The sequence below is a fragment of the Podarcis bocagei genome (assembly GCF_964188305.1).
Source record: "Podarcis bocagei genome assembly, chromosome: 16".
NCBI classification, from domain to species: domain Eukaryota; kingdom Metazoa; phylum Chordata; class Lepidosauria; order Squamata; family Lacertidae; genus Podarcis; species Podarcis bocagei.
Window position 1 is genome coordinate 10,344,137 of NC_138142.1, and position 288,358 is coordinate 10,632,494.

Genomic DNA, 288,358 nt, shown 5'->3' on the forward strand with positions numbered 1-288,358 from the left:
TTTTCCACTCATTAGCAGAAACTGGGGAGAGTGCTGTTGCGTCAGGTTCTGTTTGTGAGCATCCCACAGGCATCTAGTTGGCCACTGTGATCCAGAAGGGTTTTCCTTACACTCTTAAGGAGCAGGTGCTGCTCAAAATTGCTACTTGGGAACCTGAGAAATCAAATTTCCTGAGGCTCCTGGCTCAATGAATTGCCTTGAGAGGCCTTGGAAGCGCCATTTCCCAGGATGCTCAGCAGCAATACATTCTGGGTCCATCATCCTTTTCCACATTGTCTTTTGCCCTTGGCTGTACTTGAGGGATGATTCCAGCAGATTCCACACAAAAACCGCTTATGTTCCTGTGCAGATGGCAGTACCGAATCGGTGGTGCATGCCCTGCTGGCTTGCACTCTTTATAAAGACTTGAGGAATGAAGCTATCACCCCTCTTTTTCAGTGGTACCTCTGGATGCGAATGGGATCCGTTCTGGAGCCTGGTTCTCATCCTGAGTAGAATGTAACATGTGACTGCGCGTCTGTGCGTGCCACGTTTTGCCACTTCCGTGCATGCGTGTGGTGTTATTTTGAGTGTCTGCGTATGCGCGAGCGGTGAAAGTAACACACTCCGTTACTTCCAGGTCGCCGCGGAGCGCAACCCAAAAATGCTTAACCTGAAGCTACTTCAACCCAACATATGACTGTATTGTCCATTTTGGGTCGCCCAGCCACTGCCACAGTGTCCTTTCTCTTGGCAGATGAGCAGGTGACAGCAAAGGTTGCAAGGTTTTTAGCTGGAAAATCAGAATAAGATCTGCTATTTGACTATTGATTCAAAACCCTAAAATGTGTTTTATATAATTGACTTTTTATTTCTATTCTTTGTATAGCGTATTGTTGTTTTATTGCTATGGCCGATGGCTGACGCAAATAAAGATTCAGTCATTCATTCCACATTGTCTGTGTTGCCAACTCAGTAACAATTGACAGTGCAGATATGAGATTTGCCACCAAAATCTAGAAAATAACGGCAACTGCTATCTCTTTTTGACTTTTTGTTCTTAATGAAAAAGCTATTGCTAATCTCCCGTTTCCCTCCCGTGGTAGGTTTGCAAAAAAGCAAAAACAAAAACAAAGACACCGTGTATAATTTTGATTGCACAAATGGATATAAAGAGAGTGAGATGAATTATAGTAAGAGAGAGCAAATGAAATCTAAGTGCTGTGACAGGCAGCTGGAAAGCAGGACTGATTTGGAGATGTGATGCCAGAAAGGGAATCATAAAACCCACCCATCCTTCATTTTAGCATCAAGAAACATCTGCTGGCTTCTCACTCATTTCTCAAGAGAATCTACTCCTGGGGTGGGGAGGAAACCGTTCTCCCTTGATGTCTTGCAGAGATCGGATCAGATAAGGGGAGAGGAAAGACTAGCCTCAGACTCAGTTTTGTTGAAGGGCAGTTTATGCAACTTCTGTTCGATACATAGGGTTGCCTCCAGTGCTCAGAGTCATCAAAATTAATGAGCATGACTAACTGGGGCTCTTTCATTCCAGCAGGTGGGCTCAGAGTAAAACCTCACTGGCTACAACCCATTTATGTTAGGCTTGCTGGAGTTAACCACTTTGCCAAAATTGAGGGAGGTGATGGTATTTAGAGCAGCTGGGTGTTTCTGATGAAAGAAAACTGTGCTGAATCCCAAAAATAAAGGTTGCCAATTTATTTCTTATAAATTGGGCTGCCATTTTGCAAAGAAAGGTCACCGATTTTCTTTGTTTACAATCTGTCAAACCTATCAACACTTTTGCATATCAGATTTTATAGTCACCATCACAAAGATTTCTGTGAACTTACATTTTTGAAAATTGGTTCCCAAACAAAAAAACCCCCATGACATCCCCCCCCCCGACATCTTTTTGCATAGTCTGATGGCATAGTTTTTCATTTCATCCAGACAGAGAAGCTATGGCTACCACTTTAGGAACAAGTTCAATATCCTGGTTTCTTCCAAACTTGTTAGCCACAATTCCTCACTTTGGAAGAAATTGGGAACACAGACTGCTTCTTGACTTTCTATTTTTAAGTGGAATTCAGTCGCAGTATGGCAAGCTCGGTTGCGCAATTAAAGTTGACTTGGAGTCCTTGAGCAACAAAGCTGCCCTCCTGCCCAAATCAGACTTTTTGTGATAAGGAAAGTGATGGATGTCATGGTGCTGTCAATGACTCCTGGCTGGTTGCCCAGGAAAGTATAAAGACAAGGAAATTTTTCTCACAGTCCTATTTTATTTCAGTCTATACCAGCTATAGAGGCTATAGAACCCAGCCTCTTGGATAATGGCATTGTCCCGAGTGAATCTCCAACCCCCATCTCTCCCACTCCCTCATTCGTCATTCTCATCATCTCCTCTATGAGTGCTGCTACGTGCCCTCTGTCGTCAAGCTCTTTGCTCTCCTACTTTTAAGGCTCACCGGGTTCTGGGAGATGGAAGGTCTGGGATGCTTTCTAATGACAACACGTCAGCCAGGTGTTGCTCTGGCTCTCCCATGATTTTCCAACTTCCCCCCTCATCTGCCTCTCAGCTGCAACCTCCCTCAAACCCCTGTTGTAAATCTATTCTGTCTTCCTCTTCCCTGGGTCAGGATGGACAGTGGCATTGCAAGGGGGGCGGGGGGCAATGTGCCCCAGGTGCCATGTATGGGGGGGAGTGACAAGAAGGCATCCTTTGGGGGGATTGCCCCCCCAGACGTGGCGGCGCAAGCAGCCATTGCACCGCCACAGCATGTGGTGGATCCTCCGTTCGTGGCTGCAGCTGTGAGCAGAGGATCCTGCCACCATCCGTACGGCATTCAAGCAGGACCGGCGGCAAACCGCTATGTACAACGCATGTGCAGTGTCGCACACATGCGCTGTACATAGCAACGCTGCACATACACCCTATGTAGCGACGCCACACATGCGTCATACGTAGCATCACAACATGTGCGCAGCCGGCAGTTTGCCCCGTCCTGGATGTTGGTTAGCCTTCGTTCACCCCTGAGGATGGGGAGGTGGTCTCCACCATTCCTCCATAAACAGATTGTCTGAAAGCAATTGTGGACTAATGAGCTTGACCACATTGATTATGAATCTGCCACTGCTCTGACTGTTCCAGCCCTCTCCTGGTTCTGGAAGATGGGGTTGGGGAGGAGATTTTGTAGCAGCAGGAGGGGGAAACACCCATGACTCTTCACCGACCTGACTCATCTCCGCCTCTCAACCTTCCACCTCCTGCTCACCAGCTTCATCTTCTGCCTCTGATTCCGGACTTCTTTCTGCCAGATCTCACTAAGCTTTTGACACCTCCCCTTTCCATTTTTCTCATTCTGACCCACTACCACTCCCCAAGCTCTGAGCCTTCTTCCCTTGAGGGTTCCTCCAACCATTTCTCTTCATCCAACCCAGGGCCGGATTTAGGTGTGATGAGGCCCTAAGCTACTGAAGTTAATGGAGCCCTTTATATGTCCAGTTGTCCTTTTTCAACAACATATTGTCACTGTTTTTTGTGTTGAATATATGCTATATGGTAATTTATGGACCTAATAGGTATCTAAAGCCATTGACACATAACAAAATACGTATTTTATCAAAGTAATTGTTGAACTGAAATACAATTAAGAAGTATATTAATAGTGAAATACAATTAAAAAGAAGTATATTAATATTGAAATAATTTTTAAGCTCTAAATGTACATTTTATTTTATTTGTTTTTTATCTTATATTTTGGAAATGTACATCCAGGTTTTCCCCCCTCCTTTAATTATTTTTGGGGTCCCCAAGAGATTGGGGCCCTAAGCTATAGCTTGTTTAGCTTATATGTAAATCCGGCACTGGTCCAACCAGTCCCTGACATTGAATGACTTGGAATGGTTCCCTTTATAAAATGGAATCTCTCCTCAGCCTTTGGAAAGAGTGGGAAAGGGAGAGCATAAGTTCTGAGGAAGTTTGAATTTGGATAGCATAGAATTTGGATAAGAACAGGAGACTGAAGTGCGAAAGCATCCTAGAGAGCTGTGATGTTCCTACCCTGCTACTTTGGAGACCTAGGAGCCTGGGTGTTGATGTTGGATGGGATGTGAAAAGAGGGCTTCGTTGGCAAAGCTCACTTGATGAGCTCCTATCTCTCAGTCTGGCCAATCTCACATGCGGATAATATTGAAGTGAGTGGAAAACTCCGCATGCTGTCAAGTGGAATAAAGGTTGGCTATACGCTCAATAAATAGACCTTTGCTTCTGCTGTGCTCTGCTCTCACATTAAGAAATAAAGGAATATTATGCAGATAACTTAAATCTCCTGTGCCTGGGACCTCCCATCTCTTGTCAGGGGGGAAAGGACTGGTGCAAAGCAATATCAAATCAGTATCAAATTTAAAATCAGAAGCCCCACAGCAGGGGGGTGATTGTGTCATTATCCTGTCCCATCCCATGCTGTTTCAATCTGCAGCTGTCTTAAAGTACGTTATGCCCCATTCATAGAATCGTGGAATTGGAAGGGACTTCTAGGGTCATCTTATCCAACCCCCTGAAATGCTGGAATCACAGCTAAAGAACCCCCTACAGATGGCCATCCAAGTTCTGTCTAAAAAGCTCTGATGATGAAGAGTTCACCACCTTCTGAGGCTATCTTGTCAAACAGCTCTTGCCACCAGAAAGCTTTTCCTGAAGTTTAATCGGAACCTCTGTTATTGTCATTTGAATCCACTGGTTCATTTCCTACCCTGCGGAGCAGTAGGAAAGATGCTTCAGATCTTTGAAGATGGCTATCACATCACCTCTTCTCCAGGCTAAGCATAGCCGACTCCCTCAACCATGCCTCAAAAGGCTTGATTTCCAGACCCTTTATTATCTTGGTGCTTTCTGAAGGATAATTCTGGGCAGCGACAGTTGGGTCTGGTGCAGCGGCGTAGCGTGAGTTGTCAGCACCCGGGGCAACGCAAGTAATTTGCGCCCCCTAACCCGGGGCAAGGCAAGTAATTTGCGCCCCCCAACCCCTAACCTGCGAGTTGCCGCTGGCGCTGCTGCGCAAACAACGCTGCTTGCCCGGAGGAGGATGGAGGCAGAAGCAGCCGCCGCCTGTGGCTGGGCCGAGGGGATGGCGGCGGCGGCAGGGTGCAGAGGCTGCCTGTGCCCGGCCAGGCGTCGGTGGCGGCGGCGGCGCTGCTGCAGCGGCTGCTCCTCCTGCGAGCAGTGAGCGGAGCGCAGCCACAGCGACGGCGGGGGGCGCGTGCGCTAGGGCGCAAGGCTGGCGGTGGCGGCGGGGAGCCCGGCGGAGGAAGGAACTTGTCCCTTCCCTCTGGACTCGCGCCCCCCCAGATGTTGCGCCCGGTGCGGTCGGCACCCCTGGCACCCCCCACGCTACGCCACTGGTCTGGTGAGACAGAAGGCAAGGAGAAGCCTACAATGAAGTCAGAACCAATGAGAGCCAGAGGCAATGAATACTTTTCTCCTCATCCTCCGCCCCACTGCTGAGTTCTACAAGGGCAACACGGAGAGGAGGAAGGAGGAGGAAGCTGACAAGCCAATGCCAGCCCCTGGACTGGCAATAAATAGGAAGGTAGGCAGGTGAGGTCCAGATGAGGTTTGTGGAGCAGTGCTCCAGTGGACCAGCCTCTGCTGATGCTGGGGAAATCCTCGGAAAACCCACTCAAGGCAGTCCCCCCGCAACACTCCCACCGACCCCAGCCATAGAATAATTTTAGAGTACTTATGGGATATAAGGGCCCCTGACAGTTAAGTCCAGTCGCAGATGACTCTGGGGTTGCAGTGCTCATCTCACTTTCACTGGTGGAGGAATGGGGGTACGGAGGGAGTGGACCGCCCCTGGCACCACTATTCCGATAGGGTGCCATTGCGTTGCTCCCCCGGACACGCGCCACCCCTCGTGCGCCGGGTGCCACGCCTGTACAGGCAGCATGCCATGCCCCCAGAATGCACGTCACATCCCTGTGGGCGGCACGCCATGCCCCCGCCTGTTCTCTGCCCCCGGTAGCAGAGCATGCAGCTTCACCACTGCTTGCTTTACAGGCCAAGGGAGCTGGCATTTGTCCACAGACAGTTTTTCTGGATCATGTGGCCAGCATGACTAAGCCACTCCTGACGCAATGGAACACCAGAACCAGAGCAGCACACGGAAATGCCATTTACCTTCCCCCTATTTATCTACTTGCACTTTTTGGCATACTTTCGAACTGCTAGGTTGGCAGGAGCTAGGACCGAGCAACGGGAGCTCACCCCGTCACAGGGATTCGAACCGCCAACCTTCTGATCAGCAAGCCCAAGAGGCTCAGTGGTTTAGACCACAGCACCACCTGCGCCCCTTTATGGGTTATAGAGAGAGCTATTATGCATCTTCCTTTGTTTTTAATACTGTAAAACTGCTAGGAGGAGTGTCAAAGCCCGGCTTCTGCCACACCTGGTTAAAATGCTTTCATAATGACTCAGGAAGTTATGGTATGCAGCTTCCTATGTAATGATGTGGTTGTTTGCCCTGCTGGAGGATGGAGAAAGGTATGTGAGTGTAATACAGAGCTGCAATTCTCATTCATTGCTCCACCCAACTTTTGCCTCTTGCCCCCCCCCTTAAGTCATTATATGTCTCCCTGCTCTTCCTAAGCCTCTCTGTTTATCTCTCACTGCACCATATATAGTTTTTGTTCAGATTACTGGTCATATATTATCAGTTTCTTTTCTCTCTGGACTCCCCCTGTGTTGTTTGGGTGATTCTGCTATCAAAGGTAAAATAACAGTGCCTCTGCCCTCCAGATTATTCTGGGCCATAGGAAACTGCCTTATACTGTGTCAGATCCATCTAGGTCAGTATTGTTTACACAGATCGGCAACAGCTCTCTCCAGGGTTTCAGGCAGGGGACACTCCCAACTTTACTTGGAGATGCTGGCATTTGAGATTTCTGCATGCAAGGTGTGTGCTGTACCGCTGAGCTAGGCCCTTCTGCCTCGTCCTCCAACTGTTCCACACAACAAACTCCATATATCACTTATTGCCCTTTGTGCATAATTCTTTGATAATCCCACCTCACTGGAGAGCCCTCTTCCCCACAGGACTTTCAGGGACTCTATTGTGGAAGATTCTAAAACCACACAGAGTAAGGGCTGAATCGTAGTGGTAGAGCACTTACACCCAGAAGGCAGCAACAGAGCGTGTTTTGATAGTGCCCGGGGTGGGCTTGTGTGTGTGCCCACCTGCCCCTGGGGTGGGGTGAGGGTGAAGGACAAATGGAGCCCACTGTGCCCGATCACTGCTTACCCCTCCCCCAAAATGCACCCAGGGCAATGTGCCCATCAGCCGACTCCCACCATGCTATGCACCTGCAGGAAGGTCCCAGTTTTAGTCCTCAGCATCTCCAGGTAGGATGGTAAATATCTCCAGTGTAAAACCCTGGGGTGCTACTGCCAGTCACTGTAGACAATATTGAGCTGTGTGGGCCAATTTTGAGAGCGTTGGTAGAAGAAAACTTCTCGTGTTCCTTAATTTTGGCATATTACTGATGCACTCCAACATTACCTTGGGGTAGGAATGGGCTTCTATGAACAACTACTAGATCATACAAAGGTGTGTATCTGGAAAGAATCAATCAACAATCATTAAACCATGAATGCAGAGCTCATGGTCCTCAAGACCCCGTTGGACTCCAGCTCCCATCATCTATGACAACTGGACAGGCTGGCTGGGTATGATGGGAATTGGAGTCCAACAACATCTGAAGGGGTCACAGTCTCTCCATCCCTGGTTTAGATATTGGACTGTTAAGACAGTAAGTGTGTGCGCTAAGTGTGGTGTTGTGGCTAGAGTTGGACTTGGGAGACTTGAGGTCAAATAACTCAGCTGGAAAGATCATCGCATGGCTTGGGGCTCGCTGCTCTTTTTCAGCCTGAATTACCTTATGGTGTAGTTGTGATGATAAAACAGAGAGTCTGTTGACTAACAGGTCACCTTTGTTTTTTCTGCTGCCCTGTTGGCACTACATAAAGACAAAGACATTCTATTTTTAAAAATGAAGGGGGGGGGGGAGGAAAGTTTCAGAGCAGGTTCCCTAGCTGTGATGTGAACCTAAATTGGTTTCAGAGCTGTGGTTTGAACGAGAACAGTATTAGTCTGCAAACTGAATGCTGGCTCACCTTCCCAACATGGTAAGATTGTCCAATTTAAGCTTATTTTTATAAGGCTACACATCAGGGGTCAGCATACTTTTTCAGCAGGGTCCACTGTCCCTCAGACGTTGTGGGGGGGCAGACTATATTTTGAAAAAAATAATGAACGAATAACCATGCCCCACAAATAACTCAGAAATGCATTTTAAATAAAAGCACACATTCTACTCATGTAAAAACATGCTGATTCTCGGACCGTCCGCAGGCTGGATTTAGAAGGTGACTTGGCCAGATCTGACCCCCGGGCCTTAGTTTGCCTACCCATGCTGCACATAGCCTTATAAAGTTTCCCACTTCGAACACCCATCTTTCCCTGGCTCTGGGGATGAGAGGACCTGTGGCAAAAATGCAACCTATTGGTGGGTTCTCTCCCACTTCTGATGCCTGCCCTGCCCTTCATTTTAAAGTGTCTTCTAACACCCCACAATACCTTTTTGGATTCCCACCCCCAAGCCCTGAAAGTTGATTTATTCTGAAGCATTGTGAGAGGAGGAAGCAGAAAGGTGGTTTCTACTACCAAACATGGCACCAGTCTCTTGTACCATACTCTACAATGACTTGGGTTGCATTCACACTATAAATTCCATTTTAACCATTACGGAGGATCCTGGGAGCTGTAGTTTATTAAGAGCGCTGTTCTCACAGAGCTACAGTTCCCAGCACACTTAACAATCCAAGGATTGTCTGTGAGTATTGTTTGTTCCTTATATGATATCGGGATTTGTGGTTTCCAGCAATTACATATAAAACCATACAGTTAAAAATATAAAGGAGTTAAAAATAGAAATCAGCCAACTATTATGGAAAAAGGCATTCTTAATTATTAAACAAAGTGGTATAATAGTGTTTTAAATATATGGTGTGCGTGTGACCTTCATATTCAGGACTGTGGGAATGAAACAGGGATGGCAGCCAGAAGCTGCTCACTGGGTTGGGGGGCAGTAAAATAAAAATGGTGCCCAGGACAGACATTTGGGGTGGGGCCTCACAGAGCACTGGCAGCTATTGCAGTATGCAGTGGGTCTGCCCTTTGCACTATTCAATACAAAAATGCAGGTGTCTAAAAAGCACAAATCTGCTCTTGAGACTGGTGGATTCCCCCCCTCCTGAATTTGCTTCCGGATGAATGGACCAGCCCCACTGTTCTAAGAATGCCCCATCTGTTCCCACTCTCCCTTCCCCCCCAGAATAATTAAGAACAATTAAACTGAGACTCCAAGGCAAACACTCTGGAAACATTAGATTTTCTTTTCTTTTCTTTCTTTTGCAGTGTAATTTATTTACAGAGTATTTTGCCGTCGTCGTCGATGTTATTGTTCAGAATAGTTACTCAGACATGCTGAAGAGGTGGGATTTCCCCAGTCCGCTTGGATAGGAAGTACAGTATAAAAGGCACACGGTTCTGTTCACCATAAGAGTTGTGCATCAGTCAGCAACTTAAAGCTAACAGATCCTTCTGCCGTGGGACCTTCTTCAGTGAGGCACGAGACTGATCTGTCCTGCAAACCTGACCCAAATATGGCTGCCCTCCTGTTTCCTCCCAGAAAGTGGACGCAAAGTCTGGCTTATGTGGTTCCTCTCCGACTGAGTTCCAAAAAAGCAGAAATCTTGCACAAGTCTTTCTGGGGCATCCATTGTTATGAGGATAGGCTCAGCTCTCACCAAGGTGGTAAACCTTTGCTAGGACTATGAAGCTTCAGACTCACGTGATTGAAAGTTCCTCCTTAGGAACTTAGAACTTAGTGAACTTAGAAAAGAGCATATCAAAGAGACGAGTTTTTCCCTGACATGCTGGTTTTCTATATGCAGGGGTTTCTTTTCCTTAATGGAGAGGTGATTGTATCATGTGCGCCTACAAGCTCTAGTCTGAAATGATACGGTCTAGGTACAGGTGTATCACTTCCGTGGCCTTAGGTGGAATGCCAGTCTCCATCTTTCCTTTCTTTAAAAAAATAAAAGAACATGTGCCCAGCAGTAAACCTTCTCCTTCAATGAGCTGTCTTCTTCTCATCACAATAGTCCTCTTTAACCTGAATCTCTTGGAGGGGCGCCCACGTACTGGTCAAAGGACTCCAGAAGAGTAAGCATCTTCCCAGCTCTGAATCAATGCCGGCCATGCTTGATCCAGTTTCTGATCATCCATTTTTGCCCCGAGCATCTTTGTACGACTAATCGGAGCCCAAAGTTGGCATCCTTTGACATCTCTACTTCTAGACACCGGCCAGTGTCTCGGCTGATGATCGGGCCGTTCTGTAGGGGTGAAAGAAACGAATACACAATAAGACACAAACCAGAAAATATAATCAATAATCAACAACAACAACAACAACAACAATTTATTATTTGTACCCTGGCCATCTGGCTGGGTTTCCCCAGCCACTCTGGGTGGCTTCCAACAGAATATTAAAATACAATAGTCTATTAAACATTAAAAGCTTCTCTAATGAAGAAGGAATGGGACTCTCTGAATGAATATTTTGAAAGGCAAGGTTCAAGGGTAGAAATCTGGCTGTGTTTAGAATGATCTCGTGAATGGAAAGAAAAATGTAAATACATATATAGACATATTAAGATAAGAATAATGATGAAATAAAGATAGGCATATCAAGTATGAAAGGGAGGGTTGTGAGATAGGTGGAAGTCAATTATTTATCACCTATGATTTATGTAAAAAAGGTGTTAATGGTTTTTCTAAAGTATTTTTTCTTTAACCATTCTTCTATTTTCTATTTCTTTTCTACTTTCTCTCTTCACTTTCATCTTTCTTTCTTTCTTTCTTTCTTTCTTTCTTTCTTTCTTTCTTTCTTTCTTTCTTTCTTTCTTTCTTTCTTCATCTTTTCTTTTATACTTTGCTTTATTTGTTATTGTATTTTTACATATGCTTTGTTTCAATGTAGTTACTTTGCAATAACAAACAAACAAACAAACAAACAAACAAATATTGAAAACCGATATATGGTGGACTTGGGGAAACAGATCAAGGCCTTAGAGAAATGGCAGAGGGTTAGGGAAATAATTCATAATGAATTGAAAAAAAAAATGTTTACAAGTACTTCTCAAAAAAACAAAACAAAACAGAATCCTTTTTGTTGGGGATAATTCAGACAGAAATTCCCAGGTGTCAAAAAAGGTTATTTATGTATGCCACTACTGCAACCTGTGTTTTGTTAGCCCAAAAATGGAAAACGATTGAAATCTCAGCTAAAGAAGAATGGCAACTTAAGCCGATGGAATATGCGCAGGTTGCAGACTTAACATATAGAATAAGAGAACAAGAAGAACATATGTAAACATAATGGAATCCTGAATGGTTTAGTTTATATAAAATATGCAGGGATTTATGTTATGCAAAATGAACCATGGAAAGAGAAGAAGGGAAGTCATTGATATTTTAAGGTTGTTTAAATGGTCATTCTAAAATGTAAAACAGAAGATTTTATAAAAAATATAGGGGGGGGGGGAGAGAGAAATGGCAAAGGAGAAAAATTAAAAGCATTGGAGGATACAGTCTACCCTTAAATCCATTGAACAACTTGCTGGAATATGTTTACAAGTCTGCTATTAGATATCTATTTACCGTATTTTTCGCCCCATAAGACGCACCGGCCCATAAGACGCACCTAGATTTTTGGGGGGGAAATAAAGGGAAAAAATTTTATTTCCCCCCCAGGTGCGCTGCGCTACACCAGGAGCTTGGGGCGTGCGGAGCTCAGCGCGCCCCAAGCTTCTGCGTGCCGGCAAGGTCTCCGCTAGCGTGGGAGAGCCGGGCGCCTCTCCCAGGGCTAGCGGACCCCTGCGCTAATCCAGAAGCTTGGGGCAGGCTGAGGTCAGCGCGCCCCAAGCTTCTGCGTGCCGGCAAGCAGTCCGCTAGCCCTGGGAGAGCCGCGGGGCTCTCCCAGGGCTAGCGGATCGCTGCGCTATACCAGGAGCTTGGGGCGTGCTGAGCTCAGCGCGCCCCAAGCTTCTAGGTTTGCGCAAGCAGTCCGCTGCCGCCCCAAGCCTCGCGCACCCGGCAGGAGGTCCCACCGGGTGCGCGAGGCTTGGGGCGGCAGCGGACTGCTTGCCCGCACCTAGAAGCAGCGCGCCCCAAGCTTCTAGGTGCGCGCAAGCAGTCCGCTGCCGCCCCAAGCCTCGCGCACCCGGCAGGAGGTCCCACCGGGTGCGCGAGGCTTGGGGCGGCAGCGGACTGCTTGCCCGCACCTAGAAGCTTGGGGCGTGCTGAGCTCAGCGCGCCCCAAGCTTCTAGGTGCGCGCAAGCAGTCCGCTAGCCTTGGGAGAGCCGCGGGGCTCTCCCAGGGCTAGCGGATCGCTGCGCTACACCAGGAGCTTGGGGCGTGCTGAGCTCAGCGCGCCCCAAGCTTCTAGGTGCGCGCAAGCAGTCCGCTAGTCTTGGGAGAGCCGCGGGGCTCTCCCAGGGCTAGCGGATCGCTGCGCTACACCAGGAGCTTGGGGCGTGCTGAGCTCAGCGCGCCCCAAGCTTCTAGGTGCGCGCAAGCAGTCCGCTGCTGCCCCAAGCCTCGCGCACCCGGTGGGACCTCCTGCCGGGTGCGCGAGGCTTGCAGACACTCGCCCGAAGCAGGGGGAGCCCTCCCGAGGGCTCCCCGTGCTTCGGGCGACAGGCTGCCGCCCCAAGCCTCGCGCACCCGGTGGGACCTCCTGCCGGGTGCGCGAGGCTTGCAGACACTCCCCGCACGCGCTCTTCCGGCTGGGGAGGTGACGCGCGGCTATAGAGGCTCCTGCCATAGCCGCGCGTCACCTCTCCAGTCGGGAGAGGGTCGCGGGGGGCTGGTTTAGCCCCGTGCGCGTGCTCTCCCGGCTGGAGAGGTGACACGGGGCTGTAGAGGTTCCTGCCATAGCCGCGTGTCACCTCTCCAGTCGGGAGAGGGTCGCGGGGCTATGGCGTCTTCGCTCCATAGGACGCACACACATTTCCCCTTCATTTTTGAAGGGGGAAAAGTGCGTCCTATAGAGTGAAAAATACGGTAATTTGATTTCAAGCCTGTCAATATCAGCTAGGAATCGAAGAGCCCTGATGAATCTGGCTAAAGTCCATCTAGTTCAGCCACATGTTTACACAGTAGCCAACTCAGTTGCTAGATGAGCGGGGTATAAATAATAATGTATTATGATGATGATGATGATGATGATGATGATGATGATGATGGGATGTCTGGAAACAAGACCTGAGCGCAACAGCAACGCTCCAAGTTTGTAATTCCCAGCAGTTGCGCAACCATGAAAGCCCAAAGTCTTTACTCACAAGTGAATTTTTTTGACTGAATTCAAAAGAAAGGCTGCCTTTGGCAACAAAACAAAACATAAACTTTTTCAGAACATGGGCGCTGGATTTAGGGTGGTGTGGGCGGTTCTGCTGCACAGGCCACTGAGCTGAGGGGGCGCAAAATTGAGAAGACCCATTTGGCAGCGCCAACTCTTGGCCTCACACAGGATGCCATATTACAAAAGATTGCTGAAATCTGATGAGAGCAAGTGACAAACCTGGGGAAAGGGAGATGGAAGATACTGAGAATCCTGAACACAAACACAAAACACTTTAATATTTTGTGACAGGCCCCGCTTGCTTGCCTGCACAGCTGGCTCCAATACCTGTGTAAAATCCCACAGCCTCTGTGCCGGCCTCAAGGTGTCTTCACATTTCTTCAGAGTGGGGGTCCTTCCTTTCCCATCGTCAACGAGACATTTGGAGTCAGGCAGAAATGCAGTAGATCCCAGAGGGCCCAGCTGCAGAAGTCCTTCAGAGCTGTAACGAACAAGCTGGAACCAAATTAAAACAGAGAAGGCTGCAGTCAAGTAAGCCATGAGGCATTTCTGAAAAAGCAAGACGTGCTAAAGGTCAAGCTTGCCTTGCAATTGAGACTCTTTGCATTAGTATAAAGCTTTCCCTTAACCCCGAGACGTGTGAGTAGAGTTGTTTTTCTCCCTCTCTCTTTAACGCTTGCTGTCTAGGACAGGGGTCTGCAACCCGCGGCTCCGGAGCCGCATGTGGCTCTTTCACACCTTTGCCGCGGCTCCGGGGCAGATACTAGCGAGGGGAGGAGGCGCATTGTGCGCCCCGACACTCCCCACTGTGGCGGGCGCTGTACTGGCTGTGACGTTGCATGGGGGCGGTGCGTGCGTTAGTCCCAACGTCACCTTCCCGCCCGCTGTCAGATCGCGGCTCTGGAGATATATTTGTTTTAAATGTTGCAATGGTTTTGCGGCTCCCAGGTTTTTTTTTCTTCGGAAACGGGTCCAAGTGGCTCTTTTTGTCTTAAAGGTTGCAGACCCCTGGTCTAGGACATCCTGCAAAACTGACTGTTGAAAGAGTCAGTAAAGGGAAAAGAAAGGACTTCTTCATAAAGCGTGTGGTTAAGCTATGGAATTGGTACCCACAAAAGGTTTAGGTAAATTCGTGGATGATAAGACTCTCGATGGCTAGGTACAAGCCGTGTTGGCTATGCTCTCCCTCTACTTTTGGAGGCAGGGAATGCACTGGGGAAACAGGATTAAACCCTCCACTCAATAGGAGCCAACCGCAAGGGGCCGTGGGTGCCTGAGCACCCACAATAATATAATTGTGGGGGCTGGGATCCACAAAGCCCATGAGAAAAGCTGGCAGGTGTCAGTGGCGCTGCCTGCGAGAGAGTAGCAGTTCAGCTCTGCCCTCTGCAGCCAGCCAGCAAGGCACTCCTTTTCCAGGGAGTGTGTGTGTGTGTGCGTGCCTCAGATGCAGAGGCAGGCACCCACAATCCTAAGGGCGAGATAGCACCCCTGTCCCGCTCACCGACTGGATAGCAGAGAGTTGAATTCTGTTGACTGCAGGATTTTCCTTTGTGTCCACTAGCAGGTGATGGTCTGATCCAAGGTGGGTCACAACAGGAGCACTACCACCTTGCACATATATGGTAAAACATTAAGAAATGGGTCCCCCAATCTTGTTATCGTTATTGTTATGGTTCAACTACAAAATTGACTGTGTGAAATTTGGGCTATGATTCCGGCAAAGACCTTTAATGGAATGATAAAAAGAATTTACAATGGGAGCTATGGCGTTTTTTTTTACGGAGACATCAGCTTGCTAGCAGCTGGAATAAGATTACAGGAGGGAACTTTGGTTATCTGCCCAGTGTTAACGGTGAAAGGCGACATCCCCCTCGATCTTGGCTGTGACTCACTAAGAGATGTCTTTGTGCAGAAAGTGAAAGTGGATGAGAACGTTGGATTACAACAGGACAATATTTCACACAGAACTACAAAGGATTAACCCGCTTGTTAAATGAACTCAGAGGCTGTTAAAAATAAATGAAGGATCAACATTGGAAATGTTTATCGGGACTACCTAAACTAATTAAGGAATGCAGAAACAATATTAGATCATCACTCCCTGAACTTCAGAGCATGGGAAGTCACCCAAAGATACATAATTCGGTATGATTATTCGGCTGTTTTGTTGTACTATAATTGTTGTTGTTTATTTGTTTAGTCGTGTCCAACTCTTCGTGACCCCATGGACCAGAGCACACCAGGCACTCCTGTCTTCCACTGCCTCCCGCAGTTTGGTCAAACTCATGCTGGTAGCTTCAAGAACACTGTCCAACCATCTCGTCCTCTGTCATCCCCTTCTCCTTGTGCCCTCAATCTTTCCCAACATCAGGGTCTTTTCCAGGGAGTCTTCTCTTCTCATGAGGTGGCCGAAGTTTTGGAGCCTCAGCTTTAGGATCTGTCCTTCCAGTGAGCACTCAGGGCTGATTTCCTTAAGAATGGATAGGTTTGATCTTCTTGCAGTCCATGGGACTCTCAAGAGTCTCCTCCAGCACCATAATTAAAAATGTATTATAATTAGGAATGATTAAATGTGGTTTTTATTGGATCGTTAAAGTGGAAAATTTAATAAATATCATGAAATGAAAAGAAAAGAAAAGAAAAGAAAAGAAAAGAGAAGAGATGGGTCCCCCAAACACGTTTGGGTTAAAAGTGAATCCTGGGTCTGAAAAGCTTGAAGACCACCCTGACTGGCAGTGACGCTCATGTTTCAGACCTCTCTGACCCTTCTGCATGCAGAGCTGATGCTCGACTGCTTCCCCACCCAGGGGCGTCTTACCCATAGAGACTAGTGGCGCAGGACACCAGGGCGCCAAGTTCTGGAGGGCACCAGGGAAGAGGTGGAGGCTGGACGCGACACCTAAGGCATGAGCCACCCTCACCCACCTCTGCCATGCCATGCTGAAGCAGCGCCGCACCCGGAGCCTCTGTCTGCCATGGCCACTGTGGCATGAAGCAGCCAGCTGAGCCGGGAGGCGCCACGTCCAGCCCCCGCCGGAGGAGCCGCCATCCAGCCGCTGCCCGTCTCCTCCAGCCCCGCCAGCAGTGCCGGCCTCCCTAAAAAAACTCTGGGAAAGGGGGGAGGGACTGACGGGAGCTTTGCACCATGGCGCCGGATATGCTTAAGACGGCCCTGTCCTCCCCATCTATCCACGATGGCTTTCTGAAATTCTACAGTGGGGGATTCTGCATTCATTTTAACATGGAGCGAAAACAGCCCTGCCTATAAATATGCAGAGGTCCCATAAATGGCATCTGTTACTTTAGGGCTCTTTGAAAAGAAAAGAACGGAAGAAAAGGGGGGAGGGGGAGGGGGAGGGAAAGAAAGTTCATGCGTACCGCTGCTTGCAAGCAGTAATGGCTTAACACAACCAGCACATAATATGCTAATCTTTCCTGTAGGAGTAGAATGCCCTTTGGAAATCACTCTTTGTTCTCCTTTTTTAAATGACTAGATTGCATGTCGGAAGCTGTTCTTAATAAAGAAGCCATCTGCGGAGCAAATGCAAGGCACCAGGAGGGAAGGAAATTGAATGTGCTGGGGGGATGCAAGGATTTTTCCCCTTAATGTACTGATTGTAGTGGGGTCTTACTGGGGGGTGGGCAGGGTTGTGAAAGCAAGTAAGAGGAGAGCTGGTGGTATATCATGAAGGCAGCATTTCTCAAAACCGCTGGAACTTCCCCTAAGAGTGTTTATAAACCCCACCAAGCCTGGAGCTCTGGGTTTTCTAGCTCTGTTTCCAAAGGGGAACTGATGCAGTACACTACCCATGCTGTTATTTCTTATTCTTTTTAGGAAGATAGGTAGCTGCCTTCTACAGAGTCAAACCAGGGGTCCATGCCGCAAAATATTGTTTACACGCTATCACATCCTCTGGGCAGTGAGAGATTCCAGGGGTTCCAGGAACTTACTCAGGGTTTGGTTTCCTTGGAAACGGAGGTCAGCGGAGACTGTGGTCTCTTTAGCATATGTGGCTTTATTTACACATGTACAGGTGAAACTCGAAAAATTAGAATATTGTGGAAAAGTTCATTTATTTCAGTAATTCAACTTAAGAGGTGAAACTAATATATGAGATAGACTCATGACATGCAAAGCGAGATACGTTAAGCCTTTATTTGTTATAATTGTGATGATCAATTAAACAATCTGAGCATGGGATGGAGGAGCTCACAGCATTAGCATGTCTGCAGAGCTGGATTCTCTCTCTCTCTTTTTAAAAATAATATTTATTAAAAGTTTAAGAAATAAAGAGAGAAATAAAAAAGAAAGAGAAAAAAATAAACAATACAAATCAAAACATTACAGTACATATAAAAAAGCAAAAGACACAATACATCAAAACAAAAACAAAAGCAAAAACAATTAAAAACACATGCAATATTTCCATATTTTTATCTTTCATTAGCTTGTTTCATCGACCTCCTCACACCTCCCTTTTTGTGTTCTAGTTATTAATTATTTCAGCAAATCCTTTCCATCTTTCACTGTTTTCTATCATTTAGTTATCTTAATTTATTTCAACCTTAGCTTACCATTAAAACCCTAAAACTTATTTATACTTAACTCCTTATAACATTTCTACTAAAGCCATATAATTTCATTCCAACATTTTTCTAACACTCATTAATTTTGCAACACTCTAAATAATTTTTTTTTAAAAAAACTTTTTTTCAAATCTTCTTCCACCGTCTCTTCTCCCTGGTCTCGGATTCTGTCAGTCCTTTCTATCAATTCCATATGGTCCATCAACCTGGTAACCTTCTGTCCGAGGCTCTTAACTCTTTTCCATGTCCCTTCTGCAGCTCTTCTTCGTATTTATAGATGTACTTTATCTTCTGCTGATCTTGTTCTTAATTTCCTTCCTTTGGCACTGAGGAGTAGATCTCGGGGAAACTCCAACCTAACAATGTCCTTATTCCTTCTCGACAGGTCAGCCCATTCTCCATAGTCAGAACTAAAGTCCAAAAGATATTTCAGAGCACCAATCTCCCCCTGACCCAAATCCAAATCCCAAAGGCCAGAACATCCCTGCATAAGAGGATCTATCCAACTTTCCTTCTCCAATCCAAGCGGGGCTCCATCCCACCAAATCTGGCTTTCTCTATATTCGATCGTAAAAGGCAACAGCTTATGTTCATCAAATTGCCTCTGTGAGGCCGGGGCTCTCTCTGCTTGAATTACTTGAGGTTCAACAACAACTTTCTCCTTCGTCTTTTCTACAGCTTGCCATGTCAAAACAGATTCCTGAATCAAATCCTGAGTAGTTTCTGCATAGGTATTCACTTTTAGTCCCAGATCAGTCATTTTTTGTCCCAAATTGTCAATTTTAATAATCATCACGTCCGTCTTCTCATGAAGCTGTTCCAATAAAGCACTTGTCTTGCAAAATGCAATCACTAAGGCTTCTTCTGTCAACATTCTTGTCCAAGGTCAATCTCTGATTCTCACGGTGTTTAATCTCTACAGCTGGAAAATTCCCCAGCTCCACTCCTGCAACAGTTTCGAAAGCTCCCTCTAGAGGAAACAGTTTCTATTTGTATCCATCCTTTTAAGCACAGATCCAGCAACAAAGTTAGTTTCGATTTTCAGTTATTTTTTTACTCCTTTTTAAGTGCAAAAGGAAACAATGGAAACAATATATTTCTCTTATTTAACAGTCTGTCAACATACATTTTATTCACAGTCAATGAACTTTCCCAAAACGTCAATCTTACTGGTAGCCCGTTCCCAGGTTCGAAACGGTGATAATTTATCTTTCTTCACTCTCTCTCCTGCAGGCTTGAACGATCTAAAATCCCCCCCCCTCTTCTCCTGCTTCCAAGGGGGGTTTAGTAATTTTAACCGATGGAGATTTAATCCTTTGCAAAAGACTTTCCAGGCTTTAGCTTGCAACGTCTTTGCTTCAATCTATTTACAAAAGAGGAAGGCGGACTTTCTGTTTGGAACCTTCCCGTTTCGATGCCAAATTAAGATATTTAGAGATCCAATTTTCCGTTCTACTCACGGGTAGTTGTTTAGAGTCCAATTGCTCACAGGAAAAAGTCAGCGCTCTCCGGCAACAGCAATGTGGCTTCACTCCGTGAAAGAAGCAGTCGATTTGAAGCACCGCGCCGCTCACCCCACGTCGCTCCGGATCCCCGAAACTGGGTTTCCCCGTGAGTAGGGGAGGCACAAAAGGTGCCAGCCAAAACCCACGTCCACAGGCTTCTCCCGCCTGTGGTTTTTAATGGGTCTCCGCCTCGCTGTGGCGGTCCAGACCCTGATTTCCACGGAGCGGATTCCTCCCGATCAGAGGAAATCCGCCATTGCCGGAGGCGCTAACCCGGAAGTCCCCAAGTTACAGAGAGAGCTGGATTCTCTGTTGGGTTACCAGAGGAGCCCCAAAGTCCAGTGCAGTACAGTGAAACCTTGGTTCCCGAAAATAATCCGTTCCAGGAGTTGGTTTGACTCCTGAAACCGTTTGAAAACCAAGGCACAGCTTCTGATTGGCTGCAGAGCTTCCTGAACTCAAACGAAAGCCGCACCGGACATTCAGGTTCCCAAAAATGTTCACAAATTAGAACATGTACTTTTGGGTTTGCAGCATTCAAGAGCCGATTTGTTCAACAACTAAGCCATTTGAGAACCAAGGTACCACTGTATAAGCAACTCTCTGCATCTCAGCCACTATTTGGCCTATTGTTCTCCATCACTTAGCTGCAGCTATTGCAACCTAGCCCATTGTTTGAGATAAGGATGAGAGCACTTCAGTGGCCAGCTAAGCTCATTGTCTTATAAAGAAACTTGTCTGACCAGTTCAGCAAACTCCTCTACTGGATTCTAACCCTCACTGGATACAGAATCACAGGCCAGGAATGGATCCAAGGACATCATCCAGACTGACTCCACCTGCCTCCCCAAACCCTTCTTAATACTATTATCTACACAGGCTGACAATAGTTCTCCAGGTTTTGAGGACAGGATTATTTTCCAGCTCTTTTTGGAGATTCCAGTGATTGAGCCCGGGACCTGGTGCATACTCTATCACTGAGCTGTTCCCTCCTCTGTTGTACAGAGCATTCACACTTGCCACTAGTGCTGTGCTCGATTTTTTTTTCTCCCCGCCCCCCTCTCTTCTAGTCATGAGAAAAGAAATTGGATTTGAAAATTACTGAAAGGGTAGAAAAATTCAGTGAAATTCTTGTGTCTGGGATGCAGGATTTTCTGCTTTTGTTTTTCGTTTAACATGAAAAACCCATTACATCCTTGGCTGGGCTGTCCTATAAGTATGAGAAGTCAGGAAGGCTGTCCAATGTGCTCCTAAGAACTGGTCATTATTATTGCTGTTATTGTTATTTAGAGCCAAGACTTAATTTTCACAAAATCAGTGCAGAAAGGGTTTTTGTTTTTGTTTTTTAAGGAAGGACTTCCCTTAAAAACAAAATTAGTCAGCCTGATCCTACCAATCTCAGCCACTTGGAAGCCCACCACCCTATCTTCTCACACTTCAGTTAAATCAAAGGGAAATATATCTTGAGGTTAATAATGGAATGGGACTTTTTCAAATCAGGAAACATGGCCGGCTGGGGATCTGCTGGCCCTCCAGATGATGAAGGGCTCTAACTCTCATCAGCCCCAACCAACACTGTGAATGGTCAGAGATGATGGGATCTGTAGTCCCACAGAACATGTAGGGCTGTAGGCCCCCCATCCTAGCAGACAAAGGTTTTCCCTCTGATAACTATCTTGACCATGCAGCAGAGGTGTTCTTCACCATTAGGGTTGAAAAGTAATAATAATTAGCAAAGCATATTTAGCAAGAAATGGTGAACCCCCACCATGAAGATGTGGCGCTTTTTATTATTATTTTATCTCCATGGAACATTTTGCAGATAGCAAAGGGCTGGGATCATTCTTATATAGCCGAGTTAATTGACGTTCACAAAGCCGAAAAAGCTTCTCTCATTTCACCACAATTTGCAAAATTAATTTGGTGTGAGGGCTGCAGCTGCACCAGCCTCTCTCAAGGATGCTCAGGCAGAGAGTGTGAAGAGGTCTGACAGCTAGCAGCCGACGATGTTAAGCAGGCACACAAATAATCATCACCGTCATAATAATAATTTTATTATTTATACCCCGCCCATCTGGCTGGGTTTCCCCAGCCACTTACAGGATATATCAAACATAATAAAGCATCAAACATTAAAAACCCATCCCTCATCCTTCAAGCACAGACGCGGTCCCACCTGGCACTGAAACATTTCTCACACCAACCTGAAGCTGGTTTGAAAGTGCTAAGCAAACTTCCGCCTGCCTGCATTCAATCAATAGGTGGTTTGCCATGCTCTGTACATGCGCAGCAGCCTCAGGAACTCCAGGAGCTGGAAGCCAGCAGCCAGGGGACAAAACCAAGAGTCAGGACCAGGATGATCCAGAAGCCAACCTGGATGGGTAGAGGCAGTCCAAGGCCTGAAGGTACTTCACTGTTAAGCTGCCATGTGCAATTCAGTGGCTCACCACAGGGGACAGTGCCCACAGATCTCAGCACCTCCTGAAGGCGTCGGCTGCTATCGTGAAGCAAATTTAGCACCCTTGGATTCAGCTGACAGTCCCATTTCCAGACTATCCTAATTAACCAGGTGTGTCAGGAGTGCGTGCAGGAGCCAGGCCTTGTGACCACCAGGGTTTTGCAGGACTGGGGCCTTCCTAAGTTTGTTCTGAAGAGGCAAGGCATGGCCACACAGGTGAGGCCAATTGGTAACCCACAGCACCTGGTAGCAAGAGCCGGGAAGGGATATAAGGTCAGCATTTCCCTTTGGCTCGTTGCCACAGCAACACGCTTCCTGCCTTTGGCTTCTTGTTTCCTGATCCTCCGACCCTTGACTTCATGACTCCTTGCTTCATGATCCTTGGACCCTTGTTTTCGTGACTCCCTGCTTCCTGACCCTTGGACCCTTGGCTTCTTGACTCCCAGCTCTCTGACCCTCAGACTCTTGGCTTCTGGACTCCTGGCTTCTGGACTCTCATTCCTGTTCCCACCCTGCCATCTTGCCCCCGGTCCCAACATCCCCAGCCGGGACTTTGATCGCCCGTGTCTTGGCTCACATGCGTACGATATTTCATCCAGCTTTTCTGGTATGGAGGGCGGGGGGGGGGGGGAGAGAAAATCAAAGCCCAGAGGGACATTCTCTGGAAGATAAAGTGTAAGGAAGAATGTTGGACTAAGATAATCCTTGGAGTTTCCTTCCAACTCTATAATTCTATGATTCTAAGACGAGATGCTTTGAGGGTGACTGTTGCTGTTATAGTTATCGCCAATTTGCCTCCAGGCTGGGTTCAATGTCATTTTGTTAATTCACAAAGGGTTGTGGTTAACTAAGATGTGCTTGGAGTACAGTAGATCCATTACAACAAATAGACCAAAGTTTCTCATGCCCACCAATTTCAAGGGTCTACTCTGAGCAGGGCTAATATTGGATGTGGCCCAAAGTACCACCTGATTCCTTATGCTCCACCTCAGTTGCTGAGAACTTCTGATGGGAAACTTGGCGGTTGCCCACATCCTTGGGGTTCAATCATCCTTTACCATGGACTGAGTTTTTAATGAAGCACTCTCTGCCCTGTGGAACTCCCTGCCAATAGAACTTGTGTCAGGGGTTCAGGAGCAGAGGCACAGGAAAGGGAGGAAACAGAGAGCGAGGGGGAGGAATCCGAAGGAAATATGAGCGATGACAGCGGCCCGAGATCTCCGAGTCTTTCCAGTGAATCGGAAGATTCACAGAAAGGGGCGCCAGTGGTCAGAGCAAGGGGGGCGCCTAGGGGGACACCCCAGGAAGAAGGGACCAGAAGAGACTCAGAGAGCAGCAGTTGGAAATCGGGACCAGATTCCCCACCAGAGCACAGTAGGGGGGAGGGGTCCCAGGTATCGGGAGCTGGCGGCTCGCCGCAAGCGGGAAGGCAGGAGTTAGGATTGGCCACACCTCCATCGGGGAGCGAGGAAACGGTCAAGAGGAAGGTCGAAGGCTGCGCGCGCGCGCCAAGTTCAAATGCACAGGAAGGCGGCACAGTAAGCATTCCGGATAGGGAGCCAGGTCCTAAAGCCCGCCGCAAAGAGGGAGCAGAGTCCGGGGGGTCGGCGTCAGAAGAGTCCAGGAAGGAAGAGACCACGGGGGGTAGAGGGACCCAGAGGAGGAAGGAAAGACGGAAGAGGTGGAGTAAGGCTAGAGTATTAAGTTGGTGTACAGGAGGGGAGACTCAGACGGAGCTTCGCCGGTCTAGCTTCTAAGACGTAGAGCTGCACGCTGCGGCTTAAAATGGAAACTGTAACTCAATAAAGACTTTTGTACAGTACTACCGGCTAGCGTGGTCCTCTGTGAGCTGGGACCTGGAAGCAGCTCTGACAACTTGATACCCCTTTTTTAAAAAAACCCTGAACAGTTCAGACAGGACCTTGGAATGTGACACTACCCCCTTTTAACCAACCTGTCTTTATTGATGTTGCTATTGTTGTTGGATGATTCTGTGTGTATGTGTGTGTGTGTGCATTGCAGATTATACATAATTCAATAAAACTAACACATCAATAAATAGTGTTATGACTTGGTGGGTGCCAGAATTCTAATCCCTATAATCCTAACAAGTGTTAAAATATAAGACAGGCTAGTTTCCTCCTGAAGTGATCTTAGGGGAGACCTGTGTGTGATGGGAGAGAAAGGGGGAGAAAGCAGGTTGGAAAGGCAAAGAAGGAAAGATGGCTGATTTCTGCTTGAATCTAAGGGAGAAGAGCCTATTGGAGTGCTAATGTGGCGAACCCTTCCATCATAGGCTCAGGCTGTATATATGTGTGTCCTCTGGGCCTCATTCTCCAAAGGAAACACGAACCCAGGGTAAGCACCTAGAACCTTGGGGGTTCCACTTGGAGATTGGGGTGGCACACAACAATATCATTAGAAACGTCAGAAAAATATAGGGCAGCCAGAACCATTTCCCCTCATCGTGTTCCTTTTGTACAAGGCAGGTTCTTGGAGGATGTGGACTAACTCTTGTTTGGCTAACAGGAAAATGGCCAACATAATTAAAAGCCAGGTGAACTTGTGTCAGCATCTTGCTAAATAGGGCTCTGCACGAAAACCTTACTTGAATCTAATTAGGTGGCTCTTTTCTGTTTCTCTCTTCCTCCCCCTCCACACCCCCGATTTACCAAAGGCCAAATTTGCTGCGGAAAATGCCACAAGCCCATCCAAGATGGATGTTGTGACAGTGACAACAGAGCACCCAGTTGGTTCAGCTGCAACAATTAAGAAAGGAACACACGCACATAATTTTGCCTGTAATATTAATGTTCAAGCTGACACCCGCAGTCCAAACCAATAACATGTACGGCTAAACTTCAGGTAATTGTTTGGTGGGTGATAAGGTCAGAATTATTTATGCATGAATGCATGAGTGACAATTCATTAATGCCGTTCCAATTTGGAAGGCACATCAGAAAGAGCTAAAATGGCATTGTGGTAGGAGGGTTATGTGGGGAGGGGGACCATCTGGGATTTAAATGATATCTGATTTTCATTAAAAAGTAAGGAATAGAAATAGAAGCATGATCAGAAGAGATTTTCTTTTAAAACCTCAAGGCACACAGAATAAAATAATCATCATCGTCTTTGAATGGTTAGGGCAAAATGCAGAGGAATGGTTTAGAATGAAAAAATAATAATAATTAAAGAAATGATTCAAAATTCAAGCCTAGAAATATGAATATATGGGCTGAAATCCCTATGGGTCCTGAGAAGATTAAAACTGTGTATTTAATACTGAGTCAAAGTTTAAAGGATTGGATGTGGCCATGACTAAAGACCTGAATTGCACAAGGTGCAGAAGAGCAGTGGCGTCACAACAGTGGGGGGGGGCAGGGGTGGTGGTCGCCCCCAGGCACCATGTCTGGGGGGGGGTGACAAGAAGGCACCCCGCGGGGCTCGTGGTTGCATGAGCAGCCATTGCGCAGCCGCATGTGGAGGATCCTCCGTTCGCTGCTGTAGCCGCGAGCAGAGGATCCAGGCGCCGGCGGCAAACCGCTATGTATAGTTCATGTGCAGCGTCGAACACATGTGCTGTACATAATGATGGCGCACATGCGCTGTACATAGCAGTTTGCCGCTGGCGCCGCTCGAGCGCCGTACGGACAGCGGTGGGATCCCTCTGTTGCCACTACAACTGCGAACGGAGGATTCTCTGTTCATGGCTGCAGCTGCAAGCAGAGGATCCCAGTACTGTCCGTATGGCGCTGGAGCGGCGCCACCGGCAAACCGCTATGTACAGTGCATGTGTGGCATCGCTATGTAGGGTGCATGCATCTTACGTAGCGACGCCACACATGCGCCCTGTGTAGTGACGTCCCGCCCCGGGTGTCATGATGCCTTCGTTTGCCCCTGCAGAAGACAGATGAATTGATAGCCTTGGGGTTGGTGGGATACGGGAGGAGGTGAATGCATAGTACCATAGAGTTGGGAAGGTCCTGGTAGGCCACCCAGCGCAACTTCCTGCTCAGTGCAGAAAAACCAGAGTTAGCACCCCCAACAGGTGGCTGTCCAACCTCTGCTATAAGACATAGATTCCACCACCCTTCTAGGCAGTGGAGGCTGGTCCATTCAGGGAGATGGAGTGCTGCGTTACCAAACTCAGTCTACCCCTCAGCTGGAGCCCCACATGCCTTAAAAAGAAAATGTGTATAAAATCCATGAAGGCATGTTAATTGTGAGCTGGAAGTACAAAGTGTATGTGTGTAAGTTGTTGGCAGAGGAATAGCTGAAATGTTTTGACTGCACATGGAAACAGCACAACTATGCATCCCATTAGCATTTTCTTTGCACAGAAAATGTGTCATACAGTTCCTGTAACATAAAAATCCATTTAAAATATCAAATGGTTGTTGGGGTTTTTTTTTGCTTGCTTCTTTTTTTTTGCAAGAGACGAACTGAAAGCCATTGTGGTGGAATTAATAACACAGGCATACACACAGTTTTATTGTGGTCAACAGACCCAAAATACACAGTACAACAATAGTATATGGAATTATTAAGGTGTAGGATATATTCTCTGGACACCTGGGTTCAAATCTCTGCAGAACTATGAGGCTCAAGCTGATGCATAGCATCTCAATAGGCTTGAAGAAAGAATGCCCGATGCCCAGGGCTGGCATCAAGGGCTGGCATGCTTGTGTATCTGCTGAGGACCCGCTACTCAGTGTGGGGTCCACTGACAAGAGCTCTTTAGATTTGCTGCAATGAGGGGGAAGATTCACTGAGGGTGGGGTCACAGAGGGTCTCTTGTCAAAGCGCCCTCCAAAACTTGGAAGCAATACTGACTACACCTCTCCATCCTGTCCCCGGACCCCTGGTGCTTAGAAACACAGGAAGGGATGTAGGAAGTGACCTCATACTGAATCAGAACATTGGGTCCGTCTAGCTCAATATTGCCTACTCGAACTGGCATTGATTCTCCATCTGTGCAACTTGTGCAAAGGATGGCAACCAAGATGATCAAGGATCTGGAAACTAAGCTTTATGAGGAGCGCTTGAAGGAGCTGGGTATGTTTAGCCTGGAAAAGAGGAGGCTGAGAGGAGAAATGATAGCCATCTTCAAATACAGTGATACCTCGGGTTACAGACGCTTCAGGTTACAGACTCGGCTAACCCAGAAATAGTACCTTGGGTTAAGAACTTTGCTTCAGGATGAGAACAGAAATCACACAGCGGCAGTAGGAGGCCCCATTAGCTAAAGTGGTACCCCAGGTTAAGAACAGTTTCAGGTTAAGAACGGAACTCCAGAACAAATTAACCCGAGGTACCACTGTATCTTAAAGGTTGTCACATGGAAGAGGGAACAAGTTTGTTTTCTCCTGCTCCGGTGGGTAGGACTTGAACCAATGGCTTCAAGTTGCAAGAAGGGAAATTCAGGCTAAACATACAGAAAAAACTTTCTGACAGTAAGAATTGTTTTACAGTGGAATGGTCTCCCTTGCGATGTTATGGGTTCTCTGTCCTTGGAGGTTTTTAAGCAGAGATTGGATGGTCATCTGCCAGAGATGTTTTAGCTGAGATTCCTGCATTTCAGGGGGTTGGACTAGATAAGCCTTGGGGTCCCTTCTAACTATAATTCCATGATTCTATGATTCTAGAGTTTCAGACAATGAGTCTTTCTCAGCCCTACCTGGAGACACCAGGGAATGAATCTGGGACTTTCTGCATGCAAAACAGATATTCTTCCACTGAAATGTATCTCATCCGTAATCTAGTTGTACTTACAGATGGGCAAATATGTCAGTTATGTTCACTCTCAGGTTAATATTTCTCAAGTCTTCCATTCACTTCTCCACATTTCCACACAGGTTTGTAATGTCTTTTTAAAAAGCCCTCATGAAAACTCACCAGCGTTTTAGTGAGAACTTATCCTAGTATACTGTCAGGCTTTGGGGAATCAGCTCCCTCCCACAGGGCAGCCCAGAATTTCAACTTTCTTGGGCACATGAAACTAACCACAATTACCTTGCATTTCTGCTTAACCCTCAAGAAAGAGGGGCATTTTTGCTGGCCAGGTTTAATTCAAATCCATCCAACCTCCTTTGGGGAAGGTTCTCAGGCAGGGTGGAAGGAGAAAGAACTTGCCCGTGTGAAGACCATCTGGTGGAAACCCTTACACATAAGGTTCTTAATTATAAACTATATGCTGATCTCCATCAGCAATTTCTAGATCAACTCTGCATCCCCAAATGGAAACCAGAGTTGGAGGTCATACATTTTCTATTACTGGGGAATGATCAGGAGCTCACCAAGTTAGTGGCTAAATATCTCTATTTGGTTTTTTGTCGTCGAAATACACTGCAGACGTCTGATCTTCCTGGAGACCTAGAGATGTGACGATAGACTGTTCTGCCTCCTTTCTTTTAGCAAATGTTTTGGGCCACTGGGGAAGTGGTAATTTTGCATTGATTTGTTTTGGATGTTTGTATGTGGTGCCAATAAAAGGTTTGATGATGATGATATAAACATATCCCCCTAATCACCCCTAATAATTTGCATTTTTATGTCTTGCTACCACTCAGCAGAGATTGGGGTTTGGCGGGCCACTTCTTTAACATAACAGTAAGGGTGTTCCCCCCTCATAACATGAGAACTCGTGGGCATTCAATGAAGCTGAATGTTGGAGGATTCAGGGCAGAGAAAAGAAAAATAATTAAACTGTAGAAAGAGGATTGGACAAACTCATGGAGGATAAAGCTATCAACAGCTACTAGCCACAATAGCTGAGCTCTGCCTCCATGCAAAGTTCGGAGGCATGCAAATTGCAAAGGACAGCTGTGCTTCGGTTCACGTATCGGTTCAAGAAGTATGAATTGGGCAGTTTCTCCTTAAAATGCAAACAAAATCAAATTTGCCACGGAAGAAATGTAATAACATATGATCTCATCTACCTGGGAGGACATGCCGTGACACGGGTAGAGAATGGCTTTGTCATCGTCTTCTGCACCCTGGTCCAAACAGAAGCCACTGGCTTTGCTGTTGCGAACCTGAAATCAACATCAGGGTAGGAGGGAGGGGAAAAGAGAAATTTAACCAATATTGTGATGTTCTGATGGATGCCTTATATGATCCTAGCTCTGGGACGGGGAACTTCCAGGTGATGATGGATTCCAACACTCACCAACCCCGGCCAGAATAGGGTGATGGGAGTTGAAGTGCAACAAAATCTGGAGCAGTGAATGCTGCATCATTTGAGCAAATGGGGTACTGGTCCACCAACCACCATGTGCCTTCAGCCAGCTCTCCCATCTGCCTTCTCACTTAAAACCAATCCAGGGGCTGGCAATGCCTGTCAGCTTCTTCTTCTTTGGTCTCAACGCTGTCCTTCTATTCTAGAACAGAACAAGGAGGAGCATGGGGCTAGAACTACCATTAGTTAGCTCCACATCTCATGGGTTCTGGCTCCACCTACTGTTGAGCTCCCAGCCTTCTACCTTACCAGTCTCAGTGGTTACCAACCAAGACTTATCTGGAGGGTACCATATAGGTTGGCCTTGGTGTAGAGGAATTCTCTAACCCAAAGCCTTAGTGGAGGGCAGGGGGCAGGTCCTGGTTCGAACTCCTACATCTCCCAGCTGTCTTATATGTTCTCACAAATCTCCACAAAAAGCTTGCAATACCTTGAGAAGCAGAGTTTCAGACAAGGGACATTCCTATCCTTGGCTGGGGATGTCAGGGGTTGAACCTAGAACCTTCTGAGTGCAAGACAGATGTTCTACCACTGAGCCACAGCCCTTCCCTGTTCTGGAGCAGCTTAAACTTGTTTTTAAGCAAAGTACCGTAAATAGGATGCTAACCACCAGGGAGTTTCCCTGAAGGAAGAAAAACACACTCATTCACTTCTCCTGACACCCCATTAATCCTTCTTTTGTGTATCAGTTAGGGGCTGCGTAGCCAACTTGTTCTTTTGCGAAAGCAGACAGGAATTGTCCTTACAGGCAGAACACACACACACATTCTGATGACTTGGACTAGACATTTATTTGCGGAGTACGGCATGAAAGATGATGAATTAGGAATACGCATCATAAACAGCCCAGTCCCAATCCCGCTCTGAATAACCCTGATGAGAAATCTGGATCCCATTTATTGGATGAAATACATCACACTTCCTGATTGCCACCTAAAGATAAGCACGCACATCCCGCTACAGAAGAACGTCAGAAGAGACTTGTTGGGTCAGACCAAGGATTCATCTGGTCCAGTATCTTGCTTGCCATCATGGACAACCACATGCTTCTAGGAACCCCACAAGCAGAGCCTAAAGGACACTTGCCTTTGATGTAGTGATGGGCACAAACTCAGAACTTGCTCCCACAAAAGGCAGGGATGGCCACCAACTTGGATGGCTTTAAAAGGGGACTAGACGCATATGTGACTGTCTACTAGTCACCACAGCGCTGAGAGACCCCTGTTCCCCCTCACAGGGCTACAGTTCCCAGAGTGGTTTTACAATCAATCCCTCTTCTCAGGGAACTTTGGGAATTGTTGCTCTGGGAGTTGGCTAGAGGGTCTCTCAACAACCTTAACGAACTATGCTTCCCAGAAGGCTTTGTGAAGAAGCCACGGCTATTTAAAGTGGTACAATACTTCTTCAAATGTACAGTGCAGGCGGGGTCTATGTTCAGCTATGGAGAGGTACCCTGACATCAAGCAATAAGTGGCACCCGCCCTGTGGAATGCCCTCCCACCAAATGTCAAAGAGAACAACAACTTCCAGACTTTTGAAGATATCTGAAGGCAGCGCTGTTTAGGGAAGCTTTTAATGTTTAACAGACCACTGTATTTTAATACTTTGTTGGAAGCCTCCCAGAGTGGCTGGAGAAACCCAGCCAGATGGGTGGGGTATAAATAAATTATTATTATTATTATTATTATTATTATTATTATTATTATTATTACTACTACTACTACTACTACTGTGGAAATCGGAGTACTGGGGGGGGGCGAGGGTCTCCTAACCAGTTTCCTCACCTTAAAAAAACTTTTTCTGGGGAAAGCCATGGCTGTGAGCATCGTTGAAGCTTTCCACCCCCTTCTGCTCTGAGCCACAATATAAATATTGTCTGACAGCACAGCATGCCACAAGGCCACCCAACCTGCCTTCCCAAGCTGCTGCCAATTAAAGAATGCCAACTGTTAAGCGGTAGCAGAGTCAGTTTACGACAAGCGTGATACCCAGGTATAAGGCGACGACAGGCATTTTACAACTCATCCTTTAAAAAAAAAAAGGGACTTCAGTTGGTAGGAAATATATTTTTACAACCCTTTCAATATGTTTTATGTCCACCTCAACATATTTAGTTCCTTCAGCCTCTGGAGTCTCAGTCTGGAGACTGGAGATTGTCAAATAAGCCACAAAGCTGTGGCCCAGCAATGGGAAATTCATTCATAATTTCTTCTGAAATCACACTACCTGTGATTTAGTCCAAACCAGTACAGTGGTGCCCCACAAGACGAATGCCTCGCAAGACAGAAAACTCGCTAGACGAAAGAGTTTTCCGTTTTGGAGGTGCTTCGCAAAACGAATCTCCTATGGGCTTGCTTCGCAAGACAACAATGTCTTGCGAGTTCCTGCTGGTTTTCCCCCCCTTTCCCCCCTTTTTCTAAGCCGCTAAGCCGCTTATCAGCTGATCCGATCAGCAGATTAGCCTCTAAAAGCAGCTAAAAGCTGCTAATAGCGCTAATAGCGCTAAGCCGCTTATCAGCTGATCCGATCAGCAGATAAGCCGCTAATAGCGCTAAGCCGCTTATCAGCTGATCCGATCAGCAGATAAGCCACTAATAGCGCTAATAGCGCTAAGCCGCTTATCAGCTGATCCGATCAGCAGATAAGCCGCTAAAAGCCTCTAAAAGCCTCTAATAGCGCTAATAGCACTAATCCGCTAATCCTTCAATGGGCTTGCTTCACAAGACGGAAAAAACCGCTAGACGAAGAGAATCACAGAACGGATTCTTTTCGTCTTGCGAGGCACCACTGTACATAGATTTCATAGAATTGGAAGGGGGCCACAAGGGTCATCTAATCTAACCCCCTGTGACACAGGAATCTTTCACCCAATATGGCGCTTGAACCCACAATGCTGAGATGAAGAGTCTCATTCTCTACCGACTGAGCTACTTAGGGGTTGAACATCTCTGATTCAAATCTGACACAAGCTCATGAGCCTGCCTTAAGGAAACAATTTCAATCTCTGCCTTGCTACCCTGTTCCACCTGCAATATGGGATTTGAAATATTGTCCTACTTACATCCCTGCTCAGCTTTTTAAACGCTCTTTCCTCCCCTCCTGGGAGGCGTGATCCCTGGTTCTTTCTTGTTAGGTACTGCAAGGTTCTCAGGTAGGCCCCTTCAGGGGTGGAGGAAGGGGGGAAGGTGGGGGCAGGTCGCCCCGGGTGTCACCACTGAGGAGGGTGACACAATAGTGGGTAGCACTCACCGCAACAGCGTGCCCGAGCCACATGTCCCTCCTTGGAGTGACGCGGTGGCTTGGGTGCCCACAGCATAGCTGTCAACCGTCCCTTATTTGGCGGGAAAGTCCCTTATCCCAGCGCTGTGTTCCGCTGCTGTCCCTTATTGATGATGTCCCTTAAATTTCCTGGGTTTCAAAGGAAGCAGCTCCTCTCCCTCCCTCCCTGCCGGCCAGGGAGGAGGGAGGCTCCAACTGTGTTGCTTGGCTGCGTTGCTCACCCAATAAGGAGTCTAAGAACGACTGGGAGGTGGAACTTGCATGCCTTGTGCTGATCAAATCGGCTGCGTTGCCTGGGGACTCACCTTTGCTCAGCGCTTCCCAGCGGAGAGGGGATGGTGGTTTCCCTTGCTGCATCCCCTTTGCCGGGTTGCTGCGCTGTGGGAACCACTGCTTGAGGCTTCGTTTGGCTGCTGGCTGGGCTTTCTGCCTTTGGCTCGGAGGGGCTCAGAAGCTGAACATACCTGTGCTCTGAAAATCCCTTATTTTCAAATCTATAAGTTGACAGCTATGGCCCACAGGCTCCATGCTGCCCCAAAAGGTCTGCCCTCTGCTTCCCCCTCAGCTGTAGGGCAGCTGTGTGGGAAGAGGCAGGCAGGCTCCTTGAAGGCCCTGCAGAACATCCTGCCCTGGCTTGCCCTGCCCTATGGGTGGCTGGCCCTGCCCCTGGGCACAGGGCACAAACACCGCCCCAGGCACCTGATCGGCTTGCTCCACCACTGGGCCCCTTAAGGACCTCTTTTGCCTATGAAGAGGCTTAGAGGAAGATACCTGAGAGCCTTGCGTAGAGAAAGAGCGGGCAGCATTTTTCATACTCCGAAAAGAAGGATTGATTGCTAAACCACTCTAAAAATTATGAGAGGAACAGGATTCTTTCGGGGAAACCCATGGCTATTTAAAGTGATACAATGCAGATTTAAATGTTTAGTGCAGATGGGGCCTAACGTAGCAAAGACTCTCCTCCACGAAGGGGAGGGGAGGGGTTGTGGTCGGGGCTCGAGCTCCGGCTAGCAGGGGGCGTGGCCCCCTGCTGCCCACTCACCTGGCTGGCGCTCACGCCCCCCCGGTGGCCATCCAACCGGGGGCCACGGTGGGGGCGTGTCCAGCAGCATTTTGCTGCAGCGCCAGCCTTCGCCCGGCCTCATTCTTCCTGCCTTCGCCCCTCACGAGGACTCAGGACTGCTGCTGCAGGAAGCCAGGGAAGTATTTGCTGCTTCTTTTGTCGGTTTGCGGTTTAGGTCCCGTTCCTTTTAAACTTTCCCTTGACCCAGTCGAACTTTGCGGCTTGCGTTCTTTAATTTTCTGAGGGCTTATCGGGCTCTTTTCCCCTGCTCGGGCAACAGCCCACGTGGACCGCCTAACAGCTGACGGGCTCTCAGCCGCTTAACAGCTGACGAGCGCATCGTTCCCTTGGGGGGGGGTTTCTATTTCCTTTTCAGACTTCCGCGTTGGTTTTGAACTAGCTTGTGGGCTTTTCGGGGTGTGTTTCTGAGGTTGGGGCTGCTTTTCTCGCTTGCCCTCGCCTCGTGCGTGCAGCTCAGGACGACATCGCTGCCCCCCCCCTAAAGCGGGTCTGCTTTGCCCCGGCCTTTCCAAACCTTCCCCGTTTGCCATCCCTTGCCCTCAGAGCCGAAAAAGGGTGTTTTTCGAGGCAGCACCACGTGGTCGCTGCCTCTCTGCAGCCGCTGGTCGGGTTCAGCCGCTCAACAGCTGACGGGCGCATCGCGCGCGCTTAAGGCACCGGGGCTTGCGTTGGCTTGCCCTGCCCTATGGGTGGCTGGCCCTGCCCCTGGGCACAGGGCACAAACACCGCCCCAGGCACCTGATCGGCTTGCTCCACCACTGGGCCCCTTAAGGACCTCTTTTGCCTATGAAGAGGCTTAGAGGAAGATACCTGAGAGCCTTGCGTAGAGAAAGAGCGGGCAGCATTTTTCATACTCCGAAAAGAAGGATTGATTGCTAAACCACTCTAAAAATTATGAGAGGAACAGGATTCTTTCGGGGAAACCCATGGCTATTTAAAGTGATACAATGCAGATTTAAATGTTTAGTGCAGATGGGGCCTAACGTAGCAAACCATGTTATGCAACCCATCAACTTTAGTAGCCATTGGCGACTTGGTGGAACACTCTGTCACAAGAAACCAGGGCCCTGCGGGACTTGACATCTTTCTGCAGGGCCTGCAAGACAGAGCTGTTCTACCTGGCCTTTGGTTTGGACTCAGTCTGACCCTTATGTTTCCCTCCCCTTATGGTTTAGATCTATGGGCTACTATTAAAATGAGGCTGCATTTTAAATTATATTTTAACTTGTATTTTAAATTGGGATTTTTTTATTGTAATTTTACTGGTGTTAGCCACCCTGAGCCTGGCTCTGGCCAGGGAGGGCAGGGTATAAATAATTATCGTTATTATTGTTATTATTATGCATGGGACTAGTAAGGAGGAAGGGGACACACATACAGGCACCTGCCCAAATCAAGTCCTGGCTGAGAGCCCTGAAAAGGCAAAACCTAATGTGACACCCCAGAGGACAGGATCACACTTCAAAAAGACCTTGACAGATTAGAGAACTGGGCCAAAACAAACAAGATGAACTTTAACAGGGAGAAATGTAAAGTATTGCACTTGGGCAAAAAAAATGAGAGGCACAAATACAAGATGGGTGACACCTGGCTTGAGAGCAGTACATGTGAAAAGGATCTAGGAGTCTTGGTTGACCACAAACTTGACATGAGCCAACAGTGTGACGCGGCAGCTAAAAAAGCCAATGCAATTCTGGGCTGCATCAATAGGAGTATAGCATCTAGATCAAGGGAAGTAATAGTGCCACTGTATTCTGCTCTGGTCAGACCTCACCTGGAGTACTGTGTCCAGTTCTGGGCACCACAGTTCAAGAAGGACACTGACAAACTGGAACGTGTCCAGAGGAGGGCAACCAAAATGGTCAAAGGCCTGGAAACGATGCCTTATGAGGAACGGCTAAGGGAGCTGGGCATGTTTAGCCTGGAGAAGAGGAGGTTAAGGGGTGATATGATTGTTTCCTGCTTGGCAGGGGGTTGGACTCGATGGCCCTTGTGGTCTCTTCCAACTCTATGATTCTATGATTCTATGATAGCCATGTTCAAATATATAAAAGGATGTCACATAGAGGAGGGAGAAAGGTTGTTTTCTGCAGCTCCAGAGAAGCGGACACGGAGCAATGGATCCAAACTACAAGAAAGAAGATTCCACCTAAACATTAGGAAGAACTTCCTGACAGTAAGAGCTGTTCGACAGTGGAATTTGCTGCCAAGGAGTGTGGTGGAGTCTCCTTCTTTGGAGGTCTTTAAGCAGAGGCTTGACAACCATATGTCAGGAGTGCTCTGATGGTGTTTCCTGCTTGGCAAGGGGTTGGACTTGATGGCCCTTGTGGTCTCTTCCAACTCTACATATGATTCTATGATTCTCCAGATCTTAGATGAGCTTCACTGCTGAAACAACATCTGTCTTTGGTCCACATTCCAGTACAAAAGCCCTCCTGAACTGGGGAAATGGAACAGTAATGCAGAGGTGTGGCAGACATTTAGCACCATACATTACCTCCCCGTAAGTGATGGTATTGTTGTAAATTCTCATCTCAGGATAGACATTCTCCAAGTACCACTTAAAACTTCGGCACTGAAGACGTTGCCGCAGCGCAATTCTTTCGGAAACATCCCCAAAGTCAACTCCGGGGTTCTGCAAAACAAAAAAACCCACAGGCCAACAGGAGCGTATAAACACAGAAATCCTATTAGGTCATTTTCCAGTCAATTTCATTATTTGAAAAATGCTCATTGTTCATTTTGTTTACAAGAGGATTTCTCCCTGTCTCTCTCTCTCTCAAACTCCCCCCCCTCTTGCCGTGTAAGTAGCTACTCAGTCTACAACTGTCCTTGAGAACAGGGAATAAATATTAATGAACCTTTGGTAACAGAAAGGAAGATGATCAGAAGTGGGGGTGGAGAAGGAGAATGTCAAAGTTTGGCTACCACAGTATTCAATTTACTGTCTGCAGTCAAGAAACAAGCAGGCAAAGCTGTACAGAATTAGGTGAAGGAAAGATGCCAGCTTGTTAAAAGAATGCCTTGTAAACAGATTTGTACTGAGTTTAAAATACGCATGTATATACCTGCATATGTTTGCTCCAGTAAGCATATGGCGTTCCCATGTGAGATCATGCTCCCTCAATTCATTTCAGGGGAGAGAGCCACTCTTTTTGACCTGTATGCATCGTGATAACCCCTCCATTGCAATGAATGGGGGAAATCCTGGATGAGGGGCTCTAGGGCTGGATCTACATTGCTTTGTAAAAACGCTATTAAAGGCTATTAAAAAAATTATAGTGCACAGCTCTCAATGCAATTTCCCATTGTCAGAAGGTTGCTCTGCAGCGCCCTCTGGTGTCACGTTTTTATAATGCATTTTTAACGTTATAACCGCCCAGTGTAGATTCGCCCCAGGTGTGTCTTGAAGGTTCTGCACATTGAATCATGAAGCATCACAAAGGGGAAAGGAGATACTTGGGAAGGAGGGTTTCAGCCCTTCCTAGTCCAATATCTCCATTTGCCCCATTATTTATTTGTTGTTGTTGTTGTTGTGCCATTAATAATTAATTAATTAAATTTGTATACTGCCCTATACCCTATACCTGTAGATCTCAGGTTGCTTCACAACATAAAATCACAATATAAGAAACAGAAAAATACATAATATGTCCTCTATCATAAGGTCTTTGGGCAGGTTACAGCAATTTAAAAAGTTCAGTATTAAAAACAGCGTAAAACAAATTACAGTCAAAGCAATAGAGTGGAGCCTGAAAAAATATATCTATCTCAGGTGTCACAGGAAGAGGAGTCCCACAACCTAGGAACATCCACAGAGAATGTCCTTTTCTAGGCCACCCCCTCACAAGCTTCTGAGGGAGGTGAAACTACCAAGTGGTAGTGTGGAAGGAAAGACCACCCTCTGGTTTTTCACATATCTGAGGCCAAAGTATTGCTCACTCTTTTTCCAAATCACCGATAACCTCCATGCCTCAATTCACCCCCTGCTTGAGGACCAATGGATAGTTGAACGATTTTAAAGTATTTGAGACTTGTTTTTCACTTGTTTATGGGTTTCTTTAGGTTGTTATTGATGGTGTTTGTTGTAATTTGTTTCAGTATCTCTATTGTGCCTTATGTCACTTTGAATAATTTCCACTAATAATAATGTGCTTTAATTTTGTATTTTTATGCTGTGAACTGCCCTTCGGATGAAGGACTACACAATCAATCAATCAATCAATCAATCAATCAATCAAGCTGTCTCCCATTCCCTCATATTTTTCAGTTTTCTTTTCGAGCTGATCCTCAACACATTTGGCTGCTGAACATAGTAATAAAGTAACTACGCTAGTAGGACTGCAAGAAGTTCTGTAAGGAGGACTTTGTGAAATATTGCAAGAAAGACTTTGAAAAGAATTATTAGTTAAGGACAATTAAAAGTAATAGAGAAATTAAGAAATGCAGAACAAGTGATAAAGAACGGGAAATCTTCAGAGGTTGTTGACAGAAGTCTAAAAATATTGTATAATATAAGAAGTTATGTTAAATGATTGTTGGAATTTATATGCTAAAAAGTTAATATTTGTGTGTGTGTGTGTGTGTGTGTGTGTGTGTGTGTGAACATAGTATTAAAGACTTGGGGTATTTTTTTGTACTTTAGGGTCCCCCAAGTACGCTGATACAGAACCTGCCTCTTGTTTTTCACTGTCCCCATTTTGGCTATTTTTTGTCAGCGCTCAGCACCTGAATTCAATATTAGAGGGAGTGATAGACGGATCAATAGACAATTTAAAAGCCACTGTGAATCCACCGTTGCAAAGCAGTTGTGTTCCAAAGGAAAGGAAATGGTGGTTATTTTTGTGATGTTTAAAAACCATTTTCTTTTCTGGAAGGCTGGTTTATGTCTGATAAAGCAATGTGCTTTTATTTTTCTTTCCCTAAAGGCCTGCTTTATAGCTCATTGGAGAAAATGATCATATGAAAGTAATGGAAGAGAAGCAAAGACCGAAGGTTTTCATCACACTTAAGTGCTTGCCGCAAGGGCCATTTGTAAACATCTCAAGCCTCGTTTTGGTGCAAACCTTGCCTTGGCACCTGTATGCTGAATCAGACAGGACAACGGAGGGAAAATGATTTTGCCATCACAAGAGAAAGAAGACTCACGATAAAAAAAATGTTATGGGTAAACAGATTATATTTATTAAAAGATAACAGACATGGGGATTGGCAAATTAACCAAGTAATACACACCTGGGCAGGTGAATAGCAATAAAGGGAATAGGAATTCAATCTGTCCCATCTACTGGGCAAGTTTACAGACACACACTGTAAATAGCAAGATTTGTTTAGATTCCTGCCATTGGTATGACTCAGACATGCACAGCGTGGCTCCATTGGCCAACCTTCACCCCAATGTGCATGGCCAACCCAACCCAAATTGCCTCATATATTAACACAGGTCTTACTTAAACCTGTTCACCTGCCCGGAGAAAATGTCAATTGAGCCAGATTAAGGAAAGCCACTTCCGCCCTTCGGAGGAGGTGGAGTTGCGGGCTTCACGGCCCCACCATACGTGCAGCGGCCCTGCGTGATTGGGAGGATTCCTGGTCGTGTCGTCCCCTGGCCAGCCAATCGGCTGGATCTGGGGGCGTGGCCTGCCCTATTTAAGGCAGGACGCAGCAGGGGATCTCCCTCTTTCCCCGCCTGCCAGCTGTTCCTGCTTTTCCCAACCTACCGCCCTATAAGGTTTTCTTTTCCTTGACCTTGTTATGGACCTTGGTTGGTTGCCGTTGAGGGGCCTGGTAGGAATTTTTCCAGTTGGCAAATTGGCACCAGCCACTTGGTTTTTGCCTACCTCATAGCAAATCGTCACAACTTTCTTGGTATTGGTGGTTAGGCATTGGTATTGTTCTGTGGATGGAAGAGGGGAGGAAGCGCCATCACCTGCCCTGCATATTGAAGGGTAGTCCGATAAAGGATTCCGGGGGGTGGGGTGGGGTGGCCCTGTCCGAAGCCTAGGGAGGTGAGGGCCTAAGGCACGCCCCCTATCAGTGACCCCGAGGGAGTTCCTAGTTGATGGGCATCAGCAGGACTCCCCCTATTGGTGGTTAACCCTTCCTGGACTTCAAGCGGATGGGCTGAAGTTGGATATAGTCTGTTAGAACCAATGCCTAAGCCAATACTGCTCATCACCTGTAACCGATAAAGTCGTGGCCTTATTTAGCCCATTAACCTGCATTGTGTCATGTGTCATTATTTCCACTGGGGGGGGGGGGAGACTCGCCACGCAATGGCCCTCCGGTCACACAGGTGACGTCCAACAGTGTGGAGAAGACAAAAAAGAGGAGACCCAAAACCAACCAATGACTCCCTCAAAGACTCCTACTCAGTCCCCAAAGAAAGGGTCACTAGCAATGCCCACACTGCAAAGAGAAGGGTGGTGGGTGCCAACAGAAGAAGAGGGAAGAGTGTGGGGCAGAGCTAGCTTCAGTCTCTGCCTATTGGGCAAAACTGCCCACATGCTCAACCACATTCCTTCCCTGGCTAAACCATCTCTCCCCTTCTCCTGGGGAAGGAGGGTGTGGTAAATCATCACTCCCTTTATGGGGGGATGGCATTATGAGCATGTGCAGAGTTCCTTTTCTTCATAAGAGCCACTTCACATTTTACCTGACACTCCAGATACACCAAATGTTCCACACTGCCGCAGGTTTCCTTGGACTGTACATCAATGGCAATTAAAGGGCAACAGATGCAAGGATGCTCTTCAGAGAAGACTGAATATTCTCAGGTCCCTCATCAAACTACAACTTCCAGGTTGTGTGTGTGTGTACCAACAACCATCAACAACTCTGCAATGTTTCTTTGAGAGCCTTCTCAGCCTGCCCTTACCGTCATTGGTATGTTCCACGCCATGTAAACATGCGACTTGAAGTCATCCATCCAGACTTCAGCAGCACGCAGTGCGTTGCGCTTTGCATAGTAGTCAATGTCGTTGTTGTAAGGTTTCTTGGTGCGCTCGATGTGGGCGACTCGGGAGCAAGGCAGCACCTCCATGCTTCCGCCACACTGCCAGACCTGTGACAATGCAAAGAACAAAGGGAGGGAGGAATGAACTAAGGCAGCAAGACGGGAGCTGGCGAAGCGGCGTGGTGAAGGCAGTGGAATCTCAGCCAGGGTTTCAAATGTGGGGCTCCAGACCCTTGGCAACCACCCCAGTTCATATCTGATTCCCAGCAATATCCCTTCTCACCAGAATACATGCCTCATTAGTTCTCCTTTGCACCTCGAGTGATTTTGCCTGGCTGGATTGTGCCCTTGAACTCTGATAATACAGGCAAGCCTGATGATGATGATAATAATAATAGTAATAATAATAATAATAATAGTAATACTATATTTATACCCTGCCTATCTGGGGCTAGGTTTCCCCAGCCACTCTGGGTGGCTCCCAACAGAATATTAAAAAACATGATAAAACATCAGACATTAAAAACTTCCCTAAACAGGGCTACCTTCAGGTGTCTTCTAAAAGTCAGATAGTTGTTTATTTCTTTGACATCTTGTGGGAGGGCATTCCACAGGGTGGGCGCCACCACCGAGAAGGCCCTGCATGGGGGTTTGTGTTCTGGGTCATAGTGCGCTTGCATGAAATCGCATATAATTGAAAGTTCTGTCCCCACCCCTTTGAGTGATGTCTTTTATGACATTTCCGGGTCACTTCCGGGTTCGATCCTATGCGCGTGATTGCACACATATCAGTTGTGCCTAAAACAGAGATTGCCTGTAAATCTTGCTTGTCTGGATGGAGGATAGAGAGGGGTTTCTGAATGTGTGTAGGAACTAACCTGGTCTACAAAGGAAAAACTCATTGCTTTACCAACTTTCACCCTTGGCTAGTGGTGGCAAGTGGCTCCCAGGAGCTGAAAAGTGTTCCCTTGCCCTGTCTCACCGTATATGAAATGAGAGCCAGTGTGACGATAGTAGTTAAGAGGGATAGTCTTTTGCAAGCTGGGTTCCAATCCACACTCCACACAACGTTTCCTGGTTGTGTTCTGCGGAACAGGTTGTGGGCACATAACTGCAGCATCCTCAGGATACATCCTTTCATGCTCTTGCCAACTGTGGGAAGCCAAGTCAGGAGGACCCAATACAGCCCCACAGACCTTTCAAACTGGCACTCAGAACAGCGGCAGAGTGTATGCTGAAATTGTATCATTAAAATGTCTGCTCTAAAGGCAAAACAGACCACAATTTCAGAAATGTAAGGGGAAACTGTCTCCTAATAAGAAGTTAATCAAGTGTTCAATCGATCCGTCAGCTGAGTGATTTAAATCTTTGAACAAGGCTGCTCTTAAGTCCTCATAAACTGGGCAAACAAGTTATCAGTGGAGTAAATCCTCAGGCACATTTCCCCCTTCTTGGACAGACTTGCTCTTCATACAGAACATGGCCAGGGCTGTCTTAAGCATATGCGGTGCTGGGGTGCAAAGATCCACCCGGCGCCCCCCCCCCCAGTTGCCCAGTCCCAGGCGCAGAGGAGAGTGGAGCTGGCCTGCTGCCTCAGCATCTCACTGGCTTGGTTGCCCCTGAACTCGCAACACAGAGCTGTCCACAGCAGAAGAGACTTCTGTGGTGCTCCGACTGATGGACAGGCTCTTCCCCGGACTCAACTCTCGGGCCCCAGACTCTCGGCGTGGTGCCCTTGAGAGCCCGATGCCTGGGTGCCCCACACCCCTAGCATGTATGGGTAAGAGGGCCCTGAACATGGCACTAGCATCCTTCAGCTACAGCAGAGCACAATGTGGAATCACAGAGCTGCAAAAGCTTTCTTTTTCTGTTTAACTTTTTTTTTATTTAACATTTGTAATGCTGGTTACATAGTAAGGGTGAGGAGTCTGAATGGGCAATTTGGCACATCAATGGGCACATTTTGACAGGCAAGAAGAAGTATGATCAGCAGAAAAAAATCATTTAAAAAATAATTTCATACAGAAAGCGGACATTTCAAAGCATCCAAAGAGAGTCCGTGCATAACAATAACTTGTAGTATTTCCTGACTAACTGTGGATACAACCCATTTCTGATCCACCAGGATCTGTCAGGCCCACCCAAGTAAGAAGAAACAACAACAACAACAACTTGTTTAATTTCAATACCTCTTAATATCTTAAAAATGTCTTTAAGCAGTTTACAAAAAGTGAAGCAACAGCAAGCAACTTAAACAAAATATTATAAAGACACACAGTTACATATAAACATGTTACACTAATACAAAGGTACTAATATTTATAAATCAATGTCAATTCATTTTCCTTCTGACACACACTCCCCCTCAGCCTCTGGTTTCTTACTCAGGGTCCATACAAACTCTCAGTTCACCTACCAAATCGCACAACAATAATGAGTTCATGGAAGCAGCAGACATCAGCCTTAACCCACAGCTTTCCAAACTTTTCATGTTGGTGACACACTTTTTCGACATGCATCATTCAGTTTTAGTAGCAAACAAGATGGTTAAACTAGCCCCCTTCCAGCCTAGGGAGGAGCGCAGGGAGTGTTTGCACAACACATCTACAGACTGCAGCCACAACAGCATTTCACCAGGTCCCAAACTCTCCCCCTGCCAGAAACACACATCTCATTTACCAGCAAGTTCTGCAGTGTGACCAGCCACCCCCATCTCCCCCTGCATCCTTCACATCTTTGGTGACAAAGAAAAACTATTTCACAAATGGCCGAACAAAATGCTACACTGCTTTTTCAAATTTATTTTGCTAAACGATATTTATTTCCCCATTGCCATCCCCTAGCAGTTGCATTCTAAATCACCAGCCCCGCAAATTTGCATTTGATTAACGAAAAACATATTGGAGGTGGTGGTGGTGGGGACATAAATCTGGACAGACGTAGGTCCAGAATTTCTGCAGCAAAAGGAATGAGCATCGGGGTGCAGAAAGAAATGGGTTCGTTTTAATAAGCTGAATGAAAAATGTCAAAAAATAAATAAATGTCAGTGCATTGGCCATGCTCCGGGTTCCGTTACAAACTTCAGAGGAGCTGATCCAAGTTTAAATGGAGAGCTTGCTAGTGTCAGGGACCAGAAGTCAGATCACTGCCTGATGGGGGTAAGAATTTCGAACGTGAAGGGGCAGGGAACATAGGAACAGCCCCAGAAGCACTCTTATCAGATGAACCTCCAGGACCAGTGCCCTACCCCATGGGTGTAGCCAGGATTTATTTTGGGGGGGGGGTTAGGACACCCAACTGTCATCACCCTCTGTTTGGCTCTGTCTAGCAGATTTTGGAATGAAATGTCTCAACAACAGTTGTTTAAAATTACTTTCTTTTGACTCCAAGTGCTCGGAAAAATCTGTCAAAATCTTTCCACAATTTCTACTTTTAGTTAAGTATTTTTATTTATTTACTTGAAATTTTTTTTTGGGGGGGGGCAGCTGCCACCCAGTCCATGGCCCTACCCACAATTGCAGAAGCAGATTACTGGAGAAGACTGGCCCCCCTTTAAGTCAACTTGAAGCACAGGTGATGTTAATAATCAGGCTGTACCCGGTGCTACAAAAGGGCTCAGTCATCTTATTTATTATTTCATAAAATTTATATACTGCCTGATTGTAAAAAAACAAAACAAAACAAACAACAACTCCACATGGCTTACAAAAAGATAAAACAATCAAATCAAGAAAACACACACATATATACCTGAGCCTATGATGGAGGGGTTCACAGCATTAACACCACAAGAGGGCTTTGCTTTCCCCCATAGCTACAGTCTTGGATTCAAACAGAAATCAAACATTGCTCTGTCTCTCTTAGTTCCCAGCTTGCTGCTCTGTTTCTAGCTCACATCACTCCAACTCTCTGCTTTCAACTCTGGCTTTGTCTTTGCAACTACCTGTGAGTTGGGGGAGGCAGCTGTACCCATTTGTCATCTTGCACAGAGCCCATTCCTTTGTTCCCTTAATGATCAATTACCTCACCAGGAAGCTGTCCTGGCTGTTCCAATACTGAGAAAGGGGCCCAGGTGTTAGGAGGGTCTTGGCCATACCTCCTACCCCCCAACTCATAACAATATGTAGCTAGGTGCAGTAATGTCTTTCTTTATTGTAGCAAGGAAAAGCTAGGAACTGCTACAAGGGGGGAGGTTCCCCCCTTTTTTAAAGTGTGTGTGCATATATGTGTCCTTACTAGAAGAAGAAAGTGAGGTAGTAACTACAAGGAGCCTCTTCAAGCACAGCTGCCTGTAGCAGCTGTTGAAATGGAGAAGTCAGTACAGGCACATTGAGCCTTCATTACCCTTTCTTCATTAAGACAATAGCATGTGAATTATTTCTTATTTACAAATTAAGGACCATAGCTGATTTTATAAATATCCTGCCTATTTTAATTCTGTTTGCTGGAGTTCATGTTCACGTACTACTTCAAATGTTATATAAGGCAGATTTATTTCCCTCCCAAGATGGATGGTTATGCAATATGCTGAAACTGAAAAAGCACTAAAGCACTGTGTAAAAGGAAATGGTCTGACTCGCCTATAAATGCAAGAGACAAAATTGTTGTTTACTGAAGATAAATTCTCAGCAGACACCTGGCTTTGGTGGAGAGAGAAAGAAAATATGACTGCCATAGGGTGGAGAATGTTTTTCTTGTGGGACAAAGTGAGCGTTGCTTAGCAGTGGGCACAGATGTGCTCAATGATGCGACGTCTGTAGCCATTGATGTTTCTCCCCTGCTTTGCCCCATCTGCTGTCCTCCATTCAGGGCAAATATATAGATTGGTTGATGATGGGTTACAAGAATCCACCATGAGTTATGATCAATAAGGCCTGGAAAGGAAGCTTTTACTATATAAAACAGTGGGCAGAGAGATCTGAACCATTGATCTGGTCCCCAATTGGTTTTTCTTTCCTGGGGCAAAATGTCTTCTGTCGTGCAGGGTATTTGATTTGTTTTAAATATGGACAGTGCACTCCCCAGTTCAGAAGTCTCAGAGCAGAGAACAATAAAGGCCATGAAACAGTGACAGTACAGTATTTTTTTCATTTTTAAAGCTAAAAAAACCAAACAAACCAGCAGGAGAGATTTAAAGAAAATACTACTGCGGACGTCCTGGCATACTCAAAACTTAAGAGCCTTTGTTTCTGCTTTTTGTTTGGGATCATAGGAAACTGCCTTATACTGAATTCAGACAATTGGTCCACCTAGTTCAGCATTGTGAATTCTGACAAAATGTCTGAAAAAGGATGCCTATGCATGTACAGCTGTTCATTCACTGGCTTCCAACCAGATCATGTGGAGTTCAATAGCGTCCTGGAAGCCTTTATGCATACAGATGAACATTGTGGTTGGAGCTGATTCTTGAAGAGGCATCTGAATAGGCAAACATTCCTCTGAACTTTCTGATCTAATTGTTTCAATTGCTCTGTTAATTGTTTTAATAGTCATACCTTTAATGGACCTGTTTTACTGCATATTTTCATTAAGGATGTTTTTGTTGTATTGCGCATTTTAATTATATGTGGATACCTTATAATCGATTTTATACTTGCAAATGGTTTAGAAGCCATTTTGCAATGCAAGTGGTATAGAAATGAAATAATAATAATAATAATAATAATAATAATAATAATAATAATAATAATAATTAATAATTAATATAATAGGCAAGACTGATGTATGTGGCACTATTACTTCCCATAATCTGGACACTACTACTGTTTTTTAGTACCCTGGTTGCTGTAATTTAAAACTGATATTTCTCTGCCTTGTCTTTACAGATCTGTTTTCTAGATCTGTGATGTATTGTTTTGCTTTAAATCCCTCTGGTACTCTCCAGAGTGAAAGGCAGCATAGAAACTGCATAATAAAACAAATAATAAATAAAACAAGTGCAGTTGCCTTAATGTTGTTCTTCACTCAGAAGAGGAGGAAGCTACACGTGGAGCAGCCATTGGGTGATGAGTGCCACCATTCACTTCCCAGAAAATGGTGCATTTTGCCTTGGGAAAGGGTCTGAAAATTCACTTCAGATTCCTCTGAATCAATTGGCTGGCAACTATGGTCACCAATTTATCAGGACTGTTTGATAATGTATCAGATGTTGGGCTAGCTGAGGACCAAACCAGTGGGGAGAGCAATTTCTGCTGTTAACTCCCAATATAAATATTGTCCTTTTGATGTCAATAATAATAATAATAATAATAATAATAATAATAATAATAATAATTTATTTGTACCCCACCCATCTGGCTGGGTTTCCCCAGCCACTCTGGGCGGCTTCCATAAAACCAAAAATACAGTAAAATATCACAAATTAAAAACATCCCTGAACAGGGCTGCCTTAAGATGTCTTCTAAATGTCAGGTAGTTATTTATCGCTTTGACATCTGATGGGAGGGCGTTCCACAGGGCGGGCGCCACTACCGAGAAGGCCCTATGCCTGGTTCCCTGTAGCTTTGCTTCTCGCAATGAGGGAACCACCAGAAGGCCCTCGGCGCTGGACCTCAGTGTCCGGGCAGAACATTGGGGGTGGAGACGCTCCTTCAGGTATACTGGGCCAAGGCCGTTTAGGGCTTTAAAGGTCAACACCAGCACTTTGAATTGTGCTCGGAAACGTACTGGGAGCCAATGTAGGTCTTTCAAGACCGGTGTTATGTGGTCTCGGTGGCCGCCCCCAGTCACCAGTCTAGCTGCAGCATTCTGGATTAGTTGTAGTTTCCGAGTCACCTTCAAAGGTAGCCCCACGTAGAGTGCATTGCAGTAGTCCAAGCGAGAGATAACTAGAGCATGCACCACTCTGGCGAGACAGTCCGCGGGCAGGTAGGGTCTCAGCCTGTGTACCAGGTGGAGTTGGTAGACAGCTGCCCTGGTTACAGAATTGACCTGTGCCTCCATGGACAGCTGTGAGTCCAAAATGACTCCCAGGCTGCGCACCTGGTCCTTCAGGGGCACAGTTACCCTATTCAGGACCAGGGAGTCCTCCACACCAGCCCGCCCCCTGTCCCCCCAAAACAGTACTTCTGTCTTGTCAGGATTCAACTTCAATCCATTAGCCGCTATCCATCCTCCAACCGCCTCCAGGCACTCACACAGGACCTTTACCGCCTTCACTGGTTCTGATTTGAAAGAGAGGTAGAGCTGGGTATCATCTGTATATTGATGGACACCCAGTCCAAACCCCCTGATGATGGTGGTGGTGGAAACATGAGTGTTGTTGCATTACCTGAACCGTGCAGCTGCTAATTAGCCCAATCAACTTGGCAAAGCTTGACTCTTAACAGAGTTGCAGGCAGATCAAGCAACCCCCTGCTGCACACAGTCACCCCAGTGCAGGATTATAGCTTTGAGCAATACCGTTTGCAATTTATAGCATTGTGGCTCTGAAAGGTTAGCTTTGGACCATGCCTGCGAGCTTGAGATAGGATGTCTTATATTTCCACTACATGGTACTGGGTTTAATTTTCCCTGGCAGTGCATTTCCAATAGCCTAAGGAGACTTCTGCTTTGGGTTTTCTTCAAACCGAATATGCAAATTGTAGGCACAGAGCAAGAAGTGTATTGCGTTCAGAAGGGATGGACAATTCCTCTTCAGGGTTTCAGTCCACTATTTATTGGCCCCTGAAACAGAACATCCCACTCTTCTCCCTTCCCTTTCCCCATTTATCTCCTTCAGATGTCGCTCAACAGTTTGTCAAAACTATTTCTGGTTTGGCAGAAACCTACTTGTTTGTTTTTGGAGAGCTGCTGCCGGTGAGGACTTCTTTTCCCCTGGTGTCTCAAGGTAGGGCTGGGAAAACGCACAGAACCGCAGCCCGTCAGAGTCTACAGTCAGTCAATGTCAACAATACTGGGCTAGATGAACCAATAGCCTAGATCAGCCTTTCTCAGTCTTGGGTTCCCAGATGTTGCTGGACTACAACTCCCATCATACATAGTCAGCAGGGGCAGCAGTCAGGGATGTTGGGAGTGGTAGTCCAACAACACATGGGAATTCAATATCAATGTCAATGTAAATCCTGAAATCAGTTATCAATGCCAATGCTTTATGTAAAACTCTGTCTGGAACTATGTAAATTCTCTAATACTCATGGAATGTGTCAGGGAACTGTTGGCTGAGAAGGGGGGAAAGCCTGGAATGTACCGAGAGCAGCCTCCGATAATGAGCAGCTGCACTTTGTCAGAGAGGGAAGATGAGGAGGGGCTGTCAGGAAGCAATAAATCAGAGAAAGAGGAACAACTTCCAGGTCTTCACACTTTACGTAAGGGGGGAATGAAAAGGGGAGGCTTCAGGAAGTTGTTATGCTGGAGAGGAAAGAGGGAGGGGCCACTTTCGGCAACTGACACTGACTGAGTAGGACATGCTTTGAAGACCTTCGGATTGTACATAATATCATGGACTTAATAAATCTTGTAAAACTGGCTGGAGTCCAGGGCTGTTATCTCTTCTAGCACCCACCAATCATCCTGACAGAATGTGACACACCTTGACCTGTCTGACCCATTGTATCCCCACTTGGAACCTGATGTATTTCTGACATTTCTCCATCATGACCCTGATGTTTGCAGGGTAGGGGATGTCCCTCTTCTGCACACATAAATGCGCATCTTTAAAAGACTATGCATACCTTTCCCCAGCATTCCTTTTTCTTCACTTGCAGGGAGATTGAGCCTTAGTTGTGACCAATAAAGAGACAACCAAAGGCTTAAGAACTCGCTTTGCTTTTTCTGTGCCTGTCTGCCTTATCCTTTTTTCCTTTGCTCTGACAGAGGAACCTAGTAACCATTTAGTTGGGTACCTCAGAGGGGGCACAGACATAAGCCAGGCCTCCCTTGTTCTGGTAACATTGTCCAACAACATCTGGAAAGCCAAGTTTGAGAAAGGCTGGTCTTGATGGACCAAGGCAGCTTCCTGTTAGGGGGAGGGCCATCGTTCCGTAGTAGATCACATGCCTTGCATATGGAAGGTCCCAGGTTTGATATCCAGCATCTCCAGGTAGGACTATGAGACACCCTAGTCTGAAATCCTGGAGAACTACTGACAGTCAGGGTAGACAATATTGAGTGAGATGGGCCCAATGGTTTGACTTGGCATGTGGGTTTCCTATGTTCTTATGAATGGGCAGAGTTCAAAAGACCTTCATCCCAACCCCCATGTTCATGTTTAAATCTACCTGATTAGGAATCCCACGTCTTTCATCCACTCACAAATGGAACTCTCTGCACCCAAGAGGCTTTGATAATAAAATAGGTTATGTGGATGGATATGCAAACTCATTTAGATTTATGCTGCTTGCACAACTTATCTCTTACACCACCCTTCATGGAGGCTCCTCCCTCCCTTTTATTCTATTCTTGTTTGAAACAAAAGAACCCACCAAGCAATTATAATTGCTTCTTGTGAATTCCTGGAATATCCTCTGTTGAGAGAGGGCATCAAACAGGCTGGGTTGCAAAGCTGAATATAGCTCGCATGAATCAAAACGAGAAATAGAAGGAGGAAATAACCATTTTAAAAAAACCTCTCCAGGCTCCAGAAGTGCCTCCGTATGTTTGCTTTCGAGATAATGGGAAAAGGTCCTGGCTGGTGTCTGACGAGATGCGATACTGACCCAAAGAATTGCATGCATTTAAGCTGGAATGGGGAAGCAGCATGCAAAAAGCATTCGTACTCTTGTGAATTTTGTTCATCTTGGAAGGAGCAAAAGTGTGAACATTCAGCACACAGACATTTGCCACGTGATTTCTTTTATATATATAATGTTCTCATGAAAATTTGCCAAGCATCTTTCAGTTTATGATCATAAAGATGTGACATGGGAGAAATTGCATAAAATTAAATGCAAACTTAGAAGCATAGGGTCAACTAGTCCAATCCGCTGCAATGCAGGAATCTCAGCTAAAACATCCCTGACAGATGGCCACCCAACCTCTGCTTAAATGCCTCATGTCTAGCACCTTCTGAGGGAGTCCATTCCACTGCTGAACAGCTGCTACCTAATTCAGACTTCCTGAAAGAATACCCAAATTGAAATGCAGCTAGCTTTGGAAAAATTGCACTACTCTGAATTTTGTGCTGACAGGTCTACAACCCCAAAATACAGAAAAGCAGACATTGGGGAAAAGCAGTGTCCAAACCACAAAAAGCTGAAATCTCACATCTGCAGTCTGTGGTCCTTATGATATCTGCATTTTTAAAGATGGATTTTGGAGGTGAAGAGACCTGATTCGTGCTGCCATCATTAGCAACTCCTGTTTAGTGATTGCCAGTGCTTTTTTCTCTAGCAGGAACTCACTGGAACTCAGTTCCGGCACCTCTCAGGTGGGCACCCTTGCCATTATAAGAGAACAAAGGTGAGGCCTGGCACCTCTTTTTTCTAGAAAAATAGCACTCGTTGATTGCTGCTTTGTGTCTTTAATGGATCGTGGTTTTATTGCATTTTTTGGTATTCTTCTCTGTTTGCTTTGCTGTGGTATATAAATCATCTAAAATAAATAAATATGACAATGTTGTTGCTCCAAACCTGCTATATTCATGTAATATTTTAACACATATGTCAGACCATCTGCAGTAGTTCCACTAATATTTGAGAAATCTGCAGGCAAGGATGGAGGAGAAATTTGATGCCGCAAGCATATAAAGCTGAATCTATCACTTGGGTACATACAATTGAAGAAGGTGGGGGAAAATAACATACAAAGATGCATTGTAAAAGGTAAAATCCCTTGCAAAAATGTGCACATTGGTCAAAACTGCATATAAAAATTCCATTCTGTGTTTGTAAAGAATCTGATATCAGGCAAGCACCATTATTGAACTCTTTTCAGCGCCTCCTAAAAACATTCTTGTTAAGACCAGCCTACCCAGATGTTTAGAAAGTTGAGGTAATTTAAACCTGTTTTAGTGTTTTAACTTTTGTTTGCTTTAAAGCATTGTTGTGATTTTTCTTGATTTTCTTGTTTTATCTTTCATAAACTGCTTTGAGGTTTTACAATCAAGCGGTATATATATATATATATATATATATATATATATATGTGTGTGTGTGTGTGTGTGTGTGTGTGTGTGTGTGTGTTTTTAGGAGAAATTCACACTGCTGGTGAATTTTCATGAGGATTCTTGCCCCCAACATAGGTATAGGTATAGATTCAGGTATAGGTATAAGTATAGGTATAGCTGCAAATGCAGAGGACAAAAGATTGGGAAAATGAGAAAGTGAGGGAACTGAAAGGACAGATCCTTCCATCTTTATCTGCAGGTGACCAAGAGACTGCTACAGAAGAACAACAAACATAGCTCTAGAACTGCTGTATGTAACACATGGTGTAGATGTTGCTTAGGGAAGTGGTCTTCAGCTCCCAGACTCTATCATGGCACCCATTTTTACATATTCAATTCTGATTTATACTTAGGTAAAGGTAAAGGGACCCCTGACCATTAGGTCCAGTCGTGGCCGACTCTGGGGTTGTGGCGCTCATCTCACTTTATTGGCTGAGAGAGCTGGCGTTTTGTCAGCAGACAGCTTCCGGGTCATGTGGCCAGCATGACTAAGCTGCTTCTGGCGAACCAGAGCAGCGCACGGAAACGCCGTTAACCTTCCCGCCGGATCGATATCTATTTATCTACTTGCACTTTTGATGTGCTTTCGAACTGCTATACTTAGTAGCACTAATAAAGCACATTATTAATCCCATAATAGCAATTCACAGAGCAACAGACATTTAGCATAAGTTTACCAGATTTTTTTCAATGAATCCAGGGACACTTTTCAACTTCAGTAGGAATGATAGGATTTTGTCAGGGGACTGATGTGTAAATCCGGGGACTGTCCCCGGGAAACGGGGACTTCTGGTAACCTTAATTTAGCATGACTACTGAAGGAAAACCAATGATATTTTATTTTGGGACTCAAGATGCAAAACCAAGCTACCCACTGCAGAAGCCACTTCCATCCTGGAAGGCAAATTCATGCATGTGACTAACAACACAATCCCAAACATGTCTACTCAGAAGTAAGCCCCAATGGATTCAATGGCACTTACTCCCAGTGGATGTGTGTGGGGGGACTAGGAATTGTTGGGACTGGCATAAATCAGGGGTTCCCAACGTTCATGGTATGTTGAACCACAAGTGCAAATTTACTCGGTGGGCAAATTTACCCATCAATTCATTGCCACGGGAGTTTTGGGCCTTGGGCCTTTGTCAGCAAGGCAAGGTGAGTAAACTGCCTTGGGCAGCTGGATCCGCAGGGGTGGCAGATATGGCCTCCAAGGAATGTGTCACCTACTGCTGCTGCCACTGTGGCAGCGATGGCTGTGACACACTCCTTGAAGCTTGGCTCTGCCACTGCAGCAACAGCCACATCTACAGTGGCCTCTTGGTGAATGGGAGGTGGTGGTAGCACCTAGGGAGGAGGTGGTAGGAGCTGCCCCCTGGGGTCTCCTGGGCTCTGCTCTCACCCAGCACGATTCAGAGCAAGCCCAGTTCCCTTCCACAATGGCCTATGATTCTCACTTCAGCTGTTGGGTAAGGCTGATTTGATTCATCTCCTTGTTGCCGATGTAGATTGTCAATCACCCCTTGCTCCCTGGTGGGCAGAGGGGTGCCATTTTGTGGTTTACTTCAGGTGCTAAAACACCTTGGGCCAGCCCTGTTTGGCAGCCATCTCTTTCATGGTTTTTAACTAGCCACTTCTTGAGATATCCAAGCAAAAATTTACTTAACCCCCAAACTAATGTGGAGTTTGTTGAATTATTTATAGTTCTTACAGAGTTAGTCACAGTTTTGTTTATGGGAACCATCTGATTGCACAATATTGTTTCATGAGCTATAAAAATTATTCTAAAAACAGACGGGTACTGAAGCAATGCTAGATAGAAAAAACTCAACATCTCCTTGGACTAAACTATTACCTAACTGCGGCAGCAGACCCAGAAATGGTTCACCATGGGGCACTCACACAGGGAATTGTTCTGAGTGACTGCTGCAGGTGGCCTCTGATGGGCTGGTGCTGATAATGTGCCAATAAAACAAAACAGTATTTATCACACCAGTTAAGTATAACAAGCAATAATTATTTGGGATTCCTTATGTCAAGTCCTTATACTGGCAGTGGGGGTAGAAGATAGGCATTGTGGCTAGTCACCATTGATGGCCTTTCCTTCATGAATCTGCCTAACCCTTTCTTAAGGTAAAAGGTAAAGGTAAAGGACCCCTGAATGGTTACATCCAGTCAAAGGCGTCTATGGGGTTGCAGCGCTCATCTTGCTTTCAGGCTGAGGGAGCCGGCATTTGGGTCGTGTGGCCAGCATGGCAATTGAACACCATTACAGAAACCAGAGTGCACGGAAACACCATTTACCTTCCCGCCACAGTGGTACCTATTTATCTGCTCACACTGGTAGCTTTTGAACTGCTAGGTTGGCAGGAGCTGGGACAGAGCAATGAGAGCTCACCGTGTTGTGGGGATTCAAACCACTGACCTTCTGATCAGTAAGCCCAAGAGGCTCAGTGGTTTAGACCACGGTGCCACCCACATCCCTAATCCTTTCTTAAGGACTTCCAAAAGAGGATTAGATAGATTCATGGAGGTTAAGGCTATGTTCCACCTCAACTTTCCAGAGATGGGCAGCAGCATGGAAGGAATCATGGGATCCTAACTGTAGAGTTAGAGGCAACCCAGGGGTCATACTGTCCAATCACAGCTAAAGACTCTCTGACAGATGGTCATCCAACCTCTCTTTAAAAACCTCCAATGAAGGAGAGTTCCCAACCTACTGAGTCTGTTCAACCCATTAGACAGCTCTTACCACCAAAAAGTGCATCCTAAAGTTAGCGACGCTGGTGGCACTGTGGTCTAAACCACTGAGCCTCTTGGGCTTGTCGATCAGAAGCTCAGCGGTTTGAATCCCCGCGATGGGGTGAGCTCCCGTTGTTCTGTCCCAGTTCCTGCCAACCTTGCAGTTTTAAAGCACACCCAAAAGTGCAAGTAGATAAATAGGTACCGCTCCGACGGGAAGGCATTTCCATGTGCTGCTCTGGTTTTGGTGTTCCATTGCGCCAGAAGTGGCTTAGTCATGCTGGCCACATGACCCGGAAAAACTGTTTGTGGACAAATGCTGGCTCCCTTGGCCAGTAAAGCGAGATGAGCGCCACAACCCCAGAGTCATCTGCGACTGTCCTTTACCTTTACCTTTTAATGTTAAATTGGAATATCCTTTCTTGTAATTTGAATCCATTGGTTTGGCTCCTTCTCTCTGGAGCAGGAGAAGACAAGCTTGCTCCATCTTCCAGGTGAGAGCCCTTCAGATATTTGAAGATGGTTATCATTTCACCTCTCAGCCTTCTGTTCTCCAGGCTAGACATACTCAACTCATCTTGGTCACTTCTTCTGCACACGTTCCAGCTTGTCAATATCCTTCTTGTGCTCTGAATTGAACACAGCACTCCAGGTGGGGTCTGATCAAGGCAGAATAGAGAGGGGTACTATTCTTTTCCTTGATCTGGACACTATTTCTCTGTTGATGCAGGCTAGAATTGCATTAGCCTTTTTTGCTGCTGTATCAAATTATTGACTCATGTTAAGCTACAAAGTCCCTAAGGATGCATAGGACAAGAGCTTAAACTGAGTGGTATAATCACTTGGCAGAAGTTCCTGGTTCCTGCTTGGATCTTCATTATTACTGTATTATTATTTACAGGACAGGGATTCTTTTGAAACTGGGAGGATTTTTTAAAGAAAAAAGATCTGCCATGGGGAAAAAAAATTAGAAGTCATGTCATTGAGAAAGGGCAAGGACTTTTGTTAACCTTCTTACAAAAGAAGAACACTTAATCATGCCAAAATTGAAATATTTCCCAGAGAAACCTGTGCTCAGCAATCTTCATCTCTCTGCAGAACGAGGTTTTATGAGCGGAGAGATAAATCAGGTAAATTAATAGTCTGGCACAATGGGAGGGAGAAGGAGATAAGGTTTAAAGTGATATTAAAAAAAATGACCCATATACCTTAACTGTTAATCCGATCTCCATAAACTCCCATTTTGTAGAATTTTTACTAAGAACATGGCCTCTCTGACCAGAGGATGTCAAGAGATGAAATTAATGTGCTTTTTTATGAGCAGGATGAGATCCTCTTCTGAGAAGACAACTGAGGCTGCAGTTCTCTACAGCAGTGTTAAGTGAAACTACCTCCTGCAGCCTATGGATGGGATATGCCACACAGCTGGGCTTCATCCTGACCTCTAGATCCCTTCCTACCCATTAGCTGTTGCAGGGAGCAACTGGGAGGAGAAGAGGCTTTAAAGTTGTGCGAAATGTAGCTTCTTTGTCAGCAAAGAGAACGGCTGCCAGCAGATTAAATCAGGGTGGAAATTTCTGAGCAGAGCAGAGCCTCCACTCAATCTGCCCCATGGCCCTGATCTGTGGCCCCCAGATTGGGCTGATGTGCCCTGTGTCTTCCTTGTTGGAGAAGGGCTGGAACTCAATGGAAGAGCAGATGGTTTGCACGCAGATCCCTCTTTGTTTGTTTACCTGTTTATTTATTACATTTATATCCCACTTTTCATTCATGGACCTCAAGGTGACATACATTGTTCTCCCGTCCCATTGTATCCTCACAATAACCATGTGAGGTAGGTTGGGCTGAGAGTCCAAGTGTGCTGGTCCCGGGGGGGGGGTCCATGTGGCGTGGTCCGTGTCCAGTCCGAGGCTGAAGCGGGGTCCAAGTCAGGGAGTCGGGTGAGGTCAGGAACTCTGGCAGAAAGCAGGACAGGGTGCAGGCAGGAACAGGCTACCAACAATGTTGCTCCCGCAACCTAGGACTGGGCTGGCTGGCCTTTATCTCCTCTGAGGCATAGGGCGGCCCCGGTCCACAGGTGGACCTCTCCTGGCCTGGAGGCGAGCACTCCTCCTGCGAGAACTTAGTTCCCTCTGCCTCTCTGCCCTGAGCCTCTGCAGCTCAGGAGAGGCTGGAGGGTTACTGGACCCAGAGGCAACCTCACCTTCCCCTGACAGGGCTGGGAGAGGAGCACCTGCAGGCAACGGGTCCTCAATCACCTCCGGAGCCAGAGCAGATTCAGCTGGTGTCTGCTCCTGAGGATCCGGCACAGGTGAGGGCCCTTCAGGTTCAAGCCCCTGCCCCGGCCCTGGCTCAGCCAGCCTTGGAGGCGGGGACTCCTGTGCAGGCTGGGATTCCTCAGGTTCAGCCTCTGAATCAGATTCTCAGGTCATCACACCAAGGACACTTGGTGAGCTTCATGGATGAGTGGGGAGTTGAACCCTGGTCTACCTGGTCCTAGTCCAGCACTCTAACCACTACACCACACTGGCGCTCATCCTCTCCTATATTTCCAATCCTCAGCATCTCCAGGGGAAACCCTGAGGAGCTGCTACCAGCCAGTTTGGACCAGGAGTGAGGAGCCCTTTTTGGACAGAGGGCTGCACTCCAATCTGAGCAACATTCTGGGGGAAGAAGTGGGCAGGGCCAGAGGCCAGAAGTGGGCGGAGGTATAAATGCCAAGTTGTTTCTGCAACCCTGTCTTTCTCTTCCATCCACCCAAGTAAGGGGTATCACATCTAGTTCCACCCTAAGGTCCTGACAGCACTGTGATGGTCGAAAGTCAACAGCTGCCATAGAAAAGTCTCAAAGGCTTTGTGCATTGGATAGATGTCTAGCAGCTCCAGGGTTACAGCTTCCTGATGTGATGGTTTCTGTAGCTTCTTTTATTTTCTTGCCCACCTGCCGCCCCAACCAAAGGACAAGAACGAGGAAAAATAAATTCTGCCTGCCAGTTACATCTAGCCATCTCAGTAAGGGATAAAGAAACACACGTCTCACTTAAACCAGAAAATCTACTTCTGTAGTGCTGGCGGATATAAAGGCTGCTTTTCCACTGCTTCATGTTGCTGCAATTCTGGCCAGCCATTCTGCAAGCTATAGATTTGATCCTTAAAAAAGCCAAAGGGGGGGGGGGGAGGAGAAGCCCCAAACAAACCAAAAACAAACAAACCAAAGCAAGCTTTCAAGTGGCAATAGAGAGCAACAGCCAAGTGAAATTTGGTGCTAGAGTTTATTTCTAAGTTTAAAGGGAGAGTATCTATAAAAGGGTAAAGGGACCCCTGACCATTAGGTCCAGTCGTGGCCGACTCTGGGGTTGCGGCGCTCATCTCGCTTTATTGGCCGAGGGAGCCGGCGTACAGCTTCCAGGTCATGTGGCCAGCATGACTAAGCCGCTTCTGGTGAACCAGAGCAGCGCATGGAAACGCTGTTTACCTTCCCGCCGGAGCGGTACCTATATATCTATTTGCACTTTGACGTGCTTTCGAACTGCTAGGTTGGCAGGAGCAGGGACCAAGCAACGGGAGCTCACCCCGTCACGGGGATTCGAACCGCCGACCTTCTGATCGGCAAGTCCCAGGCTCTGTGGTTTAACCCACAGCGCCACCCGCGCCCCAGAGTATCTATAGAGTGGCTTAAAAAGAAAAAAAGTCTGTATTTCTCCTTCAGGACTAAGGCTGGAGTGGGGAACATTTTTCCAGCTGGAGGCCATGTTCCCTGCTGGGATTTGCTTTGAGAACCACGTGCCAGTTGCCCTCAATTCCTTGAAGGCCAACATCTGGCAACCTTCAAAAGGTCACACAACTGGGTGGTGCCAGAGGCAAAAGTGGGAGGATCAATGAATGTATATTTGACCTTTGCACAGTAGACTAGTTTCTATACACATTCTCACCCACCCCTCTCTATCCTCCACCCAGGCAAGCAGAGAGTTCAAGGACACATTGAGGACTCTAGCCTGGAGAGATGGGGTGTCACTAGGGAGAGTCTCAAGGGCTAGATAAAAAAGCCTGAAGGGTCACTACAGGCTGCAGATCTGAAGTTCTTCACTACTGCCATAGAGAATAGCAATCTAGATGGGGTGAATAATGGTGTGACCCAATATGCAGCAACTTTTGTATGTTTACAGAGATTCCACTTGAAAGAAGATTAACTTCCAGGATGAAAAAGGAAGCTTAAGACTATGCAGAATTGGATAAGATGACAGGAAGGATTCGAAACCCGCGGGACCAGAGATTCACAAAAGATTGGAAGAAATATACAAACTAGTTGAAGAGCAACTGTAATCAACAAATTACACTAGTAGGACTACAAGAAGTTTTGTAAGGAGGAATATATGAAATATTGCAAAGAAGATAAAGAAGAGAGACATTAGTTATGATACTTAAATGTAATAGTGAAACTAAGAAATGTAAATTAAGTGGAAAAGATTGGAAAATTTTCAGATGTGATTGATGGAAGTCAAAAAAAATTGGATAAGATATAAAAGTATGTTTTATAATTGTTGAAAATGATATGTTAAAACTAATAAATATATATATATAAAAAGAAAAAAAGAAGCTTAAAGTGTATGTCAGAGAGAGAGGTGGGGGCTAAATGAGAGGTCCTCAGGGCATGACAGAAGTTCAGTAGCAGAGCATCTGCATCACATGCATAATGTACCAAGTTCAATCCCTGGCATTTCCTGGTAGGGTTTGGACTCCATGTCTGAAACCATGGAGAACTTCTGCTGGTCAGCGTAGACAATACTGAGGCAGATGGAGAGATGGGAAAGTAGGAATTGGCAACAGCAACCAGAATAGAACCTTAGTTTTGACTATATATGCAGCTCACAACCTTGTCATTGCCAACACGTTCTTTCGACAAAAAAATAAATTTAAAACATCATGGAGGCACCCTTGGTCGAACCACTGGCACCTCTTAGACTATGTAATTGTCCGAGCTGAAGATCACCATGATGTGCTCCTTACCAGAACTATGACAAGTGTCGATGACTGCTGGACAGATCACCGATTAATACACTCCATGATGGCTATCAAGATTATACCTCAACACAGGCTTCAAGGAAGGAAACCAAGGTGCAAAATGAACACTCAAGCCCTTGAAGATCCTATTAAATGGGATTGTTTCCAAACAACTCTTAAGGACCATCTGCTTTCGGGGAGCCCTGATAACATCAAGGAACACTGGACCAAGCCAAAAACATCCATTTTTGCAGCCTGTGAACAAACTATTGGATACCAAACCAAGAAACACCAGGAGTGATTTGATGAGACTGGTATAAACACCAACGACTGGAAAACACTCTCCAGTTGGAGAACGGCCTTTACCAAAGGTGTCATGGGCTTTGAAGATGCTTGAACACAGGATGAAAGGAAGAAACATGCTAAGAGGAAGGCACGCTTGGGAAACCCTCACCATGATCAACTTCTGCCCGGAAACCTATGTCCCCACTGTGAAAGGACGTGTGGATCCAGAATTGGCCTCCAAAGTCACTTACGGACTCACTGTTAAGACCATTTTCACGGAAGACAATCTTACTCGGCCACGAGTGAGCACCACCAGGGAACCATATCTATAAAAAACTGGGTGGTATTCAACTAAGGTTTACTTAATGGACTTAACTCAGTTACCTTTGTTAATTTCACTCTGAGTAAAAGTGACTTAAATTCCCCCCTCAAGTGAAACATTGGTTACTAAGATGATCATGTGGGGTCCTTCTCAAATGACTGTAATGCCTCCGTTATTCTTTCCATCCACCTTCTCTGGGCATCAAGTACACAAATTCCTGGGTTGCTTTAAAAAAAAATGATCTTTAAGAGGGAGAGTCAGAAAAGCCTTTGTGCAGTAAGGGATTCATTCAGAAGAAACAATGGTCTGTCTGTTTAACCAACCATCCATCTCTAGCTAGATACAGATATAGACATTTGGGGCTGAGGGATTTGCATGAGGTGTATGAGATCCTGCTTTGTTCCACGATGGTCTTTTGAAATGCAAATTCTACCATGCTGATCTACTTATGCTAATACCTCCTAAACAAAGGGCATTAAAGTAATGGCTTCCTATTAGCAAAGAAATGCTACACAACTGGCATTAATTGCTAATATTTGAGACTGCTGGGGATATCTAAGGTCCCAGCCTGAATTTGTTTCTAGCCCAAAGATGGTATTAATGAAAGTATTTTTCAATTTAGCTGCTCCAAAATGTGTTAAAAAGGGATGCGGGTGGCACTGTGGGTTAAACCACAGAGCCTAGGACTTGCCGATCAGAAGGTTGGCAGTTCGAATCCCCGCAACGGGGTGAGCTCCCGTTTTCGGTCCCTGCTCCTGCCAACCTAGCAGTCCGAAAGCATGTCAAAAGTGCAAGTAGATAAACAGGTATCACTCTGGCGGGAAGGTAAACGGCATTTCTGTGTGCTGCTCTGGTTTGCCAGAAGTGGCTTAGTCATGCTGGCCACATGACCCGGAAGCTGTCTGCGGCCAAACGCGGGCTCCCTCGGCCTATAGAGCGAGATGAGTGCCGCAACCCTAGAGTTGGCCATGACTGGACCTAATGGTCAGGGGTCCCTTTACCTTTTAAATGTATTAAAAAGGAACATGGGATAGAAGTTTTGCTCAGTTCTAGCCTGGTTCACAAGTGCCCATATTTTTACAGCTTGATACATTGTCACCTCGCAGCTGAATGTGTGAATGGAAGACCCTGAAAATCATGGACTACATCTTTAAATCCATGAAATGCCCAGGGCAGAGCATTCTCTGTGGCAGCCCCTAAGCTGTAGAATTCTCTCCACAAAGAGGAGCCTCTGGATCCTTCATTGCACAGCTGTGTGTGCACCCTATTCTTCTGATTATAAATTGTTTTAAACCCTGGGGACTGTCAGGAGCTCAGCCTACACTCGAGTAGGACCCTGGTAGAGACACATGCCCAACTGGCATGTTCTCTCCCTCCTGGTCAATCGTTCGGGAGCTTCAAAAGCTTTCTTCAGCCCGAACATCACAGCGACCGATGCCAACCAACACCGGCACACTTAGGGATCCGCAGAGTTTGCGCATCATGCGCAACAGACCCCAGCAACTCAGCATTTTGGCTAATCTACTTTATTTACATATAAACACACAGAGAGCACTGCAACATGGCTCCCTCTGTCTCTAGCATCAGACAGCAAAGAGAAAGAGAACAAAGGACAATAGTCCCACTTCACGGAACACAGTAACACAAACATCCTGTCTTCATCACTTCCCACTCTGTGGAGTCAAAACATATACCGTCATGTGAAAAACAACAATCCCATGACTGCAATCACGGAGCAGGAATTCTAACAGGGACTAATGTTATCTATCTATCATATTTACAGTATATCTCACCTTTCCAGCACAGAGCATAAAACGGAGTGCATGGTTCTCCCCCTCTCCATATTATCCTCATAATGACCCTCAAGGTAGGCCAGGCTGAAAGACTGCAACTGGCTCATGATTACCCAGGCAAACTTCATGACTATGTGGGGATTTGAGCTCTGGCCTGGCCTAAATGCAGACTTCAGAATTAAACCCTGGGTTAATTTGAGGCATGAGAGCTAAACGGAGCCTCCGTGGGCAGCAACAGTGTATCTCTGTGTACAAGAATGGTAGTGATTCACAAGAAGGGATTACCTTTCACCTTCATTTCCATGGAAATGGATTGCGCTTTTGATCTGGAAAGGCAGTTCTTTATTTTCTTATGTTCTTAAGCCTTCTGTGGCTCCCATTCCAGCTGGGTTTAGAAGCTTCCGTTGCTAACTCTGAAGTGGCTCAGCTATGACTAGCTCGGATAAACTGGAGAGAGCGTTCACTTAAGGCATGGTGGCATGTCATGTCCCTGGACTGCTGCTCTCATTTTAGTTCCACAAATACAGCTCAACCATAGCCCAATAGAAGGCTAGAAAAGGAGTAGGGGAGGAGAGAACAGAGCAGTATTATCTGTTTTATTTGTCAAAGAGTAACGGTTGCCATTAAATACTTCCTTCCCCTCTCCAAGTCTCAGTTTCCAGGGTCCTAAGAGAGAGATGAGCTGAAGGGGATGAAGTTATGGTGTCTGTTGACAATTTTACACCCTATGGACCTAAAACAATACAACCCTTTCCCCCTAACTCTTCACTTTTTAACGTTTATGCCTGCTTTTTGCACTGTTTCTCCCATCGCATCAGGCCCCCGGGGTGAATTGACCAATTAAAGGGAAGGCATCCCACAAAATGGTATGTGTGCGTCGTAAAAAGCAGTTCGCAGCACCCTCATTGCTTATGTCCATCGTTTCTCGTGGAGGAGAAATATAGCTTACTGCTATCTACACAAGGGTGTTTTTGTGAAGCTCTCCATTTCATATCTTGCCTCTCCAAGCCCTCCTGGCTGTAAAGAATGGGGAGGTCAACACTCTTGAAGCAAACCCCGGGTTTCTAAGTGATTTCTTTTCCAGCACAGCTTGCTTGTCACAGGGAAGGCCATATCTTTCTGGTATGGGGGTAGACAATATTCCCAGCTGGATAAATGCATCTTTACCACAAGTATCTGTTTCGTATGTTTCCAGTTTTGTTTAAAATGTATTTGCTGGTTTTTGTTTCTAACTGTTTTTGCTTATCTTTAGTGTGCATCACCATGATAGTAGTCTGTTGAATCCTGTTCATCTATTGAGAACCATATTTCCTTGGGAGTGTCAGGGACCGTGCTGAGGAGGGCTGCACTGAGGAAGAATGGTGGGAGCCACCCCCTCCTCCTGATCCTGAATCTTCCCAGGAGCAGGAGGACAGTATAGATTTGGAACAGTGGTTTGCAGAGGGGCCTAGTTCAAAAGGCAGAAGCTGGGAAATACTGGATGGGGAACAGCTAGCAGAAGAAACACTAGAAGAGAAAGAGTTAACAGACTCACAGTCTCTGGGTAGTATCCACCCACCTCCCCCAAAGTCCCAGAGAGCTCAGAAAGGGGCAGAACAGAAAACACAGCTGCTCCAAACTCATATTACAAGACGTAGAAGTGATGTAGATTAATAGGGATGGAAGGGGGAGTGAACTTAATTGGGAGTGCCAGCCTTCCTAGGTGATGTGTTCTTTGTTTCTAAGTGGTAAGAAGACTACTTTTCCTTTGCTCAGCTTATTTACTGCCATGGGAGGCGGGGGGAGGGGGGGAGGAGGAAGCCAATTCCCTGAAGCCTGACAAGGAGTGATCTGTCATGGGCCACATAACAGTGGTGGGTGAAGCTACTCCTTTCCCCTTCCTCTTTCTGCCACCCCCTTCTCTCTCCCTTTTGCTGCACCCCTTTTCTCCCACCTGCCCCCTTTCTCACTGGCAGATGAAGTCATTGTTCTAGCTACTTTTTCCTCTGGCCCCACACATCTCTGGCATGTGACCCCTGGGAGCTGCCCAGAAGGGAATACACCTCTTGAGATGAAAGTATTCCCCCTTCCCTGGTCCAGGAGAAACCTCCCTTACATAGGAAAGGCAGAGAATTTAATGTCTCTAGACAATACAAATACATAAAGAACCCTGTTGGGTCAGACCAAAGGTCCATCTGGCCCAGCCTTTGATTTTCCATGGTGACCAATCATTTGCAACTGGGAATCCCACAGATGAGATATGAGCACCACAGTCCTCTCCTGCTCATGATCTTCATCTCAACTGGTATTCAGAGGTGCACCACTTCTGATCCTGGAGGTAATAATAGCCATCATAACTGGTAACCAGTAAGACATTTAATAGTGTGTCTGTGTTAGAGATAGGCAACTCTGTCAATTTGGGGGCTCTCAATTTCTTTCTCATATTTTAAATTTAATTCTCCACATTTCTTCAGCAAGCCTTTTTTTTAAAAAAACAACAATTTTTATGACAGTTCATCAACATTTACTGCAAATTTCCCCTAACATACATAATTTTTATGCAGTTTTGACTAATATACACATTTTTGCAAGTGAGTGTCCCCAATATTATCATTTTTGTATGTAATTCTCTCTCTCTCTCACTCTCTCTCTCTCTCTCTCTCTCTCTCTCTCTCTCACACACACTTCCCCCAAGAGATGCATTTCTGAATGTAGTTTCATTGGAGAACTGCATTGCAAAATTCAGAGAAGTACAGATATCAAAGGATAGTTGTGTTTCAGTTTGTGTACTGTTTCGCATAGTTTGAATTCAGTCATTTCTCATTAAAATGCAAACAAAATCAAATTTCTCTTCCATTCCCCATCTGTATGCACACTATAGTCATCCAGCGCATCCCTTGTTTTCCATTTACCTTAACTCTACACAATCTCCTTAACCCTAAAACCCAATTAGCTCAAATCAAGAAAAATTACTAGGTAGGAAAGGAAGCGTCTATTTCATGGCAGATGGCAGGTGAGCCACTATGATTCATAGAAAGGGAAGATTTCCACCACTGCAAGCTGCATCTATCTTCCCTTGGAGACTTATGGAGCCGGTCTCTATTCTTAGTCTTCAATTTATCTGCGTGTACACACTGTAAAAAGAGAGCTGTTCCCAAAGGAAGTCTGAACTGTTCCATCATAACTTAGCTGCTCCAAGTTTGAGCTGTTGGTGCTTAAAGGAACAACAGAATTTAAGCCAGCATATTTACCCACAGCCTTTTCTTGCTGATGGAGCTTGTGAAGGATGTGGGAAGGAAATGAGAGCTTCATTCCCCTTCACTGTTACAGGCAATATGATTCTGACTACCTGGTTGGTACTCATCTGTCTTAGGAGACATTGGAGGACTGTGACATTGAGGGTGAAGTCAAGCTGTTGGAAGGTTACAGTGCCTGCTGTGGCTGGAGAGACCAATGTGGGAGAGACATGTTTTGTTGCAGCTGGGGCAGAGGAAGGTGTCCAGTTGTGTTGCTGCAGATGTACCATGGAGTTCCTTCTCTCTGCGTTCCTCCCAGTGGCCATTCCTCCTCTGGTCACTGCTATGGATGCATGGCCAGACTGCCTGTCTCCAGACACTGCGGTCATTGGCAGGGAATTTCCACATGGTGAGGTTGGTGTTGCCTACCTTCATGTCACACGTGCAGAAACCTTTTAATGCAGAGTTGGTCTGCCAACTGGCCTGGTGCCTGAAGCCAGCTCCCCATAGAGCATGTCCTTGGGGATCCTGCTATCTTCCATTCTGTGGATTTAACCACATGTGAACATGTTGGGAATGTGAACATGTGAACATGTTGGGAATGTGGGCTTGGGAAAGCACATCTTTGTTTGAGACTCTGTCTTGCTTCGTGATGCCCAAAATCTTTCAGATGCTGCGCATGTGGAAGGTGTTGAGGCATCACTCCTGGCTGTTGTAAATTGCCAGTGACTTACTTCCATAAAACAACATGGTCAACATGCAAGCCTGGTAGACCTTCATCTTGTCATTGGATGTCAACATCATATACTCCCATACCTTTTTGGAGAGGCGAGCCATTGCTGTAGGCTACCTTGCCAATATGTTTGTTCAGCTCAGCATCAATGGAGAGGCTGCTGGTTATGGTGGAACCCAGATAGACAACATTGTCTACTCCAAGCATGTGGAAATCACTAGTGAGATGGGTGCTTGTGGTCTTTTCATGGGTATCTGACTGGCCACTGTGAGAACAGGAGGGACTTTGGCCTGATCCAGAAGAGTTCTTCTTATGTACTTATGCATTGATGGTGACCCACAACCTTCTGAAGGTCAGCAGACTCTTCCACTCCTGCACCTGAGATTTCGGTTCTAGGAACTTTCCTCTGGCAGATATAGGCGTGTTCCATTATCTGTGTTGCTTGCCTATCTCAGGACCAACAACATGGTGTGCTTCAGATGTGGCTGGACTACAACTTTCATCACCCCTGGCTGGGGCTAATCGGAATTAGAGTCCAAAAACATCTACATCTCACTTTTGTGGGGAGGGAGCCCACAATAATGTCCGGTATAAGTTCCCTCCGAGTGAAAGCAAGGGTGGGAGTGTGTGCACTACTCCAAGTGAGAGATGGGGTGGGGTGCTTGTGGATGTTGGAAGATCAAGTCTCAGATCCACACTTTAGGAGAAAGGAGCATCATCTGAAACATGGCGATGTTCTGCATGCTATTGTTCTGTTTTTGTAGTTACAGATAGGTAGCCGTGTTGGTCTGCCATAGTCAAAATAAAAAAATTCCTTCCAGTAGCACCTTAAAGACCAACTAAGTTAGTTCTTGGTATGAGCTTTCGTGTGCATGCACACTTCTTCAGATGTTTTTGTAGTGGTATTGTTCTGTCTTCTGTTTCGTTTAAAGCTATTGAATTAGGTTAGCTTACTTGTATTGTTATATACAGTGGTACCTCTGGTTGCAAACGGGATCCGTTCCGGAGGCCCATTCGCAACCTGAACAGAATGCAACCCACGTCTGTGCATCTGTGTGTGCCGTGATTCATGCTTCTGCACATGTGTGTGATGTCATTTTGCACGTCTGTGCATGTGTGAGTGGTGAAACCCGGAAGTAACCGGTTCCGTTACTTCTGGGTTGCCGCGGGATACAACCTGAAAATGCACATCCTGAAGCAAACGTAACATGAGGCATGACTGTACAATGCTGATTAGTTTAAGCTAAACCAGGTTCTGCAAGTTTCTGCCCCTTACGGTAGAATGCAGGTGCACATTTTGTTTGGGGCTACACTGAAAATTTGCCTTCTTACCTTGTGTCCAGTCCTGGTTTTGACCTAGCACAGAGGCAACTGGAATCCTGCTGTGGGAGAAATGTTAGAGATAATAGGCCTCTGAATGTCAGTTGCTGGGATTCACAAGTGGGGATAGTGCTGTGGGGAGTGTGGCCTTGCTTTTGTTGACAGCATGCAAGCTGTCTTTTGTGCTCTATCTGGAACTCTGGAGGGGGCTCAAAGAGGACAGAGCACCTTCATTGTATTTGATGAGCATCTTTTTGAAACTGGGCTCATGGAAGGAACTAAACCTCACTGTGAGGATTGCATGTCTCCTTCCCACCCCAAATCACACCATGTTCATCACTGACAGGTGGGTGTTCTGGAAACCTGGCAAGTAGAAGTGACAGCTTTGAGGTGGGCTGCACTGGCCAATGCATTGCATGTTCCTGTGCCAAACACAACAAAACCTGAGGACAGGAAGAGAAGCCATCCCACCCACCAGCCACCTTTGCCAAGATGACACACTCCCCTCCTTTCTTCCCCTTTGTTATAGCCAAGGCCAGCATGAAGACTCAGCATCCTTGGATAGCTGGAGAGACTCCAGAACTCAAGAAGGCCCACAACTGTCCTCCTTACAAAGAAGAGATTAACCCCTCCTTTCTCCATTATCACAGGGGTAGGTGACAGCAGCCACGAAATTAAAAGACGCCTGCTTCTTGGGAGAAAAGCAATGACAAACCTAGACAGCATCTTAAAAAGTAGAGACATCACCTTGCCAACAAAGGTCCGTATAGTTAAAGCTATGGTCTTCCCAGTAGTGATGTATGGAAGTGAGAGCTGGACCATAAAGAAGGCTGATCGCCGAAGAATTGATGCTTTTGAATTATGGTGCTGGAGGAGACTCTTGAGAGTCCCATGGACTGCAAGAAGATCAAACCTCTCCATTCTTAAGGAAATCAGCCCTGAGTGCTCACTGGAAGGACAGATCCTGAAGCTGAGGCTCCAATACTTTGGCCACCTCATAAGAAGAGAAGACTCCCTGGAAAAGACCCTGATGTTGGGAAAGATGGAGGGCACAAGGAGAAGGGGATGACAGAGGACGAGATGGTTGGACAGTGTTCTCGAAGCTACCAGCATGAGTTTGACCAAACTGTGGGAGGCAGTGGAAGACACAGTGGAGTGCCTGGCGTGCTCTGGTCCAATGCCAATTCAGAGGAAACCCAAATTGCTGTTTGTTTCGAATCAGCACTAAAGAGCGGGTTTCCCCCTGGCAGTCATGGATTGCTCTGGGCCATCCAGTCTGAACCATAGTGATCCCAGGTTGTTTGTACCTACCTGATCTGATGCTGAAGTCCCTTTGAATATGCCCAAATTGGCTCTGGCTAAGTCCGGTGCACAACCCTAACATATAGAATCTAAGAATATAGAGTTGGAAGGGACCCTAAGGGTCATCTAATTTAACCCCCCCCCACCGCAATACAGGAATCACAGCTAAAGAACCCCTGACAGATGTCCAACCAACCTCTCTTTAAAAAATATCCAGTAGAGAGTCCACCACTGAGGTAGTCCATTCTACTGTTGAACAGCTCTCGTCACCCAAATGTTCTTCTAATGCTTAGCCAGAATCTCATTTCTTGTAATTTGGAACTGTAGGTTTGGGTCCTTCTCTCTGGAGCAGCAGAAAACAAGCTTGCTCCATCTTCCACGAGACAGCCCTTCAGATATTTGAATACGGCTAGCATATTACCTGTCAGTCTTCCCTATATGTATGTTTGTGTGTGCGCGCAAATCTAGCGACTGCTCCTCAGAAAGACAAAGCCAGAGAAGTACATGTGACAGGGCTGATAGAAGAAGACGAAATGAAATGCAGCCCTCGTGGCCTGCCTTTTGTAAAAAGGCAATGCTGTGAGAGATGTCCAGCTGCTGCACAGGGAAATTCTTCAGAGAACGATTCCCATTAGGACTAATTGGTTTGTCAGTGTCCTCCTCATTACCATTCCTCCCTCCCTCTGCAGTTTCGATTTCCTAAGGTTTGAGAACAAAAAGCTCTTGTTCTTGAAGCACATTTGTGGAAGCAAAGGGGGGGGGGAGAGCCAGAAATCTGTAGCCCCCTGAGGAGAAGTCCCATCGACTCAGTGGAAGTTCCTTTGTAAGTTACACATAGGAACTGTCAACGTATATCTGAATCTATCTGTTTCTGTTTCCCCCTCAGAAGTGGTATAGCACCATTTACACATTGGTGGCGAGGAACTGTGTTTTCTTTGCCCCTCCCCCCTCAGGAGCACACCCACCCTGGGCAGTGCGGACATATGCTCCACCGCTGTCTGAGAGAAGTCCTAAAACTCATCCTGCCTCCAGCAACCAGGGACCTCCACTGAGTCAAAGCCCTTCCATTCCATAGGAAGGAATTGCAGGCTGCAGGAAAACCTCCCTCTCTCTCTCTCTCAGCTTCCTTCATACGAAAAGCAGTTTCAATGAGATGTTCTTTTTCCTTTTTTTAAACATTTGGAAAGCCGGCACTCCACTGATAATGGAGAACCTAAAATTACTTTTTAATGGTAATGTGAGAAAATCATTGCTTTTAACGATTCCAAACCCTTCCACTATTTTTACTTATTCAAGGCAGTACGGGGATTTTATAAAGAGTAATGTATAATTTAAGCTGGAGGTGAAGGGAAAAAAAATAGAATTGGAGCCAGAATTTGTACGATGGCAAAACAGGGAAAGTATGATGGGGAGTGGAGGGGGAAGCCCTGAAGGCTTAGTATAGAATTAGAATTTTACAGCATCATGTGGCTGCCAGGATTCACCTCGTCGGAGGCATATTAGCCGGACTTCAAAGGGATTCAAAGCATTCCAATGGATCAAAGAGGTTCTGAGAATCCCATGGCTATATTTTTTAGTGCTTCCATTCAGCTAACAGCTGCTCTAGCCCTGTGATTATACTGCAGCCTTGGCCATGTAGCTGCCCATCAGAATTCACCTGCACATATTCATCACAGAATGGCTGCCATATCAAGTATGCATATCTGAATGAGTCACCATCACAAATCAAAACCAGAGAATCTCTAGGCCTGGGAAATCTGTGGGCTCTGGATCCAGGCACACAACACAGCCAGCACTAAACGAAGACAGTGACGTCTGTTTACTTCCCTGGTTCCAGAAGCCCTGAAGCTCCCAATGTGTTGTTGCTTCAGCAGCGAAGCAGTTCAGACTGAGAGCATCCTCAGGAGTTAAGAATGCAGGAAGAGCCAATGGCACATCTGGTCTAGCCTGTCCCCACAGTGGCCAAACAGGAGCCCGCAGGAAACATGCAAACAGGATTCATGCACAAGAGACGTCTCTCCTCGTGAAGTTTCCAGCAACTGGTATCCAGGACCATTGCTGGTTCCAACTGTGGAAACAGAGCATAGTCATCAAGGCCAATAGACACCAGCAGCCCTCTCCTCCATTTATCTGTCTAATCCTCTTTTAAAGCCGTCCAAGGTGGTGCCTATCACTGCCTGCTGGGGGGCCTGAGTTCCATTGTTTAATTATGTGGCAAATTCCTTTATTTTATCTGCCCTGAATCTTCCAACATCCCAACGTTTTGGATGCCCGCAAATTGTAGTTTTAGGAGAGAGGGAGAAAAACTGATTCTCTATCCACTTTTATAAACTTATCTGTCCAATTGTATAAACTTCCATCCTGCCACCTCTGACTCACCTTTCCCCTGAACTATAAGGCCCCAAGTGCTGCCATCTTTCATCCATCTTTCATCCCTTTATGATTTTGGCTGCCCTCGCCTGAACCCTTTCCAGCTCCACAAGATACTTTTTGAGGTGGCCAGAACAGTGGTACCTCGGGTTAAGTACTTAATTCATTCCTAAGGTCCATTCTTAACCTGAAACTGTTCTTAACCTGAAGCACCACTTTAGCTAATGGGGCCTCCTGCTGCTGCCGCGCCACCGGAGCACAATTTCTGTTCTCATCCTGAAGCAAAGTTCTTAACCCGAGGTACTATTTCTGGGTTAGCGGAGTCTGTAACCTGAAGCGTCTGTAACCTGAGGTACCACTGTACTGTTGGAGGTTCCAGAAAGCTGGGCTCTGATATGGGCAGGTGCTTACACGTGCTTCCTCCAGAAGCAGCTCACCTTGTGGGGCCAAGGTGCAACGTCGCCTTTCCAGGAGTAGTGTTGCTACTGCCTACCAGAAGGTGGCATGGAGGTCACTGAAGTGCTGGTGTGTTGCTGGGAACAATAGATCGACTTCACTGGTGTGTCTGCCCTAAGCTGACACCCCCAGAACCTTTCCCCTTCCTTACTCCCTCATGGTAAGTGGCAGTGAGGTCACTGCTGGGAAGCTTGAATTCCAGCTTTGCCTGATTTGGCAAAGTGCTTCCTCTTTCCCAGTCCAGCTGAGTTGTCTCATGTGTGGCTAGCTAAGTACCTTGCTAGAAGCCCTGAAGCTCCTCCCAGGTTCTCCATCTCATCTGTTCCTGGGTATGAGATGACAATATCCAGATCTGAGAGCTTTTCAGCAGTAGGCTAGGCAAGGTTTTGTGGGGGTGTTCTACTCCCTGTGCTCCACCTCAGAGGGGACCCTATGTCCCAAGTCTTGGTAGGGCTGGATAAGGCCAGCCCAGGCTGCCTCTGCCTTCTCCACTGTGCCCAGCCCTGCCACTGATTGCTACCTCCTCCTCTCCTGCTGCTCCTGAGATGACTGGAGGTAGCCTGGAAAGCCCTGGTGTGCTGGAGGTGGAAAATAAAAGGAGGTGGAGAGGAGCAGGCAGCAGGGGTTATGCCGTGTTGGAGAAGGTGATGGAGACAGTGTGTGACAAGTGGAAGTGGTGGCAGGCCATGTGCTCCTTGGGGGGTGGGCAGATATGCTGCCTCTCCCTGGTGTCCCCAGCCTGCCTGAGGCAGCTGTCTTACCCAGTCTCATAGGTGGGCCCGGCCCTGATACCATCAAGAGAGGTACATGGATGCATGACCTATCCTATTGGTAAGTTAATAAAGACAAGTTTAAATGCTTTTAAGAAGAGGATGAGGGTATCGCTTCCCACTGAACATGCCAATATGTTAGCATTACAAACAAAATCTGGTTGCTAAAAATCAATGCCTGCAGATGAACAAGGAAGCCACCTGCGCAAGTGTCTCATTCTATTTATATATGCCAAAGCAGCACATGCTAATTGGGGAAGAGAAAGTCTGCTCATCTCAATATAGATATAAAAGCATCAAATGGCACTTCATGCAAGCTCGTGTTCTGGATCCGTTCTGGGATCAGGTTAATCACCAAAATAATATATATGCCACTGTGAATAACAAAGAAGAGTATTTTTAATGTATGCAACCAGACGTTTTGTCTTTTGTCTTCATCAGCTGTTCTGATAAACACGCTTGATGGAATGGGTGCTGGTAGAGGACAGTTGATGTTTCCTTTTGCATGTGGGAGAAGAATGAGAGGACAAGCACTGGCTCTTACCACTTCATCACACTCCCATCAGCTAGCCTTGCTAAACTTATTCATTTTAAGAAGAGTCTCCTGAGGACCAGCCCATTTGGTCCAGCATTCTGTTCTTCCAGTGGCCACTAGATGCCTGTGGGAAACCTGCAAGCAGGACCAGAACACAAAAGCCCTCTCCGCTCCCCCAGTTTCCAGCAACTGGTATTCAGAAGCATCACAAAGCAAAATGCCCGTCTGGAAGACCCATTGACTGGTCCATGGTTATCCAGTGATGTTCATGGCAGTCATAATTTGAACTCTGATCTCCCAGTTCCTAGTCTGACATGCTTATCCTTACACCACACTGACTTTCTTACTTCATGCCTTGGAGGGTATCAGGGGCCAGGCTGGGACATTTCACTGCTTGAGGCAAAACGAAGAATGCAACCCACCTGGTGACCCCTTCTCTTCTGCAGACACTGCCTTCTCCTCCTTCTCTTCTGCAGCCCTCACCCATGTTGAAGGCAGCAGGGGAGTAAAAGCAGATTGGAGAGGAGTGGGCAGCACTGGGCACTGGTGCTCCTTGGAGGCCACATCAACTGCCTGAAGCAACCACCTCACCTCGCCTCATGGATGGGCCGGCCCTGGAGGGCAACTATCTGCCACGGAGAACCTGCTCCACCATGTGATTTGGATCCCTGGTCATTCAGGCTTCTGAATTGTTTGGGGAACCTCTGTGAGGAGACATGACTCCTCGGTGCAAATGCCCAGCCTCACCTCAGGGTGGGCAGCAGGACTGGGTCATTGGGAGCACAATGGCCATGCAAGAAGAGCATAGCTGCGATGTCTAGTAGCTGCTGATTGCCTTATCCTCCATGAATCTATCTAATCCTCTTGTAAAGCCATCCAAATTGGAAGCCATAATTGCCCCCGGTAGGCGTATGTTCCATACTTTAACTAGGTGCTCTATGAATAAATATTTCCCTGAATCTTTAAATATGTAGCTTCCTTGGATGCCCACAAACTCTAGTGCTGGAGTTATTACTTATAATAATAAATGATATGATATCATGTTGCCTTTCATGTGTGCTTCCCATGTCTGTCTCATTGGCCACTGTGATAATAGGATGCTAGACTAGATGGCTTTTTGGCCTTGACCCAGTAGGGATATTCTTCTGTTCTTAGGAGGGGGAGGTGACTGGTCTCTGTGGGATCTAGAATGTAATCCCAAATAGATCTAGACCAGCCCTTTTGGATCCCAAACCTCATAATCCCTGATCTTCAGCTATGCTGGCTGGGGCTGATGGGAACTGGAACCTATCAAACCTGGGTTTGTGTTTGGGGGGGTCATGTTCCCCATCTCTGCACTAGACTATAAATCTGCCACCAAATTGCAGTTGATTCCCAGGTGAGGAAAGTTTTATTTCTACACACACACACACACACACACACACACACACACACGAATTGATGTTTGGAATTCTCATGCAAGTGCTGTTGTTCCAAATTTATGTCATTCCTAAACACATGTAAATATATTAAATTAGAGTGTAAATATACTTTCTCCTGAATTAAAACTTGCCAAATAGAAAGGCCTAATTAAAATATGCTAATCTAATCATTTCTAGCTGGAAACCAGCATGTTATTTTTTTTAAGTTAGTGGCTATTTATCGATGTTCAGCACACATTCTTTCCTAACAACACAATAAATGGAGAGGTAACTCAGTCTGCTGGGATCAACCACTAGTAGAGTAGTGCTAATTGTTTGGATTGCAAAAAGGTGAGTGCACATTGGCAGGAGTGAACGAAGCCCTTTCATCTCTGGCATCTTCACTGACACCAATGAAAGCCCTCTAGACACTGCTTGTGAGAAGAAGGCTGGTAGCTGGGAGCTGGCTGATGTTGGCAGGGCCCCCACTAGCCAATGGGCAGGGATGATGGGAGTTGTAGTCTAACAACGTTCACGGCCCAGATTCCCAATTTAGGTCTGCATTATTTGTTTAAAATGTTGTCCACCACAGTTTTACAACAACTATGTAAGGCTATGTTAAGGGACGTGAGTGGTGCTGTGGGTTAAACCACAGAGCCTAGGGCTTGCCGATCAGAAGGTCGGCAGTTCGAATCCCCGCGATGAGGTGAGCTTCCCTTGCTTGGTCCCTGCTCCTGCCAACCTAGCAGTTCGAAAGCACATCAAAGTGCAAGTAGATAAATAGGTACCGATCTGGCGGGAAGGTAAACGGTGCTTCCGTGCGCTGCTCTGGTTCGCCAGAAGCGGCTTAGTCATGCTGGCCACATGACCTGGAAGCTGTACGCCGGCTCCCTCGGCCAATAAAGCAAAATGAGCGCCGCAACCCCAGAGTCGGTCACGACTGGACATAATGGTCAGGGGTCCCTTTACCTATGTAAGGCTAGTCACTCTCATCTATCTTGACCCACCCCTGACCTAAGGGCGCTGAGTGTTGTTGTTGTTGTTTTTGTCTCAGGACAGACTATTTCTCCACCCAGGACTGTCTGCTCTGACACTGGCCGTGTTTCAGTTTATATATTATGCTGGAAACTGTGGATCTGGCAAGTTTGTCTTTAAAGGTGAGCCAAGTTGACTATCTGCCCCATCTCTACTCTCCAAGGATTGTGCTGATCTCTGAATGAGAGAGGGGTCTGGCATCTGATTAGGCTATCCCCATCCATCCTGTGGTTTTGTGATAGTACAGGCAGACAAAGGAAGCTTGGGGTTACATCAGCCTCTAAAAAGATCTGACTGTGTGCTTTCACAAGGTTTAGCACAGGTCAGCAAACTTTTTCTGTCCCTCAGACCTTTTGGGGGGCTGGACTATATTTTGGAAAAAAATAGTGAATGAATTCTTATGCCCCACAAATAACCCAGAGATGCATTTTAAATAAAAGCACACATTCTACTCATGTAAAAACACCAGGCAGGCCCCACAAATAACCCAGAAGTGTATTTTAAATAAAAGCACACATTCTACTCATATAAAAACATGCTGATTCCTGGACTGTCCGTGGGCCGGATTGAGAAGGCGATTGGGTCGGATCCAGCCCCTGGGCCTTAGTTTGCCTACCCATGGTTTAGACTATGTTGTGGTCATAATGAGCTTGCTGAGGATAAGAGGACACAAATCCTGCCCCTACCTTCACCATATCCCCGGAGCTGACTCCCTCTCTCATCCTCTTCCCTTTCGACATGTGGGTTTCCTACACATCTGATAAGACCGCCCAAGGGCTGCAAACTCAGAATTGGTTTTGAGCTGCTCTTTGATGCAGGCAGTAGCGTGGCAGCTGAAGCCAGTGGCAAGTATGAGTATCCCAGAGCACTGCCCGGAATCAATGGCATCCCTTCAGGCAAAACACTAATTCATAAATCCTGCTGCATGACTGTGTCATTCCACTAATGAATTCTCCAGCTAATGTAGGTGCGCTGAACAACAAAGATAAATACCGGTGTGTGAGCAGGCATAATATAGATTTATCACCTCTGTGCTATACAAGGGCGCACATGGCTTTGCACAGACGCAAGACCGCTTGACGAAATTTCGCAGGCACGTCTCTTTTCATTCTGACTGGGGGCTGCTTTTCAGTGTGGCTTGAAAGCGACAAAGGAGCACAAGCAAAACATATTTTGACAACTACCTCTCATCTGGAGTTGGCTCCAGCCTGTATTTTGCAGAAGGTATTAAAACACAGAAATTTGGGTTAGTATGGTTAAAGTGGATTAAAGCCCTCTGTCCCCCCTACTGCACTTAAGTTTTTGCTTTTTTAAAAAATGAACAGACTTTTTGCGGTCAAGAAAGTGATGGGGAAATGCAATAGAAAATGTGAGATGAAAGTATCAGCAGCGCAATGGAGGGGAGAGCTGGCGCGGCCACATTTGAGAGGCTAAACCACGCCCCTGAGCTGCCACCTGATTGGGTGCCCATCTGGGAGGCGTGGCGAGCCAGCAACAAGGGCAGGGCAGGGGCCGGAACCAGTGGCGTAGCGTGGGGGGTGCAGGGGGGCCGGCCGCACCGGGCGCAACATCGGGGGGGGTGCACTCGCACTCGCAGCTCTCTGCCCCTACCTGGCTCACTCACTCTAGGGGGCGCAAATTACTTGCCTTGCCCCGGGTGCTGACAACCCATGCTACGCCTCTGGCCGGAACGCCCCCTGCGTAGCGCGGGAATTGGTTCCCGCTCACAATCCCTCCCCTCCGGAAGGAGGAGAGGCTTTGCTGGATTAGGTCGGTGGCCCACTTAATCCACCACCCTGTCCTCAGAGTGACTACCCAGAATCCTGTGGGAAACTTGCAAGCAGGATCCAAGCGCAATAGTTACCCACCTCTTCCAGTTTCCTGTAACTGGTGAACAGAAGCATTATGGCCTCTGGTTGTGCAGGCAGAACATAGTCATTGTGGTTAGTAGTTATTGAAAGCCTTCTCCACAATAGATCTGATTGTATTGTAATGGTGTATGTCAATTTGAACTTTTTCCATGGCTTATTTCTGTAGATAATGGCATTAGTGAAGTTGGCACAGCTTGGTATAAAAACACCCCCCATTATGACCTATTTTATCCCTGGCACTTGCCCTTATCTTAAATGTGTCCTGGGAGGCATGAATAAATGCCCTGACCTCTTAATACCTAATGTAATGATCAGCACACTAATTCAGCAAAGCTTAATTACCATCTCCGGTAGGAAAGAACGGCATTTTCTACAGACAGTAGAATCTTCCTCCAAAAGGAAAGTCATGATTCAGGAAACTAGTTAGTCATTTGTCACTAGAGCCATGCCCTTTCAACTACAAACTGGGCAAAGTGAACAAAATAGCAAACAGACAGGAACTTGTAGAAAATAGACAATGATACAAAGGGATAAAAAGACCCCCTTCCTTCTCCCTTAGTATACAGTTTTTCAATGTAAAAAAATTCCTTCCTGTAGCACCTTAAAGACCAACTAAGTTAGTTCTTGGTATAAGCTTTCGTGTGCATGCACACTTCTTCAGATACACAGTTTTTCAATGGTTGAGTAGCACAAAGCTTGACAGATCATAAACCTCTTGGGAGTGTGCATAGGAATGAGTACTGAACATGCATATAGGTTGATATGCATACCTTGTGCCAGCACAACAGTCAAGTCACAACGAATGCTCAGTAAAGGCAGGGCACAATCTAACCTCTATGTGAGCTTTGTGTGAGAAAAGAAGGCTAAATGCTCAATGGGTGAGTCAGCTGAAGGACCCCTGAGTTTCTTCTTGTATTATTGAATTCTAAATTATATGGAACCCATGCATTAAGAAATCATTCAGTTTGTTCTGTCATTATTTGAATTTTTGCTTTCCCCCTTCACTGTTCTGCAAGTTTACAGTTTGGCAGTCTCCACTGAAGAGAAGTTAGCACCCCAGAGTGGAAGATTCTGGGATGACTAGGTCTTCCTACACGTGCATAGCTTCATCCATTGATGTGGATTAAAAAAAAATCTGCCTGGAAATTCCACCAACATTTTAGCACAAATTTCTCCAAATTTACACATTGTTGTATGCAATTTTGGCTAATATACACATTTTTGCAAAGCAATTTACCCTAATGCATTTCTATGTACACTAATACATGCATTTTGTGCACACTTTTCCTGAGCGATATGCAATTCTGTACACATTACACTTGGTTGCAGAATTGCATTGCACAATTTAGACAAAGGGTAAATTTCAAATTTCAAATCGGTTCTTGTATTGTTCCATAAATTGCGAATCTGGTAGGTTCACCTTTATATGTGAATTGAACCAAATTTCTCTACCAGCCCTATCAACAATTTCTTTGCTTTACCTGGATCTATTTCCCCTCCTTTCCCTGGCCCTCTTACTCTAGACAAGTTCCGAAAGAGTGGATTGTATGTGATTTGTACTTAAATGTGAGCCACTGGTGTAACCTTTCTGATCAATTCACGCTAATTAAAAGAGTAATTCGCTGGCTTTCCCCCCCTTCCTTTTGAGCCAATTTACCTTTCCAGGATTGCATGAATGCCAGCAGCACTAGTAATAATGAGGTAACGTCTTAAAGCCAATTAAGTGAAAATGAATCAGGAGAGCCTATTAGGCTTGATAAAGGCCAGAAAGAAATAAAGCAGGTGACTTTTTTTTTAAAAAAAACCTCTTCAGAGCCAAGCAAAGAAAAGACAAACCATGTGACTTTGTGCAAAAGAATATGCAGCTTGCTGTTGCTTTTGACATGTTATACATTTCTGCCTCATTAGGGATGGGGGAGAGTTTTGACTCAGTTTGTATTTAAAAGTGAACCTATCAAAGATGCAGTTTCTGAAACAGTGCATGAACTGAAATAATCAACAGAGGTATAGTGTCCAGATCAATGGAAGGAACAGTACTGCTCCATTCTGCCTTAGTCAGACCACACCTGGAATACTATGTCCAGTTCTGGACACCAAAATTTAAGAAGGATATTAACAAGATGAAATGTGGGCAGCCAAGATTCTATTTAATATTCTAATAATAGCAGCAATTGTTTGCAGTGTTTTATGCATGTTCACTGGTTAATGGAGGAAGGAGGGGAAATACAAAAGAAAGAAAGAACTGAACTCTCTGGCAAGTGCTCTCCAAGGCTCTAATCAGACTGAGCCAACATTTCTCAGAGAAAGATTCTGAAGAGCTGTTGCTACTCAGCAACCATATCCACACCTGATCCTGTTTGCCCTCCTCCCCTCTCCACAAAGTAGCTCTAAAAACTTTTTAAAAACACCTAGTTGGCAGATTCTAAACCTGCAGCATGAAGGACACCGCGTAAATCCTTATTGGGAAAGAACACAACACACCACCTTTTTGACCTTATATGCTTCTGCCCAATTACCCTTCTTTGCCCCAAGCCATCAATTACCATCACAATCTGCAGGTACAAGGCAGAAGGTGAAGAAGAGAGATGAGACCAGCGGAAGCCACAACCAAATAATTTGTTTACCAGCTGGGTCCTGTGAGTTAGCACAGACAGAAATCATTTTCTGCGGCACTTGCTTATCTTGATTCCCTTTGGAGAGTTGGCTCAGCACTCCAAGGTTGGAGGCAAGAAAAGGGCAGAAGCAGCAAAATACAGATGAGCACTCGCTGCCCCTCCTGATCCTCCTGAAGTTGAGGGGCTCATCTTCTTCCCAGTTTTCAAATTAACACCAACAAATTCTCAGTCAGCAGGTTTGTTTTTAATAAATGTGTGTGTGGTGGGGGTTATTGTTTTTGCTTTTTATCATGGTATGTATTTTTGTGTTTTTATATTGTAAACATACAGTGGTACCTCGGGTTACAGACGCTTCAGGTTACAGACGCTTCAGGTTACAGACTCCACTAACCCAGAAATAGTGCTTCAGGTTAAGAACTTTGCTTCAGGATGAGAACAGAAATCGTGCTCCGGCGGTGGGGTGGCAGCAGGAGGCCCCATTAGCTAAAGTGGTGCTTCAGGTTAAGAACAGTTTCAGGTTAAGAACGGACCTCCAGAACGAATTAAGTTCTTAACCAGAGGTACCCCTGTCCTGTGATATTTGGATAAAGGGCAGTATAGAAATTATTATTATTATTATTGTTGTTGTTCTTTCTGCTGAACATTAAGATTATGGGTTGTAGTCAAATAAGTTCTACTCAGAGTAGACCTGCTGAAATGAATGGGCCTAAGTTAAATTATTTCAACAGGTCTAATCTGAGTATGACTAAGATTTAATACAATCCTATATTCTGAATGAACCTTCTTCCGTGTTTTCTCTCTCTGTTTTATAGTGGATTGAGGCTTTGGTAAATGTGTCAAAGTTGGCCAACTCTTGCTTCAGCCCCTTGAAGATATAGCTCCACACACCACTGAACTTAAACTGAGTTAAGGAAATGTTGCTATTACTACTACTACCACTATTAATATTATTAGCAATTGCATTTTAGAAAAGCAATGTTACAAGGGCAAAATCACAGTGCGTAACACAGCCCTTGCACCCAGTTTGGCCCATAGCTGTCAACTTACAGATTTGAAAATAAAGGACCAGTAGCCTCGAAAATAAGGGCTCAGCAGCCAAAATAAGGGATTTTCAGAGCACAGGTATGTTCAGCTTCTGAGCCCCTCCGAGCCAAAGGCAGAAAGCCCAGCCAGCAACCAAACAAAGCCTCAAGCGGTGGTTCCCACAGCACAGCAACATGTCAAAGGGGATGCAGCAAGGGAAACCACCATCCCCTCTCCGCTGGGAAGCGCTGAGCAAAGGTGAGTCCCCAGGCAATGCAGCCGATTTGATTGGCACAAGGCATGCAAGCTCCACCCCCCAGTCGTTCTTAGACTCCTTATTGGGTGAGCAACACAGCCAAGCAACACAGTTGGAGCCTCCCTCCCCCCTGGCCGGCAGGGAGGGAGGGAGAGGAGCTGCTTCCTTTGAAACCCGGAAAATTTAAGGGACATCATCAATAAGGGACAACAGCGGGACACGGCGCTGGGATAAGGGACTTTCCCGCCAAATAAGGGATGGTTGACAGCTATGGTTTGGCCTTAAAGTTAGGTCACAGCAGTATACTTGTTGCACTGGTGAAATATTGTGCACATGAAAACACAAGTACATTACTGAATAGTGTTGTGCTACGGATTGCACAAGAACTAGCTGTTGTGCAACAAGCTTCCACCACTGCAACAGTTTCACCTAACTCCTTTGATCTGCAACCTGCCAAGCACCGGAGCCAGGACTCTAGTGGACAGAATATATTGGATATGGCCCAGTGGGATTCAGTCAGAATCTTTCTGATTTGCATCAGTTTTGCATACAATTCACTCATGCGTCTTCTCTCCTGATCCTACATTGATCTGCAGGCTTTTCATTTTATCTGTACGAAAATTCACATTTATAAACTATTTAAATGCACATATTAAACACATTTTCATACATAAATGTATGCTATTTAAATGTATGCATTGTGATTATAGTAATCTGAAAAAGCATTTGGACCAATTTCAACAGTTAGCAAAAAGTAGATTCTAGGGACCAAGCAGCTAAACTGGGCTTCTTGCTTCCTTGGTGTCAAGTAGAGATGTAAGAAGGGATTGTTTTCTATTCCACCCTGCTCTCATCACACGCACCACTGTTTCCGTTCTTCTGCTGTTTGTCTTCTGACAAAAAAGATGTTATTTGTCTCACTGTCTCTCACGGCGAAATTGCCTAAGCTGCATTGATATTAAGTTGTTATTGTTGTTGTTTAGTCGTTTAGTCGTGTCCGACTCTTCATGACCCCATGGACCAGAGCATGCCAGGAACTCCTGTCTTCCACTGCCTCTCGCAGTTTGGTCAAACTCATGCTGGTAGCTTCGAGAACACTGTCCAACCATCTCATCCTCTGTCGTCCCCTTCTCCTTGTGCCCTCCATCTTTCCCAACATTAGGGTCTTTCCCAGGGAGTCTTCTCTTCTCATGAGGTGGCCAAAGTATTGGAGCCTTAGCTTCATGATCTGTCCTTCCAGTGAGCACTCAGAGCTGATTTCCTTAAGAATGGATAAGTTTGATCTTCTTGCAGTCCATGGGACTCTCAAGAGTCTCCTCCAGCACCATAATTCAAAAGTTATTCTGCCATTATTAAGTTATTCCACACCAATCATTTCAATGCAAAGGAAACACAGTGCAAATGAGTGGAAGAAACTTAATCAATTACATATCAGTTGCAGACTGAAGGCAACAGCAATAATGAATACAGTCCATATGTGCGGGATTCCTGTCTCCTTGAGGTATGGGACAAATAAGAACGCCAGCAATTTCCACCTTCCCTCTCTCTGTTTCCATTGAACTTCTCTGACATCCCTAGCACCAAGAGGCACTTTAAAATAAAGTTATCTGACTTACAATATATCTTGGCAAGTAACAGGTATGGAATTGCCCCCAAAAGATGTTAAATTATTTTTGTATGCCACAACTGCTGCTTGAATTTTACTAGCTAAGAATTGGAAAATGCAGGAAGTACCAACAGTGGAAGAATGGCAGATGAAGATGATGGATTTTTCGGAGCTAGCTGACCTGACTGGAAATGCCCGTGACCAGAAGGAGGAAGAGTATCAGGAAGAATGGATGAAATTCAACGATTATTTAGTTAAATATGTTAAGATAAATTAATTGTAAAAAACTTTTAATACTGAATTGGTTAGAAAGGAAGATGTTAAGTGATTAAGTAAATTTTATAAGAATACTGAATTGGAAAACCATTATAATGATATCCATTGAAATCCAACCAGGGGGATACGAGGAAGTCACTTAACAATGTTAATTAGATTAAGGCTTAAAAAGGCTATGATTTATGTTTGTTTAGTTGTTTATGTGTTTGTTTATCTGTTTGTGTGTTTAAATTTTTGTGAAAAAAACCCAATAATTCCCCCCCCCCCCCAAAAAATGAAAATACAATATTTCTTGTTAAGAGTTGTTTAGAGGTGGTTGCTGAGGGCAGTTGTATTCATTTGATCTTGTTGATCACACCTGGATTAATATTTCTTTTGGGTGGACGTGACAGCCTTGGTGATACACAAGTGCCGAATAAGGCTTAGAGCAATCCCCTTCGGGCATTTTAATTATATGTAGCAGGCTGCCTACATTTCCTCTTAAAAGTCTGGCTTTCATTTATGTTGCTCCCTGGAGTCACTTTTGCAGAACTGGCATGTAGCCTTATTGCCATGGCCTAAAGAAGCAGGGACTCTTGCAAGGAGCTTGTTAAGGCCTTGCACAGCACAGCTTTCAGAAGAAAGATTAATTTGTGGGATATTAATTTTGAATTCAAGGATAGAGAACCTGTGGCCCTCAGCGTGTTGTTGGACTCAAACTATCTTCAGCCCCAGCCAGCTGATGGTTAAGTGTAGGGATGTACAAATCTATCGATCAATCTCAGTTTTTCATTTTTCACTTCTTTGAATTTCCAGATCACTTTGTGGTTATTGTTTTGTTTTGTTTTTTTAAAAAACTTCTCATGAAAATTCCTCAGCATTTTAGTGTGAATTTCCACTAAAACACAGTGGTACCTTGGGTTACATACGCTTCAGTTTACATACGCTTCAGGTTACATACTTTGCTAACCCAGAAATAGTGCTTCAGGTTAAGAACTTTGCTTCAGGATGAGAACAGAAGTTCTCTGTTCTGTGCTCTGGCGGTGCGGCAGCAGCAGCAGGCCCCATTAGCTAAAGTGGTGCTTCAGGTTAAGAACAGTTTCAGGTTAAGTACGGACCTCCGGAACGAATTAAGTACTTAACCCGAGGTACCACTGTATAGAAATGTGCACTTTTTCTTCTCATTTTTTCAATTACCTTTAATATAATGCATTTTTGTTATTTTTTCCAAGATACATGGTCCTACTCTATCTTTTTTATGGGCATGTTATTTGGCTGGAGAACTGCACTGCAAAATTCAGAGAAGTATGAATTTCAGGGAAGGCTGCATTTCAGATCACATTGCATTTTGGGAAGTGTAGACTGGATAAGTCTACCTTTAAATTTGAACTGCAGCAAATCTGTCCCCCCCTCCCTGTTCGAGGGTGATGGGAATTGTAGTCAGACAACATTTAGAAGCTGCCCCCCCACTTTAGAACTTGAATATTTGCTAAAGAGGTTGCCTGCTTCCATGTGGATGACCCCTCTTAAGATGGGCTGACCTTGCAACATTGCACAATCTTCTTCTTCTTTATGCTAAGCATCAGCAAAGCTCCTTAGAGTGCAGCCTCCATTTTGCTCTCCAGAAATGCACATCTGACGCACTGCGTGTGGGGTAAGGGGGCTGTTGGCTGAATTGCATTGGGGTAGGCACTGCCACACTTTGGGGCCCCAGCAGGTGCCTGGAGATGCCACACACGGGTGCCAAGCAAGCCTGGATAACAATTTAAGGCTGCATAGGTGCCACACATTTAAAGCACATTTATAGCATCTTTCACAGTAGTATATCCTTCACAGAGCTGAAATCCCCAGCATCCTTAAACTACAGTTCCCAGGATTCTTTGGGAAAACTTATGTGCTTTAAATGCATTGTATGAACACAGCCTAAGTTCCTTGTCAGAGGCCACCCAGGAAGCTCATAGGTGAGCTACAATTTGAACAGGGGATATCAAGGTGGAATCTACACACATATAAAAAAATGCTGTGAAAATGCTTTTTTAATTTTTTTTTTGAAAAATACATTGAATTTGGCATAGCTCACTCTTGCCATCTAGTGTCACATTTGTATATTGCACTTTACAACACATTTAAATGTTTTATTTGCAGCTGTATATTTGAGTCAGACTCATAGCTCCTTCCTTTAACCACCAGCCTTTAGGAACATGTTCTGGAATGTATTGCTTTTCAGTCTCTGAGACCAAGAGCGGAGCTGTGCATAAAAGAAATGAGGAACACTTTCCCCAAGTATGCTGTGCGCAGAAAAATCCCTCAGTAATCTTTGCTGCCACTTTGGCTGAAGTCTGTGTAGGCTCTCTGACCCGTAGGCGTAAATCCCCCAAGATCCCATTTGGCTGGCAGGCAAAAAGCTTGCTGTTCTCGAGAAGCCTAATTCCTTGCTCTTATCTGGTTACTTTAACAACTTTAGCAAGCTTAGCAGCGCGGTTTCTCGAGGCTCTCACAAACATCAGCTCTGAAATAGTCTCCAATTGCCCTGTAAACATCTTGTCGCAATGTGTCTGTGCCTGGGGAACCAACTCCTTCGCAGGTTCGGCACAGAAAATACGTCTGTGTTTTCCCTGATACAGAGTCCTGTATCAATTAATTATTGAATGTAAGGACCTAAACAACCCCTGCTGGATCAGGCCAAAGGCCCACCTTGCTCACATGTAGCCTAGCCAGGAATCAGTCTGGATGAGCCGCTAATGGGTAACAACAACAACAACAACAACAAATTATTATTTATACCCTGCCCATCTGGCTGGGTTTCCCCAGACACTCTGGGCGGTTCCCAACAGAATATTAAAAAATGATAAAACATCAAACATTAAAAACTTCCCTAAACAGGGCTGCCTTCAGATGTCTTCTAAAAGCCAGATAGTTACTTATTTCCTTGACATCTGATAGGAGGGCGTTCCACAGGGTGGGCGCCACTACCGAGAAGTCCCTCTGCCTGGTTCCCTGTAACCTCATTTCTCGCAGTAAGGGAACTGCCAGAAGGCCCTCGGCGCTGGACTTCAGTGTCCAGGCTGAACGATGGGGGTGGAGACGCTCCTTCAGGTATACTGGGGACAAGGCTGTTTAGGGCTTTAAAGGTCAGCACCAACACTTTGAATTGTGCTCGGAAACATACTGGGAGCCAATCTAAGTCAGCATCCTGTTTTCACAGTGCCGAAACAGATGCCTGTGGGAATTCGCAAGCAGGGCTGGCACACAAGAACACTCCCTCCGTTTGTGATTCCCAGCAACTCGCATTCAAAGGCACATCAAAGGCACACTGCCCCCCAAAATGAAGACCCGGTGGTATTGGCCATTTACATCTTTATACTCCATGAATTTTTCTAACCCACTTAAGAAAACGGGAAGAGCCTGGTGGATCAATCCAAAGGCCTATCAGCATCCTCATCTCACAAAGGGCAGCCAGATGCCCCTGGGAAGCCTGCAAACAGGACCAGAGTGCAATAGCACCCACCTACCTTGGTCGGCGGTTCAAATCCCCGCGACAGGGTGAGCTCCCGTTGCTCGGTCCCTGCTCCTGCCAACCTAGCAGTTCAAAAGCACGCCAGAGCAAGTAGATAAATAGGTACCACTCTGGCGGGAAGGTAAATGGCGTTTCCATGCGCTGCTCTGGTTCGCCAGAAGCGGCTTAGTCATGCTGGCCACATGACCCGGAAGCTGTACGCCGGCACCCTTGGCCAATAAAGTGAGATGAGCGCCGCAACCCCAGAGTCGGTCACAACTGGACCTAATGGTCAGGGATCCCTTTACCTTTACCTTGGATTTCCCGGAAGCTTGTTGCCTCTGACAGTGGAGGCAGAACATAGCCATTGTGGATATCCTTTATAATTATTATTCATTCTTTTATTTAGATTTTATACCTTTATTTACATTTTTATATATTTTTAATTTTTCCCCACAAAGTAATAACCATAAATAAATAAGAATAAAAATGTGCACCCCACCCCCTAGACCATTCCATTATAACCATCCAACCTCCCAAAATTTCAACACCTCTTGCGATGGTTTGACCCCCCTTCCCATTTTAACAGTACAAATTCTACAAACACCCTCCATATCTCCTCAAAATCATTTCTCCTGCATATTCACTGTCTTTCCTCAATGGCACATGTAATTTATCATTAATACTGTAGCTATATCCCACACCTCTTTATACCATTCTTCCATTTTATATTCTGTTTGTGCCTTCCACTTTCTAGCTATAACAATTTGTGTAGCTGTCAATAAATTTGTGAGCAAGTCCTTCATAGCCTGTGAACCTTCCACCCCATCGTAAATTGATAATAATGTTACCTCTGGACTTTTGGTCAGCTTTAACCCTGTGGTTTCTGTTATCTCCTTAAACACTCTTCGCAAAAAATAATAATAAATGTACATATTTACACCCCCACCACATGTGAACATAATTCCCTGTTTCCTGGCATGCCTGGATATCCTAATCCTCCATGAATATATCAAATGCTGTTTTTAACCCCATCCAAGTTGGTGGCCACCACTACCTCATGTGGGAGTGAATTTAACTATGTGCTGGGTGAAAAAATACCTCAATTTCTCTGCCCTGCTTGTGTCACTGACACTGTGCCATGCATACCCTCCAACGTTTCTCCAATGAAAATAGGTACAGGTAAAGGGACCCCTGACCATTAGGTCCAGTCATGACCGACTCTGGGGTTGCGGGGCTCATCTCGCTTTATTGGCCGAGGGAGCCGGCGTACAGCTTCTGGGTCATGTGGCCAGCATGACTAAGCCACTTCTGGCGAACCAGAGCAGCACACAGAAACACCGTTTACCTTCTCGCTGGAGTGGTACCTATTGATCTACTTGCACTTGGACATGCTTTTGAACTGCTAGGTTGGGAGGAGCTGGGACTGAGCAACAGGAGCTCACCCCGTTGCGGGGATTCGAACCACCGACCTTCTGATCAGCAAGTCCTAGGCTCTGTGGTTTAACCCACAGCGCCACCCACGTCCCGAAAATAGGGATGTCCTATTATTATTACTATTATTATTATTACCCCATTATTATTACCCCACCCATCTGACTGAGTGGACCCAGCCACTCTGGGCAGCTTCCAACATATAGAAAAACATAATAAAACATTAAATATGTAAAAGAAATTCCCCATACAAAGCTGCCTTCAGATATCTTCTAAAGGTTGTATAGTCACTTATCTCCTTGGCTTGGGGGTCACATAACTCCATACCTTCCAACATTTCTCCTATGAAAATAGGGACATCCTAAGGGAAAGTAGGACATTCCGGGATCAAATCAGAAACTGGGATGGCTTCTGTAAATCTGAGACTGTCCTTGGAAAACAAGGATGCTTGGAGGGTCAGTATGTTGTTGGGTCCCTCTGATTAGCCACGTTCCCTGAGCCCTCTCAGAGCGTGTTCACTCCACTTAGCAGCTGTTCAAGGTCAAATGGGACTTTAAAAATATGAACAAATGTCAGCCTTTGCCACACCACAAGCTTTCTGATTACTGACAGGTCCCATTAATAAATTAGCCCTGACAGGTGCAGTAAATTGTTAAGAGGGTGCTGGATTTGGAAGTCACATTTTAAAAAGCAGGCAAGTCCATTGGGGGGATGGGAGAAAGTCTCGGGCAAGGAGGACTATACTGAACAGCCATCTGTGCACGACACACGATCCCTGTTTTATCTATCATGGGTCATTCTAGCTTAGAGTTACCCTGGGACAAAGTGGCTCACCAAGTCTACAGAGTGAAGGCTGTGCTACCCGATATCATTTGTGGGTAAAGATGTGGAGATTGAACCTTTGCAATCAGGGTTTGGGAACCACATGCCCAAGGCCAAATGCATCCCTCCAGGGCTTTCCCTCTGGCCCTCAGGACTCTCCATAGACCATGTCCCTCACCAGAGTACATTCCTCACCAGCTGAGTGCTTTTGCTTGGCTGGAATGTGTCCTTGAACTGTGACATTACCTCTTGCTTGCCTGAACAAGGAATGGCTGGCGCAAAATAAAATAATAATAATAAAGGAATCCTTCCAGTAGCACCTTAGAGACCAACTAAGATTGTTACTGGTATGAGCTTTCGTGTGCATGCACACTTCTTCAGATACACGTAATCTCTGCCATCTTCTGGTGCAAGCGCTCTTGTACTGTGAAACAGCAAACATTAGATATAGCCCATTATACTTCAACTCTGTGTATGTCAGAAATTGTTCTGCTTTCACCGGGGTTTGTGACCATATAATAAAATTTGCATTATATTAAATTTTAAGGGAAATCCACCTTAAGCTGCCTTTGCCTGTGATGTTCACTCTACTTAGAACTCGGCACACATCATCCGCCTCCGTGGCTTCTCCATTCATCCTCCTTTCATTAATCTCTTTCACATATCAAAACATGACACTCTAGGGAAACTTTAAATAGACCTGTCCCTCTAAATGAAGCTGAGGCCAGGCAAATGGGACCCCCTCAGATATTTTCTCTCCCTGCTTTTAACACTTTCCCAGACGTGTTGGCAAATACACAAAACTGCTTTTGATGGTGAGGAAGTGCGAAAGCAAGTCTGTGAAATGGGGACAGGATTGAACCGAGAAAAGAGGAGAGGAGATGGGAGATTGACAGCCGGTGCCATCCCTGACCTAGTTGTAAGAAGGCAGCCAGGCGGAGGCAGGTGGAGGTTGGTAGGGCAGTGCCCTCTTTGCACTAATGGACTAGCCTCTTCTGCCTTTAAGTACAAACACAGTGTCTGCTTCCAGCAGGGCAAAGGTCTCTACATGCCAGCTTCTCTTCCAGCCACACTTCCTGGGAGGTCAGAGAACTATGTGACATCACCTGTTCCCACAGACAAGCCAGAAAGTTCTGTGGGCCTAGCATTTGTGCTTAAACAACAAAGACTCCATACTTTGGAGCCACACCATACTTTGAAAAAAAATATAAGAAGCTGCAAATTAGGCAAGTGTAATTAGCTGCCAGAGCATGTCTGGTCCTTATTAGGCAACTGTCAGAGGGAGTCAAGAATGTTTGGAGAAATGGGTTTGTGGTGACCTGTCTGCCCCTAAAATAGGGTTAGCCAAAGTGGTGCTCTACAGATGTTTCTGAACCTCAGCTCCCATCATCCCTCACCATTGGTCATGCTGCCTGGGACTGATGGAAACTGGATTCCAACAACGTCTGGAGGCCAGTGTATTGGTCACACAAGGCTTACAATTTACCCCACAAGTTGCACTACCTTATGAAATTGTATTTTGAAATGTCATGCATGGCTCTCCAGAAATTTCAGGGCACCCCCCCACTAGTCATGTTGGCTGAGACTGATAGGAGGTGGAATTCAACAATGTCTGGAGGGCCACAGCTTCCCCATCTTTGACAACAACTTTAAAGGAGAACAAAGGACATTGTCGGATGGAGCCAAGAAGGTACAGGGTGAGTTTGCAAGAGGTTCCTAATGGTTTAGGCCAGTCTTTCCCAGGCATGGGTCACCAGATGTTGTTGAACTACCACCCCCATGAGCACCATCCAGTATGGGCAATGGTCAGGGATGATGGGAATTGTAATCCAACAATACAGGAAAATAGGAAACTGACTTATACTGAGTCAGGTCATTGTTCCATGGAACTCAGTATTATCTGCACTGACAGACAGGAGCTGTCCAGGGTCTTGAGACAGCCCTACCAACGGATGCCCAGAGTTGATTCTGGGACTTTTGGTGTGCAGAGCAGAAGCTCCATCACTGAGCTACAGCGCTTCCTAATCTGGGTCCCGTGGTTGGGAAGACTATATTGGGCTTGGATACAGATTTGTGACATTCAGAGATGCTTGCCGTCCAGCACTGCAGTTCACCAGCCTGTGGAGGAGCCAGATGGGTCCATTAGTCATGCGGGCCAAGTGTCTGCACATTTTTACAAACACAGAAGTGACTTGTATGCCTTTAAAACATAATAGGAGACAGTGACCTTTCTTTTAAATAGATGGGATTGATCTGAGTGCACGCTGAGGCTTTCAGAAACTACTACGTTATCAGCTAATACAACAAAAGGGAGAGTTCAGAGTTTAAATTCAGCATAGGTAAACCGTGAGACTATTATAAAAGACGGTGGCAGAAAGGGGGACTAATAATAATAATATTAAAGCAACGACTGTTCAAAGGAGCATGAAATCTCTTTATTCTAAAGCAGGAAAACCAAACCAAGAACAAAGCCAAGCCAGTCTACACAAACACACAAACACACACACAAGGGGCTGTGCCCCTGCTCACTCTGCTTGCCACTCCCCTCACATTCACCCCACAGAGGTTCCCTGTTGCAACAACTACACTCACTTTCCACCTTCCTAACCCCATTTCTGAAGCCACTTCTCTCTTCTCTTCGTCAGCCCTGAATTGCTCCTGTGTTTTCACCTTCACCCTCATGTCCAGGCCGCCTCCTCCTCCTGCTCTCTCCTATTCTGCAGCCCACTTTGCACATGCACCTCATGCAGACATACGTATAAGTATATTTCAGATGAATAGAATCAAGCCTGGTTCCTTGTGCTTGCTTTACTACAAAAATGGGGGAACCTGCGTCTCTCCAGATATTGTGGCATACCTGGGGAGTTGGCATTCATTGAGATCCGGAGGGCCACAAGTCCCCCACCTTTCATTAGAGACATGGCTGGTGCAGAAAAGAGACAGTGTCTTTCTTTTGGAGGGTCACAGCTTCCCCACCATGACCTCAAGCACCCCCATCATTTCGCTGGAACTCTACTTTTGTCTCTGGGCCCTTGATCCCTGGTCTTCCAGGTGTGCAGCCAGTTCCACTGTTTATTGACCCTCATGGGCTGGTCTTCTCCTTCCTCCTTGGAGAGAAGTCAAAGATCAGGAGGAGTAAAGGGGGGGGGGAGTGCAGCTCATTGCTCCTGATGGCTGGCACACTCCAGCTGATGGAAAGAGCACTTTACTAGGATGATTAACAGCCGCACCGTAAAAAGATGGCTCATAAACTCTTTCTATTAGGTCAAATCATAAAGTATGCTTTTAATGTTTATACGCTCCCTTTTCTAAACAATCAAGGGCATCTGTAGCTTCCGCTAATAAGGGGACTTATATAAGGCTTGTCAGGCACTCTGGTTATTTTTAATGAGTCAGGGGAGTAAATAACCCACAGTTTGTTAGAGCTATTGATTTCTGTCTCTTTAACCCTCTCCAGTTCTGCTTGCCTTTGGACAAGCTCAGGCACGAAAGACTGAAGGGCCATGGTGCAGTCGCAGAGCACATGTTTCGCATGTAGAGTGTCCCAGGTCCAAATCTCAGCAACTGTTGGAAGCCGACCCATTAGAGTGAATGGGACACTGCCTTCTTACTATAACCAGTCCAGGAGACGGCCCTGGCTGTCACCTCCTTCATCTCCGTTTTGTAGAACTCAGCAGGGAGGATTAGAATGTGTTGGCTCTGCCTGCCATTGGCTCTGATTCTGCCTACTGTGGGCCTCCCTGTGTCCGGCCCTACCAGTCCAAAAGTGCACCAGCCACCATTGCTGGCAACTCTGGCGAAGGCTGGGAACTTTCCCTGTCTTAAATCCTGGATATCTATTTCCAAGCAGTGCAGACAGTGCAATAGTGTGGCTCATTAGAAGGCAGCTTCTGATCTTGCCAAGTCCCCAAAAGCAACTTTCAGATCCCTTGGGTGGTATTTAGCGAACGTTTGCTCACAATAGGCCACCAAAATCAATGGGCCCTAATGGAGTAATGTTCATTCACTTTCATGGCTCTGAGTAAAGCCTGAATACCACCCTATGTGTGCAAATCCTGTAGCAATCATGCAAATGGTGGGAAAATATGCAAATTTATTTGTATAATGTGTCCAGCTTGCAATGGAGAGGGGCAAGGAGTTGGGCAGTACACAGATGTTTTGCCCCCTTGGAACCTTTTGGGACTGTGGTTCCCAATGTGGGGCACATGCCCCATAAGGGGGAAATTTGATTTTTAAGGGGGGCAATTTGAGAATGAGTTATTAACAGTTAATGGCCTTTTAGGCTACCTCCATGTGAATAGGAGTTCACTTTTTGAATAATAAGAATTATATGTCACAGGGGTTGGACATCAGGAGTTTAGAGGTGCTTAGGTGGGGCATGGCCAAAAAAAAGGTTGGGAACCATTGTCTTAGGGGGACTGGAACAGAACAATTACATGCAACAGTGTCCTCCCCACTTGAGAATGTCCAGCAATAGGTATTCAGAGATGTTCAGTGGGATTTCTTGTCCCCACTCCCGGCCCTCACTCAGCAATCAGAGACGGCAGCCTTTGGCACTGTGTGGCTCAAGAACATAAGAAGAATCCTGCTGGATCAGACCAGTGGCCCATCTAGTCTAGCATGTGGTTCTCATGGTAGCCAACCAGATGCCTGTGGGAAGCCTGCAAGCTGGATGTGAGCACAACAGAATGTTCCCCATGATGAATAGCCAGTAACTGGCATTCAGAGGCATACTGTCTTCAACTGTCTCCAACACATCAGTTTGCATTTCTCTTTGCAGCTGGATTTCTTATGGACAGGGCCAAACCTGAATGTATTGGATTTCTGACCATTATGCTCATTTGCCTTCCTTTCTCCATTATCACAGGGGTAGGTGACAGCAGCCACGAAATTAAAAGACGCCTGCTTCTTGGGAGAAAAGCAATGACAAACCTAGACAGCATCTCTACTTAAAAAGTAGAGACATCACCTTGCCAACAAAGGTTCGTATAGTAAAAGCTATGGTTTTCCCAGTAGTGATGTATGGAAGTGAGAGTTGGACCATAAAGAAGGCTGATCGCCGAAGAATTGATGCTTTTGAATTATGGTGCTGGAAGAGACTCTTGAGAGTCCCATGGACTGCAAGAAGATCAAACTGATCCATTCTTAAGGAAATCAGCCCTGAGTGCTCACTGGAAGATCCTGAAGCTGAGGCTCCAATACTTTGGCCACCTCATGAGAAGAGAAGACTCCCTGGGAAAGACCCTGATGTTGGGAAAGATGGAGGGCACAAGGAGAAGGGGACGACAGAGGACGAGATGGTTGGATAGTGTTCTCGAAGCTACCAGCATGAGTTTGACCAAACTGCGGAAGGCAGTGGAAGACAGGAGTGCCTGGCGTGCTCTGGTCCATGGGGTCATGAAGAGTCGGACATGACTAAACGACTAAACAACAACAAGCAGTAAAGCTCTGCTGGGTGAAATACAATTGCCTCTGGTGTTTTTGTTTTTTTTTTTTTTGAATCCTGCAACATGTTTACGTTTTTACTCTGCTAACTACCGTATTTTTCGCTCTATAACACACACCCGACCATAACACGCACGTAGTTTTTAGAGGAGGAAAATCTGTAGGCATGCCACCCGTAGACATTCCCTCCATAACACGCACAGACATTTCCCCTTACTTTCTAGGAGGAAAAAAGTGAGTGTTATGGTGCAAAAAAATACGGTATACATTGGAGTTCTGCTCTTGGTTGATATTGAGTAGAATACATGACACAACATAGCCTTCATGGCTAGTGGTCACTGATAGCCTTAGCCTTCATGCCTGGGTCAAATTGGTTGGTTCTTCTTCCTCAGTTTAATTTCAGCTGGAAATGCAGGTTTTGGGATGTAGGTGGTATTCAGAAAGGTTAGAAATGTTCTTCTAATTCATGAGACTAAATTTACAAAGGGCTAGCAACTTAAAACTGGCTCCTTATCAGAGAATGAATTTGGGATCTTCGCCATGTGCTCTGCTACTGAACATGGTTCCTTATGCACCTGCAGACACATACTGTCCTGACAGCTGGAAAACAACAAAAAAAGCTTATCTGAAATAAATGTTACTGTTTAAAAAGGATTTTGGAGGGTCACCAGGCAATATTCTAATCAGATCAGTCTCATTAATTAGACAGGATTCTCTGATTCCAGTTGATTAAAATTATTTCAACAAAGGTTTATCAGACATAACAAAACCAAGCAGAAGCCTTCTGTTTTCTCTTCAGCAGGAAAATAATGTTAATTAGTAAAGGCATTTTCAAGCATTTGCTAATAATTTTTAGCTCCTATCAGCCTTCGCTTTCTCTTCCCCACTCCCTGTGATATTTTAGCTCTGAACTATTCTTGCATGAGAACCTGAGAAATGCAGCCTTCAGATTAAAGGAAGGAATAAGTTGCAATCCCAACCCACACGCACCTGAAGGGCTCTTCAGGGTAGCAGAGCAACTGCATATGCTCACAGTGGCTGAAACAGAAGCTGGGGAAGCAGAATAACTGGGTCCTCTGTCTGAACTAGCACCCAGGTGGCAGAGCAGTTGAATACAGGTCATGCCCAAAGTTGCCAAGCTACACCAGTGAGTCTGGCTCAGAATCCAATGGATCGCAGACCAGATTCACCTCACAAGACTGGCAATGGATTCACCCAAGTTCAGTACTGAAACCATCCTAGTCTTTAATACCAGCATTGCAGTTTGCAGCCACAATGGGACTAAGGAAACTGGGGATGCTTCTGAAATTCTCCGCATCAGATTTTTGGAGTGTCTGCCCTTCTGCCAGGATCTGCTGGGTAGGTGTACAGCTCACCCAGTGGCGAACATTTGAGGTTCAGGCGGCATCCTGAACGAAGACCTGAGGACCACGTGGAGAAACTTGGTGGGCTGCATTTTACCCTCAGGGGACTGAGGTTCCCTACTATTGGTATACAGCACAATACTCTTAATCTCAAGGTCACAGGTTCAAGCCCCACATTGGGCAAGAAGTTTCCTGCATTACAGGGGGTTGGACTAGATGGCCCTTGTGGTCCCTTCCAACTCTATGTTTCTATGAAAACTGTGGGATGTGAAACACAAGAGCAGTCAAGTACATCTCTAGAGTGGACATAAAAGGGGATGTCTGGACCAGCCAGTCAGAACTTCCTGCTTCTCCTAAGATGGGACAGACTTCCTCTGCATGTGACTAGAGGTGGGCATGGCCTCACCTGTGCAGGTAACAAAAGCATAGGATTGGCCGCCATCTCTTTCTCTCTGACTACATTTGTCAAAGAAGCAACATCTGCTTAGCCTAAGATGCTCTCTTGGCTTCCAGTCAAGAGAGGACAAAGGAGCTGTCTCCTTATGGGATAGTTTCCAGGTACAGTATATTACTTTTCTAAGGTAAGTCTGCCTTCTGGGATCCAATTGTGAACAGAATGTGTGAGTAAACTCTTTTTAAACTTTTATAGAAGACTGTGTTGTGTCTTATCTTTTTATGAGGGACTGAATGGGGAATTACCAAAAGGAAACTTATTATAGAGGCTTTAGCGAGCCTGAGCAAACGCATCCACTGTACAAGTTTAAAGAGGGGAATGTTACTCTGCTAAATTGTGGAACTTGTTAACACAAGTTGGAAAGGATATAATCAAACAATATATCTTCTCCTGCTTCCCTGAACATTCCCACAAAAACTACATCTATGAAGCTCCCTCTTCCAATCCACCTTTGTGGGCCAACTTAAATTAGGCTGAATGCTATAGGTCCTCCTCCCTAGCTATAGTCAACCAATACCTAACTTAGGGCTCCTGATTCCAGATTGCTGTTAGGGGTCATCACTATCAGGCATCTGCCAAAGTCCATACCACATTGGTGATAATCTCAAAAGCCCTCTAGTCCCTTCTCTCTCTCTTTCTCTTTTCTTGGAAGACCTAGGAGAACCAGCACTCTGGGAAGTAGAACTGATTGGGCTGAGAAAGACTATCAAGCTGATGAGCAGCACCAACAGTGTCAAAAGGGAGTAGAACCCCACCATAGCATGCATCCTGCCCATGTCCCTCCCCCCAAAACCTGGGGGGTTCATACCCACCTGCTGCCCAGCCCTAAGTACCAAAACATCACCTATCGTTTAATGCAGGCATAGGCAAACTCCAGGGCCCCCAGATGTCTGGGACTACAATTCCCATCATCCCTGACCACTGGTCCTGTTAGCTAGGGATGATGGGAATTGTAGTCCCAAACATCTGGAGGGCTGGAGTTTGCCTATGCCTGGTTTAATGTGTCGCAGACTACTTCTTTAAAAGTGCTGACCACTGATACATCATCCTGCTACCTTCAAGGAGACATTTAGCAGCAGGCTCTGAGAAAAAAAGTCATAGCAAGCAATCTTGAATATGCTAAGCCCGGTCTACGCCAGGGAGTTGGATGAAAGCTGACAGGCGCCAAATTTAGCTGCTCCGACTCTCTGGCAGCAATTTGAGAGTCAGATGCATCCAGCCACATTCTCCAGAGGCATTTGCCCCAACTGTTTCTATGATGCTGCTAGACCCCAGAACCAGTCCCTCTGGAACAGCCCTCTGCTCAACGTCTACGTTTCAGCACAATTGCATCTTCCAGGGCTCCAGGGCTTGGCTTTTGCTCACTAATTATGTATCAGCCTTTGGCTGCTGTGCCAGGCATCTACAGTCATGCACACCTCAAGGTAGCTGCCCATCTAGAAGTAATTCTCTGGGTGCAAGTAGGACCGGGGGGAGAACTGCAGAGTTGCACACACATCTGCACGCAAAGCATCCCGTTCATTTCCGCTGTAGGGAATGCAGGCCCCCCTCACCCCCCACATTAAGAAAGGAGCTGTCAGAAAAGTGCTACGTGAGGTTCTCAGGATTCTTAGAGCCCCAGGTTGCCTCTTCCTGTCAGAGACCGCTGGTGGGAAATTTACCACTTGAGTTTAGATACCTTTCTTTTTCATAGTGTAACACCGCCTGCCAAAAGACCACACAGTTTTCTGTAGTATATTGGTTCCTTCCCTATAACCTTGCACTTCTTTCTCCATCTCGGTCTCTCCCTTTCCTGGCTCACCACTGTGCTTACCAACCCAGACATGGTTCCATATCCTTCCCTGCTCCTTCCTCCTTCATTGGAATCCTTCTGTTCTACGACGTATTTTTCCCGTTTTCCTTTCCTTTCTTCTCATTCTGTCTTCATACTGCAAAGCCTCTACCGATTCATTCCCAGTCTCTGTTCCTAGAGCCTTGGGACCTTTCCTCACTGCTGCTGCTGCATCCTGATGTTTATGCAGATGCTGGGAGCATCTGGGGAATCCTCTCGCTTCACTGTCATCACATCACTTCCAGCCAGCCTGTTTCTTCATTGGGTTGGGCCAGAGGAGAAGCAATGTGGATGGCAGTGGTAGCCTCTTTATTTTCCCATCAGCTGCTATCGGGAGGTTCCTTGGGTAGAAACTGGAGTGGCTTTTTAAAGAAAAGTTAACCCAAAGTTTTTTTTCAGCTCATCAGAAACAAGGCACCAAAATTCTCTAATCTTTCTACATGTCCACCACATATGATACATGTCTCCATTAATTTCCCCACACTTACAACAGTTGTTTGCTATGTTTTTGTACATCTTTGATGGGAGAGAGCTTTGATGGGGTTAGATACCACCTATATTGCATCTTTAACATGTTTTCTTTAATGTTATAACATGTCGTAAACTTCATAGTTGTTTTCCAGAGGGTTTTCCCACTCATTCAGCATTATAGGGCGTCCAATATCTTGAGCCCATCTAATCATAACTGCCTTAACCTCCTCCTCCTTGACTTCCCAGTCAAGGAAGAGTTGGTACATCTTTGATATTATCTTCGTATTATTATTCACTATTTCCTGCTCAAATTTATAGGGTTCAATAGCAAATCCATTCTTCTTATACTGTTTAAATGTCTCATAGAGTTGATGATATTCCAGCCAGCCCGGTGATATTCCAGCCAGCTGTTGTGTGGATGCCATCGTACGGAAAGCTAGGAGGGAACATATCTGGGCAACAGTTCCTGAGATCCTGAAAGACTCCGCTGACACAGACTAGTCACTGAACTCCTCTTGACCCCGAATAACTATAATAGTTCTTTGCTAATAGCTGAGACATTATCTGGACAACAATAGAAGAAGAAGAAGAAGAAGAAGAAGAAGAAGAAGAAGAAGAAGAAGAAGAAGAAGAGGAGGAGGAGGAGGAGGAGGAGGAGGAGGAGGAGGAGGAGGAGGAGTTTGGATTTGATATCCCGCCTTTCACTCTCCTTCAGGAGTCTCAAAGTGGCTGACAATCTCCTTTCCCTTCCTCCCCCACAACAAACACTCTGTGAGGTGAGTGGGGCTGAGAGACTTCAAAGAAGTGTGACTGGCCCAAGGTCACCCAGCAGCTGCATGTGGAGGAGCGGAGACGCGAACCCGGTTACCCAGATTACGTGACTACCGCTCTTAACCACTACACCACACTGGCATTTACTGACTTTTGATTTGTGGGTTGTAAGGTCAGCAGATGATTCCTGCTCCCGCCTCTTGTTCAGTGACTGCCCCCTGACACATTTCTGGCAGTATCATGTGAACCAATCTATATTTCCCATTTTAGGTGCATGGAGCCTCTGTCTGGCACATCCTTGTTATGTGTGGTCCCTAATTATCATTCCAAGGAGCTCAGGGAAGCACGCAGAGCTGTTCTGTTCTACCCTCACAACATTCCTTGCAAGGGAGAGATAGCGACTTGCCCAAGTGAGTTTTATAGGTGATCAGGAAATGGGATCTTGGCTTTCTCAGTTGAAACCCACGACTACTCTGATGTCTCACAGTTTGTTTCTAGACGGATTTATTTGGAACTGATCCCCCCTGACTCCAGTCCCATTTACTCCCTAGCTGCATGCTGTGCTTGTGATTGCCACCATAAAGCAATTGAAACAGTCAATGGTCAAGCAGGCTCAAATAATGAGTTAACACCGAAAGGCCTCATCCAAGCAAGGCTAAATCATGAAGCCGAGAGCTCTTATCTCTTCAAGCCCTACTTGATCTACAGTCCACAAAGCCAATAATGTGTCACTCACCCTCATACCAAGTTCAATGTTTTCTCCCCCATAAACTTCCATTCCAGGGTCAAGAAGGCCGATCTCACCAAAGTACTCTCTGTCCACCACAAACGAACAACCAATCATGGCTGGTGTCCTGTTGATGAGGGGAAACAAGGACAAACGAAGGACAAAGGGTTCAAACAATGCGCCTCTGGAAGAGCAGCAGCAGCAGCAGCAACAACAATTTATGCAATTTATATACGGCCCTTTATCAAAAGATCCCAGAGCGATGTACAACATTAAAAACACATTACAGAACATCAATGATAAAACAATATACCGTATTTTTCACTCTATAACACGCACCAGACCATAACACGCACGTAGTTTTTAGAGGAGGAAAACAAGAAAAAAAATATTCTAAACGAAATAGTGGATATATGATTTTTGTGGTTCATGCTGTGGCCACAGACATGTGATCTGACAGTGAGTTTGGAGTAGCCCAATGCAAAAATCCTGAGGATCCATGTGGATCCATGCTTTGTAACCACAGAGGAGGGAACGAAAGGGAACCATGGATCCTCTGCTCACGACTGCAGCAGATCCCCCCCTGCTACCCGCAGGCATTCGCTCTATAACACGCACAGATATTTCCCCTTACTTTCTTGGAGGAAAAAAGTGAGTGTTATGGTGCAAAAAATACGGTACTTCTTACTATGTTTTTACCTCCCCCCGACACTTTCACAGGCTATTGATTAATAGCCATAGGCCTGGGTAAAGAGGAAAGTTTTTGCCTGGCTTCTAAAGACATGTAATGATGGTGCCAGACAAGCCTCTCTGGGGAGAGCATTCCACAATCGGGGAGCCACCACAGAAAAGACCCGTTCTAAGAAAGGAGGGGCATATTCACACAAACCCACGTCACACCATGTGATGTCAAAATGAACTTCACATCCATGCATCATATAATTTACATAATTTACATATAAACACACACGGAGCACTGCAACATGGCTCCCTCTCTCTCTAGCATCAGACAGCAAAGAGAAAGAACAAAGGACAATAGTCCCACTTCACGGAACACAGTGACACAAACATCCTGTCTCCGTCACTTCCCACTTTGTGGAGTCAAAACACACACCGTCATGTGAAAGACAACAATCCCATGACTGCAATCACGGAGCAGGAATTCTAACACCACCCACCCACTCACCCAGTCAATGTGAGTCAGCAAAAACCTAAGTCTAGATCTGAAAGCTATGGCTCAGGAGTAGATTATCTGCTTTGTAAGAGCAGGAGGTCTCAGGTTGAATCCAGGGCTGGGAAGGACAACCTGCCTAGAGAGCCACTGTCAGCCAGTTTAGATAATGGCACTGAGCTAGATGGCAGCTTCCTATATTCCATTGCAATGTGAAAAGAGTGCAGTCCTTCCCATGTCTATTCAGAAGGAAGTTAAATTGACTTGCTACAATGGAAGTGAGTTTAGGACAGGGGTCAGCAAACTTTTTCGGCAGGGGGCTGGTCCACTGTTCCTCAGACCTTGTGGGGGGCCGGACTATATTTTGGGAAGAAAATAAATGAATGAATTCCTATGCCCCACAAATAACCCAGAGATGCATTTTACATAAAAGCACCCACCCTACTCATGTAAAAACACCAGGCAGGCCCCACAAATAACTCAGAGATGCATTTTAAATAAAAGGGCATATTCTACTCATGCAAAAGCACACTGATTCCTGGACTGTCCGCGGGCTGGATTTAGAAGGTGATTGGGCTGGATCTGGCCCCCGGGCCTTAGTTTGCCTACCCATGGTTTAAAATAGAAGGTCCTGGCAGCTCCTTCAGAGGTTACAGCGTCTCCATCCAAATACAAGCCACTGTGATACAGTTGGGGAGAAAGCATTGCTGAGAAGAAGAGGACATGTTTTGCATATAGAAGGTCCTGGGTGCAATCTTTAGCATCCTTAGCTTTTTTGAAAGACAGATAGCAGGTGACAGGAGAAGATAGCTACCTGAGACCCAGAATGTGATTTGGTTTGTGTATTGTTTTGGAAAGCACAAGTTACATAGGTACATCAGCCCTTGAACTCAAACGGAATTTAATTTCTTCTCTATCCCTACTCTGAAGAGAGAGGCTCCAAAAGAGAACTACAAAATTGCCAACACAGCCCTTGTAAACAGCCAGCCTTGGTCCAAAAACAATGAGAGCATTAGAGTCCCATTACCCCTTTATTCAAGCAATGATTCAATTCATTCCTTTATTAGATGTCGGTTGTAAAACTTCCCCTAATGGAACTTTATTACCGCCTTAAAAAATAAAAAGAAGGAAAGAAAGAGAGAAAAGAACAGCAGCTTTCTTACCAGGGAAGTAATATTTTACCAACATGCAGCAAACATTCTAATCAATTTGCCTTGTGTTTAATAATAATAAAAAATGCACGGAGGACTGATAAATTGAATCAGAGATCCTCCTGCCAAGTCTATTGTGGCTTGTAATGACAATAAAATTAATAATGATCAAGCAAAGTTCTGAAATAAACTTCAATGCATACAAAAGGAAGCTGCAATCTGGCTCATCTTGCATGTTTATATCTGACGCCTGGTGTTGCTCTTGCTTGAAAATGGAGCACCAAAGAAAACCAGCAATACTCAGAGGAATTCAATGGGACTTACTCACAGGTAAGTATTTACAGAATTGCTGCCCAAGGCTTGAAGGCAGGGATAGAAACCTGTGGCCTCCAGATGTGGTAGAGTAACCCTCTTTTCACCCCTTCATGGATCACTGCCTTGCCGTGGTGAAGGGGCTTGAATAACTCAGAGAAGCTATGAACTATGCCGTGCAGGGCACCCAAGATGGACAGGTCATAGTGGAGAGTTTTGACCAAACGTGATCCACCTGGAGCAGGAACTGGCAAGCCACTCCAGTATCCCTGCCAAGAAAACTCAATGGCTGGAGGAGACTCTTGCGAGTCCCATGGACTGCAAGAAGATCAAACTTATCCATTCTGAAGGAAATCAGCCCTGAGTGCTCACTGGAAGGACAGATCCTGAACCTGAGGCTCCAATCCTTTGGCTACCTCATGAGAAGAGAAGACTGGAAAAGACCCTGATGTTGGGAAAGATGGAGGGCACAAGGAGAAGGGGACGACAGAGGATGAGATAGTTGGACAGTATTGTCGAAGCTACCAGCATGAGTTTGACCAAACTGCGGGAGGCAGTGGAAGACAGGAATGTCTGGCATGCTCTGGTCCATGGGGTCACGAAGAGTTGGACATGACTAAATGACTAAATAGCAACAACATCCCTCTTTTCAACCCTGACAACTGGCCATGCTGGCAAGGATTTTGCCTCTCATCATTACCCCTGCTCCAAGCCAAGCCTAAATCATTTTGGCTAAATCATTTTGTGAGTCATGGTTATCATGTTCATCTGATTTCAGTGGGACTTAAACACAGCATTCACTGGGCTGAGGCAAGCTGGGGTTCTTGCTGCTGCTGCAGCAGTTGTGGATGATAATCCCCATTTGCAAAATGCCTTTCCTAGCAAGGTGTGTCTGCCTGCCTCATTATTGACTATTGACCATTATTGACATAATGACATAAAGAAGAAGTTGTTGTTGTTCCTAGTCTTTGGCCAAGCAGGAATTGTGAGCTTCTGTTTTCCCCTCCTTGGTGGTGGGGTATCCCATGAAAGGGATCCACGGGGAAGTGCTTCTCTCCACCATAGATCCACATGGGGGCTGAGGGTCACTGGCTCCGGCGGGGGGGGGGGCAGAGAGAAGGGGAGGGCATGGCTGGCACGCATCCCGGGAGCGAGGTGCACCACCTGTGGGGGTGTGATGCCCAGCATGGGGGGGGGTGTGGCAGCCGCAATGGCACCCCACCAAGATTGTGCCACCGGGGCCGGTGTGCTCCCCCCGCACCTCTGTTCCTCTGCCAGTGGTAAGGACCATAGCACTCCCTAATTTGGCTACCCAATGCCTAGTCAAACTCACCGTGGCATTGTTGTTGTGGCCTATTTTTAACCCCCCAAAACATTGGATTTACCAATATGTCCTGATGGAGGTGGATTCGTGGTGCCTGGGCATACAAGGAAGGGCCACAGCTCAGTGGTGCAGCAACCGCTTTGCATTCACAAGGTCCCATGTTCAATCTGGATCAAATTGCTTCCCCATCCCAAGAGGTGAAGGAAAACATGTCTGAGTCGGCATTGTCAAGGGTGAGGGGGAAGTCAGAAGTGTCTACCTGCACAGCCATAATCAATCAAACAGAATCTATTTTATTTATAATCGCTCTTTCTCACCCAGCTGGTAGTGAGAGGAAGACAGATACAGGCAGTGAGAGAATGAAAGAGAGAGGGGGAAAGGTGATTAATGTTGGCCAAACTGCTTTTGGATAATCTGATGGGCTGGCCGATGGGTGCAGAGCATTATCAAGAAGAGTATCAGCACGGGGACATCTAACGCTGGAACAATGAAATGGCTTTTGGTTTTGGCAGGGCTGGAGCTTTCCAAGTGCTACACTGCAAATGAATATTGTTGTACTGGGGCGGGGGAGAGATTGTGCAGTCAATCTGTGTAAATTACTTTAAGATGTTCTTCAGCGAGCACAGCTTGAGATCCTCTGGAGCAGTGGGAATGCTGCTGTCCAAGGTGGCAAAGACAAAAGTGGTGAGTTAGGGTTGCCCTTGTGCTATTGGTGACTTTGCATCTTCCCACAGTGGCAGGATACTGTCCCTGGGAAATAGGGACACTTGGAGGGTCTGATAATGTCCTCAAGGGATAATATACTTGGTCTTTATTAGTTCTTGAGTGTGAAGATACCAGCACACCTTGGTCTTGACAGACAGGGCGTGGGAATAGATGGATCATAGGTGTGATCTATTCTGACAGATCTTGTCTCCCTTAATGCCTTAATCTAATCTGACAATCCAGGAGGAGGGGGGAAATTGGCCTGCCATCTGTCTCTTTTGCTGCTCAAACACCGGTATGATTTTATTTCCCAGATGTCTTTACAGAGGAGGAGGAGGGGAGAGAAGTAACTTCTGATTAGAATCAAAGTGACACAAATCCACACCCGCACCACTGAAGTCAAAAGGATGTCAAGAGAGTCGGCGAGACGTCAACAAAGACTTAATATGCACCAAAAAAACAACAACTGAGTTTTCTCAGGCCATTGAAGCAGGGAGAGCTTGTGAGAGGATGGGCAGAAAGACACCGTGTTTCACTGCAAACTCATTTCGATAAATTAGAGAATGTCAAAACACACTTTGCGGAGATGGCGGAATACTTGCGCGTGGCACCTTGATGGAGCATCACCTGCCTCGTTCTATGGTACATTAAGCAATCAGCGAGAAACGTATGGGTTGTTTTAACAGGCCACTCCTGCTGGGATAAGGAGATAAAAATTCAAGGCAGAGGCGAGCCTGACTGGAGACAGGTGACTAATGGCTCCAGGAGGTGTTGATAATGGAATGCAACAGAGCAGTCCATCAATAGGCAGAGCAGGTGAGTGGGGAGGGAAGCAGCCCGATGGACAATTAGGCCTCCCCGTCTGGCCTCTGAGGCTGCTTTGGGTAAACCATTTATGGTGTATGATATCAGGTGTGGGGCAGCTAAAGATGCAGCTAGGGTGAAAGGTGGACTGTGGAGCTGGCAAAGTCCCAGCACTTGGGAACTGCTGACTAGCAGCTGATTGTTAGGCTTGCAAGTGCATGGCCTTGAATCAACTGATCATCAGGGTTTGCAAAGCATGGTGCAGGCTATCAATGACTACTAGCTATGGTGGTCATGTTCTATTTTTCCATCGAAGGCAGTATGCCCCTGAATGCAAGTTACTAGGAATCACAGGTGGGGAGAGTTGCTGTTGCAGTCAGGTTGGCCACAGGCATGCGGTTAGCCACTATGAGAACAGGACTCTGGCCTAGATGGGCTACTGGCTTGATTCAGCAGGCTTTTTATGTTCTTCAAGTCTTATGCCACTGAGTGCCAAAGTCTGCCATCTCTGCGTGGCAGGGAGTGTGAACAAGGAATCCAGCACTTCATGAGGGTCTGCCTGCTTAGCTTCACTCCCAGATCCTATGGCTTCGTGAACTTCTGGCTTGACGTTTCTCAGTCAGGAATGAAAAGGGGATGGGTTTTTTTTGTGTGTGGGGGGGAGTTACTACTTGGAGGCAAAAGTAGTGACAGCGCCTTCTCGGCAGTGGTACCCTCCCATCAGATGTCAAGGAGATAGAGAACTACACAACTTTTAGAAGATATCTGAAGGCAGCCCTGTATCAGGAAGTTTTTAATGTTTGGTGGTTTATTATGTTTTTATATTTTGCTGGAAGCAGCCCTGAGTGGCTGGGAGAATCCAGTCAGATGGGTGGGGTATAAATAATAAAATGATTGTTTTTATTACCACATTCGACTTCTTTTTTAAAAAGTTTTTGCTGTTCCACAAGTGGCACAGTGGAGTCACAGCTCCCTGCCCCTGCCCACCCTGTGCTTTTCAGCATGTCGCTACCGCATGATGTAAGCATGTTCTAAGGGCCATGCAATCACAGAATGGGAAGGTCTTAATGCTGGTGGTGGCCAAACCAAAAGAGGTGGTAGAGGAAAAACTCCACTAAACGGCATATATCCCTTGAAAATGTTGCTGACTTTCACTATCCACACACACACACCAATCACTGAAATGCCTCCCCGTCGCTACTTCAATTCACAGTTTGTGAATATGGGGATTTCATCTCAGCCCAACTTCGCAAACTTTATGAATCATCAGCACCATCTGCCAATGTGCATGGTGATGTACAGAACAAATGCAACCCTCCATCCCAAGAAGCCTGCAATGTAAAAGAGAAGGCAATGAAGGGAGGAGTCTGGATAATGGAGGTACAGGTAAAATGGAAAATAGTATGTGGTCTGTGGCAACACAGAATCTCATTCAGGGGCCATTCAGAAGAGAAGAGGGTGTGTGTGTGTGTGTGTGTGTGTGTGAGAGAGAGAGAGAGAGAGAGAGAGAGAGAGAGAGAGAGAGAGAGAGAGAGACCAAAGATTAAGTTGGTGTAGTTTCCGCTTCCCTGGCCACTGGAATCAATAGCAAAACATTCCCAGTGCATAGATGTATCTCCACAGTGACAATGAAATAGTGGCTGCTCTTTGAAAGGGGAAGGAGAAAAGCTGGCCAGGTTTATCAAGGGACATTCAGATTTCCTGAGCAATTACCTGCCTGCATATTGAGGCTTCACAAAGAGCAGGAGGTCCCCGATAACAGACGTGCACCGCTTGAAGATAAATAAAATGAATGCTGTCGCGTCCCTCTGTTTCGCAGCGATAAGAGGAAAAGTAAGGCTAAAGCCCAATTTGCATCATTTATGAACCTTTGCTCAGGCGTAGGGTTGCCTCTAATGGGGAAAGGAGGAGGGAACCATATGTGTGAGAACACACACACACACACACGGACGGAGGGAGGGTGGTATGAAATGTCTGCAGCTCCTGAATTTGCAAACTATGAATCAGGTGAAGGGCCTTTGCAAGAGAAAAACAGCTGTCAGGAGGGGAGGAGCTTCACTCATTTCCACAGCCACTGCTTTCTTTTTGGATCTCCTCCCCCAGGCTGCTTTACCCCTTGAGATGAACATATATACGTGCATAGCTGCATTTTGGTCCACATATTGCTTCAGGGAGTACAAATTAGGTAGATGCACACTAAAAAGCAAAAAAACTGTATGGATTTTGTCTCCAGTCCTATTGACGTCCCAGCCAAGATGTGAGTGGGACAGAGTGGCCAGGAGAAAGGTCCCAGAAGATAGGTTGCTTTTTGTGGGGTATGTGAGGAAGATGCCATCAGTGGGGCTCCCTTTTGTGTGAGCCCACATACTCATCATTGGTGCTTATTTCCTTCCTTCCTCTGTCCCTAAGCCACACAGCTGCTCAAAAGAAGGCAGGACAGGTGGAGGAAGCAGCTCCAGTTCCTGAGTCTTCTCACTGCATGGAGAGGGCAAGTGATCAGGCGGTAGGAGTAGTGAATATGAGGGGGAAGGGCCATAGCTCAGTGGTAGATCATATGTCTTCCATGCAGACGGTCCCTGGCACCTCCAGGTGGGACTGTGAATGTCCATGATCTGATACCCTGGAGAGCCACTGCCAGTCAGTATAGACAACACTGACCTAGCTAGACCACTGGCCTCACTCAGTATGAGGCAGTTTCTTAATGACAGTGTGGGCGATACTGAGCTACATGGACCACTGGACGGGCTTTGCCTAAGGCAGCTTCCTAGGTTCCTATGAGGATCACAACCAAGGGGCCCTAGGGGTCAGTGATGGGCCTTCTGAAGGAGTGCATACCTCAATAGGAACTCAGTAATGCGTGCTGGAAGTTTGGGTGCAACTCAGCTTGGACAAGAGGGATTTTGCATGGGTTAAGGCAGATAGAATTAGGGGCCTCCAGATTCCTAGACTATCCTTGTACCTGTACTTTTAACCTCTTGAGCTGACCTCTGTATCTGATATTAGACTGATATGGTTGCATTCTTTTACAGCTTACTGCTCCTCTCACACTTTTCTCTTGGACCTTAATATGAGAGGTCAACTTGGAGCTAGTATGGCTGCCTTTGTTCTTCTCCAGATTGGCTAGTTAGGTTAGAAACTTTTCTATCCAACGTATGTATTTCCTACTATAAACTACTTCATTGTTTTCTTACTCTGCAAGCATATATCTGTGTGGGATTGCAACAAGTCGACTCTTTCGCTCAGTTGGTTAGAGTGTAGTGCTGATAACGCCAGGGTTACAGGTTTGATCCCTTTGGGGACTGGATCAGAAGATCCTCAGTGTCCCTTCCAACTCTACGATACTATGATTCTACAATTCTTTAACCAAGATTCACTAGCAAAAATGCCTCTCACTCTGTATACGACAGGGTTCCAACCGTTAACTGGACCCAGTTATCCCAATAATGCCTAGACAGAATGCTGCGCTGACACCAGCTCTGAAAGTTGCACAAGGACTCGGCCAACTCAGAACAGTGGTGTGTGGTTGATGCATCTGATGGGGTGGCTTAAATTCCTCAAGGCACACAACAACCCCTCTCACAGCATGCAGTGTTGTTTTTGTGGGGAGTGGTCACCAAGATCAGGCCATGGGATTAAGGAACTTTCAGCAGTAAAGCAGCAATGGTATGAAATTGCAGAAAGTCACCTGATGGGTGCAGACTCGTCCCCCTTGTCCAGCCAGTCTTGCGGTGGGATTATGTACATACACCAGAGTCCCCAGTTGTAGCCATGAGCTGCATTGGCGTATTGCTGCACTTCAAACGTGTTGTACTTTATGTTGTCAATAGCTGGAAGGATGATCCGTTTCCTGTCTTCTTTGATGCGGGTAAGTGCCGGCTCCACCCTGTAAACAAACAATATTTGTTCCTGTTTTTCTTTTTCTTTTTAAGAAGAGTATTTTGTTGAGAATAAATAGAACCGAAATTAATACTACCAATTCACCCCCATACGGAATATTGATGGCCACCAACTTGAAAGGTTTTACAAGAGGATTAGACAAATTCATGGAGCAAAGAGGTTATCAGTGGCTTTGTTCTTCCTCTACTTTTGGAGACACTATGCCTCAAAACACCTATTGCTGGGAATCACAAGTGGGGAGAGGGCAGCTGTGCTCAGAGCCTACTTGCTGGCTTCCCCTGGGCATCTGGCTGGCTGCTGTGGAACAAGATGCTGGACTAGATTATCCTTACCTTATCCAGCAGCCTCTTCTTATGTTCTCTTGAAGTCAACTATTATTTCTTAAAAAAATAAGTGAACAAATCAATCTTGAATATATCCATGAACAGGGCTGTTGGGCATGAGCAGGGAACCTGTGGATATTCAGATGTTCATAGAATCATAGAATTGTAGAATTGGAAGGGGCCTTGAGGATCATGTTGGACACCAACTCCTAAGAACATAGGAAGGACCTTCTATGATCAGGCCAATGACCCATCTAGTCAAGCATCCTGTTCTCACAGTGGCCAACCCGATGACTGTGGGAAATTCACAAACAGAATATGAGTGCAAGAGCAGGCTCGCCTCCTGTGGTTTCCAGCAACTGGGATTCAGAAGCACTACTGCCACCAACTCCCATCAGTCCCAAGCCTCATGGCCAGTGGTCAGATGATGGAGCTCAGCCATGTTGCAAGGACTACAGATCCACCAACCCTGCTTTAGGACTTTGTAAGAATCTCAACCCATCCCACCACTGAGATTTGAAACAGCACCCCTGAACCCTTTCATTCATTTGCAGCGAGGTGCTGCATGGCCAACAAACACCTATAGGGTGTATGGGGAGGGGCAGTAGGCTATGCATCCCATCATATCAAGAGCCAAGAGCCATCTAGATGTGGCTGGACTACAACTTCCAGCATCCTTGATCATTATGCTGGCTGGGGCTGGGGCCAACATCATCTGGAGGACCACAGGTTTCCCTTTCGTGCTCCAAGCCATGCTTGGATTGGGTCCTTCAGAAAGGTGGGCAAGGCAGCTTCCTATATGATATATAGAAGAGCCTCTGGTTTCTGGTGTATCAGGTCATTAGCTTAAGGAATGCACCTGTACTTATCCTCCAGCATTTCACAGAAGAAAACAGGATACATTCACCTTGCATCACTCCTGCCCTTGTAGGGAAGATCACTATCTGACCCTTCAGAACATAATGCATTGCTGAAGGCTCTGCTCTTGCCTGTCACTTCCTATCTTCACATACTCTGCAAATGCCTGCCCTCCCCTGGTCTGAAAAGCCAACATGGTGTTTATTCTTTTGGTTAATGAATTCAGCAGGGAAAACTGCTACAACAAATTGTCTAAGAAGACATAACCAACAAAAGTAAAAATACCAATATGTCCAATGAGTGAAATGGCAAGTGGTGCACTGCATACCAATTTAGTATTTACATCAAGGATGGGGCAGTTCTAGCCTGTGGGTCAAACTTGGCCTTCCATGCCTCCCCATTTTGCCTGCAAGAACAAAACCATGCTCACCTGTCCCACACCTGATATACCGGTAATATGTGGTGTTAGGTGTGGGACACATATATTCATGGTGGCAGAAAGCAGTCAGTTAACACATGGTGTTGGGGACTGGCTGGTACACTAAAACTCTGCAGGAAGTAGGGCTGAACCCCCATTCATGAGCTAATATGCAGAAAGTTCAATCCATCTTGGTTCAGGCATGCAAACCAGTCCCCATTCCTGAGCCCTGCAGGAAGCAAGATTGAACCTTAGTTCCTCAGCAGATGAGCAGGGAATTCAATCCTTTTTGATTTGGGCACATCAGCCAGCTCCTGCTCCTGCACCCTGAAAAAGCAGGATCGAACCCTTGTGTATCACCCGATATGCAGTTTGTTGAATATTGATCAGGCAATGTCTCTCCTCACCACCACCAAGGGTCAACTTCAACAGGTGTTATAAAGGCAAGATGAGCCCACCCAACCACCACCACTCAGAGATGTAACTTCCAGAGGACTGGGGATGCAGTTAAATGTTGCTGGATGGCAACTCTTAAAGAGAGGCACTGTGGAATAATGGTTAGAGTGTTGGGCTAGGACCAAGCAGACCAGATGTATCTCTGAATGTCAGTAGCTGAGAAACAGTAGCGGGAATGGACTGTTGTCCCTCTGTCCTTCTTGTGGGCTTCCCAGAGGCCAATGAGGGAAACATGATGTTGGACTAGATAGGTTTTTGGTGTGAACCAGCAGGTTCCTTCTTACATTCTTATCCAGGTTCAAATCCCCATTCATCCATGTAACTCACTGGACAATCTGAGGCTGGTCAAAATTGCTTAGCCTAACTTACTTTACAAGGATGTGGAGGGGGGTGGGGCGGACCATGTATGAACATCTTGGAGGAAGTGTGGAAGATAATGGATGACAATTCTAGCAGCTTGTACTAACCATGTTTGAACAAGGCAAAAGCAAAAACATAGGAAAGCAATTTACCAGAGTCCAGTAATAGCAAAGAGGAATTGTCCATAACAAATAGGAGCAGTCAGAGCACAAACATCTGCAGCAGCACATTGCTCAAATCAAAACACTCAAGGGCCAAACTGCTCCACCCCCACCATGGTATAGATAAGAGACATCTGTTCAATGCTCTCTCTTCTCTTCTCTCTCCATAGTGCATTAGTCAAAAGGTGCCAGTTTGTGGAATCTTAATCTTACCCACATGGCCTAGAGAAGGAGACCTTCTTTTTAAATAACAACAACAACAACCAGCTTGTGCTATTTAGACAAGATTAAATTTATGAGAAAGCTGGTTGTTGGAGGATGACAGGGGATTCCAAGGAGAAGAGCTGGATATTCTCCAAGAAATCAAAACACAATTCAGCTAAGAGGCTCCCTACTTCTCAAGCAGAAATGGCTTGTTGTGCTGCAGGCATCTGTGGGAGAGGCAAACTCTCTCTCTCTCTCTCTCTCTCTCTCTCTCTCTCTCTCACACACACACACACACACAAACACACTTACATGGCAATGCCACAACTGTCATTTCTCCTGGTTCTATCAGCAGGTTTTTGTGTCTCCATTAGTCAAGTAAGTGGGAATAATCCATGCAGACCTAAATAACAATTGCTGTCTGCAACAGACACACACACACACACACACACACACACACACACACACACACACATACATGTTGCTTTGTTTCGGCCTGCTATGTCAGGCATCTGAATACCAAGCAACAGATGTAGGCGTCATTAGTGACACACTGTTAATTTGTTTACCTAGCAGAGAAGGACTTGGCTGCTGTGATTCACTTGTTATTGAAGGGTGAAGTGGGGAGTCACCTTGGGGTATTTCATTGCCAAGTGACAACCACCTCAGGGAACAGCCCTCAGGGGGCTGTCACTGAAAGAAGAGAGGGTCTTTGTATTGTCATTGTAGCAATACAGATCAGAGAGTCTTGAAGGTAAATAGCATTGCATGCAATAAGTCATTGTGACAAGTGTCTTCTCTAGTGCGGACAACCCATTTAGGAGGGATGGCTACATCACAGATCGTAATACTGTGGGATAGAGGATAAATTGGTTCAGTTCACATTTTAAATCCAACTGATCTACTTAGATGGTCCTGAACTCAAATGCAGACCAGAACGCAGCTACCAGTTGGCTGATGTGCTTCTCTCTGAGTTTTGTGATGCAGTCTTGGTTTTGGAAAGCATACCCAAAAATTCAAATTTAACAAGAAAAATGTATATTTTATGGGGAAATGCATTTGAGAAGGACACAGAATGCATATTTTAGGGAGAGAATATGTACATAATGTGTGGTTTTTTTCAGTTAGCAAAAAATAATGATGGAATGGACCTACAATTAACCGTATGTGAAACTGATATGGAATGGAAAAGGGTTCATCAGTACATCCCAATAGCACTTCATTGTTGTTGTTTTTTAAAAAATCCCTGCTAGATATGAATACACATGGATGGTCAATATTGCAGGAACATAGGAAGCTTCCATATATCAAACCAGATCATTGGTCCATTGCGCTCAGTGTTGTTTACACTGGCTGGCAGTGACTACCCAGGGTTTCAGACAAAGGACATTTCAAGAGCTACCTGGAGATGCCAGGTTTTGAACCTGGGACCTCCTGCATGAGCTGCTGCTCTACAGCTCAGACAAAGGCAGCCAGAACATCTCCCTTTGGCCTGTCCCTCACCTTTGTGATAGGAGGGCAGTCTAGACAATCATGGCAGAGACCTCTTGTGACAGTGCACACAGTCCAATGTCATTCATAGTAACTTCCTCCTGCCTATTTCTTATGTTGTAAACTGCCCTGTGATCTTTGGGCAAAGGCTGTTTTATCAATTTAATAAACAACAACAATAGTATTAGGATGAGAGCTCCCGATATATGAACAGACTGTAAAATTATGAATGGCTGGAAAGCCTAGCTTACTCTCACAGTGTTGGGGATTCTTTGCTTGTCAGGCATTTGTGTCCTCTTTTGTAAAAATTTGATTAACATAAAGCAATACCCAGCGTGGAGCTCACTTGGGTACCATGAGAAATTAATGCAACACCCTTTCCTCAAAAGCAGTTGCGCCATGATGCCTGTTTCAAAAAGGAGATGCCTAAAATCTTTTATCAAAGGATCCCTTGCAGAGGCCTGGTGGAGCTGTCATGTTGGATACTGCCAAACCACCCCCATTTCCTTATTACAGCTGACTACGGCTCTCTAAGGCCGCTAGTTTGTCCTCCTCCTGCACATACTTTCCATAGCTCCATAGCAACTCCATAAATCATCTTGCTTGAGTTATGCAGCTTCCTGTACAAGAGAGATCAGATTTCCTTATGGGAGAACAATGACGATATCAGTAGGGCTGTTTGTGCTTTAGCAGTCCTTCTGAAGTGGGGAGTGGGGGCGGGTGGCGACGATCAGGGAATCGTGCCCACTTCCAAATAAAGTCTTAACAATGTGGTGTGAGTGTCCTCCCAGCACTGTCCCCAGATAGAATCATAGAATCATAGAATCATAGAGTTGGAAGAGACCACAAGGGCCATCGAGTCCAACCCCCTGCCAAGCAGGATAGCTATGGAATTCAGCAATGAGAGGATGACATAAGGGTTAGGGTGCTGGACTAGGACCTGGGAGATCAGTGTTTACGTCCCCACTCAGCCATGGAGCTTGATGGGTGAACTTGGGCCAGTCTGAGGACCAGACAAGCTTGGAAGACACCATTCAGTCTCCAGGTGTGAGGTTCCCCACCCCTCCATTAGAACATCAATTATCGTACTGGACACCAAGTACTTCTGGTTTCAAACTAAAGAGCTAAACCGTTCCCAATGATGAGCTGTGTTTGAAAACTTCCATTCCCACTTTCTCGGAAGCCTGAACTGTGAAATTTCACAGATACAGAAATGGCAAGCGAAGATTCCCCCGGGTTTGTGAAAGAATGAGATCATGTCACCACTTTTATTTTCCATCTGGATAGAATACTAAAATGGAAGCACACGGGAAACGTTGACACAATCAAAGCCTTTGAGGAGGGGAGCAGCACCTGTGCCATGCCAAAGTCAGCTGTTCTGCCATGACCCCACAGGGTACAAATATACATGGAAGATACTTTTATAAGAAAGAAATATCAGAGGTCTTCCAGAGAATTGAAGAGAAACCATTGGAGAATTTATCCCCACTCCCTGGGAAATTTGGTTTCCCTGCATGCAAATAAAGTGGAGAATTTGAAGAGGCCACATGTAACGTGATTTCCAGCTGATGCTCAAAGCACTAGAAATCTCTGACTCGAGGCCAATTCCAATGTTCTCTACATGTGGAGGAGAAGTAAGGAGGGGTCTCCAGAAGTAATTTACCCTGAAGCTAAGTTCCTTGACAGCCTAGGAAGCAGAATTCCCTATCCTTATCCTGCTGGGTGAAGCAGGGGAGTGGTTGAGTCAAGCCCAGAAAGCCCTATGAAGAACTGTTACATAGGACATTGGACCAGTAGAGGAGCTGTCCAACAGCTTCAGCAACATGAAGTCCAAGCTCCAAGTGCTGAAGCAGTTAAGGGGGGAGGTAGACCTAGGAGCTGGTCAATGGAGCTGATCCATCAGCAGCTTCCAGGAAGCAAAGAAAGGGTTATGTCATTAATGGAGAACCTTTTACCTGTTTAACTCCAACTCCCATCAGTCCCAGCCAGCATGGCCAGTCCTTAGGGTTGACAGGAATTATAGTCCAATGACATCCATAGGCAAAAAGTTAATGCAATTAGCAGGGTTCTCTTGTTCTTCCTGGCACATTAGTGGGAACCAAATCTAGTGGTGATTGGTAGGGGGTCCAGAGTTCGGTTGGGGCACATTATTGTTAGAAAATGCCCTGGGGTGCCCCTGCAAGCCCCCGAAACTCCAAGCATCTTCTGATGAGCATAACTCTGGAGAGGCATTCCCCCTTGTCTCCAGGGTGCTCCATGCCCAAGCTTCCTTGGAAAATGCAACTATTTTGCAGGCTATCTGACCTCTCAGGGTGATTGTGAGAATGAAATAGGAGAGAATCATGTATTCCACCTTGAGCTACATAGAAAAGTTGGATATAAATGCAGGTAGTAATCAGTAATATCATGGTCTCAGGACTCCTTTCAAAGTGTCCTATCTCCTCCTCATCCTGATCCATGCTCAGACTCACAGCAGAATCACATCTAATTCTTTATCACATCAGGACCAAGGAGCAAGCTAGAACTTGGGACAAAACCATTACTGAGAGTGCAGGAACACAGCAGAGCCTGAGAAGTCCTTTTGCAAGGCTCAATCTGACCAGGAAGCATTATGATACTCCTTTCTGTGCCGAAGGATCCAATGGCCAGCCTGTGTGGGTGGAGTCAATCAATTCAGGACCTGAAGGCAGTCAACTAGGGAAGCTGCCACCTGCAATTCAGAGCTTCACCACATGGGGAACTCACACAAAGGCTGAGCCGCTCTTGACATCAGAGGGCCATGCGGAGGTAGTGAGGGCTGGCTGATCACAAGAAAACTTGTGGCAGGTAGCATTTAATTAAACAATAGAAACAAAACTTTGGGCCAAAAGTCAGGAATTTCCTTGGCAATTATTGATTTGTGACAAATCCCAAGTATCTCTGGACTGCTGGGACACATGTCTTTGGTCTGACCCAGCACAACATCTCTTATGCTCTGAATATTTTCAATCTCATTTCCCTCATTGAGTAACTTAAGTAGGGGATTGCTCAGGCTAAGAGAGACACCATTAAGCCTCATTCTCCTACATTCCATTATTAGCCTAATGGCCCAAAATCTTTTGATTGAAAATTAATTCTCTGGAGGAATCTGGACAACAGTGTTTGAAATGGCAGCATTTTTTATTTTTTTTTTATTGCTGGTGAATAGTGGGGGGGGGGGGTGTTAGGGCCTCCCCAGCCTCATAATGACTATTTCTGGGTATTCAACCAGTTAGATTCTTTTCAACTTCATTGGCGCTCCCTGCAGGGACATTAATGTGACTTGAAGTAAATGGTTGGTTGGAGGCACACTGAAGCTTACCTCCTTCAGATTCCAAAGCTAAATACTCTTGTCTACTCATTTTGTCTTATCTATCTGTCTTTTAAGGATGAGTGGGCTTGCCCCCCCCCCGTCACCATTCCAGTGTCATTCCCAGGTTTGCTCTCCCATCTCTCCCAGTTTAACTTGGTGAATGTCTCAATTTGATTCCAGACTTCCTCAACCCAGGATTAGAACTCCCATCATCCCTGATCATTGGCCATGCTGGCTTGGGCTGATGGGGAGGAGTAGCCAAAACATCTGGAGGGCACTAGGTCAGGGAAATAAGCAGCAGCTCCTTTCATGCATTCCTCTATGCACAGGTTTAATACCAGGGAGAAGCATTCATAGAATCCAGAGCTGGAAGGGACCCTAAGGATCATCTATTCCCCAGCAATACAGGAATATGCAGTTGTCACATACTGTGGAACCTTGGTACTCGAATGGCTTGGCTTCTGAACAAATCAGCTCCTGAACCCAGAAGTAAGTGTTCCAGTTTGCGAGCATTTTTCAGAAGCCGAACGCCCAATGCGGCTTCCGCTTGAGTGCAGGAAGCTCCTGCAGCCAATCAGAAGCCGCGCCTTAGTTTTTGAATGGTTTTGGGAGTTGAATGGACTCCCAGAATGGAATAAGTTTGAGAACCAAGGTACCACTGTACGGGGATCGAACCTGCAACCTTGACATTGTTAGCACCACATCTAACCAACTGAGCTATCAGAAGCAGGACTATGTCAACTGGCCGCACCTCCTGATGTGCACAAGAGACCTCTCTTCTCCTGTTATTTCTTGCTACTGGTATTTAGAAGCATTGTGGTGGCACAACATAGCCATTGTGGCTAGTTGCAGAGTGACCCAGGCTGTGTTGGGTTAAACCAACAGGAAGGAAGGAAGGAAGGAAGGAAGGAAGGAAGGAAGGAAGGAAGGAAGGAAGGAAGGAAGGAAGGAAGGAAACGGGACTCTGTAGAATGTGCAGTTCAAGCCTAAGTTTCAGTAACTGGAATGAAGTTGTCATGAGACAGAGTTTTAGCAGTCTGCAGACAGCATTTCAAACTCCACCACCATCACAGGCATGGTAATAAAAGTGTCTCAGCAAGTTCTCAAGGTCTTTTATCGATTGCCAGTTAAAGCAGCCGTCCTTTTAGCTTTTTGCCAATTGCCCGATTCAAGCATCCATTCTATCACAAAGCACAACCTTGAAGCTTACACCTGAGATACATTAACTGTTAATATTTAATACTTAAATTAGCTAGCCTACAATCCTTGTCCTAGATGAGTGAAGGACAAATGCTTTGCCACTGGTGGGTTAAGAGAGAATTCTCTTTCTCTGATAACCTTTCCTATGACTCAGCTACATTAGTAAAAAAAACCACAGCACTTCGAATACAGAATACAGGCTTCAGATTTTTCTCAGTTTCCATGGCTTAGCATCCCCGCCCCAACTTGTCCATTATGCCATCTCCCCTGCCCATGTCCTACCTATCATAGACCTTACCAGCCGGTGTTGAACTCGACGTGAGCATCAAAAAACCCAACCACTGGTGATGTTGCTGCCTTCCAACCTTGGATTCTGGCTCGGATCAGCCCCTCTCGTTTGTTATTACGAACTATTTTCACCAGCCCTGGGTATCTCTTGTGGACATACTGGTCCAAATTAAACTTCAGCTCAACTGTAAAAACAAAGAGACAAGGAGATTTGGGAGTTGAGAAGCACATTCTGTTTCATTTCAACAGAATCTCACTTATCTCGGAGTAAACATTTCTGAAGCTGAAGGCTCTGATACTTTGGCCACCTCAAGAGAAGAGAAGACTCCCTGGAAAAGACCCTGATGTTGGGTAAGATTGAGGGCACAAGGAGAAGGGGATGACAGAGGACGAGATGGTTGGACGGTGTTCTCAAAGCTACCAACATGAGTTTGACCAAACTGCGGGAGGCAGTGGAGGACAGGAGTGCCTGGCGTGCTCTGGTCCATGGGGTCATGAAGGGTCGGATACGACTAAACGACTAAACAACAACAACAACAACAACAGCAACAAACATTTCTGAAGACCTGAATGAGGACAATTCAATCAAGCCAAATTACGCAGTACTTAGCCCCTTCTGTCTGCCCCACCATTTAAAAATTACTTCAAAAACAGAGGGTAGTATTCAATGATTGTGCTACCTGGAGTAGACACATTGAAATTAATGGACTTGATTCACTTAAGTTCATTAATTTCAGTGGGTCTATTCTGAATAGGATTTAGTTGGATAGTGTAACATATTGGGGTTACTCTATTTTATTGTGCATTTCCTATGTTAGGTAGCCCAAAATGAAATGGATTGGGCTATTTGAATATTATTATTAATTATTGTTGGTATTACTATTCCAAATCATGAGATATAATGAGTTTCCGTGCATTAAATTGTAATAAGTTGGTCACACTGACCAAAGCTTAAGAAAGATTCACTTGGAAAGAGCCATAACTCAGTGGTAGGACATCTGACTTAGAATACAGAAGGTCACATGTTCAATTCCCAGCATTTCCAGGTAGGGCTGGGAAAGACCCCTGCCGGAAACTGGTCGGTATAGTCATTATTGAACTAGATAGACCAGTGGTCTGACTCAGTGCAAGGCCATTTCCTATGTTTCCAAACTTTAAGTGCACCCCACAGTAAATATACATATTGCACCCCAAGATTGGATCACAAGTTCTCCTTCAGCAGAAACAATACCTCTATATCTTCATTCTTTTTGGTGTCCATACCTGCCGCCTCCATTGAAGCAGAACAAGCACATGTTTAGCACTAATTTTCGTGTTATTTGCAATTGGATTCTTTTTTTTCTCCTGGAAGCAAATGACACAGAAATCAGGACTAAACTTCTGCTATATTTTTCTTTTATGTCATGTGAAAGCACAAATATATTTAGGAACTTGACAGTTAGGGTAATGTTGGGGAGAACAGGATCAGTTGTGGTGCGAATGCAGCGCAGAACCCATATGTTTCCAGGGAAAGGGCCACAGCTGTGTGGCACATGGGAAGCTGCCATTGGTCCATCTAGTCCAGTGTTGTTTACACGGTCTGGCAGCAGTTCTCAAGGGTTTCAGACAAGAGTTTAGTCTTGCCTGAAGATACCAGAATTTGAACATGGGACTTTTTGTATACACTCTGCCACTAAGCTGTGGCATTGCACAGCACGCAATTAGCACATTATTTCCCCATAGTGGGAAAACAAGCTGCTCATAAGAACATATGAATCATTTTTCCTCAACAGCTTTCCCCCCATTATGGACAATCCAAACAGGCATATTAGTAAGAAACAGAAAACAAACACAAACAAACAAACAAACAAACAAACAAACAAACAAACAAACAGGTGTTTTGAATATTCACCATTGTCACTGTTGTCATCCACCAAGATAATCTCCTTGAGCAAGTGGGATGGCGTGTGATTCACAACACTGTGTACTGAGCGCAAGATGACAGATAGAGCCTCATTTACAAAAATAAAGACCACCGAGATCTGGGGCAGGTCATCGGGATAGGACATCTGTTTGCACCTGGAGAGAATAAAAATGAAGACTAAGATGTACTGAGCATTTAAAAAACAACAACAAAAACCACACCTTAGCTTTCATTAAGCTTTTCTCCATTTAAATGGAGGGATCCAATTTTATTTATTTATAAAAACATTTGCATACTGTTATGTCATAAAAACAATATCTAAGTGGTTTACACCATGGGTTGGCAAACTAAGGTCCGCGGGCCAGATCAGGCCCAATTGTCTTCTGGATCCGGCCTGCGGATGGTCCGGGAATTGCTGTGTGGATCACCAGTGCGAGTGTTCTTCCCCTCTCTGTCCCTCTCCCTCACGCGGCGGTGGTGGCACCTCCTCCCTCCCTCCTCCTGGCTTCTCCCTGCCCTGCCTAGAGGAGGAAGGGGCTGGGCTTTGTTGGTGTCAGCAGCAGCAGCAGCAGCAGCAGTGCTCGAGTGGCTGCCATTTTAAGCAGCCTCTCTCCAGAGCCCTTTCGCACACGCTCATCATCCCTCTGCCGCCACTGCCTGCCCCTTCCACTCACAAGACACAGGTAAGCAGCCACAGGGGCTCGTGGTGCTCTTGCATCATTTTTCTTCTTCTTCAAAATATAGTCCAGCCCCCCCCCCCAAAGGTCTGAGGGACAGTGGACCGGCTCCTTGCTGTAAAAGTTTGCTGACCCCTGGTTTACACCAACGGAATATAGAAATATTCAATAAAAACAATTACAGAAAGTTAAGAGCAGACATCTATTAACCACTGTTGAAGGGTGCATTCTTAATTATCTGCATGGCCCTGGCAGAATAGAGAAGTATTCAGCAGGCATTTAAACTGTATGGGGAGCAACCCTACTAGAAAAGCTAACCAGCAAACTGAAATTAGCACAGAGACCAACGGAAGAGGATGTCTTCACCCTGGTGCTTCCCTTTATTCCATATGCATTCCAAGAAGACCATGACCTAACCCCCCCCCCCCCCAGCATACATACGAATTGACCCAACAACCACCCCCAAGGAAAACTCACTGCAATTAACTGAATGCAACCAACCATGCTCTGGGCTTTCCATCCTCTCGCACCACCAACATTAATGAATAAATTAATAAAGAAAGAAAGAACCTCTCCACGTGATGCTGACACAGAAACTCTGCACATACACTATGCCAAATAATGAAAAAAGTTATCTCCCCCTTCTATCTCCCTACAGTGTCTCACCCTGAATGTAACTGACCTATAGAAAGGACTCTGTGAATTGAAAACAGAGACATTATATGTACCTTTGTTACGCATGAAAATATTTCAATAAAAACATTTTTATTAAAAAAAGTTGGCACAGAAGGCACCTGCTGAATGTCTATTGGCAGAGTATTGCATAGGACTGGGTTGATGACACTATAGACACAGTTTTTTATTGTTGTCAATAAGAGCCTCACCAAGTTGGAGAACAACTAGCAATGCTCCTGCAGATTATTTTAGTGATCAATCTGAAATTTAAGGGTTTAAGGAGCCCCTGAGGGACCCTGGACATAAGTTGTTCAGGGCTTTGTAATTTTTTGGAAATGGTTCACCCATATGCACTGGTCACTTATCTCCCCTCCATCTTGTGTGTATAGGATCACCCAGGGATGCTTCTTTTTCTGGGTGATGGGGAGCTAGCCTGTGGCCTCCTAGGTATTAGGGACATGGGTGGCACTGTGGTCTAAACCTTGGGCTTGCCGATCAGAAGGTCGGCGGTTCAAATCCCCGCAATGGGGTGAGGTCCCATTGCTCTGTCCCAGCTCCTGTCAACCTAGCCGTGCATGCCAGTGCAAGTAGATAAATAGGTACCGCTGTGGCGGGAAGGTAAAAGGCATTTCCGTGTGCTCTGGTTTCCGTCACGGTGTTCCATTGTGCCAGAAGTGGTTTAGTCATGCTAGTCACATGACCGGGAAATCTGTCTGTGGACAAACACCGGCTCCCTCGGCCTGAAGTGAGATGAGCGCTGCAACCCCATTGTCGCCGTTGACTAGACTTAACTGTCCAGGCATCCTTTACCTTTAACTTTACTCCAAGATGTTACTCAACAGTGAACAACTGAAATATCATCTCACTCCTTATGCACCCAATTGACCACTGTGCTCTGCAGGCAAGGGCCTCTTACATCTTATAAGGAAGTCAGTTCCTCACAATGGGTCATTACTGTGGTGGAATTCCCTCCCATTAAATATTAGGCAGGTGCCATCTCACTTGTCTTTTTGGTGCCTAATTTAGAGACTTTTCCCGTTCAACAAATGGAGTTCTCTCTCAGTTTGCATCTGTATTTGAATTGTTTAAAATATTTTTTAATAGTTTTAATTTAATTTAATTGGCTGCCTCCTTTGAGAGGTAGAGTGGGATATAGATTTAATTATTTGATTAATTAATAAGTCCCATAAGCTCCAGCCAGCATGGGCAATAGCCAAGGATGATGGGAGCTATAGTATGAAACTACCTGGAGAGCAACAGGTTAGGCCCCCCATCCTATTTGAACCAGGATATGCATTTTTTCCCATCCACTACAATTGTGATAATGGCTGAGTATTACTCTGGGCACTGTCTAAACATTTTTGGATATTCAAACCATGCAGGAACCTGAGAATTAACCCCAGCTGCCGCAGGTATCAACCCACAGTTCAGTCTTCTGCAGAGCACCTTGCAATGAAAGTGAAATGCCAACTCTCTCCTTTGCATAGAAATTAATGTTAAAAATAACCAACATGCTCTCACAGGCAGATCCAGGGTCCAATTACCATAGCAATTACGAGGCCTGTTCTCTAAAATACAGCTAATGATACCACAGGAAATGACTTTCCTTGCTCTTGTCAAACTCGATGACCTCCTGGCTCATCACTTCAACGTAATGATCATACTTTTTTTTAACCGTTAGCCATTTATCTCTGGGTGGTGGTGGTGATGATAGATCGTGCCTAGGTACCAGATAACCCCTGGTGATACATGATGGAGAGGGGGAAAGTGCTGGAGCAATCCATTTTCTGGCCCAGTCCGAGCTGTATTGTATCAAAAGGTTGGTGGAAGCTATCACCCACCCCAATGTCCTTGTGACAATTTAAAGTCCTGTGGGCAACCTACCTCTCAGTGGGTCAGCACATTAGGGCAAATGGGGCAGTGCCCCATCAACATCAGTCTGCCCTCAGCCAGCCCCTCTTGCCTGCCTTCTTACTTACAACTCGACCGGGGAGTGTGCATATGTCAGCTTCCTCCTCTGTAGAGCTCAACAGGGTGAAGGATGGGAAGAAGAAGAAGAAGAAGAAGAAGAAGAAGAAGAAGAAGAAGAAGGAGGAGGAGGAGGAGGAGGAGGAGGAGGAGGAGGAGGAGGAGGAGGAGGAGGAGTTGGAGGAGTTGGAGTTTGGATTTGATATCCCACTTTATCACTACCCGAAGGAGTCTCAAAGCGGCTAACATTCTCCTATCCCTTCCTTCCCCACAACAAACACTCTGTGAGGTGAGTGAGGCTGAGAGACTTCAAAGAAGTGTGAGTAGCCCAAGGTCACCCAGCAGCTGCATGAGGAGGAGTGGGGACGCGAACCCAGTTGACCAGATTACGAGACTACCGCTCTTAACCACTACACCACACTGGCTCTCTAGAAGTTGTTGGCTCCACCTAACATTGGCTCTGGGGCCACCTACTGTTGGCGTCCCCAGCTTCCACCCTACCAGTCCCAATGGGCTACTGCTGGCTATGTACTAAAAAGGTCCACTGCGCATTATTAGCCTGCTAAAATACATTCCAGTGCTTTATAAAAAATAAACCTTGATGAGAGTGGGAGTGAGGGCAGAATTAGGAATGGTTCCTAAACACTATTCACTGTGTGTTTGATGTGATTTGTGAGTCACCTACTGCAATCATACCTCTCAGCAACTTACAGTTTAAAATAATGAGCAACACACACACACACACACGGTAGCCCAAAAGTAGGTGTGCTGCTTTAGAATCCACTTTGTTTGTTCTTGTCTCAAATTCTGATCATTCAAAATATCAGAAACGAAAAACAATCATGTATGTATTGATGTACAGTGGTACCTCGGGTTAAGAACTTAATTCGTTCTGGAGGTCCGTTCTTAACCTGAAACTGTTCTTAACCTGAGGTACCACTTTAGCTAATGGGGCCTCCCGCTGCTGCCGCACGATTTCTGTTCTCATCCTGAAGCAAAGTTCTTAACCCGAGGTACCACTGTATGTATGTATGGAAAGTATATCTACTTTTGGGCCACCCTGTATAAGCGCTGCATTCGAACAAGGTTTATTCAGAGTAAAGCCACTAAAATTAATCGGTCTAAGTTAGTTCTCTGTCAATTTCAACGATTATACTCCAAGTACAGTACAATGATGGTTGAATGTAATCCATTATATAATAAAAATACATAATATCAACAAAGAAGAAGAGGAAGAGGAGGGGGAGCCATCTGGATCAGGCCAATGGCCCATATAGTTTGGCATCCTGTTCTCACAGTGACCAACAAGATGCGTTTGGGAAGCCCACAATCAGGATTTGAGCACCAGAGCACGCTCCCCTCTCACTGGATTCCAGCAATTGATACCCAGCAACTGATATTCAGTGTTGCCTAAGATCCAGGACAAAAGCGCAGCCTTTCGGAAATTTCCCCCGATATACAATATCTTTATTCTCATTGTCCCATGCAGAACAATGAAATTGAAAAACTACATAAAACAACTACAAAACTACATAAAACATTCAAAACACCCTAAAAACTCTGAAACCCCATTTTAAAATACACTATACTATAGAGACCCCTTATGCTGCGTTTAGAACCAGAATTGCATTTGCGTAGAAACTGTTTCTCAGGTGGCTAGTCCTGGCCTTTATAACCCTATACCTTCTTCCAGAAGGCAGAAGCTGAAAGAGATCATTTCTGGGGTGCGTACTATCCTGCACTATCTCTGCCGCTTTCTTATGGCACCTGGCAGCATAGATTTGATCTAAGGTGGGAAGAGTGCACCCAATTATTCTCTGCCTTTGAAATCCTAAACATATGGCAGCCATAGAGTAAACATGCCTAGGATTGCACTTTTTAACTTTAGCACTGTTCAGATACTGAAATGTTCAACCTGTTGAAGGCTCATGTGTACTAACCTCACCCCAATATATTCTTGCAACCACCTTTGGCCTTCCCACATTCAGCAGGAAGGTTGGGTCAGGGGATTCTACTGGAGAAGGGTCATAGCTCAGTGGTAGAGCATCTTGCTTTGTGTGCAGAAGGTCCCAGGTTCACTCCCTAGCATCTTCATGTAGGATGGGGAGAGAACTCTGTCTGAAATTCTGGAGAGCTGAAGTCAGTCAGTGTGGACAATGCTGAGCTAAGTGGACCAACGGTCTGACTCTATATAAGGCAGTTTCCTCTGCATATTTAGCTGAAGCTTCCTGAGTCTTGGGAACCCTGAATGATCAGGATTTTGGTGCATAGTTTTCAAAAACTCCGCTGCCTTTCCACTCAGTACCCCATACTTATTGCACCACCTGTATCTGTGATCCTGGCTACTACAGGGGGTGATGTTTCAGAACAGGGATAAGGAATGTCTGGTCCAGGGAGCAAATTTAGCCTTTAAGTGCCAGCTCTAATATATGATTTTTGTGTGCATATTTTAGCCTACCATTATGTATTTTTGTACACATTACTTTGCTGGAGAGCTGCACCGCAGAATTCAGAAACATGTGAATTTCGAAGGGAGGCTGTGTTTCAGTTTGTGTACAGTTTGCGGAAGTGCACATTAGGGCAGTTCTCATTGAAATGCAAAGTGAATCAAATTTGTCCCCCATCTCTGGTGAGGGCAAGATTCAAATCCTTGGTCTCTGATCCTACCCCCTACCCCGCACCCCAGACAAAAAGGCACTTGCTGACTGCAGAATCGCTAAGTTCTTTGGCTGCTGGATCTTGCAGGCAACCCTTCTGTTCTCCATTTGTTTCCTAATAAACCTAATTAGAATTTGGTTCTTGCTTCTGGGGAAAATGCTAATGACTATATTATGTGGCCTTTCCCCCTACCAAGTAATGAACCCTTTTCCTCCCCGATCCTACTGGCACACTAAAGGAGCAAAATAACAAACTGGCATGATGAAGCACTAATGAGGCAAGAAAAGTGCACTGGGTTGATGTGAAGAGGAAGGAAGGGAACACATCTCCTTGGAAGCGAGCAGTGGTTAAGGAAAAGTAAGGACACAAAGGCTGCCTACAAGCTCCTGGAAGAACTTTCAGTGTACCTGCTGTGCTACAGCAAGAAGGATTTGGGGGAAAAATGTTCCATCCATGCAGTAAGTTGAGAGAGAGAGGGGGTGGGAGGGAGGGAGGGAGAAGAAACAAGTTTTCATGGGAAATGGACCAAACATCTAGTAAAATGGACAAGATGGGCCATTGGCCTGTTTCAGCAGGCTCTCCTCATGTTCTTTACTTCTAAGCAGGAAGAACTACTAGCCAGGATGGGTCTCTTCTGTTGGAGGCAGTATGACCCTGATACCGGTTGCTGGGAATAGACTCCCATCAGCCCCAGCCAACATGGCCAATGGTCAGGAATGATGGGAGCTGTAGCCCAGCAACATCTAGAGGACCACAGGTTCCCCATCCCTGCCCTACAGCTGTGTTGGTGCAGGAGCCTCAGAATTCAGCCCCATTGTGAGATATGTAGTAGACATACACACACCAAACTCAGCTTAAAAATGGGGTGAGGCAGAAGAAACCCCAGCATTAGGCCCAAGGCAATTCTCTTACCAACCCACATATCAAATAGAACAAATTTCAGCAGCTGCCCCAATCAGAATTAGGGGTGTGGGGTTTGGTCACTTTTGGTTTTATTCCAGTCTTAAATCAACTTCTCCACATTTTCACATTTTAAAAAAAGCCCTCATGAAATTTCAACATTTACTGTGAATTTCTCTTACCCTCATGAAATTTCAACATTTACTGTGAATTTCTCTTAAAATATATCTGTTTGCATGTGATTTGTAAGGCTTAATGTAATGCGTTTGTATACTTTGTTCCTATGAATACATGCTTAATTCTGCACTTTACCACAGAATATGTACTTTTGTACACATTCCTTGGCTGAAGAATTGCCTTTCAAAATCCAGAGAAGTGCATGTTTTAAGGGGTGGATGTATTTCAGTTTCTTTATGTGACAGAATGTGTGAATTAGGTCGGTTCACCTTTAAATGCAAACTAAATTTATCTCCCATATCCTCAGTCAGACTATGAACTGAGAACTTCTGGAAGATGCAATTCCTAGGTAATAAATTTAAAAATAAAATAAAAATGGGCCTTTGGCTCAGAATAGACCTGTTGCTGCCCCAGTTCACCACTGAGGGAAATGAAAGGCTTCTCAAGGCTCTACATTGGCTGATGGTGAATCACCAGAGATCTGGTGATGAGGTGCCAATATTTGTTCCTTTAGTGTTTGAATCCCTGCACTGACAATACACTCAAGCCAATACACTCAAGTGTTGCTGCAGGAGTCTTCCGTAAATGGAACCTCAACTTTTTTCACAGAAAAGCTGCATGTCTGACCAGAAATCACAAGCAACTTCCTTCCTCTGCTTTGCTTTATCATGACACCCTTGCAAAGATCTCCATTGAGTGCACCAATAATCCACTGTATGGCTACATTCACACCCAGCCTTTAAAGCACTATGATACCACTTTAAACAACCATGGCTTCCCTCAAAGAATTAAGGGAGCTGTGGTTTGTTAAGAGTGCTGAGAGTCCTCAGGAGACTCCTATTCAACTCCTGGAGCTACAATTCTCACAGTTTCCTTTGAAGAGGGATTGATTATTAAACCATTCTGAGAATTGTAGCTCCATGAGGGGAATGAGAGTTTTCTAGTGACTCTCAGCACCCTTAACCAAATTGCAATTCCCAGGATTCTTTGGGGGAAGCCATGATTGTATAAAGTGGAATCATAGCACTTTAAATGCATGGTATGAATATGGCTCTAGGCTCCTTTGACTCAAATTCCTCCTGTTTCCTATATGACACTCCTGTGAGGATCATATCATGTTGTTGCAATGGAGGCAGTTGTGGGAAGGGGGGAAACCAATGGAATGGGCTAACTTAGCTCTACCTCTGATGCAGAGCCGATACAGTGGGTCTCGCTATCTCCCCTTTCCTTCTGCCGCATCGATTACTACATTACAGTATAATTGGCTTTTGTTTATTGGCTTTGTGATCTGCTCTAATACCTTAGGGTTGGTCTGGTAAGCAATATTATAAGGAACATGCATTGTGCCATATAGAATGGTGATGTTCTTAAACAAGGAACCTCTCCTCACTTTGGGTGATTTGAGTGCTGGAAAAAAATTCCATTAGGGATTTCATTAAGGCTCTCTTGTCAGGAGCTCATGCAGCAATGTGTTAGGGAGAGCAGGAGCCGGGGAGAGAATTCAATTATTTGCCACTCTTGACTTCCCCTAACTGGCTTCTACTCTGTAAAAATAGCTTAAGAGCCCTTGACAAGCAGTTTCCGTTTTAATGGTCTCTTGCATATTTCACAGGGGACTATCTTCAATCTGTGATCAAATCTCGCGCTGCAGAATTGGGGCATCTGCCTAGCCCAGCCTTTCCCATACTGGTGCTCTCCAGACATTTTGAACCCACTCAGCCAGCTCCCGCTAGTTCCAGTCACCGGGGGCTCATTTGGAAAGGCAGGAGGACCAACAGTAGGTGGAGCCAGAGTCAGTAACAGGCAGTCACCCCCTGACTAGTTGTAAGTAACAAAGCAGGCAGTTGGGAACTAGTTGGGGGCAGACTGTGTGTATGTGTGCACATACACAGTGCTTTTTTCTAAAAAAAATGTTTAGGGGTACTCTCATTTTCCTACTCATATTGAAATACTGCCCCTCAATGAGGCCAAACTTAGATTTACAAAATGCTTGGGGGTATGTGTACCCCTCTGTCCCCCAGAAAAAAGCACTATCATCTATCTATCTATCTATCTATCTATCTATCTATCTATCTATCTATCATCTATCTATCATCTATCTATCTATATCTATCTATCTATCATCTATCTATCATCTATCATCTATCTATCATCCATCTATTTATCATCTATCTACACACACACATATGCACACACGCCCACACACACATTCCAAAATACAATCGGAGAAAAAAAAAGAAAAAGACAGAAAAACAACAAACAATAATACAGTACATTTCAATCATTTCATCAAATAATTTCTTGTGCTCAATTTCCCTTCCAACCTTCCATAGTTTCCTCAAATTGCGTATTCTGCTTTTCCTAATCATTCTTACCTCCAAATTTTCCTCATTACAATTTTAAACTACTAAGCTTACTCCAAACCAACTAGCGTTTTAACATTCTTACAAATTGGTGTTTTTTTTAAAAAAATAATCTACAAATAATTTCCAATCCTCTTTAAATGTTGTCACTTCTTGTTCTCTCATTTTACTCATCAAACTTGCTAATTCTACATACTCCGTCAGTTTCATCTGCCACTCCTCCTTTGCAGGCACTGCATCCTCTCACCATTTCTTGCAGACTGAGGTTTGCAGGGCAGTGCCCCATTGGGCCTGCTTGACCAGCCTCCACTAGCTCCAGATAAACTTCCAGCTTTTGCAAGTGGGTTACTGGAGCTTTCAGGGGAGAACAAAAGCCTTACCTGTCGTTGACAGAACTAAACAAGCAAGAAAGTGGACTGAGCAAAATTACCCCCTAGTCTTTGCTTGTTCAGCTGATGCTGTTACAGTGTGAAGAAATTAATATTTTAGGTGCTGTGATGTTCAGGAGTTATGTATAATTTACTCCTCAGGTTGCTCCCTCTTGCTAAGCTGAATAGTTCAAGGAAAGCTGAGGCCAAGTCTTATAGGAAAGGAAACCAATGCATAGCAAACCACCTAGTTGTACCTAGATGTGCTTTTCAGAAGTTGTTGGTGTAGAATTTGTATCAGCATGGCCAACAGTAGTCCAAAACATATGTAGGGTAAAAGGTTAGGAAAAGCTGGGCATTTAGAACTCTTAGAACCCCTTTAAGCTGTGATTCCTGCATTTCTTGGACTAGATGTGTCTTTTGTTCCCTTCCAACTCTACAATTCTATGAACACCTGTTTTGAAACAGCTGCATTGGCTTCCAGTTGGCTTCCAGGACCAGCTTAAGGGATTCACTCTAGTGTTTGCTGAAACAACTGGTACTGATGTGTGCTTCTCCATATTCCAGTAGCTCTGACCTCTAGCTCTTAGTGGACTGTAGAAAAGAATTATTGTGTGTCACCCTCCAGACCTACCTTGGAGGAGACACATGGATTGCAGGGTCTGGGTCAGTTCATATGGCGAGACGTGGTCCTTGAGGTATTGTGGTCCTGAGTTGTTTAAGGCTTTACAGGTCAAAACCAGCACTTTGAATTCGGCCCAGAAACTAATTGGCAGCCAGTGCAGTCGGACCAGGATCAGTGTAATATGCTCAAACAGTCTAACCTAGTGAGCAACCTGGCCACCAAATTCTACAGCAGCTGAAGTTTCCGAACTGTTTTCACTACATCAATTAAATTTACAGTTTTTTAAAGACAACGTGCTGCTGCCTGCCTGCTCCCACATTATGGTCCCCAAACAGAAATTCAAAACCATGTGTGAACCAACAGATAACTTTTGAAAGAAGCATTTCTTTTTTCTTTTCCTAATGAATAGAAGAAGCTTGAAATCAGTGACCCGGGTAGGATCTGAGTGGCAAATCACAACTGGAAGGTATTTCTTAAAATTGTGAGTTAGGGCTGCTATCTTTGAAGTATAGCTAGGATTCGAAAGAGAGCACCTGCAAACTTGTTGCAGTGGTTAAAATTGCAGCATATTGGCGTTGTCTTAAGCTGGCCAGCAGAGAGATGCCTTGCTGAATGTAAACACGCCACAGTCTGCTTTTAAATTTGGTATCAGCAATTGCTGGTTTCAAGTACCGCAGTGCTGAAACCTATCTTCCAATTTCCCAAAAAAGGTGTACTCCTTGCAGAAATGGCTTCGATTCTTCTTCACACTCTCATGGACCTTTAGAACGTATTCGGCATTTTTGTGGGTGAAGCAAAGCTTGCTTTCTGGTTGTGAGGTGGTTTTGGGTGGTGTGTGTACATTTCCATTTCTATTCAGCCAGGGTGTCTAACCTGTGGCATACCCTCCAACATTTATCTGATGAAAATAGGGACGTCTTAAGGAAAAGCAGGACATTCCAGGATCAAATCAGAAACCAGGACAGCTTCTGTAAATCCAGGAGTATCCCTGGAAAAAGGGACACTTGGAAGGCCTGAGTGTAGCCTTCCAGATGTTGTTGAGAATCCAACTTCCAGCAGCCCCAACCAATGCTCAGAGATGGTGGGAGTTGTACTCCAACTGCATATGGAGGTCCAAGGGCTAGGAACCCCTGCATTCATTATTTCAACACCACTCTGACACCTCCCTGACTATTTGCACTTCCTGATCTGGCAGCCCCATGGCTTGAGCTATCTACCAATGACTTCCCCTGAGTTCTAACTGAAGCCTGGGAAACAAAGGAGTCTGGCTTCCCAGTGCATGAGATCAGTGTGCTCACTCGTCTTGTTTTTAAGGGAAGTTCTTCCTCCTAGCTTTGTTGATTTGTTAAAAAGCAAAAATATTTTACATGTGGAGGCAGCAATGGACAGATTTCCACCATCCTGTACTTAAAGGAATACCCAGCTGAGGATATGGTGAGGTTTCATGGAAGGGCAAGAACCTATAAAGTCTGCAGAACACAGACCACCAGAGAGATGTTTTGTAGTATGAAATAAAGGTGACTGAAAAACACCTCTTAGCTACCCTGAAAGTAAGGCACAACCAGTGCTCTTGTGTGTGGGTGGTGGTGGTATATTTTTGCTTCCCATGGCAGTCATTTTGTGCTGGCGTCCATGACACATAGAATCATAGAATCATAGAGTTGGAAGAGACCACAAGGGCCATCGATTCCAACCCCCTGCCAAGCAGGAAACACCATCAGAGCACTCCTGACATATGGTTGTCAAGCCTCTGCTTAAAGACCTCCAAAGCAGGAGACTCCACCACACTCCTTGGAAGCAAATTTCACTGTCGAACAGCTCTTACTGTCAGGAAGTTCTTCCTAATGTTTAGGTGGAATCTTCTTTCTTGTAGTTTGGATCCATTGCTCCGTGTCTGCTTCTCTGGAGCAGCAGAAAACAACCTTTCTCCCTCCTCTATATGACATCCTTTTATATATTTGAACATGGCTATCATATCACCCCTTAACCTCCTCTTCTCCAGGCTAAACATGCCCAGCTCCCTTAGCCGTTCCTCATAAGGCATCGTTTCCAGGCCTTTGACCATTTTGGTTGCCCTCCTCTGGACACGTTCCAGTTTGTCAGTGTCCTTCTTGAACTGTGGTGCCCAGAACTGGACACAGTACTCCAGGTGAGGTCTGACCAGAGCAGAATACAGTGGCACTATTACTTCCCTTGATCTAGATGCTATACTCCTATTGATGCAGCCCAGAATTGCATTGGCTTTTTTAGCTGCCGCGTCACACTGTTGGCTCATGTCAAGTCTGTGGTCAACCAAGACTCCTAGATCCTTTTCACATGTACTGCTCTCAAGCCAGGTGTCACCCATCTTGTATTTGTGCCTCTCATTTTTTTTGCCCAAGTGCAATACTTTACATTTCTCCCTGTTAAAATTCATCTTGTTTGTTTTTGCCCAGTTCTCTAATCTGTCAAGGTTGTTTTGAAGTGTGATCCTGTCCTATGGGGTGTTAGCCACCCCTCCCACTTTTATCAAGACATGAGTACTGGCACCTCATTTCTTTTGTTTACAAAAAAGAGCTGGGAACAACATGAGCCTTCACGCCACTCATGAGAATGTCACCAAAATTTTATCTGACTATCTTCTCATGCAAGTTCTTTTCTCACCAAGCAATGGAAAATGTAGGAGACAATTTGGACACAGTGCTGCTTTCAAGATGGAAAACCAAACCAAACCCACAACCCCAAGCAGTGTATCAAATGGGTCACCCTTACTTCCCCACCATGGCCTGATTGCTGCCATCTAAACTATGTATATGGATGTGTGGTACTATGCTAGATTCACAGTTGCATTGTGTTATGTCTGTTCTTGATGCTAGACCTGACTGTAGTCTTTATAATGAGAATCTTCAGCAAGCAATCTTGCTGAGAGCCTCTAAGGGCTATAAAGTAGGGTGCAAACCATCCTGTGATCATCAGGAGAAAGGCAGTACACTGGTACCTCGGATTACAGATGCTTCAGGTTACAGTCATTTCAGGTTACAGACTCCGCTAACCCAGAAATAGTACCTCAGGTTAAGAACTTTGCTTCAGGATGAGAACAGAAATCGTGTGGCGACAGCGGGAGGCCCCATTAGCTAAAGTGGTACCTCAGGTTAAGAACAGTTTCAGGTTAAGAACGGACCTCCAGAACGAATTAAGTTCATAACCCGAGGTACCACTGTATAGAAATTTAATAAATAATAAGAAGAGATACAGTGGTGCCCCGCAAGACGAATGCCTCGCAAGACAGAAAACTCGCTAGACGAAAGAGTTTTCCGTTTTGGAGGTGCTTTGCAAAATGAATCTCCTATGGGCTTGCTTCGCAAGACGACAATGTCTTGCGAGTTCCTGCGGGTTTTTTCCCCTCCCCCCCTTTTCCCAAGCCGCTAAGCCACTTATCAGCTGATCCGATAAGCCGCTAAAAGCCTCTAAAAGCCGCTAATAGCGCTAATAGCACTAATCCGTCAATGGGCTTGCTTCGCAAGACAAAAAACCGCTAGACGAAGAGAATCACAGAACGGATTCTTTTCGTCTTGCGAGGCACCACTGTAAATAAATATTAAGAGCCATTCCTATAGACATGGTCACAGTATACACAGATGAGTGCCGCAACCCCATAGTCAGCTTTGACTGGACTTAGCCGTCTTTTTACACCCCCCCCCACAGCCCAAGAGCTGAGATAAAGCCAGATAGACTCTGACAGCTCCTGATTATTTCACAAATGCATTGACTACTACAGAGTCCATTTGGTTGTTAACAATCTCCTCTGAACACTTATCCCTAGCGACAATGCCTAGGTTTGCAATTATCTGGTTCAGTCTACAAATTTGTCCAACTCATAATGCTTCTCTGCATTGCAGACTGAGAAGGGATGGGTGGCTCAGTCTATTTCCAGTCAGTGTCAATTTCACATGTGATCAGTCTTAAGTCGACTGCATCTTGGTTTTTTTCCTCCTCCATCACCTCCTTTTAAAAAGAGATCACATTCAAAATTGCATTTAAATTATACATGTTTTATATGCATTTTGTATGCATTGCACATGTATCACCCCCCCTAAAACATACATTTTTGTAGGCTTTCCAATGCATTTATTGGGCCAGATTGCCCAAACCAGATGCTTTTTTTTAAAAAAAAAAATATTACTTTTCCAACAATCTATACACTACAAAAAAGAAAAAAGAACAGTACAATACAATACAAAGACACTACATAACACATTAAACTAACAAAACAAAACAAAAACCGTTTAAAACACATCAAACAATTTCAATATCTTATCTTTCATTCACTTATTTAAACGACTTCCTCACACCTCCCTTTTTGTATTCCACTTCTGTTAATTGTTTCAGCAATTCCTTTCCATCTTCCTCTGTTTTCTATCCTATAATTATCTTAACACATTCTAACCTTATTTTTTCCTTTAATACTCTATTAATCTATTTGTACATAATTCCTTATAACATTTCTACTAAAGCCATATAACTTCATTCCAACATTTTTCTAACATTCATTAATTTTACAGTATTTCTGTAAATAGTCTTTAAACTTTTTCCAGTCTTCTTCCACCGACTCTTCTCCCTGGTCTTGGATTCTGCCGGTCATTTCCGCCAGTTCCATATAGTCCATCAACTTCATCTTCCATTCTTCCCAGGTGAGTAAATCTTGTGTCTTCCAATACTTCGCGATAAGTATTCTTGCTGCTGTTGTTGCATACATAAAAAAAGTTCTATCCTTCTTTGGCACCATTTGGCCGACCATGCCCAGGAGAAAGGCCTCTGGTTTCTTCAGGAAGGTATATTTGAATATCTTTTTCATTTCGTTATAAATCATCTCCCAGAATGTCTTAATCCTTGGGCATGTCCACCAAAGGTGAAAGAATGTACCTTCAGTCTCATTACATTTCCAACATTTATTGTCGGGCAAATGGTAAATTTTTGCAAGCTTGACTTTTTCATTTTCATTAAATTTTCTCTTAGGGCATTACATGCCGTGAATTTCATACCTGTGGTCCATAACTGTTCCCAGTCAGCCATCATTATGTTATGTCCAACATCTTGTGCCCATTTAATCATAGCTGATTTCACCGTTTCATCCTGAGTGTTCCATTTCAATAGCAAGTTATACATTCTTGACAAATTCTTGATTTTTGGATTTAACAAGTCTGTTTCCAATTTTGATTTTTCCACCTGGAAACCAACTTTTTTGTCCAAATTGTATGCCTCCATTATTTGGTAATAATGGAGCCAATCTCGCACTTTGTTTTTCAATTTTTCAAAGCTCTGCAATTTTATTCTGTCTCCATCCTTTTCCAGAATTTCCCAATATTTCGGCCATTTGGCTTCCATATTGAGTTTTTTCTGTGTCTTCGCTTCCATTGGTGACAACCATCTTTAACAGGGTATGGAAGCATTTTATTGTCTGAGCCTCCTTCTCAATCAGCCAGTCCTTGATGGTTGTGAACCTTCTGAGAAGAGCCATTGCCCAGTGCTACAGCATCCGATTTGTACGCAGAAGGTCCCAGGTCCATCCACAGCTGCTGTATTCTGGATTAGTTGCAGTTTCCAAGTCACCTTCAAATGTAGACCCACGTAGAGCGCATTGCAGTAGTCCAAGTAGGAGATAACTAGAGCATGTACCACTCTGGCAAGACAGTGTGTGGGCAGGTAGGGTCTCAGCCGGCATACCAGACGCTGCTGGTAGACAGTTGCCCTGGACACACACCAGCACTCCCTGAATTCAGGCAAGCACTCCCTGAATTTCCTCCTTTAATTGTTCCTTGTTTTAATTGGTATACTTATTGTATTGCATATTTTTTTATATATAAAATATTTATTGCAGATTTTAAACAAAAAAACAAACCAACAAACATATACAATACCATCACCATACAACAAAACAAAAGAAACAGAAGAAATTTAGAGAATAAACATAGAATGGAAAGAAAAAAAGTACAACAAAATCAATTTATCCTTAAATCATATTTTCATAATCTTTGGACTTCCTCACATCACCCTTTCCTGCGTTCTCAGTCATATAGTTATAAACAGCAATTTATTACCTTATTTCAATTCTTATTTTGTAGTTCTCGAATATTATGTTCCAAATTTTCAATATTTTTATCATATACTAAACTGCTTAGCTTAAACATAATATTACCTCAAATTTCATCATTTTCTTAAACATCACTTGTTCATACATCTTACCACTAAATTACTGATGCCGTGTTGTTTTCTATTGTATTGCATATTTTAATTATGTGTGTTTTTGTAGTGCTTTGATAGGATCATTTTATTTCTGTTTTAAACATGGATGGATTTTATAATTCAACAGTTGAGGGAGTTGGATATGTTTAGCCTGGAAAATAGGAGACTGGGAGGAGATATGATAGCCATCTTCAAACATCAAACCAATGGATTCAAGAAAGGAGATTCTCACTGAACATCGGTAATAACTTTCTGACAGTAAAAGCTGTTCAACCATGGAAGGTTGTGGACTCTCCTTCCTTGGGGGTTTTTAAGCAGAGGCTGGATGGTCATCTGCCCTGGATGATTTAACTAAGATTCCTGCACTGTTGGAAGTTGGACTAGATGACTCCCTGGTTTCCTTCCAATGCTGCGATTCTATAATTTTATATCAGTAAGCCATTTAGAAGACATTTTGGCATGTAAGCTATATATAAACTAATAAATGATAAATAATATATATGCTGATCCGTCCCTAATTGTAAATATACTCATCTTACTCTGAATCAAGCTGATAGAATTTCACCCACTGCATGCTAAACAACTGACCAGTTAGGAGAGGGTGTCTTACATGTCCCCAATGGCAACAAAGAGTCCTACTTGATCTCTTAAGTAGCTCCTTCATTGTGATTTTTTTATATAGCCAAGGACTCTTTTCAGTAGTTTGTGGGACAGGATCTCTAAGGGCATGCTTGCTTGCTACCTTGGCATAAATTAAAGCTAATTGAAGCTGCAGGGTACAATAGCAAACGCCTTCATGCATGCAGGCATTTTTAAGACTAATATAAAGAGCCATTTCCCAGCTGATAATTATAGCAGGCACTTAAAATAACATTTGCATTTTAAATTTCATCTCTGTTACCTGAGAAAATTAAAAAGCCATTCTCTGGCCATTAGTGTTGTCCAGTAATGCCCTTCATAACAAGGCAGACCAAGAATAGATTATGATGATGTATGAACTTCATCCAGCTTTCCCAAAAAATAGAAGATGTTCTGAAATACAGTCTCCCATCAGTCAATTACAGCAAGGCCTGAGGTGAATTTTGATGACAGGGAGCTACGTGGTAGTCAGAAGTTTGCAGCACACTGCCTGTAGCATCTGGGGGGAGTCAGCTATCTGTAGACTCCAATTAGGTGGTTAAACCTGATGGCTACCTATGCCTCTGCAGGAGGAGCCAAAGTATGAATGGTTCAAAAGCTTATTGTGAATGTTCCCTTCGTAAGTTAGGTAAATAAAACTCCCCTGAATAAGGGTTAAATATGACAAATATTTCATACCCATCTTTATTCGCTACTCTTTTAATAACTGCATCTCCCTCCCTCCCTTGACGAGCTGAAGAATGCCATCAACTCAAGACAGGATGGAATCCCAACAGAAGTGCTGAAAGCTGGATTCAATTCCTCTCTCATGTCACACCTCCACAGCCTCCTCTTGCAGTGTTGGCAACAAGGATTCATGCCACAAGACATGTGTAACACCAGCATTGTGATCGTCTACAAGAACAAAGGTGACAGTCATGACCAGGGGTAGACAACCTAAGGCCCAGGGGCTGGATGCAGCCCAATCGCCTTCTCAATCAGGGGCCTGTGGATGGTCTGGGAATCAGTGTGTTTTTACATGAGTAGAATGTGTCCTTTTATTTAAAATGCACCTCTGGGTTATTTATGGGGCCTGCCCGGTGTTTTTACATGAGTGGAATATGTTATTTTATTTAAAATGCATCTCTGGGTTATTTGTGGGGCATAGGAATTTGTTCATTCCCCCCCCCAAAAAAAAATAGTCCAGCCCACCACATGGTCTGAGGGATGGTGGACTGGCCCACAGCTGAAAAAAGTTGCTGACCCCTGGTCATGACTGTGACAACTACTGTGGAATCTCCCTGCTGAGTACCGTGGGGAAAGCCTTTGCCTATGTAGTTCTCAACAGATTACAGTCACTTGCTGACAGGGTCTATCCCAACTCACAATGTGGCTTTAGAGCTCAGCCAACATGATCTTCTCACTGCATCAGCTGCAGGAGAAATGCCAAGAGCAGAGATGCCCCTTGTACGCTGACCTGGCAAAAGCCTTTGACCTCATCAGCCAAAACGGACTCTTCACTCTGCTCAGTATGATAGGATGCCCTCCTAAGCTCCACAAAATGATCACGTCCTTCCATGAAAACATGTATGACACCATCAAGTGTGTCCATCCTTATAAAGAGCAGCATGAAGCAGGGCTGTGTTCTTGTCCCTACTCTCTTTGGTATATGTTTCGCTCTTGTGCTCTCATATGCCTTCAGCTCAGCTGAAGATGGTGTGTACACCCATTCAAGGAGTGACAGAGGTCTGTTCAACCTGGCATATCTCCACACCAAGACCAAAGTTTGGTTGGTCCTTATCCATGAGATGTTGCTTGCAGATGACACAGCCTTGTCAGCACACACCAAGTAAGGCTCTACAGAGTCTAATCAACCATTTTACTCAAGCCTACATGGAGTTTGGTCTTACTATCAGCCTGATGAAGAACAACATCCTGGGTCAGGACAGCGCCAGCATTCTATACATGTTCTCTTCTCCAGGCTAAACATACCCATGTCCCTCAACCAGGCCTCATAAAACTTGGTTCCCAGACACTTTATCTTATTGGTTGCCCTCCTCTGCACATATTCCAATTTTTCTATATTGACAGTGGATCTCTGGGATTTAACACAGATCTCCTAACCCTACCTAGAGATGCCAGAGAGTGAATCTAGGGCCTTCTCCATGCAAAGCAGATGCTCTACCAGTGAGTTCTGTCCCCTCCTCTCCTACCTGCAGAGTCCTTAACAGATAGTGGTACTAGTTGTACTGTTGCTTAGTCCTATTGCTTTAAGCTATAGGGTCCCCAAAAAGGTCCATTCTGTCATCTATGCTATTCAACACATCTATGCTATTCTACTTGTCACCTGCACAATTAATGTTTGGTAATCACAAATTCACAGAACAAATAGGTCTTTTTATTGCTATTAACAATAATGACTAAATGGAGCCTTCAGTTCAGTGGTGGTTGCAAGAGAGGCCTGTTGTCTTCTGGAGACAACAGCTTTCTGAAGGCTTTCTGGAGGCATCCGACTTTTCACACTGGAAAGCAGAGTACTGGGCTACATAGCTAGATTGATCTGATCCAGCAGGGCATTTCTTATGTTACCCATGAAGCCCCTTTTGTAGCAATAGCACTAACAGTAGTAAAAGCAGCAGCAACAACTTATATCAAAACTGAAGGTGACATAAAATAACAGCCGAAGAGAGAAAGGCAGCTAGCTGACTTGTGGCAGGTTGAAGCAAATCCTGTGACGATTAAAGGAAACATTTTGAAGGTGAGGATGGGCTAAGGAATTTAGCCTAATAGGGATGTACTTATCGAAAAATTACAGAGGGGATGGAAATGGAATTCATAGCCAGCCACATCCTATTACCTCGATCATCCTTTGATGTGGCACAGTGGAGCATAACAATAACATGACAGTTTCAAAATTTACAGGAGAGCCTTTTCTCTTTCTGGAACTGATAGGGGACAACAGTCAGAAATGTTCATGAAAGAACCACAAAGACTCTCCTCCTGCAAGAGAGGGGAGTGGTTGTGGTCGGGAGCCGGACTCCGCCTCAAGCAGGGGGCGTTAGCCCCCTGCCTCCCACTCACCTGGCTGGCCTACGCCCACGGGCAGGCACCCAACCAGGTGCCTGCAAGGGGGCATGTTTAGCAGCCCAAATTGCTGCAGCACCACCTTCCGGCCTCACTTTTTGTCGTCCTGTCGCGAGTCACCCACCCTCCACTCCCTTAGAGCTCAGGGTCTCAGGTTTCTTTTGGCCTTGCTATGGACCTTAGGTTAGTCGCCCTGGTTGTCCGGGGGGCCTGGTAGGAATTTTTCCATTTTGCATTAGGCTTTTTGGGTTTTTTTGCCTACCTCGTAGCAATTGTCACGACTTTCGTGGTATTGGTGGGTAGGTTAGGCATTGGAATAATGTGTTGTGGTGTGTCGAAGGGCTAGGTGTGGCCATCGCCTATGCCTTCAATTTTTGGGTATTCCGTTAAAGGAATCTGGCGGTCGTGTATTCTGTCCGATGCCTGCTTGGCGGGAGGCCATGGCACGACCCTCGGTGACATCAGGGGAGAGCTTATAGTTGGATTAGCATCAACAGGCTCCACCTACTGGTGAATAAACCCCCCTGTTTTAGACTCACGCCTCTCTGAGGGGGTGGAGTCAGCTGACGTAATCCAATGCCAAGCCAATACCTTTTCACTTGCTGTAATCAATAAAGTTGTGGCCTTTTCTTGCCCATTAACCTTATATCACGTGTCCTCGTGTTTTCATTCCACTACGCGGGGATCGGGTCCTCGAACCACAATAAGCTGAGCTATAAAATACCACCATTTTTGCGGTACCCAGGAAGCAGTCAATGGCTCAGAATCAAGATTGTATCATCCATTTTTACTCCATCCTTCCTCCAGGGAGCTCAGGAGGACACCATACCCATTTCTATCCTCATAACACTTCTGTGAGTTTAGCTAAGCTAAGAGAATATGACTCACTCAAAATTCATAGCTGGGTTGGCCCTTAAAATGGGTCTTCTTAGTCCCTAGCCCAACACTCCCAACCAACCTTCCCCAACCTGATGCTCTCCAGATGATTTGGGCTCCATGTCCCATCATCCCTAATTGGCATGGCCAAAAATCACATGTGATGGTTGCTCTACTCCAAAACATCCGGAGGACATCCACTTGGGGAAAGAGGCCCTAAACCATGGGTTGCCAACCTGGCATCCTCCATGAAATGGTTTAGTCCCAGGAAGTCTTATCACCTGATTACTGTCGGAAATCAAGCCTTTATCAGGAGAAACTGGCAACTCTCCCAGGCACCCGGCTTGATCTCCTGTTGACCTCCCTGTCTGCATTCCCCAGCAAGATCCAGGCTAAGGTCAACAGGAGAAGAGAATGACTCTTTTGTCTCTTCTCATTGCGACCCTGCTACATTCCCAAGGAATTTATCATTGTTTATCAAGATTTCATAGCCAATCATTCAAATCATTATGGGATTGCACCCTTCTGTCATTTCCTACCCCCTGGTCTTTCACTTAGTTTTTTTTTTCTTTTTAAATTTATGCTTTCATATACAATTAACATCATCAACTTAACGCTGATGAAGTGGTAGACTCTCAAAGAATTTGCACACTAGAATTTGCAAGCTAACTCTTGGCTGTGCAAATTTCCTAGGACAGCTGTCAGTTTAATATAGCCTTATACATTTGTTGATTTGGCTTTCCTTTTTAAAATAACATTTTATTGGCTGAAAGGCTTCTGCAGCATGAAAATCGACCACAGGTAGCCTCTTGCTTTCTGTCATCAAATGCATGTGATGCAACAGGCTCATCTCAAGTTGGAATGAATGCTTATGGCTGACAAGACCTCTCCATACCTTTCTGCCTATGGCACTTGCAAGTTAAGTAAAACAAAACTAGTAGCCTGCTAGGCTATGGTGTGTTGTGTGTTGTGTGTGTAGAAAATTTTGTGCCCGTTACTAATCAAAGCTTGTTTTGAAAGAAAAACTGAAATAAATGCACCTTCTATTTCACTTGTTTTATTTTACTTATTTTTTTAAAAGCACCTATATGCTACTTAATATTTCAAAAATCTCTAAGCTGTGCAACCAGTGCTTTTTTCTTAAAAAATGTTTAGGGGTACTCTCATTTTCCTACTCATATTGAAATACTGCCCCCAAATGAGGCCAAACTTAGATTGACAAAATGTTTAGAAGTATGTGTATCGCTGTGCCCGCCCCCAGAACAAAAGCATGGGGTGCAACTGTCTAAAAACAAGCAATATGTCATAAAACAAAAATCCTAGAAATCTAGAAACCACCAACATGGCAATATAAAAATGACACAAAAGTGTATAAGAAAGAACAAAACAGAATTTCAAACATGTAAAACAGGGTGCAGTCTTATGGGTCAAGGAAAGCCTGGACAGAAAGGGAAGTCTTCACAAGATGTCTGAGGCTGCAGAAAATGCCTCTTTCTGAGCCGCTGTCCTATGATATTCTGCAGGGTACAGTGCCGCAAGTAGAATTCCCCCAGATAATGTAAGTCTTGTTCCAATCACTCCCTGCGTGCAGGGCAACTTTGCCTGGAGGTATAGAGCAGGGGTCGGCAAGGTTTACCTCGCCAGCAGAGATCCCTCTGCAGGCCGGATCGCATGTGCACATGAGCGCGCTCAGCTGCGATTTCCGGTGTCTGCGCAGACACGATTTTCGGCATCTGAGCATGCACTGATGTGATTTCTAGCACCACGGAAGCAAGTCCCCACACCACGTTGTGCCAGTTCAACGCAGCGCGCAGGGACTTGCAGAGAGGGTGGCTCAGTTTGGGGGCGGCTTGTGAGCCAGTTAAACGACCCCCGTGGGCCACTTGTGGCCCATGGGCCTTAGGTTGTCTACCCCTGGTATAGAGGCTCGGAGGGTGGGAGAGAGGAGGAGTTATCTTTCCCCACCATGCTTTTGTGAGACACCATCTCCTGAAATATTAAAAGAGGGAAGGAGGGACTTTAAAGGAAGCCTTTAAAGGTCTCACCTGTTAAGGTTGCTGCTCCCAGCCCCAGTGTCTCCTGATAAGGCTTTTTAAAATTATTATTAACTACATTTCTGAGTGACTATCCACCATCCTGGCTGTGCTTCAACAGGGCAGGTGAAACATATTGATAATTTCCATGTGAAAATGCAACAATGGCATATATCCAGACCTTTCAATGGAAAAGCATCTGCTTTGCATGCAGAAGTTCCTAGGTTCAACCCATGACATCTCCAGGTAGGACCGGGAGAGACCTTTGTCTGAAATCCTGGAGAGCTGATTTGAGTCAACACGGACTGGAACAAGCTAGCTGGAACAAAAGTCTTGCTCGATATGAGGCAACTTTCTATATTCTTAATTTTATATGTCTCTCTGTGTGTGTCTCTCTGTGTGTATTAGTATATGCAAGTTCTATCCACATTTGTCGTCTTCTCCTTTTTGGCACGCGGGTGGCACTGTGGGTTAAACCACAGAGCCTAGGACTTGCCAATCAGAAGGTTGGTGGTTCGAATCCCTGCGACGGGGTGAGCTCCCATTGCTCGGTCCCTGCTCCTGCCAACCTAGCAGTTCGAAAGCATGTCAAAGTGCAAGTAGATAAATAGGTACCGCTCTGGCGGGAAGGTAAATGGCGTTTCTGTGCACTGCTCTGGTTCGCCAGAAGCGGCTTAGTCATGCTTGCCACATGACCCAGAAGCTGTACACCGGCTCCCTCGGCCAATAAAGCAAGATGAGTGCTGCAACCCCAGAGTTGGCCAAGACTGGACCTAACGGTCAGGGGTCCCTTTACCCTTTACCTTTTTGGCAGTGAGGAAGTGGGTCACCCTATTGGGGGGGGAGCCCTTCTATTTGGTCACCTGGGGCTATTGCTCAGCCCAAGACATTTTGCAGCTTGAGGCAAAGAACAAAATCTCACCCATTCCACATAGACTGGACTGGCTGCAGAATACTACTTCAGTACTAGCACTGGGGCACTATACTGCCCCTGAGGGAGACCAGCAGACTAGTTATAAAGGTGGAATAGGTGGTGCACGAGACACAGCTCTCTTCTCCAACAGAAGGATATGGTCAAGGAGCTAAAACCTGAGGCAGTCGCCTCACTCTACCTGATGGTAGGGCTGGCCCTGCCTGGGTTTGCACTGGGAGTCCAAGCAAGCAAGTGCAGACACCCCCATTTCAGCTGCCCTGCTTTCTTGAGCAGGGGCAGGAGAAATGGTAGCATATTTTTAGAGAGAACGGCATGATGAACTATTTCAGTGCTCCTTGGCTTTCCCCGGCAGCTTGAACCTGACATATCCTTAAACCTACACTCATTAGAGCCGACAGCAACCAGCATTTGCTCAAACAATTCATAGATGTGACGGAACTGTTTCAGCGAGGCAGCATGGTGCAGGGCTCTGGAGCATTTGAATGTAGCAGAGGCTTACCGATATAGAGATAAGGTCACTAATTTTTACAGTTCTATTTAATTTCAGTTTGCTCATTCTGTTATCCCAAGGGCTGCTGTTAATAATCAGGATCTACGCCACATACGTTTGTGGTATAATTAAACTTGCTGCTTAATTAGAAAACTAGGCTAGGGCTAAACAAAGGGGAATCAATAATGTATCTAACGGGGAAAGAGAGCAAGAGAGAGAGAAACTGTTGGGTGGCATCAAAATTAGCTCAGAGCTAATGGTACATATCTAGCAGGACTTCTGAATTAATCATGGGACACTGAGAAGCAAAGCTCCACCTGTGTCAAGGCCAGCTTTTGCATCTTGTAAGCTATTGGGTTACAGTGACCACCTCTGATGGATGCAGCTGCTGAGGAAACTGGTTAGAACCAGTTAGAAGGGAAGGACTCCTCAAGAATTAGGCAGGTGTCATTGTGTTGCCTCCTCACAACCAGTGGCGGCCGGTGCTTATTAGGACTGGTAGGGCAGAAAGCAGGGAAGCCACGGAAAGGTGGAGCTGGAACCAATGACAGGAAGAGCCAGCTAATTCCAGATTTCCCCACTTCACCCTATTTCCTGATGGATTAGACAAGGGCAACACCTCAGTGCCATCTGCGCTATACATTTAAAGCAGTGTCCTAACATTTGAAACAGTCATGGCTTCCCCACAAGAATCCTGGGAGCTATGGTTTATTAAGGGTGCTGAGCGTTTGTTAGGAGACACACACACACACGCCATTCCCCTCACAGAACCACAGTTCCCAACCTCTAGGAACCCTAGGAAATGTAGCTCTATGAAGGGAATAGGGATTTCCTAAGCACTCTCAGCAACCTTAGCCAACTACAACCCCCAAGGTTCTTTGGGGAAAGCCATGGCTGTTCAAAGTGTTATGACCCTGCTTTAAATGTATAAAGGTAAAGGAACCCCTGACCATTCTCCTGCCAACCTAGCAGTTCGAAAGCAGGTCAAAGTGCAAGTAGATAAATAGGTACCACTCCAGCGGGAAGGTAAACAGCATTTCTGTGTGCTGCTCTGGTTCGCCAGAAGCTGCATAGTCATGCTGGCCACATGACCCAGAAGCTGTACGCTGGCTTCCTTCTGCCAATAAAGTGAGATGAGCGCCGCAACCCCATAGTCAGTCACGACTGGACCTAATGGTCAGGGGTCCCTTTGCCTTTACCATACCCCAGTGGTGTAGCGTGGGTTGTCAGCACCCGGGGTAAGGCAAGTAATTTGCGCCCCCTAACCCGTGGATTTTAGCACTTGAGGTAGGGGCAGAGAGCTGCGAGTGCGAGCGCGCCCCCCAGATGTTGTGCCCGGTGTGGCCGGCCCCCCCTGCACCCCCCACGCTATGCCACTGCCTTACCCCTGACCATTAGGTCCAATCGTGAACGACTCTGGGGTTGCGGCACTCATCTCACTCTATAGGCCAAGGGAGCCGGCGTTTGTCCACAGACATTTTTCGGGTCATGTGGCCAACATGACTAAGCCGCTTCTGGCAAACCAGAGCAGTGCACAGAAACTCTGTTTACCTTCCCGCTGGAGCAGTTTACCTATTTATCTACTTGCACTTTGATGTGCTTTCAAACTGCTAGGTTGGCAGGAGCAGGGAGCAACGGGAGCTTACTCCGTTGCGTGGATTCGTACCGCCGACCTTCTGATCAGCAAGCCCTAGGCTCTATGGTTTAGACCACAGCGCCACCCGCTTCCCTTTTGCTTTAAATGTATAGTGCAGATGAAAGCTGACAGCCAGTGCCTGGGGTGGCTGCAAGTAAGCCCTATGCCAGCTTCAGTTTTCTGTGGACTCCTAGGTAAAGTGGGCCTCCTTTGCAAATAGGTTGCATTTGAGGAAGAGCCATAGCTCAGCAGTAGAGCATTTGCCCTGCATGCAGGAGGTCCCAGGTTCAAATCCCCGCCAGCTCCAGGTACGTCTGGGAATATCCCCTGCCCAGGACCTTGGAGAACTGATGCCTGCTAGTGTGGACAGTACTGACCTAGACATGCCAATGGCCACACTCAGAATAAGGTAGTTTCCTTTCTTCCTAAGGCACATATCCTTGCCACGCTCACCATTGCCCATTAAGTGCTCTCTGGGCTGGATCAGCCCAGGCAAATGGAAGCTGCTTCCTTGTCTCATTGCTGCTTGTCGCTGCTTGCAAACTTGGAGTAGGCAGGTGGAGAAGGAGCTAAAGCAGGGTATGCTTTAGTGCAGTGGTGTCCAAATTTTTTTCAAAGAGGGCCAGATTTGATGAAGTGAAGAGTCGTGGGGGCCGACCAAAGTTGTTGACCTTTCTTTAGGATTGAAGTTGTTCAGCTTTAGGGTTGGAGTTGTTGAACTTCTTTTGGGATTGAGGTTCTTAAGGGTTTTTTTTTTAGGATTTTACCCAAGGGAATAAACTGCCACAGGGGCCAGATTAAACTGACCAGTGGGCTGGATTAGGCCCCCGAAATGGCCTTTGGACATGCCTGCTTTAGTGCAAGAGCCACATTCCTTTCCGGATGGGGCCACATGCCAGTGGTGGGTGAAACTAGAGACAAAAATGTGCAGGGCAACAAAGGCACTCTGCAGCAGGGTAATTTCTAAACCAACCACCCCACTTTATCCTCAGTCCAGACAAGTAAGAGGAGTTATTGGAGTTCAATGGCACCTCCCAGCCAGACAAAAAACACTATGGGGAGCAGGACTGCTGAGGGCTGTGGCCTGTGGGGGGGGGGGGTTGGGTTGAAATATTCTTTTGTTAGAGTTCCAACAGGCAGACTTAGAGGCCCATTGGGCTGTATTCTGCCCCAGGGCCTGTGGTTAAAACTACTGCTACTACTACTACTACTACTACTACTGCTACTACTACTACTATATTATTTATACCCTGCCCATCTGGCTGGGTTTCCCTGTCCCTGAGCCAAAGCAAATAGAAGGATGGCCAAAGAGATCAGAGATCAGCAGGGAATCCTCTGCTTGTGCATAGGAGCCAACTTCTGTGGCAGGCATAGGCAACCTTTGGCCCTCCAGATGTTTTAGACTACAATTCCCACCATCTCTGACCACTGGTCCTGTTAGCTAGGGATCATGGGAGTTGTAGGCCAAAACATCTGGAGGGTCGAAGGTTGCCTATGCCTCTTCTATGGGCTGAGGTCCCTTTGACACCCCCCTAAAATATTTGAGGGGCCAGCCCCATCCAAAGTTGATAGGTATTGTAATTCAAATGCTGTGCATGTGTACTGCGTCTTGTGATTATGTGGGGCAGGGCTTACCACCCCCTCCATATTTTATTCAATTTGGCATCTTTGTGCTGAAACATGGGCCTTGGCAAATGCACAGCAATGTCAGCCCCTGAATTTAATCCTCCACTAGCCTTGACAGCAATGTTCACCAGTCCTCCAGATATTGTGGACTACAACCAGGGCTGCCATATTTCAAAAAGTGAAAATTCAGACGTAGGGCAACCCTAATACAACTCCAATCAGCCCCAGCCAGCATCATGGTGTGATGCTAAGTCTGATGGAAGTTGTAGCCTGCAACAGCCATGCTAGCTGGGCTGCCTTGCAATTTAAGCATGCTATCTACTCAGACAGCATCTTAAAAAGTAGAGACATCACCTTGCCAACAAAGCTATGGTTTTCCCAGTAGTGATGTATGGAAGTGAGAGCTGGACCATCAAGAAGGCTGATCGCCGAAGAACTGATGCTTTTGAATTATGGTGCTGGAGGAGACTCTCGAGAGTCCCATGAACTGCAAGAAGATCAAACCTATCCATTCTTAAGGAAATCAGTCCTGAGTGCTCACTGGAAGGACAGATCATGAAGCTGAGGCTCCAATACTTTGGTCACCTCATGAGAAGAGAAGACTCCCTGGAAAAGACCCTGATGTTGGGAAAGATGGAGAAGGGGACGACAGAGGATGAGATGGTTGGACGGTGTTCTCGAAGCTACCAGCATGAGTTTGACCAAACTGCGGGAGGCAGTGGAAGACAGGAGTGCCTGGCTTGCTCTGGTCCATGGGGTCACGAAGGGTCGGGCACGACTAAACGACTAAACAACAACAATCTGCTCAGATTTTGACATGTTGCCTTTTTCTTCCTGGCTACCTGCAGCTGGAGTGATCTCTCGAGAAAGATTGGCGAGCGTGCTTTATTTAACTTTTTCTCCCTCCACTTAATAAGGCACTTTATTTAAACTTTCAGCTGTGCTTGGGAAATCCCCAAAGTGTTTTTTTTTTGGGGGGGATTATTATTAGAAATTAATTAAGTATTCTTTTCAGTCCTGCCTATGGAGAGCAGTTTAGCAGTGTCGCATTCCTTGAGCTGCATTAAGACGTTTACCGATTGTTATTATGATGACGGGGAGGAAGGACATCTCCTTTGGAGGATAGTGGAAGGATATAAATATGACTTTATTTTGAAAGCCACTTAATGAAGGAAGTCCTTAAATGGTGTCAACGTTAAACACAGTTGGTCAAAGAAGAGATACATGAAAAATGTGACACTGTGGTATCAATACATGTGCAAGGCAGACATGGAGAAAACCCCATTAAAAATTAGCATAGTTAAAGGGCCTTTAAGCCACATCCATGCTACATATTTAAGGCACCCTTATGTCCCTACCCCACATTTGCATACTGGACTGCTTCAGTCTGCAGAACTGGCACTTACAGCTTCAGAGGGCCTTCTCGGCAGTGGTGCCCTCCCTGTGGAACGCCCTCCCATCAGATGTCAAGGAGATAAAGAACTACACAACTTTTAGAAGACATATGAAGGCAGCCCTGTGTCGGGAAGTTTTTAATGTACAGTGGTACCTCGGGTTAAGAACTTAATTCCTTCTGGAGGTCTGTTCTTAACCTGAAACTGTTCTTAACCTGAGTACCACTTCAGCTAATGGGGCCTCCTGCTGCCGCGTGATTTCTGTTCTCATCCTGAAGCAAAGTTCTTAACCCGAGGTACGAGTCTGTAACCTGAAGTGTCTGTATCCTGAGATACCCCTGTACAACATTTTACTAGGGTTTTATATGTGCTGTAAGCTCCCAGAGTGGCTGGGGAAACCTAGTCAGATGTGTGGGGGTATTATATTATTATTATTATTATTATTATTATTATTATTATTATTATTATTATTATTATTATTATTATTATTATTGTTATTGTTGTTGTTGTTGTTGTTGTTGTTGTTGTTGTTGTTGTTGTAGTAGTAGTTGTTGTTGTTGAATAGGACGTCCCTATATTAATCGGATAAATGTTCTGGCATGCTGTTTTAACATCAGGCAGCAACTGCTAGAATTTTTTTTTTGTTTAGACCAGTGGTTCCCAATAAGCTAAGTACTGCAGACCCCCTGTTTTTCAAAAGCCAAGCTGTGGACCCCCTACTTTTGAAAAAATATATGATATGTCTATGGTGGTTTTTGTTATGTGAATAGTGCTGTGGACTCCCTGGGTGTGTTATATGGACGCCCTGGGTTTCCTTGGACCACCAATTGGGAACCATCGGTTTAGACAATTCTACCCAAACATGTAGACTGTTGAAATATGTTCTAATCTGCTGGTTTTATTTTTTATGTTTTAAATAGTTGTTTTTGATTGTTTCTACTGATAATACGACGGGGTGAGCTCCCGTTGCTCGGTCCCTGCTCCTGCCAACCTAGCAGTCTGAAAGCACGTCAAAGTGCAAGTACCGTAGATAAATAGGAACTGCTCTGGTGGGAAGGTAAACGGTCTTTTCATGCGCTGCTCTGGTTCGCTGGTCGTATGAGCCGGAAGCTGTACGCCAGCTCCCTCGGCCAATAAAGCGAGATGAGCACTGCAACCCCAGAGTCGTCCGTGACTGGACGTAATGGTCAGGGGGCCCTTTACCTTTACTGATAATATTATTGTTTTATTCTCTTGGGGGTGCTTTTTTAAACAATCAAGCAGATTTTTTTTAAAAAAACAAATCATTAAGATAAAAGTCACTTTAGCAGTTATGGCTTACCCCCAAATAAATCTGGGTGATATAGTTGATTGAGGATGCTGAGCTTTGTTAGGAGACCCTATTCCCTCTAGAGAGCTACAATTCTCAGTGCAGATTAATGACCAATTCCTCTTCCTGGGGAACTTTATGAATTGTAGCTCTCTGAGAATGAATAAGGATCTCTTAACAATGCTCAGCATTCTTACCAAAATACAGCTCCCAGGATTTCTTTTGTGGGAAGCCATGATTCCGAAAGTAGTGTTGGAGTGCTTTCAATGCATAATGTGGATGTAGCCTTACTTTAAAGCAAAAAGCCAAAGTTGGCTTGAATAAAGATCCTGGCTATATATGGTAGTTCTTTTGTTATATTTCTTTTCTCAGAAGTACAATTAAAGATGAGTCATTTGATCCTCCCAACCTCCAGCCCACATATGTCTCAGGGTTAGATACAAATGTTTTTTTTAAAAGGAATCTGACCAAATTGAAACTGACAAGGCTCTCCTGCTATCTTGTCAGTTTCAGTGGAGAAGCAGACCATCATCCCAAGCCAGCCAGCTGCCCAGTATCACCCTTCCCTCAGCCAATCAGACAAGATAAAAGAGCTTCTCATTTTCAAAAGGCCATGTGTGCATATATGCCACCAATGTGTACAGCAGAACCGAGAGTTTCTCATTCCTTCATTTCCTTCTGTTCCAGCAGTTTTTCAGAAGTTAAAAAAAAAAAATCAGCATTTTTGATAAAGGCTGCTATTCAGCCAGGTTTTCCTGGACACCATTTTCTATGGGCGAATCCTGGATATGTCCAGGAAATTCTGGATGTATGGCAGCCCTAACTGAGGGGACAGGAGAATTACACTCTCCAGGCCTACATGCAGGTTAGCTTCCCACAACCCTCCCCTGGTCTTGGCAGACAGGAGAGAAGAGCAAAAGAACAAAAGAAGAGCCCTACTGGTTCAGAGCTAATGCCTATCTAGTTCAGCATTCTGTTTCCCACTGCAGCCAACCAGATCCTTTGAGGAACCCTATAGGCAGGACATGGGTGCAATAGCCCCTTCCTGCTGTTATTTCTTAGCATCTGGTAGTAGGAGACATCTGCCTTTCATATTAGTTATCACATGAGAAGACTGAATTTCCAAATGGTGACACACACAGGTAAGTTACCAGTAGACATCTGGTTCAGGTTTCCATTGTCCTATAACCTGACCTTTCTAGTTGCTTAGCTAGTTGGACATCATCTGCTAGCTTCAAGGATGGCCAAATTAGAGCCACCCAGATATTGTTGGACTACAACTCCCATCATCTCTGGTCATTGGCCATGCTGGTTGGGGCTGATGGGAGCTGGAGTCTAATAATATGAGGAGGGCATCATCTAGGCCAGTGTTTCCCAACCTTTGGTCTACAGCTCTTTTTGGACTACAACTCCCATCATCCCTAGCGATCAAGATCAGTGGTCAGGGGTGATGGGAATTGTAGTCTGAAAACAGCTAGAGACCAAAGGTTGGGAAACATTGATCTAGGCTACCTTTACACTAACACTTAGACAAACCTTTAGGAGCTTTCCAATGTGAGTAAAGAAAACAGAATCATGTCCACTAATAAAAGTGTACTTACTTTTTTGGTCTGTAGTCAGGAATAGACCTGTCCAGTGAAATCCGATCACTTAGTTGGGCATTATAACCATATTCTTCATACTTTGTTTCAGATTCATGACTATCGTCTCTCAGGGTAGCAGCCATCCCCCCTTGGCCCAAGCCTCCAGGGCCTTCAACTAATCCCATTGGCTTGGCTAGACCTGCAGAGAAGATATAGGCAATCATTAGATGCATCTTAGTTAACACGGATCCCAGTAGTTCCTAAACATCTTGGCAGATTTTTCGTTTTAATCTTCTGAATGAAGATTTAACTCTTTTCTCACTTTTATACCTGGGGGAAAGGGTTATTCCCCACCCCTCTTTGAACATCTTTTCAGTCAGCCTATGCCATAAAACACTCAAAATTTACAGGATAAAAATGTGGTAAGAAAATAAATATTATATTAGTAATTCACAGATCTGGGTAAAGTTTCTGAAAACCCCGTAAAAGTACTTCAGGGTTGGATTCTGTGTAGTGTTTTACTGACATGAGTGAGTGACCCTGCACTTTGGTGGAACCACAGTACATCAAGATTTATTCTCACCCCCTTTCAGAAGATACATATGAAGTGAAATATGTGGCAAAATGTGCATGCACAGTGCTTTATGCATTGCGGTTTTTAAAATGAACATAACCCAAAAGAATGTGGCTGCAGTGAACATGATTCAATGAAATCTAATGGCATGCTTTCTTTAAGATAAGCCCAAAAGGATTCATGAAATGACTTATTGTTATATAACAGGGAAGGGGGAAACTTTGGGTCTCACAGACCAGATCCTTATCTCTCCCTAGCCCCCATGGGTCTATCTGGACAGGTAGGTGGGTGAAATAAACTCAGTGGAGAGGTTATCTTGTGTTTATTTCAACTCATAGTATAAATAGTCAATCATCCTGTAGGAGTGAGTCAGTGATGTCCCGCCCAGATCCCAGGCTATATATACTTTATTGACACCATCAGTCATACCTGAGAGGCTAATTCAAACTCCCCTCTTGGAGCCGGATTGGACAGCTCCTACGGGCCAATCAAATTACTACATTCTAAAATCCTACCTGTCTATTGTTCTGTGATCCACGCTCAAGACATAACAGTGGGACAACCTATCTCTCAATATTATGCGAGATGATTGACAGTTGTTGTCCCATCCACCCATCTGGGTCTCTTGTGCAGTGCTTCCCAAGTGCCCAGCAGCCAGCTGCTCAGAATCTGCAGCACAGGACTCTGCCAGCTCTGTGCTAGACAGTGCCAAGCACAAGACTGGCAAAACTACTGTCTGCAGGGATCGGCTGCATGATTTAGTTTCCCACATGGAACTTAGCTTTGCTGCCAAAGCAGCTCTGCCTAATGTCACATATGGTGGTTTGTGGTTTGGTGGTGGAAATGGCCACACAGACCATATTGGGATCTATACTGGTCCAAAGTTGACCCTCAGGCTGGATGCCCCCCCTCCATATAATAATCATTTCCTGTATACGTTTAATGATTCCACCTACCCTAGAAACCTCAGGTTTTTTTTACACGTCCACCATACATGTGTACAATCTGCTCTGTTTTCCTCACATTTCTAGCATGCATCACAACTACTTAGCAAACATCTGTCAGGTTTTCTGTAATAATGTTTTAGGGATTTGTTGTGATTCTGTCCCCTTCATTTGAAGATCAATTTTTCATGATTTTGATTGTTACTGCTGTTCTTTTGTCACTTTTATCATAGGCTTCTAGTAAACTTTTTGATGATGCTTTGAGTACCTTTGATGGAAAAGTGACTCATAAATTGTAACATTAAATAGGAGGGAAACGAGACTGTCATATTTCTGCTTTGATTTACATTTGGAGCTATTGGCATGTGCCATTACGCAAAACAGAGAAATCCATTTTTATTTTATTTTTTGCATGTGAACAAATGGGATTTTAAAAGGTTTTGTAGGCAGATGATTTGCTATTGTTTACTAGTAGGCCCACATCTTCTAGATCAGATCCAATAAAATTAAACATTAGTGTTGGTACATTTTCTGGCAATTTCCGACTCATTTGGGGGTGAGGAGCCTCTGGCTTGGAAGCCATATTAGTTCCACTAGGCCTCCCCATTTGGTCTGTGAGACCATTTCAGTCAAGCCTGAACTGCCTGCTCTACCACTGACATTGTACGTCCTGGTTCCCAGTTGTTCAAGAAAGACTCTCCTCCCTGGAAGAGAGGGGAGTGGTTGTGGGCGGGAGACCGAGCCCCGCCCCTGGTAGGGGGCATTAGCCCCCTCCCCTCCTACCTGGCTGGCGCCCACGCCCACCGGAGGTGGCCAACCAGGTGCCTCCGGGGGGCGTGTGTAGCAGCTTAATGCTGTGGTGCTAGCTCCGCCTCCTCCTCATTCGTCATCGTCCCTCAGCGAGTCACCCACCCTCCACTCCCATTTAGCTCAGGGTATAGGTTTTTGGCCTTGCTATGGACCTTAGGTTGGTCGCCCTGGTTGGCTGGGGGGCCTGGTAGGAATTTTTCCATTTGGCATTAGGCCTTTTGGTTTTTTCGCCTACCTCGTAGCAATCGTCACAACTTTTGTGGTATTGGTGGGTAGGTTAGGCATTGGATTCATGTGTTGTGCTGTGTCAAGGGCTAGGTGTGGCCATCGCCTATGCTATCTACCGTGGGTTATTCCGTTAAAGGAATCTGGCGGTCGTGTATTCCATCCGATGCCTGCTTGGCGGGAGGCCATGGCACGACCCTCGGTGACATCAGGGGGTGAGCCTATAGTTGGATGAGCATCAACAGGCTCCACCTACTGTTGAATAAACCCACCACCTATAGTCATCCAATGCCTAAGCCAATACCTTTTCACTGCTGTAATCAATAAAGTTGTGGCCTTTTCTTGCCCATTAACCTTATATCACGTGTCCTTGTGTATTTATTTCACATAGCGGGGTCGGGCCCTCGATCCACAACAATAACTCAAATGAGGATGTTTCCAAAGACATCAGTGCAATACCTATGTGAATAGCTGGCTGGAGGGACAGCAGTTAACAGAGCTGATCCAAGGCACAGAAACACAAAGGCATGGCAGGTGATCTAGCTTATATGTTCATCCAACATGGCCACACCCCTTGGTATCCTATTTAAATGGTTCAGGGATGGGCTCAACTTAGTGCAGCAAATGCACTCCTTAGCCAAGCATTAGATTGCTATAGAAGGTGAATTCCGCTCCACCTTTTCACACCTCTTTTGGCACCTCTGGGGCTTAGGTGACAGGGGAGGTGTCCTTGCTCTCTGCAAGGCAGGCATGGCAGGTAGAACACCTGCATCTGGAGAAGCAGGGGTGGGCAGTGCAATAGGCACCATGGAAATATCCGATATAGGTTCGAGTGGCTGTGGGGAGGGAGGAAGGGCTTGTGGCTCTCAAAGCAGGGATGGCTGAGGTGAAAAAGCACCACAGGCTTAGACCCTCCTGAAGATCTACAGCCAACTGGAGTCCTCCCCCAGGTCTCTAGAAAACAACCCATCTATATCATCCTTCCTCTGCCAGCTGTTTGCCCATGACTGCAAAGCTCTTTTCAAAGTAGTGTTTTCAAAAACAGCATTTTGAGTCAGGCTCTTGAAGATGACTTCAGAAACCACTTCCAAAATAGGGTCTGGAGGCTGCTGTGGGCAAATAAAAGGGTCACCTGGTATGATTGTGGTCTCAGGTGATTGCCAGGTGGGTGGTTCCACTCTTCTGTCAAACTTGGCTTGGGAGTGGTGGGAGGAGGTATCAATCTGGCTTGCTGGTTCCCCTGACCTTGGATTAATTGATTAAACACCAAATGTTCTTTCTGAGCCAGGACAAGCCTGATAAGCTGGACAGGAGGAGGGTGGGGAGGGAACATCTCCTGAAACTTTAGACCTCCTTGTTCAAGATTTACTTGCCTTCCTCTGCAGTGCAATCCACACTCAAACCTCTTTTCTCGCCTCCTTGCTATCCGGAGCTTAATACTGTCATTTCTATTTTCTTCCCCTGGCTGGAAAAAAATAGGCATTCTCTCTCTCTCATTTTAAAAAATATTCAGCCATACTCATGACGCACATTCTGGTTTCCTTGCATTACTTTCCTCATTTCTAGGAAATTGCCACTAGCCAGCCCTAATCCACTTGAACTGCACTGAAATGGCCTCTTTCCCTATGAAACATTGGAGCTTGCTTACAGCATCCATAATCAACTAGCCGGGGTTGCTGAGCGGGCACAAGCACCAGCCAGGCACTTCTGTATTCTGTAACCAACACCAAAAGTGAGCATTACCGATGGGTGAAGAACAATTAAAAAGAGATTTGATGCTTTCTGTTTCTCTTGCCCGCCGCCGCCACCACGACACAATTCAGAAAAGCCGCTAAACGTGAAGCTGTTGCCAGCAGTGATTCTGCATCACGGTGCTTTCAATTCAGCACACATTGCGAGGGAGTGCACAATATGCTTAGAAGAAAGGGGAACCTTTTCTCTGATAAGGACCACATTCTCTCTGGGGTGATCTATGGGGGGGCACTTGCTGGTGGGCCTGAACCCAGTAGTGGAGGGAACCAAATCTTGAAGTGGATGCACTGGAGCACTGAATGCTTTTTTAAATGCCCTCCAACATTTCTCCCATGAAAATAGGGACACCCCATTCCATAATGATAATTTTACTATTTATACCCCACACATCTTACTGGGTTGCCCCAGGCACTAAGGTTAGCTTCCAACATATATAAAAACATAATAAAACATTGAACATTAAAAAAACCCTTCCCTATACAGGATTGCCTTCATACAGCTCGGGAGTCGAATAACTTCATAACCTCCAACATTTCTCCAATGAAAATAGGGACGTCCTAAGCAAAAGTGGGACATTCTGGGATCAAATCAGAAACTGGGACAGCTTCTCTAAATCTGGGACATCCCTGGAAAACAGGGACATTTGGAGGGTGTGTTCTTATGCCATGTCATACCATTTGTCCATCCAGCTTAGAACTGGAGGTGGGGAACCTTCAAGCTGCAGGCCAGATTTGGCACAGCACAGGTCCTAATCTGGCCCGCAAGGCTGTTTCCCCCCAAACCATACCCACCTGCCTGACCTCTGATGTCCTATGTGGGGCATAGTATAAGAAGTGGCTGGAACACACAAGCCCAGCCAATTTCTGCAGAAACCACTTATTCCCCAGTGTTTGGGAAGCTTTCTGCAGTGCTTCCCAAATGCTTGATAGACAGGCTGTTGTCACTTAAAAACAATACTAGTGCTGTAGTATGTGTCTCCTCCCCAGGCGAAATGCTGGATGCATTTTGAGATCAGAGAGAAGAAATGAAAAGCAGTATTAATAATAGCAGCAAAAGTTATTGGGGTGGGGGTGTCACACACTTTGCAGGTGCACTGCTTCACTGATCAAGACTTGCATGTTCAATTAGATTCACAGAATCATAGAGTTCTCCAGTGTTTCAGAGAAGGGGGTCATAGAATCCTTGAATGGCAGAATTGTAGAGTCAGAAGGTACCATAAGGGTCATCTAGCACAGAATCACAGCTTGTGCTGGGCCCGGGGGTAACTCGTGAAACACAGTCCAGAATCCAAAGGTTCCACTAGGAGTCAGTCCAACAGGGCCAAGGCAAGACATGAGGCAGGAAACCAGGCAAGGACAGGTACAGGATCTCAGGCAGGATCTGGCAAACAGCAATGTTGCTCCTGCAACCTGGGGCGGGGTCCAAAAGCCTTTTATCTTTGTCAGGGTAGCGGTCGGTCCTGATCCCCCAGCGACTCACCTCCCTGTTTCGCCCAAATGCGAGCACTCCTCCTGCGAGTACTCAGGTCTCTCCTTCTCTCAGACTTTAGTCTCTGCAGCTCAGGAGTCATTGGTGGGTTACTAGACCCAGGGGCCACCTCAGCCTCCCCTGACCAAACCGGTAGTGGAGCAGCTGTAAGTGATTGCCGAGCTGAAGGCAATGAGGTAATCCCCGCATCTGGAGCCAGGGCAGGCTCAGGCCCCTGACTCGGCCAAGTTGGTGTTTGTTGCAGGGGAACCTGTGCAGACTGGAACTCTTCAGGATCAGGCCCCAGACTTGGTTCAGATGATGCCTGAGGCAAAGGATCCGGTGCAGACTGAGACTCCTCTGGTTCCGAGTCCGAGCCCGAGTCCCAGGCCATCAAACAGCTAAAGAATCCCTGATGGGTGGCTATCCAACGTCTCTTTAGAAACCTCCAATGAAAGTGATTCCACAATCTTTTGTAATCTACTGCCAAACAGCTCTTACCACCAGAAATGTCTTCCTATTGTTTAACAAGAATCCCCTTTCTTGTAATTTGTATTCATTGGTTCACATCCTACCCTGTGGAGCTGAAGGTGTCTATCATATCACCTCTCAGTCATCTCTTCTCCAGGCTGAACATACCCAACACCCTGAACTGTTCCTTATAAGACTTGACTTCCATATCCTTGATCATCTTGGTCTCCATTCTCTATACCTCTCAAACATGAGAGAGGACAAAATGTCCAGAATGTTCTGTTGTCTACAAAACAGTCACCCATAAATCAACTTATTTAATCTGAACCACAGACAGAACAGGAATTGTTCCCCCCTTTGTAACAGAGCAAAAGTGTATATTTAACTGCAAAGAACTACATTGGTACCTCAGGTTCAGAACTTAATTTGTTCTGGAGGTCCGTTCTTAAGCTGAAACTGTTCTTAACCTGAAGCACCACTTTAGCTAATGGGGCCTCCTGCTGCCACCGCGCTGCCGGAGCACGATTTCTGTTCTCATCCTGAAGCAAAGTTCTTAACCCGAGGTACTATTTCTGCGTTAGCGGAGTCTGTAACCTGAAGCGTCTGTAACCCGAGGTACCACTGTATTCACAGAACAGCACTGGCTCTACCAAGAAGAGAACAAAGCTGAAGCACAATGAACACGGAGACTACAGAGGGTGAAAAGCAGCTTATCATTTTTCCTAAGAGAGAGGAAGCTAGGTGGCCCACCTTAGCCGTACATAATTATAAGGATTGCATTTGGTTTACTGCAAAATCTGGTGTTTTAGCTGCCCACACTGCTAATCTGATCTTTCTTAAGGAAAATAACACCCACCGATCCAATCTGAACTCAAAACTGTTTTCATTGTTCATAGGCAAACTGGAAGCTGCCTTATTACTGAGTCAGACCACAGCTTCATGAGCTCAGTATAATCTAGTCTGACTGGCAGCACCTCTACAGGGTTTCCAAGCCATATCTGGATACACCAGGGATTGAACCTGGGACCTGCTGCATGCAAGGCAGATATTCTACCACAGAACAATGGTCCTTTATGGTTCATCAGGCTGCCACTGTGATGCTGGATGTCTGAAGTTGTCAGGAAGAAGCATGGACACACTGATCAATAGCTAGCAAAAGCAAACCAACAAACATTGCAATATTGAATCTTGCCGGCACAAAATCAAATGGACTTGCATATCTTTCAGTAGAGTTCGACTGGGCCTCCAGTCAAGAGTACTGGAGATGCTTAGAGTGTGTTCCTTTGCTAGCTGATCCACCAGGTTCTTAAATATGTTGTGAGTCGCTTGGAGACCTTCTGGAGCAAGAAGCAATTTAACAAGCTCTATTCTTCTTGTTGTTAGTGGCTGTTGTTGCCAATATTAATAAATAGTTAATAGTATTATCCTCCATATTTACTGTCCTAATCATTTTGATGAAGGGCATATTTGAACATAAATTTCCAAGTATAGATTTTTCTTTCCTGTTAAAAAAGGTACTTACTTGTCTGCTCTCCATGCAGTTCCTGGATCACTATTCATAGGGTGGCACAGTTCTTGTGTGTGGAGGGGATTTGGGCTCAGTGCTAGTTCCAAACTGAACAAATGTACAATTCCAAATCTCACAATCACGTCTTTGCTTAATATTTAGGCTGAGTCATAAGCCGGAAGCATTTCCATCTTCATTTGTACGTTCAATATGACCTCCTTTTGTAAAATAGGTAGCAATCTTGAAGTTGAAATAACGTCATTTTGCCTGGATGCTGTTGAGTACAGTATATGTGCTTGCCAAAGGTTTTCATTTTGCATACTCTCAGTATTGGCATGCTGAGCCAGTAATGCATTCTGTGACCTTTTTTTCTCTTTCTTCTGTCTGAGGGACAAGAGAATTTTTTGGATGCTCTCCAAAGCAATAATTTTACGGAGCGTCTCTGTAGTTCTGGACCTCTTTTTTTTCTTCATTAAGCAGAGAGTTTGTGCAGGATTTATGAGCCTTGATGGTAGAAGTATATTACAGAGTCTTAGAAAATGAACAAAGTTCTACACTTGCCCTGCGACTGCAGAGAGAGTAGGACACTGACCAGGGAATGGGGGGTTGCTAGGAGGCTGCACATCTCCCTGGAAGAAAGCAGCATGGCAATGGGGAGAGACCAACCTAGCTGCATCCATCAGACAGAGGTGGAAACAGAGTTGGAAACTGATGCTCCATATGCCAGTTGTGGTGGGGTTGCAAAGTTGAAAGGAATAAGACTGGCCTCTCTTCTCTTCTTTCTTTGGCACTCACTCGTAGCCGAGTAAGATTGTCTTCCATAAACACGGTTTTAACAATGAGTCTGTAAGTGACTGTGGAGGCCAATTCTGGATCCACACCTCCTTCCACAGTGGGGACATTGGTTCCTGGGTGGGAGCTGATCACAGTGTGGATTTGCCAAGTGTGCCTTCCTCTTACCATGTTTCTCCCTTGCGTTCTGAGTTTGAGTGTCTTCAAAGCCCATGACACCTTTGGTAAAGGCTGTTCTCCAACTGGAGCACTTGCAGGCCAGTGTTTCCCAGCTGTCGGTGTTTATACTACATTTTTTAAAATTTGTCTTGAGACAGTCTTTAAACCTCTTTTGTTAACCACCAACATTACACTTTCCATTTTTAATTTCGGAATAGAGTAGTTGCTTTGGAAGACGATCATCAGGCATCCGCACAACATGACCAGCCCAACGAAGTTGATGTTGAAGAATCATGGCTTCAACACTGGTGATCTTTGCTTCATCCAGCACATTGATATTAGTTCACCTGTCTTCCCAAGTGATGAGTAAGATTTTTTTGAGACACCATTGATGGAATCTTTCGAGAAGCTGGAGATGGCATTTGTAAATGGTCCATGTTTCACAAGCATAGAGTAAGGTTGGTAGTACAATAGCTTTGTAAACAAACATTTTGGTTTCCCTGCAAATGTCTCGGTCCTCGAACACTCTGCACTTCAATTGGAAGAAAGCTGCACTTGCAGAGCTCAGGTGATGCTAGATTTCAGCATCAATGTTGACCCTTGTGGAAAGATAACTGCCTAGGTAGGAGAAATGATCAACATTTTCCAACATTACACCATTGAGTTGGATTTGTGGCACTGCAGAGGGGATATTTTGTACTTGTTGGTGCTGCACTTTGGTTTTTTGGATGTTGAGCAACAGGCCAAGCTTTTCATAAGCTTCTGCGAAGATACTTAGGATGGTTTGGAGGTCATCCTCTGAGCATGCACACACTACGTTGTCATCAGCATACTGAAGCTCTATGATGGAAGTTACGGTAACTTTACTCTTTTCTTTCAGCCTGCTCAGATTCAAGAGCTTTCCATCTGTGATTCCTATTCCAGTGGGGAGTTTCCCTTCGACAAAGTGTAGGATCATGACAATGAAAATAATGAATAGAGTTGGGGCAATAACACAAACCTGTTTAACACCTGATCCCACTGTGAATGGATCACTGAGAGCCATTGTTATCTGTGATTGTTGCTGTCATATTTTCATGGAGGAGCCGAATTATGGAGGAGCCTTTCAACCCTCAGCCAGAGGACCAAGACCAGAGGACCATGACTAGCAAAGCAAGGCCATCAGAAAGAGGAAGTTCGCCTGGGCTAAAACAACAGCAAACAGAAATGAAGAACTTAGGAGAAAATGAGTAAAATTCAAATCTATTTTGGGGGTGCTTTTTAAAATAATTGCATAAAGAAGGATGGAGTGGGCACATAGTTGAACGCATGAGAAACTGAAACAGATTGGAAATTGACTAATCCACCATCCCTGGAGCTGTACACATTTGTGGATTTCATCCCCCACTTTCATTCCTGATCTTTCCAGTCTGAGGTTCAGCTCCTGACATTTCCACATCAGCTTGCACTCCCCCCCCCATTTTACTGCACATTTCTCCAAATATATACATGCTTGTATGCCATTTTGCTGAATATACATATTTTTGCATAAAACTTCACTACTATAAGAATTTTTTGTATATTATTTTCACTAATGTATGCATTGTATGCTCACTTTCCACCAACGTAAGTATTTTTACACACCTTTTGGGGTTGGAGAAGTTCATTGGAAAATTTGTAGCAGTGCAAATTTTGAAGGAAAGCTGTGCTTTGGTTCACATGTTGTTTGAGGCAGTGCAATTTAGTTAGCATTGGCATTAAAAGGTGAACCAAAATGAATTTGCCCCTCATCCTTATCCATCCCTATTCTGCACATGCTCAGAGACCTTTCCTATGACTCAGCTCAAAGGCAGTTTCTGGTTTGGAACTCTGACTCAAACTGTGCCCAAAGGTGAAACAGCACCCCCACACAATGGCATGTGTGTGTGCGTGTGTGTGTGTGTGTGTGCGTGTGCGTGTGCGTGCACACGCGCGCGCACACACACACACACACAATACAGATGTTTGTGCATGCATTCTTGTTATATCCCGGTGGAACCAACAGAAACAATCGCTCCGCTCAGTCCGCTGTCTCTGTGGACAAAATTCATTACTATTTTTAATTGGAAATGATACAACATTTATGTGTACAGATCTCCAATATCAAAATGTAATTGCTTTTAAGCAATCCTCATTTGAAGCCTGCGGCCCCTAGAGATGAGGAGAAGGATTCTAATTACAAGAGATAATTTGGAAGAAGATAAACAAATATCAGAAGATCATGAAGGTCAACAACAGATAGACACAAAGGTAGGGGAGGTAGGATGAAAGTCTCCATTTGCAAAGGAGCTGGCAACTCCTTATAGGTCATACTACCTTCATATCAAGGCTGGCACCAGAAACCAACTAAGGATTTGTGAGACCTTGGCATCGGGGAGCCAATTACACATCATTAAAAAAGAGGAAATACATCACAGTTGCTTAGGTTAATGTTTATATATACAGTGGTACCTCAAGTTACAAACGCCTCAGGTTACAAACACTTCAGGTTCCAAACTCCGCTAACCTGGAAGAATTACCTCGAGTTGAGAACTTTGCCCCAGGATGAGAATGGAAATCGTGTGCCGGTGGCGCAGCAGCAACAAGAGGCCCCATTAGCGAAAGCACGCCTCTAGTTAAGAACAGTTTCAGGTTAGGAATGGACCTCCAGAATGAATTAAGTTCATAACTAGAGGTACCACTGCACTGTAGATCATTATGGGGGACCTGTGATCCTCTAGATCCCATTAGGCTACAACTTCTATTGTCCCTGACTATTGGACATGGTGGGTGGAGCTAATGAGAACTGTGGTCCAACAGCGTCTAGAGGGCCACAGGCTCCCCATCTCTTGTATAGATGCAATTTTAGAAGCACCCAGTCTAAATTTTAACAGGAATTCAATGCAGATCTCCCTATAGTAGGGTAGGCTGTGACCCAGTGACCTGTGTGCCTGCTTAGTCTGCTGTGCAGTCACTCACTCTTGGTGGGCAACTCCCAGGTCTCAAATCTCTCCTCATAATGTTCTCTAAACTGGATGTGGGTGGGATAGCCCTTGTAATATATGACTGCCTTCTGTGAAAGGCAGGTGCATTGTATCCTGTTGTGGTCACACCTAGAGGGTATTCGTTATCATGAGAGTGCTAGGCTATCAGCTCTTTTCCCCATCTGTGTTGTATTTCTATAGGGTAGATAATAGTGCACACCAGCTCAAGCCCAGAACCCAAACTGAATTTGGCCAATTTGGGGCAACCTGGGATTTGGCTGGAATGGGTTGAGGCCTGGATCAAATTGGGTCCACTTGAATTGATCTGGGGTTGTCAAAGGGGGTGGCCTTGCACTGAGGAGAAGGAGAGGGCATTTTAAACTCTAATTAAATGCAATACAAGACTCCTGAAAAAGATTGGGGCACAGATCCAGGTAGGGCTGGCCCTGGGTAATTCTGGATCAGATCAGGGCCATTCCAAAGCATTGGAATGGGCTCTGAATTGGATTGTGGGTGCATGCACATCCCTAGTAGATAATACTGCATTTGTTAAAGGTTTTTTTATTGCACTTCTCTTATTGTCATCAGTCTGTCATAAGCTCACATTTTTTTCTTTAAAAAAAAACCTATAGAAAATTCTATATCTGTTTTCAACAGAATTGAATAATTCATGCCAATACTTCACTTTCTTCATTTTGATACACCCACCTCTCATATGAATCAGGAGAGTGTTTATAATTCATAGTTTTCTGCAGATCAGGAAGGGGGCAAGGAAACAGCCAGAAGATTCTGGATTTGGTGATGGCCTCAACATTGAGAGGAGACAAGTGATGCTGTGGTACTCATCTGTGCTGCTAGGCAACCAGGTTCCCTCCCCTCCCCGCAAGGAAACGAAGATTCAGAATGCCATCAGTCTCCTATTTGACCTCTGGCAGTGGCTGATACCCGAGGCCTCCAGTGCCAAGCAAAAGCAGTATGAAGAGCCTGGGCCAATTAAACAGAGAGGCTTGTGGTGGATGGAAAGAACATATCTCTTTGAACCCTACAGGTAAACAGCTTGCACCCCGAAGCAAAATATTTCATTGCCCCTCATTATTAGATGAAGCCGGGCAGCTAGGCATTCTGACAGCAGCCTCCAAACTTGTAAAGAAACTAAAATAAGAAGGAAACAACCAAATACACTGTGATTTGAGCTTGCTGATCTTCCACAGTATAGTAGGTTGGCTTTAATCGGTGCTATTTTTCTAGAAAAAGAGGTGCTGCAACTCATAATGAACACCTCCCTCATTCTCTTAAAATGGCAATGTTGCCCACCCAAGAGGTGCTGGAACTGAGTTCCAGCAAGTTCCAGCTGAAAAAAAGCCCTGGCTTTAACTAGGCTAAGAAATCTTAATGTCCAGGGCCAAAGGCAGCCCTCTGACCTCTCCATCAAGCCATAAAGACTTGTCCCAGGTCACAGCCTTCCCCAGCCCTGCTTCTCACACTCCTTGAGGGTCCCCCACTCTGGACTGGGAATGTCTTGATTTGTGATCATGTCTCTTGCTTGCCCGGATGAAGGATGGTATGTTGGTAAATATTCATGAGGACTTTTTTTTAAAAAAAGTAAACTGATGTGGAAATGTGGAGAACTGAGCTTAAGGCTAGAAGAATGAGAAACTGCGAGAAACCAAAATTGACAGCTCCATCCATAAGCCATGAATAAACCCCTCCTTCATGTATTTGTCCCCTCCCCCTTTTAAAGCTACCCAAAACTGCTGCCCTCACTACATCTGCGCCAGCACATTATATGAATCTGGAATGTGCTGTGTGAAGATGTATGTGTAGAAAACACTTAGGGATATGTGAAAGTCTCCTAAGGAAAATTTGCTAGCATCCTTCAACTTTTTGCTGGCTTCCTTTGAACTTCAGGAACCTCACCATCATATATGTTTTGATTTTGTCTCTAGTGAAGGGGGGGGGGAGTATCCTGTGACAACATAATTGCATATAAAAGCTCCAAGAGATGTCACTCGTTTGACCCAAACTCTCCCCACTTCTGCTGAAATCCATCAGAACATTTAGGCTAATGAGGAACTTCCAAATTCAGTTTGAACTTGGTGTGAAGGTTCAGTCTCAGTGGCAACTTTAAACACACCTCACTGTGAAGCCAGCTCATGGGTGAAGTGACTATTGTAATGGGCTTGCTAGCTGTGTATGCATGCTAAATCCACAAATCAGTCCATAGATAGTGTGACAGACACGGTCGTGTAGTGGTTAGTGTGTCAGGATAGGGACCTGGGAAAGCATGGTTCAAATCCTCACTCGGCCATGAAGCTCATGGGGTGACCTTGGGCCAGTCACTGCCTCTCAGCTTATTCTACCTCACAGGTTTGTGGTGGGGATTAAATGATGAGGGAGAGAGCCATATACAACACCTTGAGCTCCTTGGAGGAAAAGGTGGAATTTAAATGCAATAAAATAAATTTATAGGCACGAGGGAACACTACATCCACACCATACATTCAAAGCACATTTAAAGCACATGGCTTCCCCCAAAGAATCATCGGAATTGTAACTTAAGAGTGCTGGGAACTGTAATTCTGTGGGGTGCAAACCATAGTTCCCAGGACTCTTTGGGGAAGCCCCATGCATTAAATGCAAACTGATGGTGTGACCACAGGAGCTGCTACTTCAACCTTCCTGATTGTGCATACAACATGTCAATCAACCTTGTGTTTGTCACCATAGTTCTTTCACTTTGTGTATTGTTTCTGTCTATTCCCCCCGAATCAGAAAGACTGGTGCTTGGATGAGAGCTATGGTTTCAGCCAGTGGTAACTGATGCTCGTTGAGACTGGTAGGGCAGAAGGCCAATGTAAGATGGAATAAGAGCCAAAGACAGAACCAGCTAGGGACACATCCATACATTTAAAGAACATCCAAAACACAATTAAAGCACTTGACTTCCCCCAAAAAGTCCAAGTAGCTGTAGCTGCAATTCACACAGCTATGAATCCCAAGCATTTGTTACATTTCCAGAGTGTGGCCCTCAGCAGATGCTCAACAATCCTGATCCCTGGCACCTGGAGTGAGACATCCCCTAAATATGGCACAAGCCTTTTCTACTGCGTTCCTAAATCTGGAGCGTCTCTCTACGCCATGATTTGTTTTCAACCCCTTCACACCTGTGCTCTGTCTCCCTCTCCAATCATTTGAAGTCATGCCCACACCCTCATTTCCCCGACAGTCTCTATACTTTACACTTGTAGGTTTGTGCAGATCAAGGAAAATACATTTGTGCACTCTGTCTCCTTGCAGAGTTTTGCTGTTTTGAAGCCGGGGATCTTCAGACAGAACTTTCATCTTTCTGTTCCTACTTCTTGCTCCCTCCCCATGCTCCCCATCCCTTATTCCCTCACCTTTATTCCGCTATCTCACTCCTGCACACATTCACTGGGCCTTATCTGTTCCTGTGCAGGCTGGGCTGACATCCCTTTCTCTACTATTCATCCTCTCTCTCTCTTTTAAATCGGAATATGATTTAATTTACTGCAAGGAGAGACGATGCGATAGCAGGCAAGGCACTGGAGCAGGATGGAGAGAAATGTCCATTGAGTGCTTTCTTGCTGAGGTTAAATCCATATCCCACCTTCAAAGGAAGGCAGAGATGGGGGACCTTTGTCAGTCCAGAGGCCACATTCCCTAGAAGGCAGCCTTCCAAGGGCCACATGGAGGAAAAGGTTTCATCCAGGCAAAAGAGGCATCGTTGCAGTTCAAGGACACTTTCCAAACATTCAAAATCAGCCGAGGAGGGAATGGACCAGGATCAGTAACTGGTGCGGCCTGAGAAGGAGGCATGGCTTGAGGAGAGTCTGGTGAGTCAGATTTAGCCCTAAGCTGGAATTTCTCTACTCCCATTATAAGGCCTAGCTGACACATTGAGTAGAGCAGGGATGCAGAATCTGTGGTCCTCCAGATGTTGATGTGGCAAAAGATGTTGGAAGTTGAATCTGGCTCTTTATGGATGCAAGCGGGGCGGGGCGTAATCATTGGTAAAGTTTGATAATGTTTACTACCTTCCACTCCATGATTAAAAGCTCAAGGAGACAGGCAACATCAAGGTAAGAAAAAATGCATTATAACAAAATAAAGCAGGCCTGTCCTAATTTAAGACTGCTGTTTCACCACACTTTTTGGGAGAAAACTCCTTAGAACTCCGTGGGGCTTACTTCCAGGTCGACACATATAAGATTGTACCACCCACCCACCAAGCCATACACCAAGTCAAACACAGGCAAAAAGAGGAGGAAAAAAAATGGGGAGTAAAGTAAATAAATGTGATTGCTTTTGAAGTGCAACATTTAGCATAAAGTGAAGTGGGGAATGGTAACTTCCAAAGGATAAAGCTACATGTTAGCCAGTCCTATGCGAACAATTGTACACTAAATAACAGCAAGGAACTGCTAGCGTATGGTGAAGACATTCCTAAATGACCCAGGCCTTTAAAAATAGGAACAATAACTCAAAGGGAAGTTGTGAGAATGAGATATAGGCCATAAAACTGTTTTGAGTTCTATGTGGCATAATATATAATATTTAATAGCAACAATAATACTTATATTATTATGTATCTATAACACTTAATACATAAGACAGTCTCTGAGAGGTTTCCGAAACAAGAAAAACAATACATCAGGAATTCTTTAGCTGTGATCCCTGCATCACAGGGCGTGGATTAGATGATCCTTGGGCTCCCTTCCAACCATAGCTGTCAACTTTTCCCTTTTCTTGTGAGGAATTCTATTCGTTATAAGGGAATTTCCCTTTAAAAAGGGGAAGCGTTGACAGCTATGCTTCCAACGCTGCCATTCTATGAGGATAATAAAATCCTTTAAAAAGAGTAATAATAATAATCCAAAGTAGTACATCTCAGCAGTGCAAGAATTTCTGTGTTTGTGCGGTGAGATCCTGCCCAGTGATGGAGCTTCATGCTCCGGAACCGGGGGGCAGAGAGCAGGTGGGGGCAGGGCTGGCATGCTTCAAGGGGTGTGGCGCGTGTCCTGGGGGTGTGGCGCCCAGCACGGGCAGGGGGCAGCCACAATGGCACCCCACCGGGATTGCGCTGCCGGGGGCGGTGCGCTCCCCCCGCACTCCTCTTCTTCCGCCAGTGATCCTGCCTCTTTCCCCCATGCAGCCCCTAAATCTGTTCTAGGGGCTCTCTCAACTCTCTGGGGCAGAATCAGAGAAGGGAGGAAGTCCCATTGCGCAAGGTAGAAATCATTTTTCTGGTAGAATGCATCAGTTGGGTCTAATACTAATAAACAACGATAATTGAGAGTAATATGAGTAATAAAGAGAAAATTGAGCATGATCACATTTTGGAGTCACAATAAAACTGGAGAACTAAGGAAGATAGTTTGGTTTTGCAATAGCACAGAAGGAGAATAAGCAGGAAAGGAAAGTGTCAGCAAGAAAGTGGCATAGTGTTTTATTTAAAAGGAGCAATAAAGCCTGGAACATTTTCATTTCTCCTTTCTTGCTTATCGTTTGTATAAAGATTAATTGGCTTTGACATTTAGGGGCGGGAATGCAATGGCTGCCATTTTATATAGACACATTAGCTCTCTTCAGGCACTGCCATAAGAAGTTAAGTGAAAAATGTGAGGGGCAACTACCCTAACTCTACTCCACCCCCCCCCTTTTGGTGTTCTTAACACACACCCCTAAGCATAGAAGAAGAAGAGGAGGAGGAGGAGAAGGAGGAGGAGTTTGGATTTGATATCCCGCTTTATCACTATCTGAAGGAGTCTCAAAGTGGCTCACAATCTCCTTTCCCTTCCTCCCCCACAACAAACACTCTGTGAGGTGAGGGGGGCTGAGAGACTTCAAAGAAGTGTGACTGGCCCAAGGTCACCCAGCAGCTGCATGTGGAGGAGCGTAGATGAGAACCCAGTTCACCAGATTATGAGTCCACTGCTGTTAACCACTACACCACAATGGCTCTCTAATGAAGCCAGGCTTCTAACAAAGGAACAGAGGAAACTGACTGATACTGAGTCAGACCAATGGTCCAACTTGCTCAGTATTATCAGCATGGAGAAATGGTGGGGGTTAAAGGTGGGGGTCTTCTGTGTGCAAATGACCCAGGGTTGCCATATGTCTGGTAAAACCTGGACATATCCTCTTTTTGAGGGTGAACATGCCCATCCGGGTGGATTTTTACATTTTAAAGGAAATGTTTGGGGCTTGGGCTTGGGGTTCACTGCATGCTGCAGCTACTGCCAGCCTGAGCTGGGTAAGAGGTGCATGGGCGCAGCCGCGGTGGCCCTGTGCGCCCATGCCCATATGCCTCTTTCCCCAGTTCAGGCTGGCAGTGGCTCAGGCTGTCCTCTCTTTTTTGCTCGTCAAGATATGGCAACCCTAGCTCTGCCACTGAGCTGTAAAGGGACCCCTGACCATTAGGTTCGTTCGTGACCGACTCTGGGCTTGCGGCGCTCATCTCACTTTACTGGTCGAGGGAGCCGGTGTACAGCTTCTGGGTCATGTGGCCGGCATGAATAAGCCACTTCTGGCGAACCAGAGCAGCACACGGAAACGCCGTTTACCTTCCCGCCAGAGCAGTACCTATTTCTCTACTTGCACTTTGACGTGGTTTCAAACTGCTAGGTTAGCAGGAACAGGGATCAAGCAATGGCAGCTCACCCCGATGCGGGGATTTGAACTGCCGACCTTCTGATCGGCAAATCCTAGGCTCTGTGGTTTAACCCACAGTGCTACCTGCGTCCCCCACTGAGCTGTAGCCCTTCCCCAAATATGTATCCATGTTAGCACTTGATTAAGGAACATAGGAAGCTGCCTTAATAGAATATAGAGCTAGATGGGCCAATAGTCTTGAGTAAGTATTGTCTACACTGTCTGGCAGCAGCTCACCAGGTTTTCGGACAGGGGATGTACTGGAGATGCCAGGGATTGCACCTGGAACCTTCTGCATGCAATGCAGATGCTCTGCCACTGAGCTATGAGCCTTTCTTCTCAACCAATCTATGATTTGAGCACCAGCCAACCTGCAATGGGCTGGAATTAGTGGATCAGCCCATCCCAAAAGCTCCATATCTGTCATGAGGAAAGTGGTCTGCTGTTGGCTTACTTACTCTTACAGATAATATTTGGACGCTGATATTTTCTGCAAAGCCCTGCAAGGGATTTAAACTATAAAAATGAATCAAAGAAGTGATAGTTACGACCCCCGTGAGCTCGCTCTGTTGCCTTGTGATAGGAAGACAGAAGGAACATACCACCCACAAGGAAAGGATCACAAAAACAGTGAAATGGGCCTCTCTGGGATAATTAGCAGTAGCTGCTGCACACGAATTGCCTACTTAATTATTTTCAGATCAATTAATTTGGGAGCTAGGTACGCAGTCAGTGTGCTTTGAATGCTCCTTACTGCAAAAGGGTTTATGGTGGAGACTGCAATGCTGTGTAAGCATTTGGACATAAAAATGGATGTGAAAGGTGGAATGAGAAGATTGTATGAGACAATGGTAGCCTATCTGGTTCCCTCTATCATCTTCCCTGCTGTTAATACAAGGGGGGGCGGGACACAAGTTCATGGGGCAGGATAAAGCCTATTCTCCTCTGATGACAAGTGATGCAAGTTGGACCTTGGTTGTTTATTGTCAGGGATTCTAGGACTTGTACATACCAGCCATTTTATGGTTTTGAAAATGAGAGCTATCCATATTGAGTTATTGCTGCACCTATCTTCTAATATCTCAGAGCCCTGTTCAAGTGGAGAAGTGGTTTCCAACATTAGCTCTTGTGACTAGTAGCCTCCAGATCAGGGGTAAGAGTCACAGAATAATAGAATTGTACAGTTTGAAGGGACCCAAATATTCATCTAGTCCAACCCCCTGCAATGCAGGAATCACAGCTAAAGACTCATTGACAGATGACCATCCAACCTCTGCTGAAAAGCATCCAATGAAGGAGAGTCTACCGCCATCCAAGACCTCAAATTTGTTTGTTTGTTTGTTTAGTAGAACCCCAAGATTCACCAACTGGAGGGCATGTGCAAAAGACTAACAACCACTTAGGAGTCATTGATCAGCTGGGCAAATGTTTACAGCTAACTACCAGCCAGCTTAAAAAAGGAACATGGTAGATGTAAGATAGCACCTATACATAATAAGAAAGGAAATTCAATGCATTCAGCTGAGAAGAAACAACCAATCATCCCTGGCCACGGGCTACACTGACTGACGATAATGGGTTGTTGGATTCCAACAAGATCTGGGGGGCACCATGCTGGCTACCACTGGCATATGGCATTTTATCTGTCATGGATTGGCTGGATGCAGAGGAGTGGCAGGAGGCACCAGCGAGGGAACTCCCCCAAGGGAAGAAGGCTCAGAGCCAGGGGATTGATGGTGGGATGACAGTGAGAGAGCAGATGGGGAGGAGGAGGTGTCAAAAGCTGAAGAGGCAACAGGGTTCGGTGAGCAGGAAGAAGCTATGGCAGAGAGCATTCCAGAATCAGAGGCAGAAGTCGAGGCTGGAGAGGAGGGTGGCCAAGAGGCTGAAGAAGCCAGGGAGTCTCCCCCTCCTGCTGTGACCAGCTCCCCTACCATGTCTCCCAGAACCTGCAGCGGTATGAAGAGGGCAGAGTAAAGACAGACCAAGCAGAGAAGTCTCAGGCTGCTTGGGAAGGACGCAGGAAAGGAGGAGACTTAGAGAGTTGTGGGAAAGTGGGGACCTTCAGTCCTTCTTGCAACTGCCTCATTGGGGGGCAAGTCTTACTAAGAATAGTTGATGTGCTCACTAGACCTGAGCGGTTTCATTTCTTTGAATAAAATTCTTAACTTCACGGACGTCTTGTGAGTTATTGCTGACTGGCTCCCGGCTCCCACCTTGACACCATTCAACTTTTTGACAGAGGAACGAAATCCTGCTGCTCTCCAGATATTTTAGATTACACGTCCTATCAATCCCACTCAGCATGGCTAATGAGCAAAGATGCGGTGGCTTGTAGTCAAAAACATCTGGAGGACATGACATTTTGAAAGCATCTGAAAGTCAGTGTAGACAATACTGAGCTGGATGGAGCAGTGGTCTGATTCAGTATAAGAAAGTTTCCTATGTAATGATGATGCGGCTCACTCCATGTGTGAAGTCTAGGGCAATTGCCCTCACTGTTCAACTTTCACTCATATTAAAATGAGATGGGGACTTGTAAATTCTATGCTGGTTATACATCTTGTCCCAAGATGCTGTTAGCTAAAGAGAGTCTGGTCTGTGTGTCAGGAATTTGAAGGTTATTGAGGATTCAGCATGAGCCTCTGGAACCTGATTATGTCCTTGTGTAACCCACACCTCCAGTCTCTTTTACCAGATAAATATAGGGCAACCCATCACCCCAGCCAGGGTTGTGGGTGCAAAAGCCATTATCCCCTCTACTTAAACATGGCAAGGGGGCAAATTGAAACATCAACCCCCCTCACCTACTAGTGGCTTTGGACCTTGAGCAGCTGAGCATTAGTTATGGATGGGAAAATCTGTCCACCACAGTTTACTTTCCCAGTTTTAAGTTCAGTTCATCACATCTGAGATTTCTTTTTTTTAAAAAAAGCCCTTATGAATAATAAACATAATTTTGCAATATTGTGCACCTTTGCATGCTGTTTTCAGTAATATATGCATTTTTTGTGCACACTTTACCTTAGTATATGCATTTTTGTATGTGGTACTTCGCTGGAGAACTGCATGGGAAAAATCAGAGACGTGAGAATTTCAAAGAGTGGCTCTGTTTCAATTTGCGTTTTATTTCAGAAAGTGCAAAGCAGATTACCATATTTTTCACTCTATAAGACGCACCAGACCACAAGACGCACCTAGTTTTTGGATGAGGAAAACAAGAAAAGAAAAAATCTGAATCTCAGAAGCCAGAACAGCAAGAGGGATCCCTGCGCAGTGAAAGCAGCAATCCCTCTTGCTGTTCTGGCTTCTGGGATAGCTGCGCAGCCTGCATTTGCTCCATAAGACGCACACACATTTCCCCTTACTTTTTAGGAGGGAAAAAGTGAGTCTTATAGAGCAAAAAATACGGTATTTGCTTTTAAATGGAAATTGAATTTCTTCTCCATCCCTAGCTTTGGTGCATGATGAAGGAATTGCGTGGCAAGTCCCCTCCCCCATGTAAAATGAAGACACTGGACACAGTAATTAAGGTTAATGGGCATAAAAGGCCACAACTTTATTGATTACAGAATTGGAAGGTATTGGCCTTAGGCATTGGCTCCTATCGACTACCCGGCATGGGGACCGGGAAGGGTTGTCCACAAGCCGTGGGAGTCCTGTTGAAGTACGCCAACTAGGATCCCAACGGGTGTCACCACTCTGGGGCGTGCCGGAGGCCCTTACCTCCCAAGGTTTCGGACAAGGCAACGCCCCCCGGAGTCCTCTACCGGACTACCCATTTCTTTTGGGGAAGGTGATGGCGTTTCCTTCCCCCCTTTATTTGCATAACAATAGACCCCTGCCAATGCCTAACCGCCAAAACCGAGAAAGTTGTGACGTTTGCTATGAGGTAGGCGAAAAAACCAAAAGGCTCGAAGAGTGCCAACTTGGAAAAATTCCTACCAGGCCCCATGTGGCGACCAACCGAAGTCCATAGCAAGGTCAAGGCTACCTAACCTAAGGGGTGGGTGGGTTGGGAAAAAACCGCTCAGCTGGCAAGGGGCAAAGAGGGCGGCCCCCGGGCGAGCCCAGCCTTAAATAGGCTAGGCCACGCCTCCCCGTCCGCCGATTGGCACGCCGGGTCGCCGCCCCGCCCGGGGATTCCCTAGTCTCGCGGGGGCAAAGGCCAGCCCCCGCGAGGGATGTGGGAGGAGGATTCCTGCCCGCAACCCCCTCTCCTCCCATGTCGGAAATGGCTTTCCCATCCTAATTTCACCAGTCATGAATGAGCCCAGCTTGCATATCAGCCCAGAGGATGCTTACGATAGGCAGGACCCATTCAATGCACAGGAGCAATGGACCCTGTAGAATTCCTTCCTAAGTGCAACACTGTGTTGTTATCACTTGATTTGCTGAACATTTGGCTGATTAGGCAGGAATCGCCGCCTGGGTTTCAAGAAGTGACAGCAACATTTCCATCATCTCAAGGTAGACGAAATCTCTGGGTTGCACAATTCCATCTCAGCTGGGCTTTTTTTCAACCTTATCACTGTAGTTGTTCCAGCAGACTCTCAGAAAGGGACACATCACTCCATTCGCAACACAAAGCTGACTGGAAAAACGAGTTAATACAATAATAATAAAAATGCATCTTTATTTATCAAAGCCGTATACCCCACGGGCATATTGGAGTGGCGGAAGAAAATAAACTCAATTTCGAAAAGGGCAGTGAAGCCTTTTTGCCAAATAAAATACACAAAACAGCGGAAGGAAGCCAAATGAAAACAACCAATTAACCCCAGCACCTTGCAGAAAGAAACCACCCTGTCTAAGCAAGAAGACAACATATTTGGCCTAGTTTGAGGGAAGAAGAGAACCATCCACATTCAGGGATGGCTGGAGTAAGAATAATGTGATATGGATGAGATCATTTCTTTGGCTTAGGCGTGCAACTAATGTTTGGGATTTTTGATTCCCAAGCTACACACACACACACACAGAGAGAGAGAGAGAGAGAGAGAGAGAGAGAGAGAGAGAGAGAGCGCGCGCCATGGAGAAGCAATAAGCAATGAGTTTCTGAACACTTATCACAGAGGAAGAACAGAGGGGGAAAGAGGCAAAGTCATGCAGACTGTGGTGCCTAGGCTGTTAATTAGAACAAGAAGGTTCTAGCCCAACTGCATTAGCTGCTAGTTTGTATCAAAGAGTTGGTTTTTCACCTTTAAAGCCTTACATGATTCATGGCCCCAATACCTCCAGGGCCATCTTCCATATATGAACTTGTCCAGACCCTGAAATTGTCACCTGAAGCCTTTCTCTGCATGTCACACCCCCTCCCTATATATTTGCTGAGGGTGGTGAGAGTTGAAGTCAACAACATCTGGACAGCACCAGGGCTGGGAAAGCTCACAAAACCATGGGAGGGGAACTGGTGGTCTTCCAAATGCTGGACTTCAGTTGCATTCATCCTTAACCATTGGCAATGCTGGCTGGGGCTGATGGGAGTTGGAGTTCAACAACATCTGGAAGGTCACAGATTCCTCCCTGTTGATATAAACCAGCAGTTCCCAAAGTGAGTTGTCCCATCTCCTGGATTGTGGTTGGATTACCTGGGGGGGGGGCACTAAGAGGTAAGCGTACAGGGGCGGGGGCACTGGAGGTGTAAATAACTATTGGGCTTTGGATCACTGGATCAAGTTCATCTTTTTATCAATTAAACTAAATAATTTTAATTGGATGTTGAGTAAAGGTGCAATTAATTGTTATTGTTTTGAATTTTATTGTGCTATTTTACCATCCTTAGTATGTTGTGCAAAACGCTATTCTGAATGATGCTTTTTACAGGGTAGGGTACGTGGCATTGGGGATGCGCTTATGGAGTCCAGAGGGAGATGGCCTAAAACGGTTTTGGAACCACTGTTCTAAATCATCCTGTGGTATCCTAAGAAGGGACTAGGATGCCTCTTATTCTAGGCATATCTCACTTCTGCTTTCATTAGGATTTTCTGATGTAGATTATAATGAAGCATAACTGAGAAAAGGTCTGCTTTGATTTTTCAGGTTGCTCTTTAGTGGCTCCTTATCCTTAATTCTTTCTTTTCCCCTTCAACTGGCTATTATGGAGAAACACTCCAGGATGCCTACAGAAACGAGAGACAATTCTGGGTTTGGGATTTTTCCATTTATTCAATCCTTTCTTAACAGTGCAGAGCCACCTACTGAGGTCACGGAAGGCTCTGAAATAAACCTGCATGTAAGCATATTAATAGGAAAAAACTTTTTCCCCCAAAGAAAAGAAAAATCAGGATTGCTCTTTGCTATAAATACACTTCAGTTCAGAACAAAATGTTAGCAAGTATTCCTTGATAAGGCCAAGGACTGCCAAGTGGCTTTCTGAGAGAGGCAGAAAGCAACAGAATTGCCTCTTCCTTCAGATAACTGATGGCACAATTCTCCACAAGTGTACTCAGTAGTAAGACCTATTGCTGTCAGTTGGCCTTTCTCTGAGGATCATGCCAGAAGGCCCAGCCCAATCTGGGGAAAATCTGAGGCTGTCTCCATCCAACTCAGGCAAAGACTGGTTCTGCACAAAGTGATTGTTCTCACACAGAACAATCCTGTGCATGTTTGCATGGAAGTAAGCCCCATTGCGGACGCGGGTAGTGCTGTGGGTAAAACCTCAGCGCCTAGGACTTGCCGATCGCATGGTTGGCGGTTTGAATCCCCGCGGCGGGGTGCGCTCCTGTTGCTCGGTCCCAGCGCCTGCCAACCTAGCAGTTCGAAAGCACCCTTAAGTGCAAGTAGATAAATAGGTACCGCTTTATAGCGGGAAGGTAAACGGCGTTTCCGTGTGCTGCGTTGGTGCCGGCTCGCCAGAGCAGCTTTGTCACACTGGCCACGTGACCCGGAAGTGTCTCTCGACAGCGCTGGCCCCCGGCCTCTTAAGCGAGATGGGTGCGCAACCCCAGAGTCGGACACGACTGGCCCGTACGGGCAGGGGTACCTTTACCTTTACCTTTAAGCCCCATAGCATTCAGTGGAGCTCATTCCAAAATGCAGGTGCCTAGAGGTAAAGGATCCCTGAACAGTTAAGTCCAGTCAAAGGTGACTATGAGGTTGTGGTGCTCGTCTCGCTTTTAGGCCGAGGGAGCTGGCGTTTGTCCACAGACAGCTTTCCAGGTCATGTGGCCAGCATGACTAAACTGCTTCTGATGCAATGGGGCACCGTGATGGAAACCAGAGCGCACAGAAACACCATTTACTTTCCCACCGCAGTGGTACCTATTTATCTACTTGCACTGGCATGCTTTTGAAGTGCTAGGTTGGCAGGAGCTGGGACAGAGCAACAGGAGCTCACCCCATCATGGGGATTTGAACCGTCGACCTTCTGATTGTCTTTTTTTTAAAAAAAATGATATTTATTAGAAGGTTAAAAATTACAAAAAATAGAAAAAAGAAAAACAATAAAAAATTTAACAGAACATACCTTACAATACATAAAAAGAAAAACATAAAAAATCAATACAACAAAACAGCAAAAAGAAACAAAAACACTAAAACACACATCCAATGTTCCATATCTTTACCTTTCATTTACTTGTTTCATCGGCCTCCTCACACCTCCCTTTTTTGTATTCTAGTTCAATTAACTATTTCAGCAAATTCTTTCCATCTTTCTCAATTTTTGTTCTATAGTTTATCTTAACGGTCTAACCTTAATTTTTTTTCATTTTGGTCCATTATCAATCAGTTTTTACTTAATTCTTTATTACAATTCCGCTAAAACCATATACCTTCATTCCAGCATCCTTCTAACATTCATTCATTTTGCAATATTTTTGTAAATATACTTTAATTTTTCTCCAATCTTCTTCCACCGACTCTTCTCCCTGGTCTCGGATTCTGCCAGTCATTTCCGCCAATTCCATGTAGTCCATCAGCTTCATCTGCCATTCTTCCCTGGTGGGTAGATCTTGTGTCTTCCAGTGCTTTGCGATAAGTATTCTTGCTGCTGTTGTATCATACATAAAAAAAGTTCTATCCTTCTTTGGCACCAATTGGCCGACCATGCCCAGGAGAAAGGCCTCTGGTTTCTTCAGGAAGGTATATTTAAATACCTTTTTCATTTCATTATAGATCATCTCCCAGAATGCCTTAATCTTTGGGCATGTCCACCAAAGGTGAAAGAATGTACCTTCAGTCTCATTACATTTCCAACATTTATTGTCGGGCAAATGGTAAATTTTTGCATGCTTGACTGGTGTTATGTACCACCTGTAAATCATTTTCATTAAATTCTCTTTTAAGGCATTACATGCCGTAAACTTCATACCAGTGGTCCATAACTGTTCCCAGTCATCCATCATAATGTTATGTCCAACATCTTGTGCCCATTTAATCATAGCAGATTTCACCGTTTCATCTTGAGTATTCCATTTCAACAGCAAGTTATACATTCTTGACAAATTCTTAACTTTAGGGTCTAACAATTCTGTTTCCAATTTTGATTTTTCCACCTGGAAGCCTAATTTTTTATCCAAATTATATGCCTCCATTATTTGATAATAATGGAGCCAATCTCGTACTCTGTTTTTTAATTTTTCAAAGCTCTGCAGTTTTAATCGGTCTCCCTCTTGTTCCAAGATTTCCCAATACTTCGGCCATTTGGCCTCCATATTGAGTTTTTTCTGAGCCTTTGCTTCCATTGGTGACAACCCCAAGAGACTTGGTGGTTTAGACCACAGCGCCACTCGCATCCCTAGACACCTAGAACTGCAGCCTCAAAGTGCTTTTCCAAGTTAAATAAAGTGCATCACAGGATTATTGTAAGCAATTAACATCACTAGCAGGGTTGTCTGAAGACTTGTAATGAGAAATTTTCTCCCTTTTTTATATTTATTTAAATTTTGGGGTATTTTGTAATGAGTGTAACCAGAATCAGAAAACACATAAAATGCAATGATAGTAAAGTGGATAATAATGATGTGATTGTATATTACTAAATGGACTCCCTCCTCTGGCAAACTGCACAGAATTTTGCTTAATTGGTTGCCATCAATTTGATTTAATTAATTTTTATAATGAAATATTTTAGATTGTGTGACTATTTGACTGATTATTTGATTGTTGTTAGCCGCCCTGAGCCCGGCTTCGGCTGGGGAGGGCGGGATATAAATAAAATTTATTATTATTATATTATATTATATTATATTATATTATATTATATTATATTATATTATATTATATTATATTATATTATATTATATTATATTATTAATGTGCATCAGATAGAATTTGGTGCCCAACACTTCTGATTTTTTTAAAAAAATTATTTCATGAAATTTATAGACCACTTGATTGTAAGAAACCGCAAAGCGGTTTGCAAAAAGATGAAACAAGAAAAACTCTCAACCCTAGTTTAAAACATGCAATAGTTGAAATACTAAGACAGATTTAAATTACCTCAACTTTCGAAGCATCTGGGTAGGCCTGTCTAAATAAAAATGATTTTAGCAGGCACTGAAAAGAAAGAGTACTGTATAGCAAAACATCTGCTTGATTTCAATAGGCAGGGAATTCCAAAGTGCAGGCACTATCTCACTAAACAACCGAGTTTCTTTTACAAATGTGGAATGGGCATGATGAGGCAGCTGTAGTTGTGCCAATCTCCACTGATCAAAGTGGCTAAGTGGGCACATACGGGGTAAAGCGATCTTGTAAGTAAACAGGTCCCTCCAACATTTCTCTGATGAAAATAGAGACATCCCTTCCATAATGATAATTTTACTATTTATACCCCACCCATCTGACTGGGTTCCCCCAACACTCTGGGCAACTTCCAACATATATAAAAACATAATGATAATGATGATGGTAATAATAATAATAATAATTTATTTATACCTCGCCCTCTCCGGCCGAGACCGGGCTCAGGGCGGCTAACACCAAATATATAATACATTAAAAACACAAAATCAAATGATTAGTTTAAAATACAATTTGAATCACATTTAAAATCAAAATCAAAATAAAATAAAATAAAATATTAAACTTTTTTTTTAAAAAAACTTCTCTATACAATTGTACCTTGGAAGTTGAACGGAATCTGTTCTGGAAGTCCATTTGACTTCCCAAATGTTCGGAAACCAAAGTGCAGCTTCTGATTGGCTGCAGGAAGCTCCTGCAGCCAATCGGAAGCTGCATAAGCCGCACCAGACGTTCGACTTCCGAAATTCATTTGAAAACTAGAACACTCACTTCCAGGTTTTGATCGTTCAGGAGCCAATTTGTACAGGAGCCAAGGCATTTGAGATCTAAGGTACAACTGTACAGGATTGCCTTCAAATGACTCAGGAGTTGGATAACTCCATACCCTCCAACATTTTTCCAATGAAAATAAGGACATCCTCAGGAAAATCAGGACATTTGGGGATCAAATCAGAAACTGGCATGGCTTTCCTAAATCAGGAATGTCCCTGGAAAATAAGGAAACTTGGAGGGTCAGCAGCTAGCAGCTCTCTGAACCATTGAAAATACAACAAAACAACAGCCACCTTTTAAAACTCCTCCATCAAACCAGAAAAGGCAGAATGTTATTATATTTAAGGCCAAAGCCATTCTTAATAGCAGCTGCATTGGTTTGATTCATTTGCCTCATCTTTCAGGAGATGATAGCTATTTCCACGCGACCTCCATAAGCAAATGGCTACAAACTATTGCCATCAATCTCAATGCTTCCTTTCCAATAGCAAACAGAGGCGACTCACGCTTTGTTTGGAACTCAAGCGCTCCAGACAGGAAGCCTTACCCATAATCCCAGATAAATGGAGCCTGTTTGGGTGATTTCTAAATTGAGATGGGTGCAAATCCCAGTTTGGGCAGGGTGCAGTGCCATCTTGACTGCTCAGTGGTAAAGTGAACAACACAATCATCCCCCAAAGATGTGCTTGGTACGTCATAGTTTCAGGTGTCATAACTGGACCGTACAAGGAACTAGACACAGACAAGGCTTCCCCTTCAATCATGAGAACGTAAGACTAGCTCTGCTGGATCCAGCCATAAAGGTAAAGGTAAAGGGACCACTGACCATTAAGTCCAGTCGCAGATGACTCTGGGGTTGTGGCGCTCATCTTGCTTTACTGGCCAAGGGAGCCGGTGTTTGTCCACAGACAGCTTCCAGGTCATGTGGCCAGCATGACTAAGCTGCTTCTGGCAAACCAGAGCAGGGCACAGAAACGCCGTTTACCTTCCCACTGGAGTGGTACCTATTTATCTACGGTACTTGCACTTTGATGTGCTTTCGAACTGCTAGGTTGGTAGGAGCAGGGATCGGGCAACGGGGGCTCACCCTGTCATGGGGATTCGAACCACCGACCTTCTGATCTGCAAACCCTAGGCTCTGTGGTTTAGGCCACAGCGCCACCTGCATCTATTTCAGCATCCTTTCATCATAGTGGCCAACTAGATGCCTCTGGGAAGCCAAGAAGCAGAACCTGAGTGCAATAGCATTTTACCCACTTGTGATTCCCAGCAACTGATACCCAAAGGCAAAGTGTCTCCAACAGTAGAGGCAGAACATAACCATCATGCTGAGTCATCCCTTAGAAACAGACCACCCACCACACAGTGCCTCAGTCTCCTAATTCACAGAACCAGTCCAGAACAACATCAAAAGTTGCTGAGAGAATAAGGGGAACCAACAAGACCACACTCCATCTGTCTTTCTCCCAATGAAGGTCATCAGTCAGAGTGACCAGGGCAATTTTGGTCCCAATGTCAGTCTTGAAAACAGACTGAAATGCGTTTGATAATTGGCTTTCTCCAGACACACTTGAAACTGACTAGTCGCAGCCTCCCAGATAACCTTGCCAGAAATGGGGCATTTGCAACCAGGTAGAAGTTGCCTAATGCAGGGCTGGGAACCCTTTTCATCTCAAGGAATGTACTCCCTTTGGGGGCCACAATCTGTGCAATTCAACATACATGAATTAACAATTTAATTGCAATGTGTTGTGGTATTATGGCTATGTATTGCCCTGTTTATACTTGCGATTTGGTGGTTTTATGGCTGTTGATGTTTTAATTTGTATTTCACTGTCCTTAGAAATTTTGTGGAAAGGGAAGTCTAATAAACATGAGATAAAGAAATAAATAACCAGGTCTCATGAATGTTTGTTTCTGGTCAAGCCTAGGCAAGGTCCAGTTTTGGATGGAACCACTGATGCCTGGTGTAGTGGTTAGAGTGCTGAACTAGGACTTGGGTGACCAGGGTTCAAATCCCCACTTGGCCATGAAGCTCACTGGGTGACCTTGGGCTAGCCACTACCTCTCAGCCTAACATACTTCACAGAGTTGTTGCAGGGGTTAAATGAGGAGGTGGAGAACCTTGCACACCAGTTTGATAAAGGCTGGGGTATAAATGCAATTAAATAAGCAAGTAGTAGTAGCAATTTTTAAAAAAGAGGAAGGAGCAGATTGTGCGGTATGTACAGAGAAACTGCCTTGAGGTCCTTGGAGGAAAGACCAGATATAAATACAATGAAAAATAATTGGGAATCCAAACTGCACAACTCAGTGCTAGCAGGAATAGGATGCCTGTTCTGACCTCTGAAACTAAAAACAGATTTCTGGTCTAAGCCTGGCAGAAATTAAAAGGCAGGGCATTCTGTCTCCTAAACAAACTAAGGGATCCACTGTCTAGAGTGAAAGTGCAAGACCAGTGTTGCCCCTAACAACACGTTTCCACTTCCCTAGAGTGGCTCACTTTCCCATGTGCAAAGCCCTGATTCCACAAGCGTACTTACACAATGCTTTTGTAAGGCTGAGTAAAGACTCCTAGTGGGGTTTCAGGAACCTTCCTTCAAATTATCTGCAAAGCTCCTCACAGCTTCAAGCTTGCCTCAGTTCAGTAGTAAAGGTAAAAGGACCCCTGACTGTTAGGTCCAGTTGTGGATGACTCTAGAGGCGCTCATCTCACTTTATTGGCCGAGGGAGCTGGCGTACAGCCTCTGGGTCATGTGGCCAGCATGACTAAGCCGCTTTTGGTGAACCAGAGCAGCGCACGGAAATGCTGTTTACCTTCCCGCAGTACCTATTTATCTACTTGCACTGCATGCTTTCGAACTGCTAGGTGGGCAGGAGCAGGGACCGAGCAATGGGAGCTCACCCCGTCGCAGGGATTTGAACCGCAACCTTCTAATTGGCAAGTCCTAGGCTCTGTGGTGTAACCCACAGCACCATCCCATCAATTCAGTGGTAGGCCCCAGCAAACCAATGAAGTGTTACTTCTGAGTCTCCCTTTGCTACAGGGATGCTATTGCATATTGAGGCAAAATACATAGCAGTGACAGGTTCTTCCTTAATGCAAAGCCAGCAATCAGGATGGAACCGTCTCTTCTGTGCATATGGTTTAGCTCTCCTGCATTTCAAAGGAATGCCTATCAAGGAACACGTCTCTCCTGCTTTTAATGCCGCTCTTCTCTGTCTCGTTTTTCAAAAAACGAATCTGATGCACATGACATTAATATTGGGGGTGCCTGTTTCCCTCTTTGTGTCTCTGATATAGAATATTATGGCAATTTCAGATTTCAGTTCCTATCTTAGGAAAGGGTGCATCTTAAAGATGCAGCATGCCTCTGAATACCAGCTGCTGAGAAATGCAAGTGGAGAGATTGTTGTTGACCTCGGGTTCTGCTTGCGGGCTTCCCATAGGCATCTGGTTGGCTACTGCAAGAACAGAATGCTGGAAAAGATGGGCTACTGGCTTGAGGCATCAGAGTGGCTTTTATGCTCTTAAGCCTGGGGGCTGGATCCAGCCCAATCGCCTTCTAAATCTGGCCCACAGACGGTTTGGGAATCAGTGTGTTTTTACATGAGTAGAATGTGCCCTTTTATTTAAAATGCATCTCTGGGTTATTTGTGGGGCCTGCCTGGTGTTTTTACATGAGTAGAATGTGCCCTTTTATTTAAAATGCATCTCTGGGTTATTTGTGGGGCCTGCCTGGTGTTTTTACATGAGTAGAATGTGCCCTTTTATTTAAAATGCATCTCTGGGTTATTTGTGGGGCCTGCCTGGTGTTTTTACATGAGTAGAATGTGCCCTTTTATTTAAAATGCATCTCTGGGTTATTTGTGGGGCCTGCCTGGTGTTTTTACATGAGTAGAATGTGCCCTTTTATTTAAAATGCATCTCTGGGTTATTTGTGGGGCCTGCCGCAGCCAGAAACACCATAACCAGACACTGGGGAGATCTGTCAGGAGTAAGCATGGACCAATGGTACCAAATAGTATGGGGAACAGCCCTACTAGAAAAATTAACCAATAAACTGACATGGGGACAAACAGAAGAAGACACCTTTACCCCGGTATGGCTCCCCTTTATCACATACACAGCCCAACAAGACAATGACAAAAATCCACCAAAAGCATACAAATCAATATGGCTAACCTGATCCAAAACACCCACCCACCCCACTCACACACGAAATAAAGATCACCACAGCCAATCACAAACAAACAACCATACCCTAGGCCAACCCCAACCTCTCTCACCACCAAAGGAACACAAGTGAACAGCACAAGCAACGCGGACACCAAACCCTACATACATTAAGCATAATAGAAACATCGCCACCCGACCCCACCCCCACCCATCTCCCCCCCTCCACCCCTTTTTTTTCTCCCCCTAATGTCTCAACAAATGAAACGTATTTGTAAAAATGTTACATGGGAAAAATACAAGAGACATTACACGTACTTCTGTAAAACAATAAAATCTTTAATAATAATAAAAAAAATTCCCAGCGAGCAGCAAAAAAAAAAATATTGTGGGGCCAGCCTGGTGTTTTTACATCAGTAGAATGTGTGCTTTTATTTAAAATTCATCTCTGGGTTATTTGTGAGGCATAGGAATTTGTTCATCCCCCCCCCAAAAAAAATATAGTCCAGCCCCCCACAAGGTCTGAGGGACAGTGGACCAGCCCCCTGCTGAAAAAGTTTGCTGACCCCTATCTTAAGCCGTTCTGGCCGGAAGAAAGGGAGGCTAACAGCCAAGTTAAGCACGTTGCCTGTCTGAATCCTAAATTGCTAGTGATGGGTAATGTCCAATTTGCAATATTTTTTTTTTGCAAATGGTTGAAGAGGACATCTGAAAGACACTCGTTGTGTTAGCAGGATATAAAGTTATGGGGCAGACCAGATTATTTGTGATGACCATGGTACTTTCCATTGAGTGCCATCTTTATACTCATAAAATGCCAGATGGTGAGGAGGAAGCGTTGCCCTCACTCTGACTTAGCTTGATACTCTGTAGCTAATGAGATGCTCTGATGTACATATTTTTACGTCATAATGATTAAAGCCAAGTTACAGTGAAGTCAGCGAACTGCATACAGTGCTAGTCTTGCTTACAGCAAACCCTTGAAAGTTTTTGCCAAACTAATAGTTCATCTAGCTCAGTACAGTCTACTCCAATTGTCATTTGAAAGGAGCTTTGGAGGTCCAGGAGTACCAGACCCATAGTTCACCTAGTCTAGAGTTTGGGGACCTTTATCAGATTCCCTCCTGGGGGGCAGTATTTTGGTTCATGTGCCAGTGGTGGCAATTGTGAGCAGAGCAATTAATTTTTACCATTGTACAGTAAGCTTCTTTACACACACACACACACACACACACACACACACACACACACACACACACCCTTCATCTAGGCAAGCAAAAGGCTTTATCAGAGTTCCAGGACACATACCAAACAAGCAAAAAGACTCAAGGAGGGTGCAGAGCAGACTGTGAGGGTTGTGGCCTGGAGAAACGGGGTGTGGCCTGGGGAGAATTCCAGGGGCCAGGCAGAGAGGCCTCAAGGGCCACATTTGACCCCTGAACTTAATCCACTACATTCTGCACTGAGCACCACACTGGGTTGTTCATAGGTCCTAGCCCTGCTAGCTGAACTCATTTTATTAAGAGATGTCAGGTATTTAACCCAGAACCTTCTGCTCTTCTTATTAAAGTTCCTCTCTTTTTCTTCTTACAGCTAAATGAGGCCTGTGAAGGACGCCCCCAGTGGCCTTGTTTGGAATGCAGCATCTTCTTCCTTCCCTCTATGCTATGCAGCACACCGGTCACTTACAATTCATCCATCAAGCCCCCAAAAATGCCTCTGTATTTAATCCTCCCAAAGAGAGCACAATCAAATTATTATGATGTGCAAGAGCGATAATCTGCCGGATTTTTTTTAAAAAAAGTTATTCTTTTCCTCCTGCTGCCCCTAATAGGCCAAAAAGGTCTAATAAGAAAGCCATCGGCAGGAAGGCGTGAGGAGTGGGTGCATAACAAGAATATGAAAACTCTCTTCATCTTTTCCAGATTGAATGAAATCTAATTACACGGCGTATTGATTGTTGTGTATTACTGGAAGAGGTGAAAAGGGGGGAGTGGGGGAGAAGCAATTACAGTAAAATTGCCGGCTGACCCTTTCAATTGCTTTTGGCATAAAAGGATTATGCATGAGTTGGAGATATTAAACCTCCCCACCCCCACTGCTGCCACCGCCGCCAAAAACCCCCCACCCTCTGTTGAATTATTATCTATGCAAAACCCTGGTGAGGAAAATCTAGTCAATTAAGCCAACAAATCCAAAGGTCCTCATTACAGATGAACTCTCTAGGATTTACTACTGAGTAAACATCCTTTAGGTTTCCACTGTGTGTAGGGAGCCTTTCTGAAATATATTCATCAGCTCTGTACATAACACTTTCTTATTAAGCATCCATCCTAATCTGTTTCTGGGGAGGCTATAGGACATTGCATCAAGAGTCATCTTGTCAGGTGTATGTTTGTCACTCAAGATGGTGATGGTGGAGAAGTTTGATTCAGTCCAAAGGCTAATTCACTTTCCACCTTGTCAGCGACAGGTTATAAGGCCCTTGACCACCTTTGTGGTTAATCCCACCCACCCCACTTTAGGATTTCAGTCTTATTTCCAAGGAATGCAAATCACAGCTTGATTAAATGACACGGGGTCCTTGTTTGGAATGCAAACCTTTGTTCTTGGCAGGGCTAAGTAATAATGGAATAGAGGTGAATGCTTCTATCAGCAGCGTGACAAATTTCACAGGTGCATAATTAGGCATTATCATAATCTAAAACCTGTCTGCTTAATCCCACATGTACAGCGTTAGGGAGGATAGGAATGTTTGCTTACTTTGGCCATAATCTTGCACTCATTGCACACAGAGCAAAGCGAAAGGAGTGGAATACTTTGGGCGCCAAGTCTAGAGTGTGGGCTGCCCAGGTATGAGACCTTGGGATCATAGTAGATAGCATGATGAAGATGTCAACCAATTGTGTGGCAGCAGTTGAAAAGACAAATTCCATGCTAGGGAGCATATGGAAGAACTTAAAATAAAACTGCCAGTATCAAAATGCCATTATACAAATCTAGGGTATGGCCACATTTGAACTACTGTGTACAGTTTTTGGTTGCCTCAGCTCTAAAAAGATATTTTGTTGAGTTCAGAAAAGAGCAACTAAAATGATCAAGGGATGGAAACGTTCCCCTATGAGGAAAGGTTCCAGCAGTTGGGGCTTTTCAGTTTATAGAAAAAGAGAGTTAAGAGGGACATGATAGAAGTGCCTAATAGGCAAGGCATGGTGAAAAGCCTTTCTTTCTCTCTCAATGCTAAAAGTCATGGATGCCCAATGAAGCTGTGTTGGAAAAACCAGGGACATATAAAAGGAAGTACTTCTCCTCACAACTACAAAACTCTCCCGCAGGAGGCAGTGATGGCCACCAACCCAGATGGCTTTAAAAGAAGATTTGACAAATTTATGGGGAAAGCAATTGATGGCAACTAGCCACAATGGTTAATGCTTTGCCTCCACAGTCCGTGTGTGTGTGTGCACACACAGAGAAAATATTGTTATAAATATCAACCAGCATTTTAGTGCAAATTTCTCCCAATATACTTATGTTGGTATGCAATTTTGCCTAATCTATGCATTTTTGGGGCCAAGCATTTCCCCTAAATATAATGAAGTTAGTTTCACCAATATATGCATTTTAACAAATACTTGACCTTAGTATGTACGCATTACTTAGCTGGAGAACTGCACTGCAAAATTCACAGAAGTGCCCATTGTGAGGGATAGGTGAGTTTTGATTTGTACATTGTTTCAGAAAGTGCAGATTGGGTAAATTCATATTTAAATGTACATTTAACTCAGTTGCATGCTGTCATGGACTGGCTAGATGCAGAGGAGTGTGGAAGAAGAAGAAAAAGAAGAGGAGGAGGAGTTTGGATTTGATATCCCGCTTTATCACTACCTGAAGGAGTCTCAAAGCGGCTAACAATCTCCTTTCCCTTCCTTCCCCACAACAAACACTCTTTGAGGTGAGTGAGGCTGAGAGACTTCAGAGAAGTGTGACTAGCCCAAGGTCACCCAGCAGCTGCATGTGGAGGAGCAGGGAAGCGAACCCGGTTCACCAGATTATGAGTCTACCGCTCTTAGCCACCACACCACACTGGAAGGTGCCAGCTGGGGTACCCCCCCAAGGGAAAAAGGCTCAGAGCCAGGGGATTGGTGGTGGGATAACAATGAGTGGTCAGAGGGAGAAGAGGGAGCAGAGTGGCAGGAAGAGGTGTCCGAAGCTGAAGAGGTAACAAGGTCTACTGAGCAGGAAGAGGCTGTGGCAGAGAGCAGTGCTGAGGCAGAAGCAGGGGCTGGAGAGAAGGAAAGCCAAGAGGCAGAGATGAGGCAGGCTGCTGAAGAAGCCAGGGAGTTTCCTCCTCCTGATGTGACCAGTTCCTCTCCCCACTATCTCTCAGAACTTGCATAGGTATGAAGAGGGCGGGGTAGAGCAAAGACAGATAAGGCAAAGAAGTCTCAGGTTACTTGGGAATAGGGTTGCCATATTTCAAGAGATAAAAATCCGGACACAAAAAGTTGATGAGGTTTTTTTTAGGACAATCACCCAATAGCCCCTCTGCCGCCACCAAGCCTGAGCCCCACGGCAGAGCCCAGGTTGCCAGAGCCAGAGCAGACCCTCCAAATGCCCCTGTTTTCCAGGGACATTCCTGAATTAGAGAAGCCATCCCAGTTTCTGATTTGATCCCAGACTGTCCCGCTTTTCCTTAGAACGTCCCTAAATTCATTGGAGAAATGTTGGAAGGCATGGAGTTATCTGACCCCCAAGCTGTCTGAAGGCAATCCTGTTATAGGGAAGTTTTTTAAATGTTTAATGATTTATTATGTTTTTATATATGTTGGAAGCTGCCTAGAGTGGCTGGGGCAACCCAGTAAGATGTGTGGGGTGTAAACAGTAAAAATATCATTATGGAACAGGGCATCCCTATTTTCATCAGAGAAATGTTGGAGGGTATGCCAGAGCCAGAGCCTGAACCACACCCACCCACCCACACTACACCCACCCACACCCACACACCATATTTTTCCGTCTATAAGATATCCCCATGTATAAGATGCCCCCTATTTTGGGGGACTCAGATTTAAGAAAATGGGGGGAGATGTATCCATGTATAAGATGCCCCCTAATTTTTGACATTTTTAAAAGGAAAAAAACCTAGCCTTGTACACAGAAAAATACAGTATCTGTCTGTCTAGCTAGCTATTATCTCCCTGAAAAGGACATGTTCAGGAATTCCTGGACATATGGCAACCCTACTTGGGAAGGACCCTAGGGAGGAGACCAGAAAGTGGTGGGGAAGTGGGAGCCTTCAGTCCTAACAAATGCCTCATGGGGGGAGGCAGGACCTACTGGGAAGAGTTGCTGTGCTCACTAGGCCTGAGCTCTTCTGTTCATTTCATTGACACCTTGTGAGTTACTTCTGACCTGCACCCAACTTCTGCCTTGACACACCTCTATTGCAGTGGGTCTGGCTTCACTTCTCTATAATTCTAGACGCATTTTAGGGAGACAGGTGTCTGGAAGGAGTGTCCTGAGTACTTCTGCTATTGGCAATTGTTGTTTTGCTATTTTATTTTATTAAATCTTTGTATTTCTGTCTAGCAGTGCCCAACCTGGTAATAACAGAATAAATGATGCAAGGAGGGAGCTGAAGCCCAAGATACAAAAAGATAGGAACAGCTAGCTACTTTAAATGAATCCAAATCTCCAGGGCGTGAAGAGCAGCTGCACTCAAAGGTACTAAAGGAGCTTGCAGGTGTAATCTCAGAGCCTCTGTCTATAATCTTTGAGAACAACTGGAGATCATGTGAGGTCCCTATGGACTGGAGGCAGACAAATGTTGTTCCCACCTTCAAAAAGAAGGAAAAGAAGTCACAGGTAACTACTGACAGGAAAGCTTGATGTTGATACAGGAAAGGTCCTAGAACAGATAATTCAACGGTCTGTGAGGACTTAGAAAAGGATGTTTACTAAGACCCAGCACTAGTATCTTAAAAACAAGTCATGCCAGAAAAATCTCATTTCTTCATTTGATAGAAGTTACAAGTTTGGTGGATCGGAGGAATGCTGTGGACATACTGTATCTTGATTTCAGTAAAATGGTAAGCTGAGATTCCTGCACTGCAGGGGGTTGGACTAGATGACCCTCAGGGTCCCTTTCAACCCTACAATTCTATGATTCTATTATTCCATGCTTTGACCACCCTGTCACTTGAACAAAGGGCATTTATAAATCATATAAACAAAAGGACGACATCAACTTTTCACTAAAGCAGGGATGGGGAAGTCTGTGGCCCTCCAAATGTTTCATGGACCCTGACTTCCATCAGCCCCAACTGGAGTTCAGCAACATCTGGAGGGCCACAACTTCCCCACCATTTAACAAATCCAAGGAAATGCCAAGTTGATGAACTGGAGCAAGAAAATGTTTCTGCGTTTGACAAAGGCTGGATTTCCAAAACTTAAAGAATAGCGGATTTATATGAACCCGTTTATACAAGACAAAGCCACATTCATGTGACTCCTCCCACCTCCCCCTCCAGCAGCTGTTAGAAACACAAATGCTCCATGAGCATAGGAAATGAAGGAATCAATCAAGGGAAACTATTGTTTAGGCATTATAACAGCTCAGATAGAGGGAGCTAAGAATTCTCTTCTGCTTTTTTTTTATTCATGAGCTACAGACCTGAGGACATAACACTCTGAGAGACTGCTCTCCCTGCCTTCCAGTAAGAACATCCTGGCCAGGAGGAGACCCACCAGAACCCATTCATGCGCCAAAGAAGCAGCAGATGAATGGAATTCGGTTTTCATACCTGAAAGAACAATGAGCTCCACCTACCAGTAGCCCTTCAGCTACAGAAGCAAGTCGGGGAGGCACACACTCTGACCCTATTCCTTGGCCAACAGAACAAGAGTCGCCAACTGCTATTCAAGCAAGAATGCTACCAAGGGAAGATGAGCCTGGACTGAACTGGATATGAATTGTAGTTCACCACTTGGTTCTGGCCTTGAATAACTGATCTCCCTCCTCCACAGTCTCCCTCCACCACCACCTCTTTTCTTGTGTGTTGTATGAGGTTGGTGGCCTGATTAATTGACAGGTCCAGATGGCAATTTGTTATAGTGCTTTTTAGTGCATTTGTGATGGTTTGTGCTCATGAGGGTAATTGGGATGGTTGTACACCATGGGTAGGCAATCTAAGGCCCAGGGGGCAGATGTGGCCCAATCGCCTTCTAAATCCGGCCCGTGGACGGTCTGGTAATCAGCATGTTTTTTACATGAGTAGAATGTGTTCTTTTATTTAAAATGCATCTCTGGGTTCTTTGTGGGGCATAGGAATTTGTTCTCCCCCCCCAAAAAAAAATAGTCCAGCCCCCCACAAGGTCTGAGGGACAGTGGACCAGCCCCCAGCTGAAAAAGTTTGCTGGCCCCTGTTGTATACAGTCCCACTTTGCACCTTTGCAGGAAGTAGAGTCTACTAATGTATGCAACATTACTTTATCTGAATGTTTGGTTAGATATAGATATAGTTATGTAGTCTGGGGTGAAGTCAAATCACACAGTTTTGATGCAGGCTAGTTCCTATTATTTTATTACATAAATAGGGAGAGTCATATAAGCACTTCATCTATGACTCACTCCTCACTGCGGCTGGTCTATATAGACACCTTTGAAACTTTGTTAGATGTAACTGCATTTTTTAAACTTGTGCTTTATACTATGCTCCATGCATGGTTCCATTATTGTTTGCATTGTTATGTGTTAGCTTGTACACATCTCTATGACAAATCAATAAAAAAGATTATAAAAATACTGATTACACATGTAAAAGGATAAGGATGGGCATCTTGCTTTGTTTCCAATTGATGCATATCCCTTGGCCTCCTTCTGAGATCCTGTAACTTTCATACCAAAAATAATCTAGGGGTGTTGATGCTGGTCCCAGTTTTGCTGCACTGTTGCACAATACTGCCCCCTTCCAGATGGCTATAATGCTCCCAGATCCTGGTGCAAGATGAAAGTGCTGTTCAGATGATTGGAAGCAGTAACTTTAGAGCTATCAAATTGAACATATATATATATATATATATATATGCAGATGGACAGTTGCTCAGAAAATCCAGCACAGGCACGTTTTACTTCAAAAGCAGAAACTCACCAAAATGAGGAGTTTGGCGAAAAGGAAATGGAAAGGCAAAGTGAAAATGGTCAAGTCTCTCCAATATGCTTGATGGTTAAACAAGAAGAAGTTTAGCTAGAATGTACTCCTAAAATCAGAAAAGGTGCTACCAGGGTGAAAAGGATGCCTGCAGAGTCACGGAAGCTGTTTTAGGCAATAAGTCTTCTTCTTTGTTTAAATAAGAATAAAAAAGAACACTAACTTTGGCAAAAGAAATCCAAGCATACAATAAAGGATGCTGAAAATAAAATAAAATGTGTTTTGTTTGCTAAAAATAAAAAGGCCAACAACAAAACAAAACTTTTAAATGCATTAGTAGCAGGAAACCAGCTAGGAATGAAGTTGGATTTTTGAATGTCAAATCAAAGTATGTGCTAATGGAGGAAAAGAAGATAGCACAGAAGCTAGATTCATTTCACAGTGCAATGCAAAGGGCAGATTCCTGTGCCTGAACTAACATTATGGGAAGGGAGTCTAAAAACGGGCCTTTTTGGTGCTGGCCCCCTGCTTGTGAAATGGCCTCCCGTCTCCAACCATGCAGCATGCCTGGCACCATCTTTGTTTTTGGAACTGGGAAGAGACTTCCCCCTTAACTTACACATTTGGCCCTTGATTTGCAATGTTTCAGGCAATAAACAAATACCTAGGTCCTTTTGAATAAATTAAAAAACTGATAAGCCATCTGATCTGAAAACACTCGACGTGTTTTAAAGAACTCCCCAGCATTGTCTGCCAGGCTATGTAGATGACATTTGATGTTCACAACTTTTACATCAGGCAAACAAATCACCATGTGGTCTGCCTGCCCATCACACACCCAGCTATCTAAGTCCCTAATGCTTCCATCATCCACATGCTACGATCTTTCCACCCACCAGAGGAGCATCCTCAGGAAAAGATAGCTCTTCATCCTGAAAGAGGCAATGAATGCCTTCTAAGAGATCATTTCCCTCTTCCTCAGATTGATGCTTTCCTTCCATGAGGCATCCATGGCAGCTAGGGAACTCTCATCCTGGGATTGAGAGGCAGCTATCACATCTCTGAGGTCCTTGTCAAATAACCTTTCTGACTCTCTATGCTTCTCCAGGTCAGCTACCTTGGCCTCAAGGGAATGAACTTGCTCCCTGCAGATCAGACATTTATTGATTACACACTCATATCCTTTGTCCAGCAAGCAGATAGTTATACATGTGACGTTCTGTAAAATATATTGAACAGTCCTCGCAACCCTGCTGACTTTCTACCTGCATATTTGTTTTTATAGGGTGGTGAGTTAGTTTACCTGGAAAACTGAGATGCGTTAGGTTACTAAGGAGAGGAGCAGAGTTGCCCACCTTGACCTTCTCGTCTTGCAGCTGGTCTCAGTTGCCTTCTTAACTTGCTTGTTATTTGATGCTCTATCACGGGCTGAGACACTACATCATCTGGGACTCCCCTCTTGCTCATGGGGTAGAATCCCTAGGTTGTTCCAAAATTATAGTCCTGGCTACATCCCAGTGAGCAGAAACTTGAAAGGAAGGTGGGTTTGGGGCAATTTACCTTCCTGGGAATAGGAATTGTTTTTCACAGGAGTAGACAATGGGTAGAGATTAACCCTCTGGCTTTAAAAACAAAACAAACCTGAAGCTAGGTTTTAAACTAAACTGAAAGCTGAAACTGAAGGCTATACTGAGCTTCGCACAAAAGCTTAAACCTACCTTTTTAATTCTAATCTGAATCTCCCATTAGCTGCGTCTGCACTGCATGAAAGTGGGTTTCTTTTCCTTTTCTTTTTTTACCCTCTCTATAAAAATTGGGATTTTATCTAGGTTTATTGTAGCTCATCAAGATTCCCTGCTGGAAACGAAGTTTCTACAGGCTTAATACCTCTAGGATTAATCTCTGAGTTTTTACAGGATTTAGCTTCCAGCATACAATGCCCTTAATTATGGTCTCCTCACAGTTTAAACTGATGCTTTAATTAATTAATTAAATAAATAAATAATTAATTAGGTGGTACTTTCCCTCTCATCACTTGTTCCCTTGACTCTTTGTCACTGGAGCTGGGATGTTTCATCTTGGGCTCCCATCTTACTCAGGGGTGTGTGTGTGTGTGTGTGTGTGTGTGTGTATGTGTGTGTTTCTGCACAGATGGAGAATGGTCTCTGTGTGTAGTTATTGTCCTGCATCATTAGTACAGTCTCTCTCCCCCTCTCTTTCTCTCCCTCTCTCTCTCTCTCATGGAACCAGCTGCGAACATTTTAATTGGGATGCTACAGCCATGGATTTCCTGTATTGGCATGGTGTTGGATTAGATTACCTTTGAGGTAGCTTTTAATGCCATTATTCCATGAAAGGCATGTTCTAGATAAGTGTGTGAGAAGGTACCAGAGATCCTTGCATACATCTGAAGATTTTCCTCCAGCTGCTGCAAATTAGGGTATGCAGAGCAAGATAAGGTGCTATGGTCAACGGTTCTTCTTAAAGGGGTCCTCCACATTTGCCCTCTTGTTACAACTGGTTTTTGTTGAGTGGGAAGCAAGCAAAGGAAAGCAAAGATAACTCATGGGCAGCAAGAGCCAATTATCCTTATTTGCAATACTAACCCAATGATGGGCTTAAGGAGTGCCACCTGACCTACTCTGGTTGTTTCATGTAAGCAGTCCGGTGCAATAGCAGTTCCCGTCTTTTACCAAAGCAGTGTGTTGGTCACACAAAACCTGAATCCCCAGTTAGCATCTCATAGGTTGCCTATCTAATACCTGATAGGAGTCCTTCCTTCTTCAGCCACACATTTATAGTTACAGATATTGAAATCCATGTGTCTTAGTGCTCTGAGCACATAAGCATGGACAAATATTTCACTTAGATGTTCTACATCAGGGCTGGGGGACCTGTGGCCCTTCAGGCATTCATCACTGATCATTGACCAAGCAGGCTGGGACAAATCAGTCCAGCAACATCTAGAGGGCTGCAGAATTCCCATCCATATTCTACATCTTGACCTAGAGAGTGGACATCTTCCTCCTCCAAATATTATTTGTGAAGTTCTCATTTTGGGTCTTAGAAAAAGAGAAACCACCAGCAATAATGGATCATTCCATGAGTACCCTCTTCATGCACTGGAGGGCCTGATCCATGTCTTTAAAAAATCACTGAAGTTTCAACAAACTTTGTTGCACAGCCTCCTCATGCAAAGGCGTCACAGGGCAACTTCACTGTGAAATATACCAGCAAGCAAAGCACTGTGTTACGCAAAAATATCAGAAATATAACCATTGATTATAACCATTTTACTTTCTCTGCTTTTGAAAGTTGAAATGACACCTGTTGACCAGAGAAATCCTGTCCCACAGATCCACTGGCTGGATCTGAGCAGAGGTGCATCTCTTCCAGTGATGAAGAGCTTCACCAGGGGTAGTGCATGTCTGTTATTAAGTTCCACAGGCATAGTGCTACCACTGGTAGTTGTTTCACTAGTGGTAGCTGGTATTAGGCCCACAGAAGAATGAAAGCCGCACTTCCGTTCATTGACGAGTCCCTGGATCAGGCTTCCCCTCTATGCCAGCCTGCATCTGCTGCAACTCAGTTTCTCCCCATTGAACCCAAGGGTGGGGGAAGAGTACCCCCATCTGGGAAAATGTGGTAAGTCTGCCACCCACCATAAGCATGCAAGATTCTTGAAGATATGGGTGATCTTTGAAAACACATACCCTGCCCAACTCCATTTAGTATTGCACTGGAAATCAACTTTCTGCATATGACAAGTGTGCCCTTACTCTTATCTATGTAGCTTTATTGGTCGCTAAACATGAGTTGAGGCACAACATTACATCTAACACATTCCTTCCTCCCAAATTGTTGCAAAATTTCATTACTGTATGCTGTAACTCCCTTAGGGGTTCATATTTAGCTGCTTATGAATATCTGTAAAATCAGAATGCACTTGTGATGCATCAGGCACAGGGAAGATGGGGAGTAACATAAATAGGTTTTATTAGTCATATTGTTTCAAACTCACAAATAAACATGTTCTCATCTGTACATCTAATGAGATCTTTTTTTAAAAAAAAAACCAAACAAACCCAAACTTGGGGGGGACAGCAAGTAGGATTGATAAAAAACTGTTGTATGCTTTCATAAAATAAAATTGGTCTCTGCCCTTCATGAGGACTAGGAACAGTGGTAGCAGAAGTGATACAGAAATGGCGCTCAAAGAAGAGTACAAAGGATGTTAAACATCTACCTTCAACATAACAAGGCAACCTTTTACTGCAACTATATTTTCTATCACATTTTTAATCTTGCAAAGTGCTTTACAATGTGTACTATGTTTGCAGTGCCAATAGAGAGGTCAGTATGGCTGGCTCATGCCTGCTGATGTTCATCACAATAAGTGACTCTAGTATCAAGAGGTGACTTCTATCAAGAGGTGAGCCATCACTGGACATCAGAGATCAAACAGCATAGCCAGAACTTTCATGTTGGCTTTGATTACAAGAGAGATGGTTTACACCATCATCTGTGAGCCTTTCATGACTGGTATTTCTTCACATCTTGTGGAACCAATACATAATTTGATTATGTGAATGAGTCAGCACAGGTCAATAGCCACAGATAGAACATTTGTATCACACTGCCCAGTGAAGTCAGTATGCAGTTAGGATAGCAACCACCAAGCACATCAAAGTGTGCCTTGGACAGAGGAAAGTGGCTTGAACCAGACTGGGATACTCCTCTGCCTCCCTCTTGGGTCTGCTTCTGTACCCCAAACAGAGCCCCCTGAGATTTCTCCTTAATCAACCGCATCCCTACTCTTACACACATCCTTAGAGTCAACCAACCATATAGGGCTTCCTAGCTCTCTAGTGATGTGGGGCCATCCATATGTCATGGCAACAACTAGACTACAACTCTTTGTGATACTGCACCTTCCAGTTCCATGGGAGCAAATCCCCATAACTGGGAGAGTGAAGCCTCTCTTTCCCAATGGGCTGTGGGCTGGGTCCATGGCATCATTCCTTGCATTAGGGTTGAAGAACAAGTGACCTTCCAGATGTTGCAGAACTCCAACTGCCATCAACCCCCATTAGCATGCTCAATTGTCATGGGTTATGGAAGTTGTAGCCTACCAACATCTGGAGGTTCTCCATGTTCCCTATCATGCCTTACACTGCCCACCATAATTTTTGGTAATACCATGGCTGTCACTCCCACAGTCAGTTTATAATTCACTTCCTGAGCATGGTGAGATGAAGTGATGCATGTCTGAACCAGTCCTAAGTGTTGCATAAACATGTGATGAGAATTCAAGTGATATACATACAGGTGAGAGCACACAATCCCATTTTTACAGATGGGGAATAGAAGTTCATATACTGCAGCAGCAAACTATGATTATGTGGCACAAGTGAGTGAGTTTGTAAACCACTTTGATCTGAACTGCTTTGAAATTACGAGAAAGGAGATTCCAACTAAACATTAAAAATAACTTTCTGAAAGCAAGAGCTGCTCCACAGTGAAACAGGCTGTTTCAGAAAGTTAAAAACCTCCAATGAAGGAGAGTCCTTAAATAGAGGTTGGATGGCCATCATCTGTCTGGGATTCTTTTTCAGTGATTCCTGCATTGCAGGAGGTTGGACTAGATGACCATTGGGGTCCCTTCCAACTCCACAATTCTGTGATTCTCTGAGGTTTGTTTGAAGTGGTTAAAAAAAAATATCAAGCAAACAAGCAGTTTTTAACAAGCAAACAAGCAGAAAATAAAGAAATCCACTTGTCTCACCATTGGCCTACACAAAATGCAGATCTCCTTGAAACTTACAGAGATTGTAAAATTATTGGCCATTATCTATCTACATTGTTAGACCCGTCAATAAATGCAATAAATCCTGGCTGCTATTAGGTATAAAGAAGAACAAAGGACCCTAAACTATGAGTATGTGATATATGCCCACTTCGTGCTCAAGTTCTAAAGCCCCAGAGTTACCCTAGCTGCCTGAGCAGAACCCCAGAGTTACCCTAGCTTTACATTCAAGAGGCAGTACTCAGAAGATGCTTGAATCAAAATATCCTATATTGTCCCCTTTTCCAGCAACTCCTCTATCTTAAACACACCTCCTGTACCTGTGAGGCTGGTGGGTATTCCACTGACCTGTTCAACAGGGGCACCATGTGATTTGTCCAAGCCTTAGAAAACTCCACGTGGTCTAACCATTGCATGGTAAAAACACACACAAACACACAGAGAGAGCTAGCTGAGTATCAGGCTGTACTTTTAAATCCACCCCCAAAGCCCTTTATGAACCCTCCCACCGCCCCCAGACACTTGTGCTCATCCTCCTGCCGGCTTACCATTGAGCTGGTTGTACACAACTTCCTCCAGGTGGTCCAGCCGCTGCAGAATGGACTCCCTGTCCAGGAGGGCTCCCACCTTGGTATTCCGGCTCCTCATCCGCCGGTCGGCGCTCCTGACAATCTGCACCAACTCCTGGGAACGATCCTGGATCCTGCAGTAGACCGAGAAGAGGATGATCCCCACAAAGACCAAAATATTCACAGTCAACAAAGTTTTTATTTTCCTTGCCACCGCCATGGACACCGCTGGGGAGGGTGGCGGGCATCAAGGCATGGTCGCCGGTGCCCTCGGAGCTGCAGCAGCATCTAAGGCAGAAGTACCTGCCTGCAGAAGGTGGGGGTGGGAGAGCTGAGGGAGGGAGGGAGGTCTGGGCAAGTCCCCCGCCCTACCCTCTTCCTCCCCTATCCTTGATTAGAAAGAGGCAGGGAGGAGAGAGACCGGCGGATGTCTAGAGCCAAGGCGATGCTGAAGAAGGAGCTGTCCTTTCAGCACCACGGCGCTCTCCGCTTCCTCCTCTTGCAAGCAGCAGCTGGTAGGACTCAAGTCACCTTCCTATCTACTCTCTGGCGGCGGCTTTGCGGGCAAAGAGAAGACCCTTCTTCGCGGCTCTGGAAGGGAGGTTGCAGGGAGGCTCTCGCGATGGGGGCAGGGGATAGGGATGGAGATGGGGGGGGGGGAGTCGCACAGACAGTAAAGGACACGACCAAGCGGGCGGGCGCGCGCGATCCAGGCTTTCCAAGCAGCCCTCCTCACAAGGCCAGCCCGGCTCGTGCAGCAAGAAAGAAGCGAGACATACATCCAGAGAGAATAAGGATGTTAGGAGGGAACGATGGAGCGAGAGAAAAGGCGTCGCACTTGATCGCAGCCTCCTTCCTTGTGTGTGTGTGTGCGTTTCGCAATTGCATCGTTTCTCCCTCTCGCAGAGCGCCGGTGCGAAGTCACGTGCTTTGTTGGTGGGGGGGGGGGAGAGAGAAAGGGAGGGCGAGGACCGAGGAGATGAAAAACTCATCTACATTCACATAGTCGAGCTGCCTGTTCGCTTCACTCGCTCGTCTTCCACCAGCCGAGGAAGCCCGTCTGGGACACCTATCCCAGCGCAGGAGGGGAGGCTGAGCTGAGCAGGCTCACTGTTCGCTTCAGCTAGAGCGTCTTGCTTGAAAATGCCTTTCTCAGGGAGGTGGTTGGTTGGGAAGTTTCTTCCAAAGCGCTGGGTTTGGAAGGGAGCAAAGCCATTGAGGGAAGAGGGTGAAGCGAGGCCAGCTCTTCGATTCACTGATGAGGAGGCCCCCTTTTAAAAATCACTACTTCAAAAGTTGTGAAGTCGGAACACAGTGCCTCTGAACATGCACAAGGTGTCTTCCTCCCTCTCCGCAGCTGGGGTTAGGGAGGGAGAAGTCTCTGCCAGTGAGTAACACAGCTCTGCGGTGTTAGCCCTTTCTCCTGCTAAATAGCAAGAATATGCATTTGTTAGGTTTGACCACTATCATGGGCATAGCCAGGATTTTTTTGGGGGGGGGCAGGGCTTTGGGGGGGGGCAGAACTGACATGATTGGTCAGTTAGTTAAGTATTTCTATTGTTTTACTTGATCTGGGGGCGGGGCAGATTTGTCCTTGCTATATAATCACATTAATATTATTATTAGCATTAGCATTTATACCCCACCTTTCTACCAAGAGCTCAGTGTGGCACACATGGCTCTTTTCCTCTCCATTTTATCCTTGCAACAACCCTGTGAACTAGGTTAGGTTGAGAGGTATTGATTGAGTCAAGGTCACCCAGTGAGCTTTGCGGGCCAAGAGGGGATTCAAACCCTGATCTTCCAGGTCCTGGTCTGACACTCTAACCACTACACCGCACATTCCTACTTACAGTTTTAGTATTCTTAAGCAAAGTGCTTCATGAGGTTCACCCAGAAAAAAAATGGTATACAAATATTTTAAATAGGCAATGAATACATCCTGCGCATTTTTATTGACACAGAACTAGAATAAAAGTAATGCTTACAATATAAGAAAAAGAGTTACTTGAAACGAGTTGGGAGGGGGGAGTATGCACTGCCTGGCTCAGCGACAGGCAACATGGCGCCCTCCAGGTGTCATCCATGACTGTTCTCTATGCCGATGGAGTTGGCTACTTCTGGCAAGCTGCTAAGGTAATGATGGGGTACTTTGGGGGAGGGAGGCTGCAGTTATGACACAAATGCCAACTTGCGAAATTCTTGTTTGACACGAGAGTAAACAACTGCATCTATTCAAGATTTCTCACTGCTTCCCTGAGCAGTGAGAAATCTTGGAGCAGTGCCAGTGGAATTTGGATGAGAGAGCACACTGGAGACTTATGCTATTTTAGCTTTTGTTTGTTTACAACTGTGCAGTTAGTATGTATTAGAATCAAGCAGACTTCTAAAGCAGGCAGCACAGCTACTAATGCTGCTCCATATTGCCCCCCAAAAGCAGCTGCTTGCCAAGTATGCTTTGCGAAGTGCTACAATGCCCTGATCTAGCACCAGTCCATCCACAACTGGCCCATCCCACTTCTCTCTTCTTGCCACAGGAGTCAGCAAACTTTTTCAGCAGGGGGCCGATCCACTGTCCCTCAGACCTTGTGGGGGGCCAGACTATATTTTTTTTGGGGGGGATGAACGAATTCCTATGCCCCACAAATAACCCAGAGATGCATATTTAATAAAAGCACACATTCTACTCATGTAAAAACATGCTGATTTCCGGACAGTCCGTGGGCCGGATTTATAAGGCGATTGGGCTGGATCTGGCCCCTGGGCCTTAGTTTGCCTACCCATGCACTATACGCTTAATGGTCACCTGGGACAAGGAGTGCAGGATTTCCATTGCCTTATGGTGGCCTGCTATGGTGATTGTAAGTCGCTTTGGGCTGCTTTGGGCAAGATAAAGCAACAAGCAAAATATAAATAAATAAATAATAGCTGAAGCCATTCTATATAGGCTTTCATCCATTCTATACAGGCTTTCATCCATGAAACTTGATGATAACAGAATATTAAATTTGATAGGACATGCCTGAATTCAAAGCACTAGGTGGCATCTGGCATCTTGCCAGATGAACCCAATGGTGCGATATATATTAATTAGTTGGAAATTCCTGGTGACACTGGACTTTGTGATATTTTATTTGAAAAAGAATGTAAAAATACATAATCGCTTTGGGGTGAATTGCAATGGTCATACCACTGGTCATCTTTTGCCTTCTTTCACAATCTTCTTTTCTCCCTATCTTATTTCAGTCTGTTTTAAGAGGGCAGTAGGAACTATAGCAGCCCAAGCTAGAAGCTTTAGAACCCCAAGTCTCAGAGCTAATTGACTCAGCTAGACACGAAGGATTATGAGAAGGCATCTTCTAACAGTTAAGCATTGCTTGAATTACAAGAATGCCAGTATCCTTTGAGCCTAGTGTCTGGCTTGCTCCATTACCTTGCTTGTCCGTTGATTCTTTCGAAGGCTGCAATCCTAACCCTATCTACTCAAAAGCAAGTCTCATTGAAATCAGTGGGGCTTTCTCCCATGTAATTGGGGTTAGGATTGCTGTCTTATTATTCAGCCCTGATTGCTGGCTCCTAGCTAACAGCCATTGATAGCGTTATCCACCGTGATTTTGTCTAACGCTCTTTTAAAGTCATCCAAGTTGGTGGCAATCAATACCTCTTGGGAGAGCAATTTCCGTAGTTTAACTAAGCTCAGTGTGGAGAAGTAGTCCTATTTTTGGTCTTTCTTGAATCTCCCATCATTTAGCTTCATTGGATGTTCCTGAGTTCAAGTGTTATAAGAGAGGGAGAAAAACTTTTCTCTGTCCTCTTTCTCCATACCATGCACAATTTTTAATACATTTATCTTACTTGCCTTTTCTTGAAACGGTAAAGACTCAAACGCTGTCATCGTTCCTCAAACAGGATTCATTCCATCACCTTGATCATTTTTGTCACCCTTTCCTGTGGTTGTTGTTGTTGTTTAGTCGTTTAGTCGTGTCCGACTCTTCGTGACCCCATGGACCAGAGCACGCCAGGCACTCCTGTCCTCCACTGCCTCCCGCAGTTTGGTCAAACTCATGCTGGTAGCTTTGAGAACACCGTCCAACCATCTCGTCCTCTGTCGTCCCCTTCTCCTTGTGCCCTCCATCTTTCCCAACATCAGGGTTTTTTCCAGGGAGTCTTCTCTTCTCATGAGGTGGCAAAAGTATTGGAGCCTCAGCTTCAGGATCTGTCCTTCCAGTGAGCACTCAGGGCTGATTTCCTTAAGAATGGATAGGTTTGATATTCTTGCAGTCCATGGGACTCTCAAGAGTCTCCTCCAGCACCATAATTCAAAAGCATCAATTCTTCGGCAATCAGCCTTTTTTATGGTCCAGCTCTCACTTCCATACATCACTACTGGGAAAACCATAGCTTTTACTATAGGGACCTTTGTTGGTAAGGTGATGTCTCTACTTTTTAAGATGCTGTCTAGGTTTGTCATTGCTTTTCTCCCAAGAAGCAGGCGTCTTTTAATTTCGTGGCTGCTGTCACCATCTGCAGTGATCATGGAGCCCAAGAAAGTAAAATCTCTCACTGCCTCCATTTCTTCCCCTTCTCTCTGCCAGGAGGTGATGGGACCAGTGGCCATGATTTTCGGGGTTTTTTTATGTTGAGCTTCAGACCATATTTTGCACTCTCCTCTTTCACCCTCAATATCCTTTTTGATGTGAGCTGACCAGAACTGTTGTTACACAGTCCTCCAAGTGTGTGACACCATCAGTTTGTATAACAGCATTAAGATACTGGCAGTTTTGGATTTCTTTCCTAATGATCCCTAGCCCTAAAAGCCCTAAATGGCCTCGGCCCAGTATACCTGAAGGAGTGTCTCCACCTCCACCGTTCAGCCCAGACACTGAGGTCCAACTCCGAGGGCCTTCTGGTGGTTCCCTCACTGTGAGAAGTGAGGTTACAGGGAAGCAGGCAGAGGGCCTTCTTGATGGTGGCGCCTGCCCTGTGGAATGCCCTCCCACCAGATGTCAAAGAGATAAACAACTATCTGATGTTAAGAAGACATCTGAAGGCAGCCCTGTTTAGGGAAGTTTTTTAATGACTGATGTTTTGATGTATTTTTAATCTCCTGTTGGAAGCCGCCCAGATGTTGGAAACCCAGCCAGATGGGCGGGGTATAAGTAATATATTATTATTATTATTATTATTATTATTATTATTATTATTATTATTGGCATGGGATTCACTTTATTCAGCATTGCTGTTGGGTCTGTACCTTTCTGCAACTTTTGGTACCCTGGGCTTGCTGATCCTTACCTCCTGTATGTGTGGTGCTGTTTTGTTTGTATAAGGACTCATATTCTGAAAATGAGTTTATTAGTATATAATGAGGGTGGACAACTTGCAGCCCTCCAGATATTGTGGGACTCAAACTCCCTTCAACCGCAGCCAGCATGGCCCGTAGTCATGGATGACGAGCTTTGTCCTCAAGCAACATCTGCAGGGCCACAGGTTGCCCATTTCTGATATATAGGATGGATATCTTTCTAGTATGCATAAACATCTGTGGGCATTTCCCCACCCCAGTCACAATACTAATGCTGTTACAAAGCATTTTGCTGGAAACGCATTCATTAAATACCAGAAAATATCTTGAATGTATCCTCCAGGGTCTTTTATTTATTTGATGCCTTTCAATCATTCAGAATATTACAGCAACATCTGCTGGTAGTGGTACAGTTAAGAGCCTGATAGCTTGTACTCTTCCTTGCCAGGAGCAACAAGAAGGACCTGTTTATCCAATCAATGTCAAGGGTCTTTCTCTAGCAGAGCATTTTAGATGGCAGATACAGGGGGTGTTGCATGTTTGAATGCACCTCACATAAACCTTCCTTGCCTGATTTTTTTAAATGTAAGGGAGCCTTCCAGTGAGAAGGTTTGGCTGTGCTGTTCTAACCCTGATCATTTCTCTTAGATGTAAGTCCTATGGAATTCAGTGGGGCTTACTCTCAGGTAGGTGAGTTAAAGATTGCAGCCATAAGTTTCTCTTGCACTGAAAGGTTTGGGGTTGTTGTTGCCTCCCTGCCCACCCTCCAAATGAGATCTGGGAGATGTGAGTTCAAATCCCCACTTTGCCATGAAGCTCATTAGTTGACCTTGGGCCAGCCACTGTCTCTCAACCAAAGCCTACTTCACAAGGCCATTGGGAAGATTAAAAAGAGAAGAGAAGAGAAGAGAAGAGAAGAGAAGAGAAGAGAAGAGAAGAGAAGAGACGAGACGAGAAGAGAGAGCTATGTATGTGACCTTAAGCTCATTGGATAAAAGGGTGTGAGATAAATAAAATGAATAACAATAAAGTAAAATAGAAATAAATGAAGAAAGCAATCATGTCATAGAAAAGCCTTAAGTAGATAATAAAGCACTGGGTTAGTGGGCAGAGGAAGTAGATGGCTTTTCAGTAACTGAATTCTATTATCTCTACTACAGCTTCAGGTGAGAGCTGTGATTCCTGGAAGCTGTCAGCATGCGACAGTGACCACACCCTGGGAAATGGCTTAGACTGGCTGCCTAAACCAGGTGAGGGTAGTTGATGGGTTCTCAAATCCTTGGTGAGTTAGGGACTTGCACTGCATGCAAAGACAGGCCCTGGCAGACTGAGTAGATGAGACTAATAGTGGGTCCAATGGTCAAGAAGGTGGTTTCTGCATGGGCCATAGAGGGATGTGAGGGGTAGATGAGACTTAGCAACTTGGGAAGGTAGCCCACTTAGGAGAAGGAATATCCTGAACCTAAACCTCTACTGCCTTGCAGCTATACTCATTCATGTAAAGGCTTCGGGAGTAAACCTAGAGGGGAAAAATCTGTACCCACTGTCTTGCAGGACATCTTTAGGAGAAGGAGTAAACCCTACACAAATCCAGAGTGGATTCTGTAAGATGGTTGAATAGCGTCTTGTACGAATCCTTCCAGCAACTCCTGCAGCCAAGCTGGTGGCAAATGCATTGCTCTGCTTTCCTTTGGACCACATCAGTGAGACCGAGAGGGGGTCTTGTCTTCTGGACAACCCAGGACCTCCATACACTTTGCCCTGGCTTGCACCCCAGGGAGGTCACTTTGGGACTGCTAAATGCAGCAAAAACAACATGGGAGGCAGCAGTTATGAGTTACTGGTCTTTGCAGCGACAGCAGGTACTGTAGTTCTCCATTGTTTCACCCCGGGAGGCACATTCAGTTGTCTCTTGAGACAGATGAATGCCAATTGCAGCTCCTCAACCTATCCGCATAGGAAGAGAGTCTGGAAATAATTATTGATGGTTGGGGGGGGAGATTTGGGTGTTGGCATATGTAGACCACTTTCCCAGCTGTCTGTCACATAGAGAGCTCTTCAGTACCCACCAAGTGCTCATTTTAATTCCAGGGCCTTAATCCAGAACCAATTTTCTCCTGAGAATTTCTCTGAGATCAATGGAAATGTGTCAAGTAAGGGACTTTAAGTTTTTACAGCTGTGACTGTAGTGAAATTTAAAGTTGAGATTTGTCTCTTTGGATTCATTAAACACTGCAGTGATGGAGGTGAATTTTAGAACAGGCAACCCACCCCCGGTATGCAACAGCCAAGAGGAAATTGTGCTCTGCAACAGAGGTCTACTTAAAACAGGATTTAACAGTTGAGTATTAAATTTTGGTCCTGCCAACCTAGCAGTTCGAAAGCACGTCAAACTGCAAGTAGATAAATAGGCACCGCTCTGGTGGGAAGGTAAACGGCGTTTCTGTGCGCTGCTCTGGTTCACCAGAAAGGGCTTAGTCATGCTGGCCACATGACCCGGAAGCTATACACCGACTCCCTTGGCCAGTAAAGCGAGATGAGCGCTGCAACCCCAGAGTTGGTCACGACTGGACCTAATGGTCAGGGGTCCCTTTACCTTTACCTTTATTAAATTTTGGGGAGTGGTGGGGTCTCTTTTCAACCCCACCTCCACCCCGGCTTTAATGATTGGGTCAGTTTTATTTAGTTTTAGTTTTTGTAAAGATGCCTTGAGTTCCCTGCAGTGAGAGAATGCATCTAATAAATGTAATAAATAATAAGACATTTACTATAGACTTTAGTCCCCTCCTTTTTATTCCTGCCTATTCTTCCTTCACCTCTGCCTTGATAATTTTGAGAAATAGTCAATGAAAATGGTGCAATTATAGATACATGTATACAGGGTTAGAAACTTAGATAGGAAAGCTAGGAGCTAAATGGGCACAACAATGGAATGTCTAGGCAAGATTTATTTAATAACAAGAAAACATAGCTGAAAACGAATGAACTGCAGCTAAAATATTATGTTCATTTTTCACATGGTCTAGTCCTTCCCCTGCCTACCCCCCTAATATCCTTAAGAGGGTCTCTTCTCCAGTCTTCAGAGAGTAGCTGGAAGTGGGGAGGCAGTAAAAGGTCCCCCTTTCTTTTCACTCTGCAGTTTATTCAGAAATCTTAGGCACAGTACTGTGCCCAAAGCTCAGAAAATGCTCGCGCTAATGAAATTCCATGTTGTAGAATGCATCTAGAATAATGGGAGTTTTGAACACTGCATGTATACATAGGAAATATACAGGGACGCGGACTTATAAAAAATATTGGGGGGGCCCGGGAAAGCTCATGAATAATAAATAAGCTCATGAATATGCAAATAAAGTGGCGCCGCCTCCTCGTGAGCGAATAGGGGCGAGCGTGCTGCGCCTATTAATCAGCTCCGGAGCGGAAATTGGGTGGAGCTTTTGCTCGGGAGGGAGGGCAGGAGGCATGCAGCCCGATCCTGTGCATTTTGGGCTGGGGGAGGGGCGGCGATGGCACTCTGCTGGAGGGGCGCCGGAGATTATTGGGGGGGCGGAGCCCCCCCCCAAACGAATTTTTGAGGGGGCTCGGGCCCCCTCAAGCCCCATGGAGTCGGCGCCTATGGAAATATAGTAAAGATACAAATACTTTCCCCATCCTTCCTCCACAGAAGAGGGCACCCATTGGCTTGTGAGGTACTGACAGATGGGTGATAATAAGGGTTGTAATGTAAGGGTTGTAATATATTGCTCATGAAGTTATTCCTCTGACCAATTAGCATTTTATTTGTTTGGATGCTGCACTAACAGTTTTATTATACCACAAGCTTTCATGGTCTAGATTCCCCTGTGGACTCCAGACCATGAAAGATTATGTCACAATAAGTTTGCTAGTCCATATGATGTCACAAGGTTCTTTGATATCAACTCCTGCCATATGTAATAGGGTAAGCATGTCCTTGTTCACTTCATAACATGTGAGCAAGTTGGAGACTTTGGATTGTCTCCAATGCTAGTCCTTTTTAGAGTAGACCCGTAAAAATTAATGGAACTAAGTTAATCATGTGCATTAATATCAGTAGGTCTATTCTGGGTAGAAGTAACATTGGCTAATAACCATTTGCTTGAGAATCACATGCACCCACCCACCCATTCACTTCACTTCATAGAGCTTTTGCCAGTCTAGGAACTAACGGAATCAGGTCCCATGTGAATTAACAGCTCTCACAAGACAATCAATGTGGCACTTTTGATAGGCATTAAATATACTTAAAAGAGACATTTCAGTTGCTGTTTAGCAAACAAGCTCCTGGAAGAAAGAGAAAGCATTACTGCCTGTTAGCATGCATTGTTCAATACAATTAATGAGGTCCCCTGGCAGAAGCAAACGCAGAAAGCAGCAGTGGGTGAAAGGCTGAGGTTACTCAACTTGTGACAAAAGGTTAGGGAGAACTTTTCAAACAGCAGAGGTAATTGTCTCTCACACCAAATTGCTCGGCTTTTCCTTGGGCTGCAAGTTAAGGGAAGCTGTTTTTGGAGGTGGAAGAGGGCAAGAGGGCACACTGCAAGAAGCTGGGTTTAACTCACTGGAACCTGATGGACTGTGAAACTGAGAGTATAACAAAGAAGCGATTGCGAGGGAGAGATGAAACAAGCAGATGGACTAAATCTTTTATTTCTTTCGAATCTAATATGCCTGCAATGCTCCTAATTCAAGAACCTAGCAGTGCCATGCCTAGACACAACCTGAAAATAGAGAATCCATACTAGCTAATGGTGAAGGTTTTGCAAGTGATTCTGAAGGTAGTGCCCGTCATGGAATAGAAAAGAGATGGAAACCTAAAGGGCATGTCTCTCCAGAACCTGGCATCCTTGGGCATGCTGGGGCCCCAGTACCTTGGTAAGGACCACCACTGATGCCTCTTCCTTACAGTACCTCAATGGTCAACTGAGGAAGTACCAAAGGAAATTGAAAAGACTAAGATTCAGCCACAAGTATAGATGAGTGCCACTGATAACTGGGGGGAGACAAATCAGCAGACCATGGGAGATTGACAGACTATGTGTTCAAGTAGCTCCATGTTGATGTCTCTAGCACAGGTAGCCTATAAGTTGTACCTTCCAGATGCTGATTTCCAGTTCTCATCAGGCTCAGGCAGGATGGCCAATGGGGAAGGACGAGGGGTGTTGTTTTCCAACAACATCTGGAGGTCATCACATAGGTTATCCCTGGTCTACAGAATCATAGATTTGGAAGGAATCAGAGAGCTGGAAGTGACTTGGATGCTGATACAGTAAACTCTGCATCTGCTCTGGCAACAGTTCTCCAGGGCTTCAGGCAATGGTCTTTCCAATGTCTGCTATTCGAAAACAAGTCAGGGGTTGAACCTGATACATCTTTTTTAAAAAATAATTTGTATTAAATTTTCCATTTTAACAATTCAATCAAATCACATTAAATATTCCAAATTATAAAAATACATATCATATACCGGTAGTCTAAATATTCCGCCAAATTATAAATTTTTATTGGGGCTTCCCATGCTTCAAGTTCGGTGAGGCTCTGATCATCTTATATCTCTACTGCCTTGAGTTTCCAATAGTTCCTTTAATTCTTCCTATTGTTACCTTTGAACCTGATACATCTTCTGTATGCTGAACCACTGAGCTGAACTACTATCCACTGAGGCATGGGTAGGCAAATTAAGGCCTGGGGGCTGGATCCGGCCCAATTGCCTTCTCAATACAGCCCACGGACAGTCCAGGAATCAGCATGTTTTTACATGAGTAGAATGTGTCCTTTTATTTAAAATGCATCTCTGGGTTATTTGTGGGGCATAGGAATTCATTCATATTTTCCCCAAAAAATATAGTCCGGCCCCCCACAAGGTCTGAGGGACAGTGGACCGGCCCCCTGCTGAAAATGTTTGCTGACCCCTGCACTGAGGTATGGTTCCCTCTCTTTCACATTGTTTAAACTCCTGAAACTATATATAGCAAATATGCCTTCTCTACTTCCTTGATCTCAATAGCTTTCAGAGCACCTCTCTGAATATGAACCTACTCAGACCCTTCCATCTTCAACGGAGGGATACTTCCAAGTTCCACCTCTGAGGGAGATTCAGAGGCTTGCATCAAGGGAGAAGGTCTTTTTAGTTACAGCTCATGCTTGTGGAATGCTCTTCCCAGTGAGGTACACCTGGCACTATCATTAACACTCTTTCAATGTTGGGTAAAACTTCATCTCTCTGCTCTCAGGCATTTGATGGATGAGGATGATTTCCTGCCTATCGGTGGTTTGTTGTTTTGCTGCTGAAATTTTGCTATTTTATTTTGCTTGGTTTATAGGTTATTGTATGGCTTTTATGCATTGTGTTTTCCCATTTTATAAAAAAATTCCTTCCAGTAGCACCTTAAAGACCAACTAAGTTAGTTCTTGGTATGAGCTTTCGTGTGCATGCACACTTCTTCAGATACACTGAAACAGAAGTTGCCAGATCCTTCTATATAGTGAGAAGGTGGGGAGGGGTGTTACTCAGAAGGGTAGTGGGAATGGGAGATAGGCAGATAGCTGAGAGAGCCTCTTGACGACTCTTAACGACTGTAATAGGTCTTACAGGAAAAGGCAAGGGGTGGGAAGGTGAGAAATGGTTTAGTTATGTATAGTGAGATAAGAATCCAATGTCTTTGTTCAGTCCAGGTCTTTTCATGGTTTTAAGTTTGGTAATGAGTTGTAATTCAGCAGCTTCTCTTTCCAGTCTATTTCTGAAATTCCTTTGTAGTAAAACAGCTACTTTGAGATCTTGTATAGAATGTCCTGGGAGATTGAAGTGTTCTCCTACTGGTTTCTCTGTTCTGTGATTCTTGATGTCAGATTTATGTCCGTTTATTCTTTGGCGTAAGGTTTGGCCTGTTTGTCCAATATAGAGAGCTGAAGGACACTGTTGGCATTTGATGGCATACACAATGTTAGACGATGAGCAATTAAATAGTCCCGAGATGGTATGTGTGATGTTGTTGGGGCCAGTAATGGTGTTGTCCGGGTGTATGTGGCAACAAAGTTGGCATCTGGGTTTATTGCAGGCTCTGGTGCCAGTGTCTGTGTTAAGTCTGGTTGTAGTATTATTGTGGGTTAGGAGTTGTTTAAGATTGGGTGGCTGTCTGTAGGCAATGAAAGGTCTTCCTCCCAGAGCTTGAGAAAGAGAACTGTCATTGTCCAGGAGAGGTTGTAGATCTCTGATGATGCATTGTACTGTTTTAACTTGGGAGCTGTATGTGATGACTAGAGGTGTTCTGTTATTTTCTTTTTTGGGTCTGTCTTGCAGCAAGTTCTCTCTGGGTATCAAAGGAAAAACAAAACATTTACCACTCTCAACTGGAGCTACTGAAAAAACATGGCAAGAGTTCCAAAAGGAAAAACAAAACATTTACCACTCTCAACTGGAGCTACTGAAAAAACATGGCAAGACTTCCCATTTTATGCCATGCTTTCTGCTCTTAATTTTTTTAAGTCACATAGAATCACAGAATTGTGGAGTTGGGAGGTTCCCAAAGAGTCATCTAGTCCAAACCCCTGCAATGCAGGGATCACAGCCTAGAGACTTTTGATGTGTCAAGTGACTAATAAACTTAAACCGTCATAATCCACACCACCAACATCTTATTGCTTTAGCACACACAGCTGATGTTCCATTATGCTATGGGGCAGCCAACATGAAATCAAATCATGTCCCCATCAAATGCTAATTGAAAGTATTTGATCGTGCTTCTCATTTCTTCAAGTGTTTCTGAGTGTCTTCCACAAGGTCACTTTCTTTCTTAGTAGAATTAATAATGCAATGTATTACTACTATCTGTCTCTTTGCCATATGGACACAGGAAGCTGCCTTCTACTGATTCAGACCATCTATTGTCTATATTGACTAGCAATGGCTCTCATCGATTTCATGTGGGCTCACTCCCAGCCCTACCTGGAGATGCTGGGGATTGAACTTGGGACCTTCTGCATGCAAAGCAGGTGCTGTACCACTGAGCATTGGCCCTTTCCCTGAGCCTAACCACCAAGAAACAAGAAGCAGAAGCAAATGAATAGAAAATGTAATATTTAAGTAGTACCAGTTGTGTGGCAAACCTCTCTCATCACCTCTAAATTTCATTCAGTGCATCACCTTTATGCCAAACCCATAAGAGCAATTATAAACGTATGGGGAGGAGGCAGAGGTGAGCATGGGACCCACAGAACCAAAGATACAATACAGTATACAGAAGAGCATCCACATCTAACCCAAGGAATCTTCTATGCATAATTCACACTATATGGGAATTCCTCTCTGTCCCAAGTGCACAAACATGCAAGCTGAATAAGAGGTATCATGCAAGTAGACAGTGCTATTTTTAAAAGCAGCATCAGTTTTTCCAAGCAACAATGTGCCCCTGCACTACCAGCTTCAAAAGCTCAAACATCTCTTATATGGAGCTACTTTTAAACCACATCAGATCTACCTACTTGCAGTAACCAACAGTGGACTTCCATGGTCTCAGGTGGGATTCTTTTCTAGCACAGCTACCTGAGGTCCTTTTAAGCTGGAGATTGAACATGGAGTTTTCTGTATGCAAAATGTGCTTTCCACCATTGTGTTAAAGTCCCTCCTATGAGATAGAAAAATACACATCCTCAAATAAAGAGCATTGATTCACTGGCACTTCTTATAATTCCCAGTGCTGCTCCCAGTTTTACTACCCCACTAACTAGATTGCTCAGTGCAAATCTAAATACAAATGGTGTTTCTCAGCAAGCAAAAAAGAGAGAGAGTTGTACTTTGCAGCTGGTTAGCAAAAAGGAACTTGGAGGGAGGGGGCAAAGGCAATTACGTTCAATTATGGGGAGGACTCACCTAATGGTGGCTGGTGGCCATTAGGACTGGTAGGGCAGTTTCCTGGAAGATCAACAGTAGGTGGTGCCAGGGCCAATAGCAATGAACTCTACTGTTGTCCTCATCTTTCCAGATGAGTTCTGCAAGCATGACTGAGGAATCATAGAATTGTAGAGTTGGAAGGAACCCCTAGAGTCATCTAGTCCAACCTCTTGCAATGCAGGAATCTTTCGCTCAACATAGGGTTCGAACCCATGGCCCTGGTATTAAGTGTCTCATGCTCTGCCAACTGAGTTATCCCAACTCCTAATCTGCCACTCTAGCCACAACACATACTGTCTCTGCTTCTTGCTGCTAAAGGAAATGGGGATCTGAAAACAATATTTACCTTGGGAAAGCTTAATGCCATGCAGCTGATTACAATAAATGTCTTATTCAGTGGAGGGGGGTAACAGAGACACCAGTATTATGGACCACGATGCTAAGATAATTGGAAGGAAATAGATTTAGCACTAGCTCAATCCTCTTTAACATAATTTAATTGCCATTAATTGCATGCAACAGCACTGTAAATTGATACATGATCAGTGAACAAACAGCACTGATTCTGTTTGCTTCTTGAGTAAGAGTGTTTGATGGCACTAAAGCAGTTCCCATAACATAGATGGGAGAGATCAAATATCCACGCAGGATAATGTGGCCTGTTTTCCCCACCCCGCCCCATAGGGCCCACTCTCACATCAGATTTCAGCATTGGGAGATATTGGAGGAGCTCAAAACAATTTGCAAATAATCAATATAGATATGGAGTTCAGTAAGCAAGCCGTAATGGACATGCTCTTCTTCTGAAAATGGGCAGATGATATTCTTGCATTTCCCCAGGTTTGTCCACATAGCTGCCAGGGATGGATGCAACATCACATCAACATCTGGAAGATGTATCTTCATACCAGGCCCCTGGCCCCTGAGGTCAGTTGCTAGCCCATTACTTCTTGACAAAGTACTTCTTTAAATACCTCGGAGTTATGTGATGGAATTTGTTCCTGCAAGATGCCATGATTACGGCTGTGCATTGGATTTATCCGAAACCCAAACAGACCAGGGAGTGGATGGACTTAATGGTTGTTGTGGTCGCTGCCATGTCCAAAGTCCTGCCTATCACACACACTGGCCAGGACAAAAGGGCAGGCAGATTACTGTGTTAGCCTGAAAAGGTCCTGGCACCATCATGAGATGGCAATGGGACCAGCTGGGGATCCAGCAGATCCCAGGCTGTTTCAAGCCCCTCCTTGCCTGTGGAAGACACTGTTTGGTGGTTTTATGCAAGCTGTCACTCACAAAGATCCTGCCAGTAGCACTTCTGGCTGAATGTTGAGCTGGTGGAATGGAAAGTTCTGTGGTGACAGAGTGATACCTCTGTCCAGTCTAGCCCACCCATCCTAGTATGGCTCAAAGGTATTATTATTTGTTAAGCATTTATTTCCCACCTTTTCCTCCAAGCTGCTCAAGGCAGTATACATAGTTCTCCCCCTCCTCATTTAATCCCCACATCCACCCTGCAAGGTAGGTTAGGCTGGGAGGCAGTGATTGGCCCAGGGTCACCCAGTGAGCTTCATGGCCAGGTGGGGATTTGAACTCTGCTCTCCCTAGTCCTACTCTGACACTCTAACCACTGCACCACACTGGCTCACACTTGGATTGCAGCCAAGGAAGAAACCCTTTAACCCAGGGGTGGTGAACCAGCCACATCCCAATTGGCTCTAGTAAGTTATTTATGATGCTCTTTTCACAAGTATGAAAAATCTCCAGACAAAAGCCTTGTGGCACCCCATTACTCTTGTTTTTCAGGGTAGCAACTCACTTGATTAGAAAAGGGAACAAACCTTCCAGGACTGGGTGGAAATGAAGAATGCAGGAGGAAAACCAAACCAAAGAAAAAAAGAATTTTTTGTTTCTATATATACACACATGCATACGTAGCAGGCAGGGGATGGCAACAACTTGGAAGTAGAAAATTATGTCAAGCAGATCCAACAGACAGGAGCACAGAGAGCAACAACTACAATGGTCTACCAATATTTTATTGCAATGCAAGCCATTAAGAAAATCTATAATATCTAAATGAGGTTTCTTCCCTGTCCCCAGAGTTCCTGGTCCACCACCATATCCTGACCCATAAAGATATGGGTAAATATTTCATTCATGAGGCTCACATTTTGCAAAAGAGGAATAATCAGAGTTGCACTGGTGAACTGATGAATTGGTTTGGCGGCTATTCTCCCAGTGATTGATTGGGATTGTAGAGACACCAGAAGCTGCCTGATACTGAGTTGGACTAATAGTCCATCTAGCTCAATGCTGTCTGCACTGACTAGCAGAGGCTCTCCAAGGTGTCAGGCAGGGAACCCGCTCAGCCCTACCTGGGGATGCCAAAGATTGTAACTGTTGGGAAACGGTGTGCGTGCTGCAGCTACTCACACAGAGGCAATTAAGGTTTGTCAGACAGCCAAAAGGTCACGTGAAGGAGTAAGTCTGCCTGGTGTTAACAGAGGCATGGAGGCAGCTCCCTGATTGGTCAAGCTCTCTCAAGGGAGTGATAATTAATGGCCTACTAACTGGAATGTGTTAGTTCAGAGGTTCAGAGTTCTGTGTGTCAGTGTACGAGTTGTGAGTCGTGTATTAGGGACGCGGGTGGCGCTGTGGGTAAAACCTCAGTGCCTAGGACTTGCTGATCGCAAGGTTGGCAGGTTCGAATCCCCGCGGTGGGGTGAGCTCCCGTCGTTCGGTCACAGCTCCTGCCCACCTAGCATTTCGAAAGCACACCTAAGTGCAAGTAGATAAATAGGTGCCGCTTTATAGCGGGAAGGTAAACGGCGTTTCCGTGTGCTGTGCTGGTGCTGGCTCACCAGCTGCAGCTTCGTCACACTGGCCACGTGACCCGGAAGTGTCTTCGGACTGCGCCAGCTCACAGCCTCTTGAGCGAGATGAGCGCGCAACCCTAGAGTCGGACACGACTGGCCCGTACGGGCAGGGGTACCTTTACCTTTTAACTGGAATGTGTTAGTTCAGAGGTTCAGATCTCTGTGTGTCAGTGTACGAGTTGTGAGTCGTGTATGAGAGAGCTAGCTAAAGATCCGTGTTCTGTTCCTGTAAATAGTCCACTGTATATAATAAACACCTAACTACAAGTTCCTAGTTCCTGCTTCGTCTATCTTGTCTGCAGCCAAGTCGCCAATTGATTCTGTGGATTCTGCGTTTACTCTGCTAGGTCTGGCTAAGGTTCTGCAACTAGTCAGAAAGTTGTGAAACACCAGATAGGTTTGGCCAATAGTAACTGCATGAAGCTGCTCTGCCACTGAGCTATAGCCCTGACCCTAAGTGCAGGAACACAAGAAGCCACCTGATACTGAACCAGACCATTAGTTCATCTAGCTCAGTGTTGTCTATAATGTCTGGCAGTGGCTTTCCAGCACTTCAGAAAAGAAGTCTTTCTGAAGAGATGCCAGGGATTGAATCAGGAACCTTTTGCATGCAAGGAAGACGCTGTAGCACTGAGCTGCAGTCTTTCCCCAGGTTTTCCCTTCTAGATGCTGTGGAGGAGTGCAGATTCACATTTAAGCCTTCCTTCCTTCTGTGAAACATTTTGGGTTCATATGCAGCCACCCATTAGGAGCTGAGTAGGAATTTTGGGGTGGGTTTCTTAGAAGAGGCTTTCCATGCCGAGTAGAATTTAGCTGGATACAACCCTTACTTTGTATGGATCTTGAGCTCCATGGAGGAAGGCCAGACTGTCAGTGATATAAACTAATAAAAGCTAAAGTTTAACCATCTCCTACTGAAACAGCTATGGGTTTGCGTGATCTGCTTGCAAGGGGAAGCTCTCCAGAAGGTCAAGCTATCAAAATTTATTAAAATTTGAAAAGCTGTTGAGACATTCTGCTTGGTTCTAGTGGCACAGTTTAATGTAAACTTCTCCCGTCAAAGGAGCTACGGGCTTGCATGTTCTGCCGGCATGCTGTAGCTGTTGAGCACTCGAACTATGAAAAAATGATTATCATTTGCAAATCAGTGGAGGTTTTGCTAGGTACTTGCTTGGTTCTAGCAGCTGAGGTTTCATAGCAAGACATGTTTTAAGTGCTTCCAGAGAAGCAGTCGGGTACAATCCCTTAAACTCTACTTTTTAGAGTAGACTTTTTTAGTGACTGGGGGTGGCCGCCGGGACTACATAACACTGGTTCTGAGAGATCTGCATTGGCTCCCAGTATGTTCAAAGTGTTGGTGCTGACCTTTAAAGCCGTAAACGGCCTCGGTCCTGTATACCTGAAAGAGCGTCTCCACCCCCATCATTCAGCCTGAGATCCAGTGCCAAGGGCCTTCTGGCGGTTCCCTCATTGCGAGAAGTGAGGTTACAGGGAACCAGGCAGAGGGCCTTCTCGGTAGTGGCGCCCGCCCTGTGGAACGCCCTCCCTTCAGATGTGAAGGAAATAAGCAGCTATCTTCTCTTTAAAAGACATCTGAGGGCAGCCCTGTTTAAGGAAGTTTTTAATATTTAATGCTGTGTTGTTTTTAACACTTGATTGAAAGCCGCCCAGAGTGGCTGGGGAAACTCAGCCAGATAGGCGGGGTATATTATTATTATTATTATTATTATTATTATTATTATTATTATTATTATTATCATCATCATCATCATCATCATCATCATTATTATTATTATTATTATTATTATTATTATTATTATTATCTTGTCTGGCTTCTCAATAGGTTGCAAGGGGTGGCTATCTAATTATGTGTTGTTTTGTTGTTGTTTTGTTCTTGTGTTCCTTCAAGGAGCTCAAAGTGGCATGCACAGTTCTCCTCCTAACCATTTAAATTTCCAAAACAACCCTGTGAGCCAGTGCCTGACCCAGCACTACCCAGTGAGCTTCATGGCCATGTGGGGATTTGAACACTGGCCTCCCAGGTCCTAGCCCAGGGGTCTGCAACCTTTAAGACAAAAAGAGCCACTTGGACCCATTTCCGAAGAAAAACAACAACCTGGGAGCCGCAAAACCATTGTGACATTTAAAGCATGCGCGCCGCTGCCCTCTGATCTGACAGCAGGCAGGAAGGTGACGTTGGGATGGTGCGTGACTAACGCACGCACCGCCCCCATGCGACATCACAGCCAGTACAGCGCCCGCCACAGTGGAGAGTGTCGGGGCGCACAATGCGCCTCCTCCCCTCGCTAGTATCCGCCCCGGAGCCGCGGCAAAGGTGTAAAAGAGCCGCATGCGGCTCCGGAGCCGCAGGTTGCAGACCCCTGTCCTAGCCTGACACCACACTTTACTGTCTCCCCATGGCAGCCATTTTGTGTTATGTCAACTACCTCCCATTAGCAGCTATTTTGTGACTGGCACCCCCGGCCACCTCTTAAAATTACAAATGTGCTCACTGGTCAAAAAAGTTTGGTCACCTCTGGCCTGTGACATCTATTCCATTGACTTCAGCTATTGCTACCACACCTGTATTTACAAAGGCAACAAGTTCCAAGCTTTGTTCTCCCTGCTCACCTTTATATTGATGAGCAAGCACCAGAAATAGCAAAAGAACAGCTTTGCTTTTAGAAACTTGAATGTGTGCGTGCGTACGTGTGTTGCTCATTCCCAGGCAAATATTGTCTCTTGCTACTCACAGAGTTGCAACTGAGCAGCTGGTCCAACTCCCTTGATGAAAAAAACAACACAACCCAGCTTTCAAAGACTAATACAGTTAGGCAACCAAAGGGCTCCAAACACCCTTTTGCCTGGGGGAAAAAAACATCTATTGATTGCAGCACATTTGAATTTTAGATTGCCAAATGCCTCCATTTTTCAAGTAGTTCCTGTTTGATGTTCAAGGTCAGGAAAGTCAATTGAAACTTAATTCTCTTCTTCATTGATTTATAGCAGCGCTGACTTTAAGTACCTGATTCAGGATGGATTCAATTGTTTAGCACTGAAAACAAATGGAGAGAGCTATTTTTCTGAGGGTTTTGCCTTGAATAATGGCTCAATGTGTTTTATCATATTACACTGCCATATTTTAATAGAAAGTATTATTCACTCTTGTTTCCTCCCCTGGCATGCTCATATGTTACCAGAAAGCATGACTTCTTAGCAAGACAAAAAAGGTGAAAGGGCTTAGCCTTAAAGCTGTCCATGTTCCTGTGCTCAGTTAATAACTACAATTTCCTATTGCCAGCACATTGTCACTATCAAAAGCCTAGCATTAAATGTTCCATTTCTGCGCAGCTTGCAGCAGAAATGCCCAAACTGAGAAATTTTGGGATGTTGTTGGAATAGTTATTGTTATTGATTAATGTAAATAACACTTGATGTCAAAACAGGCTTCTACATAGATGGCAAGTATAAAAACCAGTAACACAAACATTTGGATGTAAAAATCCACAATTAAAATGCACAACTAAGACACACGACAGAATAATTTCATTGAAATGCTGAAATGCAAATTCTGTAATTAAAATATGCCATAAAACAATCCATTGAAACAGATATCACCAAAATTCCTATTTCAATTCCTGGAGTTTTGAATTTGGGGGGTCCCTCAAATAAAAGATAAGCATGTTGTCCTCCGCCGCCAAAAATATATATATTATCTGACTTGGATTAAAATCTAAGCTAGAGAAGAATTCCACTCCTTCCTGCTCCCATCCTGCCCACCCCACTCTCTCAGACTTATCCAGCCTACTCTGAAGCTCCCACTGACATCCCTCACAGTCTTCAAGTGGCTAGTACAATGTTAACAACCACTGAGAAAGCTACATTGCCAAAGATCAGATTAAGGAAATTGGGGCCCTAGTGTAGTTCCTCTGAAAATGGATCCCCTTCCATACAAAAGGCATTTTTTTAAAAAAAGCTCATTGAATTAAACTTTATTATTTTATTGTATAAAACAAGGCATGCAGTGGGCAAAAAGACAGCAAGTGAGCAGAGACAAGAGAGTCCCTTGCAGACATACTGCAAACCCTGGTGTAATTCCCCATCACAGCAGTCATTTTGTGGCTACAGCACATTCTCAAAATTCTAAATGTGCCCACTGGCCTTGACAGTTGGTGGCCTAGAATCATAGAGTTGGAAGAGACCACAAGGGCCATCAAGTCCAACCCCCTGCCAAGCAGGAAACACCATCAGAGCACTCCTGACATATGGTTGTCAAGCCTCTGCTTAAAGACCTCCAAAGTAGGAGACTCCACCACACTCCTTGGCAGCAAATTCCACTGTCGAACAGCTCTTACTGTCAGGAAGTTCTTCCTAATGTTTAGGTGGAATCTTCTTTCTTGTAGTTTGGATCCATTGCTCCGTGTCCGCTTCTCTGGAGCAGCAGAAAACAACTTTTCTCCCTCCTCTATATGACATCCTTTTATCTATTTGAACATGGCTATCATATCACCCCTTAACCTCCTCTTCTCCAGGCTAAACATGCCCAGCTCCCTTAGCCGTTCCTCATAAGGCATCGTTTCCAGGCCTCTGGCATGTAGAATGACTATCTGAAGGCCACCGAGCTAAAACCTTCTGAATCACAAGCCATCAGCACAACTTATAGTAATGAACTGTTTCCCTAAGTTAGCTTTGCTCTGTATACAAAAAAATAATAATATCTATAAACATTGTATTCTCACAGCATTTTAGCCAGTGCTATTTTTCTAGAAAAGGAAGCTCAGAAATCACCAGGAACACCTCCCTTGTTCTCTTATAATGGCAATGGCACCCACCTGAGAGGTGCCAGAACTGAGTTCCAGTGAGTTCAGGCTGAAAAAACACACCCTGGTTTTAACCTTTTCATGTCAAAGCTACAAGGTCTGTTCTCTTGAGCAGAAAAGCAAGCAGGTTTGAAGACAATTGTTTAGGCAAAAGAGCCAGAACCGTTATTTAAGGCAGGGCTGGATGATACTGAGCAGATGGAACAATAGTCAGACTGAGAATAAAGGGAGATTCAATAAGAAATTCCCTGGCAATTTTAGTCCCAGATCTTATCATTTTTGCATGGAGAATTTCCTCGCCAGCTGCAAAAGCCGGTCCAGGACTGTTAAGAGGCAGAAAGTATTCACAGCACTGATCAGTTAACAGCCTGCCCTGAAGTTTTCTATGGGTCCCAAGGAAGGATGCACATAGTTCCTACCTCAGAAAATGTTGATCATCTTATCAAAACTTCTGGCTGCCCTTCAAAGACATGTGACAATGTCCCTGAGCACCTTGAAATTTTGCTTGTGGTAGGCATACCACATCCAGGACTCATCCAGCTCCGAGGGCCTTCTGGCGGTTCCCTCACTGTGAGAAGTAAGGTTACAGGGAACCAGGCAGAGGGCCTTCTTGATAGTGGCGCCTGCCCTGTGGGGGCCCTCCCATCAGATGTCAAGGAAATAAACAACAATCTGACTTCTAGAAGGCATCTGAAGACACCACTGTTTAGGGAAGTTTTTAATGTCTGATGTTTCATTGTGTTTTTAATATTTTGTTGGAAGCCACCCAGAGTGGCTGGGGAAACCCAGCCAGATGGGCGGGGTATTATTAATAATAATAGTAATGATGATAATAATAATAATAATAATAATAATAATAATAATAATAATAATAATAATAAACTATATTAAAATGTCATCTCCAGCAACTGACAGTGTAAATCCCCTCCAGAATGCTAATGACATCCCTGTCTATAAGTTCAATTCCATTCATTTAGATGTAAATAGAGGCAATGGTTTCTTGTTCCATTACCGGTGCTGATTTACTTGGTATGGTGAAGGGACACTGTGCTTATTAAGCCCTAAATGAATAGTCAACAGGCTATACTTTTTAAAAACTTCATTGCTATCTAACTCTAATTTCTGCATTCCCCCGCTTTACATCCATGTGAACTCAAGATTAAACTCTAAATATCTGATGAAGTGGGCTCTGACCCATGTAAATTTATGACTTAACAAATGAGTTACTTTTAAGGCACCACAAGGCTCTTCCCTGTTATCCCTGCCTATAAAGTGGGGCCCTCATATTAGTCAACAAATCATTATTTCCCCTGCTGCCAGACTCCCGTCCCCAAACACCACAACAGTAGATCTTCCTTAAGAGAAAGGAAGAGATATTTATTTGGCCTAACAGCAGTACAGTGGTACCTCAGATTACAGATGCTTCAGGTTACAGACACTTCAGGTTACAAACTCCACTAACCCAGAAATAGTACCTTGGGTTAAGAACTTTGCTTCAGGATGAAAACAGAAATTGTGCTGCAACAGCGCAGCAGCAGTGGGAGGCCCCATTAGCTAAAGTGGGTACCTCAGGTTAAGAACAGTTTCAGGTTAAGAACGGACCTCCAGAACGAATTAAGTTCTTAACCCAAGGTACAGTGATACCTTGGGTTACATACACTTCAGGTTACATACGTTTCAGGTTACAGACTCTGCTAACCCAGAAATAGTACCTTGGGTTAAGAACTTTGCTTGAGGATGAGAACAGAAATCGTGCTCTGGCGGCGCAGCAGCAGCAGGAGGCCCCATTAGTTAAAGTGATGCTTCAGGTTAAGAACAGTTTCAGGTTAAGAACAGACCTCTGGAATGAATTAAGTTCGTAACCAGAGGTACCACTGTACCACTGTACAGGGCACAGCAGCAAGCAGAAGATCCAGAAGTCAAGATTCCAAAGTACAAGAGCAAGGCAAAGGGGTCACACCTGGACCGATTTTATGAAGTCACCCAACAGCTGACACACCCCTCCCACCAAGCTCTTCAAGGTGAGCAAGGTCATGGGACTCTCTCACCCTATCAATCTGCTGCATGTGCACATGCACACTCAGTCAAGGTGGATGTGTTCTGATCCCAACTATGGAGGTGGCACCTGTTTCTCGGTGGCAAGGTTGTGTTTGGTGCCTTGCCACCAGCTTCATGGCAGCTGCCTCCTGTTCAGCCCCTCCATCTGGCTGGTCATAGTCCTCCCAACTCCCCGATGAGGCTGTATGCTCCACTGGAGGGGCAGAGTAGAGAGCTTCTCCTTCTCTGACATCTCCGCCAGCCTTGGGTTCCAGCCTTCCAGACCCCCATCTGCTGCTGCTGCTGCTTCCTCCTGGTCAGTTTGGGGCTGCCATACCATGCCAGATTCTGATGGAGTTGACGGGCTGATGACACCTGCTTTGGTAAACTACACTTTTGCCTGTGATCCCATCCCTTTCAGCTGCTAGACAGCCTTTTTATTTGCAGGCTAACAAAACATATCAGTCTTATGAACTGTTTCCATCCTCCCTGCTTTGTGTTTTCTAATAAGTTGTCAGGGATGATCAGCCTGACGCACCGGAATGCTTGTTCTTCACCACGCCAATTCCCTTTTGAGAACGGCTTTGATCCAGGTAAAATGTTGAAGGCTCTGCCTCGTATATTTCAAAAGCTGTTTGCCTTTGTGTTTGGTTACTTTCCCCAAGTAGCTGTCCAAACGTATATTTCAGAACACCGAAAGGGTAAGGAAGTAATCTGTCTGGTTTATAACACACAGGGCATTCATTCTTTACATCCACATTTGCTGGTGATCACTTCGATGCCACTATTTTGAAAGATAGAGCAGCTTTCTTCAGGTTGCTGAAACCGACAGCCAGAAGTATTCTAAAGAGAATTGGAATTTGGCAATTTGTAGATAACACGTAACCCACAGGTAAGCCCACAGGTAAGAGGGTCTTTGGTTCTTTCAAATTCTATCATTCTTTTATTTATTCATTTTCAATGTCCATAGGGGTGTTATTAATCAAAACATCTGCAGTTTGGTTGCAATAAAGTGGCATTTCAATGAAACAAGGACCACATTTGGCACTAGGCCTAAAGTCTCCCACCCCTGAGTGTGTGTGTGTGTGTGTGCACGCAGAAAGAAAGAAAGGAAGGAAGGAAGGAAGGAAGGAAGGAAGGAAGGAAGGAAGGAAGGAAGGAAGGAAAAGTTGACTAGTTTGGTGAAGTATTTAAGATCATCAGGAAAACCAAATTACACATTGTACTGTGAAAATGTCCGTTGCATATAAGAGAAATCCCACCAATATCCTTTTTCAGGGTCCTCCAAACCTTTGGCAACATATGATTTATGAGAGTGGTTCCCTCCCCACAGCTAATGCTAAACTTCACATTTTTTTTACCAAAGCAAAAGTCATAAATACTGTAAAGTTTTCCATTTTGGGAAAACTGATGTTTGGGCAGTCACCAGCATCTATGTCAAGAGTTCCTGAGATCTGAAACCTTTCAACTGTTCATCCCATAGGTTTAGTAAACAAAGCTCCAGTGCAGTTGTGCCATTACAATGGCGCTCTGGCCTGCTGACAGTATGGTGTAGCTGAGACTCCAAGGTACATACGCCTGCAGATTGGCTGGAGGTAAGAGCTCAAGAGCTGTCATGTTGAGGCTCTCATCCATGGTCAGGAAACCACTGGGCAAGCCAAGCTTGGAAGAGAGGGTGCTCGTGATGTGCTATTATTCAGAGACATGAACGGATATATGCCACCATCCCTACATGACTTGTGACATGCCCTCTGTGTTGCTGATTGACTCAATTTAGCTTTAACAGAAATATTTTAAACCAAACCATTGAATGAATACCAAGTGTTCCATATTGCTTTTGAAGATGTGATAAAGGTTCAACCTTGGATGGTTTTGATTGCTCAGTCCTATAGCCTTGCAGACCCTGTCCTCTTTCTTCAGTGCAGGGACAGGAAACTTGTGACCCTCCAAATTTTATTGGACTGATGCTCCCGTCAATTCTGACTGCTGGCCATGCTGGCTGAGGTTAATGGGGGTTGGAGTCTAGAATCTGTGGTAGTTACAGGGTATACTCAGGGCTGGATATAGGTTTGATGAGGCCCTAAGCTACTGAAGGTAATGGGGCCCTTTATATGTCCAGCTATCCTTTGTCAACAACAAATTGTTGCTGTTTTTTGGGTTGAATATATGCTATATGGTAATTTATGGGCCTAATAGGTATCTAGAGCCATTTGCCACTGTTGTTGTATGTAGGTTTTATTTGTTTTTTATCTTATATTTTGGAAATGTACATCCAGGTGTTTTTTTTCCTTTAAATTTTTTGGGGGCCCCAAAAGAGTGGGGCCCTAAGCTATAGCTTATTTAGCTTATACGTAAATCCGGCACTGGTTATACTTTACAGAGATGTGCAGAAGTTGCCCCAAATCATTTGACCCTTTTAAATAGTCTTCTTTCCCCGCTAGAAAAATCACTCATGCAACACTTGCCTTTAAAGTTTAAAAATAACATATGGCTTTTACTTGCTGTACTTGCTCTTGTAGATTGAATGTACAAGAGAAGTTGGTGATACTTATGTTACTGGAACATATTTACATGAATTTATGTCTGAGACTGGCTAATATTTACAGACTAGCTCTGAGGCAGGCAGCAGCATAGTACAGCACACTTACTGCTCTTGCAGTTAAAACACACGCAACAATTGATAACTGAATTGACTGCAAAAAAACAAAACCCTGCATTAGTATGTGACATCACAAGATTCTATGCTACAGCATTAACCCTTTGCATAGTATTTTGGATGCACCATTCCCACAGAATCATCACAGATTTCCTATAACTGCTGCATGTACCACTAACACAGATGTGTAGAAAAGACATGAAGGCATGGAAAGAACAGAGAGCTGCAACCAAGTGCATGCATAGCTGAACACAATTCAGTGGAAGAATCCTGATACATCCAGGCAGATATTTGGGTATGGAGAAGTGTCCCTTTTGTTGACTCCAAGTTCCAGTGTTAGGAAAGTGGGCAAATAAATGACTAATTGCTATACAGGGTACCTTGGTTTGCAACCATTTTGGATTACAACCGTTTTGGATTACAACCACGCCAAACCCGGAAGTGTGTGTCCCTTTTTTTGGATTACAACCCTTTTTTTTGAGGTCCCATTGACAAAAGCGCACCTTGGGTAACAACCTGTTTTGGTTTACAACCGGACCTCCGGAATGGATTATGGTTGTAAACCAAGGTACAGGCATTCACTGAACAGTCAGAAACTTCTGGGTGCAGCTATCCCACGTGGTGAAGAACTGAACTGCAGGCGACAGCTGGTTAGTGATGTACCTTTAGTCCACAGATTGGCTCTGCCCACCAAGACTAGCCATTGTCTCCTCCTGGACAGAAAGGAGTGTAAGAGACCTTGCTGTTCCACTTGAGCCTCAGTTCATGATCAGCTGCTCCTGATGTTCCATACATGTTAAACCTGGACCTGTGTCATGTGAAATACTGGCTTATGAGAGCATCACTATGTACTGCCATTGCTGTGCTAATTCCCCCCAAGTCACTGCCTAATTCAAAAAGCATATGAATTAGCTTAATTGCAAAATGGTGCCGATGAATACACGACTCAAAAACCCTCCCCCCAGTGCATATCATTGTTATTCCATGCACCCACAAGTTCTCTGCTTGTGACCATTTCCTTGAGGGCTGTCCGTGCTGGAATAATTGATGACAATATTTATCATAATAATAAGGTTGAGGAGATGGAGCATCAGTCGCTTGGTAAATTTATTTGCCACTGCCCAGGAATGAATGCTTGATTGAAAGTTCTTTCTAAATATCAACTGACGCAGAGCTGGCTACTGGTCATCAAACACAGAGACATAATTGGAGAAAGAAGTGGAGGCAAAAGGTTTATTAAATCAACACTTCCCTTGATTAGAGCCAGTGATTACATAGAGTCAGGGACACACTCCTGGGATGCTAAAAACATTTCTCTACCTTTTTTTTTTGTTTAGTCCATTATTTAGAAGGTCTCCGACTATACTGTATTGTTTCATATACACAAGCCAACTAGATTGTTGGTTGACTGGCATTTGGATAATATCCTCTACCACACCGGCCTTCAACTAGTGGGTTGGGACCTACTAATGGGCTGTGGCCGGATCCAAAGTGGGTCAGAACAAGAGCATTGCCACAATGCAAATATATAGTACATATTAACAAATGGGTCCTACAACACATGTTTGGGTTAAAAGGGTCTCCTGGGTCTGAAAAGGTTTAAGTTACCTGCTCTACTGCACATGAAGGTAGCAGAGTAGTTACTGCAGGAGGCGGGGCCAGGTCATGTGACGCAACATCTCTGTCCTCCAACAGTTGGGCATGACCATGAGACTCAGGTTTCAGAGGGCTGCCACTATTCCCCCTTAGCATCTGCCACCCAAAGCAATGGCCTTTCTCTGCCTAATGCTAGGGCCGGCCCTGATATTTAGCATTTGTTTCCAGGAGGCATTTCAGACACCATTCTGTAGACCACACAAGCAGCCTTGCTTCTCGTTTGGCACTAACAGTGCAAACCTACTCAGAAGTGTGCCTTACTGGGTCCTACTCTCAGGCAAGTGTATACATTCTTTTCTATACAGTGGTGCCTCGCAAGACGAAAATAATCCGTCCCGCGAGTCTCTTCGTCTAGCAGTTTTTTCGTCTTGCGAAGCAACCTTATTAGTGGCTTAGCGGATTAGCGCTATTAGCGGTTTAGAGGCTATTAAAGGCTTAGCGGCTTAGTAGCTAAAAGGCTATTAGTGGCTTAGTGGCTTAGGAAAAGGGGGGGAAAGCGGAAAAAAAATCGGAACACTCGCAAGACGTTTTCGTCTTGCGAAGCAAGCCCATAGGGAAATTCGTCTTGCGAAGCAGCTCAAAAACGGAAAACCCTTTCGTCTAGCAGGTTTTCCGTCTTGTGAGGCATTCGTCTTGCGGGGCACCACTGTACACATAAAATGTATCATGTAACTAGAATTTACAAATATGGCTCATAAATCTGGAAATAAACATGGGATGGAAAGGTGCAGTTTGGATGTTGAGTGCCTAGGCTGGGTACTTGAGCCTCATCAAATTTTTGTACTGATAGGGGTACACAGGCTCTGTGTACCTTTGAATGGATGTGTGGATACACACAGGTAATCCATATTCCACCCCCACCCCACTCCCCAAAAGACAGATTATTCAGTTGTGTATATCAGGCAAATTGTACAAATGCACATTTTCTCCAGTTGGGCATCTGTTATACGCTTGTCATCATTTTGCACAATCTATTCTGGAATTGCTGGACTTGGGGAGGAGCAAGGAATTTTTCAGGATACTGAAGCTCCATATCAAAATTTACATCCTATTCAGTATTGCATACACCTTTTCCAGCATCTTTCTTTCTCTCATATTAACAGTCATAAGGACTAGAATCTTATACTCTCATGATCCTCAGATTTTAAGGAGTTTGCCAATAGAAAATTACCGGTATATGAATAATGAACTCTGACCAAAATGACTCCATCACTGGACATTCCCACAATGACCGCTCCCCACATAAAACGGGGGGCGCCCTGTGCGTGGACGCGCGCAGCCCCTGGATCTGGAGTGGCTCCATCAGGATAGGCTTGGCTTTGCCTTCCCTCAGGTGGGATACCTGGAGGTCTCTGCCTACCCCAGTCAGTTGTCCAATCCCACCTGGGGGAAGGGTTGCCAAGGAGACCAGGCCAGGTAGGGGAGGGATTACCTGCCCACACAATAGAGGGAAGATCTTACCTGGGAATCCTCACTTGGCTCCAGAGCTTCTCCCACCCTACCCACCCTCAGTTAATGTCTTATTTGCAGGTTAACTTTTCTTCACAGGTTTTGCAGGTTAACTTTTCTTCACAGGTATGCGGGCGCTGCTACGTTAAGGTCGCTGTTAAAGGGCCGGAAAGGAATTCCCCTGCATTGGCAGGTTTCGCCTTTCCCGTAGCAAAACGTTACAACTTTGGCGGTATCAGGCCTTGGGCGGAATCCTTTAGTCTATCTTCCTCTTTGCAGCATCGATACCAGGGTTCCCCATTAAAGGGGTTTCTGAAGGGAGGCTTTGACAGTACGCCGAAAGGTTGTCATTGTTCTCTCCTGTGGCGGCAGCGTAACAATGGCAGCTATCTCTGCTTGAACATATGTTCTCCAGAGCCGGCCCATCCCCCCCACACACACTGGATAACCCTGATGCTCCCCAGGTCCCCAGCTGGGGACTGGGGAGGGAGAACGCCCAGTGCCTAAGCCAAGGTCTACCCACATTTGAAATTTAATAAAGTTGTGGCCAATTTAATCCCATAGCACGTTGTCTTGAGTCGTTATTCCACATGACGGGGAGGGGGGGGGACCGCTCGGGATCTGGGGACTCCGCCTGTCCACGCAATATGTTTCTCGGTGAGGCATTTCCAGCAATACATCTCCAGCATTTCTCTGCGTTAGACAGTGCCTTCCTGTAAATAAGTTGTGGGTTTAGCCCTAGTCACAGATTCAGATGTTTTCTAAGGCAAAAGAGAGTAAGTGATGGTTGAGTGGTCTGGGCCTTACTCAAACAATGAGAATGCAGGAGAACAACACAAAGGAGGTTCTGGAAACTGGTTTCAGGATTCCAGTTCATAAATCTTAATTTTGAATTGCTCATTCCCATGCCAGGAGAATGCATTCAAACTTTAGGTACCATCTGCACATTTCCAAAGAGATCGTAGAAACTCACTTCTAGAATCATTATCTTTTCAGAATTAACTTTCTCAGTTAAACTAAGTATAACCTTGAAAAACTGCCAGTATCTAGTATCTACTACCTGTCAAACACATCCAACACCTTACCAGGTTACAACATTTGAGGCTTTTTTTTATAACACTTTTTATTGAGTTTTAGCTGTACAGCAAATATAAAACAAACAATCGATCAATATAAGATAATAGAACAGAGCTTTGAGTGAAGTTACAAAGAATACAGAAAAATGGAAGACCGGGTCTATTCAGGTAAGTATAATGACGAATAATGTTTTGACATCTTGGATTAATCAGTTTGTTTCTTTGCTTGTCTTACAGAACACTTGGGCCCACCAAGATAGAAAACCACCTAGGAGGCACAAAGACAATAAAACAAAGGACAAGGACAAGCATTTCAAATCAGCTAAATCTATTTGAAAGCCACAGGTGGAGAATGATCATGTTCCTGGGTGTTCACATAGGTTACAAAATCATATTGGATTGAAATAAAGTTATCATTTTTACTTTGATCTCTTGTGACTTTCAGTTTGTGTACCAATGTTTCTAACAGTGCAATATCCCACATCTCTGCAGGCCAGTAGTCTACAGTGGCACCTGTCATGTCTCTCAAAAATTCCACAGTGGTAGGTCTAGCAGCATTGAGTACATATCCCATTAATTCTCTATTATATGAAATAGACTCATCTTCCATAAAGAGGTTGAGAAGTGCTAGTTATGTGGAGGGTTTGTGTGAGTAACGTATTTTTCGCTCTATAGGACACACCCGACCATAGGACACACTTTGTTTTAGAGGGGGAGGAAAAAAAAAAGATCTCTCCCTCTCTGCACAGTGCCCCTTCAGCGAAGTGGCAAGAGAACGAAGCCTCTCCCATTTCTCCTCCCGCTTTGCTGAAGGGGCGCTGTGCAGAGAGGGAAAGCTGTGCAACGCCTCTCCAGCGAAGCCAAGCCAGGAGAGCAAGAGGGATCGGTGCACACCGACTCCTCTCGTTCTCCAAGCTTCAGCAAAAGCAACGCGAAGCCTCTGGAGTGCGGCGGGAGCGCTTCCACTGAGCTTCAGACGCTTCGCGTTGTTATCGCTGAAGCCATGGAGTGTGCATTCGCTCCATAAGATGCACACACATTTCCCCTTAATTTTTGGAGGGGAAAAGTGTGTCTTCTAGAGCGAAAAATACAGTGTTTAATAATATTAACCAACTGGAATATTACACTGTCTTCCAAAAGACTTGGACTCCTGGGCATGCCCACCACATGTGTAAATATGTGCCCAATGCTTGGCACCCCCTCCAACACCTCGGCTCATGTACAACAATTTACGTGGAGCAACAAAAAGTGAGTATGAGGGGAACATGTACAAAAATATATAAAGTGTGGGAAAAGAGGGTAAGACAGAAGTTTTCTTCCTCCCTCATAACAACTGGACCCAGGTTTATCCTCTGAAGCCGAAGAGTGGAAGTGTGCAAAGAGACAAAAGGAAACACTTCTTCACACTGGGCGCAATTAAATGATTGCATTTCCTTCCACAATATGTGGAATCGCGGACAAGGGGATTAGATATTAGACATTCATGGAGGATAAGGCTTTCAGTGGTTACTAATCACAATGTCCATGTGCTATCTCCAGTATTAAAGACAGTATACCTCTGAATGCCAGCCACTGAGGAACATGAGTGAGAGCGAACTTTTGCACCTTAAAGAACTAACTTAGAACTAACTAAGAACTAACTTAGTTGGTCTTTAAGGTGCTACTGGAAGGAATTTTTTTATTTTGACTATGGCAGACCAACACGGCTACCTATCTGTAACTTTTGCTTGTTTTTGTTTAGTCGTTTAGTCGTGTCCGACTCTTCGTGACCCCATGGACCAGAGCACGCCAGGCACTTCTGTCTTCCACTGCCTCCCGCAGTTTGGTCAGACTCATGCTGGTAGCTTCGAGAACACTGTTCAACCATCTCGTCCTCTGTCGTCCCCTTCTCCTTGTGCCCTCCATCTTTCCCAACATCAGGGTCTTTTCCAAGGAGTCTTCTCTTCTCATGATGTGGCCAAAGTATTGGAGCCTCAGCTTCAGGATCTGTCCTTCCAGTGAGCACTCAGGGCTGATTTCCTTCAGAATGGAGTGGTTTGATCTTCTTGCAGTGCTAGTGGGTGATAAATAGGCATCTGGTTGGCTACTGCAAGGACAGAATGCAGGACTCAATGGGCCTGGGAGAGGTCTTCATTGTTGTCCAAATTTCTCCTAATATTCACCATTTTTATATAGCTTTATCAAATACATTCCGCATTGTATGCTATTTCCAGTAATATATGCCTTTTCATACACACTTCACAATAGATGACTTGGCTGTAGAATTGTGCTGCAAAACTCAGAGGAGTGTGAATTTTGATTCACATATCATTTCCGGAAGTGCAGATAAAGCAGATTCACTTTTAAATGTGAACTGAGGCCGGTTCCTCCCTCTCTCCAAGTTAGGATGGAGGTCCGAGTATGTTGATGCTTGCAACAAAATCTAAATCACATGACATAAGCATTTAAGTAGAGGATGAGGGGGAAGAACCCTTTGCTTATGGCAGAGTTTCTGACTTCATCAGTTTGCTGAGCTCAGGAACTGAGTCAACAGTAATTAGCTCTCTGTCCCAAGCAGCCTGAGAGATGAGCAACAGAAAATATGCGCCGGCAAAAATTTTGAGGTAAGCAACTGCTGTGCATTTAATGAATAGCTCTGTCACATTTTTCATTTACTGCCCCCTCTCAGCCATTAAGGAGCATACTTGCAGCTGGTTGCAGAATACCACTTGAGTGATACATCTCCTTCTTTTAGATACTGGGAGCCATGGATCAGTGGCAGAACGTGTGCTTTGCATGAAGAAGGTCTCGGGTTCAAGGTAGGGCTGTGAAAGAATCCTTGTCTCAAACAAAGAAGACAAAATAATACCGGTTGATCAATGGAGAGCCCCCTCTCCAGTCCGATTTGCCATTCTTCTGGATTAATTTCCAGATTTGTAATGCAGAAAACAGAATTAATTATCCATATGACTGCCAAACAGAGTATGTGGAATATGGTGACCCGGAAACTGCAGCAGCTAGACTGGTGACTGGGAGTGGCCGCCGAGACCATATATCATCAGTCCTGAAAGCCCAACATTGGCTCCCAGTACATTTCTGAGCACAGTTCAAAGTGCTGGTGCTGACCTTTAAAGCCCGAACAGCCTCGGCTCAGTATACATGAAGGAGCATCTCCACCCCCATCGTTCAACTTGGACACTGAGGTCCAGCTTTGAGGACCTTCTGGTGGTTCCCTCACCATGCGGTTATAGGGAACCAGGCAGAGGGCCTTCTCTGTAGTGGTGCCCGCCCTGTGGAACACCCTCCCATCAGATGTCAAGGAAATAAACAACTGATTTTTAGAAGACATCTGAAAGCAGCCCTGTTTAGGGAAGTTATTAATGTTTGAAGTTTTATTCTGTTTTTAATGTTCTGTTAAAAGTTTCCCAGAGTGGCTGGGGAAACCCAGCCAGATGGGCATGGTAGAAATAATAATAATAATAATAATAATAATAATAATAATAATAATAATAATAATAATAATATACCTTGCAACATTTCTCCAAGGAAAATAGCGATGTCCAATTCAACAACAACAATAATTTTAATACTCTGCCCATCCAACTGGGCTGCCCCAGCTACTCTGGGCAGCTTTCAACATATATTAAAAACATTATTAAACATTCTAAAAAGTTCCCTCTACAGGCCAGCCTTCAGATGTCTTCTAAAGATTGTTTAGTTACTTATCTCCTTGGCTCAGGGGGTTACATAACTCCAACATTTCTCCGATGAATATAGGGACATCCTACCATACCCTCCAACATTTCTCTGATGGAAATAGGGACATCCTAAGGAAAAGTGGGACATTCCAGGATCAAATAAGAAACCAGGATGGCTTCTGTAAATCCGGGACTGTCCCTGGAAAGTGGAGACACTTGGAGGGTCTGGTAGATCTGCATTTTCAGGCCTAGCTATCCCAGCCTGTTCTTTGTGTCTCCCATTTCCCGAGACATTTTATAACCTCAAGGTTTTCCCCACTCTTCATTTTAGCTGAGGCTCTGCAGTTAGACTCCTTCCCTTCCAGTAAGCAGAAGAATGAGAGTGCCCTGCCCTGCTCCTGCTCCCACAGGTGGAGCCTCCAGGCAGTGTCCAAACATGGCCTCCACAAGAGCCATTCCCTGACTGGTGCTTGGTAGCATGGATCAAGGCTTACTTAAAGGGCAAGGCACTGACAAAGGACCCATGAACCCCAGTGGCAATCACAATAACACTTGAGAACTGCATCCTCCCCTCTCTCCCCTCAGACAAATGTGTTCTACATGAACTGCATAATTACATCTGCAAAGACAGTTCTTTTTCTCATTTCCCTCATTCTAGAAATAGGTTGTGGGTTTTCTTTTCCTTTCATTTCTCCCCCTGCAGAACTCCCCCCCGGGATATGCCACAAAGCAAAGCAATCATGCAAAAAGATTTATGACAGTCATTTGTTTACACAAATATATTCATAGACATTTTGAGTTCCCTCTTCTGTCTTTCCATTTTATTTAGTGTGAAAGCACAAGCTGTTCCCAAGTCACACTTATGCATTTTTCATAAATCAGATGCTACTGATATTATCACTGGAGAAGCAGACATATTCCAGGGTTCCTGCGTGGAGAGGGTTTTGGCTAAGAAACATGGAAAGTGGGAATTGTAAGGGGAAGGGGCACAGAATGTATGGGCAATACTGGAGCAAAACCAAAATGATCATGGCGGAATGCATACAAAATACAACTTTTATGGGGCAAGGACCCACTATGTGTGCAGGGAATTGCCATGTACTCAATGTTGATTGCATGCTCTGTGAACACTGTCCAAGTGTACCATAGCTCTGTAATCAGCCTCCCTATCATCTGAAGATGATATGAGGATACACATATGAGGATACACAGCAATGGTTGACAATATGGTGCCCTCCATATGTTTCTTGACTACAGCTCCTATCATCCTTAACCACATGAGCCAGGGCTGATGGGAGTCATAGTCCAATGACAACTTGGATTAAGAACACTGCAAACCCGGAAGTAGGTGTTTTGGTTTGTGAACTTTGCCTTGCATGCAGAACATGTTTTGCTTCCTGTTGAGTGTGTTCCATTTGTAAATTTAGTCCCCTGCTGCTATGGGAAAGCACATCTTGGTTTAAGAACGCTTTGGTTTAAGAACGGATTTCCGGAACGGATTAAGTTCAAAAACCAAGGTACAACTGTATATTGAAATAAGTGTGTTGAATCAAAAGTCTTAACAAAACATCCTGAAACAATGAGAAGGCAACAATCATTTCATTTCCTACACCCTTTATTTTACACCACTGTAAATTGTAAAAAATAAATAATTGGTGTTTGCTATTTAGATCAATCTGTATAGCTCATTGAGTAGAGCACGAGACCCTTAATCTCCGGCCCGTCCTTTGAGCCCCACGTAGAGCAAAAGATTCCTGCAGGGGCTGGACTTGAAGACCCTCGTGGTCCCGTCTAACTCTTAAGATCTTTGAATGTGTTTGAACTGTGTTTGAGTGTGTCGAGAATGATTTCACTTGAAAGCAATGCCCTTAGATTACAGAATCATGGAAGAGTTAGACGGGACCATGAGGGTCTTCAAGTCCAGCCCCCATGGGACGCTGTGTGCCTTTCTGCTTCAGGTTTGGAGTCTTTATCTCCATCATCCAATCAAAAGGAAATGGACTTCTGATCCCTGATATTATCCTGCCTCTTAATTTCAGACTGGGCACTGAAAAGTTACATCTCCCAGTGTGACAAACTTTCTAACTGTTCGAAGTGTTCACATGTCATGGATGCTTTAGCTAAGATTCCTACATCACAGGGGGTTGGATTAGATGACCCTTGGGGTCCTTTCCAACTCTAAAATTCTATGTTTCTATGTGAAAGTGATCAAAATAGGGGATCAACTGTTGTCATGCGTCTACACCCCAGAAGGCTTTGGTGCCATTGGAGACCTGCATAGCAGCCTCGTTTGAGTGTCCATTCCTGCCTCTCACATTCTGTTTTCTGTGGCGAAGCTGCATGCTCTGGCACCAGGTGTGGAGAGCAGGTAGGGGAGTGGCTGGCGCACATCCTGGGGGGTGGCGTGTGTCCCAGGGGAATGGCACGCTGCCCCATGGGAGCATGGCATGTGTCTCGAGGGCGTGGTACGCAACCCATGGGGGCGTGGCACCTGGCATGGTGGGGGGATGTGCAGCACATGTCCAGGTGGGGGCGGTCACGATGGTATCCCCCTCCCTGATGGTGCCAGGGATGGTGTGCTCCCACTGCCCACCCCCCGTTCCACCGCCAGTGTCTGTATTAAGACTGTGACCAGATGTAGACCCCATGGATTCACCAGCAGCCAACCTTCCTCCCCCACACCATCTGAAGCTTGCACACTGATCAGTTATGTTTCAACTGGACAAATGAAAGTGTCACCCTAACATGAACATGAGAAGGCCCTTGCTGGATGAGGCCAGTGACCCATCTAGCCAGGCACACTGATCTCACAGTGGCCAACCAGAGACCCACAGGAAGCCTACAACCAGAACCTGAGCACAACAGCAGCCGTCTCCCCGTCTCCCAAGCAACTGGTATTCAGAGGGATACTGCCTCTGAACGCCTGTATTTGTTTTCCTCCCTCCCCTGACTCTAAAGGACATAAAGGACTTAAAATATTTCAGTAAGGCAATGCTGCCTCTCCAGCACTTTAGCTGTGAGCCTAAATAAACATTTGAAGGGAAAACATGCAATATTCTAATTAAAAACACTTCTCTCACAGCAATTCAATCATTTGAAAGGGAGCGCAGACCAATATGGTGGACATTATCAAATCGGATCTCTCCATCCTGGGTCCATGCCAGCATGAGGCTCAAATATAATTTAGTTTAATTGCTCTATTAATTTTTTTAAAAAAAAAAACCCTTTAAACAAGCAATAATCAGAGTTGTATAATTTTAGTGTGACATATAATTTTCCTTAACAACTTTCTCTGGGCTCTCTTTCAGAAATATCATTGGAGGTCTTCTGTGTGTTATAGAATTGGAGCCATCATAGAACCACATGGCCCATTGAAGTTCTTCCCATTCTGTTCTTTTCTTGCAGGGTGGGAAAGTTGATCTGGTCAGCGGACTGGATCCTTCCTTTCCCCTCCCCACCATGGGACCACCTTTGACAGCAGCTCACTTGTCAATCATCTGACATTATTATGACATCAGGTGGCAACCTGAATGGGACCTGCCTTTGAAGTCTATTTTCAATCAGCTTCAGTACAAACTGTTTGCAGATAGACTTCAAAATGATGGCAGCCAGGCCTTTACCTGCCTCACATATGACATACCACATGAAAAATCTTTCTTCCTTGTCCATCCATTGTCATGGGCCGTCTGGAAAGATGAGCATCCACAGCCCAACTGGACACTGCATGTAACCCCTTAACAGAATCACACCAGTTGTCTGAGCTCATAGCCTTGTTGCTATGGTGGAAGAGACACAATACTGTACACAGGAAGCCCTGGAGGTCTTCTGAGATCTTCTGTCATTGGGACACATGATACAGCAGATGTATGGGAGATGGAATAGGAAACAACAACCCTCGATTGCTGATAGATGAGGCTGAGCAAGAATGGGTGCTTGATATTTATACATAGGAATGGGTGAATCTGTCAATTTCAATTTCACTCTGTTTCTCATTTTTCCAATCCTAAATTCAGCTCTCCACATTTCCAAATCAGTTTGCTAAAAATAAAAACGCCTCCTGAAAATTGATCAGCCTTATACTGCACATTTTTCCCAATGCACACATGACAGAACACCCATAAAGAAGGCTCGAGATGCAAAGCGTACATTAAAACTGCTATATTTATTAAATACAGCAAACTAGGGGATATGCAAAACCAATTAACCAGATTAACCAAATCATAGGAGTCTGAGAAGCGGGTTACATAACAAGGAAGGATCACATCCTTCCAATCTCCTGGGTGTGCTTCCAGTCACAATCTGTTGTCACACAGCAAAGTACTGAAAATATGTTTTTTCCTACAAGAGCCTTGGGTACATGAACCTGGCATACACATCCTGGTCTGGTAATCACCAGGTTGTGCATGCAAACCCTAAAGGGCACCCTTAAGAATTGCCTGCCCCTCAAGCCAGACAGCAGAAGGAGAATGAAGAGTGCCCTTAACCCAAATAACATCTCCAGGTTTTTAACCATGAAGTTCTTAAAATTTCCTCACCTGCCTGGACTAAATGCCAATTAAACAAAATACTCAACAACACCAATCTGGAAAGCCAGTAAGAATAACTCAACAATGTGGAGGAGGCAGAAAAGAAGAATCTCAAAGGCCAATCATTGACTCCACACAAAATCCCTGCTCATCATCCAAAAAGGTGACCAGCAAATCCCAAACTCTAAAGCGGGGTTGTAATGTCTCCCAGGACATTCACTACAGGATCTCAAAGCAGCTGTCTTATTACAAAAGAATTTCAGAAACAGACTTGAAAGAGAAGTTGCTGCATGACAACTTATCACTAAACTGAAAACTATGGAGAGACCTGGTCTTAATAGAGATATTGGATTCCTGTCTCATTACATCTGCATACTATCCCATGCTTTTTCCTGTAGGGCTAATTGCAGTCGTTAACAGTCATCAACAGGTTTACCATACCCATTGAGTCAATTACCCATCTCCAGCTGACCTTCTGAGAAAAACCCCACTCCACCCTCCCACTATATATAAGGGTCTGGTGACTTCTGTTTCAGTGTATCTGAAGAAGTGTGCATGCACACGAAAGCTTATACCAGGAACAAACTTAGTTGGTCTCTAAGGTTCTAATGGACAATTATTATTATTATTATTATTATTATTATTATTATTATTATTATTATTATTATTATTATTATTACTGCGTCAGACCAACATGGCTTCCTCCATGAAGCGGAGTTGTAAGTCGCTTTGGGTTGCCCTGGGCAAGTTAAAGCAACAAACAAGCAAATGAGGGCAATGTAAAAAAGAAGCATGAGCTTGGGATGCAGTGGGCTTAAAAACTTTGACCACTACCCCTTCCTGATGGGGCTTGCAAGCCCATGGCTCCCCAAAAAATCTCTCCCCTGGGAAAAACTACCTGTGACTTCTCTTAAGAAAGCATGTGCATGGCAAATTCACCCCCACTTGGGCTATCAGCAATTTCCTCCTTGTTATGTACTGAGTGGAATAGGATCCAAAATGCAGCAGTCTGATTGGTCCTAGAACAATGCAGCAGTATGATTGGTCTGCAGGAGCCACCCAATCCGGCTCCAGATTCAAGTGAATCCACAACCTGATTGGCCTACAGGAGAATTCCGGAATTAGCCAATCACTTGCAGCCCATTGTGTAAATAATGTATATAAAGCAGATACTTTGAGGGGACTTCCATTCCCTCCTCACCACTATGAGCTGAATAAAGAGCCTGAAATCCACTCTCGACTCAGAGTATATTTCACCCCTAGTATGATGAATTTTTGCATACTATTTTTTGCCAATACATGTGTTTTACTAGCATGATAGCTATCACATGCCTCCACTGTCAGAGGCAGTATGACTCTGAATACCAGTTGCTGGGAATCGCAGATGGTGAGAGTGGTTTTGTGCTTGAAGAGCCTGCTTGAAGGCTTCCTACTTGGGCATCTGGTTAGGCACAGTGAGAACATGACGGTGGATTAAATGGGTCACTGACCTAATCCAGGAGGCTCTTCTTACATTCTTAGATGAAGTTCCAATGAAGTACAATTATATTGTAATTTTATGTTGTGAGCCACCCTGATAGCCACAGGTATAGGGTGCTGTTACAACAACAACCACAACCACCACAACAACCCAAAGGAAAGAATAATCTAGCCTATTGGTCCGTAGCTTGAAAAATAATATTGTGGTTGCCCTCCTAGCTTTTGCAGAACGTGGTGACACAGATATACAAAACAGCAATGCGATAAAGGACTGACTCCTGTTCCTCTGCTGTGGCAGAATTACAGCAACTTATGTGAATTATGTAATTAATTATGCAAATTATGTTGTCATTACATTTTCCCACTCCATCCACTTCATTGCAAAAGAACCACAATGCAGATGGGATAAAACACAGTTATGTATCATCTGAGGACTGAAAGCAACAACAGCAGTGAATACAGATCTTATCTGCTGGATTGATTTCTGTTCTGGACATTGTACAAATATGCAAATACTGACGATTTCTACCACTGTTTACATTTGGTTGGAATTCTCTGACATCCCTAATGCCCACACATCTCTCCAACTAGGCAAGCAAGATGCATTATTTAATTTCATTCAGTCATTCATTATTATGTTGATAGCCCACTTTTCCTCCCAAATGAGCCCAGGGTAGCAAATTATTATACTTCAAGAATCCATCCCAGCCAGGCAAAAACAGTCAACAAGAGCACAGAGCAGCATCGGAGAGGGGTGTGTGTGGCCCAGGCAGAAAGAGGGCCAGATAGAAGAACGGGGGGGGGGGGCACATTTAGTCCCTGAGTCTGAGGTTCTCCATGAGTGAAAGAACTAGGAACTTCTTAACTTACCCTATGGGAGACATTTCCATTCCCAATGCTACCATCTCAGTGGCATTGGCAGTTTTCCAGATGCTGCTGCAGCTGGAGTGTAAGAAACAAGGATTTGATTGCTGACCTCAATATCCCATGTTCTCCCTCTGGTATTTGTGCAGAAGGCAGCAGCTCTTTCCTTCCTCGCTATTGGTTGTGGCCTTTTGTTACCTTACCACAGCCAAGGAATGTACAAATGCACCTAAAATGGGAACATGACTATTTTCTAACGGCTCGCACACGAACGAAAGCCGACAAAAGAACATCAAGTTCTTTCAGACTCTACTTGGTAGAGAAGAGAACTTCCCGCTGGGAAAAAGGGCTACTGTTCCTTAATTTTCTTCCTCTTGCACAGCAGGAGAGAGATCAATATGAATGAGAGAGAGGGGACACCAGGGACAGAGAAGACCAATGTCCTAGTTGAGATTTGGTTCAGAATTTATGAAAACATTGTTCGGAGGTAGCTATGGATATTGTTTATGGGTGGGAGAAAAAAATCACTTTGGTTCACATTAAAAACCATCTTATCTAATTTGGTTGGCTGGCATCCAGGAGTCTCAGGAGTCAAAGGAACATTGCACCTTCAGGGGTGATGTCAAACCACTGGAGACTTACAGTGCCTGCTGTGGCTGTAGAGACTGATATGGGAAATATGTTTTGTTGCAGCTGGGGAAGGTGAAGCCATCCAAATGTGCTGATGCAGGTATACCAGTGTGGTGTAGTGGTTAAGAATGATAGACTCGTAATCTGGGGAACCGGGTTCGGGTCTCCGCTCCTCCACATGCAGCTGCTGGGTGACCTTGGGCTAGTCACACTTCTTTGAAGTCTCTCAGCCCCACTCACCTCACAGAGTGTTTGTTGTGGCGGAGGAAGGGAAAGGAGAATGTTAGCCGCTTTGAGACTCCTTTGGGTAGTGATAAAGCGGAATATCAAATCCAAACTCTTCTTCTTCTTCTTCTACCATGATGTTTCTTCTTTCTGCGCTTCTCTATTTTCCAATTTTTGCAATGCAGTTCTTCAGCCAAGTAATTGGTACGAAAATGCACATACCATTTATTTATTGAGATGTATATACTGCTTGATTTTAAGAAGGGGGGAGCCCGAGCAAACCTCAATATGGCTTACAAAAAGAATAAAACAATGATATTGTCCTTAAAAACAGTTTAAAACTATTTCAGGCATTCAATAGGAGGGTAAATTGTGCACATAGATTAATATGAGTCAGTGTTGTGTAATGGTTAGGGTGTTAGACTAGGACCTGGGAGACCAGGATTCAAAACCCACTCAGTCATGAAGCTCATTGGGTGACCTTAGGCCAGTCACAATCTCTCAGCCTAACCTACCTCACATGGTTGTTGTGAGGATAAAATGGAGGCAGGGACTGTATATGCCACCTTAAGCTCCTTGGAGGTAAGGTTGGATAAAAATGCAATAAATACATGAATAGTAACATACCAAAATGCATGATATTAAGGGAAATTACTTTGCAAAAATGCGTTGATTAGAAGAAATTACATACCCCAAAAAATGTATATATAAGGAGAAATTTGCTGAATTAGTGCAGATAACTGGACCGAAGAAACTGAGAAACTTAAATTGACAGTTTTGCAATTGACACCAGTCCAAAAGACAGGTTGGCATACACTTGCAGATGGATAGAGCAGTTAACTTTTATTCATTCATTCATTTGATTTGATTTAAAAGCATTTATAAACTGCTTAATATTTGAAGAATCTCTAGCATTAAAAAGACAATATCATTAAAATAAAAGTGTAACATAAAACCTGCCAAAATTTATATACACATATAAAACCAAAAACATGAATTCATAGAATCATAGAGTTGGAAGGTACCACGGATAATTAAGACATACAAAGCAGGGTCTGATATCGTGGAGCAGGCAAAGCTTAGGCTGTTCTTAAGATATATACAGTTTAGAAGCTATATCAGTTTCTAAAATAGCATCCTTGTAGAAAAATCACCTTTGTGCTACCTTGTTATTTAAAGCATTTGCAGAAACTGGGACTTAAGTCAGCCTTTGCTAAAGGCCAGTTAATTCTGATGCCTCCAGCTACTTTTGCAGGAATGTACAGGAATAGCTCATATTTTGAGTTCACCTGTTTCCTTGTTTAAATCTGGTATCCAGTACATTTCATCATGTATTGTCTTTTGCATAACATTTGAAACAAATTCTAGAAGGATTTGCAAAGAAACAGCAATCTATTTGCTGTGTGGAGAAGATAGATATGTAGTTGTGAATACTACATGCTTTCTACCTGCAGGTTTGTATAAAATGGATTGATTTCAACATATGGGCCAGATTGTTAAAGGGGAATGCTGTGGTTCTCCACGTGAATTCAAAATTTTAAGTTTCTTTATGCTGTACATAGTTTTGCTTGGGTCAGTATCAATTTTTTTACTGATGTTAGTTTGTACTAGTTTCATGTGTATATCTAGCTCGGTCAAACACTTGTTTTGTGGTGGTCTTATGACTAGTACAAATAAATGAATCTAATCAAGTCCTAAGGATTTTATTTTTTATTTTTATTTTTTTGCCCTGCCCCTCAAAAAACAAACAAACAAACAAACAAACCACTGTATGGCCAACACAGAAAAATCATGGTAGGGAAAAACATAAAATCACATTGTGTGACCAGGCAGTGACAGCCCCAGCGCCCGGGGATCATAAGGATGGAATAAAGACTCTGACAACATTATATGGAATTAAAATTAGGCCACAACTTTATTAAACTTCTGAACATAGGAAGACCTTGACCACAATGTAAAGTGTGAGTGCTCATTCATAAAACAATACAGAACAGATCATGAATGAATAGATCATATTTGTATGTCATCATAGCTGGGACACCCCTCATGGAAAGCTTGGATGAACAGGCATGTTTCAAATGCCAATGGGCAAGGGTATATAACATAAGTCATTCTTGGAGGAAGCTGTGGTGCTATTGATGCAATTCTTAAAACTGAATCCAGAAAATGAACCAAGTCAGTTTTTCAGTGCCATTTCCAGGCACTTTCCCTCCCTGTTCCAACATGCCCTCTTGGACTTGCCCTTGGAAGCTGTGTGGATTGGGCCCAGTGTGAAAGGATGAATGAAATGGCAGTAGGGACCTCAGTCAGAAGGAGAGGGTCCACTGATGACATCTTTTCCAAGGGCCGCTCAAACTAGAGCCAGCATTAGTAATAAGAGCCAGAAGTCCTTGATCACTCCCAACAAAAGGAATCAAGCTGGTTCTAATGATACAAAAGTGGCCAATGTCCCCACCACCACAAACACAAAATGGCAAACATTAGTAGCTTACTCAAGTTAAGAGTATAATGTGAAAGCAACCGATTCATGTATTGCTTGTCCCTTTTCTTCTGCCACTGATGGGGAAAATGCATGAGGTTTCTGTTGGAAGAAGATTGGTGAGCTTGTGTGAGTTGGCTATTTACAGCAGTAGACATTCTGGATCAACTTAACTAGGGTTGGGCAAATATGCCAATTTCTGTATGTCTCTTTCTCATTTTTCCAATCTTCAGTTCTCCATATTTTTACATCCGTTTGAAATTTAAGTGCAATTTTCTCCTAATATGCATACTTTGTATGCAACGTGGCCCAATCTACACATTTCCCCTAAATAATGCATTTATGGATGTCATTTTCACTAGTTTGTGCACTCTGATGCACATTTTAGCCCCAGTACATGCAGTTTTGTACACATTACTTAGATGAAGAACTACATTGCAAAATCTGGAGACATGCAAAATCTGAAGGATGGTTGTATTTTTTGTTCTCGTACTGTTTCAGAAAGTGTGGTTTTGGTAAATTCACCTCCAAATGCAAATGGAATTGAATTCCTCCCCCATTGCTAATCACAACCGACTTGCAGACACCAGTCCCAAATCATCAATTGGCAGCTGGCTTGAGCATATGAACGAAAGAACAAAGGCTCTGATAATGACAAGTAATGGGTGTAGGGGGTGGAGAGGTGGGAGAAGGGGAGGGGGAGGGAATTTCATTAGTTTTCCATAAGTGGATTAAATCGAACAGGGTGTAAAGAGTCCCGTGGGTTCCAATTAGGCAGCTTACTCTGTAGCTGAATTGTCCTAAACAAGCAGCAATTTGAATAGGAAACACTTTACACAGCAGGAATGTAACAACAGGAAAAGGGGGGCAGAACTCCCTAGTTCCAACTCATCTGAATGTCAAGTGCATTTGTTGAGGAATTCAACAACACTGTTATGGAATGAAACAATTCCCCCAACTGTGTAGCCTTCATTGTCTCCTACTACAAATACTTCAGATGTTTTGTACAGTCAGGAGAAAAATCAACCTGAGCTGAGGACCCTTCACTTTACTGAATCCTCTGTTGGATTCGAAGAAGATGCTCTTCTTCAAATCATAGGGTTTTAGCAGAGTGTGTGGAACAAGCAGAATGTGTTTGCATGTACACACACACATACAAGTACACACTTTGCATACAAATGGTCCCAGGTCAAAGCCTCAGCATCTCTAGGCTGACCTGTGGAAAACACCTCTGTTTAATTCCTGGAGAGCCACTGACTTTCAGTGTAGACAACATTGAGATAGAAAGACCAGCTGGGTAAGTTCCACTGCTAAGCAACAGAGTGCATAGCTTGGTGGTGTGTGAGGCCAAACAAATAGAAGAGTCTCTGAGATGCACTTGGCAGATTCAGCATACGAAGTCAAGTCCCTTCTGAGGGTTGGGCTAACAGCAATCCACATAGTCAGACAGTCCAACAGTCAGGAGATCTGATGATCACAAAGCCAAAGGTCCAGACAAAGAGCAGAAAGCAACATGGTAGGATCAGGAACAACAGGTGCTGTTTCCAGCATCTGACTGCTGCTGAGAGCTCTGTTTAAGAAGGCTGAAACCAGCTAGTCCTCATCAGTGCCTTCTCCTCCAAGTCCTTGAAAGCTGATCACCTGCAGGTGGAGTCACTCCGCCTTCTTCCCTTTTAGGCTGCTGTTCAGCAGGCAAAGTTCACTCCTGGTCCATGACACCAACAATCTGACTTAATATACGGCATATTCTTACATTCCTCACTATTTAGTGGGGAAGGCCTATAGATCAGTGGTGGAGCAGCTGTTTGGATGCTTAGCCCCACAAGTTTTTTTGCCTGGCTAGAATGTGTACTTGAACTCTGGTAACCCCTCTGCTTTTGTCTGGATGGAGGATAGAGAGGGGTGTGTGAGTGTATGTGGAAGCTAGCCTACTGTGCTGTGCAAAACTGAAATGTTGCTCTGCCCTTTTTGCCTCTGGCACTGCCCACCACTGCCCCAGAAGGTTGTCCAGGTGAAAATGTGGCTCTTGGGCTGAAAAAAACTTCCCCACCCTGTCCTAATCCCCTTTCCCTCTACCAGCAAAGGGGGGGGGAAAGCAACAATTCAGAAAACCAGAGCCTTTAACAGCCTGGCTTCCCATCCCTTCTGAAATTATATGTACTGACAATCCATGCTGTAAATCGAAAGCTGTGTTTGCTATAAAACTCTCAGAGAAATAATTTGGTTCCAAGGAGAAAGACAACGTTGATAATGCACCAAAAGCTCTGCATACTAAGCAGCCTTCTGCACCCATCTCCTGCTTCCAGACAGATTCCTTCCATTTTATTTCGTAACAGCTTTCAGATTGAAGAAATAAGGGATGATCATAAGCTGCTAGGCTCTGAAGCCGAGAGTGAATTTACGCAAATGCTGCGTGTGACTTGCTTTTCAAACAGCCTCCTCTCCACAACGGCACTGTCCCCTGGTCCCTACATTCCTGTTTGGATTGTGTCTGTAAGCAGCTGCTGTATTGCTTACAATACTATAACCTGCCCCTAGATGTCGCTATGAAGCAAAGCAGTAAAGAGTGGAATAGTAAAGCACTAGCTCATAGGCCCAAAATAGACATGTCGGAGAGTCACAGGTATTTCCGCAGTCTTCTTTTTTTCTTTTTCTTTTAAACAGAATGGAAGTGAAGGAGAGAACATGAGCAACATGATAAGAGAGCATGATAAGTACTACCGCCTTCATTTTTTAATGCAAGTCTTGATGCTTTCAGCTCCTGTTGTTTTCAATCTAACTTCCCAACTGTCTTAAAAAGAAATATCTTGTTGTACATATTTTCTCTCCCCCACGCCCCCTGATCACCCATGCACATTTCTTTGTTTATCAGTAGTTGTTCAGGGGGTCTTGGGCAACTGGCATTGATCTATCTGACTTCATTTAGAAAGCCTGCTGCTGCCTTTGCTTGAGATAGGTAGAACATGAGTAAGATTGATTGTGTGGGTGGACAGGTGGCAAGGAGGTGGCAGAGGAAATGGCTCTAAATTATGAATTTGGGGAGGGGGGGGGAGAGAGAGAGAGAGAGAGAGAGAGAGAGAGAGAGAGAGAGAGAGAGAGAGAGAGAGATCCACAGGGGGTGTGCTGCCCTTTCAAAATGCTAGATCTTGTGGTCATCCAATAAAATGGTTGGTAATCTGAGGCAGGCAATCAGAGGCAAAATACATTATCATCCTTCTGGACAAAGGGTGACAGAGGATAGCACTAGCAAAGGTTGTCATACTGGTAGCAAGCACATACAACTTTTTTGGGTGGTGGGGAGCATCAGACACATGTGTGGACATCAAGTCTGTGGTCTAATGGAGAGTTTCTCTTGCAAGAAAGATCTCAGAAGCCTGTTCTGCAGTAACTCAGAGGAAGGTCTTTACTGTAACCTCTGCCCCTGTTCTGTGCATTCCTGTTGATATGTAACAGGTGACCAATACCTGCACTTTCCAGAAACAACTGAATTCATTTTTGTTGTTTTTTTTAAAAGATATTTATTAAAAGTTTTTAAGATATAACAAGAAAAAGAAAAAATAAACATACAAAATAAAAAATAGTTAAAAACACACATTAATTTTCAATAACATATCTTCCATACACTTATTTCCTCGGACCTCCTCATACCTCCCTTCTTTGTATTCCAGTTCGATTTGTTAGTTCAGCAAATCCTTACCATTAAACTTTTACCCATTTGTAAAAAAAAATCATATCTCTTAAAGCATTACAGCTGGAAACCACTTAGTTTCTATCCAACATCCTTCTAACATTCATTAATTTTACAATGTTTCTGTAAGTAGTCTTTGAATTTCTTTCAGTCTTCTTTCACCAACTCTTCTCCTTGGTCTCGGATTCTGCCAGTCATCAACTGAATACATTTTTTGTTCCAATGGGGTTTACCAGCTGAGTAAATGGTTCTTTACCATGAGCATCTACTTATTGAGGTTTTAGTTTCATTTTAAATGTGTTTGATATTTTTGTGTTTTTATCTGTTTTTATCTTACGTGTAAATTGCCTTGAGACAGTAGTTTAGAAGGTGGCTGATAAATCGATAATGATAATGATGATAAGTTTCAATGGGCAGGCATGGATTTTCCATGTTAAGAAGCAGTACATCTTTGATTACTAAATGACCTTATGCCAAGTCAGACTGTTATCCAGCTAGCTTAGCGTTGTCTACATCAGAGGTAGCCAATGTGGAGGCATTGCCAGACTCCAATTTCCATCATCCCCAACCCCTGAATGTACTGGCTGGGATGGTGTGAGTTGACATCCAGCAACATCTGGAGGGCACCATGTTGGCTAACCTGGTCTGAATGATTAACTGCTGCTTTCCAGAGTTTTGGACAGAAGTCTTCTTTCCCTGTTCCAACTGCAGATATCAGGGATTGAAACCAGGGCATTTTGCACATGAAGCTTGCACTCAGCCACTGTGAGACATCCTCCTGCAACCTGGTGGCCTCCAGTTCTTGATGGAATACAACAGCGTTGGCCAAACTTGGCCCTCCAGCTGTTTTTTGGACTACAACTTCCATCATCCCTAGCTAACAGGACCAGTGGTCAGGGATGATGGGAATTGTAGTCCAAAAACAGCTGGAGGGCCAAGTTTGGCCAACACTGGGATACAACATACTCCTCTGTGAGGAAAGGTTACAACATTTGGGACCTTTTAGTTTAGAAGAAAAGCAAACAAGCGGTGTTGTGATATTACTATATAAAATTATGTGTGGTGTGGAGAAAAGTTTCTTCTCCTTCTCTCATAGCATTAGAAATCAGGGTCATCCAATGAAGCTGAGTGTAGGAAGATTCAGGGCAGACAAAAGAAAGCCTTTCTTCACACAACAATTGCACATTTGCCATAACTTTACCCAGGTATTAAAACCTATGATGCTTTCCCAGCTCAGCTTTTTGGTTGTTTATCAGTTCATTAGCCCAGACCATCACCTCCCTCTAAGCACCTTTCAGGATAAAACAAGCAGTAAATTGTCTATAAATGTTCTGGCTCTGGCAGTCTTTCACACTGATAGTTGCCTTGAACTAAACATGGTCAATCAAGCAGCAGTGACATGCATTTCCAGTTATGTCCATTGGCAAATTAAACTGTGTGTACAATTGCCCTTGAACAAAAGTTGCCCTGTTTAAAAGAAATATGTTTCTGTTAAAGTTCAATTTACAGATTTAGCAGTGGCACTGAAATTTGCAATTTTCTGGGTCAGAATATGGCTGGCTGCCTTGCAATGCCAAGACCAGGTGTGGACAGCCTCTTTCAGCCAGAGGGGCTCCTTTGTTTCTGGGCAAACCTCCAGTTTGGGGAAAGCTGATCTACAGCTACCCAAATTACCTGATTGAGGTCTGTTAGGCAATATGTCAAGGACACTCACTTCTTATGCCTCCAGCAGGAGAGATCTTGTGGTTAGCCAATGTTAAACTAGAATCAATCTCGGGAAAGACAGCATTTGAGGCCTAGCTTTGAAGCTTCTGCCAATATCGCTGATTATTATCCCTTCATATTTGTTAAGATAAATAGGGTGAGGGTAGGCAGGAGGAGGAGAGAAAAGTGGAAGGATTGCAGAAAATTGGCTTTTAAATCTGGCTTCCCCCAAGAAAGATGGTCATGCTCTGAGGTTTGCGGTATTACTTGATAAGCGGTGATTAAAACAGTAATCCTGAATTGCAATCAAAAAAAGCAGCCGAGGCATTGAAATTACTTTTTCTGCTAAGCTTCCTCCTCCCAAACCCCTTCTGAACTACAGTCCTGTACAGCAGATGATAATGGAGGGGCTTCCAGTTCCATTTAGAAATATTCAAGCCATTAATGTATAGTTTGCAAAGCCCCCTCCCTCTTCTTTCAATCCCCATCAAACAGGGACCTGCAATTAGAGGATATAAGATGTTTCTCTCCATGGTTCCAATGTCAGTGAAAGAATGCCTGACATTTCCCATATGGCGCTACAATCTGATGTGTTTTTGAGATATTTTTATTTGGATCAGTACATATGTCTCTTCCTCCCACTCCCACCCCACCCCCATCCCAAGCCGGTATCTTTTCTCACATCTCCATGCCAGGAAAAAGCTTCACCTGCTAAATTATGATGCACCAGAAGGATCACTAGTACCATCTATGGCAGGGGTCAGCAAACTTTTCCAGCAGGGGGCCAGTCCAATGTCCCTCAGACCTTGTGGGGAGCCAGACTATATTTTGAAGGGGGGGGGGATGAACGATTTTCGCCTGCCCGCAAACAGGCCTGGCCTCTTTTGTTGTCCCAATAGCCTGTCCCAGTTGTCATCCCAATAGCCGCAGTTGGGGTTCTCCAGCCAGCCAGGCGCCATGGCGGGGCAGGAGGCTGTATTGGCTGGTGAAGACAGAAGCAGCAGCCCCGGTGGAGGAGCCGCAGATGGAGGTAGGGGAACCGGGGCGTCGCCGGAGCTTTTACCCACCCCCTGCTGCTGCTGCTTCCTGAGAGGCACCGTGGAGTAAAAGACAGAGCCGCCCACCAACCCATAAGCAGCAGCCACGGCCACCACAACAACCCACCTGAACACCATGGGAGGAATGGAGGAGGCAGGCAGGCAGGCAGGCAGCAGCGAAGAAAGAGTGTGAGGAAGCGGCGCGGAGAAGGAAGGAAGGGCGGACTGAGGGAGAGGGAGGAGGAGCAGGAGGAAAACACAACAGCAGCTGGCAGCCAGTGTCACATGCCCCCTTCACAGTGCTGCCCTGCTGAGGCCTGCAAGCCGACTCCCACCATCAACAGCGCCTGGCATGGGACAAGATTGCTCCGTCCCTGAGAAGAAAAGTGCCGCTGTGTGAGGGAGAGGGAGGGAGATGGAAAGAACGTGCGTGCTGGTGAGCCATGTACTGGCAATCCACACAGCGATTCCCGGGCTGTTTGCGGACCGGATCAAGAAGGCAATTGGGCCTGATCTGGTCCGTGGGCCTTAGTTTGCCGACCCATTATCTATGGCACCCAAAAAAGATATAAGTAAATATCCTACAAATGCATGGGAGATGGTTCACTCTTCCTGCCGAGTTCATGTTTGCACTGGCTCAGTCTCTTCTACAATGAACACACACACAATTTAACATGCTCACATCTCATTGGATGCCAGGATTGGACATCAGTCCTCTTTTCCATTCTGAATAGAGGAGAGAAGCAAAGAGCTATTCTCAGTGAGTGAGCATGGAGGTGGCTGATGGAACTGCTTTCTCACTCCCCAATGGGGGTGGCTTATTGGAAATGGGCATGCTGGCGTCATTCTGTGCTCTTTTAGATGTGGCAGCTGTTTTACGACTGGTGCCCATAGCACTTTAGCCAAATGTGCCCACTGGCTCTAGAGGTTTAGCAGCCACTGCTCTATACTTAAAGATGTGAGATGTGGGGGGAAAGGTTTCTCTTTTGATATGTTTGAAGCCAAAGGAAGAACAAATAAGTAGAAGGTCTTCTGAGAAGACAGAGAAAAGCTATGGGGTGATAGAGAGAAGGCGGAACTGCTCAACAACTCTGTCTTTACTCAAAAGGAAAGCAGTGATCATGGAACAAATAATACAAGGAGGGATCTGCAGCCCACAAGATGGGGAAAAAAGGTCAATGGGTCTATTCTGTATAATGCTAACACTGGATAATGCTAACCTTTGCTGCCAGCCCAGTGTTCTTAGCCTCATATATGATCCAGAAAATAGGAGCTTCTTTGACAAGTCTGTACATAAGGAGACTGCAAACTGGACCGTCCAGAACTAATTTACTTATCCTTTTCTGAGCAATACAGTATAGTCCAAGATGTGTCGGAGCTGGCAACATAAATTATTTCCTAACTGAAATGCTTTTAAGATACATTTCTGAGTAGTGGCCTCATCACAACTGGATTTCAAGCGTGGAGATTTATTATATTCAGGGTTGCAGCAGGGCTATTTAAAAAAGTGGGTGAAACAGGGTATAAGCATTGGGGCAGGGGACACATTCCTGGGGTAGAGAGATCCAATGTGTGTGTGTGGGGGGGGGGGCAGATCAGCCAAGGCTGCAACACCATTACTGTAACACTGATCAGGTTGCTATCTGCTGGCTCACTGACTGAGGCTTTGACCTTCCACCTGCAGCGAAGTTTATGCCACAAAACAGCAGCCACTCTAGAGGCAAGCCTGTAGCAGCTGCTTCATTTAGTGTCCTTTGGTGGCTAGATAACACTGTGCTGTTTTGGAGCAATGGTAGGCCAACCTTTTGGCTTTGACCCGAGGGCACCACCCCTTTGGGATTTGTTGTTGTTGGAAATCAGGTGGCAAAGTCACCTGACCGGCTCATCCTGAGAGAATGTTGTGGGGGTGTTGATGGAAGAGAATCTTCCTGGGGGAGAGACAGGAGGAAAGTGTTTATCAATGCCCCAGATGAGAGCTAGGTTGATGGATCTTCCATTTTGTTCTCTGTGTTCTATTATTGTGATTAGATGAGGGGTAGGGAAATTTTGCATCTGGGTGGGGGCAGGAGGAGGATGGGTGTGGGGCTGCAATTCCTGTGATGGTAGGTGGAGTCATGGGTGAGAGTGGAAGTATACAGAAGGGAGGGTGCCTGGTGCAGTTGTTGCTAAGTGCCAGGTCTTCACAACATAAAACTTATTTCAACCATAATTTGATCGTGGGTGAGGAGGTCGACTTGGTGTGGGTAACCAAGACTTGGATGAGCTTGGCTGCCTTATGCTCAACCAGCTGTGTCCACCTGGGTTCTTAGTGCATCACCATTCCAACTCAGAGAAGGGGTTCACCATCATCCATAAAAATTCCATCTGCCTTGCCAGGAGACTGATCCACAATTGTTGAGGGGTTGCTTTTAGCGTTGAGTCAGAGGGACATAACAGCACTAGATAAGTCCTGATGTGGTGGCGAACCCTTTCATGGTGGTGTCAGGGGACTTCAGCATCCAGCCAAGCTGCCCCAGACAGGCCAGTCTGAGACTTCATGGTCTTCATGACAAGAATGCAGCTCTCTTCAATACATTACTGACTGACAAATATGGTCTGAATATCCCCTGGACTTGGTCTTTGCCACAATGGGGATTGGTAGTATTCCACTGATGGGGGTGGGGGCTTGTTAAGAGTTCATTTTTAAGATGGTTCTCTTGAGATTTTAAATTGTGGACTTTTCAATCCACTGAATTTTAGATTGCCTGTTTCTTTGTAGTCATGCTGTGTATTCCTCTGAGATGATTTTCTGCACACTGGAATTTGTATGCTGGTTTTGTTTATTTATTGATTTTGTTCTATGATTATCATTGCATGTTAATATATTATTGTTTGTAAGATGTCCAGAAAATGCCCCTGTTGGATAAATAGATAAATAAGTGATGGAATTCATTATGACAGCTAGTTAGACTCCACCATCAAAACTTCGTTTTATGTTTTGTTTTTCTTAATGTACGTCAGCTTTGCTTTTAGAGCTCATGGTTCCTGCCCCCTCCCCCAGTGAATTTCATTCATTTCTAGAGCAACCGTAGTTACTTGCTGCTCATTTGTACAGACTGGTAATCAATAGTGAGCAATAAGGAGTTCCCCGGGCCATACTACTGCCTGGTTCCCATGATCTGTTCAAAGTACGCAGGGCAGGAATGTGGAGCAGAGGGGCTATTGTTCAACAATGGAGTTCTTGCTTTGCAAGTGGAAGGTCCACAGCATCTCCAGGTAGCATCTCTAGGAAATAGAATCATAGAATCATAGAATCATAGAGTTGGAAGAGACCACAAGGGCCATCGAGTCCAACCCCCTGCCAAGCAGGAAACACCATCAGCGCACTCCTGACATATGGTTGTCAAGCCTCTGCTTAAAGACCTCCAAAGAAGGAGACTCCACCACACTCCTTGGCAGCAAATTCCACTGTCAAACAGCTCTTACTGTCAGGAAGTTCTTCCTAATGTTTAGGTGGAATCTTCTTTCTTGTAGTTTGGATCCATTGCTCCGTGTCCGCTTCTCTGGAGCAGCAGAAAACAACCTTTCTCCCTCCTCTACGTGACATCCTTTTATATATTTGAACATGGCTATCATATCACCCCTTAACCTCCTCTTCTCCAGGCTAAACATGCCCAGCTCCCTTAGCCGTTCCTCATAAGGCATCGTTTCCAGGCCTTTGACCATTTTGGTTGCCCTCCTCTGGACACGTTCCAGTTTGTCAGTGTCCTTCTTGAACTGTGGTGCCCAGAACTGGACACAGTACTCCAGGTGAGGTCTGAAAACACGATGTTTGAAATGTTGGAGAGTCACAAGCTGTCAGTGTGGATAATACATTGTGTATAGACAGTGTGATGGACCAAGGGTCTAACTCAGTATAAGGCATCTCCCTTTAAGGGGAAAACCATGGCTCAGTGGTAGAGCACCTGCTTTGCATGCAAAAGGTCCCAGGTTCAATTCCGAGCATCTCTGGTTAAGGCTGGGAAAGAACCTTGCTGGAAATGCTGGGTAGCGACTGCCAGTCAGTGAAGACAATATGGACCAATGGTCTGACTCACAATAAGGCAGCTTCTTATGTTCCTAAGTACAGGACCCCACCCAGAAGAATAAGTAGGAGGGACCCCAAACACAATAGGACCATCTGGCCAGTTTTTGAAGTAAGTATAGTAATGAACATTATCAACTTAAAGTCCAGAGTCTACAACAGCCCACCTTAACCTGGTGACTTCCAGATGCTGTTCATTTCTACTGTATGAGGCTGGCCTGATATTTGGATTTTATTATTATTATTTTTGTAGGGAAGGCATGAAATCCTACTTTTTTGAAACAGGTGTCTTACCTTTAAATACATGGTGGGTGAGGTCTTTTGCCTTCTTTATCGGAGGTGCGAAAGGTTGAAGGTATTGCTTTGGCTTCCCCATCCCTTTCCTTTTTAACATAAAAATGTTTTGTTTTTTTTTAAAAAAAAGAAAATCCTGACCAACTCATATTTGACGGTAAGATCCCACTGATGAAAGTTTTCAGCTGGGCTGAGCATCAGTAACTACTTTGGGTAGTTTCTATCTATCTATCTACAACATTTTTACGCCACGCTTTAGCCAAAAAATCTCTCAGAACAGATTACAGAAGCAGCTCAGGCTCACAATCTAAAAAGTCAGGACACTTGACAAAAAAGTGACTGTTCTTCAAGTTATAGCTAATAGCAGTGGTGGTTCTGGCTGCCTTTGCCATTATAAAGGACGGCTCCAGATTGGAAGTGCTCTCTCCCACATCAAATCTGTGGGAATGTTCTGGGGTGCAGGAGAGGATATATTGACTAATTATATCCTTATCCAACTTGTGCTAACAAGTTCCCAAAATATCAGCAGAGTTTACAAACATTCCCCTTTAAGTTCGCAACAGTAACGTGTGCACAGGTTCACTAGAACCTCTATAATAATTACTCTGGTAATTTCCCCTTTGTTCCCTCTTAAAATACAAGACACAACACAGTCTTTATAAAAGTATAAAAGAGTTTACTCACGTTCTGTTCACAACATGATCCCAGAAGGTAGACAGGCTTAAAAAGTTTACATATACTTAGAATCTATCTTGTTGCAAGATAGACCTTATCTCCTCTCTTGGCTGGGAGCCAAGAGAGCATCTTTAGATGTTTCCTCATCGAAGGAAAATGGCAGAGAGAGAGAGATGGCTGCCTGCCCTGTGCTTTTGTCATTACCTGCACAGGTGAGGCCACACCCACCTCTGGTCACATGCGGAGGAAGTCCGTCCCCAGGAAGTTTACCTGCTTGCTGGACAGACATCCCTCCCCATGTTCTAACATGTACACTCTAGGAATGTTGTCATTGACTGCTCCTGTGTTTACATCCCACAAAATCAGATCCAGGAAAAGAGCAGGCAACAGTGTCCAGGCCAGCAGGGCAGGGCAACGGTCTGAGTTTGGAAGGCAGTTAGAACCCTCACAGGGGAGGACCTGATGGAGCTTGTCCTCCTCCCTTGTTGACATCAGTGGTGATTCTGGCTGTCTTGCCCTCTGCAGAAGCACTTCTGCTCCCCACAGATCAGATCCAGGAACACAGCTGGCAAGAACACCCAGGCCAGAAAGAACAGGGGCAGTTCTTGCCACACAGTTCTTCCCTCAGACAGCTGACTTCAAGAAACATCCCAAGAACTGCCCTCCATTTTCCATCCTTACAGCAGACAAGTCAGCGCCAATTGTCAGTAGAAAGGACAGCGCCCGGCTCTCAGATTTATCACCAGTTCTTACACCATGCAGCCATAAGAGTCTTCTCTTTGTTTCATCTTGCATTGATTTCGTGTAATCGCTTTATGTGTTTCAATTTGGTTTCTCACCTTGAGCATGCTGATGCGGGGGGCGGAAGAGAGAAAGCAGGATGTAGAGAGGAAAATACACAAACACAGTCGTTACCCAAAATGCATTGTTCTGCTGGCTCCCCCCCAAAAAAAGATATAGCATGCTGAGGATGTTCCTTGGTTGACATACATCAGTTTAAACACACTTGAGTATTTGATGAATTCAAGGACTGATTAGCAGTTCCCCAAGACAGCCTCTGGTTCACATTCTCTCCCCGTCGTCTCTCTCTCTCCCTTTCTCTCTTTTGCATGGTGCTCAGTCACAGTGTTTAAATCCCCCACTAACTCTGTGTTGCGCCTTCCAGATCTTTGCCTAGACTCAAGAGAAAGGACAAAAAGATAAACATCGCCTGTCTAAGAACAAGCAATCCATAGTGATGGACGCCAAGCAGATCACCTAGCTAATCTCGACTTGTCCCACTTTAGCGCCGGCTTTTCACAAATAACTATCGATTCCCCCGCTTGCCGAGTCACAAATCCTCATCTAATTCTCAGAGGGAAAGCACAGTGGGAAGGAGGGAAGAGGAGTTGTGTTCTTCCTCCGTTGCAATATCTTTCGAAAATCTCTCCAGCAATATTATCCCCTTCCGTCTCTCTCTGTCACTTAACTGCAGTTGTACAACTCCCCACCACCTCCACATTCAGAGTCAAGTACATCCCACACCCCTCACATTTCCTAAATCTTCTCCTTCCATTAACCTCTGGAAGTAAACCAAAGAGACTCGCAGCAGCAGCAGAAACCAGGCAAGAGGCTGGAGAAGTTAAGGCTAGAGGTGGAGGCGAAAGGGTGGAGTAATGAAAAGACCCTCTGATTATGTTTCTTCATTGTAGAGATGGGAACCTTTTGGGCCCCAAGGGTTGCATTCCCTTCTGGGGGACATACAGAGGCCATAGGCTAATTTAGATGCACACATAGGCATCCCTTCCTACCCTCCCCTACAGGCAGACCAGAGGCATTACCAGAGTTCAAAAACATGCAAGGAGTATGTGAAGTAGGGTTGGTGAGGTTTGTGGCCTGGTGAGAAGGTATGGTCAGTGGTGGGAGGGAAAGAGGGATGTGACTCTTCCATTGGAAGAGTAGGCTATATTTCATCCAGAAGTTGCACACACCTATCCAAGCAAGGAAGAGGCAATATCACAGGGCAAGGACACACTCACGCCAGGCAAAAGCACTCAAGGAGGGAGCAGAGCACCGACAATGGTGGGTGTGGCCTGAGAAGAGGGGACATGACCTAAGGAGAGTCCTGAGGGGCTGAATAGAGAGGTCCAGAGGAGAGCCCTTTCAGCCTTTCAGTCTTCAGCAGGGAGGAGGGTGTGGACAAAGCGATAATTAATTGTGTCTGCCTGCCATTGTCTCTGCAATATCAAAAGCAACACAATGGCCAGAAACAATTACAATGTGAAAAACTTTATGGACTAATTCAAAACATCAAAACTAACAAACTGAAGTCTCTGAAAGTCTCTGAAAGTCCTTAAATGAATCACGGTGCCAGACTTTACCCAGCAGAGAGCAAGATGTGAAGCTTTGTATAATCAGCAAGTGTCAGATTCTGATGTCCAACTCTGAACTCTGCCGAACAGTGTTTCCGGATAACAACTACTGTTTCCTTGAATTCTGTTGAACAGTAACTACATAATCGCATGAGCACTGTTCCAGAGTATTTTTCATTCTCATGTATATTATATCTATTCAAAAAAAAGTTTGGTTAATGAAGAAGTTACATATCTTTCTACTCACAAGTGTTGAACTAATTGGCCGATGAAGAATTCAACGAAACAGTAGTTGTTATCCAGAAACACAGTTCAGCAGAGTTCAGAGTTGGACATCAGAATCGGACACTTGCTGATTATACAAAGCTTCACAGCTTGCTCTCCGCTGGGTAAAGTCTGGCACCGTGATTCATTTAAGGACTTTCAGAGACTTCAATTTGTTAGTTTTGATGTTTTGAATTAGCCCATAAAGTTTTTCACATTGTAATTGTTTCTGGCCATCGTGTTGTTTTTGATATTGCTGACTCATATTTTGCAACACAGGGGTTTCTTTGTTTGCCATTGTCTCTGGCAGTGTCCTCCCTTGGCATCCCCTACCAGTCCCAATGGGCACCAGACATTACAGCTTCTGAGAGTCACAAGTCAGAGGCAAAAGTGAGCAGGGCAACAAATGCAGAATTTATTTTTGTACAGGAAGCTAGTTTCTATGGACAGTCACTCGCACTCTGTCCTCTGGACAGGTAAGCAAGAAGCGCTATCAGATTTCAAGGATCCATTCCAGCCAGGCAAAGCTATACTTGGGAGGCAGTGAAGCAGTGCCACTGGGAGGTGTTGTTTGTGGACAGGGGATGCAGCCTGTAGAGGCTTCTGAGGGCCAGATGGTGAGGACTGAAGGGCCTCATTCCTCCTTTTCTCCCCCGAGCCCAAAGATCGCTACTCCTGGTGATTTGGATGCCTTTCAAATATGAAGGCAAGACTATAACCAATGGGCAGGAAAGTGAAAGGAAGCAGATTTTTGACTTAAAATAAGGAGCCATTTCCTAATGGCAAGCTGAACAGTGAAAAAGTGAACAGTCTGCCTTGGTGGGCTCTCAGGAAAAGGGTCTTAGCTCAGTGGAAGAGTATCTGCTTTGCATGCAGAAGGTCCCAGTTTCAATCTCCACCATCTCCAGGAGAGAATCCTGACTGAACCCTGGAGAGTCACTGCCAGTCATTGTAGACAATACATAGCTAAACAGACCAATGGTCTCACTCAATATTAGGCAGCAACATGGAGGCTGGAAGGCCATCCGCCAGGAATGTTGTAGGTATCAGGAGTTCAGCATACATTTGAGTAGGACTCTGGCAGAGGCACATGCCCAACTGACACGTTCCCTCCCTCCTGGTCAATCGTTTGGGAGCTTCAAAAGCTTTCTTCAGCCCGAACACCACAGCGACCGATGCCAACCGACACCGGCACACTTAGGGATCTGCAGAGTTTTGGCACCTTGCATGACAGACCTCAGCAACTCAGCATTTTGGCTAATCTACTTTATTTACATATAAACACGCACAGCGCACTGCAACATGGCTCCCTCTCTCTCTAGCATCAGACAACAAAGTAAAAAAGAACAAAGGACAATAGTCCCACTTCACGGAACACAGTAACACAAACATCCTGTCTCCGTCACTTCCCACTTTGTGGAGTCAAAACATATACCGTCATGTGATAGACAACAATCCTATGACTGCAATCATGGAACAGGAATTCTAACAGTAGGTGCATCCTACATTCCAGATCCTGCAATGAGTCAGAGGTTGGACTAGATGGCTTCTGAGGTCCCTTCCCACTCTGCAACTCTATGATGGCTCGACTTTTCAAGTCACTCTTCAGTTCCTTTTGCATTAGCCTGCCTCAGCACACAGTTAAGAATTACAGGAGGGGGGGGAGGAATCCAAATTGTTTAATTCCTACAGCACTCTCTGCTGAGCATCCAAACTTCAGTTTAATGTGGCCTCTGTTGGCAAAGGCTGTGAAGATTGTTCACCGCATCCCAAGCTCTCCTTAGTGACATACCAAAGCAGCAGTTCTTCAGAAACTGCTTGCCCCAGGAGGGCATACTTTCAGCATCAGGCTCACTTGCAAAGGCAATTAGATGTAAGCACATCCACTCTAGCTCATTATAGACACAAGTGTGCTTTTTTAAAAAAATGAATAAGGAAAAAAAAGGGAAGAGAAATAGAAAGGTTGCTCAGGACGAGACTACGGTATACCATATGCAATAGGCAGTTCAGCTATCCTTCCTCCAAGTATTTGAAATGAAAAGTGTCTACAAGAGGCTGAAAGATAGAGCAGAAGAAAAATGAAAAGAGGAGCTGCTTAGCCTTTTCCCTTCTTACTGTTTATGCATCAGCATCTGTTTCCAGTAGCTTTTCACCTTGCAGAGGGAAAGGTATTCAGTACTTGCATTTTTATCTCCTCCTCAGCAGAAAGAAAGGAGGAGCTTCTAGGACAGGGGTAGAGAACACTTTTCAGTCTGAGAGCCACATACCCATGTGGACAACCTCCTGCCATATTCTAGTGCTAGACGGGGCCAGAGGAGAAAGTCAGCAGGATAATGGATGTGACTCTGAACTTTGGACATTAGGCTACATTTCAACCATAGGAAAGTTGCCTGGTTCCACACACACTCAAAACTCTAATCGTTGGGGGAGCTTGTGAAAGGTCCTAAACATGGGTCACGAACACAATCACATTGAGCACCAAGATTCCCACCAGTGCCTCCTATAGCACCCATGAAAAGGTTCACTAAATATCTCCTTACAAATACATAGAATCATAGAATTGTAGAGTTGGAAGGAACCACAAGAGTCATCTAGTCCAACTCCCTGCAATGCAGGAAGCCCAGCTAAAGTACCAATGGCAAATGGCCCTGCAAGCACTGTTTAAAAATTTGCAATGAAGGAGAGTTCAGCAGCTACTGAGGAGGTTGGTTCCACAGTCAAACAACAGAAAGTTTTTCTTGATGTTTAGTCAGAATTTCCTTTCTTGTAACTTGAAGCCATCGGTTTGGGCTGATTGGGAGGGGTTGCCCTTTTTCTGGGTTTTTTTAAAGATGTAGCAACCACACAGCCATGTTGTGTTATGCCACACACCCCGCAGTAGCCATTTTGCGCTATGCCACAATCTCACAGCAGCCATTTTGTGACTGGTGCCCATGACACTTGCTGAAAACTCCAAAAGAAATTTAAAATTTACCTTAAGAAACATTGTAAAATTAATGAATATTAAAATGTTGAGGTTTTAGAAAAAAAGGGGATTACAGCTGTAAAAGATTAAGTAAAAGAAAAGAATAAGGGAAAATTTGATAAAACTAAGGGGTAGGATTTGCTGAAATAAATTTGGAAATTGGGATGCAGAAAGGGGAGGTATGGGGAAGTTGGTGAAGTAAGGTTTAAGAAAAAAGGATTTGAAATTATACATGTTTGTTTATGTGTTTGTTTGTTTGTTTGTTTGTTTGTATTGTGTAATGTTTGTGTTTATAAAAATTGTGAAAGACCAATAAAAAATTCTATAAAAAAAGAAAAAAGAAAACTCCAAAAGTATCCACTGCCCCTAAAATGTTGGTGACGACCCCTTGCTTATTCCAAAAAGTGATAAGCTGACAGTTGAGGGTCACTCCTTATGGAAATCCATCCATCACGGATATACCTCATTCTAGGGACAGATTCAGTTTAACATTGCAGGGGGCTGGACTAGATGACTCTTGGGACCCCTTCCAATGCTATGATTCTATAAGAATACGTAAAAGGAAAACAGTCCCACACAAGAGGATGAGGGACTGGTGGAGGCAAAACTTGAACCTTCTGAAAATATCCCTCTTAATCTATTTTGACAAATGCAACAAGCAGTGCTGTGGAGCTTTATGTTGTAATGCTTTTGTTTTTCTTTAAGGTGCCCTAAGACAATGCATTCTCTAGTGGAAATGATGTTGTGTCTTGACCTGTATATTGGCTTGGAGCCCAGAGTGCTGGTGGTTTTGGACCAGAGCATTGATAAGGCAGCTGGATCAATTACAATTTGAAAAGGTCTCCATAAGAGCCTTTCACATGACAAATTTGGGGAGCAAGGAGGCACAGTTGTTCCACATTGATGAATATGCCATCCCATCTGCACACACATACCAACCTCTCCAGTGGATCTAAGATGGATCTATTATTCAGTCACACCATTTCCCCTCCCTCAGTATTATTTACCAGGATGTCAGAGGGAGAGGGCTCCATTTGTAACCTGAAGACCTCCCCATGGCCTCTGTCTCTGGTCCTCAGCATATGGTGGTGATGATACCCATCTGGACCTCATCCAAACTGCAGATTAACTTCCTGGACACAAATAGGATGCTCTGGAAGTTAGTCTATTTCCTCTGGGTCATCTGCAGAGGAGACTGGGAGGTTCAACCCATTACTACCCCCTAAATTCTGGGAATTGGAGATGGCATTTAAAGGGACTCAGAGACGGATAGTGAAAAGGAAACAATGTAGGCAGTACACGCTTTGCAATATTACATAGAAAATAACCTCCACAAGTTATATGAAATGGTGAGAGTTCCAGGTCTACAGAAGGTAAAGGTCAGGGGTGGGGAATCTGTGGCCCTCCACATGTTGCTGGACTCCAGCTCCAGCTGGCCAATGGTCAAGGCTGGTGGGAGTTGTAGTCCTGGGACATTTGGAGAACCAGTTCCCCACCCCAGGTATAAGTGCTAGTTATCAGGAATGTCTAGGGTTAAAACTGGGGGTCCACATGCTTGTGTGCTACTGCTATTTGCTGAGAGCCACACAGGTTACATGTTGCAAAGCTTCCTGGGTGGTGAAGTGTTCCTACACTCTGTAGTGTCTCTGCCCACCCATGCTGGCTATTGGCTTCCCTTGACCCAAAAGGACTATAAAATCTTCCAGGTTGGACTGAAGCTTTGCCTGGGCAACAACGCAGTCTTCACAGAGCTTGGTTTCTGGATGCCTGTGGCCCAGCACTGATCCTAGCTTTCTGAAGGCCACTGTCCTGAGCATTACAGACTATGCCCTGACTGACGAATTGATTGTGGTCTCTTCCTCCCCTCCAGGCCTGTCACAATTGCATATGAGTTTCATCAACTTCTCGCTAAGTTTCATATGTCAGGGCCTGGGGAGACTCTCTCTCTTACCCTCTTTGCATCAAAGGAAGAGAATGAAACTCCATTAGATGTTTATGAACTGTATCAATAAAACGGTTTGCAATTATCCTTGAGATTTTATTGCCCTAATTATTGATCTTCCCTCCAAGCCAAAAAAAAAAGAAAAAAGATAATTAAGCTGCTAACTCCACTCCTAATGAACACAACCGGAGCAAATAAATGCTTAAAAAAAACCCAGATGGTACCCAGCTAACCTTGCCTACTGCTAGAAACTACAAAGAAAACCCAAATTGCACCTTTTACACCAAGGACGTGGAAACTGTGGACTTCCAGATGTTGTTGAGTCCAGCTCCCACCATTCCTGACCACTGTCATGCAGCTTGATGGGAGTTGGAGTCCAGCAACATTTGGAAGACCACATGTCACCAAGGATGCTAGTGCTTTCACCAATCAGAGTAGGCAATTTAGGGCTCTAGAAATGAAATTAAGGACATAAAAAGAGCCCTCCTGGAACAAGCCAATCAGCCATCTAGTCCAACATTCGGTTTTTGCAATGGCCAACGAGATGTTTGTAAGAACTCCCCAAGCAGAACCTGAGAGCAACATTCTTCTCCCCACTTGTGATTCCCAGCAACTGGCATTCAGAGGCTTCCTGCCTCCAACAGTGGAGGGAGAACATAGACATTGTGACTAGTAGCCTTATCATCTATGAATTTGTCCAATCCTTTTTTGAAACCATTCAAGTTGGTGGCCATCCCTGCCTCTCGTGGGAGCAAATTCCACAGATTACCCATGTGCTGTGTGGAGAAATTCTTCCTTTGGTCTGTCCTGAATCTTCCAATATTCAGCTTCCTTGGACGTCCCTGAGCTTCAGTATTATGAGAAAGGGAGATAAACTTTGCTCTATCCATTTGTAATTGGCTGTAAAATGCAAATTCCAGAGCAAAGCAAGTTTATGTTTATTAGAGATGTGCAAATGTGGTTCATTTTGCAGAGTTCAATTTGAACCAACAGCTCAAGAACCATCCACTGAAGATGCTCAAGATGATGGACTCCATCTTACTGAAGGTCTTCTAACAGAGGCTGGATAGACAACTGTTGGGGATGCTCTAATATTGGGATTCCTCTATCAAGCAAGGTGTGTGGGTGTGAACCAGGTAGCCTACAAGACCCTGTCCAATTCTATGAATTTAATTATTTAATTACTATTAGGAATTTTATGAAAGGCATGGAGATGCCTCAAAGAAAACCAAGTGCCAACAATAATTTAAAATAGCCCCAAGCATTCCATGAACAGCCTATGAATTCTAAGCAATGTTGGCCCTAGCTAATTCCTCTAAACTAGACACAATAGTTTCAATCCATACACCAGAGTATGGAACTATTTCAGAATGAGGGTCATGTTCTAATGTGGGCAACCTTCTGGGAAGTGGGTAGAACCAGCGGCAGAAGTGGATAAAGCAAGTGGAAAGCTTTGAGAGCCTTCTAGTGGTTCCCTCACTGCAAAAAGTGAAGTTACAGGGAACCAGGCAGAAGGCCTTCTTGGTGGTGGTACACACCCTGTGGAACACCCTCCCATCAGATGTAAAACAGTTGAGCAACTATATGACTTTCAGAAGAAAGTTCAGGGAAGTTTTTAATATTGGTTATGTTTTTACATTCTGTTGGAAGCCTTCCAGAGTGACTGGGGCAACCCAGTCAGATGGGCAATGTATAAGCAGGCCTTTATTTCAGGAGGAACTCACAGGAACTAGGCCCTCTCAGGTGGGTTCTGGCGCCTCTGAGGTGGATGTCATTGCCATTCTAAGAGAACGAGGGAGGTGTTTGTGGTTAGTTCCTGCACTTTTTCTATAAAAATAGCACGGTTTATTTACTTACTTACTTACTTACTTACTTACTTACTTACTTACTTACAACTAACTTACTTACCTACTTGATAGTTTCTACCTGGGCTGTGAGCAGACCATCTCCAACTGCTGTGCATCCTCAATCCACCCCTTTCAGGCTGTTCTGCTCCAGACCAATCTGGGGGCTGCCTTCTCTGCCCCACAGAAGGTAGATTGCATTTAAGAGGGGTTCAACAATGGATCCAATGACAACGGTTGATCGCTTGAGGTCTTAAATCAGAGACTGAACAGTCATCTGATGTGAGTGAAAGAGGGGGGGAGGGAAGTGTGTGTATTTCCTGTACTTGGCAAGACTTGACCTACACACCCCTCCAAATGTATGAGTCCACTTTATAAGCCCATCAGAATAACAAACATTTGGCTAGAAGGTTTTTAAAAAAAAAATCAAAAAAATATAATAAAACAACATAGAAAATAGTCCTCCAGAACGTGATTGTTTTCATCTTATATACAGACATCTGTCTAGCATTTGGCTCTGGTGGTACAGAAAGTATGGATTTGCTTCTGTACCCTGAGAGCTAACAATGCCTCTCTCTCTCTCTCTCTCTCTCTCTCTCTCTCTCTCTCTCTCTCTCTCTCTCTCTCTCTCTCTCTCTCTCTTCTCTCTCTCTCTCTCTCTCATTCTCTTTGCACTCCCATTTATTCATCTCAGCATCCTCCATGAGAGCTAATAGAATTTCTGGGCTTCCTTCTAGAAGGCATTTCAGATGACTGCATCCTGCATGAGGCACCGGGTGGTTTAGCATCAACTGCATCCTGTGCATTGCATCCCCCACTTCTTGTTCAGATTCAGGCAGGAGGGCACATGCTGTACAGTTGAAATTTTTAAAAAAGCAGTTTGTGCATTCTAATTGTATCATCAGCACTGCTAGGCTCACTTGGTGCTGCCTGGTGCTCAGATAATTTGAAATAGTCAGTCAGTCAGTTTTACTGCACATAGCCAAAGGCTGCCACAATGTATACAGAATCATTCAACTGTTAAAAGGAAATATGTTGGATTAATACAAAAAACTTAAAACATTTATATCATCAGAACATTACCTACTCTAAACAGAACTATAGAAATACCTTAATATAAAGTTAAGACTTTAAAGTTAAGACTTTAAACAATAAAATTTATAGGCTAAAATACCAGATGGCCACTAATATATTAAAAATAATGTTAATAATACAATATACAATCATATTCAGAGTTTGGTGATAAAGATAAAATATAGCTTGATGTAGGTAGGGTCAAATAAATTCATCTCCTTTACAGTTGGTTATCTTGGCTGTATAATTTGCTTTAATTTTTCTAGTGGCAGTTGCAAAGAGCGCTACACACCAGGTCACATACTTATCTATGTCTGCGAGGAGATATAAAGTCATGTCAGGGGGGTTTTGGCTAGGGATCTTGTCATTATAAGTGCTAAAAATCGTTCTGTTGCTTCATTATATAAGGGGCAGCACAAGATATAATACATAAGGTCCTCTACTTCAGGACATCCCCTAATGCAAGCACGTTCATTTGTTGGTATGCCTCTGTCTCCCATCTCTATAAGCAGAGTTTATTGTATCTAATCATAACTTTGTAAAAGCTTTCTGAAGTTGTACAAGAGTCAGTTCATTAAAATAAGGTGTTTGTTCTTCTAAATAGCCCTTAGAAAAAAACTATAGTGCTGAAGGGACATTGGAGCTTGACCTTCTGGTATGCTAGTAGACGAAGCACTCCCATTGTTCCTGCTCTCACCACATCCCTTGATAAGTATGATTAAAACCAGGGGCAGGGAGCCTGTGGCCCTGCAAATGTTGCTGGACTCCAGCTCCCATCAACTCTCACCAATGAGAATGCTAGGAGGGGCTGATGGGAGTTGAAGTCCAACTACATCTGGAAGGCCACAGGTTCCTCAGCCTTGATTTTAATGGAAAGAGATAGGAATTGAGAGGGAAGGGGTAGATGATTTCTGAAGTCAGATTTCCCCCAGAATATAAAACAAGCTATTTTCTCTGTGTGAGAAATATTATTTCTAATATTTGTTTCAGTTCAGGTTGTGGAGAGATTGCCCCTTACTCATCCAAACCATTTCAAAGATGTCTTCAATTTTAAAGAGTTAACAAAAAAGGGAAAGTAGTAGCTGTTCAAACCCATCACAAATCAGACAAAGAAATAACAGGATGCTATTAATTCCATCATAAAATCAGTTTTGCAATTTAGTTTAAGTTTTGCCTCCCCCAGTGACACAACACTCTAACAACCTCTCATACCCACACAAAGAAAGTATTCAAATCAGTTATTACCATACCAGATCTCATCTTTCCCCCAAAGCAACTGGCTAATTTGACGCTGCTTACTGAGACGTGGTGGGTGGATGCTGAGCTGCCTAAAGTGTGTATCCTGATGTTTTACGGAACACCTGAGCACACACCCTTGGCCTGCTCATGGGCAGAAGGTCAATCGTCATACTCATCAATTATCCCCTTCCCAGCCTCATTTCCTGTCACTGCCCTCCCACTCATCTGTGATGTGGGGGAGAAATGAGGAGTAACATTTTCATGATTTTATATTAATGGGGAGCGAGCACTTTGTATGTACTGTGACTTTGCCAGTTTGACAGGCTCATGGGGAAAGATAATTATTGTTCTTAGAAATGCTGTGAAGCCTGTTATAAGTTAAGCATTGGTTGGGTCAGGCCACTGCATTTACGGACCAGGCTTGCACAACTCTTCCTCTTCACTAAAAAGAAAGAAATCAGCATAAACCAAGCAGGTTTGCTAGACTGTCTAGACCAGTGTACAGATTTCCAAGTTCACATAATGTTTTCTGCGCATAGGAAGGAGGAGCCTGTACATCTGATCTCTTCACCACGGAATAATAACAGTAATTAGCTGCTTGACTGAAGCATGAAATGACAAAAGGTGTCGATTCCCAGTGCCAGAAAAATAACTTTGAGGCAGGGAAAGCCAGGAAACAACTGGTTCTGAACTGAAGTTACAACTCCCTCTCAACAACATCGTGGTATACTATTTCCTTTCCCATTCATAGGACTAATGTTTTCATGTCTGTGGCTTTCTAACACTTAGGCAAATCTGACCCTGGTTGTTTTTTTATCTCTTGGTCCTGGCAAATCTCTATCTGTATTTGTCAGGAACCTCTCTGACCCAGATCCTACAAAGACCTCTTCTGAGGAAGAAGTGTGGGACTCCACAAGGAACCTGAGTACAGCTGAGGATCTAAAAGAACCTGCAATAGTCCCAAGGCAGACTGGCTGTCCCACCTGCCCTTGCTAATAACTCTTATGGCCACAGCCCAAGCCCAATTTGCTCCTCAGGCCTCAAGACAGATCCCAGAGGAAAGCCCAGAGACAATGTAGGAACATCAGTTTGTTTGCCAGAAGGCTCTATTGTCAAGGGTCTACTCAGGAGGAGCATCTACTCAAGGAGAGGGCTATGATCCACTTTTTGAACCACCAGGTGTCCAGGAAGAAGAACAGCCAGTAGCAAGGATCTATATCTGAAAGATGTAGGTTACATCCATACCTTGCTAGAATCCAGACCATGTGGGAATTGTTGGCCATAAAATGGCAGATCAAACTGCCAATAATGCATTAGGACACTAGATCATTGGCATTGGGTTGCCTTTGTCCTCTCTGGAAGTACAACGTTGGGCTAAGTCAGACGTGGTGAAGGTTTAGCCCTCTATATGTTGATGAACTTTAGCTCTCATCATCCCTGACTGTTGACCACACTTGCTGAGGCTGATGAGTGTTGTAGTTCAGCAACATCTGGCAGGCCAAATCTTCCCCACCTAGGTTAAGTGGAAGCTTATTAATGAATGACAAAGGTGGTTGGATACGGGTCTTCACATATATTATCCTGCAGAGATTCTTTTGAAAAGTTGGCTATTATTATTATTATTATTTAAAAGGTAAAGGTAAAGGTACCCCTGCCCGTACGGGCCAGTCTTGACAGACTCTAGGGTTGTGCGCCCATCTCACTCAAGAGGCCGGGGGCCAGCGCTGTCCGGAGACACTTCCAGGTCACGTGGCCAGCGTGACAAGCTGCATTTGGCGAGCCAGCGCAGCACACGGAAACACCGTTTACCTTCCCGCTAGTAAGCGGTCCCTATTTATCAACTCGCACCCGGGGGTGCTTTCGAGCTGCTAGGTTGGCAGGCCCTGGGACTGAGCAACGGGAGCGCACCCCGCCGTGGGGATTCGAACCGCCGACCTTTCAATCGGCAAGCCCTAGGCGCTGAGGCTTTTACCCACAGCGCCACCCGTGTCCCTTATTATTATTATTTACTATTTATTAAATGTGTATGCCACCCTTCATCCATAGATCTCAGGGTGATTCACAATATATTCTTCTTCTTCTTCTTTGGCACTCACTCGTAGCCGAGTAAGATTGTCTTCCATAAACACAGTTTTAACAATGAGTCCGTAAATGACTGTGGAGGCCAATTCTGGATCCACACATCCTTCCACAGTGGGGACATTGGTTTCCGAGTGGGAGCTGATCACAGTGTGGATTTGCCAAGTGTGCCTTCCTCCTAGCACCTTTCTCCTTGCGTCCTGAGTTTGAGTGTCTTCATAGCCCATGACACCTTTGGTAAAGGCTGTTCTCCAACTCGAACGCTCGCAGGCCAGTGTTTCCCAGTTGTCAGTGTTTATACTACATTTTTTTTTAGATTTGCCTTAAGACAGTCTTTAAACCTCTTTTGTTGACCACCAGCATTATGCTTTCCATTTTTAAGTTTGGAATAGAGTAGTTGCTTTGGAAGACGATCATCAGGCATCTGCACAACATGACCAGTCCAATGAAGTTGATGTTGAAGAATCATTGCTTCAACACTGGTGATCTTTGCTTCTTCCAGTACACTGATATTAGTTCCCCTGTCTTCCCAAGTGATGTGTAAAACTTTTCGGAGACACCGTTGATGGAATCTTTTGAGGAGTTGGAGATGGCGTTTATAAGTGGTCCATGTTTCACAAGCATATATTTCAGCATGGCTGTCTCTTGGCTTGAGAGCGCCCTTGGCATAGTGACCTCTGATGCCCCCTCATCTATAATGGTTGACCCCCATGACCTCTGCCTGGTTTACCAGGCAGGTGCTCTGAAAGTGGGTCCCTCAGAAATGGGTCTCAAGGCCACAACAGGTGAGTTGCGGGAAAGCTGTTCCTACCATGTTGGATTCCAGCTTAGGCAGACCATGTCAAGAATTTATCTTGCCCAGGTGCAATTTCCCTTGTGCTGATTTGATTAAACAGCAAAGCCAGGTGTTGTTAATCAGGTTCTTGTGAGTAAGCTTGTGACTGGGTTGGCTGGCTGCCAGACTTTTATAGTTTGGTATAAATACCCTGTTGGTTTAAACTGCCAACACTCTACACCTTACTTCCAGACCTGCTTGAATCTGGTTGAGGGTTCCAAGATGGTATTTTACTCTGTCTTGCAACCCTGGCTCTCTGTATGTATTTAGAATTTAGATACAGTGGTACCTCGGGTTAAGTACTTAATTTGTTCTGGAGGTCCGTACTTAACCTGAAACTGTTCTTAACCTGAAGCACCACTTTAGCTAATGGGGCTTCCTGCTGCCGCCACGCTGCCGGAGCACGATTTCTGTTCTCATCCTGAAGCAAAGTACTTAACACGAGGTAATATTTCTGGGTTAGCGGAGTCTGTAACCTGAAGCGTATGTAACCTGAGGTACCACTGTGTTAGCTTTGCTTGTTTTTAATCTCTTAGCTAAAAGTTTGTGCAATTCAGAACTTGCCCTTTTTTAAAAAGCAAACCTTTATATTTAGCTTGTCTGGGTTGTCAAGTCAATGTTGCTCCATGCTACTTTCAGTTGCCTGTAATTGTCTTTTACTGCAAATGATTACTTTTTTGTTTTCTGTGTTGAAAAGGTCTCTCTCTTTCCTTGACATGGTGGCATAAGTGCAGGGATACAAACTGAGAAAATGATAGTCCAGGGAAGGCATCAGCCATTGATCCTGCTTGGCACTGTGACGCCAGCATGTGGCTAAGAATGCCAGGTGTTGGTGCCAATCTTGGAGAAGGAATGATGACTTATTTAAGGCCACCTAGTGAATTTCATGCCAGGGAGATGATTCAAAGCGAGGAGTTCCTGATGTATAGTGACTACAAGACTTAGCTATAAATTACTAGCTCTGGGCTTCCTTGGTGCCCCAAGAAGTCTTACTTCACTCCACTGAAGGACACAGTCCAAGGGCGCACCCACTGATCTTAAAGCAGAGATGAACATACGGAAGAACAGCTGGCTATTTGTTACGGTGTGCACTAATATCCCCACCTAGAATTCCACTACCAATTCCCCAAATCTCCTTTGTGCTGCTCTCCCCCTGGATTATTGCTGTTTGACTAATGCTCAGACTTCACTCAACCATCCCTTATTTTCTTTCAGCAAAGATAACTGAAGAACTCTTACCTGTGACTAAGACTGAGCCCACAGTGTTATTACAAGAAGGCATTGTCCAATACAGATAGATACTGGAAGTGCAATGCACTGGAGGTGCATTGAGGTATAAGATGTGGGCATGTCCTGTGATCGTCTTTTTGGTTTGAAGCTGTTGGCCGTATCAGTTTTGTAGTACAAAGCCTAGATATCTGCAGACATTCCTATGCTTAAACCATATTCCTGTAGTTTGAGGATTAATGGCAGGACAACAGAAGTGGGTTTTGCAATCCCTTATCGCCACCAAGAGACTTTGAACCTGGAATAATAAACACCCACCATCTGTTATGCAAAGGTCTGAAGACCTAACTGCCCTTGCTACTTTTCAACATATTTCTTATAAACTTCAATTTTGTGTGAATGCCTATCTGGATATTTGAAGGTCTTATATTAATGTGTGTATTTAAATTAAGATGGATGTATAAATGGTTAGTGCATTCTTAATGTGAGCTGATGGGTTTTTTCCCTTAACTTTTTATCTCTCTCTCATTTTCCTATCTTATTTTTTTCCTCCCCCACCCTCCTTTCTTGCTAAATGGCAGTTTTAAAAATCAGTGATAATATACTGACTAAAAGGTAAAGGTAAAGGTACCCCTGCCCGTACGGGCCAGTCGTGTCCGACTCTACGGTTGTGCGCTCATCTCACTTAAGAGGCCGGGAGCCAGCACTGTCCGGAGACATTTCCGGGTCATGTGGCCAGTGTGACATCGCTGCTCTGGCGAGCCAGAACCAGCGCAGCACACGGAAACACTGTTTACCTTCCCGCTATAAAGCGGTACCTATTTATCTACTTGCACTTAGGGGTGCTTTCGAACTGCTAGGTAGGCAGGAGCTGGGACCGAAAGATGGGAGCTCACCCCGCCGTGGGTAGTCGAACCGCCGACCATACGATCGGCAAGTCCTAGGCCCACAGCGCCACCCGCGTCCCTTCAGTATACTGACTAGAGCTGACTAAAATGTATTGCGATGACCATTGGCTATAAACAATAAAATCGACTGACTGACTGACTGACTGGCCAAAATGCATTTCAAATTTATAAGGATAGATACTGTGTGTGTGTGTGTGTGTGTGTGTGTGTGTGTGTGTGTGTGTGTGTATGTATATGTGTGTGTGTGTGTGTAATATACTGTGTGTATGTGTATGTGTATGTGTATATCTATATATCTATATCTATATCTATATCTCTATATCTATGGGACAACTACGTTTTGGGGACAGATGTCATCAGCCTTGACTTAAAGATGGACATATCACTCTATTTCTGATCCATGTCAGTTTTGAACGTGTTCATTCACAATTTGTTCCATCCAATTTTCTCATTTATCTGTGATTTTTAAGAAGAAAAGAAAAAGAAAATGCTCTAAAGGTTAATTGAGGAAGGGCTGTAGTTCAGTGATATAGCATCTGTTTTGCATGGAGATCTGATCTTCCATTCCTGGCATCTCCAAGTAGGACTGGAAGTGTTCCCTGCCTGAAACACTGGAGACCTGCTGCTAGTCAGTGTAGATAGTACTGAAGCTATGGCTTACCCAGTAGTGATGTATGGAAATGAGAGCTGGACCATAAAGAAGGCTGATTGCCAAATAATTGATGCTTTTGAATTATGGTGCTGAAAGAGACTCTTGAGAGGCCCATAGACTGCAAGAAGATCAAACCTATCCATTCAGCCCTGAGTGCTCATTGGAAATCAGCTCTGAGTGCTCATTGGAAGGACAGATCGTGAAGCTGAGGCTCCAATACTTTGGCCACCTCATGAGAAGAGAAGACTCCCTGGAAAAGACCCTGATGTTGGGAAAGGTGGAGGGCACAAGGAGAAGGGGACGGCAGAGGATGAGATGGTTGGACAGTGTTCTCGAAGTTACCACCATGAGTTTGACCAAACTGCAGGAGGCAGTGGAAGATAGGAGTGCCTGGCGTGCTCTGGTCCATGGGGTCACGAAGTGTTGGATACGACTAAACAAATAAACAACAACAAGAAGATTGACTTAATGGTCCGGCAATATAAGGCAGCTTCCTGTGTTCTCCACTAAAATAAGATGGGTCACTGGGGAAGGACTATAGGTTGGGGCAGAGCACCTGTTGTGCATGCCAAATGCTCCAGGTAACTTCAGGTAGGGCTGGGAGTATCCCCTGCATGAAACCTTGGAGAACCACTGCCAGTCAGTATAGGCCACTGGTCTTCAACTGGTCAGGGAAGGATCTGGCCTGATCCAAGGTGGGTCACAACAGGAACACTATTGCTTGGGAAACAGGCAGTAGATGGTGCTCCATTTTCAATGGTGGCACTGTGGGTTAAACCACAGAGCCTAGGACTTGCTGATCAGAAGGTCGGTGGTTCGAATCCCCGCAACGGGGTGAGCTCCCGTTGCTCGGTCCCAGCTCCTGCCAACCTAGCGGTTCGAAAGCACATCAAGTGCAAGTAGATAAATAGGTACCGCTCTGGCAGGAAGGTAAACGGCATTTCCGTGCACTGCTCTGGTTTGCCATGCTGGCCACATGACCCGAAAGCTGTACGCCAGCTCCCTCACCCAATAAAGCGAGATGAGTGCCGCAACCCTTGAGTCGGCCACAACTGGACCTAATGGTCAGGGGTCCCTTTACCTTTACTTTAGCTCTATTATGTGTGGTGTAGTGGTTAAGAGCAGTAGTCTCGTAATCTGGGGAACCAGGTTCGCATCTCTGCTGCTCCACATGCAGCTGCTGGGTGACCTTGGGCTAGTCACACTTCTTTGAAGTCTCTCAGCCCCACTCACTTCACAGAGTGTTTGTTGTGGGGGAGGAAGGAAAAGGAAGGGAGTGAAAGGCGGGATATCAAATCCAAACTCTTCATCTTCTGTATCTTGGTTATTCTTTTGTCTAAAAACTTTGCTTATTGCCTATACTATTGGCTTTATAGTTTACGTTAGATATTATTGGCTTCATAGTTTGTTAGTTATTGGACTCTATTCTGTAGAATAGAGGAAACCCAGCCAGATGGGTGGAGTATGAATATTTATTTTATTTATTTATTTATTTATTTATTTATTTATTTATACTGTTAATCTGTCTCTTTGCTAACGTTTGCCAATTAATAAAGGTCTTCATTCATCCAATGGTCTGCCAGTCCTCCATCCACTGAGATCCAAAGAATCTCTTCTCCCTTGCCTAGTAGCTGCCCCCACCCAGGGTAGTTATCTGAACAAGCATTACAACTACGACAGTGCAAATACTGTATATAGTGAAAGATGAAGACATGGGTCCTGAAACACATGGGTCTGAAAACATTGAAGATATCATGTGTAGCTAGTACTGAGCTTGATAGACCAATGGTCTAAATCAGTTTAAGGGATTTTCCTGTCTCTGTATACTGAAGACAATATTTAAAAAACATATTTACCACAACATGGATATATTTAAACAGTATTTTATCATAATGTACACATGTATATGCATATGTTATCCTAAGATACACATTTTTACACATATTGTGCTAAGAACTGTATCACAAAATTCAGAGTGTGAAATTCGAAGCATGGTTATATTCTATTTCATTTATTCACACCAAGAGGCATGGATTAGGTCGGTTTAATTGTTTGCTTGTTTTTGTTTTTTTTAAAGTGGCCTGAACAAAATTCTGTTCCATCGCTGCCATGACTGAGCCAGAATGAATCCAAGGGGCAGAGGGGTTAAGCCTCTATCAGATCAGAGTATTTTTGCTTTGCATAAATAGCTCAGCTAAGGCTGGGGCTATAGAGAGAGAGAGAATATTTCCATAATTTCACACCCTCTATTCTCACACGAAAGAAAACAAAAATAATCTCAGAGCGGCTGACAAGGAACTGGCAGCTGGGTAAATCTGACGCCCAAAGACATATCGGAGCTTCAACAAGGACATCTAATTAGAGTACGATTAACGTCAATCATTCAGTCTTTGCCAGTCCCAACACACATCCTTTCAAGGTTGGCATCTCTCCTTCCAACACTGGCATCTGCAGCGCAGCTAGCAGTGTGCCACTAGAAGAGTAAAGAGTAAAATGATGGCATGTTCCACCTTCCAGATGGAATGCCGAAACTGATGCCTGCCAGTGGATTAGCCATCTTTGTCTATTGTAGGAATGGAGGAGAAATCCAGTTGGTTGCTGTTGGTTTTTTAAAGCAAGCAAATCTAATTTACAGAACTAGGACTTCTATGCAGATCAGAATGAAACATTTCTCCCCCCCCCTTTTTTTTTTTTGGCAATGCAGTTCTGGTTCAAAAACAATGCACACCAAAGTGCATATTTTGTTTATTATCAATATATGCATGCACATAGTGTCAAAGATGGCTACAATCTAAAATACATTAAAGGGCACTTCTAAAAGAATAATGACAAAATTACCTTAAAACATTAATCCATCAATATATGTACAAAGAATAAACATTTTGTGCAGGAAAATGCATGCAAAGTTGTGTTTTCGGGAGATTCGTTAGGAAGCATTCAAAAAGATGTGTTCCATGGGAAGAATGCATATAAGATGTGTAGAATTTAAATTCTAAAAAGCTGTGTTTTTTTCCTCCAACGAACAGAATGGTCCTATGACTGAGCAAGTGCAAAGTGACAAGGAACATGGGTGATCCATCTGTTACTGGTTTTGTTTCTGCAAAGGTCTCAAAGAATCCTGTGGCATGCAAAATTATTTTATTGCAAAGCAATTTCCCATTCCCGGGGAAATGACATTGTGGGCTGGGAACAAGCCCTCCCCACACGCATGGGGCGGGATAGCCCCTGCGCCATTGGTTGATCCTCAACCATGTCATCCCTAGGCCGTTAAATCTGGATGGTTGGGGGCATGGTGCAGGCTATTTAAACTGCCCGCAGCCGAGGACTCGACCCTTCTTCTCCTTGCTCGGTCAGTTCTCCCACCCTCCCTCCCTCCCTTAGGTTAGGCTCTTTATCTCCTGACCTTGCTATGGACCTCGGTTGGTCATCTGTTGAAGGGGCCTGGTAGGATTTTTTTCCACTTGGCAAATTGGCACCAGCCATTTGATTCTTTGCCTACCTCGTAGCAAATCGTCACAACTTTGTAAGGTTTGGCGGTTAGGCATTGGAGTATTCAGTTGAAGGGGAGGGGAGGTAGTGGCCATCACCTATTTCAAGGGTATTCTGTTAAAGGAATCGAAGGGGTGTGGTCTCTGCCCCAGATGGGGGTTAGGGCCATGGCACAATCCCTAGCGGTGACCCTGGGGAAGTTCCTAGTTGATGTGCATCAGCAGGGCTGGTGGTTAACCCTTCCAAGACTCTTGCAGATGGGCAGGAGTCAGCTATAGTTGTGTGGTTTCCAGTGCCTAAGCCAATACCACTCACATTCTGTAAGCAATAAAGTTGTGGCCTTTTTCGCCAATTAACCTAAAATACTGTTTCATGTGTCTTTATTTCACTTCCCAGGAAGGTTTAGGAACTTGCCACACAACTGGAGCTTTTAAAAGCAACAGCTGACACCATCACCTTCATGAAGTAGCAAGGATGGAGGAGCTGAAGAAAGCTGCTCGTCTCCTACTTTTGCATTGATGACATAAGGCCACTAGGATGTTGGAGGTAGAGATGAGTGAAGATGCCAATTTTGACTTCTCTCAGGGCTTGGCCGTGCTTCCACTTGCCCTGACACTTTTCCCTGGGGAAACCTACTGTTTACCACTGAACTGTAGCAAACATCAATTGGATTTTCTCCAGACTTAAGTTTGCTCTGATTTAGCACCAAAGAGTCAGTTTTTCAGGGGAAAGCGGCGGGTCAAAGGCAAAACCACTCAGACTCATGCTTTCTGGGCATGGGACAAGCAGAAGCGTGGACAAGAACTCAGTTTCTACCCCCATCCCGCAACTTAAAATCAGTTCTCTACATTTCTGCATCAGTTTGTGAGACACACACACACACACACACACACACACACACACACACAGTCACTCTCACTCAGTTACATCAAAACCACTTGTCCTCTATCTGATGGTTGAAGCCCACTTGTTATAGCCCAGGAGTGGAAAGAGGGTCCAAATTCCATGACTGATAATCTGCTCAAAGGGATGGAACATATCACAGTTATGGAAAAACTCGCTCATCATTAGCATGTGCTGTGGGGAACTGTGGAGCCTGAGAATCACGTGTGGGCATTTGGTGGAGCTTAATGACATTTCTTAATAGCCATCCCCATCTCGGTATAGTCCCCATAAATTATGAATTCATTGGGAAGTAGCTTTAACTTGCTTATGATTTAGGTTGCTCGCCTGTTTTTTTCTTTGTTTTCTTCTTTACAATCAGATGTTAAGGCTCATTCACTGTTTATTCCTATAAACATATACCAAAAATAAACTCCGTACCGTCAATATATATAACTCCTCAATGGAAATTTGTCAGGAGAAATTTGCACTAAAATGCTAACAGATACATTAGATGTAATTTTGCCTAATGTGGATATATTTGCTAACCAATTTTCCTTAATGTATTGCCTTCTGTATGTTGTTTACACAATAATGCACTTTCACGCACACTTTAGCCCACTACAAACACACACACACACACAGTGTTTGGCGGCTGAAATATTTAGAAAGATGTGATTTTTGAAGCATGGCTGTGTTTTGTTTCTCAGGAAGGGCAAAGAAGGTAAGTTTGTCTTTAAATGCAAACTGAATAAGGAAAAAAAAATACTCCTCCTTAGTTAGAGGTGATGGTTCAACTACCTCCCCACCCCCTCAGCCCCCCCTTTTAGGATTGCAGCCTAAGTCTCCCACACATTCTCTCTACCCAAGAAAATCCCATTGCTTGGATGTAGGGGGAGATATAAAAGAATATAATGAGATAAATCTCTCCATGTGATCCGTATCCAAGATATGTGGCTTGCTGTCTGCAATCTCCTAGCTTCATCCTGCAGTTGTCCTAATTGCCTTTGAGGAGGCTTCTGTTCAGCCCCACAGCCCATCAGAGCTTTTAGGCCATTCTCTATTCAAGGCAGCTGCTGCTGGAAGCAACCTGGTTCATAACAATAGGAAAATGGGACTATCCAGAACACCCCTCCACAATGGAAGAGGGAATGGGGAAGTGAGTTTTCTGAAAAGCTATGGGAGGGAGGAAGCAAATTTCCCAGCATTATATAGACATACGGGGGGCATTTTACCCTTGGGAAGGAAATGCCATATGTTCTGTGTACGACTCTGGAGCATCGCTTGCATAGAAGCCACGCTGCTGACATCAGCATTGCAGAATCATTCCACTCTGAGGGCTGAGAATACCAGATTGTGCTCAATCCCCTCTCCGACCATCTGTCAAGGCCTCCCTCTCCCCCCGCTTTACCATGTCTACCTCAATTAGGCAACTCACCCTCTGCAAGAGATCACCTCTAAAACACCTCAAAATGTCCTCTTTGCAGCTTGATTGAAAAACAAAAACATTTGCTTCAACTAGAGCCTAAAGCAGCATTTCCCATCTTGGTCCTCTCTTCCAAGAGATTACTGGATTATAACATTCATCATTCTTGACCATTGGCCATGCTGGCTAGGACTGATGGGACATATGAAGTGCATCAAGTTGGTGGAAATTGGCTTAACCAAGGTATGGAGAGGGATGCAGGTGGCACTGTGGGTTAAACCACAGAGCCTAGGGCTTGCCAATCAGAAGGTCAGTGGTTCGAAGCCCCGTGACAGGGTGAGCTCCCGTTGCTTGGTGCCAGCTCCTGCCAACCTAGCAGTTTGAAAGTACGTCAAAGTGAAGGTAGATAAATAGGTACCGCTCCAGCGGGAAGGTATACAGCGTTTCCATGCACTGCTATGGTTCGCCAGAAGCTGCTTAGTCATGCTGGCCACATGACCCGGAAGCTGTACACCGGTTCCCTCGGCCAATAAAGTGAGATGAGCGCTGCAACCCCAGAGTCGTCCACGACTGGACCTCATGGTCAGGGGTCCCTTTACCTTTACCTTTAGGTATGGAGAACCTTTGGCCCTCCAGATGTTGTTGGACTCTGATTCCCATCAGGCAACATCGTCAAGGAAGATTGGCATTATAGTCCAGTAATCCCTGGAGAAGCACATGTTTGCCACCTGGGCCTAAACGAGCACAAACAAAAATCAATTAAAAATAAGTTTTTCAGTTGGGTAAACTAAGTAATAGTGACTAGTGTAAGTTGCTGAGTTTCAGTAGTCACCCAATTGTTCCTTACCAATTTCTTTCCCCTTGGAGAAACAGGCATTGGCTTAGCAGTGTTTCTCAACCTGTGGGTCCCCAGATGTTGTTGGACTACAACTCCCATCATTCCTAGCCAGCATGATCAGTGGTCAGGGGTGATGGGAGTTGTAGTCCAACAACATCTGGAGACCCACAGGTTGAGAACCGCTGGCTTAAAGGGTGGGCAAGACAGCCTGCGTTACTGCTTGGTTGCAATGACATGCTCAGCCTAAGGAACCAAACCTTGAGCAAGATCTGAAGAAAAACAAAGTGTCGAAAAACACTCTCAGGCAAGAGTTCCCAGTTGTGGGGAAGGAATACCACTCTTCTGCAGGGTTAGAAAGCAGACAGCGCCTTTTGTGTATCTGGAGCTCCTTGAGAAGCTTGGCTTGAGAGTTGAGCCTAATGTGCAAGCTTGATCACAGCTGAAAGCTAAGTAAAAGTATAAATGGCTAATCAATGCTGGTTATTGAGTGGCACATTAATAGACACTTTAAAACATTGGTATTGAGAGACTTACTGCGCATCACAAGCTGGAACGAGGAACTGGAAGTGGGGATGCAATTCAATTTGCATGTGAAAGGAAACCTACCATATTGGCACTTTCCAAAAGGATATGCAAACCATAACACAGCCATCCTTTGAAATTCTCTGAATTTTTCAATGCAGTTCTCCTGCCAAGTGATGTTTACGAAAAATGCATACATATCAGGAACCAGAGTCAGGTCAGCTAACTCTCTATTCAAAGAAACCAAAACAGTGCAAGTCTACTGATCACAGCATCTCTTCCCAGTAGGTCTTGCTCTAATGAGGCCGTTGCGAGGACTGGAGATCTCCACCTTCCTACTTTCCACCGCGCTCTCAGTCTCCTCCTCCTCTGGTTCCTTCCCAAGCAGCCTAAGGCTCTGTGGTCTTGTCTCTCTTTGCTCTGCCCTCTTCATTCCTCTTAATATTCTTGTTGACGGGGGGAGGGGGGTAGCAGGAGGGGGGATTCCCTGGCTTATTCAGCAGACTGCCTCATGTTCTGCCTTATTATCAAGACACGTTAGAATTTTTTCGACAGATTAGATTGGTGTAAGATTGAGCTTATTTCCTAGTTGCAAGGCAGCCATGGATGGGTGAAGTTCCTTCCTTCCTTCCTTCCTTCCTTCCTTCCTCCCTCCCTCCCTCCCTTCCTCCCTTCCTCCCTTCCTCCCCCCCGTGTGTGTGTGTGTGTGTTTGTGTGTTTCTGCTGATTAAACATTTCTCCAGCGTGCTGCATCCTCCCCGCACTTTGTGACAAATTCCATCCTTACTTCCGAATTTTTTTTTACGTTTTTAAACTTTATTAAGTTCTTATGTTCTTCTCTGGGGCTCTTCTCGGGATGCCAAATATAGTAATGTGGATCATGTCCACTAATAAAGAAGATTCCCTCTATGCTAAGGTTACCAGATTTTTTTCAATGAATCTGGGGACACTTTAACTAACTAACTAAATAAATAAATACTACACGTTCAGGACGTTGATGTTGCAGCAATGGTGGTGGCAGGGGGCGGCCGCTGCCTTGACCTCAACCACCATGTTTCCCCTTCCTCTGAGGCTTCTATCTCCTTTCTCCATGAGCCTGGGCAGCGCCTGAGTTGTTGGTTCTTTGGTGGTGGTGGTGGTAGGGAAGTGGTGTGTGGTGGGTCAGACATGGAAGGCAAAGAAGGAGGGCTGAGAATGGCAGCAGCGAGGCTCGGGCAGCACGATGCCACCCTTACCAACGGAGCAGCCCCAATCCCATTCCTACCTGTGTGCAAGCAGGAGGATCCATCAGCTGGGAAGGGAGGCTTCCTGTTGCCTAATTGAGAGATCCTTGCCGCCTCCTGCTTGCACACAAGCTTTGATAGGCAACGTGAAGCCTCCCTTCACAACTGAGAGATCCCCGCCACGCTCCTGCTTGAATACAAGTAGGAGTTGGGAGGCTGCTCTGACAGGCAGCATTAAGCCTCCCTTCACAGCTTAGTTGCTGGGGTCAGGGAAGGTGGAGGCAGCCTGGAAGCTGCATCTCCGAGCCCCTGCACCACCATCACATGGGGACTTCCCAGCAGCTCCTGAAGCCAGCCAGAGCCAACTGCTCTGGGCTGCAGAGACTGCCGCTGCTGTGTTTCCCAGGGACATTAGTTGAAATCCGGCAACATTCCAGGGATGGAATTTGTCTGGGGACTTATTCACAAATCTGGGGACTGTCCCTGGGAAACAGGAACATCTGGTGACCCTACTCTATGGTGGCATATTGCTTATAGGAGGCACTTCCCAAAAAGGCTCTCTTTGACCTTTTCAGCACCAGAAGAAAACCTTTTTCATTTCCCCAGACATTAAACTCCAGATACATCACCAGCCCTGTTAATTAAAATATTCTGGTGATCTATAGCTCTGGTGATGCATCTGGAGTTGTAAGATCTGTAAACATTCTGTAGCATCTGTAGACATTCTGTGTGTGGCAGCTGCCTACCTTGTTATCCTGCTGTTATCCTGTGTGTTACATACATGAAGTATTTAGATTTTCACATTTATAGGGTTTTGTTTTTTATGGAACTGTCTTCCACACCTTATATTGTTAGCTGTCCAGAAACTATCATTACTGAGTGGCATACACATAAATAGAGTAAAACAAATATTCTGGCATAAAATAAAACCCTGAGCAAATCCTTGCTTGCTAGTGTTTTTTGCAGAATAAGATGCTACTGGGAGTTATAGTTGATCCAGACTGTTTAGATCTTTAAAGCAAGTTTGGGGATCCCTCAGGCCTGGGGACTAAAGATGGCCAACCCTTAGGGCTGTTCCTAAACGCCACCTGTTTACTGGCCCTGCTCCATCCTCTCCTACAGTGCTTTTCCTCAGCTGCAAAGTGCTCTTGAACCATGACATTGCTCTTACTTACCTGCACAGAGGGTGGAGATGCAGAAAACCTCTGACTTCTGTGTGGCTGCAGTGTAGCCTACTTTACAAAGGTAAGTGCCACATCCATTTCTCTAACCAATTTTGCCTCTAGCCCTGCTCACTATGTGGCCCCCAGAAGCTTGCCCATAAGGGACGTTGGCCCTTAGCCTGCAAAAGATCAGTTCAGGGTTGGGCAAAGATTGCAGGAATCAAAGCACATTAAGGATTATTTAAGCTGAAGGGACACTGGGGCTGATAGTTAAACTGTGGAACTAGCTCTCACCGGAGGCAGAGATGATCAGCAGCATTGCTGGCTTTGAAACATAATTAAATAAAGTCATGGTGGAGAAGGCTATGTTCTACCTTCACTGTCGGAGGCAGTACACCTATGACTAGCAGTTGCTGGATATTACAGGAGAGGAACAACTGCAGTGCTTGAGTCCTGCTTCTGAGCTTCCCATAGACATCTGGTTGTCCACCTTGAGAGGATGCAGGATGCTGGACTAAGATGGGACAATGGCCTGATCCAGCAGGCTTTCCTTATGTCCTTATCTCACAAGCCCACATGATTTGATCTTCCCCGCAGCAGACTGAGGACCAAGACCCAAGCTTTTCCATGGCAGATGGGATCCTAATAATAAACAACCGAGTCTTAATGGAATTAGGTAACAAGTTGAAGGGATTAATTATGGAGGCCCTAAGCAGGTTTTTCTGGAACAATTCATTAGGGCAACATGCCCAGCTAAGTTATAAACAAGCTGTTTCCTTAAAGGGCAATAACATCCTGAGAATAAATAATAATAATATAAACACAGAGTCAGCCAACTTGGCACAGCATCAGAGAGGTGGAGATTGCAATGCAGCACACTCTGGACAAAGGAATTCTAAAGTGGCACACTTCAACCTTGGATTTCCAGACATGGATGAATGAACTACCTTCCTCGGCCACCCTTCTTGAAATAGGCTAAACTGGCTGGGGGACGATGGGAGTTATAGTCCAACAGCACTCATGGGTCTCTGCAACATGCAATACAATTTAGCTCCAGACTGGAATAAGGTTGGTTCATAATACTTTTGTATATAAGGGCTCCTACCTATCAGGGCCTGACCAAGTCAGGGCAGAGGCAGCTGCAACAACCTAGTGTGCAACTCTCCTGATTGTGAGGCTAGCTCTGATGCCAGGAGGACAGTGGGCAACATGTAATCCAAAGTGGCTGGCATTTTGTTTGTTTTTTTGCCTCAAGGGTGTCTGGTGCACCTGAAGACCCAGTGTGGTGTATTGGTTAGAGTGCTGGACTAGGACCTGGAAGACATGGGGTGCAGTATTCAGACTAGCTGAAATGCCCCAAAATGTTCCAAGGCTGTCTCAATGGGCACTCCTCTTTATGCTGTTGCTGCCTTCAAAGTTGCTCAAGCTCTGGCCCAGCAACAGTGAACAAGGGCCAAAGAATGGATATTCTAGCATTTTGAGTCCTGTTTGGCATATGATTCTCCCCCCTGGATATATTTTAATTTCTATCAAAAATTGAACATCATGAAAACTCAGTTCAAAAACAGAACGCAGTTGATCAACTAACCCACTGGTGGTGATTGCTTTTATGAGCTTAGAAATCGCCATGCGGGACTCCAGTCCAGAAGGCCAGTTTTCCAGCAGCTGCTTCATGGAGAAGGTGGGGAAGAAAGACAGCAATCAGTATTTGCAGCATAAACTCTCCACAGAGGGAAAGTTACTCCTGAACCCTTAATACTTAATTGGCTTAAGTCATGAAACACCTGGGTTTTCAGTGCTTGCTAAAATACTTGACGGTTCTTTCTTCAGTCGCTACACTGAAGCAAAGGATTCCTTTCATTTCTTTAGTTCGGGGGGGGGGGGATAAGCCTTATGGCCACATTCCTATCTCTGAGAGCAGACTTGAGGTTGCAGCACCTCATTCAGCCAAAGGGACCAGTGCCCACTGGCTGGCAGTAGGAGGATCCATGGCTGATCAAGGGTGGAGCCAGAGTTCGTCATGGTTCTGGATTACCTACTCTGGACTAAAGGCTGAGGAGGGAAACCCATTGACAAGAATAACAAGGAGGAAACAGAAAGGACTAAATGAATTCTGATGAGATAGAAGAACGGGACAACTTCAGGAGGCATTGGATAGTCACATAAAATAACGCTGGCCAGAGGGGTGCAGATCACCCTTCTTTGCTACCAGGGATGATGCTCATCGAATGCTTTCAAAGATCCCTTGGGAAAGAATGTGAGAATGGATATAGTAGGGTTGCCATATTTCAAAAGTAAAACCCCGAATAGTTGTTGATCCAATTAAAGCATGATTTTTTTGATTAACTTGCCTAAGATCCAGGACAAAGTGCCACCTTTTGGAAATTCCCCCCAGATGTCAATTCCGCCTTTGGAATGTTGTAAGCTGCCTTGGATCCCAGCTTGAGAGAAAGGCAAGATGATATAAATGTATTGAATAATAATTGTTGGCATCTGTCTGCCTCGGGAAACAATGGAGGAGTTCTCCTTTGGGGGCAAAGTCAAACCGTCAAAGAGTTATAGTGCCTGCTCTGGCTGCAGCTGGGGCAGATGAAGGCATCTGGTTGTACTCCTGCCGATGCACCATGGCATTTCTTCTTTCTGTACTTCTCCTAGTGATCATTCCTCCTCTGATCACTATTGTGGATACACAACTTGACTATCTGTCTCCAGGCACTACGGTTGCCTGCAAGGGATTCCCACATGGTTGATGTTGCCTGCCTTCATGTCTCATTTGCAGACATATTTGCCTGAAGCCAGCCCCTCGTACAGCATGTCCTTGGGGATTGCTCCATCTTCCATTCTGTGGACATAACTATGCCAGTGTATTATTAATAACAACAACAACAAAATGAATACAAGTAGGGTGGGGAAGCATGGAGACCAACAGTAGGCAGAGCCAGGGACAATGACAGGTGGAGACAGCGGCTCCCAGCTTTATCCCCATCCTCCTGAGTGTTATAAGGGGCAACCCTGAGACTAAGAAGAGGAAGCTGAAAGCCAGGGGTCCCCTTGGGCTGGTTGAAAGTAAGGTGGGCAGGTGGCTAAGAACAGGCTGAGATTGGTAGGGTAATACAGTGGTATCTCGGGTTAAGAACTTAATTCATTCTGAAGGTCCATTCTTAACAGGGAACCAGACAGAGGGCCTTCTCAGTAGTGGCGCCCACCCGGTGGAACACCCTCCCTTCAGATGTGAAGGAGATAAGCAGCTATCTTATCTTTAAAAGACATCTGAAGGCAGCCTTGTTCAGGGAAGTTTTTAATATTTAATGCTGTACTGTTTTTAACATTTGATTGGGAGCCACCCAGAGTGGCTGGGGAAACTCAGCCAGATGGGCGGGGTATAGATAATAAATTATTATTATTATTATCATCATTATTATTATTATTATTACCTGAAACTGTTCTTAACCTGAGGTACCACTTTAGCTAATGGGGCCTCCCACTGCCACCACACCGCCACTGTGCGATTTCTGTTCTCATCCTGAAGCAAAGTTCTTAACCCAAGGTAGTATTTCTGGGTTAGCAGCGTCTGTAACCTGAAGCGTCTGTAACCCAAGGTACCACTGTACCCCGCTTTCCCTAATGGACCAGCCTCCACCAGCCAAGAGAATGTCTGTGGTGGGTAAGAAATTCAGTTCAGCTTGCCCTGAAAGGTAAACTTACCTGATTTCAAAGCATCTTGCAAACAAAGGCACAGTGATGCTTTGAAATTCACACATCTCCAAATTTTCAGTGCAGTTCTCCTGCCAAACAGTGTGTGTACAACAGTGCATATACTAGGGTAAAGCGTGCCTAAAAATGGATATACTGGGGGAAATATCATACAAAATATGTGTATTAAAAGAAATCCACACTGAAATGCTGAAGAGTTTTCATGAGGACTTAAAAAGAAAATCACAAACTGATGTGGAAATGCGGAGAACAGAACATAAGACTAGAAAAGTGAGAAACCGAGAGAAACCGGTGTGGTGCAGCGGAAAGAGTGTCAGACTAGGACCTGGGAGACCAGGGTTCAAATCCCTGCTTAGCTTTGAAGCTCACTGGGGGACCTTGGGTCAGTCAGTCTCTCAGCCAAACCTACACATCACAGAGCTGTTGTGAGGGCAAAATGGGGAGGAAGGGAACCATGAATGCCACTTTGAGCTCCTTGGAAGGAAAAGTAAGAGATAAATGCAATAGATGATGGATCGATAGATCAATAAAAAATAAACTGAAATCATCATATTTGTTCATCCCTAATAATAATAATAATTTTTATTTATACCCCGCCCTCCCCGGCCAGAGCTGGGCTCAGGGGCGGCTAACACCAATAAAATTTCAGTAAAAACATAATAAGAAAAAAAGAAAAAAGGGAGGAAAAAATACAGGTTAAAATGCAATTTAAAATGCAGCCTCATTTTAAAAGTCAAAACCATAAGGGGAGGGAAACATAAGGGTCAGACTGAGTCCAAACCAAAGGCCAGGCGGAACAGCTCTGTCTTGCAAGCCCTGCAGAAAGATATCAAGTCCCGCAGGGCCCTAGTCTCTTGTGACACAGCATTCCACCAAGTTGGGGCCAGTACTGAAAAGGCCCTGGCCCTAGTTGAGGGTCTGCTGCCAGGGTGTGGGCCTTGCTGGGTGCCTTACAATGCTGATTGCGTGAGAGACCTCTCACGTGCGTGCTTTTAAAAATTGAAATACGGCTTCACAAATGAGCTCTCTCGCGGTTTACATGGCACCACAATAAAATTTGGACAAGAGCTCAGATGGCCGTCTTCAAAAGGTTGCAGCATTAGCCAGAAGATCACATGACTCCCCTGAAATGTGTGATCCTTTCACATAAAATGCATTGTGTTTTTACTTTTTATTTAATGCCTCTCCCCCCCCCCCCGCTCCCTTTTGGAACTTGGAGTCTCTCTCGGTTTCTTGGCTGTGTAAACCAGGCAGTGAAGTTGTCTTCAAGAATCCATGATCATAGCAGCGGGGGCACAGTGAGATGGAAAAAGAGAACAAATGACGCCCATTAAAAGATAGGGCCTCCAGTGTGAATAAATGAGTTCTTCTCTCGCCCCCACCAGTTGCTTTGCTCTAGGCTGATCCTTTGGTGTTCACACAAACCAGTCGAGGTCTCTTATCTGCGGCCGAACAGCCGAGGATGCAAAAGAAGAACTGTGGCTTAGCTTTCCTTTGAACACACCCACTCAGTGCCAGAAACATGACTTTGAAATTTCCCTTCCCTCCCCACTCCAATTTCCAGCCATTAGTTTGGTCCCAAAGGTGTGGTTCCTGTCATATTCCCACAATCTCTGGAAAGAGAGGGTGGTTGCAACCCTGTTTAATGAGGGCAAGGAACCTTTTTCATATGCTCCAACATTTATCCGATGAAATTAGGGACATCCTATTCCATAATAATAATAATTATATTATTTATACCCTGCCTGTCTAACTGAGTTGCTCCAGCCACTCTGGGCAGCTCCCAACAAATATAAAAACATAAGAAAATATGTTTTAAAAGCTTCCCTATGCTTCCCCAATCTTCAGATGAATTCTAATAGTTACTTATCTCCTTGGGTTTTTTTGGGGGGGGATTCACATAACTTCATACCCTCCAACATTTTTCCAATGAAAATAGGGAGTCCTAAGGAAAAGTGGGACATTCCAGGATCAAATCAGAAATCAGGCTTCTTTAAACCTGGGACCATCCCTGGAAAATAGGGATACTTGGCTGGTCTGCTTTTTTATCCTGAGGGCCACATTCCCTACTGGTCAGTCTTCCTAGGGCCACATGCCGGTAGTGGGCAGGGCCAGAGGCAAAAGTGGGCAGAGCAATGAATGTATATTTTACCTCTGTACAGCCGTGCCATGGGCTCCTCAGCTTCGTCAGGATCTGGCATGGCTTGGCTGCCCGAGATCAGTGAGGCGAAAGGGCACGCCCCCATTTGTGACTCTAGAAGTCAGAGAGGAAGAAGCAGATCTGCTGGCACTTTCCTCTGCCCCTCTAGCGGAGCGAAAAGTCTCTTCA

General features: G+C 44.9%; 1 protein-coding gene and 1 long non-coding RNA gene across 3 annotated transcripts; one reads left to right on the forward strand and one right to left on the reverse strand.

The window, feature by feature from the left end:
- Nucleotides 1-9,760: 9,760 nt before the first annotated feature.
- Nucleotides 9,761-200,197, reverse strand: GALNT9 (polypeptide N-acetylgalactosaminyltransferase 9). 2 transcript variants are annotated; one of them, XM_081174916.1, is made up of 11 exons: nt 199,245-200,197; nt 151,986-152,166; nt 119,740-119,906; nt 117,859-118,033; nt 108,547-108,744; nt 99,404-99,521; nt 40,496-40,681; nt 36,116-36,253; nt 28,957-29,052; nt 13,793-13,960; nt 9,761-10,435 (listed from the first exon to the last, which is right to left on the reverse strand). In XM_081174916.1, the coding sequence occupies exons 1-11, from the start codon at nt 199,483-199,485 to the stop codon at nt 10,289-10,291; spliced, it is 1,815 nt and encodes a 604-aa protein (XP_081031042.1). In that variant the 5' UTR covers nt 199,486-200,197; the 3' UTR covers nt 9,761-10,288. The 2 variants fall into 2 exon arrangements, with proteins under 2 accessions (XP_081031042.1, XP_081031043.1); XM_081174917.1 differs by lacking the exons at nt 119,740-119,906; nt 151,986-152,166; nt 199,245-200,197 and having other exon boundaries at nt 117,843-117,993.
- On the forward strand, nt 199,684-230,479 carry LOC308576088. The gene is made up of 3 exons (XR_014003074.1): nt 199,684-199,780; nt 223,951-224,106; nt 230,289-230,479. It is a non-coding gene; the product is annotated as an uncharacterized lncRNA (long non-coding RNA).
- The last annotated feature ends 57,879 nt before the right edge of the window (nt 230,480-288,358 follow it).

Excerpts from the sequence above, each read along its gene's own strand:
- GALNT9 (XM_081174916.1), bottom strand. The coding sequence starts at position 199,485 with ATGGCGGTGGCAAGGAAAATAAAAACTTTGTTGACTGTGAATATTTTG. Across the intron at positions 99,522-108,546 it reads GACGAGTCTGCACCCATCAG|GACACCAGCCATGATTGGTT; the intron begins GTGACTTTCTGC and ends CCTCATCAACAG. Across the intron at positions 40,682-99,403 it reads ACATTGAACTTGGTATGAGG|GTCTGGCAGTGTGGCGGAAG; the intron begins GTGAGTGACACA and ends GCATTGTCACAG.